We start from the raw sequence: 243,793 nt of genomic DNA on the forward strand, positions 1-243,793 counted from the left end.
TAACATTGGACTGGAAAGTGAGCAAGAAATAAAATTTTATTGTGTCATGACACTAAAATTTTAAAATTAATTTGTTCAGCAGCTAATGTTAATCTAACTAATATAGTGAGTACAGTAGATACATGAAGAAATCATTGGTCTATACCAGTGACTGGCTTGGTTTTTCAGCTGATGGTCTGAGGCCATTGGTTAGGTATCTGGCCAAAAAGGGCATAAGACAGCAGTGTTTTTTTTTAATAAGATTAATAAGGTTTTTTTGTTTACAGTTTTTATTTACCCCAATAAATATTAATACAACTTAACATCAAATTGTTAAATTCTTGAATCCATATATTTACCATGAATACTCAATGACTTGATTTCTTCTATTTTATGAAACTTCAATATATGAATTTTGAGTTTAAAGCAACATTTCTAAGCATAGAAAGAAGGAAATGTTTGATCATAACAATTGTTTGTTCGTTCTAGAAACAAATTGCATTTTGCCATTAGTAGCATCGTGTTTCTATTCAATTACAACGATACAGATTGATTTTTATCAATCCCATTAGCTGCCTTCATGGCAACTCTCATGTCCTATCTTCTCCTGTTTCACATTTATCTCACTAGCCTCAGCACCTAGCAAGATGCCCTATACATGGTAAGAGCCTAGTTAATATTTGGGAAACTGAACTTAATTTGAAAAATATGAAATTACAAGTGATGCAGGACAGGTCTAAAGATCCTTTATGTATTTATTTGTCCTAGTAATAGCAGTTTCATTGCACTCCTGGAAAAGTCATTTTATAATTGAAAGGATTTTTTTTCTGATAATCCATTTGAAATTTCTCTATCTTTCATTTCATCCCATGAATCCCTTGGAAGTTTTTAGTTTCATAAGTTAATATTCAAAAATTCCTTGATACTGAATCACGATGAAAGTTTAACTGGACGTTCATTGTATTAAGATCTTGTAGGTGAATAAAAGTGATTTGATCTTGTTCTTAAAATAAAAATAAACATCCTTAAAATCACTGAATTTATTAAAACCATTTTATGTCTTCTTCAGCCTTTCTTGGATCATTTCTAGTCCTTGTTATTCATTAACAAGGACTTCAGCGGGCATTAACAATCCCACTGAACAGAACAGGGAGCCAAGGTCAAAGTGATGTGCTGCATACCATCTTGTAGCCTTGGCGAGGCTAGGCTGAGAGATTGCAGGCTCACCAAGACATATCTCCTCTGCCTCCCACTCTTCCTGGTGCCTAATGCCTAACAGCTGCATTCCCTCACCGGCGTCATTAGCGCACTAAGAGATGGTTTGCTTTTCTCAGCTTGCCTGGTGCATCAACAGATGCCCTCTTGGCCTTAAAATTTCAAAGTACCTTCCCAAGTATCTGACCTTTCATGGGTGGCAGGTGCGAGAACAGAACAGTAGACACAGCAGCATCACAAGGCCCAGCCTCTGACCTACACTGCTGTTTTTTTTTTTTTTTTCACCAGTGCCATCTCACATATTACAGCAAATTGAGTTTGCATTGCAGAGTGTTTTCACTATACCATCTGCTAGAACCATCACATAACAATTCCCCTTTCCGTGATGATTTCAGACAGGCATATGAAAATCTTTGGGAACAAAGGCTTAGTGAATTCATGGCAGGTTTTTATGTAATAACAAATAAATTAAAGGAAAATTGCCAGATGCTTGCTTTGGGAGGTGAGGCTGAACTAGAGTTGATAGATGGCTTGGATCCTTTCTCTGAAGGAATCATGTTCAGTGTTTGACCACCTAAGAAAAGTTGGAAAAAGATCTCCAACCTGTCAGGAGCAGAGAAAATGCTTAGTTCATTGGCTTTAGTATTTGCTCTTCATCACTGCAAACTCACTCCCCTGTACGTCATGGATGAGACTGATGCAGCCCTTGATTTCAAAAATGTGTCCATTGTTAATAAAAAAGAATATGAAAATGAATATATGTATGTATATGCATGACTGGGAAGGACATTGTGCTGTACACCAGAGATTGACACATTATAACTGACTATACTTCAATTTTAAAAAATGTGTCCATTGTTGCATTTTATAGATAGGAACAAACAAAATCTCCAAATGACCAGTTCATAATAATTTCTCTTCAAAATAATATGTTTGAGATTTCAGATGGACTTACTAGAATTTACAAGAAATACAATATAACGGAAAGTGTTGCAGTAAACCCAAAAGAAATTACATCTAAAGGATTTTGTTAAACTTGTTTATACTAAAGTTTCCTCAAATTGAATCAGCATAGATTCAGCACATTGTATTTACTGACTTTCTATTTGTAAAGAGTTATAAATTGTATAAAATACATATTCCTAAACTGAATCATGTAACTGGTTACTATTTTATGCTCTTAGAGAAATGTTACAAGTCTAATAAAAATACTCTCCATACCTGCTTCTAAAAAACAAACAACAACAAAAAATTTCTTTCTCTCCTTCGCACCAGCTAAAATATAATCCTCTGCTAAGAAACTTCGTCTTACCTCAGAAGGCAAAGGCATGAGGTACTTGCTCATTGCAGGGCCATTGTAATGGACTGAATGTTTGTGTCCCTCCCAAGTTCACATGCTGAAGTCCTGATCCTTAATGTGATGGTTTTTGGAGGTGGGGCCTTTGAGAGTTAATTGGGTTTGGATGAGGTCGTGGGAGTGGAGCCCCTCTGATGGGGTTAGGTGCCCTTATAACGGGATGAAGTGGGCAGAGCTCCCTCTCCCTGCCTTGTGAGGACATAATGAGATTCTGTTAGATGACCTCTATAAACACTGTTCTTGGCTTTCAGGCTACCACATTTTCCCCCAAACATGACTTTGCTGCCAAAATTAAGTAATTGAGAGAGCCTGCATGGCAGGAGACACTTTGTAAGAACTTAAATAGAAGTCAGCTACACCTTTTCTGAAGGACAGTTTGGCGGTGGAGGGGGACCCAAAAGCTTTTGAAATGTTGAGATCCATGGTGTTGATCCAAGAAATCTAAACTGTGGTCAGGAAATACAAAATTTTAAAAGCAGTCCCATATGATTCCAATCCAACCATCCTAAAACAGGAGACTAGGAGGTCATGTGTGTTTGTGTGTGTTGGGTGAGCAGAGGGGGAGGTGGGGGGCAGTATTTCTTCCCATAGTCCTTCCCATACCTCTCCTCCTGGTCCTTCCCAAGGTAAACAGTGTTACCAGTTTGGTAAAAATGCTTCCCTACTTTACACCATGCTCATGCAAATATGCGTATATGTGTGTGTTTGGAGTTGTTTCCTAATATATTTTTAAAAATAGAATATTAAGATTATTCTAAATATTTAACTTCTCTCAGGGATTCACCTTCATTGCATACACATACCCTTGCACATCTCTCAACGTCAGCATTATTGATATTTTGGGCCAGATAATTCTTTGTTTGGGGTGGCTGTCCTGTGCGTTGTAAGATGTTAAGTAATATCACTGGCCTCTACCCCCTAGATGCCAGTAGCCCCCAGCTGTGACAAAAATATCTCCATATATTGCACAGTATCCCTGAGGAGCAAAATCATTCCCAGTTGAGAACCACTGAAATAGAATAATTTACTCCACCATTTCTCTATTGATGGAGATTCAGGTTATTTTTTTTCTCTTCAACTCTCCAATAAAAATGTCCACCTATGTATTTTTATACAATATTGCTTATGTTTTCTGTGGGATGGATTACCGCAAACAAGATTGCTGGGGAAGTTAATAAATGTTGTCGAGTTACTTTCCTAAGAGCTTGCACAAATCCAAATTCCTACCACAGTGTCCGAAAGTGTCCCTCCACTCTCACCAGCACCGGTTATTAAATATTCTTTTTTTTCTTTCCTATTTGCTAGTCAGGTGCATAAAAAAATTGGTGTCCCAATACTGCATTGCTTTTTAATTTTTCTGACCATTTGTGAGCATGTTGTCACTTCTTTATTGGTCATTTACTTTTCATATTCCATGAAACCTATCATGTCCTTTGACTATTTTTATGGGTTATCTGTGTTTTTTAATTTTCACCTTTTTGTAGGAGCTGTTTGTTATTGACATTAACTCTTTTCCCTAAGTATTACTAATAGTTTGGTTGGTTGGGTTTTTGTTTTTGTTTTGCAGTCAATTGTTTATCTTTCGGATTTTTTTGGTAGAGGGGGATGTAATTAGGCTTATTTATTATTCTTTTTAACGGAGGTACTGGGGATAGAACCCAGGACCTTGTGCATGCTAAGCATGCTCTCTACCACTGAGCTATAACCTCCCCCTTGGATTTATTTTTTGATGCTACAATTTTTGCCATTTTATAAGTTCAAGCTTGTGGGAAAGCCTTTCTTTTTTAATACAAGGAAAATAAAAGATAGAAGTAACTTGCTCAAAGCCTTCAATTAAAGGTAGAGCAGAGATAGGATATAGCTCCTCACTCAGGGCTTTCCCTTTACCCATCACCACCCTCAGGCAGCTGTTCTTCCTTCATCCCTCCACATCCATCTGTGCATGTTTACAACTAGTAGTATCAGTTAAAAAATGCAGGAAAGCAGAATATAATAAAATATCACAACACAGAAACAGCCCACGTGCCTTGAGCACATAATTTTTCTACATTGCTTTTTTATAGAAGTCCAAACACCTAAGCAGTACTTGGGGAGAGATTTCTATCCCCCTGGCACATAGGCAGGGTGCCGCAGATAGAGCAGATGGCTGTGGGGCATTCCTGGCTGGGAATTAAGCCAACAAACATTCAGCAAGACAGTGCATAGATAGTCTGAGCAAGATAGCCAGGGGACTAATATGTTCAGATGGCATAATGCCTTTTCACAAACTGCTGGGCTGTTTATCCATCGCAGAAGGAAGCAGGGCTTTTAGAAGCTCTGCCTAACACCTTAAGCATCATATCACATAGGAAATCCTTCCCCTGTAAGACAATGGTTGTATTAGGAAAACATCCCTGAAATATCACATCTGGTAAAACTCTGTGTTTTTGGAAAAAAATTCCAAGTCTTTATTCCCTGTATTGAGACATTAGGCCCATTGATTTCTACATGCATGATTTGCAACACTGTTTAATACATACTTGCAGCTGGATACCCAGAGAAGTGCCTTATGGTGACCAAGAGCTTGTGTGTGTAATAGCACATTGAGAAAAATGAGTCAGATGGCCCAAATGTGCTGTATTACTCCATTAGGCTTCTGGATGGCTTTGGAGAAGCCAGTCGGAACATTAAAGCTCCTTCATGCCTGACCGTTCCAAACATGTGTTGATGCAAAAATGAATAATGAACATTGGGAAATTTTAGCTTAGATGAGAAGAACTTTTCAGAAGTTTGCCTGGATGGCTAAAGCAGTGACTTTCAACTGGAATGGTGGGAGTTGGGTGGAGAAGGAGTTTTAAAACTCCACGTCTCGCCCAGCATTCTGATATGTTCTTTTGTAAGCCGTCTCACCCATTGCAACCCAAAGTGACAAGTAGGTAAGCCAGTTACAACTGGAAATGATAGTCTACTTCAGGTGTATTGGGTGTGAAAAAAATTGAGAACAGTTAATCTAAAAATGCAAAAATATTTCAAGTAGGAATTAAACACATGTACACACACAAAGCCCTGAAGTGCTATTAAAAGGCTGTAGGTGGTACTGCGTTAGATGCAATGAAGTGTACAAAATAAGATTTTTTTCCCGTTTACGTTTATTCACCCTCCAGCCAATGAACATTGGTGAGCCCAACACAGTGCTATCCACCATAAAATAATTCTTGAGGATCTAGTAGGTAGGAGATTGAGTGCTAAAAGGTCTAAGACATGACCCCAACCCTCCAGGGTCCTTACAGTCTAGTTGAGGCACTTAGACAAGTACACACAGAGTAACAGGACAAAACAGACTCTGCCACTGTATCCTCCCACTGGAAATACATGGAAATATTGGCTCAAATACAACAAAGAAAATATTTTAAAGACAGCTGCATCCAAAGTAGATAGAAATCTCTAGTGGAAAGTGAAGAAAGGCGAACACCTCAAAGCTGTACCAGTAAACAGTTGCCTCAGGGGCCTGGACTTGGATGTGGACAGTTGCCCTGACAGCGGGGGCTGTGGTTGAGGATTGGGCTTTAGCAAGAACATGGGTACCAAAAAGTGGCCTGGAGCCTGCCCAGGGTATGAAACTGGACCCAAGGCCATTTGCAGAAGGCTGGGACTCTAGACTGTGTTCCCTCAACGATAAGAAGTAGTTCACTTTCCCATCAACACAGATAAAAGATAAAGAAGTATGCCTTTTGCTAGGGCTTTTAGAGGGAAAAAATGTCCTGTGAGAAATCAAAACATCCAATTCTGTACCTCTAGAAAACAAACAAAACTCATTTTAGATAAGTGAAACCCTTTATGTGTAGCTCTCAGCAGAATCAAAGCAAAGCAAAAACTACTAAGTGGAAATACTTTCATGATTGGGAGTAAATTAGACTCGTAAAGGGAAAAACGAAAAAACAAAAGCAAACCCAGAAAGTGATCTCATAAAGCAGAATCACAAACCACACACACAAAGTGCAACCCCTGATCTCCTTTTTACCACTATAGATTAGCTTGCATTTTTCAGAATTTTACATAAATGTAATCATACAGCATGAATACTTTTTAAAATTTGGCTTATTACACTCAGAATAATAACTTTGAGATTTATCTATATTGTAATGTTTGCCAGTAGTCCATTTCTTTTATTACTGGGTGGTTTTCCATTGCATGGATATACGAAAGTTTGGTTAACTATTCACCTGTGGGTGGACATTTGTATTGTTTCCAGCATTTGGCTATTACAGATAAAGCTGCTCTAAATATTCATGTATGGATCTTTGCATGGACATATAATTTATTTCTTTGGGAGAAATACCAAAGAAGGGGATGACTAAGTCTAATGACAGGTGTATAACTTCAAAAACGCTACCGTTTTCCAAGCTGGTTGTATAATCGTCTCTCCCAGGCACAGTGTATGAGATTTCCAGTTCCTTCCGTATTCTTGCCAACATTTGGTACAATCAATAATTTTCATGTTAGCCATTTTAATAGATATGTAGTGGCATTTTGTTGTGGTTTTAGTTTGCATTTCGCTAATGATTAATGATATTGAGCATTTTTTCATGTATTTATTTTCTATCTGTATATCGTATTTGGTATAGAGTCTTTTTGAATCTTTTGCTCTTAAAAAAATTGGGTTCTTTGCTTTCTTACTGAGTTTTGAAAATTCTTTGTGTATTCTAGATATAAGGTCCTTTATCAAATACATGATTATAAAATATTTTTCTGTCAATTTGTCATTTGCTTTTTCATTTTCTTAACAGTGCTTGCTAGAAGCCGAAGTTTTAAATTTTAATGAAATCCAATTTATCAGTATGTTCTTTAATTGATCATACTTTTGGTTACATCTAAGGAATGTTGTCTGACCAAAGGTCACAAAGGATTTCTCCTGGTTTCTTCAAGAATATTTGCAATTTTAAGTTTTACATTTAGGTCTGTGATCCAATTGTTGCATATGGTGTAAGGTATGGATTCTTTATTTTTTGCTACAGATATCCAGTTGTTTTAGTACCAAACTGTTAGATTTTTCCAGACTGTCTTTTCTCCACTGATTTGCCTTTATACCTTTGTCAAAAATGTTTTCCATACTTGGGTAAGTCTGTTTCTGGACTCTCTATTCCATTTATGTATTTGTCTGTCTTGACACCAACAGCACACTGTCTTGAATATAGTAGCTTTATAATAAGTCTTGTAATTGGATAATGTTCAGCTCTCAGACTTTGGAGAGTCCACACAGATGAATGCATCAGTACTCTATATTATTATGTCCTCAGTGATAAAGTCAATTGTACTTCTTCTCTAATCTGGGTACAGTTTATTACTTTTTCCTTATTTATTCCGCTGGCTAGAACCTTCAGTACAACGTTGAATGTAAGTGATGAGAACAACTTGTTTCTAACCTTGGGGAGAAAACACTCACTATTAGATACGACGTAAGCTGTAGGTTTTTTGTAGATGTCTTTTACGTTGAGTTGAGGAAGTTCCCTTCTAATCCTAGTTTGCTAAAAGTTATTATTCTGAGTGGATGTTGGATTTTGTTAAATGCCTTTGTTTGCATGAATTGACATAATCAAATGATGCTTTGTTTTTAATTTGTTGATATAGTGAATTACATTGACTGGTTTTTAAATGATAAACCTACCATGCATTCCTAAGGTAAATTTCAGTTGGTCATAATTATCCTTTTTAATATACTATTGTATAATTTTATTTATATCATCCATAGCTCTACTTAACTTTCTGAACATATGGAATACAGTTATAATAACTCTTTGAGTTTTCTTATTTACTAATTACCACATCTGTGTCAGTACGTATTCCTGAGCTTTGTTCAGGAATGCAGTGAAGTCCCTTAGAAAGAGTTTGATGTCAGGTGGGACTGGTCCAGTGCTCATCTAGGGTTAATTGTTTTTTGATGCTGAGGCAGGATCCTCTGTGTGCTCTACACAGTGTCCCATGAATCATGAGGCTCTCCATCCTGGCTGGTGGGAACAAGCATTTTTCCATGTCCTGTGTGAGCTTTGGGCACTGTTACCTCTAATCCTCTCAGATGGGTGTTTCCCCAGCCTCCAGTGGTTTCTCACATGCAGGTGGTGACCTGTACTCAGCTGAATCCTTAAGGGGATTCCTTGGCAGATGTCTGTAGTTCTCTCTCTGCACAGCATTCTCCTCTCTGGTCCTCTATCTGGCAAAATGGAGCCACCTTGGTCTCCCTGAGCTCTGAGCAATGTCTCCGGAGTTCAGGAAGTGTGCTGGGTGCCCCCTGCATTTTCCCTCCCTGCATCACAGCTTAGAAACTCGCCAGGCAGCACGCTGGAAGTACTCATCAGGCTCACCGTGTTTGTTTTTGTCTCCCAGGATCTCTGTCCTTCATTACTTTGTGTTCAGTGTCTTGAAAACGGTTTTTTTGTATATTTTATCTAGGTTTTGCTGTTGTTGTTGTTGTCATTATTTTTTCAGATGGGAAGGTAAATGTCATCTCTGTTGTAAATGGTATCTTGGCTGGAAGTGGAAGTTCATGGTATTTTTTTTAAACGATGGTAAATTGTTTATTAAGCAACACTTGGACTGTTGGTTAGCTGGGACTGTAGAGAGAATCCACAACCAGTTTGGCAACATGTCTTTATTTATAAAATCATGTCGGTAGAGTAACGAGATCATGTCACTGGAGACTTCTTATGGTGCAGATGAAAGTTCCTTCTGTTTTTCACACTGTGAAGCGAGACTTGTTTAACTCTAAATCTAGCGATCATGGCCCACAGATTCACGCTCCAGCTCCACTTTTAAATACAGATGCACGTTTGTCAGACAATAATTTGGAGGATGTGGGTATGTGCAAAGCTTCTAGCTGATTCCAGTGATTGTCCTGGTTGAATGAAGCAGTACAGTGAAAATCAGGGTTTCTCAACCTCAGCACTACTGACATTTTGGAGCAGATCATTTTTATTTTGGCCACGGAGAGAACTGTCCTGTGCACTGTAGAATTTACAGCAGCTTCCTGGCCCCTATTCACTCGATGCCACCCCCACCCCCAGTCATGACAGCCAGAAATGTTTCCAGAAATTGCCAGATGACCCCTGGAGGGCAATATTGCTTCGGTTGAGAAATATTAGTGCAAATTAAACCTAGACCTTAAGCTGCTGGAGAACATAAACTGTGTTCTGTTTATCCTAAACTCCCAGCACTCAGGAGAACGCACTCAATAAATGTCTGTGGAGTGAACAAACGGCAGAATGAGTAACATGAATGAATGAATGTCATCAGTCCCTGTCCTATAGAACAGATACTCTCAGACTCACTGTTCTTAATCATCACTGCGTTCTTGTTAAAATGCAGACTCTCCAGCTCCATTCCCAGAGAATCATTCACTATGTATGAGGTGGGGCACAGGAATTTGCATTTTAACAAGCATCACAGTGATTTTTCAACCAGAATCTGAGAAAGCTCTAACTCTGACTATAATGCTCAAACAGCATTTGTTAGAGTAAAAAACAAACAAACAAACAAACAATCCCCAAACCCACTATTTCCCTTACATCAACTACAAAGTCTCTAGCCATTTTAATCTACCCTATTCAGAAAACACATGTAATTTCAAGGGCAGGTAAACAAATATTTGGCCCCTCCACAGGGCCAAGAAGAATTTGCTTTTAAAATATTCAGCTTAACCTGCAACCCATCCATTACAATGCCTTTTCCCATGTGATGTTTGCTTTGGGATTAAAAATTACAATGTTAGCTTAGAATTCAATTTGGCATCTTTTAACAAGAACTCTGGGTAGAACCATCAACCAGCAACTGCAATCAGAGCAGGTTCTCGAAGTGGGTTTAGTCTCTGCATCAGTCCCTTCTTTTTAGAACTTGATTGAATAGACCCGTTCCATTCCAAAGCCAGATTTCCATCCAGGCTACCTCAAACCCAAATTCTATGGTGATTCATAGGGTTGAAGGGTCAAGAAAATCATTTTAAAGGTAAGGATTTTGAAGATGACCTATTTCTTACTTTAAATCCTAGGAAATTTTGTGTAACTAGAAAATACTTTATTTCTTAATATAGGCTACTGTTTAGGGACCCTATATAGGAAAGAATGTCTATATATTTTGGTTTGGTTTAATAATTTTCCAGCAAGACAGATTGCTTTGCTCAGAGGCTTGGTTTCCTTTATTCCTGTAAAATTCCTTTTAAAATGATTCCCCCCTTATTTGTCTAAAGACTAGGAATCACACCCAAGAGCTTTTGGAGAAGAAAGGAGCCTTGGAACACTTTGCAGACTCACTGACCACAGAGCATTCTAGAAGTGATGGATCAAAGATTCAAAGAGGTAGTTGTCACCTGCGGATTATGACCTTAGCAATGAAAGGGACCCATAGGAGTAAGTACCGCTGATTTGCTCTAATAATGATGTACTCTGCATTAGGAAAGGATGCATATGTGGCTCAGAGTCATCACTTTGCACAATTCTAGGAGGCATCCTGTGTATGGTTGGCAGCCCTCTTCTTTTTAAAAATTTTTTATTAAAATTTTTTTTTGGTATCCTTCATTTATTTTTTTTTTGATTAAAGTTTAGTTGATTTACAATGTTTCAGGTGTACAGGAGAGTGATTCAGTTATATATATATATATATGTATTCTTTTTCAGATTCTCTTGCATTATAGGCTGTTACAGGATATTGAATATAGTTCCCTCTGCTATACAGTAGGACCTTGTTTATCTATTTTATATATAGTAGTGAGTGTCTGTTAATCCCATGCTCCCAATTTATCCCTCCCTCATCGCTTCTCAGCCTTTGGCTAAGGTCAAGTGTAGGATCCCTCCCCCACCTTCCCCTTTGGTGACCAGAAGTTTGTTTTCTATGTCTGTGAGACTATTTCTGTTTTGTAAATAAGTCCATGTGTATCATTTTTTTAGACTCCATATATATGTGATATAATATAATACTTTGTCTGACTCACTTCACCAAGTGTGATCATCTCTGTTGGCATCCTTCTGATTGGCTTTCTCAGGGCAGTCTCATTTACAAATGTGCCTCCTTCTGGAGTGAGGACAGCCAGTGGAGCTTTTGCTGGCTCCAGGATAGGGCCTTTCCATGAGTGATATTCAAAATAATTAACAACATTTATTAGCATGGTGATATAAATTAATATATAAATCAAACATTAAAAATTTTTTCTTGTATTCTCTAAATCAACTAAATGATATAGCATACAACTGCTCACCAAGCCAAATATATGGTGCAGATTATTCAGCAAATCATTCTAATGTTTTGAAATGATTGGTTGAATTTTAAAAATTTCAGGTGTGGGCTTTTTTCTGACCTGGCTGTCCCTGGCTAAATGGTGCGTCTGTCTGAGCCACCATTTGGTAAAGGGACTGCATCAAACTCTTCTAATAACTTCCCCATTAAATTGACTCTTTTTGGGTCCCTCCTTCCTGGGATTCTGTTGCAGTCACTGGGCACTTTCCCTGCTCATCACGGCTAGGGATACACTTGATGCTGGTCCTTTTCACACAATCTGGACTCAGAGAAACTCCATCTCCAACTCTGCCAATAATGGCACCCACTTCCCATGTCACCAGTCCCTCTGTCTGGGCTGCCACAATACTGTTGACTGGCTCTAGAACAGCAGGCAAGCCCTGCCTTCTCCCCAACTGCCACTGTCACTTTGAGCTCCTCCGTGCCTGCCAAGGGCTACTCCCAGGCTCAGTTACCTGACTGCAGTTGGACAATATCATCAGGTGAATTGTAGTTTCGGGAAATATGAAATTGCACTTGGCTTTCAAGGTGCTTTCTCCAAGCGTCTACTGATAAAATGGCAATTATATTCCAAAATTGCCTAACCCATAAAAGACTGCCTGAGGTGTTAGTATAGTCAATCTCTCTCTTGTTACCTAGGTCACACTGCAACAGGAGGCCCATTTGTTAATGGTCAAAGTGACATTCTATAGTAATCAGCTTGAGTTAATGAGTTGACATTAGAAATTACATTAATTACATCTACTGCTCAGTTCAGCCCCTGTAATATTCTTTACAGTAGGGATAGAAGTACTTCAGTAGTTTAGCAACTTACCCAGAACCTTTCCCAACCATTTGGTTTTCAGCCTCCCAAAAGCTGACTTGCTGCCCTGAATTTCCTGAGGTGTTATCAGAAGTGTATCATCATAGCCCAGCCCAAGTAAGGTAAAAAGTAGTTTATTCATCACTTCATAAGACCCAAAGCAAATCTAGTGAAATGGGAAGTCTCTAAATATATTTGCTTTTGTATTTGAAAGGAGCCTCCTAAAACCTTCCCTTTGGGATGAGGTGGAATATAGATACATATTGTTAAATGATATACTTAATTGTAAATATTCAAAGAAAACTGCTATTTTACTATTGTTGACTAACTGTTGCATGGAAGAAAATAATGTGATTTCTCTAGAGGCAGGGACTGTATTTTATTATTTATTCCTCTTCTTGTGTGGTGTACAAGACCTAGTGCACTAATTGTGCAAGTCAGATGTTTGAATGAATGAATGAATGAATGAGTGAATGCAAGGTTCTTTGTTAGGCTGGAAGTAGCAGGATTGATGGTTGGGGAAAGTGCTCCATAGTGGAAATACCGTGGGTTTTGAGCCAGGCAGATCGTGGCCAGACTCCAAGATCAAGCTCTTATCTAGCATGTGGCTTTGAGCTTGCTACTTAACTTTTATAGGCCTCAGTTTCAAAATCTGCAAAATGAGGGTGGTGTGATGGTAATAACATTTATATTGCAGAATTGTCATATAAATTATAGATAGGGCACATAAAGCTCCAGGCACACAGTGAAGTGATAACAATGTGGGAACTGTGTCACATCACTGGTCACTCACATCATTCACTGAAAATACGAATCCTAAAGAGCAAGTGAACCTCTCTTAGTTTATACAAAGGAAAAACATAATCAATATACCCTGAACTGATGGTACACAAGTAAGATGGGAATTAAAGCCTTTTATATTTTGCATAATTCTTGAATAGCTTGTGAAATATCTCTGAGAAGATTAGAGCTCTTTGCAAGGCAGCTCAGACTACATCTATCACCTCCCCTTTGCATTAATGAAGAACTGTGTAACAGCTCAGGAGAATCACATGATTGAGTAAATATGCAGCCTTGCTTTGTAAATGCTCAGATAAGCACACAAGAAACTTCAATTAGGTTTCCTCTCTTCCAAGCAGCACGAGATACTATACAAAGCTTCATTTTCAAGGGTTCTCAGTTTAGTGTTTCTATAATGATACTAGCTTTTTTTTTTTTTTTTTTTTTTTTTTTTTTTTTAGCAATTGCTTTACAGAGGGCTAAGCATTCGGGTCAGCAGAAGGTATGGCCACACCCTGGAGGAAGAATGAGACTGATGAGGCCCCAATTCTCTACACAGGCTTGGTCAGCATGGGCTCCTGCCCTGTCCTCTGCTTCCTGATTAGCCCTCAACAATGGTGACTGGTTCTTGCCTGTGACATGACTCATATCTTGAACTCTTGCTGTCGCAATCCTGGAGACACAGCACATGTCTCCTCCCCGGGAAGGAAGGCTAACCCTCCTGGAGCATGTCAGATGACCAAGCAGGAAAACCAGGGGTTATCTCATTTGTGTGCAGTTTTATTACCTCTAGTTGGTTAAGGTTCAGGGCATGGGATAGAAAATACTGAAACTAGAAGGGATCTTAACTGGTCCAACACCCTCCTTGCATTGACAAGAAACTGAAAGGTAGCTGCTTAAGGGGTATCATGTCCGTGGTTCAAGCTACAGCAATACCTCTGCTAGGCCATGTGGATATATGCTGGTTCTTCTGTAGACTTTTATAACTTAAAGGAAACAAAGAGAAAACGGATGTCACTCTTCAACTCACTGCTACCAAAATTCAAGCTACATATTCTCATAAGAGTAAGTAATAGTATTTTGTACACAAAGACAGCATAGTAAAGTAAGTATGCACATACTTATATTTTATAATAAGCTATATACATCTATTTATTTATAATAAGCTATATACATCTACCTGCTTCTAAACAAAAGAATTACTCTTTTACTTCAACATTCAACAGTAAAATGCACTTAAAACACATAGAATAGTTAAAAAATAAAGGTGAAATAAGTGAGACTAGACTAAGGAACACAGAAGATAATTGAATCAGGAAGTTAGAATCAGATGATTACTGTGAGTATTCAGATTAACTTGGAGATTCTTCTTAGTCAGTGCAAAAAAAAAAAAAGAAAGAAGAAGAAAAAGAATGGTTTAAAAGGTCAGTTGTTATCACTTTAAATGAATCATTCCCATTCTTCCAGTAAAACGAACTGCTTCCTGGCACTGAATTGTAAGAGGAATTTGCATAGGTTTTTCTTCAAAGAATACTGAATAATGCAACAGAAAATGCCTTTGATATCATCAAGTAGAAGATGCAAAAATGGTACCAAATTAAAATATTCATTTGAATAGAAGTACAATATTAAATTCTATGAAGACTTTTTTGAATGACATTTGTAGGCTGGTGTAAGAGAGTTGTCACAAAGAGAGCAACCGTGGGGAGGAAGAAAGATGCAGTCTGGGGGTAACATTTTAAATCCTGGATGTGCCTTTTAAAGCAAGTGGGCTAAATGTGAACATTTGCACACAGTTAGTGTGGAAGCCAAGTTTCCCTCCACCTCTGGAAAGTTGATGGTGTAGGAGTGGGCTGGTGAGAAGAGCTAAGCCCTCATTCACAGCTCCATAACCTTGCAGTGCCGGCTACCTTGCAAGGCTGTGGGGATTCTGGATGCTACTCTTTTGGTCCTGTTTTCAAAGTGAAAAATTAGAGATACAGCACAGTTAAAAATTATCTGCTTCAGAAAGTAGGGAAGTTGTGACAGCATAGCTTTCCAAAATAGGCAACTTTCTACTTGTCTTAATGCACATGATCAGGAACTGCTGTCATCAAGCTTCCAGAGCTGGAGTGTGTGCTGCTGGGCAGAGGCACCAGTGAGTGGAGCAGGTGTGGGGGAGCAGAGAGGGAGAGCAGTTCTAATAAACAGCTTCTTCAAGCTTGTGCCAGGATTCACAGGCCCGTTCCTCTGGGGCTTGGGCAAGAAGACAAGTCAAAGCTTATGCTCTGTACATCCAAAATTTTAAAGTTACAGCTAAGCTAACCAAAGATAGATAAAATATACTCCATTCTCCTATCTTCACATATATACCTTCAGAATAAACTGGAAGGCCAAGTTCAAATTTAGAACCTCAAGTTCTCTGAGTTTTGCCCCAGTCAGACCTCCTTCTCTTCCTATCTCTGGCTTTCTCCTTCCTTGCAAAGTGCTCATGCAAATGTGTGTGGACATCCTAGGCTGTGTGTCCAAGCTCTTTTTATGCCTTCATAATCAGCTAAACCGTAGCCTCTTGGGTGCCCCCCTTAGTCTGAAGGGTACACAGAGCACTGGCAGAATTCACCCTAGGGAAGAAAAGAAGGCCTCAGTTAAGAGGACAGTAGGAACCCTGAAAGCAAGCTCAAGACACCTGGGCAGGGAATTCTACAATGCTAGGTATTTGGAGGTGGGCAATGGATTCCACTTGGGCACATCTCTTTAGTCTGGCAGACTTCCCCTGCAGAGGGGTGCAACCAGAGAAGGACCATGGCAGAGCTCTCTAGCCTTTGGTCTAAAGGGAAGAGGAGGGCTTAAACACTGTTGTAAGGGCAGTCTAGATAAATATTTATCACCAACACCCGCCTCCTGACCTCCACTGGGTGCCAGAGTAGATTTGGCTGATCTGGCTCTCTGGTGGGGATCTCATCCTCCCACATTGCTCTATACAAGTTCTTTCTAAAGCTGTACCATTAGTCAAAGAAGACAATACTCATAGTTGGTGGAGGATCTAGGGTCCTCCCCTATGGGAACGCCTCTTAAGTCTAGGAGACTTCCCCTGCTCTGCCTTTGCACCCAGGACAGCTCCTCTGGCTTCCTCTACCAGCTCCCTCAGCCCATGTTTACACAGGCTCTTTTGTCCCACCTTGTGATCCTGGAGAGTCGAGCTATACCCTGTGTTACATGCAGCCCACATATTCACAGTAGCACCTGGTTCTGTCCGTGGTGCTGCTCACATGGTCGGTTACTCTGGATGTAATGGACGTAATGGCCATCTTGACTACAAGTCAGTCCCTTGGGTCTACCTCATTCAAGTGCCTCTTCTTCATAACACCTGAAAGATTTCTTTTTGGGGGACTTTACAGTAACAGTGAGTCAACTGAGAGGATGAAGTTTCAAACAGACCTAAGTTTGAAGCCCAGATCTGTACTTAATAGCTTTGTAAACTTTGGCAAGTTACTCAAACTCCCTAAGCTTCAGTTTCCTCATCTAAAAAAATGAAGAAAATATACTCACCCTATAGCCTTAGTATAAGAATTAGATGAACTAAAGTATCTAAAATATTTAGCCAAGTGAGTGGTATGTGGTAAATATCTCATCAATGTCAAGTTTCTTGCTTTAAAAGTATTTCTAAAAGTGTCATTTCCTCCAAAATCTATAGCGTTTCCTTCTAAGTCTGGGTTCTCAGTTTATCATTCAGGACTTTTGGCAGTTATCTTTGTCTCTACCTCTGGTCTGCCCCTGATGTGACTTTCTTGTTCCTGCCAAGTACATTCCCATACATCCTCACGAGTGACTCACACTTTCTGGCCTCCATGGCTCTGCTTTTCTCATTATAGCTACAGTACATTCAGCCCCTGAACAGCTCTTGGCATTGGACTTCCTTTCTCCAATTCCAGGTCTCAATTTGTGTCAAACCTAGCTTAGCATTAACCTCTTCCAAAGAACCAATGCCACTCTCCTGTCTTCACCACATGTGGAGGATTGTGTTTCCAACAATAGCTGTGATTGACCTCTCTGATCCAACAGCCTCTGTCACAAAAGACTGGAATCTATTTTTCCTATCCTTGAAACCAGGCAGACTCTGTGACTGCTCTGAACGATAGGATGTAGTCAGATGTAGCTTCCAGTATTTCTGAGCCCAGGCCTTAGGGAGACTAGAAGCTTCCATGTTTTGCCATGGAATGCTCACTCTGGATGAGGCAAACTGCCTTATTAGACACCTGATTACCTTGAGATGGCCATGTAGTAAGGAAGCCCAAGCTAGCTATGTGGAAGCTAGCTGTGTGGTAGCTCTATCTCTCCTACTTGGAGAGAGAGATGCTTGCCAGCCCCCAGCCATTTGTGCCATATGTGGTGGCCAACCTCCAAGAACATCCCCACTGGTCCCCAGCTTCTGGTATTTACACTCTTGTGTAGTCTTCCTGAACTAGGATTGGTCTGTGTAATCAGTGACTTCATGGGCTGTGCCTTCTGAGATTCAGATGTAAAAGACTGCAGTTTCATCTCTTATCACTTGCTGTAGAGAAATCTGGCTGTCATGGAGCATAATAGGTTGACGTAAATAACTCACAGGTGGCACGTAGTGAAACCCACATTCAAGTTCAGGCTACAGGATTTCAAAGTCCAGATAATTAACCAGTACACCTTCTAGTTCTTATAGAATTTAGGAAAGCCCCAAATATACTTCTTTTTGCTTAGTAACAATCCCCAGACTGCACCCCACTCCTGTATATGAGCCAATGTGTATTTCATTTTCTCTCTCTTTTTTTTCCCCCCAAATTGGGAACCTGGAGCTCAGAAAGGCTAAGTGATTTTCCCAAGATGACACAGCTAAACATACTGCATTTTCTAAGTGAAACAGCATTAGATTAATTACACTGCAAATCTTTATTCAGTGTAAGCCAAATACCACAGAGTACAATCACTTTAGTATATTTTTATTGTTTCTAGTTCTTTGTCCAAACACTTTGTTTCATTTCTTTACATGTACATGCAGGCCATTCCTTCTGTATTGTAAATAAACAAACAAAAAAGGAAAAAGTTCATTTAATAACGCCAAGCAGTTCTCTCTTTTGGCTCTGATTTCTTCCCTCTCCTCTCACATGTCTACATTGATAGTATTGAGTGGCTTAGTTGTAATCTTAAACCAAACAACACATAAATTCATCTACTGTGACTCAAGACGCTAAGTGTGGGCTAAGGTATCAATGCCTTTTTATGCTGCTAATGCAAAGGTTTTGCTGCTCTAAACTTCATTGTTTAAATCTATTTTATGCTCCTTTTATGTATGAATGTTAATAGCTAGGTAACTTGCTATCGACTTTTCAGTAATGTCCAGTTCGCAAGGCACTATGCCATGCTCTATGGGGGCTAAAAAAAGCTGCATTGAGGAGCATTCCTGCCCTCAAAAAGCTTAAAGCTAGTGATGTTAGTAAGTCTACCAGGCTTTCTGGGTGGGACTGCGGGAGGGGTGAGAAGGAATTCATTCGTTCATTTCCCAAATATTTGTGGAGCACCTACCACATTGCTGGCACTGTTCTTGGCATTTGGAACTCACCTGTGACTGAAACAGACAAGGAGTGTGTAGAGCTTACACTGTAGTGGAGAGAGACAGATGCTAAATGATAAACTTAATACATGAGAGTTATCACATACTAGAAGGTGATGCCTGTTAGCTGAAAAAAATAGAGCTAGGTGAGGTAGAATCAAATGTCTGCTTTTGATCTCTTTGCCAGCTGTGTTACTGGTGCTCTTGATCCTCAAAATAACCAGAGTCCATAACTGGAAAAAAAAAGAGACTTTGGGCTCAGAAAAATTAAGTAACTTTGATCTTTGTAATTCAAGGCTACCATACCGCTGTATCATGTTATCTCACTTTAGAAAAGCTAAGACAAAGACACAAAGTTCAATAGAAGAAAATGAGACCTCAGTGAATTCTGAAGGGATTTTGTGGAAGGCTTTAATGAGGAGGTGGCATTTGAGTTGGGTCTTAAAAAATAAGCAGAAAAGAGGAGGGGAGAGTGTGCTATTGAGGGAACTCTGAGTACATGAGTGTATGTCTGTTTCAAAACATTGACTATTCAGCTCAAATCCATACGATTGTATAAAGAATCGCTATCCCAAACAAAACCATAAAAGCTTTTCCTGCTGAATGGTAACTTATTTTCTAAACGCCAGTGTGCCCTCTACATACTACAGCACTCAAATAAAATGCAAAGAACATACAGCAGCGCTCTCATAATAAGAAATGGAGCTGCCAAGTCATCATTTTTAAAGTAAAAAAGCCTGAGGCTATGATCCAGAAAGACCTCCTGTGAAGAGGGGGTGTCCTGGACCCAAGCCACCCTGGTGATGCTGTCTCAGATGGACTCTGGGCAGCAGAACTCCTCAGAGCTTGGGGAAGGTCTGAATGTGACTACCCTTGTTCATTCATATTACGTGGCAGAGCTCTGCCGGTGACTTTTCCCATTACAGAAATTGGGGCTATATTTCTCCAAGACTATATTTATTAATGGTAATGCTTTGGGTCTCTTCCAATTCATCTTCTGTAATGAGGGCTTATATGCATTCTGATGAAGAACGTGAATTGGATTCTTTCCATTTTCTGACCTATGCTCTTCTTAAGCCTGATGGGCTTTAATATTTCTAATAATGGTTTTCTTTTCATGTACTTTTAAGTGCAATGTACATACAGAAAAGTACAAAAATCTTGAGTGTACAGCTTGATAAATTTTCACAAAGTGACCACACTTGAGTAACCAGCACCTAAATTAAGAAACAGAACATTCCCAGCACCCTCGAAGCCCTCTCCTGTCCCTCCCAGTCACTAGCCCCCAAAGGATGTTGTTTATCCCAAGGGTAACCACAATCTGATTTCTAATCATTGTGATTAGTTTTACCTGATTTGAACATTGAATAATTGTAAATGGAATCATGTAGTGTGCACTCTTTCTTGTGAAGCTGCTTCTTCTCAACATTATGTCTGTGCAGTGAATCTATGTGGTTACCTGTGGTTGTAGCTTGTTCATTCTTAGGTTGTGCAATATTCCATAGTGTAGCTGCAGAGTGATTAGACTACCTTGTATCTACCCATTCTGTTGTTGAAGGCATTTAGGTTATTTCAACATGGGGTGAAAGCACTTAGCTGATTGCTTTAAAATAATAAAATAGGCAGAAGACCTAAACAGACATTTTTCCAAAGAACACATACAAATGGCCAACAGACACATGAAAAGATGCTCCATATCACTAATTATTAAAGAAATGCAAATCAAAACCACAATGAGGTGTCACCTCTCAGAGGTCAGAATGGCTATCAAAAAGGCTACAAATAATTAACACTGGAGAAGGTGTAGAAAAAAGGAACCCTCCTACACTGTTGGTAGAAATGTACATTGGTGCAGCCACTATGGAAAACAGTATGGAATTTTCTTTAAAAAACTAAAAATGGAGCTACTCTATGATCTAGCAATCCCACTCCTGGGCATATATCCAGAGAAAACTCTTAATTCAAAAAGATATATGCACCCCAATGTTCATAACAGCACTATTTACCATAGCCAAGACATGGAAGCAACCTAAACGTCCATGGACAGATGACTGGATAAAGAAGCTGTGGTATATATATATATACAATGGAATACTACTTGGCCATAAAAATGGAGTATTGCCATTTGCAGCAACATGGATGGACCTAGAGAATATTATGCTTACTGAAATAAGTCAGATGGAAAAAGAAAAGTACTATATGATATCACTTATATGTGGAATCTAAAAAATAGTACAAATGTTCCTATATACAAAACAGAAACAGAGTGACAGACATAGAAAATAAACATGGTTACCAAAGAGGGAAGTGGAAGGAGGGACAGATTATGAGTATGAGATTAACAGATAACAAGCTACTATGCATAAAATAGATAACTGACAAGGATTTACTGTATAGCACAGGGAACTATATTCAATATCTTATAATAACCTATAATGGAAAAGAATCTGCAAAAAAAAACCCTCGCTAATCACTATGCTGTACTCCTGAAACTAACACAATATTGTACATCAATAGGAAAAAAATTATGAAACTTGTATGTGGTTGGTAAGAAAAATTATTATGCTATTAATGGAAATGCAGTGGTTACAAGCAAAACTCTAACTTAAAAAAATATTGTGCTTGAGAGTAAGCTCCTTGAAAACAAGGTGTCTATTTTAGTTCCTAATGGATTCCCAGAGCATGTTTCATGGTGGAGGCTGATATGCAGAGGAGTTCAGTAAACATTTGATGAATGTATAACTGAACTTCACAAACAGGCACATTTCATCTTCACGTAAGAAAACTATGCACCAAAGAGGCCGTCTTACAATTGGTGAGCTTATGTCAGTGTGGGTGTTCTGTAGTGGGTTGGTGGTGGGTTGGTCTAGATGATCTCAATTCCAAAGTACCAATATTCTATTTAACATATTGTAATTACACAAATAATATCACTTCGGGTTGTAAGTCAGACCAGAGGAAACAAATTGTTCTATTTTTTGTTGAGGTTATTGGGTTTTGTGGAGGTTTTTGTTTTGTTTTGTTTTCCTTTTGGGGGCATTTTCTGTAAATACTTTCCCTGGAGCAGCAGAGGTGGCAGGTGTTTCAGTAAGCTGCTTTCACTATACATTTATTTCCCTTAATTTTCATGTTTATTTTCTAACAAAGGCTTCAATAGTCATATCTCATGGCTTTAGTGGTATTTTTGTTTCTACTCAAGGCAGAGCAGAATTCTCAGGCAAATGGTATATCCTAACCCTACAGGGCAGAAATTCAGGAGCCAGACAGCCCAGGTTGAATCCTGCCTAGTTCCTTCATTCATTAACTGTGATTTGGGGCCATTTATCCAGCCTCTCTGGGCTTTGGTTTCCTTGTCTGTAAAATGTGGCCAATAAGGGTACTCACCTCATCGAGTCATCGTAGGGATTCATATATATATGTAAGGCACTTGAAATAAATGCTTGACATAAGCACTCAGTATTTGCTCTTGTTATAAGTACCATCGCTCATATTATAGATACTGGTTAAATGCTGCCCAACTTATCCAATTAATATTCATTAAAATGTTGAAGGTTGAAGGGTGTTATTTATTTGATCCCAACACAGGACAAGGACTGTGATGTTGTTTCCTTTCATGATAAAACATGTGGACCTTTGGAGGTAGGGAGGTTAGAGAGGAGTACACAAACCTAGCAGAAAGATGTCACTGGCAAGTGGGAAAGAATGTGCAAAAAGAAATCCTGACTATACTTCAATTAAAAAATATACATACATTATAAAATTTAAAAAAATACATATACATATATATATATAAAAAATCCTGGGGTTGTCTCTAGGGTATCTCCGTAGTCAGAGCCTGAGGGATCCCGAACCGAAGAAGATGAATCCCAGGTGAAAATGGAGGTCACCCTCGAGGGCTGGAGAATGCTAAAACCTGCAGAGATAAGGCAGTGTTTCTCCACTCTTCTGTTCATTAGCCGTTTGTCCATTCCTTTATTCCTCTTTTTCAATTTTTCCTGTAAGGGATTTATCACTTAGTATTCCTCCCCCAATTCCTCATCAAAATCCACCAGAGCGTTTAAAACTCTGGCATTTAAATCTGGTTATAAGCCCCTGTTCTCATTGATGGCTTTTCATCTCTATGCACTGGAATTAAAACCTCAAAAGAAAGTGACCTGGAACAATTCAGATTTGTACCAAGTGACAGAGTAAAACCAAGATGAATCTTAAATTTGGAAATATGTGCTCTTCTTTCTCATCAAATTTAGGTAAATTACTTCTTTAAGGGAAAGCCACAGGGAGGAAAGTATCTAAACTTCCCTGCTACTTGTCTAAATTAAAAATAATAATAAGCAAGCTGGATCACAAAGTGTAAATACATATGACCACATGCAAATTTAAAACATTTGTAGTTTTTAAAATTAAAAGCACGCCAACACAAAGATAAACTCAACAATGGAAATCTGCAGCAAATGTAACAAATAAAAAGTTATCTTTCTAAAATATTCTCACAAGCCATTAAGAAGACATACACACTTCAATATTCAAGTAAGAAATTCACAGAAAATGCCATATAACTGCTTAGCTAATAGACACACAAAAAAAGAGTTCAACAGCACTACTAATTGAAAATTCCAATAAAAACAACAAAATAACACTTTTCTTTATCAAAGCAGCAAATGTTTACGTGATAATACCCAGAGCTATCAAAGATGGAGGAGGTAAATGTGTCAGAGACTAAACTGGTACAATCCTTTAGGATTTAATTTAGCAACATGTGTCATATAGATGATTATGCCTTGGATCCAGTAGTTCCACTTCTGGAAATTCATTTCAAGTGTTCAAAAATTTAGTAGAGCTTAGTCAACAAAGATGACCATCACAACATTACTTAGATAGTAAAACATTTAAAATCACTCAAAATTAGCAAACTGATTATGCATTGTTTTCAACACAGCAATGAAAATGGATGTTTACATAATTTGTAATATAATGGGAAAGAATTCTGTCTAAATGTTAAGGGAAGCAGGTCACAAAATATAGCATAATTGCAATTATCTAAATACCTTGTTTAAAACAAAGTTTAAAAAAATGTATAAAAATCTAGGCATCAGACAAAAAGACAAATAAACCAAAATAGCAACTAAATAGTTATTTCTGGGTATTTACCTTTTATATTGAAAAAAATTTTTGGTCTTTGAAAAAGTAAACACGTGAGAAAAAAAGTGGGAACTTTCTTCTTTTTTTTTGTCAGCAGAGTAATGGGTCAATTTATTTTTTCTGAATTGTGGCCACCTGGTCCATTTGTGGAGCATAGATGCCAAATTCAGGTTTTCCCCCCAGCCAAGGTTTCCCCCTGCAATAGCATCTTGGCCTGCAAGATCAAGTCTTCAAGCCATTGGAGGTCATCTTAAAAACTAAAAAGAAACCCAAAAACTTTTAGTGCTTGGTTTTCTTGGAAATTTTATTTTCTTCCCATCAAGTCTGAGAAATTTTTTAAATTCATTTTTCTAAAACATTGAATCTGACTTTAGCTATGTTACTGATTAAGTACCATTTGATTTTTTGAGATCACTGTGCTTGAGAAAGCTTTAAATATATTCATATTCAGGGATTATGGGCAAGCATTAAGATTCTCCTGTCTCATTTGTTATGTGAGTTGCCCTTACCAAGGGCAGGCTATCACTGGAAGGTAAATAAGGTACTGTAGTGTTAAAACTTAGAAAAGGCTGATAACTGAATAATAAAAGACACTAGGCTGACTTCAGTGGAATGATGGGCTGTGTGTATCAATATCTCCTAAGATTCTGAAGCCCCAGTACTATGGGTACCAGGAACCTGGGACCAGAAAGAATACATGTCTATTGTGTTTCTTCCTTGTCAACCCATCTGATGGCCAGGGCACTGGTCCAGCACATTCTGCTGCTGACTTCTTGGACTCTCTAAGTAGGATTCCAACCAAGGTCTGTCATCACCACTAAAGGTCCTTATTAAAACTCAGTCCCTACAGTTTCTCCCTTGGAAATCTTTCTTCCAACAGAGTCTAATTCTAAAGTAGCTACTACTTCAAAATAAAATACAAGAAATACATTCTGGCTAGCATAATAATGCTTATTAACCTCTCTTGGAGTGTTTAGATTATAAATTGTATCATATATTATACATAATATAATACTACATTATTATAATAGTATGTATTGATACTGTACTGAATCATTATAATCATATGTATTAACAATACACTAATTTTAAAGTATTAGTCCCAGAAAAATAAAACACTTCAGTGGAATTTCAGGCATTGTTATTAACTAATGGGGGAGAGATTTTAGGACTTCCCATGTGTTCCATATCACACTCTTACAAGCCTGTTTTAGACTGTAGGCTGTACAAGATATTTTAATTCCTAACTTTTAATATGGGCCCCCCAAAAGTAGAACACTCAAGAATTTCAGATAACTATTGTGGATTCTGAAATCTGTAACAAGCATCTGTGCCTGAAGAAAGCTGACCTTTTTTTTGTTTCAGGTGTTATTTGTCTTCTCAGTTCAACACTTGAGGTCATGAATATATATGTCACACTGCTCAACAAAACTCCCTGATTGACATAAGCTCTGTGGTACAGTGCTAGTCTTTGGAATTGAAATGAGAGAAATATGCATTTTAGTCTGGAATGTACCAGCCATCAGATCAAATAGCAGATATTTTGATGCTATGGTTCAGAGGTCACATATCATTCAGTCTTTAGTCATGGACTGGGAGAAAGTTAATTGATTGATGTGTGATGTTGTGAGGTTGATCTGTTCTTATCTGTGCTAAACTAGTCAAAGACCAAGTGCGACATTTTCAATGTCCGAAATCATTCTGCAGGAAATAATTTTACAATAACTTTGTCTTTTATAACCTAAAAAAACAGGTTTCTATCACTAGTTCTGGTCTGGAACTACTGTTTTGTCAGATATCCAGTGTTTTTTACTTAGGTTTTTTGTTGTTGTTTTAAGTAATTCAGTTGTGACTCTTTGATATCCATTGTCTGTTAGTTTTGAGATGTGCTTCAAGGAGGCAGTGTGTATTATAAAAAGACCAATGTATTCTGAGTCCATACCAGCTTTGTGACTCTAGCAAGTCAAAACTTCTGAGCTTCAATTTCCCTGTTCATAAAAAGAAGATGGGAAATAGGCACATGAAAAAATGTTCAGTATCACTAATTATCAGAGAAATGAAAATCAAAACTACAATGAGGTATCACCTAACGCCAGTCAAAATGGCAATCATTCAGAAATCCACAAATGATAAATGCTGGAGAGGGTATGGAGAAAAGGGTATTCTCCTACACTGCTGATGGGAATGCAATTTGGTGCAGCCATTATGGAAAACAGTATGGAGATTCCTCAAAACACTAAAAATAGACTTCCCACCTGATCCAGCAATCCCACTCCTGGGCATATATCTGGAGGGAACTCTAATTTGAAAAGATACATGCACCCCAATGTTCATAGCAGCACTATATACAATACCCAAGACATGGAAACAACCTAAATGTCCATTGACAGATGACTGGATAAAGTAGCTGTGGTATATTTATACAATGGAATACTACTCATCCATAAAAAATAAAATAATGCCATTTGCAGCAACATGGGTGAACCTGGAGATCATCATTCTAAGTGAAGTAAGCCAGAAGGAGAAAGAAAAATAGCATATGACATCAACCGTAAGCCTTACGGTTACCAGAGGGTAAAAGGGATAGGAAGAAATCAATTGGAGTTCGAGATTTGCAGATACTAACTACTGTATATAAAATAGATATACAGGTTTCTTCTGTATAGCAGGGAACTATCTTCAATATCTTGTTGTAACCTATAATGAAAAAGAATATGAAAATAAATAGATGTATGTGCATGTATGACTGAAACATTATGCTGTACACAACATTGGAAATTGACTATACTTCAATTAAAAATTAATTAATTAATTAAAAAAAGGAAGATCCCACTATCTGCCCTATAAATGTCATAGGATGTGGTAAGACTCACAGTATTACATATTAAGATACTATAGAGACGGAAACTATTAATAATTAATGAGAAGGAAAAAGGCTGAAGGCATTTTTACATAAACCTAGCTTCATGGTATAACCAGAGCTGCAGTCCTTCTCTCACAGGTTAAATGTAATAGGTTTTAATTCTGGTTCTGCTGCTAACTAGACATGTGACCTTGGACAAGTTACATAGTCTCTGAGACTCAGTTTCCTCACCTGTAATGAATATGAGTTCCTATCACTTTGGGTTTGGATGATTATCAGGGACTATGATGAATGTAAAATTACAGAGCAATGTGACTGGCTATAATTATTATTGTCATTATTCTGGGTTAAGTTAAAGCCTCACTAATTGGTCTAATAATCTTGATCAAGGTTTATGGTCCATTTTGGAAAATTATGACAAATTTTTTCCCTTGAAACAGGGTTAATGCTTATGAGTAATTTGAATTATTCAGTATTTTTTTGCTGTATCTTTTAAAGAAATACTTTATAGGGACTGTTTAATGATCATATTTTTGTTTTAGATAGAACATTTCTTTAAGGTATTGTTAAAGTTTCTTCTACATTGAAAGCATATTTGATTTCTCCTCTTGTTTGCATTTATTTATTGGATAAATCTGCTATGAGCCAGGCATTATGTCTGGATTAATGGCAGAAATGCAAGTGCAGACAGGAAACTGGCTATGGTGACAAGAAAGGTACCAAGGAACATCCTGAAGGTGTCCCTTCCCCTGAGTGACCTCAAGTGACATGACGACGAATAACCCAGGTGATTCTCGGACTGAGGTGAAAATTAAGCCCTCTTCCAAGGGGAGCCCATTTCAGATCTTTGATCTGTCCTGAGGTGCACCAGATCTCCTCCATCAGTCCTGAGCTCATTGTGACACGTGAGTGGTCTACTGCCAGGAAAACTCCAACCTAATTGTCTCCTGTCCAGTCCTATTACATACCCGAACCCTGCCCAGAACCACATCAGGTTTATTTGTTTCACCTGTCATAGCTAATTAAATTCTCATGTCTATGAAGCAACAGCTTAAAGTGAAAAGAGATAAATATTGGTAAAGACATACTTTTAAGTGCCTAATAGAATATAGACACAGACTAGGAACCTCGTAAGAGCTGAAGGAGAGTATTCCAACAAGTATTGAATATTCTATTTTTTCATTATTACACAATTAAATTTGGAACACAATAAAATGGAAAATGATTTGCCTTATGAGTGGGACTAGAAGTTGAAATTTGGTATTAGTATTACAAAGCAAATCTAATCACAGTTTAAAATATAAAAAAGAATGCTTCAAGATCACTTCAGAATACTAAGATAAAAAATGTAGATTTTATAAAACTTGATTATAATATTGTTTTGTAATCTTGTTCATCTGTTCAAGTTTGGAATGCTTTTGACATGAAGGTATAAATAACTTTCAGAATTCTGTAAATAGTCACAAATATTCTGACTTTTGTTAAATAATGGAACGTTGGGTTATGTAAATGTTTTCTATTATTTTTCTCACCAGAAACAAATAACTGAAATTATTTCCTATTTTCTAATAACTTCTCAAAGCCTAGATTTGTCATCTTTACTCTAGCAGGGAACTTAGCTTGGTTCAGAAAATAGCCGTGTCAGAAAGAAAGAGATGAAACACTGCCCTCCCTTCACCCCAGATTGTATTCTGGGTAAGAGTTATCTAAACATGTGCAGTAATAGACTATACCGCCTGTGCTCTAATCTTTGAGATAAAGAATCAGTCATCATTATCTTCATCAGCTAATATGTATTGAGGCCCTGCCACATGCATGATTATATAGGATACACAGAGGCATGGAAACCTGTGAGTTTACACTGCTGTGTTCCTTCACTTGAAACTCTCTTTCTCAAACAGACATTGTGAAATATATATACATCAAGTAAATTGCAAAAAAGGGTCAGGTAGCCCACAGAATGATATGCATGTCAAATGCAAAACAAAGACAATGCTTTTTTTTTTTTTTAAGGAATTATATATATTTTGGTTCTTTTTTTAACCCTCTTAGTATATGAAACCAGGAAGGAATGTTGAACTGAAATAGTTGAGATGTTCCTGAGTTTTCTTATCCCTGAGGCAATTAACTTAATGGCCCTTAAAATATTTATAAAACCTGCTGTCATCTTTGTCTACAAAAACTGGACAAGTGTTTTATGTGATGCAATTTTTAGAGTAATTTTTGAAAAGAAAGAAGGACAGAGGGGTCTGATAGGTGGTTACCTGGGTTTGGTATCAGGAGTTTTTTGTACCTGAAAAAAAAAAAACCAAACCAACGTAATTTTCCTGTGTTCAACTTCTATTACTGCTTTATAGCACTTTACTCCAGTGACTTGGCAAAAAATCCTGAGATGTGGGAAAGGCTCTTTACTGAGGACCACGTCACATGCTTGTCAATTTGAAGATGAAAGTATCAAAAGCAGTATTACATTTCTTACCATGGCAGTCAGCCAAGTTATCGGAGTTGCTTTAAATTACGCCCAAATAAGCTCTTACAGAGGTACAGAGAACAAAGCCGTATCTCCTTTGAGTTGCGTGGGCTTTTCTGACCATGAGGCAGGCATTCAGATATACACCCTGGGAGAGAGGCGAGTCATCCCACTTCTCCGCCATGTTGCCCTGCCTCCCAGCTACGTAAGTGCTTCCTTCACACTGCGTAGTTTCCGTAACTCCTCTCTCAGCCCATTAGAAAGACCTGCCTTACACAGGATGATAAAATGTCCAGGCATCATCAGACGTGATTGCCTATATCTAATCAGAAAGTGACTGTCCCTCCACAAGACTTCTCCCCTTCCTGGAACTGATGAATTGTTTACACCTATTGACTTGTCTTGTTCTGCTGTCCCTTGTATTTGTGAGATTTCTTATATTTTATGTCCTCCCCCCCCCCCCCAGGGAGTAGCTAGAAATTCTTTTCAGCTTCCCTTGCAGCGAAGGTGCAGGTATGTGTCTCAGGTCTGCCAGCCCCAGGATATCATTATGAAAGGCTTTGATTCAGAAGAAAAGAAAGTAGGAAAGCAGGCACTAGGAGAGCCATTTCCTGCAAAGGTGGTGGTCGCAGGTTCTGACCTTCCACCCAGAGTGGTGTTATGAGATCAGTGACCCATGTTGGTGGCCGTAAAATCTTCACTGGAGCATCCCGAAGTGCGGTTGGGACATTAACTCCCACTGTGTAGACTGTAAGCTTCATCCTTTGGTCCTCTCAGAGATACTGTAAGCTACCTAACCCTCCTTTTCTGATTGAATTGTCTCATACCCTTTTGTTTACAGCTAAGAACTGTGAGAGAGACAGGAATGAACAGGTTTTTTTAATAACAATTTTATGCAACACTACAATTTTACAACCTTGCCTCTGCCAGAGATTTGCATTTAATTCTTAAAGGATTAAAAAAAAAAAAAACCCCAAAACTCTTGAGTGTTTCTAAGAGATAGAAACAATTTTTAAACAGTTATGTGTGATATCCTGAGAGTGATTCAGAAAGGCAGATGTAACCCTGGATGCCTATGAGCGCTGTTAATCAAAACACACATGAACAATAAAAAAAAAAGGATAAAGTGGATAATGACAATCAAGGAGTGAGATGATAAGGCAGGGAAATAACAGGGAAGTGCAGAATGCTGCAGCATAAGTATGACTACATGTACTCTTACTCCACACTAGTATTTTCTATCACCACCGTATTTGCCCTAACCACCACACAATGTGGAGAAGGGATTAAAGCTAATACTGGATTTCAGGATGGGGGAGGAGAGCATGGAATAGACATCTGAGAAAGGACTGGAGGAAAAAGCAGACTATAACTCTCAAGGTAAAGGTCTTCTTCAGAGAACCATGGAGGTCAGGCCCTGGACATGGGAGGAGGTGGGGTCCTGCCTTCAGCAGGGCTCCTCCCAGGGTGCAGGAGCTGTCCTTGAAGTGTGACCTTAGCAAAAATAAGACAAGACACAGAATCAATAATATGTGCATTGCATCTGTTATGTAAGTAGTTGTTTCTGCATGAAATGGGTCCCTTGGCTTGCATCTCTGTTTTAGTTTTGCATATTGCATGTCACTTTCTCCATCATCATCCCCCAAAGCATTTATTAAATGTTCCTCTTTGTGGGATATTTCACCAGGTCCTGCTAGAGCAAATCAGGAAGAAACTGCTCCTGCCTATCAGGAGATTGCAACTCAGATCTCATGGAAGGCCCTCATCCTTACCCTCCTTCCCTGGATCCTTCAGAGAAGAAACCCAGTTTATATCTTGGCAGGAAGTGGATTGAGACAGTTGGAAGGTTGAGATGGACCTTTCCCAAACCTTTCCTCCTTTAAATATCAGTGATTGGAGAACATCACCATGCTCTATTCACTGTTAATATTTTTCTGTTGTTGAAGTGATTTTAAGATCAAACACAACATAATTCTAAGAATAATATAAATAATCAAAGGAACAACATGGAAAGCTTTTTCACCTCTTCTTTTCCTCGAATTACATTGGAAAGAAACTTAAAAAGGAAAGCAAACCCTGTAATTTATTAGTCTTTGATATGTGGAAGGTTGGTTTTGATGCTGTGAATAGGTCTTATTTAATATCATACTTCAAACTTCACCAGGAAGAGACTTCTCTGACTGTTTTGGTCCCTCAGAATTATTGTTTATAATACAAAAACAAGACTTTAAGGAGGAATAAAATACTGATCTGAACCTTCAATGTCTGTAGCTTCAGCAAGTGGAAACGTTTATGGTTTTTGAAATATAATAGTGTCTCTTGCTTGATGAAATTCTTAGAATATATTACCCAACAGTAACCTGTGACTAAAAATATGAACTGGAATATAGTTTTTAAAGCAAAATGTTTAAATATCCTGCATCAAAACCTCCACATCAATGGACTGAACATCTGTCAGAAGACAGCAAACCAGAAATCTTGAAAATCAAAGGCGTGATAGAATCCTTAACCCAGCTCATAGGCATAGAGATCGAACGGTATCAAGGTGGGTACACTAAGCCCAGTCATTACATCTGTTTAAAAGCCATCTGTCTTCTATGAACTTTAAAGTTCATTCTTCCGATTAAAAAGAAGTATCTCTTATTTTATGACAAGTATGGAAAAATATAAAGTAAATGAGTGATTCTGTTAGGTATATAGTATATGTAATTGAGATCATACTGCATATACAATTTTATACCCTCTGTTTTTCTCTTCATATAATTTAATGATTTCCCCATGTTGTTAGAAACTGTTCATTAGTATCATTTGAATGATTATGTGATATTTTGTAAATGTTTGTATGGTGTACACACCATAGCATGCTAAGCCAGTCTTCTGTTAGATATTTAGGTTGTTTTCAGTTTTGTACCATTGTAAGTAATACTGCATTGAACAACTTTGGGATGTTTTCTGTTTTTAAGGTCCACCTTAGGATAGAGTCTGAAAGGGGATTACTGCATCAAAATATTAGGAATGCATTTACAGCTTTTGGCATATACTGAAAATTGTTTCCTTAAATCCTCAAATAGCACCACCATCAGGGGTTTATCAGAGAGGACATTTCATGACGTTCTATAACCAGTGTTCTGTGTTGTCTCATCTTCACATGCTCCTCTCCTTTTTAAAAAATAACACATCAAGTTGTACTGTGAGAGAAAAACCATACACAACTCTCTTTGTACAAGAGCTGTTGAAGACATGGTCTGTCACTTACTAACCTTTTAGGAAAACATAGGAGAGAAATTGCTCTCAGATTTCATTGCCAGGGGAAGCTGTGTCCCTATTAAATAACTTGTGTGTCTAATCAAATGGACCCCAACAATTCCATGTGTTTCCTTCTCTATTTGGCCACCAGAGATTTCAGAAGTCAGGCTGTGGCTCATTTTCCAGTACTACAGAAGGTGTATTGCTTGACTTTATTTTCGCTTAGATTTGATTTTCTTACCTTAAAAATAATTTTTATGTCATTTATATTTTAACTGCTTTAAATCTTTAAAGTAGATATAATCTAAAATAGTTAATAAATAATTTTCACTTATAATTTTTGATGATGAAAAATATATTGTTTCTTTAAACTATATTGTGTTGAGTGTTCGTGATGTTGAGTATTTGTTCATTAACCACATGTAGTTGCTGCTAAGTGGTTTCCAATTTATTTCCTTTTCCCGTTTGTCTACCAAGGATTTATTTATTTTTTTATTGAAGTATAATTGACTTGTGATGTCATATTAGTTTAGATGTACAACATAGTGATTCGACATTTTTGTACAAAATGATCACCATGATAAGTCTAGTTTCTGTCTGTCACCACACAAAGTATTACTCTATTATTGACCAAATTCCCTCTGCCGTGCTTTACTTCTCCCTGACATTTATTTTATGACTGGAAGTTTGTGCCTCTTAATCTCCCTCACCTATTTCACTCATTCCCCACCCCCCCAACTCTCTCCTTATTTTTTCCTTAATAATTTGTACAAGTGTTTTTTACATGAAGTCTATCAAGATAGTCTATCAATCTTTTTCATATTTGGTGCAAGTATTTACCAGTTTTCTTTCTGATTTTATTTGTGTTGTTTTTAACGACACATACCAAAAAAATGTTCCCTTGCTATTTAATCAAATCTCCACAGTAGGCTTTGGTAGCACTCATTGAATTGGTAGTATTATTTTGTGATTTATTTAAAATCCCTACGTGATAGGGTCCGTTTGTTAGACTCCACTGACTTTACAAACTCTCCTATGCCAGCGTCAAACTGAGTTAACTAATGTACCTTACTGTATTTGGGGAATAGGTGCTCAGCATTCTTCTCTTACCAAAAATGCCAAAGTAATTCTTTTTTAAAAATTGAAGTAAACTCAGTTACAATGTGCCAGTTTCTAATGTACAGAATAATATTTCAGTCCTACATATTCATACATATATTCATTTTCATATTCTTTTTTATTATAAGTTACTACAAGATATTGAATATAGTTCCCTGTGTTATACAGAAGAAATTTGTTTTTTTAATCTATTTTTATATATGGTAGTTAATATTTGTAAATCTCAAACTCCCAATTTATCCCTTCCCACCCTCTTTCCCCCTGGTAGCCATAAGATTGTTTACTATGTCTGTGAGTCTGTTTCTGTTTTATAGATGAGTTCATTTGTGTCTTTTTTCCCCCTTTTTTAGATTCCACATATGAGTGGTATCATATGGTATTTTTCTTTCTCTTTCTGGCTTACTTCATTTAGAATGATGATTTTCAGGTCCATCCATGTTGCTGCAAATGGTATTATTTTATTCTTTTTGTGGCTGAGTAGTATTCCATTGTATAAATATACCACAACTTCTTTGTCCAGAATTCTATTGATGGACACTTAGGTTGCTTCCATGTCTTGGCTATTGTATATAGTGCTGCTATGAACATTGGGATGCAGGTATCTTTTTGAATTAGAATATAGAATATATACCCAGAAATGGGATTGCTGGATCATATGGTAAGTCTGTTTTTAGTGTTTTGAGGAATCTCCATACTGTTTTCTATAATGGCTGCACCAAACTACATTTCCACCAACAGTGTAGGAGGGTTCCCTTTTCTTCGCACCCTCTCCAGCATTTATCATCTGTGAACTTTTTAACGATGGCCATTCTGACTGCTGTGAGGTGATACCTCATTGTAGTTTTGATTTTCATTTCTCTGATAATTAGTTATATTGAGCAATTTTTCATGTGCCTATTGGCCATTTGTATATCAGAAATGCCTAAGTAATTCTTACCTATTTTATTTGGATACACTTACAGTTGTTTTTATAACATCCTCCAAAATTCCTTAAGAATTTTTTATTTTATTAAATCTATAAATTGACTTTGGAAGAACAGACATCTTTACAATATTCAGATTTTCCATTCAAGATTATGTGTCTCCATGTATTCAATTTTTCTTTTAAGTATTTTAGTAAAACTTTGGTTTTATTCATGTAGTTGCCACAGTTTTCTTGCTAAGTTTACTCTTGAGTATTTTACACTTTCTCTTGCTTTTTGGGAATAGGCTCTTTTCCCATTATACTTCATAGCAGTTATTGCCAATATACAGAATAGCTATGGACTTCCAGCCATTTTACTAAACTTTTTTCTTGATATTTCTACATATTCAGTCTTAACATCTGCATATAATGATAGTTCCTCCTCCTTTTTTCATGTGGCTATGTCTCAAATCTTTGGTCCATATTTTTATTCCATGGTCAGTACTTATGAAACCAAGATAAATAATGATGATGATGATGATGGATTTCTTTGTTTCACTCCTGATTTTAATGGGAATGTCCCAGTATTTCCCCAATAATAATATGGCTGTCTGTTTGATATATATATATATTTTTTGAGAATATATTTCTCTACACCTAGACTTCTAATGAATCGAGAGTGGGTGTGAAACTGTAAGGATTAACATTTCAACACATATTGAGATACAATCATAGGATTTTCTTACGTGAATATGATTGTTATTAACACATTTCTTAATACTGGACTGTGCTTTCATTTTGGTAAGACCTATGAGGTTATAGTTTAGTCCTTTTTTTTTTTTTCATTATGCCAAACTCAATTTGTTTAGGAATTTTGTATCTGTATTCATGATTGAGGTTGGTTTGTAGTTTTTGTTCTCTTTGTTATTATTGTTGTGAAGTTTTTTTTATCACAGTTTTCTAGTTTCATAGTTAATTATTAGATAGTTTCGAATTTTTTCAGCCTTCAAAATAGTTAACATAACAGCAATTATCTCACCTAAAAAGGTTGAAAAATAATTTCGTATATATTCTTATTTATTTAAATCCTGAAACACTCCAAGAACTGAGGAGTTTTTCCCAAACCTGTATAAGAGGCTAAAGTATAACTAGGATAAAATAAAGCATTTGTCTAGGAGGTTTTAGTATACTTTTATTGATAGTAAAAATTGAAAGAAAATTTCCCTTGGGATTACTTAAAGGCGGTGCTGCCTGACCTAGTGACTGAAGCCCTCACCACCATCCCCACCATACACCAATGAGACTGTGTCTTATAATATCCTGATATGTAGAATGATGGCATATTATCAAAGTACAATGAACAAAATTGGCAAAGTCCAACAAAAAATAAAGTGCAAAAAAACAAAAAGAAAAAGAAAGGAAAAAATCTATCTCAGGTATGTAGCTCTCCCAGGTGGTCTGACGTAATACAAGTATAACATTCAAAGTATCAAATGGATGCAATGCCTGGTCTTCAGGCCCTTCATAAATATTTTTTGTTACCATTGAGCTCTTGATAAAAAATAAATAGTTATAATCACTGTCTGCCAAGAATCTGGGATGCAGATTTTCTGCATCGACACCATATGCTTAGAGACTGAACCAAGGAGGAAGGGGCTGCCGTCTTACAGGCCATCTGTCTGACTTGATGGCCGCTCCGTGTGTCTGGGCAGCTCCCCTCGTCCTCACTCTGGCGGGGGCTGTGAGAGTGCTGTGGAACAACCCCTCCTCGGGGCTCTCCACCTTGCACTCTCTTCCACTCAAGCTCTGACGCCCCAGGCGGTCACTCAGATGCCCCAATGTAGATATCTCTTGTTTTGCCTTGAACAGAACCCCCACCTCTCTGTTCCTCTTGAGAGCCGCATTCAACTTTCCTTTTGCCAAATGGTTGAGTCTCACCTTCCCTGTGATCCTGGTCAGCGTGTCCTTCAGTAGCCCACTCAGACTCTCCCAAGAATCCTGGGCTAGTCACAGAGGACTGAAGGCAGAGGCAGCTGAATCATTGCAAAGACAGAGCCCTTGAAAGAAGCTTCTCAGAAATCAGCCATCTCCTAGCTCCTGTCTTTCCCAGACCTGGCTCTTCATTTCTTCCTGGAACTCTGACTGACTCATTTTTCTTCCAATCTGGCACTTTATTTTTTTGGCCTGGTGTGAGGGTGGGAACCTAAGTTAGTCTCAGCTTCATTTTCTGTGTTTTGTGGACCCCGTGCTGTCATAGGCCTGGTACCTGGATTCTAGCTCTGTGCAGTCCCTTTGGAGCATTGTCTCAGTTGTACTGTCTGCTGTCTTGTCACTTTGGCTGCATTCCTGGGAGCTGCCTCTCAAATCACCCCTCATTTTCTGCAGCCTGGAATCTAGTCTTGCCTAACATCCAGGGCCAGCCCAAGGCCGCAGGGCCCTAGCCCACATCCAGGATTCTAGGCTTCTGTCATCCTGGCAGAGAAGACCAGGCATAGTGCCCTGAGTTCCTGGGAAACTTCACCAACCTAATCTCTTACTGGATCTCTGCTGCCCACCTGCCCATGTTCTAAGCAGGGTCCTGCCAACTTGCTGCCCTTGCTCTAGGGATCATCAACAAGTGCCCTGTTTGTGCATAGGTATTTCCAGGTGAGAGGAAGAGGAGGTTCCCTTACCTCTCACCACAGAGGCATCCTTGCCTTTGATCTCATGCCTAAGCCGTGTTCTGCCAGGCAAGTGTCTATTGTCCCTGAGACCAAGGATACAGATAGCACCTTGTGATGGTGGTACTTCAGTCTCTTCTTTCCTGATGAGAATCCTGATGTCCTTTGCAAATAAGAATACAAATGCCTGCCTTCTCCAGGATTCCATCTCAGCACAGTCTCCTCGAAGACCACTGACCATTCCCACTGATGTCTAAGCTCTTTGTCCCAGGGTGCTGGGTCTGATCTTCTTCTAGAAAAGTGACTCATGGAAGGTGACCTTGGAAATTGCATTTTACCAAGATGAGATCTGACCTGTGTGTTAGGTTGCAGCCATTGTCTGGTACCTTGTAAAAACTGTGTATTATGGTCTCTTTGTCTTAAACTGTCTGGATAATAGGCCAAGGGAATCTCTTCACTGAGCATTCTGAGAACCAGTGATCTGGAATACGCTCTCTCACTGCACCACTCCTGCATTGCCTCTGGGATAACTTAAAGAAAAGTATTTTTGAGATCTCTGCAATGGAAATCCTGGGCCAAATGTCTTCTTCAAAGGAGTACCTGAGCCTACATCCCCAGAAAGCCTTCAGAAATGAGCTACCCTTTGGAAATAGGAATTTCACAACATGAAGGTGACATCCGAGGTAGCGAGTCAGAGGGGCAAGATGGAGCCACCGTACTTCTAAGGCGCCCACTAGTAACCTGACTCTGCCTGTTGTGAGGTAAATGAAAGGGGGTGGAAAGAAGCTTCTTCCCCAGCACTTCCGGGAGCAGGCAAGTGCCCCACAATCCCAAACACTGAACTTTTGATAAACTACCACTTAGTCTTAATGCCAAAATGAGACATCCTGTTCTCTCCCTTGAAATTGACAATAGTCTGGGATGAGCTTAACTTGACTTTGCATCACTCATGAAGGTGGGAAGCTACCTTCCTGGGATTTGCAGAGAACTGCTGGAAGTGTGTGGGAACAGACATTAAGCTTTACCTGACCCCTTGGGCCCTGTTATTAAAGAACCTATAGTTCTGGGCTGCCACTGAATACAGAAATGAGTTCAAGCTGTATCATGGGGAGATCTAATATTCATATATGATGTACTTTTATGCAGGAAATGGCTAACTTGGCACCCAGAAAACTCTTCTTGGGACTGGGAATGGAGCAAAAGAATGAATAGTTTTAAAAATATTTTTGTCAGTGAGCAATGGATTTAGTCTAAGTGTAGAGAAAGAGAAAACATGAAATAGATCAACTCTTAATACCAAAATTTTCCATCATTAACATTCATGGTGTTGCTGCCTCTTAAAATAAAAAGTCCTTCGTGGCCCAGAGTTGGTCATCACCAATACCTATGGGTTATGCTAAAAATAGAAGTGACTCTAACTTCCTGAAAGCACACTGCATGCATTTTTAATAGCTAGATCATATGGGGAAATCAGCATGTCTATTATTAAAATGGAAAAGCTGAGTGTCAGAACACGAATTTGGAGCAGGAAGATTATGCAAGACAAATTCTGAACGTGGAAACGATAATTCTCCCTTGAGCAGGAAAATAATTTAATAGAGTTCAATGTATTAACAAACTTGTGGTCAAATGTTAAAAAGGAAAATCCAGCCAGTGATAATGAGAAAGACCCAATGGGAATATTCATATTTGAGCTATAAATCACTTGGATAGAGATGATCCAGAATCCTTGCTGTAGAGCTCAGAGCAGCAACAGAAGTCATTGAAAGAAAAATATTCAGAGAGATTACTTTTGCCACAAAGTGGGCAGCTGTGGGTTTTTTTTTTTCAATTTTAAATCACATGAAAACTGTAGGGATGCTAGATGTTTCTCAGGGTATGGTGGTGTTCTTACCCCTCCAAAGAAGGCATTGCAGAATTTGAAGCTGTCATTCCCTCATCTGAAAAGACCCTGTATAAGTCTCACTTTGGAAAGAGTAGTTCAAGAAGAAATGTAAAAGGTTAATGAAATGTTTGAACAGCTATTCAACATTTGTATTTGGCACCTCTCATGTAGAAGCATTGTGTTGGGAGTTTGTGGGCTTTCTAAAGTTTGTGGTGCTGTAGGAAATGAGGCAGAATTACTGACAACCAAGCTGGTGTTACCTGAAGGCAAGTTCATGTGCCGGACGCACACGTGAGGCCAAACAAACTGAAATGTCAGAGTTTGCAGCAGAGAAAGCTTTATTTCAGGTCTGAGCAAGGAGAACAGGGAGTAGGGGCTGGGAGGGGGAGTCATGCCCAAGAAAACCCCAAACTTCCCATGTATGTGGTCAGCTCATGCAGTTCTCTGATTGGTTGATGTTGAGGTAACAAGGCAGTCAACACTATCAATCTTTAGGCAAAAGTCTGGGACCACATGCTTACAATCGTAAAGCAGTTAATTTCTTACATTTGGTGGTAGTTTTCAGTACCTGAAAAACTCAGGATATATGCACGAGGTACTTTTATCTGGGTCCTTCAGAGAGGAGCTATAGCAGAGGGTATGGGGGAGTGGTCTGTCCCAGGAAGGCCCCGTAAGTGTCCTGCTCGGTTACACTGGTAAGTGATGATGGCCATCAGTGCAGTTGAACCTAACAGCTGACAGAGTGTGGGGCTGATTATGGCTGGCTTTGCATAGCCCATTGTCTTAGTGTGGGGTTAGGGTGTAAGTACGTGTGGTTTACAGAAGAGGTGATCCCATAAAATACAGTGAGCAGGTGGGGAAGTCAGATAAAGAAGGGAAGAAAGTCAGTAAATTGTTGGGTACCACTCTGGGTACCTGGGCGCTATCCTACCGTACAGAACAGTCCTCAGAATTGTTCCTCATGAGGCAAGACAATTGAAATATACACCCCTTGATTCCCACCCCTCATTGGCTGAGGGTTCACAGGCCCATTGTGCAAGCACTGGCGTGGCTGAGGTCAGAGACTGGCCGAGTCATCCTGGCCGCCTTGTCATTCCATGCCTGCTCCGTGCTGAAGGCTCTCTGGTGGGAATTGACAGGAGACACAGGGACAAGTTGAGACATTTTCACTTCATTCCAAGGCACTATGCAGTCATTGAGAGCAATTTGGGGCAGGCAAGTTGCCTACTTACAGCAGTGCTTCTGCTGGGTGTCTCCAAATCAATGGCTGGGACGCCACAGTGTTGTGTGAGGTGGCCCCCATTTTCTCTACCCCTGTTTGGGTATCAGAGGATCCTCTTCCTGGGACTGAGACATCAGGAACACAACCTCCCCACTATGTCTTATCAGTAGTCACATACAATGAGGCTAGACATTTTCTGAGTGACAAATCTTTATTCTAGATGATACATATGGGATACATATGGGGACAAACTGCTTAGCGGGGTCACTGGCCCACAGAGGATACCCAGGGTACAGCTCTGAACAGCTTACAGCTTCCTTTAATTTTTCTCCCTCCTCCTTAGCAGGAAAGTTTTTCAGACATTAAATTCTGCCTATTTTTACCAAGGGAAGTCTCTTGTGGGCATTTCCACTCCCTTCCCCATCTGCACCCTCCCCGAGATGCCTAAGTGACACGCTGCCTACCCCTCTGAGCCACCAGAGGAGTCTAGAGACCTCTTCAGCTCTTCTCTTTCTGGCCCTGCCTGGGGCAGCTCCTTCCCTGGCAATCTGAACAGAAGATTCTTCCAGATCTGAGCTTTAATTGAACTAATTTTTTTTCATTTTCAGCCTTCCATCTGGACTCCTAAAGTTTCCATTTTGCTTGTTAAGATCCTGAAGCCATTCTGGCTTTAAGCAAATGTTTGCCAAACACAATCTATGACTGAGGGACCAACAGATGGAGACATCCTTCTTGTTTTCTCAATAGAAATGAACTTGACACCCAGCTCAATTTAAATCAGTAGGCATTTGTGGAGAATCTACCATGTGCCAGGTACTCTTTTAAAAGAGTTGGGCAGAGTATAAGCATAAGCATGCTTTCAGCTGCGAGGAAAAGATTGTAACTTGAAGTGCTTTCTTAAAAATAAGGAAATTTATTACCGCACAACAGAGGTAGGGCTGTTCCAGGTGTGGTACAGGGCTCTGGCTCAACTTCTCTGAAATTCACTTGGCTCTTAACATCTTTCATGTGTTTTGTCATTGGATGACCACCCCTGCATGACTACAGGACACTTGTAGAAGTTTTAAAAGTCACAATTTGTCATGATAATATCTAAAAACAGAAATGAGTCTTTTGTTCTTCATTTGTATTTTCAGAAATGAGGAAACCATTCCCAAAAGCTCTTTAGAAGTGTTCCCTTCACACGTTATTGGCCAGAACTGTGTAACATGTCTATGCCCCCATACCAATCACTGGAATGGGATTACATGACTGGTTTGGACCAATTAAGATGTACTGAGGCCAATCCCTAAAGCATGTGGCCATGTGAAAAATGGTAGATGATGGCTTACTGCAGGGGTCAGAGGTCAGAGGGAGCATCTTGCTGGCAGCAGGAGGAAGAAGGTGGTGGAGTCACCTGTGGAAGACACGCTGGCCTCTGCCCCTTCAGGACTTCACCACCAATAATTGCAGAGTGGACTGAGTGCATTCTTCTGAGGTCCAGCAAGCTGCAGATCTATACTTGAATGCATGTAGCCGTGAAAGTATTGACTAGTTTAGTAAAAGAAGTTTACCCAGAAGCTAGAAAGAGAGGCATATACTTCAATTTTGTAATAGTTTTTAGAGATCTTAAAAGACCTGGCCATCAAGTGAAGATTGGTACCATATTTCTAGCAGGAAGGGGACTTAGGATTCATGAATCTGTAGTCACCGAAGTTCCATGTACTTGGTTGTTTGGACATAGCAAAAAGTCCTCCAACTCGGGTACCACCTCCTTCAGGACGCATGAGACCATATAAAATTTTATTTATTGTTTCTTGGATTCATTTTTCAGTCTTATTATTAATCATAATAATGACTACTGCCATTAAGGCTTTAAACTCTACACAAATTATAATCCACCTTTTCATATTCTTCAATTAAAAATAAAATAATTACAATCCACCTATTTAGGAGTTAGAACTGGTTGTGGAAAAGTATGAATTTTACTAGAAGATCCATATTATTTTAAGCCCTTCTGTAAAATATGAAAAAAGTGCTTAGTATTCTGCATAAAACTGTGTTGTTAAATATATGTGCAATTAAAAAATGGCTGATCCCTCAATAAAATCAGGGTTCTCTAAGGAGGGAGTAAGATGTGTATATGTGTGTGAAAGTTGGATTGGATGTTGGTAAGGCAACCAGCAGAGTTAAATAGAAGGTCAATTTGGTGCCTTTTCAAATAGGATTGGTGATTCCTTATAGCTTCGTATTGATTGCCACTATTTTTAAGCTTCTCTTTTATTTTTCTTCAAGTAAAATAAGAATTGTGACCAATAATTACAACATGTGAAATCTTTTCTTAAAGAAGGACTGAAGTTTCTTCTGTTACATCTGCTGGCTCTCCCTCATGGTGTCATCCTTCCTTGTGTGTTCAGTTGTGTGCTTCTAAGCTTCATTAAAAACTTATTTGAGGGAATTTTTTTTGAAGTCTAGGAGGAAGGAGGGCTCCTCCACAAAGTACGTGCACTTCCTTCTGCCAGTGCCCTGGAAAATAACCAGCCCATTATTAAACTGACTTCGTAGTTTAGTGAAAATTTGGAAGTTTTTTACTTTGAAGTAAAGCATTCTAAAGCACAGGGTCCTTGCTTGCTCAGGACTCAGAGTAGTACTGGCTGGAATGAACATCTGTGTGTGTATTAAATTTGGAAGGATTAAGGCTGGATTAGTGTTTAAGGTGTGAGCTGGAGTCAGGAGCTAAAATTGTCAGGAAAGGTGCAGAGTGACCTGGAGTTCTGAGCATGACAGTAACCTTTTAAAGTTGTGGTTGAAATAACGTGATGGGGTGAGATTCAAAGCTGCAGGTTTGAGGGAGAAGAGATGAAGAATGTTCTGGAAGATGCAATGAGGAACAAGAAGGATATCACCTTTCTACCTCCTGACAGTGACAGGAGAACTGGAGAGGGAAAACAGCCGTCGCTTGAGAGGGCTGTGGGGGAGCAGCCTCCTGTGGGGAGAACCAGGCTTCCAAGAGAGCAGGACGTGAAAGGAACACTCAGAGAAGAGGCTGAGGATAAAGGGCATTTTGCTAACGGTGGATTGTGCATCCCAGAAGGCCTAGACCTAGGGTTTCAGGACTTGCATAGGGAGAAAGGGACAAAATGTACTATGTGCTGAGCCTTATGAGCATTAGAATGTAGGGGTGAGAAAGGCACTTGAGATTCCAGGGCTGCTTGTGGTAACTGATACAAATAGGCATTAAGGGCTTAATGAGGTTAATATTGGAGTCAAGACACAAGAGTGTTGGGAAAGCTGTGAGCATTGGGGGTGAGAAAGGTGGGGTGGTGGTGCCTCGCTCTGGATCCTGGATGACAGAAGTAGGGAGAACTGGAGAGGTGTGGCCTTGGTCCAAGTGTATGAGGCTCTCTCTCGACCCCTGTTCTGAAGCTGGTTGTTACTCTGAGCTTGTAGACCTATCTTACAGGACTACTGCTCCATGGCACAGCCTTTAGAAAAACCTCATTCTGGCTCCTAAAAGGGGAAGGGGAACTAATGTTCATTCTGTGCTATGTGCTAGGCTCTGTGCTTCTTGAGTATGTTATCAAATTTAATCACCATGGCATCTGTACTTCGTGTGGATTATTTTTATTGAAACCACTTTGTGGATGTGAGGACAGATCTTGGATATTCCTTTGGTGTCTTTAATGGCGTGCTTTCTGGCATCACAAGCACACACTGCACTGGGGAGTAAATTCCTGATTTATAGGTGGGTAGGGACTTTAGAACACTGGGATTTTATGGGGACAGGGCAGGTGTCCCCTTTACCCTCCATCAGCTCCCACAAGACAAGTGTTTTAGGGGAGAAACATGTCTTATACTGAAGGTATGAAGAAGACTGTTCTGAATGCTGGATCCAATAGGCAGGGGGCCCAAGGAGGGCACCAGGTGGGGCCCTAGAATGAGAGAGGTTCTGGAGGGCAAGCCGAGGAGCCTATGCCTAATAACATCACCGTGAGGAAATGTGTGCTGAGCGCCAGAGTCACAACCTTTAAACACCCTCCTCAACACTGCCTGGTCTTAAATCGGACATTTCCTGCAACACATAAGCAGGAATTTTCCTCTAGGAGCTGTTATCTTCAAGTGCATCAAGACATGGAAACTCAGCAGCAAGAAAAATTTATATACTTCTCTAAACATCTTCCATGGACAGCACAGGGGAATGATTTAAGGGACAGAGAGCATAGTACAGAGCACGTGGATCATTTTTAAGGTTTGTTACTTGGTTTTCTGAACTTAAATCACTGGAGAAACAATCCATTACATTGTGACATTCGGGGGGAAGTTCTCAAGAGGGTATCCACCTGGGAACCCAATGAATTACTAGCACATTTTGCAATTGAGAGCTCAAAATTTTATATGTAATACGTAAGCAATCTGGATAAAATTTATGACTTTTTAAAGTTTCACAATTTCATTTCCAATGCTGGATTTATAGGTATTCCCATGGGGTGTGTTTTCCTTCTCATGGTAACAACAAAATAATTTTAGCCTACATATTTAATTTAAATAATTTGTTAATGTAGAAGGCTCCAGGAAATGCAAATGAGCATATTCCCTGATTTTCATATTTCCTGACCACTTTTTAGCACCACATATGGTTGCAAACTGCAAAGCCTTTTTGAACAAGACCCAGGCCGGTTTTCAAATACCAGTGCAGCCAGTGTAGGTTCAGTGGGACTCGGGGATCATAATTTACATTCTAGAGCGCCTGAAGTGGAGATAAGGGAAAGTTACAGGCCAAGACTTGTCTCTGTTTTCTTCCCTCCACAGTATCAGGCATAGTGGCACCAATCAAGCTGGAAAGCTTGCGTTACAGCACTGCTCCGGGTGAGCCGCCTCATCCCCACGAGTCTCTCTGGGCAGGAGGCTGCCTGGGGTGCTAGCTGTCTCCCCTTCCTGGCACATGTACATTACATTTATATCCATACATCCATCCATTCAATCAATCGTCCAGGGATATTTACATGAACACAATGGCAAATTGTGTGTGTGTGTGTGTGTGTGTGTGTGTGTGAGAAATTTCCACCCCCAGCAGCCTGCATAGGCGCTGTGCTTTGTCTCGCTTCGGGTCACCCATCACCAGAGCAGTGATGGGGGAAGACACCTGCCTCTGCGGGGCTTCCAACCCTGCATTTGGTTCCTTGTGAGCGCGGAGACGAGTGGGTCCGGGACTAAGGGAAGCCCACCTTTCCGCAGCGTCTAGGTGGCAGCACAGGAGGTGTGGGGTGAGGTTGGGGAGGGGGAAGGGGTGGAGGCCGGAGGCCGGCGAGAGACGACGCTCTCCCTCGCCGCTGTAGGGTGGCTGCGCCAGCTTTGGGTGTGGCCTCGCCGGGGCAGGTTTCTTCCGAGCCACCGGACCCCGCTGCTTTGAAACGAGGAAGCTCGAGCTGGGGTCTCCAGTACGCCAAGGGGCTAAGTGTTTCTGAAAATACAAACAAAATTAGCGTATTTTGAGAGAGAGAGAGGTTTCCCCCGCAAAAGGCCATTTCCAACGTCTGCCTGTGAGTCCTGTTGTCTGGCCCTATCTGCCGTTGGGGTGACCCCCGGCGCCCGGCAAAGTTTCCTCCTGTTTACTCCTGCTGCGCCCCAAGCTTCGCCTTGACTTGTAAGTCAGCGTTGGGGTGGCCATGGGGGAATGGGCTTCCTAGCCCGGCCTGGCGGCTCCCTGGAAGCCAAATCAAAGTTAATAGGTCAGTCCCAAGCCCAGAAATAGGAGACAAATTCTTATTCCCCTGGCGCAAGCCGGGTCCACCATTCAGAATTCCTTGCTGTCCCGCGGGACCAGACCCGGGCGCCGCCCCCAGGTGCGCAACGCAGAGTCACACCCTGTGACTAATTAAGGACTGCGGCCCCTTCCTTCCTCCTGCTGCGAACTCGGAGCCCTGACTTCTCCAGAAGTACCTGCGACTTGAGGGTGGCCCCAGCTGCCCCCATCCCGCACCACAGCCGCGCCTCGCACCCCGACTTCCCGGACGTCAGCCCGCCCCGCACGGAGTCGTGCGCGGCTCCCGCCTCCCCCGCGCGCCGTGACTCCCTCCCTGCGCGCGGCTCGTACTCTCGCCACGCCGCCGCCCGGCACTGCAGCGCCGGGGGGAGGCGGCGAGGCGGCGAGGCGGCGGCGGCGGAGGACCGCAGCGTGCAAGCCAGAAGCCACTTTCGCGCCCCTCCTTTCGCCGCTGACACGCTCGGAGGAGTCACCACTCCGTGCGCCGCAGGAGAGAGTGGCAGACGTAGGCGGCCCCGGGGAGCGAGCCCGAGCGACGCCCGCGCGGCCGCGGCAGAAGCTGCGAGGGCAGGGGGTCCCCGGCGGCTGGAGCGGTGAGTGAGGGACCCCGGCAGCGGTGGAGGGATTTCCCTTCCCGACCCGGACGCCGGGCGCAGCAGCCTGGGGAACTTTTTGTAGCCTTTTAGAAGAGCAACTTTGCCCCACTTGCCCCCAGGGAAGTGGTTGCAGGTGCCAGGTGCTGCCCGGTCTGGCCGGGCGCCTTTTCTGTAGCGGGACCTTGGAAGTAAGGGTAGAGCAGATGCAGTGAGCCCGGTTTGCCCGGGGTGGGTCAGGGTATGCGGGCGCGCTTTATCCCAGATTCCTTGGGGAGGCAGGTGGGCAGCCGCCTGGTTGCGGGGACCGTGCCCGCCTTCTGCGGGGACCTCCACGGTCCTTTGCTTGCGTGGTTCGACGGGCAGGGGGAGGTTGATTCAAAAAGGAGCAGCTCCGAAACCCTGGCCCCCAACCCAGCCTTGGGCTCAACTTTTAGGCGGGGATCCCTCTGCAGACGTGCGAGTGGCGGGAGAGCAGAGGCAGCCGCAGTAGGCGCTGCCGGAGCCTGAAAGAAACATCGGAGATTTAAAAACTATTCCACATAAATCCCCGAAGCCCCTGTTTAGTGTCTTCGCAAGAACAAGCGAGGGGTGGAGAGCACGAAAACCTGCAGGGCTGTTTGTAAGTGTTTGTACTTCACTACATTATGCCTCCATCCACCAAAAACCTATTGAGCGCCTACTGTGCGCCAGGCGCCGCAAAATAGACCCACCGGTTAGGCTCAGCTGGGAGAGGGGCTATGACGCGTAAACAGACTAATTAGTGAGGTAATTTCAGGTGGTAATGAAGGCTGGTGGAGGCGATCACCCAAACACTTTACCCGTTTCTGTTGGCGGGCTCTTTCCCCTCCGCCTCTGTTCTAGAACTGGGAAGACTTCTCCAGCGTGCAGAGGGGGCCACCCGGGTCTGGGCCGACTAGGACTGCGGAATTTGGTGATGAACTTGGCAGGGGGGCAGCGGGCACCCCGCCGCAGATGCCCAACCCAGAGCATTTGTACGGGGACCTCAGGCGCCCGGCGCGCGGGGGCGGTGGGGGAGGGGCTGAGTCACAGGGGCTGGAGGTGCTGCCCAGACGGCCCGGGGTTGGGGCTCTCGCGTCACCAGCTACGTGTGCGAGTGATGCAAATGCAGACCCGCGAGGGGTGGGTGGGAGTGGGGGATGGGGGAGGCGGCGGATTCTCCGTCTGGGAGCGCGCGACTGTGCGTCAAAAGGCTCTCGGGTGATGGATGCCGTGCAGCGCAGCCGGCGCGGACAGCCGCGAGCGGGCGAGGCCACCCGGCCGGGGGTGGGGGGTAGGGGGGTGGGCAGACTGAGGCGGGGGCGGGCGGCGGCGCCCGGCGGCCGGAAAGCCCCGCAGGGCCGAGGCTGCGGGCTGGCGGGCGGCTCCGCAGTGCGCCGCAGTGCCGGGAAGGCGCCGCAGCGCCCGAGCGCTCCCCGGGGGACCGAAAAGATGGGGCGTCTTCTAAGGCGCCACGACAGGGATACCCTGATGGTCTCCTCTCTCGCCTCCTCCTTTCATTCTTAACTGACAACGCGAGAAAGTTGTCTCGGTTTAATTCTGATCCTTAATCCTGGAGGAGCATTTGGCATTAATCTCTTTGACAGCCACTCATTTTCAGTGGCAAATTCTGAAGGACCTCGTGCTCGTGTCAAGTTTTCATGTGAAAGCGTCAATGATTCTGTTCCTCAGTCTGTAGTGCTCATCCATTCCTTCACCATTCGTCAGGAGTTCTGTCAGGAGGCCTGGCCTCTGAGTGGGGTTTCAGGAAGGCTTACTAAACAGTGTGCCTCATGCCTCTTTTATAACATAAAAATATGTTTTTTAAAAAGAAAAAACACCCAGTGCTACAAATGCATTCCCTGGTAGAAAATAAAAAGCCTAATCCACGTTTCATTCAATGTATTTAAAAAACAAACAAAAAAAGGACCTCACTTTCTGAAATCCTAATGGGAAAGGTTTTTCTGTTGGCTTTCCAGAATGACACCAAATCTGCATTATATGTGGCAAAAGGGATGGAGAGGGTGGGGTGGGGTGGGGTAGGGGATGTTGAAGGGAGGGAGGAAGGGATAAAAGCAGTTATTAAAGAGCCCAGAGACAAAGATCCTAGTCTCATTTTCCCAAGCATTGTGTGACGTCACGTTGGACAAGTTACTTACCCTCTTGAGTTCATCCTCCATATTCGAGAAATGTGAAAAATAGCTGAGACTAGCTCTTATTCCAGAATTGTTTTGAGGACAAAAGAGAGTCTCAGAGAGTTTTAGACATACAAATTCTTTATGAAAGGAAAATATTATGGAAAAAATCCCTTTAAGGAAAAGGAAAACACTTGTCTTTTTAAAAAGTCTGGAGACTTCCCCAGGCACTGTTCCTTTAATGAAATTTGGCCTTCAATGTCAGCAGATGCAGACAGTAGACTTTTCCTAGCAGTCTAATGTAGGATCAAATGCCATTAGCTGCTGCCTGTCTGGAGAAGGAAAAGAAAAAAAAAAAAGAAAGAAAGAAAAAAAAGCTCCGATTACATCTGAGTGTTTTGATGATGCAGTAGAGAAATCAAATTTATTTTTCATGACCCAATGACAGTTAAAAGTAGCTTCTCTGGTCTGAGCAGCAGACTAGCCTACAAGCTTTTAGGTAAAAATCCTACTCATTATTAATGCTGCCCTATTCCATAAATGTCAAAGGTGCCTCAGAGAAGGATGCAGTTTCCACCCTCAAGATTACCACAAAAGGCATCAAAATACACAGTATATTATGTGACCACAATTACCAGAAAATCCATTTCCTATAATTAGAGATATTAGGTCTTATTCTGAAGTAAACTTGTTGATGACATATTTCATCAAATTGATGTGTCAAATTGTCTTCCTCACCAGATCACTGTGTTGTTATTCATATTACTCATGCATAATGGTAGATCTCTGTGAATACTAAAAGTTAAAATGCCCTTTTTAATTCTGTGTGGCTGCACCAGGGGAAAACCTACAATTCACTAGTGCTTCTTGGTTCCACGTTGCTGGGGGTTCTGTCTGATCCCTGGTTTACAGCATGTATATCATTGCTCGTTTAACACAAACTTCGTCATTTAAATGAAGTCTGTTTGCAAACCTAGGAGAGGTAGTCCCCCTACCCCAGCTTCATGCATTGGTACAATTTTGGTACAACATTGCTAAATTATTTTTGTTTTTGCTTTTTCAATTCCAGCTCTATTGAGCAGCCAGAATAAAATGTTGCAATGGATAGAATTTGAAGCTTCTTTATTTGACACCATGGAAATAACAGTGCGGGACAAAATTACCATTTTAATTCTTGCCAAAAATATGTTGCAGGGGGTATGAGGACACCATTCAGTTTTATCACAAGCACCTCTTGTAACAATGGCTTCCCTTATTGGGAAGAAGTGAACACAGTGAAATGAGTGGAGAGGGGTGGAGTGGATGGTTTGGTCCTTTCTGGTTATAATTGTCTTTCTCTGTGTGAAATACAAAAAAATATGATGAGTTATTTTAAATTTGAACTGTTCTTATAAATAGAATATAAGAAGTGTTTTGGTTAACTTGTGTTGAAATTCTACATGGAGCTATGGGCTGGCTCTGTTTTTGTAAAGTAATTGGTATATTAGATTTTGTATTATGCCATGAGGAGTATGAATTAAAGCATTTTAAAAAGACTAAATTTGAAAAATAATCATTTCAGCTTACTGTAAAGCAGATATGTTGATCAGCTTAACAAGACAACATTTTCAGTGTTTTCTGATGACCACCTAATGCACACAATGCCTGCTGTATCTTTTCCCGTGTACAGTTTGCAATACAAATGATTAAGACCAGACACTAAGATCTATATTGATGGGCGTTAGTCTTCTCATAGCACTTGGATCCTCTTACAGTTCAAGAACACAATGAGATTTGTAACAAGTTAGACTGAGTGCCTTCTCCTGTTTTTTGCCACTATTTGAAAATCCTTTGAACTAGAATCCTAGACTAGCCTAATAGATCAGGGTGCTCAAATAGTCATGTGTTAAACTCTCCTGGGGATCTTGTTTCAGTGAAGATTTCTGAGCCCCATCCTAGACGTTCTGAATGGGTGAATTCATGGGTGGGCCCAGAGTGTACTGCTCATCAGGCTCTGCCAAGTGGGTTGGATGCTGTCGTCTGGGGACCACAGTTGCATGAACACATGAACTAGTAGCAGGCAGTGCGACATGGACTTTCTAGGTTATATTGTTCTCAATATTTATTGACTATCTACTTGAAGTTCTCAGAGAAATCACATCCTAGCCGGCAAGACAGACTTCAGGATGACGAACTTCATTGGTAAGGGTCAGAGGCGGAGTGAGTAAGGTAGGTGGTTGGGAAGGACTCTGTGGAGACAGTTATGTAGATGGTATCAAAGAAGGACGGGCATAGGCAGAAGGGTCATCACATGTGACTGCTCAGTCTAGCGGCATAAAGACTGAAAACTTTAGCCTTTAAGGCCTTCTGGATGGTCTGGCCCCTGCTCACTTCCGTAACCTCATTTTGCATAGCCCCCAAACCTCTCCCATCCAGGCAATCTTTAAACATCAGTCCCCTCTTGCTATGGCAGCCGTACCACCTGCTCCAGCCTGCCTTTGTCACGTTGATGCCTTACGTTATTCAGATTCTAGTCCAGTCTTCTCTTTCTGGGGAAGCCTCCTAAACCTCTTTTGTGAGGTTAAAGTTCCCTCTCCCTCTCACAGTGTACTTTTCCTCGTAAATAAGGTTGTCAGAGACAAAGAGGATGCTCAGTTAAATTTGAATTCATTTTTAACATAAATGTCTCAAATATTACATGAAACATACTTATATTAAAACTTTATTTTTTGTTGCTGTGAAATTTAAATTTGTCTGGGCATCCTGTATTTTTATTTGCTAAATCTGGCGACTCTGTTTATAAAGCTCATCAATCTTACCATTTCCCTTTAAACAAAAATGAGATTCTTTCATTAATACCTATCTCTCCTGACTGAACTGTTAAATTCCAGGAGGTGAAGGACAGGATTAGGGAAGGTTGTTGTCTTGTCTTGCTGTTTTCTCCCTGGTGTCTAAGGAGCTCAGTAAATATTACCAGAGAATTAATGAGCGGTTGGAGAAAAATAGTGTAACCATAGACAAGTTTCTTAACCCCTCAGAGCCTTAATTTCTTCAGCTGTAAAAAGGTAGTTTTTACTATCTACTTTTTAGGATTGTGTGTGAAGTTTAAATAGGAAAAATATACATAAAGCTCCAAGCATGTTACTTTGTAGGTACTGTACACTAACAGTGTCTTTTCTCTTCCTCCAATGTTTGTCTTGTAAAATGAAAGGATTCCTTTTCAATGTATGAAATCCTGCTTCCTTTTTATTATAATGCAATCCTGAATGTTTCCGGCATTTTACCCAATGCGAGGGTATTCAGCTCTGCAGTTACAGCTCTTGGCACTCAACTGTGGAATGGTGACACCTGGGGCTGGCTACATGGACCTGTGGCCTGTGCAGTCACACGGGGTCTCATACTAAGAAGGGCTCTGTGTTAGGTTTATGCTCTGCCATCACCTTTTGAAATTCTGTGGTCAAGAGACCCCCATGCTTTCCTTTCGCGTTGGACCTTGCCAGCTATGTAGCAGACTCTGGTAGCCTGCGCGCATTTGTGTGTAGCATGTGCATGGGGAGCATTATATTTAGTCTTCATAATCACCCTGGGGCCTCTCATTACTCAGGGAACTTGTGATTTTCTCCAGATACATGGCTTATAATTGACTGAACCAAGTTTAGTGTCCTTTGCGCTACACCGTGACTGTCATCACCTGACTGCAACCACCCAGTGTGTCCACACCTCTGACTGAGCATCCGGAGCTTTGGAAGAACTAGCCTTAGTTCTCCTTTCTTTGGTCACCTCCGTGGACCTTCCCTCCCCATCACAGCTCCTGTGGTTGCTGAACCAGGACCTTGAACTTCCCTGTCAGCCTTCGTAGGAAAACCGGGAACAGCAGCAGTTTGTTGCAGACACCGTTTCCTCCAAAATTCAGGTTGTAAAATCTGCAGATTCACACAAGGTAAATAGCGATCTTGGGGGCCGAAATTTTCCTAAGAGAAATATCTAAGATGTTTGTTCTTTGCTCACAGTCCCTCTGATGAGTCACACAGCGCCCGAGCCTCTGCAGCAGGGAACAGCCCTGCGTTCTGGCTGTGGGTAGAGCAGCTGACCCACTTTGTCATTTCAAACTCTGACTAGCCTGCTTTAAAATATGCTCATTTTAATATTTCTTTTTAATAGTCCTAAGCACACCATTTCCCCTACCCCCGAATTCCATTTTTGTGCTCATGTGGGTTTGTATTTAGGAAGTGATGGTCAGATGATTCTGTGGGGCCGTTCTCACCTTTGACCTCGTACTATTATTTTTTTCACTATGTGTCAGCATGCCTCAGTTCATGCACATTAAACACAGTATGAGCTGCAGTAAACACAAAAGTAATTTAAGTAAAAAGATTATTATTTTTTAAAGTACCCAATTCAATCTGCAGCCTGGGTTTCCTATTGGCCACATCAGTGTGGAGGTGGAAGCATAGACCCACAGTAGCTTCTACAGTCATCTCTCTGGTTCTATTCCTACCCTGGTTGGGGATTCCCAGCCTTCTTTAAAGACTCCTTTCTGTTGCTTTGAGTCTTCAGAAGTGACTCCTGCAGTTCTTGCCCCTAGTTCCCTGCAGCAGCATTGCTACAGTGCTGCCAGACCTGCCGCCCACCGCCCAGGACGCCCTGGGTCCAGCATTATAGAATCTGCTGATACCACCATGGGCTCTTCACATCCCTGGGGAGTTTAGAGACTGTGTGAATGCATGGGGGCTGGTGAGAGGACACTTCAAGTGACATGGTCTCCTGTATTCACAATCACTTGTCCCTTCTGACACTGGCCCGTTGTCCTAGGCTTATAAATAGTGGGTCTGAAATTGCCTTTCTCTTGAGATGAGTCCTCGCCTGGGAGACATCTTAGTCTCTCCCTTTCAGACATGCTCAGAGGTACCAGAATATTCACAAATCATCAGAATTTTGTAAGATGTCCATGGTATCATTATTTGCAGTAGTGAAAAATTAGAAACAACCTAAATGTTCACCAGAGGGTAATCAGATCAATTATGGTTCATTTAAATAATGAATTATTACAAAGCCATTGAAATGAATGAGGTGAACCTATATGTGCTAACATGGAACTGTCTTGAAGATATGTTATTAGTTAAAAATTTAGCAATTTATTGACCAGAATATACGGTACATCGCTATTTTAAAAATTAAGGTATATTAGAAGTCTAGAAAGATAAAGACCAAACTATTATCTTTGGAGGAAAAGCTGGAGATAACCTGACACTTTCTACTTGATATATTTCTGAATCATTTGTGTTTTCAACATAAGCACGTACTGGTTTTATCACTAAGGCATTAGTAAAGGTGGTAAAAGTTAATTTCAAGATGACCTCATGATGCTATTTCTCCAATGTGTCTAAACAAATATAAATATGTCTCAATTAATGTTCCAGTGGTAAAAAGCAGTGCCAGTTTTTCCCATCGATACTCTTCTAGTCCGTAATATCAGTAAGGTAGTCATAGTTGTGAAAACATAAATTACTTTGGTACTCAATAAAACTATCTTCTTTTTGAACGAAGAAAGGCACATACCTATAAATGTTCAATACACAATACAGTGCCCCTTGTGAAGGACTGCTCGTTGCTAAGCTAGACTGTGAAAGCTGAGGACCTCCCCCTTTCCCCACCTCTGTTCTCAATGAATCTTATGTGTCCAACAGCTGTCATACGCCTGTATTCATATGCAGCATGTTTTGCTTTGAGAGACATTATTCATTCTACTGTGACTGTGTATTTGAGGAGACTGGAGATGAGCAGTTCTTTAATCTTCTCTTCCCATAGACCTGGAATGTCCTCCCTCCCACCATCTATCCTCCTCCCACCCCCAACATCTGCACATTGGTCCATGAAAAAGGCTTCTCCCTGTCCTCCAAGCCTCAGCTTAGAAGTCACTTTTCATGACTCTCCACAGCAGAATTCGGGTCCCTTTCTCTGACTCTCCAGTCCCATGCTGGCCACACTGTAGGAGTGCTTTTCACGCTGTGTCATCATGGCCTCTCTGTATGAGCTTTCCTGAGTCCTTCGACTCAGGAATCCTTAGACTCTGAGGGCCTTGAACTTCAAGGAAAGAGGCCAAGTCATTGGGATCTTTGTAACTCCTGGCGCTGGACACGTAGGGGCTGAAAATATTTTAAAACTTTTTTTTTACTGAAGTGTAATATTCAGAAAGAAAAGGGTATATTAAATGTGTGTATTAAAAGGGTATAGCTGAATTGATTTTTACAGACTGGGTACTTCTCTTTAACCAGCACCTAGATCATGACAGATTCTTCCCAGTGCCCCAGCGGCCCCCTGCATGCCCCTTCCACACATAACCCTCTTCTGCTATCCTGACTTTAATCTTCGGGGAAGTGCCTAACACAGCTTTCCCTGTCCTGTCCTTTTTTTTTTTGTATTTCCATGCGCACCATCTGGGAAACTGCTTAGCAGAGCCTTACTAGTGCCGATGGACATGGGAATATCATGGCTATGCCAGGGTGCCGTCTCTAAATGTCCAAACTTCCAGTCCACAAGGTGCCAGAGGCAGAGAATTGTCTCTGCTTTGGTCCACGCTCTTGGCTGCAGCACAGCTCTGTCTGTGACCTGAGCCTGAGCCTCTCAGGAGCTGTTTTGTCATTTGACCTGCACTTTCACCAGATTGGATGAGGTTCCTTCTATTTCTAATTTGCTAAAATTTTGCATGAATATATATAGAATTTCATCAATGCTTTTAAGCCTCTGGTTAATTGGAAAATCATTTCTTCTTAATAGATAAAGGCCCTAGAGCTTCCGTTTCTTTTTGTGTCAGTTTTGGTAAACTGCATTAAAAAATTTTTTTTGTCAATTTCATCCAGATTGTCAAATTTATTGCATTGTTACTTATAAGCACTGCTTTGTTTTTGTTTTGTGAACTCTGTGATTCTTGTATATAATTGTATTTTATTCATTGCTTTATCTAGTTAGAAGCTCAGTTAATTTTTTTGTATAGATTCTAGGAACTTTACAGAGTCATGTGGCATTATCTGAATTCAAAAACATATATGAATTATTTAAAAAGCATTTCCTATCTCATTTGAACCCGGAATCATTGCTGTGGTTGTATGCATTTTAGTTAAACTCATTATTTCTTTTATTTATCATTGAATAACAACCATAAAAGTATCAGAACATTAGTAACAAGATGGAATGCCAGGTACACTTAATTAATTAAAAAAATATCAAAGTGATAGAAGCCAGGTTTGTAGAAGATACCAGTTCTTTTAAGGGAAAAATATTGCTAAAAATGAAATACTCATGGGCTTGCTGCAGGCCTATTGGTTATTTAATGCTATCAGTGTTTATAATCTCAAAGGATAAATGAACCGTGATTTGAACTTTGATGACAGAGGTTTTATTTTGCAACAACCATGGGTCTTATTCAATCCTTGTTACATCTCTGTCTGCCTTTATGTGAATCTATGGCTCTGGCCAGCTTTGCCTGTTCTGTCCTTCAAGGTGATTGTTGGGGAGTGAGCTCAGGAGATACGCTTGGTGTGGTTTGTTGGAGGGTTCTCCTAATATCGAGCGACTCATACGGCTAGTGACTCAGCATTGTGTATTTATATACCACTGGCTAACTTCTACCCTTTCCCTGGATCCCACCCATTTTTTCCCAGTGTCCACTCATTCCCTGTCCAACATCATGAATTTCTCATTGACTTTTCCATTTCTCCTTTAACCGTGATTATCTCCCCTGTGTTGAGTGGGAAAGTATTTGCCAGACATTTATTACTACATCATGCTGCCTTACCAGTCACTCTAAAAGTTAGTAACTTAAAATAATAATCATTTCTTTTCACCCATGCTTCTATGGATTGGCTGGGAGCTGGCTTTCCTGGCTTTTCTCTAAGTTGCAGGTTAGGTTCAGATTTTTAATCCTACTTGGAATAATTGGCTATCTAGTTCATTTTATTTTTGCATGGAGATGGCAGAAGTACAAGACAGCTGAATGGAAATGTGATGCCTCTTAAGTCTAGGCTCAGAACTGGTCACTTCAGACCACATTCCATTGACCAAAGACCCCGCACATAGGACAGTTCCACATAACAAGTCATTGCCTCACTTACTGCACAGCTTTCCAGTGTCTTAGTAGAGATCCGTTTATGTGAAAATTTTATTTCTAATAATTTAAGCCTAGATCTTTTTCTGTTTTAGATATAAACACAAGTATTTTTATATAGTCTTTATATATAGTATATATAGTATATTTTCCAGGAGTGAAGCTACTTATAAATCAAGAGAAGATTCTATTTTATTTATGTAAAATCTTACTGTGAGTTGTTCATCATTTCCAAAATCACATCACCGGTGGTAACAAACACTAGTTGTGATATTTAATTTGCTAATAAGCTCACCTCTGTTTGTCTACATTGGGGGTTTTTTGCATTCATGGTAATTCTACGTTTAGAAGCAAGCATCTTGTCTTCATTATGTATTCTAGAGCTACTGGGACACTGACGTATTTTAAAATATAATTTATAATTTCTTATATTTCTCCTATTAGGGTATTATGTGTACAGGTAGGTTATTTCATCTATGAAAATTATTTAATAAGGCATTGCAAAATATACATTATTAGTAGGTGCTGTTGGACTGCCCTAAATTCTATTTTAGCACTGTGTGTAATAAACTGATTTATATTCCGGGGTGGGAAGGGGCAGGGTGTAACACAGGGAGGGCTCTCCCATCTTAGCGTTGTGTCTGACGGGAACATGCTCCTTCTGTGACAACTACCACCTTACTCTTTTTAGTGGCTATTATGAAGGGATCGAGTGTGAGCTGGACCTGCTTACGGAAATGGTGTGTCTGCAGAGAATATACAAGCCTTTATCATAGTTCGCTTTTGAGGTTTACCCTAAATTCAAGCAGTCTGAGGATTTGGGCTGTGAAGGCACTGAGTCTTGCTCTGTTACTCTAATCTTGATTAGTGATGAGAAAGAACAGGGGAGGCTTAGGGGAGAGAAGAAACAGACGTGTTCAAAGATGGCTGCTCCAACAACCGTGCGGGATGCCCATAGCAATCTGCTGGTTTCTTTCTAACTCTGTTTTAAAAATACTGTTATTTTCTGAGGTCACTGCCAGACGATGTATCCTGTGGGATTGCCCTGCCAGAGTCTTCTGTGTATGAGAGTGGGAGGCCTCTGAATTGCTTCTAGAAGAGACTGACAAAAGAGGGAGTGAAAGCTTGGTGACCTATATCAGTCCATAGTTCAAAGACATGAATATTTTCCTATCAAATGAAGTTGACATAAGGGTAATTCAGAAGGAATAAATCACAAGACATTGAAAAAGTGACCCAGGATTGCATAATATCTGCCACTCTGTGTGCATTTTAATCTGAAGTTGGAGTATTGATAATGGCATCCCACTCTTCATCCATGGCGCACAGAGGACGTGTTGTTGGGGCAGAGCTTGCTTCAGTTATTGATAAATACATTATAGCTAATTGTTTCCCCAAACACTCATTACTGCGCCCCTCAATAGGTAATGATCGTGCCTGTCTTTTGGGATACAGATGTGTGTGCACAAGAAGGTTTGATTACATTCAAAGGCAGTGAGCACAAACAAAACAAAATAAAACCCAAACCAGTGAGGGATGACATCCACTTCTCAGCAAGTCTGAGGAAAAAACCAGTGACTCACATGATTGAATATGAGACTTAAGACACAGGCCATCTTATACACGCAGCTTTATTTAACACCAGGATAATGACGTGATTCTTCTTAAGGGCTGATACCAGTGAAACCTACTGGCTGTGGAAAATTTGGAGGCACTGGAGCTCCACCGGAACTGCACAATGACGGGGCCTGAGTAAGACTAAAAGGACATTTGTGATGGATTATAAATTCATTCACTCCCGACTTCTTGGCGTCACGCACTCCCTTCTTATTACCGTATTACACAGTGTTGTGTTCATTACCACAGCAGACGGTTGATGTACCATTGTGTTCTATTTAGTAAAGCTCCTAAATAGGATGGAAAATAATAGTTCATGCTATATTTGATTGTTGGTTTAGGTTTTTTTTCATTTAGTAGATGGGTTTGAAATTGGGTATTGCACAATTTTAAAAATCAGATTTTGCCTACCTTTGCCTAAGATTAAAGTGCGATAAAGTGTGTATCTGAGCTCTTGGGGCTCCCTGTGGTGCTTCTGAAGTTACTTCTGCACCTTCCGCTGGCCATATTAGCTGGTGTGTGCGTGTCCTTTGGCAGAGTGTGTGTGTCTTCATTTCCTCTGATGGTGGTGATGGGTTGTGACATCTTCACTCAGGAAACCATGACAATGCTAAGTGCCTTCCCAGGGTCTTCTGATCGCATTGTGCTTTTCTGCTTGGAGGGGTTTCCTCCTTCCCTCAAAGGATAACTAACTGCTGATTTTCAATCTGGCTGACATATGACAGCACGAAATGCTCTTTCATAGCGGTTTTCACTGTCTCTTTGACTGATAGCGTTGAGAATTGGGATGTCCAGCTTCTCAGTGTGACAGCTTCTCACGCCAGCCTGAGGGCCATTTGGGTTTATGTTCAAGAGAGTTCAGCTTACCTTCTAGTAATAGTAAAAGGAATTTATGATGATCTTTTCTGATCATGTTGGATCATCCTTCTTTTTACCCAAGCTGAATTTTTTGTTCAAAATTCCAAGTGCAATTCTAAGAAGCAGGGTGTGTCTGTGTGTGTTCCTTAGCTTAATAGATTTTTCAAGTCTCAGAAGAGATAAGACTGGAAGGTGGTGATCAGATTTAAAATGTACCAAACATCTCAAAATGTACAACTCTTTTAGCACACTGGCCATAATATTTTATTTGTAAAGTGCTCAGCAAATATTTTTAATGTCAGTTAACTATAAAATCAGCAAATGTTTATTAGCTTTGTTAAATATTAGGATAATTTGAAAAGGAGGTGCTTTAGATAAATCATGGCGTTTACTATTTAGTCCTGATTTTAGGAAAGCTACCTTTTAACTCAGCTGGAGATCAAGCTTAGCTATTTATTTACTTGTTTATTAGCTCTAAAGCCACAGCTATGCTAAATGAAATAAATTCACAGTATGTAATGAAAACTAGTATCAAAACTACATTCAGTAATTTAGCCCCAGTTATTGCCCTTAAAGGGCACTCTTTCCTATGAGATCATAAAGGGTACTAGAGTTTATCTGGAGGTAAGAAAACAGGTAAGTTATTTAACAGCAGTCTTTAACTATTTAAAAGATTAAATGCACAAAAGACAATGCTTACCTTTTCTTAACAGGGAGCAGGAGAAAATAGATGAGTGGAAAATTGAATGAAATAGAAGTTTCAATTCAATTTTGGTCAACAAATTGATCATCTCCCTTGTGCAAGGGATATGCCGTGCTCATTAGGGAAAATGAGTTGTGATCTCAGACACGCAGACTTGGGAGGGTTGGTTCTGACAAGGCACGGAGACGTTCCATAGAACAAAGAATGGGAGTTCAGTGAAAGCGGTCCCAAGCTCCGTGAAGGTTTGCTTGAGGCAGGGTTTCTCAGTCTCCGCACTATTGATGTTTGGGCCAAGTAATTGTAGGGGTGGTGGTGTGCATTATAGGATGGTTACCAGCACCCCTGGCTTCTACTCACTAGATGCCGGTAATATTTTCCCCTCCAGCTGTCACAACCAAAAATGTCTCCAGACGTTGTCAGGTATCTCAGGGTAGGAGCAGAGGGTGTGCGAAAGCACCCTAGTTGAGACCTGTGGACTTAAGGAATAAGGAAAAACTTCAAAAACAATCATTTTTCAGTCAAAACTTGAATGGCAGGCAGGATCTTACTGGGCAGAGAGGGAAATGCACGGTGTTTGAGGGAGAGGTGGCATGTCCTGGGGGCAGCTGGGGAGGCAAGTGGTCCTATTGATCTGGGAGAGAGGCTTGTGGGGACTGGAATTTGGGCAGTGCTGGGAGGTTGAGCTCCAAGGGTGGGTAGGACTCCTTGAAGGTCAGAGGCAGCAGTTTGGGCTCAATTTGAGCAGGGAATGATGTTTATTAGAACTATACGTTTAAAAAGATGAATTTGAAATCAGGCGTAGCTGTGACTTAGAGTAGGGAGAGCCTTGAGGTAGACGTGCCAGTTAGGAGTGGGCAATTTCAGTTACTTCAGACAGATGAACCCCTGTTTTTCATTCGTTCTGTGAAAGAGCTAGCCTGTAGGTCTTTTTTTTTTTTCACCTGTGTTAAGTGCTGGGCCCTGTTCCAGCTCCTGGAGGTAGAACAGAGAACAAAGTCCTTATTCTCTTGGAACTTACATTCTAGAGGGAAGGAGACAAATAGAAAACGAAACTACCAAACTATAAAAATAATTTGAAAATGCTACTTAAAAACTCTATGAAGACATTACACAGATGATGTGATCATCAGTGATTGGAGAGTCTGCTAATATTAGCGATAAAACTTACTATTACACATAACTAAGATGTGCTAACAATTTTGTTGCAAAGAAATTACATTTACATCAGCATTTATTAGAAATCTCATCCTGAGGTGCCTAAAAATAGACATAAAATAGAATGTATTTCTTCCCTAATGACATATGAAACTATCTGTTATGAAGAATATTTATTCGTAATTTATTCTTTGGAAAGGGGTCTTACTTGGATGGCTACTGGAACATTGGACAATTCCTTTTAAAACAATGGACAGATTATAAGAAGAAGAAAGAAGACAACTGACATTTGCTGGGTTCCTAGCACATAACAGTCATGCTTCTAGGCACCCGTTATTTAGTTTCTGTCATACCCTAAGTCCCAGCTGCCATCATCTCTCACTTGGAATAAAGCAATAGCTTCCTAAGCCCCTTGGCCTTAGTTTTGTCCCTTTTCAATCCATTGTTCTACCAGAGTTATCTGTAAAACACGGACCACCATGTGCACTTCATGTTAAAAGTCACCAATGACTCCTCACTGCCTTGAGTTCAGTTAGCAATTCCTTACTAGGGCCACGGTGAGCTCTGTAGGTCCCAGTGGCACCATGCTCTCCATCTGCCTCCTCTGAGCCTTTCACCTGCCTGGATGCTCTCACCCTCACCCTTCACCCCACAGCTCACCTAACTCCTATGCATCCTTCAGGGCTCACCTAAAGGTAGGTTCCTTAGGAAAATCTTAACCTGATCTTCCCAGGTCCAGTTTAGGTGCCCTTCCAACGTGCAGCTGAACCACCTTCTCCTTATCCAGTGACAACACTTGCTACTGTTTTGTGAATGCTCATTTCCTCATCTTGAGTCTTGAAGTTTCATCCTTGTGGACCTAGCAGGTGACACAGAGCCTGGCACAATCAAGAAATATTTGTAGGATAAATCAGTAGAGGGTAATGCATCTAGAAATGAAAAGACTGAAGCCCAGAGAGCATGTGCTACTTGCTCGAGGTCACAACTATAGATAATGGATTTCTACCTGTGAGGCTTCAAAATTCAGGTTCTCTCCCCACAACAAGGGAATCTGTGAATTCTGTGTAGCTCTGTAAGAGCATTATAGAGACTCTTTTGGCTTAGATGGTTTACTTGTAGCCTTGCTGAGCAGTGTTCAATAAATGTTCATTATTAATCAAACAGGAAACAAGACCTTGACTTCAGCAGCGTCTTTCATTGATGTGCTTCTGTGATTATCACCAGCCTGGGACTGCCAGGGCTTGAGTCCTCTCTGTTCATAGCCAGTGGAGCCTTAGCATTTGGAAGAGCTAGATTCTGTTTTTCATTTTTGACTCATTAATATTCTAATAGGCATTTACACAGGTGCTTTTTGTTAGAGCACCTGGTGTGCTTCACTGTCCCCTCCTCCAATTCTGTTACAATGTCAGTCTGCAAAACCATATAAGGAGGTATGAGGAAGCTACGGAGTGTGTAATAATGTGTAATGGAAACCACTAAGATTTCTAAAATTATGGCACCTTTAATTCATTATTTACCATTCTTTGTCTAGTCCTCATGCCTTTTTGTAGTCACTAAAATGCAAAGTAGAGAGGAATTTGGTTATATTATTCACCTGCCTCTAAGCTCATTTATAATTTTATGACTCTAGTAAATAGCAACAAATTTTTCTTGGACGTATAGAAATTTAGAGAATGGTTACAAAATAAAATATGTTTCAAATTGTATAATGCTGAAATTCTTTTTAAAAATTAACGCTCCTTCACAATGTATCTTAAATGGATGTATAATGATTGTAGCAAAGAAACCTTAAGGCCTTTTTCTTCAGATCTTGACTAATCTCTAGGGTTTTTACCATAACTGCTTCTGGCCAACCTAGTTGGGTGCATGTCAGCCTGTGGCTTCCTCACTGGGCAGGCCTGTTGTTCTAACACTATGCTAACTACTTATGTTAAGTTGGATTCATAGACTAGTAATAATAGCAAACATTTATTATTGTCTGGGTGCTTTTTGTTATGGGACCTGGGCTATTTTCATACACATTCTCATTTAATCCTCACAGTTCTATGAAACTGGTACAACTAAATTTTAATGTGTTTTCTGGTGAATTCTACTAAACATTTAAGGAAGAAATAATATCAATTGTACATAAGCTCTTCCAGAATATAGCAAAGGTGGATATACTCATTTTGTGAGGCCAGGATTACCCTCCTCCTAAAACTAGACAAAGCCATTACCAAAAAGAAGGAGAAGGAGAAAGGGAGGAAGAGGAAGCTACAGACCAGCATCTTCACGGACATAGACAAAAGTACCTTCAACAAAACACTAGCAAATTAAATCAAGAATTTTATGAAAAGAATAATGTATCATACGACCGTGGTTATCTTGGGAATGCAGCGCTGTTTCAACATTTGAAAATCAGTCAATGTAAATTATTATATCAACAGAATAGACCTGGGAAAAGTATTTGACAAAATTTAGCATCCATTTATGATTTTTTAAAAAATATTCTCAGCAGACTCAGAATAAAAGGGAACTTCCTTATAGAAGGCATCTACAAAGACTCACAGCTAAGATAATCCTTAATGATAGAAGGCTAAATGCTTTTCCCTTAATTCTGGGAACTGGGCAAAGATGTTTGCTTTAACCACTTCTAGTCAAAATTATATTAGAAGCCATAGCCAGTGCAAAAAGTAAGAGAAAGAAAGAAAAGGCATGCAATATAGGAAAGGAAGAAATAGAACTGCCTGTTAACAGATGGTGCCGTTAATGTTATAGATAGTACTACATGAAACGTACCAGAAAACCTACACAAAAAGCTACCAAAACTAATGTACAAAAGTCAGTCATACTCTTCTTAGGTACCAGCAACAAACAGTTGAAAATTCAAATTTAAGAAAACAGCACCATTTATAATAGCACACAAAAAGAAATACTTAGTTCTAAATCTAGCAAAATATGTACAATATCTTTATGCTGAAAACTACAAAGTACTGAAGAAGGAAATCAAAGATCTGAATGGAAGGCTGTACTGTGTTCATGGATGGGAACACTCAGTAGAGTAAAGATACTAATTTCCCCCAAACTGTCATCCATCCCAATCAAAATCCCAGCTGGGATTTTTAAAAAAATATATAAATCAACAAGCTGATTCTAAAATGTGTATGGAAAGATGAAGGAACTAGAATAGCCAAAACAACTTTGAGAAAAGAACAAAGCTGGAGGAGTCACATTTCCTGACTTTGAGACTTTAAAGCTACAGAAGTCAGCACAGTGTCACACAGACATACATGAGTGACAGAAGAATAAGAGTCTAGAAATAGACCACATACATGGTCAGTTAATTTTTGCAAAAGGTGCAGAGGCAATTCAATGGAGAATTTCAAATATGTGAGTATTTAAGTGCAAACACAACAACAGCCACCACCTCCAAACCCTTGATCCATCCCTTACACTATATGCAAAACTTAATTCCAAACTGATCATGTACGTAATTGTAAAACATAAAATTATAAATCTTCAGCAAGAAAACATAAGAAAAAATACTTGTGAATTAGGGTTGGAAAGCATTTCTTAGATATGAAATCAAAAGCATGGTGTGTTTAAAATAAAACTTGATAAATTTGACTTTATCAAAATTAAGAACTTCTGTTCAGACAGTATTAAGAAAATGAAAAGAGAAGCCATAGACCGGGTGAAAATATTTGCAAAACTTTTATCCAGTAAGGGACATGTATGTATAACATGAAAATAGCTCTCAAAACTCAGAAATTAGAAAACAACCCAGTAAAAAAAATGAACAAGATACTTCAACAGACACTTCACCAAAGAAGATGTATTTCTGGCAAACAAGCACAGGGAAAGATGTTCAACATCATTTCTCATTAGGGGAATGCAAATTAAAACTACACGTATGCCTGTTTTTCATTTCATATACACTAATGGGAACTTACTGTACTGTATTTTCATTCCTGGGAGATTAGAACAGGTACGTGTCAAGGTTCATACCTACTTCAGAATTACTAAGACAAAAAAAGACAAACTGGAAATACCAAGCGCTGGCAAAAATGAAGAACATTGGAACTCTTACAACATTGCTGGTGGAAAGGCAACAGTTACTTTGGAAAAACGTTTGGCAGTTTCTTATAAAATTTAACGTCTATTCTCTGTATGATCCTTTGGTCCCCATCCTTCATGTTTGCCCAACTGAAATAAAAACCTATGTTCACACAAAAAGCTGTATGTGAATGTTTATATGGACGTTATCCATATCTCCAAGAGTTAGAAATGACCCAAATGTCTTTTAGCTGGTGAATGATAAGCAAATTGTGATTCATTTGTATAATAGAATATTACTCACTAATTTAAAAAAGGAACAAACTACTGGTAAATGCAACAAGAATGGATCTCAAATGCATTATGCTAAGTGGAAGCAGCTAGATACAGAAGCTGCATACTATATGATTAGATTTATATGACATTCTGGAAATGGCAGAAAAAAAAGGTTGCCGGGGCAGCATTTAGGGGAAAGGTTAGCTACAGATGGGCTTGGGGAATTTTAGGAGTGGTAGAATTGTTCTATGTCTTGATTGTGATGTGTGGCACGTTTGTTAACACATGCAGAACTATATACCAAAAAGGGTGAATTTTGTTGCATATAAATTATACCTTAACAAAAGACTTTAAAACAATTGAATGTTTCCTCTCCAGGTTGCTCTTCCACATAATCTAGATTTCTACATTTGTTTCTGACTTGGTTTCTCTGCCCTTGGCACCTCCAATCCTTGTCTTCAGTAGCCTCCTCCTGTCTCCTGGCACTCCTCCCCCTGGCCCCATTGCCCTCTGGATAGACTTGAGCTCCTGCTCATTGACCTCGGCTCCTCCAGGCACTGCTCTTCTCTTATCAATAGGGCAGAATTGACTTCCCCAGAGCTCATTCCTAGAAAACCTGTGTTTTGATCTCATGACACTCTGCCCTGCAGCCAGTGAATGGTGGTTTCATGCTCTTTACCTGTCGACCTAGAATCCCATGGAGTCCTTCCATCTTTCTCCTTGGTGTTTGTTTGCTTCCACGTGCTCACCCAAGCCACTGAATGATAGTGTCCAGTTTTCTTGATCTTCATCTAGGTTTCTAGGGTACACAGTGAGCCTATTGACCATTGAGCACATACAGGTAGGAAATTTATTGAATGGTGTTTTCATTCATGGGGACAGAGATGCTCTTAACAGTTCTGATAGTTCTGAGAGTTCCCTTTCTGCAACACCAAAAGCGTATATTAAACTTAAAAAAAATGTAGGTGTGTTCTAAGTCAGATTGTAACCAGATTCTACTAAAGATAAGCCATATCAAATCCTAGTGGTATAAGAAAAAATTAATAAGTTAAAATGAGAAGATTACAACCACTACTTTTTTGTTTGTGAAACAGAAAATGGTTGCCATGCTATTTCAGCAGTGGAGTGTCTCTCTTCAGCTTATTAGTGTTAAATGGGAACAGAATTTGGTGACTAGAGAGGCGGAAATGTTGTATATTCTTATAATTAAATCTTTTGGGGAGGTTGTAATGGATGTGTTTTGTAGCAGATTTTAATTAGGGTGACTATATATTTATATATAATTTATTGTCCAAAAGGGGACTTTTTTAGTTTAAAAGGTGCTGGGGTACTATTAATAATTATTCCAGGATAACAGGTATAAACTGGGACTGTCCCAGGAATCTGGGATATATGATGACCCTAATTACCTGGCACAGATATTCTGTATAGATGTTCAGTAGGTATTTGTATTCACTTAAGATGGTTAAGTTAAAAGTGGCTATATAAACAGTTCTTCATCCATTTTAATTTATGAATTTCATGGCACACTGCTGTGGGCAGACTGAGCTACAATTCCTGGTTGATACCTATAATTCATTTTTTCCTACTCAAGGAACTCTTATCAGGATGGAAACAAATATGAGTGTTGATACTTTGGGGTAGTGCTTCTCAAATTTTACTGTGCATACAAATCATTTGTTATAGTTCTGATTCGTATTCACTGAGTAGGTCTGGGTAGGACCTAATATTCTGCTTTTCTAACAAGTTCCCAGGTAGTGTCAGTACTGCTGGTCCAAAGACCAGTCTTCGAGAAACCTTTAAAGGTCCCAGGTCAGTTTAGGAAATTGGAGTGTTGGTGACACAAAGCACCTGATTGCTGGACACTCAAGTAATGAGACACTAAAGTGGAGATCTGTAGGTTGATAGCAATTAATTGTTCTGGTCCAAAAAAAAAAATAGTGGGAAAAAATTCACTCTGCATTTCTTGACGAGATCTATGCAGCCATAGGCAGATAAGACTATTCATTGCCTTTCTTTAGTGTAAGAAATAGGTGTATTCTGCACGAAAAATAAAATGAATGGATTATTGCAAACAGTCTCAAAGTAATTTTAAATTTTCTGCTTCATATATTAAATGAGATTATTATCCCTATTGTAACCTTACATTGAAGGTTGATAACCCATCACCAAATGGAAATGGTTACTAAACACACACACACACACACACCCCAAAGAGAATCTGGCAGAAGTACCCCCCCCCCCACTTTTTTAGATTATTTTCAGGTTTCAGCAAATTTACTGATTTTCTTTTGTGATATTAATCAGCAAGCAACATACCATTCCAAATTAAGATATTTAAGTAATACCCATGGTTACTGTTTCTCTATCAGTTTTGTTTGACCAGTTATATGTTCTAGTGGAATTCTTGTTAGATGAATTTCCCCACACCTCTCATTTAGCAAAATCTCTTCTGGATGATTTTGGACACTGAGAGATGTATTACAAATGTAAAAAAAATGATATTTCTGTTTCTAGTCATAGAAATAATACAAAGAAGTGAGGACTCTATTTTAGACAACTGGTTAATTTCTAAGAAAGAAAATAAAATTATCGATGTTAAATAAACAACAAGTAACAGTGATAGACAACTAAGGCATTTTCTTTCAAAAGTGACTTTCAGTCTTTTGGTTTTTTATTAACTTATACATTGGTTGAATACTGTCATTTTTCTGTGAAAAGTACAAAAAAGTAACAATTTACATATTGAAGTAAAATCCTCAACTAATTTCCACTATCAAAATTCATTGTAACCACATTATAACACTGATAACCATACATGCTAGTTTTAGTAGTTAGGTAATACAAGGCAAAAGCTGAGAGCTTTTCTGAGATCCTTTATACCAGTTTTCTCAATAATAGCTGAAGAAAACAGCCAAAAGCTGCTAAAACCCTTGCCCGCTATACAACTAGTTACAAAGATGGTCTTGATTGCTCAAAACAAAAAAACAAATGACCCAAAATGATACAAGCTTCTTCATTCATAGTTGAATGCTATTTTTATATTATCTTCTCTTTGTTTTTATTTTGTATTATGTATTTTTAAGTAATCAGGAAAGTAGCATGTTTTATGAATTTTACTTTAAGGAAGAGCAGAAAATATTTCCCACAAAATCAACGAGATATTGAGGATGCATCTAGGGCTCAGAAATGTACATTGAGTTTGCTCTAGATTTACCAAAACAATTTCTAATACTTTTACTTGCTTCTGTCACCCTCCAAAGAGGTAGACTAAGAAAACATAAGCATTTGCTTTCAATCATCCATGGACTTCTTACTGAAATTACAGAAGTGGAGGAAAGAGGAAGGGAACTGAATTTTCATGTTATTCTAGGCCTGTTATTTGATTTTCATTGGTAGCCTCTAGTCTATGTAGTCTATGGATGGCCCTAGGAATATGTTCATTTCCAAGGTGATTTTTAACTCATTTGCAAACATCAAAGTAAAATTCAGCAGAGGCAGTGACAGCATATGTGGTGGCTATGGGTAGCACTGTGAGTATTTGGTAGATGAGCTCATGTGTATGATGGCTGTTAACTGTTCTAATGTCAGAATTGGCTGAGCCCTTTTGGAAGGGAGCTGGCCAACGTGCTGAAATGCCTGGCCAGTCCAACAAAAAGTCCTAGAACAGCATTTTCTGAACTTATTTGATCATGGGACAACTGAAGCTAAATCTAGTGGACAATTATTAATTCTCATTTTTCTTTACCTATCAGCAACTTTTGACCCAGTTGACCATTCCCTCTGTGTGCTAAGATATTGTTGAGGTGTTGTCTCTGGGCCCCACGCCTACCTTTCTGTAATTGTGTTTGAACTGCTGGAGATGAGACTGCAAACTAGATTTCTGAGATGGCTCCTTGTTAGGCTCTGCAGTAGAAGATACTAGAGGGAGCCTGAGAGACTAGTGGAGGAAGAAGGGGCTTGCTCCTTCTCATTTACTTCCCATGGCCTTCCTGTCTGCCTGTGGTTCTTCTGAGTGTCATGGCTTAGAAACCATCTTCAGCCCAGAAGTGACAGTTCCTTCCTGTTGCTGCATATGATTGCAGATTGCAGTTTTTTCCAGTGCTTGAAAAACCTGGCTGTACTGGATTGAACAGTATCCCTTCAAAATTCATGTCTCCCAAGAACCTCAGAATGTGACTTGATTTAGAAACAGAGTTTTTGCAGATGTAATTAGTTAAGATGAGGTTATACTGGATTAGAGCAGGCCCTAAACCTGATGACTGATGTCCTTATAAGAAGGCCACGTGAAGACAGAGGGAGAGATTGGAATGATGTGTTCTCAAGCCAAGGAGCAGCAAGGGTTGCTGGCAACCACCAGAGTTGCCAGAGGCATGCAACAGATTCCCTCTTGGAGACTTAAGAGGAAGCATGGCCCTGCAGACACCTTGATTTAAGATTTCAAGCCTCCAGACAGCGAGAGGATAAATTTCTGTTGTCTTAAGCCACCAGGTTTGTGGTAATTCGTGTGGCAGCCCTGAAAAACTAATGCCCCACCCCTTCACAGTCTTCTCACAGTTGTAAGCACCAGAAGGCTGACAGCTTCTTTTTAGAAAAGGGTTCCCAGACCCACGGGGTCCCTCTTTTGAGCTCAGAAACACCAGCACCAGCTGAACAGTGCCTGCTTCTCAGGGGACTGAGCTCCGCTCTGCAGGGCCCTTCCCTTCAGCTTATTTAATAATTCAAACCTCATTCTTTGTTCCTCCAGCCCTAGAGGTGGTAGGTTTTTCTTGCAATTTCTACCTTCATGATACCTTAGAGTTCTCTTTCACCCTCTCTGTTACCTGGTTAGCAATTTCATACTTAATAATTTTTTACGTATAACTCTCTCAGTGCAGTCTCCTGACTGGATCCTGGATGATACACACCTCCCTGATACTCTCATCATTAATTTCCAATGAAATTACACTCCTCCTGCCACATGGTTTACTACTCAATCTACTCTGCTTGTTGATCCTCTTCTTTCAAACCTCATAACCTTCTAATGATCCAGGGTACAGTCTTTCCCTCTCTTCTCCCCTCTTCTCTACCTACACTAACTCTCTTGGTAGTGATTTCATCCATTCCTAGGCCCTTAAAACCCACCTAAGTGCTATTGACTCCCCAGTGTATCCAATTTTGGTCCAGACCTCTGTCCCTGAGCTTCAACCACACTCTCAGCATCTTCATTGGATGTCTAATCAATGCATTAAATTTAGTTTGTCCAAAAGCTGAATTCTTGATCCCTTCTCCCTACCCCCCACCAAAACCTGCTGCTTCTGCAGCCTACTCCATCATAGTATATGGAAAATCCGTCCTTCCTCTTCCTTTCTTTCCTCTCACTCACCACATCAGAAAGACTCTGTGTCTCTACTTTCAAATTATATCCAGAATCTGACCGTTTCTTAATACCTCTGCTGCTGCCCGCCCTCCAATCCCTGTCTCAACCATCTGAGTCACTGAGGGTGCTTCCTACCTGGTCTCTGCTTTTACTCTTGTCCTGTAAAACCCATTCTCTTAGCATGGCACCCAGAGAATTCTCTTAAAAGGAAGTCAGATCATTTCTCTTCTCGGCTCAAATCACTACAGTGGTCCTTATCATACTCAAGAGTAAAAGCCAAAGTGTTTACAAACATCCACAAGGCTTTACATCATCTGACCCTTGTTATTTTTCTGAGTTCATCCCCCGTTCTTCTCTCTCACTCTGTTTTAGTCACACTGGCCTCCTTGCTGTTCCTCTGATACACAAAACATGATCCTAACTTGGGAATTTCATTCTGTCTTCTCTGCCATGAACATTCTTTCTCCAGATACTCTCTTGGATGAGTCTTACCTCACTTAATTCATTGCCCAAGTCTCATCTCAATAAGGCCAACTCCAAATTCCCTAATTAACACTGCAACCTACTCCCTCCCCATTCTCAATCCCCCTTACCTTACTCTTTATTTTTCATAACATAGATTATGTTCCAATAAACTATGTGACTTGTTTTAGTATGTTTAAGTGCTTCTCCGCATACTAGCATGAAAATTCCTCAAGGCAGGGATCTTGCTTGTCACTGTTGCATCCCGAGTGCCTAGAATAGTGCCTGACACACAGCAGAAAGGCAGGGAATATCTGCAGAATGTTAAAAGAATGAATGTATTCACAGATCACCAGTAGAACTTCAAGAAGTATGCTACACCCTGGGTTAAAGTAGACCACAAAAATGAGAACACAAAAAGATTAAATACTGCCAAAAATGACCAAGTAAGCCAATGGAAAAATAGATACTTTGAATGTTAGGCTTCTTAAGAAAATCAGTAAGTGATCTCAAAATGACATCAGTAACAAATTTTGAAATATTCTAACTCAAGAGCAACCGGGTGTTGCAAAATGTGAAGACTAAACTTTTTGCTGAATTCCAACAATGAGACATTGTTGCTTTTGTGAATTGTATATGTCTAATATACAATAACACCTATTAATATTTCTCTGACCCACTGAACACTCTTAGGAATACTGCCATAAAATAATGAGCTGGCACAAATGTCAGATTTTGCACATATGTAGTGTAGATGTAACATACAAATAATGCCTTATAGTTTTCAGATTATTTTTAATGGCATTTTCATTTGATATTGTATTTGGTGGTTAAGAATTGGTTACATAAGATATATGAGGAGTATTTAAAGACCGATAAAGGAGCAATTTTCCCAAAAAAACTACTTTTTTACAGTGTTTTGTTAAGATCAACCATTTAAAAATAATATTGAATTATTGAATCAGTAAAATATCTACAGATCCTTTTAAACTTTACATTATACCTAAATATTCAAAAACCACATTTCAAGAAAAGATCACTTATATTTAGTCTATGCAACACAGTAGGCAAATGCTGAAGATATTTGTTTTACAGGATTCTTTTTTGAAAGTGTTTGTCTATACTGGGCATAGGGAACTTTTTTTAAGGCCACTGACCCATAATTGGCAGAGGGTAGGGAATCAACAGCAAATCATGTGATGTGAAAGCAACTTGAGGATCTTTTTAAAAGAATTTAGAAAGCATTAAAAAAAAAACTTGCTTTTTACAGAAAGAAAAAGAAAAATACCATATGATATCACTTATATGTGGAAATCTAAAAAAATGATACAAATTTATAAAACAGAAACAGACTCACAGACATAAAAAACAAACTTTAGTTACCAGCAGGGAAAAGGGAAGGGTTGGAGGGATAAATCAGGAGTTCGAGATTTGTAGGTACACACTACTATGTATAAAATAGATAAACAACAAGGTCCTACACAGCACAGGGAACTATATTCAATATCTTGTAATAGCCTATAATGAAAAAGAATATGAAAAGGAATATATATATTTTATAATTATATATATATATATATATATATATATATAACTGAATATATATATAAAACTGAATCACTATGCTGTACACCAGAAATTAATACATTGTAAACTGACTGTACTTCAATAAAAAAATGTGCTTTTTAAAAAGTAATAACAAAGACATACAACTAAGCAATAATGTGAAAATGCTAAAATAACTTCTGTTCTAAAAGGTGGTCAGTTAAAAGGGAGTGATGTCCCCTATGTGGGGATAGAGGAGGACATGAAGAGAGGGACTGAGAAAAAGAAACTGGGAAGAGTCACAGTGAGAGGCACTGATAGCAGTATGGGAGCAGAGAGTCTCCAGTTCAGCAAGTGAGACACTTTGGCAACATTTACAGAACTTGCTCTAAAGAAATATTTAAATATATTTCTAAGCACAGGGGTTCTTGAAATTCTGTGCATCACTGTATTAAAGGGGGAAGAATCTTTCTGTTCTATAAAAATTATATATCTATATTCTATAGAGGAAAAATCTTTTTTGTCTGAATATGACATGATATGAATTTATTTTTTTAACTTAAGTGTAGTTAATTTACAATGTGTTAGTTTTTGGTGTACAGCAAAGTGATCCAGTTATACACATATATATATATATATTCTTTTTCATTTTCTTTTCATTATGGTTTATTACAAGATACTTAATATAGTTCCCTGTGATATATAGTAGGAACTTGTTTATCTATTTTACATATGGTAGTGTGTATCTGCTAATCCCAAAATCCTAATTTATCCCTCCCCCACCCCCTTTCCCCTTTGGTGACTGTAAGTTTGTTTTTTATGTCTGTGAGTCTATTTCTCTTTTGTAAATAAATTCACTTGTCATTTTTTTTAGATTCCACATATAAGTGATATCATATGGTATTTGTTTTTCTCTGTCTAACTTACTTCACTTAGTATGATAATCTCCAGGTCCGTCCATGTTGCTGCAGATGGCATTATCTCATTCTTTTTTATAGTTGAGCAGTATTTCACTGTGTGTCTATACACATATAGGCACACACACACTACATCTTCTTTATCCATTCATCTGTCAATGGACACTTAGATTGCTTTCATGTCTTGGCTAAAATAATTTTGTTTTTTTTAAAACAACTTTATTATAGTATAATTTCTGTACAGTAAGCAACACATTTCAGATATAAAATTTGATGAATTTTGATAGATATATACAGCTATGAAACCACCACCACAATCAAAATAGCTAACATTTCTGTCCCTCCTCAGGAGGTGCAAATTTCTAACTCCCAGTTTATCCCTTCACATCCCATTTACCCCTAATAATCATAAGGCTGTTCTCTATGTCTGTGAGACTGTTTCTGTTTGTAAATAAGTTCAATTGTGTCTTTTTTTTTTTTAGATTCCACATATAAGCAATATCATATGGTATTTTTCTTTCTCTTTCTGTCTTACTTCACTTAGAATGACAACCTCCACATCCATCCATGTTGCTGCAAATGGCATTATTTTATTCCTTTTGGTAGCTGAGTAGTATTCCATTGTATATATGTTCCACATCTTCTTTATCTGTCAGTGGACATTTAGGTTGTTTCCATGTCTTGGCTATTGTAAATAGTGCTGCTGTGAACATTGGGGTACATGTGTCTGTTCAAATTATATTTTCCTCTGGATATATGTCCACGAGTGGGATTGCTGGATCAGATGGTAAGTCTATTTTTGGTTTTTTTTAGAAATCTCCATAGTGTTTTCCATAACGGCTGCGTGAAACTACATTCTTACCAACAGTGTAGGAGAGTTACCTTTTCTCCACACTCTCTCCAGCATTTGTCATTTGTGGACTTTTTAATGATGGCCATTCTGACTGGTGTGAGGTGATACTTCATTGTAATTTTGATTTGGATTTCTCTAACAATTAGTGATGTTGAGCATCTTTTCATGTGCTTGTTGACCATCTGGATGTCTTCTTTAGAGAGATGTCTATTTAGATCTTCTGCCCATTTTCTGATTGGGTTGCTTGTTTGTTTTTTTTTTATATTAAGCTGTATGAGCTGTTGGTATATTTTGGAAATTAGTCCCAAGTCAGTTGCATTATTTGCAAATATTTTCTCCCATTCTGTAGGTTATCTTTTTGTTTTGCTGATGGTATCCTTAGCTGTGCAAAAGCTCTTAAGTTCAATTAGGTCTCATTTGTTTATTTTTGTTTTTATTTCCATTGCTCCAGGAGCTGGTTTGAAAAAAAATATTGCTTTGATTTATGTCAAAGAGTGTTCTGCCTGTGTTTTCCTCTAAGAGTTTTATAGTATCTGGTCTTACATTTAAGTCTTTAATCTATTTTGACTTTATTTTTGTATATGGTGTTAGAGAATGCTCTAATTTCATTCTTTTACAGGTAGCTGTCCAGTTTTCCCAGCACCACTTATTGAAGAGACTGTCTTTTCTCCATTGTATATTCTTGCCTCCTTTCTTGTAGATTAAGTGACCATAAGTGCATGGGTTTATTTCTGAACTTTCTATCCTGTTCCATTGACCCATGTGTCTGTTTTTGTGCCAGTACCATACTGTTTTGATTACTGTACCTTTGTAGAATAGTCTGAGATCAAGGAGCATGATTTCCCCCAGCTCCACTCTCCTTTTTCAAGACTGTTTCGGCTATTCCGGGTCTTTTGTGTTTACACACAAATTTTAACATTTTTTTGTTCTAGCTCTCTGAAAAAATGTCATTGGTAATTTGATAGGGATTGCATTGAATCTGTATATTGACTTGGGTTGTATGGCCATTTAAGAATATTGATTCTTCAAATCCAAGAACATGGTATATTTTTCCATCTGTTTGTGTTGTCTTCAATTTCTTTCATCACTGTCTTATAGTTTTTGGAGTACAGGTCCTTTGCCTCCTTAGGTAGGTTTATTCCTAGGTACTTTACTCTTTTTGGAGTGATGGTGAATGGAATTGTTTCCTTAATTTCCCTTCTGCTATTTCATTGTTAGTATATAGAAATGCAACTGATTTCTGTATATTGATTTTGTATCCTGCAGCTTGAAAAATTTATTTTCATTGGGTAACCTTAAAATCATTCAACCTTTTAGGACATAAAAGACCATCTTTTGTTTTCAAGCTTAAGTATATTCAAATACGGGTTCATTTCATATACAGTCAGTTTTCTAATAGAATGTGAGTTCTATTGTGCATCCCCCCAAAAGATATGTTGAAGCCCAAAGCTGTACTAGCTGTGTGTGAATGTAACCTTGTTTGGAAATGGGGTCTTTACAGATGTAATCAAGTGAAGGTCATCAGGGTAGACCCTAATAGGGCTGAGGGAAATTTGGACACAGACGCACAAGGAGAACACCATGTGACAGGGGCAGAGATTGGAGTGATGCAGCTACGAGCCAAGGATTGCTGGCCACCATGAAAAGCTAGGAAGAGGCAGGGAGCAATTCTCTCCTACAGATTTGAGAGGAAGCATGGCCTTGCTGACACCTTGATTTCACACGTTTAGCCTCCAGAATTGTGAGATAATCAATTTCTGTTGTCTTAGGCCACTTAGTTTGCAGGACTTTGTTCTGACAGCCCCAGGAAACTAATATACTTCTGAACTTGTTTATTAGCCTCAGTCTTTTCAGTGGAGTCCCTAGGATTGTCTCTATTTCAGATGTATTGTATTAGGAAACCAACACAATGGTTTGTGCCCAGAAAAGATATTTCAAGACACAATGACTTAAGTCAGCTCTGATTTTCCATAGAAATAGAATAATAATTAGGAATTTTTTGCATTTACCAACTGTTATTTGGAGGAACAACCACCCACAGTATTTTTAATCACCTAACAAGTCTAAGTGGTGTCTCTCTACCAAATAGTGAAACATTTTCTAGCATGAGTGTCACAAAAGTCCCCTCTGCTTGAAGTCAAGGGCACGGAATATCACTCGTAGGCATCCTCTGTGACTGCGGGATGTGGGCATGAATATCCTTGGCAGTACAGAACCAACAGGAATGCACTTGGGTGGAATTGCTGTGCTTACAGGTAAGGTTAGTAGGCAGGGTATTCTCTCAAACAAAGGCATGTTCCTGGTGGCGCCATTAATCTAATTCAGCAGAGCATCAGGGTTTGTGGAGGTAACATTTGGGACTGGACAGTCAAGACTAGTCTCATGGCCTCTGACTTGTAGTACCTTGTGCTGATGGGTCACCGGGCTCAGGCTGGTGTGCAGAAGTGAGCTATGGGGTGCAAGCCAGCCTAGGAACCTGCCAGCCCCAACATCAACTTGGAACTCTGTTGATCTCAGTTTGCCTCCTTATATGCATTTTATAGAGAAATTGAACACTGAATTTGGGAAGCCAGGATGGGATGAAACACATGAGAAAGCAGGCACAGTTTGCCTGCTTGCCGTAACAGTGCTAAGGTCATGAGTGTTGGAAGTTCAGTGTGGCTTTACAGCTAAAAGAACAGGATTCAGAGCCAGAAGCTTAGAGTTGGCTTTACATTGGAACTGGCTCTTTGTGACTCCAGGCCAGCCCCTATATCTCCCTCATCTTCAATTTCTTTATCTGTAGAATCCACTCTTAAGTATAAACAAGGATCAAATGAGATAATGTATGTGAAATTACTTTATAAACGTTGCTCTACTAGACAGATTTCAGGTCAAAATGCATCTTCCTGAAGGTAAGGGCTGGGAGTTGAATGTGCCTGTATTGAAGTTTCCATATTAAGCACCAAGTGAGGAAACTTTGGGGAGGGGTGAAGGGAGCAGATGAGCCTGATTGATTCTGCTTATATTTAGAAACCTTGTAGGATCTTTTAAATCATTAGGACAAAAAGCTCTCAGTTATATAAAAAATTCGATTTAGAACAGATGAAACCATTTCCACTTAGAAGAAAAATGATTCACTTAATGCATTTATTTGTATGTTTCCTTCCAGATGTATTGGGCTGGTCCTCAGAGCCCAGATATCCCAAATACTCTGTTAAAGTCAAGTCACTTGTCACTTTCATTATGAGTCTTTCAAAGTCTGGTTCACACACTTACTGACATTGCTTTAAAATACATTCCATATATATGCACAATGGAATATATATATACACAATGGAATATTACTCAGCCATAAAAATGCCATCTGCAGCAACATGGATGGATCTAGAGATGATCATACTAAATGAAGTAAGTCAGAGAAAGACAAATATCATATATCACTTATATGTGAAATCTAAAAAATGATACAAATGAACTTATTTACAAAACAGAAATAGACTCAGAGACATAGAAAACAAACTGTGGTTACCAAAAAGGAAAGGGGGGGGGTATAAATTAGGAATTTGGAATTAGTAGATACAAACTACTATATATAAAATAGATAAGCAACAAGGACCTACTGTATAGCACAGGGAACAATATTTAGTATCTTGTAATAACATATAATGGAAAAGAACCTGAAAAAGAATATATATATGTGTGTGTGTGTGTGTGTGTGTGTGTGTGTGTATAAACTAAATCAGTTTGCTGTACACCTGAAACTAACACAACATTGTCAAGCAACTATACTTCAATTAAAAAAAAAAATCTATCAGAAAAAAACAAAATGTAATCCACTATAAGAGTCCACACTCTGCCTTCTAACAGACTAGTGGAATGGTCCTTCCCTCCTCCTTCTGTCCTGGTCCTTTGTGTGGACAACATGCCCCACAGCATGCCGTGGATTCCAGCTTTTTGGAACAGGTTGGAGTCCCAGCAGAGGACTGCTTCAGAAGGAAGAGGCTACACCTCCTCCTCACGGGTCTCACATGTCTCCCCTCTCCTACCACATTCTGCCACCCCTCAGCTTCTGTGTGCCGCAGGCACTCATAAATATGTACTAACTGAAACATTATGCTGTACACTAGAAATTGGCACATTGTAACTGAGTACACTTAAAAAAAATGTACTAGATTAATGTTACCATGGCCCAGGAGTTATTTCTTTAATGGCCTTTTGAATGATAAGTTCCTTCACTGACTCTTTTTTATCTAGATCTGAGTGAGTGTCCAGTATTGCCTTAGGCACCAAGAATATGAGAGGAACCAAAACACAGACTCTTTCTTTAAAGAACTAGTAGTCTGATGGGTGGATAGATGAATTCTGACTTCACTTGTGACTATTTCTTTGGGCCCAGATCTGTTCTTCTACGTTTGTAGAATATTCAGTAGCCACTTGGGAGGATTAAGTCAAGAAATACTCCTGTCTCCCAGTGTCTGATTTATCCCACCCCCACCCCCCCGGTTACTGAGCTTGAAATTCCACAGTTTATGCAGTTCCTTGGACTAAGGCATTCGAAGAGAAGTACCTCAAAGAAGGGAGGAGTACTTCAGGAACTCCTTAGCCATTTATTGATATGTCGCAAGATTAGTTGAGCAGGTCTTTTCCCCAATGACAGTAAAGGAGCAGGTTTTGTTGGAAAAGAGGCGAGAGCACCCATTCTCCGAGGCTGTCTTGACCATGCAGAAGTATCTCGTACCAAGAGAACCCTGGGCAGAATGTGGAACACGGAGTCGATGAACCCTCCAGTCCTCTTGCTTCAGGGATCACGCTGCGGGAACTCGAGCACCACTGAGACACCTGCTCTCAAAGCCGCACCTGCATTTACCCACAGAGCGCTGGTGGAGGCGGGGAGGGAGTGTCGTTCCCCACTTCTGGAGGCATCAAGCAATAGAACAAGGAGTAGAGCGTCCTGTGGGGGTAATGCTCTGGGGGTTTTATCACAAGCTCGGAGGGAAGTGCTGAAGTAAACAAAGGCTGCTGCTTTTGTAGCCATATCCTAGGAACCTGGCAAATGAAATGTTTACTAAGTAAAATGGGGAAAGCAGAAAGAGCACACACGTCATTTCCAGGCATTAAGGGGAGAACAGTGCAAGCCTGTGGAGTGGTGGTGGGGGGATGTCTGTTCCCTCCTCCTAGTGACATCCAAGGGGGTTAACTGAAGTCCAGGAGACAGTGTTTTGCTGTTATTAATGTAATATGAATGAGACCAACTTGCTGTTAAATTGCATTACATTCCTGCAAGTATGCTAATCACATTGCCTGGCTTGCCCAGAGAAGACAAGCTGACCAGTGATCATTCTTCTTGGAGCTTTCCTTGCAGCTAAACCTCCGTGTGTATCTCAGCAACAACTGTAAACTCCCAGGGTGAGTCTTTTCTGAAACGGCTTCTGCCATGTCCTGAGGCCCCAGCCTGTGCTGCTGGCTGGAGAAGAGCACAGCCAACCTACTTTTAATGGTCGTTTTTCTTTTCAAAACAGGAAATTGCAAGCATTGTTGCTGCTGGATGATGAATTATATTTATAAATGACATTCTTTTATTTAATTTCAGGTAAACTACCATGTGCCAAGTGTTGCCTTTTGTTGTGATTTTGTTTAATCCTCCCAAAAGCACTTTTATTTCCCATTTTACAGATAATGCAGTTGGGGATTAGAGACCATAGATAACATGCTTAGTGTCGCAAAAGCAGTATTGGAAGCCAGATATGTGTTTGACGCCAACAAGATCACTGTTTATGTCTAATCATTTAGGTCATTCTAATATGCCAAGGACACCTGTTTGCTCAAGGGATGTGGTGGAGTTTCTATATAAAGTCAGGAATGAGCAAGTATTTGTTCCACTGAGATGGAATATGGATTAAGTGACTCTTAGTTTTCCATCTTTGGGTCTAAATAATTAGCCAACGTAAGTATTTGATTGGCTCTGTAGCCAAATTTAAAATATGCAAGATATGACTAATTTATAAATTGCCCAAGCCTATTTCTTTTTCTTCTAATTCCAGTGATGGACAAGCAGAGGAAACTGAAACTCGTTTCATTTTGTAATAGCTCTGATGAGAGATTGAGTGAACGTGGAGAGGGATATATGATCACAGGTCCTTATTCTGCACCTACTGGGAACATCTAAGACCTGGGTTTTTCTCTTTGATTGCTCTGTCTGCCCTGAGGGACTTTTCTTCCAGCTGTCCTCCTTCCTCAAACCCATCTTTAAAGACATTTAATAAATGCTGCCTTTATTTTGAAGTTGTCATATTCATTATCAGCTGATTGTAGTCAGAATAAAGATGACAACAGATGTGAAAGAACAGGGCTAATGAGATACAGTAAAAGAAAAGAGACATTTCCAGTGTTCAGGTAAACAGGGCTTTATTAAGCTACATTCTTCTAGATCCTCTGCTCTAGACCCATCCCACTTAGAGTAAAGCCTGAGGCTCCTTCCCTGGCCTCAAAGCCTTGATCTGTCCCCAGCTTCTCGTGTCACTCCTCCCAGCTCTGCTCAGCACCTGGTCTCCTTGCCATCTTCCACCTGAGGCCTTTGCTGTTACAGGTCTGTGTGTCTGTAAGGCTCTGAGCCCCTGGCAAGCAGCATGGCTTATACCTTGGCCTTAGGCTTCTATTCAGATTTCCTCTGCTCAGAGGCTCCCACCCGGGCCACTCCTAGACTAGCAGCCCCTGCCGCACTCTCTAAGCCCATATTGTCCTGTGCGACAGCTGCTAGCCAGCCCTAGTGACTCAGATGTGAATTTTCACCCTAGTTGTGTTGGGCAGCGCAGATACAGAACATCTTCATCATCAGAGGGAGTTCCGTGGGACAGGGCTGCCCTCACCCCTTACCTTGCTTTGTTTTTATTTGTAGCACTCACCACTGCATGCAAGTATGTATTTGTTTGTTTTGTTATCTGGCTCCTCACTGGAAAGAAAACTCCATACAGTCAGGGACTTTGTGTGTTTTGTTCAGTCTCTTATTTTTAGCTCCTCAAAGAGTGACAGGCATAAAATAGAGGCATAAAAAATACTTGTTGAATGAATGATTGGCTCTTTTTGGGTCTCCTTTTAATCCCAGAGGAGATAAGCAGACTTGTTGAGGGAAGTCTATTTTGTCCTGCACTTCCCTGCCCTGGAGAGCCTTTGTGTTAACCCATGTGCTTCCAGGAAGAAATTCAGTTCCTGGCTATGTTTGTGTTTGAGTTTCCCTCGCATGATGTATTTGTCCTGGTGAAAGAAGTAGAACTGACCACATTCACTCTGAGTGCTTATTACCACAATCACAGATGGTCCCTTTCAGATCTGATGGCCCTGGGTTATGCCAGGGAAGTCACCTGCCAGAATGTCTTTCATCATTTAATGGAAGCGAATGTTTCCCAGTTATATAAGAGTAGGGATTGTGTATGACAGTTTTGTAACTGATTATGCTTAGTGCAGATTGTTTTGATGCTCCTCAGATATCTGGTTTCGGGGTGATAGGATCCTGGTAGCTACTTGGGGACAGGAATCCAGGAGCACTGCACCCTTCCTGGGCTCCCCTGCAGACACCCTAGTCCGCTTGCCAATTCCCCTGCAGAGTTGCTCCTTGTAACACTTGCGGGAAAAGCACCCAGGTCTACAGAAGGGTGGCGCTGGGAAAGCTGAGTTAGGACTATCAGCAGGGTTCAGAGCCTTCCCTTTCTGAATCCTTCTCAAGCAAATCTGACCCACCACCTGCAGCTCATCTGCTCTGCTCCACGATTGAAATGCAGTGGATTTGTTTCCCACTGAGGCTGATGTTTTAGTGGAGGAGACAGCACACTTGCTGGCCCACCAAATGATCTGACAGAAACTGAAGTGTGTGGCCAGACTGAGAAACCAATGAACAGATAAATAAATGAATTTTAAAAATTCAACTGTATATGTTTATGTGTGTGTATATGCATCTTGTGCATTAAATAACTGGCACAATAAGAAGAAAATGCCCAAGTTTCAGTTACATAAAAGACTTGAATAAACAGAAAGAAACATATTTTAAGACTTTTAATTACCTTGAAATTAATTTACAAACTTAGTACAATTCCAGTGAAAATTCTAATGAAAATTTTCTTCAAAAATGACTAATTCTAAAGTTCATTTGGAGGAGAAAGTAGATGAAATACAAATAAATATTTGCCAAGAATGAGTCATGAAGGGTCCATTTACTGATAGATATTAAACTTTTAACAAAGCGATAAAAATTAAAGCCAAATGGTCCAAATGGTATGAGGGCAACAGTAGATAAACTACCAATGGAGCAGAATTAAAAACTGGAGAGATACTAATACATATAGGAATTTTGTCTTTATAAAGTAAAAGGGGCATTTTAATAAATGTTTCTGAGATATTTGGTCATTCATTTTTTAAAATTGAAGTATAGTCGATTTACAAAATTGTGTTAATTTCAGGTGTAGAGCAAAGTGATTCAGTTATATATATATATATATTCTGTCTCATATTCTTTTTCATTATAGGTTATAAAAGCTATTGAATATAGTTCTCTGTGCTATACAGTAGGACTTTGTTGTTTATCTATTCTGTAAATAGTATTTTGCATCTGCCAATTCCAAACTCCTAATTTATCCCTCCCCCTGATTATTCATTTTTAAAAGTCCCTTCCTCACACCATATAACAAAAAGAAATTCCAGAACTAAACATTAAACAATGAAACTAAAATGGATTAGAAGAAATACAGTAGTTCTGAGTTGTTGATCTGGCCTCAGGACTCTCTTTTCACTCTTAAACATTATTATGGACAAAAAGAGCTTTCATTTTTATAAGTTGTATCTATTGATATTTACCAACTAAAACTTTTAAAACACAAGAAACGACAAGCGCACAATCCATTAACCATCAGAGCATCAGAGATGTCACCACATATCATGTTGCCTTTGGGAGATGCTGCTATATACTCTCAGGAAAAAATGAAAGTGAAAAAGTTAGATAACATCTCTCAATTGTTACGAAAATTATTTTGACCTCACAGTTTCCTTAAATGGTTTTGGGGGTTCCCTGGGGATCCACAGACTGCACTTTGAGAACCACTGCTATAGAAAATATGCTCACTAAACATGGAATGAAGTCCTGCACTATCTGAGTTAGACTGCTAATCCAGTGAATGGGCATATTCACACCTGAAGAGTTAGAGATGACAGAGTAACCTGAGAAGGGCTTTACATCCAAATATACAGTAAGATCTAAATTAATCATAAGCTCAAGCATCTGTGTAGCCTAAAGATTGGAAGTGAGGATCTCTGGGTGGTAGAAATACATATGATTTTATTTTATTTTTTGTGATTTTCTGAATTTTCCAGTTATTTCTTAATCATGTTTTGGTTTTGTAAGCAGAATGAATATTGCTGTACTAAATTGAATTCAGATACTTCCTCAAAAGACTGTTGCTTACTTTGACTCATTTGAGAATATTCTTTCTACCAGGAGGTCTAGGACCTTCAGAAAAGTTCATATATATATATATAAGCAGGTTTGTTGTTTGGGTAAGGCCTTTAGATTTCAATAATGTGGAATTTGTAGAGATTTAGACAACTGTTGAGGACAGTTTATCCTGGCTTAGGAGAGCTGTTCCTCATAGAGCAAATTTATTGTTTCAAAATTGCATTAAAGGAATGCTAACATACTTAACATTTCCTGGCTCTTTGAATGACTTATTCCTTTAAAATATGCAGATGTGCTAAATACCCTTAATTTTTGTAGCCAGTTTGTTTAAAAATCATAGAAGATTCCTTTTTAAAAACTTAATTTCAATTTTTGATAGGCTTGAAAGAAATACTGTGTTTCATTTTAGAAATATTATCTTAATGTAGACTTTGTTTTTCATCCTGCTTTTCTCAATTAATTCTAATTAGTGAGTTTATGGTATTTTATAACAGAGACCTTAGAAAGGATCTTGGCATTTATCATAACACAGTGTTTCCCATAGTGTATAATGAAGACTGCTTATCGGTGTCATGTTGAGGGTTGGGGCATGCTATTATTAGGAAAGTTTGGGGAATAGTTGGGTAACATATTTAAACAAGGTTCTTTATAACAAGCTGCACTGTGGCTCTCCTAGAGAAGGATCTATAAAATATGAGATAGAAACTTCCCAACTGATTTGACCATAGATCTTTTTCCTTTCAGTGCATGGAGTAGAGCCACATGTTGCAGAATGCACACTGGGGACGTGCTGATCAGACAGCTCCCTCCTGGAGAAAGGGGGAAACCAGAGAGTCAGCCCCATACAGTGCTTATGTCCTCATTTAATAACATTGCTTTATACTCTTTCATTTTACTGGGTTCCTATTTTCAAGGAGGTTCCACTCCAAGAGGGAAGACAATGGCACTTAACCAAAAGGGAAGACATGATTGAATGTCAGGACAGGACCAACTATGCATAACAGGGAGGAGGTGAGAGACTGAGCAATAGTGAAAGGAGATCACTTCATGAAAGAGGTGGCTTTGAACTGCCCCTTGAAGAATGGTAATTTACACATACTTACACTTCAGTTCAGAGGTTGGAGGGCCAGAGGCATCCTTAAATGACCAAAGTCTGCTGTCAAAGATTTGAGCAGGCTGGGATGATGCATCAGTATCTATTCCTTCATCTCAAAATGCATTCTCCTCTTTCCCCAAAGCTTCTTTTCAGAATGCTGTCTCACTGCAGTTACGGGATTCTGCATTTTAATGCTGATCACCTTCAACTCTCATTACTATTTCACAAGGTTAGGCTATATAAAGTAGCGATGTGGATGTTTTTACATAGTATTTAGAGCTCCTACAAGGCCATGCCCATCTTCTAATCTTCCTGCTGTCTCCAGAGCCTGGCTCCAGACCATTAAAGTCCAGAGCTCAGCATGCTGATCTTTTTTTGGACAGTTTATATAAACCCCAGAGGTTCCAAACCTGTGCTGAATAAGCCTTTCAACAAACATTTCTTCTAGAATAAGCATATTCATAATCTAGATGGTATACTGCACCAAATCTCTTGAACTATGCTCTTTTAATCATGAAAAAAACAGAGTATTTTATTGAATTTAATTTATTCCTCGATAAAATTGATTTTGAGCCTTTAAAAAAAAATCACCATTTTCAGACATACATGAGATGGCCTTAATGAAGAAGTATCTGGTTGTTTATAATCAGCCCTACTTGCAGTGTGGGTGGTTATGAATAGTAAATATTGCCTTTCTTTCTGACATTCATCATAAATTAAAATGTTTATTAGTTTGGAGTGATGCATTATAGTATCCCTCAAATATATCAGAACTTATGGCAACTTTCAGATGTTCATGTCCATGTCTTTTTAATATTTTAATATTTTGTGGCATTGCACTAATCCAACATGTGGTTGGTCTTATGTCCGTAAGAGATGGAAAGTGACACGGCCCTTATCAGGGTGGCTGGTGCGCTCTGTTATCATACAGCACAGAGCTAACGTGAAACGCTACTCCCCACTTCTCGGGTTTCCACTCAGGTACAGGAATGTCCAGTGCTCCCCAGGAGAGACAGATGTGGGACAAACAGCTTACAACACCCCTCCCCCCCGCCCATAGGTACCCTCCCTCCTCCCCAGGAAAGAAGGAGCGATTTCTCTGGGGAACTGAGGGGATGACCTTGGCCTGTGGGCATCAGCCCTGTGGGAGGTGCTGTCTCTGCAGGCCTGCAGCGCTGGGAAGCTCCCCAAACACCCCACCCCCGAAGGAGCCCTGCTCAGTCCAGCGTCCTGGACCACCTGGGGAGAAGGCGTGACTTTAGGGATGAAGTGTCAGCTCAGTTCTCCATCAGCAGCAGGTGATCACTATTTGTCTGCTGTGTTGAATGTCTCCATTTGATCCAAATTTAAGAGGGGAAGAGGATTGTTATCTAATATGCCCCACCCCCAGATGCCAACACACCAGAGATCAGCATGTATATATCTAGACGTGGGAGGTGGGGGCTGTCTTCTGTTGCAGCTCTGCTGCTTCAGACCTCTGTTTCCATCACAGGCTCCCATTTCCACTAAGACGTGATATATATATTGGATAAGTGGTTGGGCTCTGGAGTAGCATTAGTCTGGGTTTGAATTCTTGGGCGGGTTTCAGTTTCCCCATCTGTAAAATGGGGGTGTAAGAGTTCCTACCATATATGACTGTTGTGAGGATTGCTGTTGTGTGATAATACTTCTGAAGTCCTTAACACGTGGTGCACCTGACAGGTGAGCTGTTACTATTGCTGTCACTGCTCTGAGTGCACTGTGGCTTTAAAGGTGCCTGAATAGAGTTACTAAAATGAGGGACTTGTCCAGCATCCAGAGGATTCTAGAAAGTATGGGGGAGGAGGAGCTCCCCAAGATCTTTTGCTGTGGTGCTGCGATCTTTTGTCATGGTGGTGATGAGGGAAGAAAAGCAAAGAAAGGACTGCAGGTTTGGGCCCAGTGTGGGGAGACTGGAGAACATGTTTGAGTGCGTGGAGTCTGTGCATCCTGGGAACATGTGTAGGATGGTTTTGAAATAGTTGGTGGTCGGGGCTATGTGCTATTTGGCATGAACTGTCAAAGAAAGAAAACTAAAACTCTTTTTTTTTTTTTTTACCAGAATAACGCTCATTTATGTGTGTGAGCTATTATTTGTGCAAAATGATTGTCACACACAGTGACTGTGCCTGTCATTAATGTATCAGATAAGCTTTCCTGTAAATATTATTCATTTGTAACAGCTGCTTCTGTAAATGTAGTTTTTGGGCTCAGTGGTAGCATGTGTGCCTAGCATGCACAAGGTCCTGGGTTCAATCCCCAGTATCTCTGTTTGAAAAAATAAATAATAAATAAAACCTAAATTACCTCTCCCCCTGTTAAAAAAAAGTTTAAAAAATTTATTTTTTTAAATGTAGTTTTTAATTACCTGTGGGTCCTGCCACTTAGCATCATTAGCAGGGCATCTAAGCAAGCATTTATTAAATGCTAATTGTAGGAGATACTGTTAATATTCTGACCAAATACTCTCGGATTCCTTTCATTGTCTTGGAGCTCTCCTCCTGGCTTCAGTGTGTCTTTGCGTCCATCAGCCAGCACCTGTATCTCTTCAGAGGCCCACCTTTGAGCTACTGGAAGCACTTTGCCTTTGATGCAGCGAGCTGGAAGCGCCTGTGTCCATCCTTGCCCCGGGGCCGGGGGGCGCTTAGCCAACAGTGGGCAGGTGTGGGAGCAGGAAAGCCCAGCATTTTTGCCTTGAGTGGGAAGAACTCTGAGACACAACATTCCTGAATTACTCTGCAGATTCAAGCTGAAGCTTGCCCCCCCAGGATACTGCCCAAAATTGCAGCCCTGCATCGATTGTCCCCTTCCCACTCCACCCTGCTTCTCCCACTCCCTTACCAGCTTGTCTGCAATAAATGATTCACACCCAACTCCTCATCACAGCCTCTGTCTGGGGAACCCAAGTTAAAAACACTTAATGTGTGTCAAATTCTGTCCTGGACACAGTGTGAACACCGTCTCATCTAATCTTCAGCACAGTGTAAGGTACATCATCGTCCTTATTTCCTGGCGAGGTACTGGCCTGAATAAAGAAGGGGCAGCTTCTCTGAGGGTAAGAGCTTCATTGCTGTTTTCTTTCCTGCCCTCCTGGCCTGCTGGCATCTTATTTAGCACGATTATATTATCTTTTGAAGTTGAACCAACATCTTGGGCTAGCTTATCTGAACAAACAAGACCATATATTAAGGTTATTATCCATAGAAAGCCCATCACTGGTGAAACTTATCACAGTAATTCTTGTTTCAGAACCTATAGGATGATTAGCAAAGAGGCTATGAAACCATTTTTATATGGGATAGACAAGTTACTGGAACGACTAGGAAGAACGCTGCTGCATTTACTAAGACCTCAGGGGCGCACGGTGTGAGGCGGTTGGGGAGAAGGGGTAGGCCTCTGGGGTCAAACCTCTGAGCTTGAGTCTCAGCACTGCCTTTGACAAGCTTTGTTACCTTGGGCTACTTATTTAATCTTGCTAAGCCTCAATTTTCTCACCTGTAAAATGGGCCCTATAATATCTGTTTCGTAGGATTGAGTAAGGATTAAATAAAAGAATACAAGAGTGTGTACAAAGTTCTTAGCACAATGCTTGGCACAGAGTAAGCACTCATTCAGCCCAATTTTCATTAAATCAGTGTTTGGCACGTGTACGTGGTGTTAACAGGTGATTCATCCCAAATGGAGGAACGGTGTTTGCAGACACTGATTTTAATGTGAGAAGCAGCCTGCATGGATGTCCTCGTGGGCCACGCCTGGTGCACGGGCCACACCTGCGAGCTGCTGCTTCACATGCAAGTGTGGCCTTCTGACACAGATCCCGGTCTGCCATCTTCCTGGTGACCTTTGGGATGAGCCTAGCTTTTTGCATTTTTCCACTTACCAGAAAGGGAAATATCCGTAGAATACAACTCTGCCCCCTGAATAACCTTCCAGTGCACTAGCCAAACATCTTGCGCATTTTCCAAGATTGCATAGTGTAGATGGTACAAGCTTATTTTTTGTTTATCATTTTGTTTTGGGGCCCTAGATTCACATGCAGTTGTAAGAAGTAATAGAGAGAGATGCCCTACACCTGCCCTTCACCGAGTTTCCCCCGTGGCATCATCTACAAACATCTGGATTTAAACAGAATTTTTTAATAAGTATTCATATTTGTCCTTGTTTATGCAAAAGCACTGAAAAATCTTCTTTGTTTTAGTGAGACTGCAAACTATAAGACCCAGTCTCTTCCATTAAGATCTGAAAATCAAGTGGAGCCTCACTTTTGGCCTGAGGAACCTGAAGAACTTACGTACACATGGTCTTTGTTTTGCCTCAGAGTCAAAGAGACTTGTACAAGAAGCATTTTTTTTTTTTCCAAAAACAAACCGTTTAATTGTAAATTTTTTAAAAAATTGTTTTCATTGCGCATGTGATTAGATCACTTAGGGAGTTAGAGTCATCCATTTTCTAGGACACCAGTCCTGCTTTCTGTCATAGAGATGGCTCCCACTCAAGGACCATTTGAGGGGGTGTGAGCCCTTGAAGCACGTGATGAGACTGCAGCCAGGAACAAAAGCAGGAAAGCCAAACGCAGTCAGTTTAGTTACTGTTTCTTAGGAAGAGCAACCGCAGAAGCTTCCCGTTGCCAACAGGCACGGTTCGCGGCGGCGTGTTACAGTGGTTCAGGGCCTGTCCTCGCTCTCCAGTCTTTGGATCCCCTTTAAGGGCGTTTGTGTGCTGTTGTGCCCAAGCAGCAGCTGGTGTGCAGTGTCTGATGTGATCATCAACTTCTGGGTAGTAGAGGAGTTGGCTTTATTTATTGTGTGAAATGTTTTAATTTCACTTTTCATTTTTAAACTAGGGAACATCTCTCCATCTGCAGCATCACTTATCCATTATTGTCCCTTCTTCCCTTCTCTCTTTTCCTGCCTCCTTCTTAACTTTCTGAGCGCTCCATCCTCAATCACTTCTTGCTGCCTTCCCATCTAACTCTCCTCTGGATCCCTCAGCTCTCCAAAAAAGAAAGGAGAAGAAGAACAAACAGAAACACCCTTCATCAAGACATTCCACCGAAAGCCTTGTAATCGTGTTTGTTTTCATTTCATTTTGTCATTTTCTAAAACACAGGCCTGAGCAGGGCCGTGCTTCTGTTCTGCCCACTGGGCATTTGTTGGTTTTCCATGGTAATGATGTACAGTTCGTTTATAAACAAACATCCTATTGTCTTTATTGCTGGGTTTGTTTGTGATGTCTGAACGAGCAGTTTTAGTATATGTTTATAATAGCTGCTTACAAGTGTTTTACTCTGAGTGCAAAAGAACGAAGTAGAATTGACCTTTACATAAACCAGTGTTTGGGATGCTGCTGCAGTGCAGGGCTTGGGGAATTAATGATGGGGGGAGAATGATTTTTTCACCTTCATGTCATCTATGTACAAGGTGGCCTGACTCCTTACTTGGGCCACCGGAGGAGACAGCCCAGTGGACAAGTGAAAGAAGTCAGCCAGAGTGTAGTAAGTCAAGACATAAGGGGCTACCCGTGAGAAAGAAAACCTAGTGATGGGTCATGGGAGGCTGCTGACTCGGTCTCCAGGACAGCAGCTAACTGGAGTGGCAGTCAGAGGAGTCAAGGGAGGGAGTGTGTGTTGGGGAGTGTCTAGAGATGGAGAAGGCAGGGACAAAGCCTGGGGTTCTTACAGGGTCAGTTGTGAAGGGACACTGCATGTGGCTGACCTGTCTCTGCTGGCCTGTGGGTGGTTTCTGAAGGGGCACCCCCATCACTGGACAAGCCCCATGTTATAATTCAGTGATTATCCAAAGTGTCTGTGAAATCATTTGATGAACACTGCCAATTTCTATGGATATGACTGCCGTACTAGGGGAAAATACTCACTGTCAGCTTTGGGTGCCGCGTGAGTCTCTTATTATTTATTGGAAGGAGATACAAGGAAGGTAGACGGAAGTGTATTTTATAAATATTTACAACATACTTCAGAGATATTGCAGGTTGGGTTCCAGACCACTGCAATAAAGTGAATATTGCAATAAACCAAGTCACCCAAATTTTTGGTTTCCCAGTGCTTATTAAAGTTATATTTACACTATACTGTAGTTAGTTAAGTGTGCAGTAGCTTTATATCTAAAAAAAAAAGTATAGTACCTTAATTAAAAAATACTTTATTGCTAAAAAATTGCTAACAATTATCTATCTGAGCCTTCAGCAAGTCATAGTAGTTACATCAAAGATCACTGATCACAGATCATGTAACAAATATGATAATAATGGAAACATTTTAAATATTACAAGAATTTCCAAAATATGACAGGGAAACAAAATGAGCAAATGTTTTTGCAAAAATGACATCAATAAACTTGCTGGACCCAGGGTTGCCACAAATCTTCAACTTGTTAAAATTGCAGTATCTGCAAGGTGCAGTAAAGTGGAATGCAGTAAAATGAGGTGTGCTTGTGTATGATTTGATAGCCTTGCATATAGCGGTGCTTGCTTGCTTTGTTTTCTTCATTGTGGGGAAATGAGGTCAGCAGGATTCTTCTGTTATTCTGGGTTTGCCTTTGCAGAGTGTGTACGTATCTGTGAGCAATACTGTTTTTCTCAGTCAAGGTCTATGTTTCTAGCACTTTTGAAATATGTTGGCTGTACTTATAAAGATGCAACGTGTCTCATTGTATCTTCAGGGGAGTGCTTGTGTATTCTATGCAAAGTTACCCAGGAGACAGAGTTCCTTAAAAACAAAACAATAATAATAGCAAAAACCCTAGGTACTCCAAGTGCTGATCACACTTGAGCAGAGAACCAGCAGTGTGCTCAAAAGAAAGGAAAAGCTAATTCTGTGTCTTAGTCTGTGGGGCGAGTGAAATGAGACCAAGAAATAGATGATGGAAAAGACATAGAAGGAAGTAATAGATCTCTCCTGTGCTTTGTCTTCTCTTGCAGTTCCGTTTTGAACCCAAAGTGGATGATGCTGTCACGACTGAACCACTGACCTGAGGCTGTGAAAAATTCCCGTCTTCTCATTGGCCAATCTGTTGAGATAAGATGGAAGACTCCTACAAGGATAGGACTTCCCTGATGAAGGGTGCCAAGGACATTGCCAGAGAGGTGAAGAAACAGACGGTAAAGAAAGTGAATCAAGCAGTGGACCGGGCCCAGGACGAATACACCCAGAGGTCCTATAGTCGGTTCCAGGACGAGGAAGAGGAAGATGACTATTACCCACCGGGAGAAACCTATAATGGGGAGGCCAACGATGACGAAGGCTCCAGTGAAGCTACTGAGGGTCACGACGAAGATGATGAAATCTACGAAGGGGAGTATCAGGGCATCCCCAGCATGAACCAAGGGAAAGACAGCATCGTGTCAGTGGGGCAGCCCAAGGGTGATGAGTACAAGGACCGCCGGGAGCTGGAGTCCGAGAGGAGAGCTGACGAGGAAGAACTAGCCCAGCAGTATGAGCTGATAATCCAAGAGTGTGGCCACGGCCGCTTTCAGTGGACCCTTTTCTTTGTCCTGGGCATGGCCCTGATGGCGGACGGCGTGGAGGTGTTTGTCGTGGGCTTCGTGTTGCCCAGCGCTGAGACAGACCTGTGCATACCAGACTCCGGATCCGGGTGGCTGGGTGAGTGTGACACGTCAGAGATGCATTCGGAAACTGCTTTATTTGTCGAACACTGTTAACATGTAGAATAAGTACTTTCCATGTGAAGCCCTGCATTTTTCCCAACACTTGAACAATTTTAAACATGCAAAGGAATCAAAAAATGGTACAGTGATGCCATATACACCCAGCACCCAGGTTCTTTAGTTAACGTTTACTCGATTTCTTTATCACCTAACCATCTATCTATTCATCTATCCCACTTTTATTTTTATGCATTTTAAAGTAACTTAGAGCAGTACATTTTAACTTACACTATTAGAACGTTGCATTTATTTCTCCTTTGTTTACTTCCAAAGATAGGCCCTTGGAAGTTAATAAAGCCATGACATGAAACTTGTCTGATACTTGTCTAATTACAGAGGTTAATTCTACAAAGCTCTGACAAATGTGATTTCAAATTCCAGATTTCAAATTTTAAGTATAATACTATGGTTTAAATACTTTTGGGATCCTGCCGATTTTTATTTTTTCTGTAATCTGTGTGTATGTTTGCTTCCTTGTTTTTTTCAACTACCCTTATTTGTAGAAGTTTCTCTAAATGACTTTTTCTTTTTCAAAGTTTGTGCCTTTATGCCTACACTGGCAAAACTTCCTCTCCTCAGAGGACTTAAAAATCTACTTCAAATCATATTAGTATTTAAATTATATGTGTTAAAATAACATGACCTCTCTATTAAATATCTGGAGAGCAGGTTTGATTTTTGTGTTACAGTTACCATGCACTGAAGGTTCATGTTGTTGCAAAGCTGTAGTTAACACCCCCACTTACCTCCCTGTGGGAGGGAAGATCGGAAGGCCAAGAACCATGAACACGGCAGGCTATCCCAGAAACTTAAGGCCCATGGCAAACACTTGGTAGGCTTTCCAAACCCCTTCGGCTGAGCTTACCTCAGAGAATATGTTTGTGTGCATATTAAATCTTTCTGTGTTTCACAGTCTGTGAAAGAGAGAAAAAATATTGGCATCTCTATTTCCAAGGGACTTTTTAAAGCTAAAGCTTGACAAACAGAAGTGTACAGCTCTTTTGTCGTTTAGTGAATAACTCTTACTCAGTAATGCTATCATCATTGATGCATAAAAAACAATTAAATACCATCTACTAATCTGCTCTGTGACAACACAAGAGAGAAACATGCATGAGAGAAGAATTGACAGCTTATTCCTTTAACCCTTGTTTCTTTTATATGACCCACTCCTAGCATTTGCTTCTTTCATTGCCTAACTAGAAGACATGGGTCCAAGGGAGGGGCGAAGGGGAGGGGCCAGGGGGCAGAGAGTGTGTGCTTTTTGCTAGTAGACTCATTTGCGTGTTCAACCATCAAAATGCAGAACACGGTTCCGAGGAGAGTCCTCAGTTATTGGTCAGATCAGTCGTTTAGGCAAATCGCTTTCATATGTAGCACTGTATTTTGTTTTTGTTTTTTTCCTTTGGTGAGCAAGAATTCCCACTGTAAGCCTGGGCATCAAAATACTTATCAAGATTTTGCTAACGAAATATATCAGTAGCATGTTTTAAGAAGATAGAGCCTTAGAAATGCATCTCCACAGACATTTAATAATTGCAGGCTTAAATTTAGAATAACAGTCTTTTCATGTCATGCGCCTAGCTTTTGTATTGGAATCATTTCAGAAAGACCTGAGCTAAGCTTACCCTCGTGCCTTCATCTTCTCGGTGCTGAATGGAAGCGCAGTGTTACACGTGATGCTCTTATCAGTCTGTCCCATAAACCCGTAAACCCTGATGATGTTACACACCCCTAGGTGGCATACACCAGTGTAGATAATGCTGTGGGACAGCTGAGCATGGATATTTTCATCCCTCCATAAACGATGCCTGCTTTAGTGAATTAAAAATGTGTCCCCAGGAGTGTGCCGTTTCACTTCATGTTGTGAGTCCCCCACAGAAGCATTTTAATTGTCCTTACTGAGTACAGACTCATTCTGCTCGCCACACGGTAGGCCAATAAATCAGGAGATGAGGTGTTAGAGCAAAGAATAGTGACTTTACTCAGAAAGCTGGCAGACCCAGAAGCTGGCAGACTAATGTTCTGGAGAACCATCTTCCCCAAGTCAGAATTCAGGCTCCTTTTATACTAGAAAAGGAAGTGGGTATGCTTGGTTGTTGCAAACTTCTTGGTGTCTGTGGAGATGTATTTCTAAGTGTAGGAATCTTTTGTTCTTGCCGCTGTCCACGTGGGTCAGATCATAGTGTCCCTGTAAACCTCCAACAAAACGAACATTATTTTCTATTCTGCAACTTTATATGAATGGAAAAATTTTAATATCCTTAAAGGTCAGAGCCTTGAGAATAGGCTGTCCTATATTTCAGGCTACAGGCAACATCCTTTTACAGAAGGTGCAGAGCCAGCAAGACTAAGCCTGGGAAACAGAGCACATGGTTAAAGTCAAAGGAACAGATCTAATATGGAGTCAGATTTGCTCTTTTCTATTACAGTCCCACAACTGTGCCTTCCAGTCCCACATTTCAATTATTTTGCCATTGCAATTTCACTTTAATTGCATTCTAACAGCATCTTTTTAAGACAAGCATGTAAATTGTTTTGCCATTTTCATTTCATTGAGTAATGGCTTTGTAATATAATTACCACACTAAGTCATTGCAGTGGGATCAAAAGGTGAGGCAGAAAGTTGTATGACCCTTGTTTGGTGGCCTTTGGAGGGGATAGATTTGCAAAGTAATTTCTCATTTGCTACTCAGCATTGTGTCATTTCCCTCAAGGAAGACCAGAAACGAGAAGCATTAACCAATTTATGTTTGAATTATTTGGAAGATAGAGCCTCTCTTTGTGTTTGCTTGAAGATTGACTTCCAGGCTGCTAAGGGCACACCGTGTGTGTGTCTGTGCATTTGGTCTGTGTGCATATAGAACAGCTTCATTTGGGCTGGGAAGAGGTTAGGGTAAATATTTAATTCATTATCTGATGAGCTGTTCTTTAAAGGAATAAGTACCATCACTTTAAGATAATCCATTTTCAATTGACAAAGTCCATTAATTGAACATTTATTATGTGCAAAGCACAATGTTACCAAGGGGATAATAGGACCAAAAAAAAAAAAGGACAAGGTCTGTGTATCCAAGGAAGTTGTAGTCTAGTATGGAGAAATGACAGATGTCTGCATGCTTCCGGGACAAGGAAGCAAGTATCAATAGCCAGAAGAGAAGTGTAGATAAAGAGACTTCAGGCTGGTTGACCACATAAGGAATAAGGACTGACTAAGGCAGTAGAAGGAAGGTGCTTGTTCCTGGAGTAGAGTCAGCAGAGATTTTGTCGTTGATTAGTTTGGAAGCAGGAGGAAGAGGGCAGTTGATGAAAGGAAGGCAGTTCATCTAGTCAGGTAACACAGAGTACAGGTTTTAGGACAGGGGAGAAAGAGGAAGGGTGTAGTTTTAGACTTACCACTTTGAGATTTGGGGGGATGTCCTAAAAGGAGAACCCTGTGGGCTGCTGCCGATTTGGGCTGAAGTGCTGAGCGTTTTGAGAGCCATCTCATATAAGATGAAACTGCCAAGGACCTTAACCAGGGAGAGGGTGGATTCCTGCCCAGTACTATTTGTGGGAGTGACGGTGAGGAAGATGTCATTAAGGAGATTGAGAAGGAGAAGCATCCCGGAGAGGGGGGATCTGGAAGTTGCTGCAAGAGGGAAGGGGTGTGTGACTCTTAGGTGCTGCAGGGTCTTGTAGTAAAGGTTGAAATGGGCCTCTCCGGTCTAGCATTATAAGAAGTTTTTGCCTGCTGCTACTGGTTCTCAAAACAAATGTGCAAGGCCAGGAAGTTTCTTTTACAGGAGGAGTCTGTGTGTTGAGTGAAGTGACAACATGTCCTCCAGATTCCCAGCCCCCGTCACAGGGGAGCACAGATGTAAAGCACCCCCTCCCGCCCCGACACCGCAGTGCTGTGCCTTACAGAGGATGCTGTGTGAGTGAGCCTTTCCCAGCACATCTTAGGTCCTGTCCAAGGGTTGTAGAAGGGGGCAGGTGGGGTTCTAAGAAAACCCTAGACAGGAAAGATGCGGGTCCATTTCAGCCTAAAGCTCAGCCCCAGCCCCAGCCCAGCTCTCGGCCATCAGAGCAAAGCAAGCACCTCACTGACCCCTCCTCCCTTCAGAGAGGCTGGTTTCTCTCTCAGGGCCCTGTTTGCTCGTAAAACCCACCAAATAGATCCAGAGCCCAATCGTTATTGGTCCAACTGCTTTCTTGCTGGGGGTTACAAAGCTTAGTAATTTTTACGAACTAAAACATTATCATGGCCAAGTGTTGACATGGACAGAATAGATGGAGAATAATATAGTCTAAACCAAAATATACCTGATAACCAAACCAGAACTAAATGATAACTAAACATCCACTATGTGTTTCTTCTATCTTTTATCAGTTTCCACATGCCTGGGTGATTTTCAGGACAGGAGTTTTAGTGGTGTAGTTGGGACAAAGCCAGATTACTATAGGATAAAAAGTGAATCAAGTTAAGAAAAATGGAGCTAGCAAGACTATTTCATTAAGTAAGCATTAGTTGAGCGCCAGCTGTGAGCTAAATACCTAGCAAGGTACACCAGGTGATAATGTCCCCCTCTTAAAGAGGCGGAATGGCAGAAGTTAAAATAAAGAGAAGGAATGTAAGCCCTTTGGGATCAGGAGTTTTTGTCAACGTTGTTCACTGCTGTATCCGTCTGCCCGGATCAGTGCCTGATACATAGTAGGATCTCAGCAAATATTTGTTGAATGAATGAATGATATCTCTGAAATCATTTACACTTTGAGACCCCAGTGAAGACATATGTAAAGTAGGAATGTGTTATTTGAATGGGAATTCATTGGTATTGGAGGAACACAGAAGGGGAAGTAATGGATGTGGATGTTGCCAGCGCTCTTCTAAATGCTGCTCAGGGTTGGGGTGCCCTGACCTGAGGATTAACCTATCTGGTTTGAGGGCCACATCTATTTCTACTGCAGTAAAGGCTGTATTAGGCAGTCTTGCCCTGGAGTTTGTGAAGACATGAATCCTACAGCTAAGATCTCTTGTTCTAACTGCATGCTCTAAAGCAACATGAAGATTTCAAATTCAGCTCTGTAGAATTTGCCCATCAGGAATGTGCTTCCCAAAGGATTCCAGTCTTCTTGGCAGTTCTGTTTTCTATTTTAATTAACGAGGCTTTTTCCACCAACCTATGGTGAGGTTGACTACTGGGAGGCTACTTCTGAGAGATGGCTCTGTCCTTGGTGTGCTGACATGTCCAGTTTGTGAACATGTAGGACCAAGGACCAAGGTCCATACCAGGACTGGGAGGAGGTAGCTATCGCCTTGGAAGGGCTGCTAGGGTCAACTTCTGGGTTTCGCAGAGAAATTGCCCATCTTCAGTACATACTAGTTCTCCATCTACAATATTGGCTAGATTTGATTGGCATGTTGGACAAAAACATGGATAGACCAAGAACATTAAAGCATTAAGAAAAATATATTTGTATGTAGGAATGGAATATTACTTGACTTTTTTTCATTTCTAGATCCTCTTTAAAGCTTTTAAAATATTTCTGAATAATTCTAGAATAAATACAGATTTTTGTGAGTTTAGGGTATAGTTTTGGCTAGAAATGGAGCAGTGATTTTCATTTTACTCAATACTTTGCTGTTAATCATATCAAGTCAGAGTATTTGCCATTCCTGTATCTTCCACTGACAACTATCATGCTCATTCAACAAAAATACATGGTGCACCTACCATGTGACAAGCACTGTTTTAAACTCTAGAGACACAATAGTAAATAGAACAGAAGAAAATCTCTAGTAACCTTAAGCATGTCTTTTAACCTGTCTTCTACAGTGTTTACCTGGATGGAGTGGAATTCCTTGGAATGCACAGAATTCTCTTTCTCTTTCATTCTCTCTCTTTCTCTTAATTTTCTTTGCTACTTATAGAAGGGCTAGTTTCTCCTTGAAGGCCACTTGGATGTATATGACTTGAATTCATACCTTATTTCTCTTTCTCCATCCCTCTATATGCTCTCCTCTTCCTTTAGGTATTAGCAGAAGAAGAAATATTCTACTGGAATTTCTAGCTGCTTTCTATCTAGATGTCTGTGTTTTTTGGGGGGGGGGGGGAAGACAGCTTCAATTTTCCAAGATCCCCTTTTTTTAGTCCCATTGATGCTGTTTGCCACTAGACTGCAAGCAGAGTTCAGTGACTGGCTCCCTGTGTGTGGAGCCAGTCTTTTCAGGGTGTGCAGCCCCCCTGCCCAGTGCCACCAGGTAGAGCAGCATATCCAAGCTGATAACAAAGAGTGATGCAGAGTTTTTCCTCTTTTAGCTTTATTCCAAAATTTTGATCATTTGGCATCTGGGTGTGCTCTAAATTTTAAGATCCAAAGCTTTGTACCCTAACAGTGTATGTTGCAGGTTTCAGGATCAGCAGTTCGTAGGCTGCCCAATCCCTTTGTCCTCTCCGTCTGCCTCTGCATCTTGGAGGGAGGTTCGATCTCTGTTGTGGGCGCTCCCTCTGGCTCTGTTTAGCCTCTCGCTGTCATAGTGATCCTAATTGGAATTAAAAATTTACTGGCTCCTAGAGAACATCCTGTCTACCAACACTAGCAAAATCTTATTTGGATTCATTATTGCCAAATTGGAAAAGAAGACTCAATAACTCATTGCCGTTATATTCCTGGGTCTTATTTGCTCAGGTCTTTCACATCCTCCTGAGAGAAGAGAGGTTTCTGACACTGGAATGGAGTTGGACCAAGTAGCCTGAAAAGATCCCTGCATCCAAAGAGTCTGTGATCCATTTTTATAGAACAGAAGTGAACAGAAGCTCCAAGTTCCTTTTCTGAAACTTGCCAATAAATAGCATTCTGGGACTGTGAAAGTGTGACAGGAAATGCCCTTCTGTCACTCAGATGGTCCCTGATGGATTTCCCACAATATAGCTTTGAACCTGAAGGCTGATTCTTGCATCCTGAATTCCTATATTCCTACGTACTAAATTGCTCCTGGATGAGGATTCTGATCCACTGGAAGTATTGGATTTACACATCCCTGTTTAGCCTGGGACTCACCCTGAAGTCCCTGGAGAACTTGGCTTAGGGAATTTGTTAATTGTGGGCTTTAGTTTAAATAAGGCAATCTGAATTGTTAATCACCCAGTACCTGGATCAAGCCAAATACAAACAATACAGACATAGATTTTAATTCCAAACATCAAGACACAGTTGCCCCTTTTCATGGTAAATCTAACGTCTCAATATTCTCACATAAAAAGAGCTTTTATAGGACCTAAGTTTCCTACAGAACACTTCAGAGTGTAGGAAACCGTTTGATTACATTCCTGTTGAAGGATTAGTCTGATAAATTGCTGATGTAAGTATTCCCAACTCACGTATTTGCAAACTGACATTCTTACCATAAACTTTGAAATTTCTTATCAGCCTTTAAGACTGTGAGAGGAATAGTAAAAGAGGTCCTTGGGTATAGTTCTTACCTTCAGTTTCAGAACTGAGGTCTTTAATCAAATACAAAATGATGAGGGAAACAATGACTTCTTCCAATTAAAAATTTTAAATGTAAGGAATTTGCTTAAAAATAAAACATAATGATCTTTAAGTTATTTTCACATCTCTCTGTTAAAAATGGTTAGGTTGATAAATTTTGTTATGTGTATTTTACCACAGTGAAAAAAACTCAGTCTTCCTGTGCATATTAAGAATGAGCAAATAGTTTTAAATATTGGAATATGCTTATTTTCTGCCATTAAATTTATTTTTTCACTCTCAAGACAGAGCCTGAAAACAAGAGAAGCTGACAGCTGAGAAACTGCTAAAAACCCTAATGAAAGTACTTTCCATAGCCAACTTACATTGTGGGGCTGCCATGTACAGTTGTGCAGGTTGGGACCTGCACAAAGGCACCTGGCTGGTGGTGAAGGGCCTGGGATCCAGCCCTCCTACTCACCAAGCCATTCACCTTGGCTGGGGGCTGCTTCCACCAGCGTAGAGGAGGGGGAGACTTGCTAATTCTTCTATTCCAAAGTGGTTCCTTTTTGTCCTTCATCCACCCAGATGAGCCTTCTCCCAGTCACATAGAGGTGCCTTTTGTACCTAGAATTGGGAATCTACATCAGATAGTGAGGAACCCGAGGGGATTCAAAAGGAGACGGGAGATAAGAAACCATGATCTTACTCTTCCAAGAATTTAGGGCAGATTCAGAATATTCAAAAGAGGAAAAAAGATAAAAGGGAAAAGTGTAACTATAAAGTGCCACTATAGCTCTAAACATTCAGAACAGTTACAGTTGATGGATTTGAAGTACAGTGAGATTAGTATGAGGTTTATTTTAGCACATCATGTGTCAGACTAGCTTAAAATATTCAGGAAATGTTGAGAAATGAGGGACTGCCTTTTAATGACTCAGAGCAATAAAACTGGGGAGACTAGACCTAAAAGGGACTCTGAGCCTTTGAAAAATGCTTCAGTCAGGGTTCTTCAATCCCATTCCTAACCAGGGAGCACATGAGGTTTGATGAGGTTTTTTTCGGTGGTGGTGGGGAGAACAGGAAATGATATTTACAACTTCCATCAATCATTGGTTTCATTGTCTTAAGGCTCTTATTTTACTCATTCCAAAATCTGACACCAGGAAGTTTCTTTCCCAGGAATGGGATGGAAACCCAGTCATCAGAGTGATCAAGTCCCTTCCACCTGGGGCTGGTGTCTGGCTCAGCAGGACTGGCGGTCGCTTGGCTTTTGCAGAGGCACCACTCTGCCCTCTGTCTAGGGCTGAGTGTGAGAGCATAGCCTCCTCTTTGTGTCCTTTGGAGGCAGGCTGCTGCTCCAGAGACTCCGGGTGGAGAATTTGGATGATGCGAGGCCCAGAGCCCCAGGACATGTGGGGGGCGGGGGGTGGATTTCCGGATCTGATCATGATTAGACGTGGGTTTTCCTTCCAACACTAACCTGTGTGTCTGGCATCTCAAAGGCAAGAATTGGAGCCAAATCTAAAATCAGAGGAGTGGGCATATCAAAGCAGTGCTGTCCTTCAGCCCCTGAAGGAGAGTCTCTGGGTGGAGGGCAGGATGGGTGCCCTTGGGTGGTGGGCTTCAGGCTTTTCCCACCTCATCTGCCTATCTTAGTCTTGCGTTCTGAGTAAGCTGCCTTCTCTAGAAACTTTGCACTGTTGTCCTCAGCAATTGACATCAATATAATTACCATTTAAAAAGGGAGAGAGAAGGCTCTGCTTTAGGACAACAGACTGATAGTTACTGATGAGGGAGTTCTCACCCACACAGAAGATCCCCACCCTGAATCTAAAAAAGGACACAAGTGATCTTATTTACAAAACGAAGACAGACTAACAGACGTAGAAAACAAACTTATGGTTACGAGGGGTGGGGCAAATAAATTAAGAGTTTGGGATTTGCAGATACTATTGTATATAAAATAGATAAACAATAAGATCCAACTGTATAGCACAGGGAACTAGATTTACACCTTGTTATAGTCTATAATGAAAAAGAATATGAAACTAATGTTACGGAAATGACAGGCCAGCCAAGAAACAAGCACCACTCGGACGGTTGGAGTACTCAGATTTATTACGCTGGTGGGCTCAGAGGGGCTTCTGCTCCGAAGCTCTGAGCACCTCCAGGACGTGCGCATGAGGTTTTATAGGGTTAATTACAAGTATGGGGCTATTAGCCAATAAGGTTCAAACAACAAAAAGCAAGGACTCAGTACACTGAAGCTTATCAATTCGGAACAGATCACATTACTGACACTTGTTGAGCTTGGATTTACGAGTTAGCTTGTTAGCCCAGTAAACTGACACTAAACTTCAGATTTACGAGTTAGCCCGGCAGAACTTATATCAGTAAACCGACACTTATCACACTTAGATTTGTGACTTAGCTCATTAGCCCATCTGGGCTTTTCCTTCACACTAACACAACATTGTACCTCAGTTTTTAAAAAATTGGAATAATAATCACAATTTTTAAAAAAGACCCCACCACCCGCACTGTGGCCAGGCTGGGTCTTGGTGGAATGGTCAGCGCCCATCTGTACATCACACCCTCCTAGCCACATTGATGCAGGAAAACAGATGTGGGGCGTGAGAAGGGCTGTGTCCCAGGCTTCAGTTGAGCCCCTGGGACGTGCCCCGCCAAATGTGGGTCCTTGGCTTTGCTCAGGAAAGAATTCAAGAGCGAGCCACAGTTGAGTAAAGGTAGATTTATTCAGAGAGATACATTGAAAGGCAGGAGAAAGGCCACGAGATGTGGGGGTTGGGTGCTCAGATTAAAAGTAGGTACACACTCCATAGACGGAGTGCGGGGCCGTCTCCGAATGGAGAGAGAGAGGTGGCCACGAGGCACCGTGTTGCTAGTTTTTATGGGCTACATATGCTAATAAGTGGAAGGACCAGTCTAAGTAGCCTGGGGAAGGGGCTGGGATTCCCAGGAAGCTGGCCGTTTCCCACTCTGACCTTTTGTGGCTAGCCTTGGGACTGCCATGGTGCCTGTGGGCGTGTTACTTACCATGTTAATATATTACAATGAGCGTATAATAAAACTCAAGATCTACTAGAAGTTAAATCTCTCATCATCTTGAGCCTCAAGGCCGACTGGGGGTTGAATCTTTCACCATTTTGATGTTAATTGCTGTAACATTTCTTGAATGGCTGTGCCCTGCCCCCTTCCATCCTGTCTCGACAGCACAGAAAGGGAGGGAAGGGAAGGAGACTGGCTTCTCTCCAGACACCCAGGGAAGCGCTCACGGAGAGCAGGACTGAACCTCACCATGGGCACTTTTGCAGGGAAGACTGCTTGGATCCACATTGCTTCCCACACCACCCTCAGTTAGTGCCTGGGAGAGGAGTTCTATTCAGGTACCTGGTATAAGATCCAGCTCGCAGAGAAGTTAAAGGTGCTGCTTAACATTCAGTGCGCGCTTGGTGAAGTCGAGAGGACAAGATGTGAAAGCTGGACGTTGCTCTACTTAGTGCAGATGTTAGCAAGGCACCTTCAGGTAAGTGCTGGAGATAGCTTTCTTCTAAGAGACGAATATTTATTGTTGTTTTTCAGAGAAACGAACATTTGGGGACTATTTTGGTAGTGTTTGAAAACCAAAGATCAATACACAAATAAATGATATTCCTGATGGCTTTTGGTATTTAAATTTGGGTATTTAATGTCCAAAGAGACGAGAAAAAATTTTAAGTAAAATCATTATCAAGAATATCTTGGCCCTTGGGAGGGATTTACATGAACCAAAGTGAGAAGGAAACCCCTCCTTTTCTGCAGAGGCGGGAGTCATGTGACGTGATAGCACAGTTAATATGAACATAACGCCCATCAGAGAGAGAGAACTGATGGTGAGAGGTCAAGTTTCAGTTCCCAGTCAAGATTTTAGCACAGGGTCCTTTCACTGTGTTCAATGACTACATCAAACCAAATCTACCCAAGAGACCTCTCCTCTTCTCCTGAGAGATGTGGTACCGCTGTCAGGCGGGAGAGAGCAAGAGGTGGGGCATATTTGGGAGAGATTTGGGGAGGATATTTTTGCCTCCAGATTTGAGAATCCAGTTTACCTTTGTGGCCTTCAATTTCAACTTCCCTCCCAACACTCAGGGACCTATTATGTTGTCATCATTGGCTTATGTAGGTTCATTCAGGTTGGTGTAGCAAAGATACTTCTGTTGCTGGAGAATAGGTTCTTGTCTGGCACAGGAAGGAATTCAAAAGTGAGGCATAGTGGAGTGAAAGTAAGTCTATTCAGGGAGATACACGCTCATAGACAGGTGCAAGCCATCTCCGAAGGAGAGGGAGAGGGAGAGAGAGAAAGAAAGACACCATAAGGTGCAGGGTTGTTCGTTTTTCTGGGCTTGGTAATTTCATATGCTAACTAGGAGGATTATTCCAACTATTTTGGGGAATGGGCAGGGATTTCCAGGAACTGGGCACTGCCTGCCTTTGGCCTTTTAAGGTCAGCCTGGGACCTATCATGATGCCTGTGGGTGAGCATGAGGCTCAAGGTCTACTGGAAGTCAGATCTTCCCCCATCTTGGTTGTAACCAGTCTGTCCCGTCCTCAACTGCTGTGTCAGTCCTTCACTGGTCGTGCCCCGCCCCCTTCCCTCTGGTCTCACTTCTACCGCACAGAGAAGTCTTCCTCTAGGGATTCAGGTGGAACAAGGGAACACAGTATAGTCCATTCTGTGATAAGCGAGGCTGCACTCTCCAGCCCGATGCTTCCTGACAGTCACTGAGCTAGTGTGTAAGGAAGACTCCACCTCGAGGTGGGGTCAGCCTCTCTCCCTTGTTGAGTTAAAGAGGGAAATGGCAAGCCTGTGGTGCTTGGTGACGTCAAAAATTGGAAGGAAGGATGACAAAGAAATTGGACAATAGGAAACAAAACAAGAAAAACCAAGTGAAAAATAAATCAAAAAAGAAATTTTTAAAAGAAGAAAATTAAGTTCTGATACACGTGTTGACTGAAGAAAAAAATTTGCACCGCCTTATAGTTGAGAGTTATGTTTTATTTGCCGGACTTGCTGAGGACTTCAAGCCTGGGAGGCAACCTCTCCCATAGCTCTGAGGGATGGCTCCAAAGAGGTAAGGGAGGAGCCAGGAGACATAGGAGTTTTGCAACAAAGACTGGGTAGTCAGAACATCAGAAGATTACTGTTAGTTAAAGAAAAACAGACATCTCAAGTTAATGAAAGTTAAGTTAAATGCTTTTCTATGTATGGGAAGGTGCAAAAGTCTGGGCTTATTGAAATCTTTCCTTTAAGATGCACCTTAGCTGTCTAGGGCCAGTGTCCTGTTCTTTCCAATTCCGAGTCCCCTCAGGGACACTGTTGGGGGAAATGCTGAGGGCTTGATAGCCGGCACTGTGTTTGTTTCCATCTTGAATTCCCTCAGGCTCACCATCCCGGCAGCAGAAGTGGCTGTAACGTTTTTCATTCACCAGGGACGTTGGAAATTTGGCTTTTGGTGTGTTACTAGGTATCTTTTTTCTCCAAGTGCAGGAAGCTCTCTTGTGCACCAGCTATTCCTTTAGAAAGTCAAATAGATGGTTTAAATGATTTTTATGGTTTAGGGCATAAATAAATAATGTAAGAGTGAAGTATTAATACAAAATACAAGATTTGAAATTTTAATTTTTTTATTCCTTGTGACATAGTCACTGGCCATGACTACGATCCTCTGGTCTCCCTTCCTCAAGGGTCTTTGGGATGGAGACTCCTGTCCCTGCAGCCTCTGTATTGCCATTGCTCTTCTGATCGTTCCTGGGAGTAAGAGGAGGAGGGCTCTGGTCACATCATGTCCTTGCTCAAAAATGTTAAGAACAGACCGATTTAAACTCCTTAGAATGGCATTCAAGCCCTCCACAATTTGGACCTAATCTATTTTTCCAGTCTTATCTACTACTTACTTCCTTCCCCCAGATATTCCAAAGTCAGAGATGGTGAGGGTTGCCAGATAAAATACAGGATGCCCAATTAAATTTGAATTTGAGATAAATGACAGAGGAATAATATTTCAACATTAGTATGTCTCATTCAATATTTGAGATATATTTATAAATTATTTGTTTATCTGAAATTCAAATTTAACTGGGAGTCATTTTTTTTCATGTTTTCTTATACTTTATTCTTTTTTATTGAAGTCTAGTTAATTTACAATATTGTGTTGGTTTCTGGTGTACAACATAATTCAGTTGTACATATTCCTAATTTATCCCCCTTCCCCTTTTGTAACCATAAATTTGTTTTTTATGTCTATGAATCTGTTTCTGTTTTGTAAATAAGTTCATTTATATCATTCTTTTACATTCCACATATAAATGATATCATGATATTTGTCTTTCTCTGTCTGACTTACTTCACTTAGAATGATAATCTCTAGGTCCTTCCATGTTGCTGCAAAAGGCATTATTTCATTCTTTTGTATGGCTGAGTAACATTCCATCATTTACACACACACACACACACACACACACACACACACACACACACACGCCACATCTTCTTTCTCCAGTCATCTGTTGATGGACATTTAAGTTGCTTCCATGTCTTGGCTGTTGTACAAGTGCTACTATGAATATTGGGGTGCATATATGTTTTCATATTAGAGTTTTCTCCCATCTGGGATTGCTGAATCATAGGGTAGCTCTATTTTTAGTGTTTTTAGGAACCTCCATAGTGTTCTCCACGGTGGCTGCACCAATTTACATTCTCACCAATGGTGTAGGAGGGTTCCCTTTTCTCCACACCTTCTCCAGCATTTATTATGTGTAGGCTTTTTAACAATAGCCATCATTATGTGTTTTTATTTGCTAGATCCAGTAACCCTACTAGTAGTGGTGATGGCAGCAGTGGGTGGAGGGCTTAAAGTTTGTTCTCTGCCTTCTGTGTGTCAGGCATTGTATACATCATAACAATCTCAGTATCTCATTTAAGCAAAATTACATCTGATCCCAGACTTTCTGAATCAGTTCTAGAGGCTGACTCTCTGAAACTGTATAGGTTTCAGAAGCATTCCAAGCCATGCCTACTCAAAGGGAAGTTTCAGAAACACCGTGACCTTGGCCAGCGCTTCTCAGACATGAAAGTGCAGGCAAGTCCCCTGAGGAGGCAGGTTTTGGTGCAGCACCCATGGAGCGGGGTCTGCGATTCTTTGTGCTAGCAGTCTCCAGCTGATGCTGACTGCTGGCTGTGAACTCCACGCTGAGCAGCCCTGTCTTCGGCCCCCCAGCGGAGAAGCAGCAGCAGTCCCCAGCAGTGGTGATAGCAGAGGTTATAAATGATGCTACGATTTCAAACAGTGGGAAGGGGGAGTCGTGTTGTAAATGGAACTGATTTCTTTATTCATTAACATACAGTAATATCCATGGACAAGGGAGTTTTATGTGCCACTTTTGAGGGAAAGCTTTTTCCAGAAAGTAAATACCTTATCCACAGCTGAAGGATGCACAGTTGTTTTTTCCTCCACTGAGATGGATGTTGGCTTCTTTAAGCTGGTCTTTCTCCTACACAGTGGGGGGTGCGTCACAGCCCCTAACCACATTTACAGCTCTGCAGCCCAGAATGGACCCCAGATGTGCAGGGCACAGTGTGACTCTGCTTTGTGGAAATAGTTCCTCAGTGCCAGAGTCATGGTGATAAAATTATAATGTGACTGCAGGTTTTTTCCCTCTCCTATCAACATGAAATTTAATGGCTTTTCTGAGAGTAGCTTAGTTTCCTCAGCAAAATCTAGTTAAGTCAGAAATATTAAAAATACTACTGTGTCAGAAGAACTGATTGGAAGCTGAAAGAGTGAGCCAAACTGCTAACGGGGACAAAAGGAAGTCCTGCTGTGGGAATCAGTTCATCCGCGAACATACACACGAGAGTGGAGGCAGATATATATGTGAGGTGGTTGGCTCCTCAGTGCCCTCTGACTGTTTATTTAACTATCTGTTTATGTTTCCAGTGAATAGATTAGAGATGACTTTGTCTAATGCCGCTTGTCAAAATTTAGCAGTTCTCACACAGAAAGAACACTAGCAGGGGCTTGTCCATTCATTTATCGAATTCTCACTGAGTCTCGGGACACTGGGCTGCACTCTGTATCATGCAAACACAAAGGTCAACCAGACAAAACCCGAGGCACAAGACACTTGTCGTCAGAATGATATGGGAACCAGAGGACAGAGAGATGAATTCTGTTTCGGGGGGCATGGATTTTAAAAAGGCTTCAGGAGCCTGTGGTATTAGAGCAATGCTTTGAACGGTGGGTAGAAATTGTGCTTACAGAGATATGGGTGGAAAAAGGATGTTTCTGAGAGAGAGACTAGGCTGAGCAAACAAAAGCATGGAGATCTTGGATTGTGTATTGTGAATCGAATTGGTTCAGTTTTGTTGAAGTGGAACATATACAGAGGGGAGCAATTGGAAAGATGGGTGGGGACCTACCTGTTCAGGAAGAGTTTTACAGGAGTTTATTCTGGTGCAAGTGGGGAGCGGTTGATGTGTTAGCAGAGCAAGGACATGGTGTGCACCCTCCTTTAGGAGACTGGGAGTTTGAACTGGATTGGAGAGGAGCGAAGTGAGGGGCAGTTGAGATGCATTTCAGCTGTCTGGACAGTAGGTCAAGGGTCTGACGGTGGGTGATGGCAGAAGGACTAGAGGGGAGAGAGGGTGTTTCCGAGAGAATTCCTGAGCCTTCACAACTGACCAGCCATGGGAGCCGGGGAGAGGAACATGGCATATGGTACTGAGGCTTCATGCCCATGTGTTCTGTTGGGTGCCAGTGCCTTAAACAGAAATTGGAGTTCTGGGATTGGTTGGGGGCGGGGGTGGGGGCAGGGAGAACCCATGCATAGGAGGGGAAATGAGTTTACTTACTTGTATTGTAAGCACAAGAACTGAGTGTGTAATTCACAGACTAGCCTTAGCACATAGCACAGTGCCTGGGAGGTAAGTGGTACCCAGTGAACTCTGGTGAGTTTGAAATGCCAACCAGGCTGCTCAGGAGAAACTGTCCAAGAAGGCATTTAGAAGAGGGTTCTGAAGCTTGATGGGGAAACTAGCCCTAGAGGTGGGCACTGGAGACATCTTTGGATAGCAATGCAGAGCCCACAGGAGAAGAGGGCGTGTTGGAGGGGAGAGCAGGAGAGGGTGGGGGAGAGGCTAACACAGACTTTTAGTGAACGCTTGGGAGGTGAGAGGAGAAAAGTCATAAAATAAATGGTTTGAAAGGCAGGAAGTCTCTTGCCTGGAGGCCAAGAGCAGAAGGGGTTTTAGGACGGAGGAGGTGGTCATAACTGAGAAAAGGACATTGGCCGTGGCAATGAGAAAACTGTTCTGAGAATGGAAAGGACAGACATCAGATTCACTGCTAAATGGAGTCTTAATGTATATTTTTAAAGGGAAAGAAACAAATCAGGGTTTAGAAATTGGTCATAAGGTACTGTGGTATATTTGTTTTGGATAATACTTCTAATAACATAATTATATACCATAGACTGGAGCAGCTGAAAAAATATTAATCATCTTCTGCAAGGAAATAATTGCAGGTTTGTAGCCATTAGCTAGTCCTTCTGCGTCATCACGTGCCAATAATCACATCCGGAATATCTATAGGAGATAAATTGGCAAACCGGGAATGGACTGGGTCAGCTGCTGCTGTCTCATTTTATTTATTTTTCCAAATTGAAAACTGTGTCAGTTACTGGTACCTCTGGATTCAACAGTAAAATGAACTTGCTGTAATGTTCATATTTAAGCAGTCAAGTAGCAATGGTAACAGTGGTACCGAATTGCTCAGGGCAGGTGTGTGGAGGGGGAAAGGTAGCTACCAGTCGACCACTCCCTTGTGGTAAAATGAATAAGTTAGAGGATCCACTAAGACCACACACCACACAGCTTTACTCACTGGGTTCCTGCTACATCGGTAAAGAAGTTTCGTGTCCCCTGCCTCCCTCCCCCACTGGGCACACGACTTTCACAGTGTAGGGACCTAGGCAGAGATGCAGTTGATAGTCATGTGATAGTGGCCCCTGCAGATTTCAACTGCACATCATACGGTGTGTGAGATCACAGGTCATATTTTCTCAGAGTCACAAGGCAATGCATTGTTCCCCCAGAGATGCCATTTCCCCGCTTAGAGAGAAATAAATTCTATAGTTGTGACATGGGAATGCATCCTGGATGGACCACTTGGAAGCCCATGGGAAAGGCCAGAGGGTTTCCAGGTTCTCCCCATTTGGGGGAGGTACTTCCTCTGATCCCCTGGGGCGTTCTGAGCTGCTCCTGTTAGGTACAGACCCCCAGCACTTCAGCTCGGAGCCTGAAAGGAGTTCCTGGGAGTGGCCTCGTTCCCTAAGCTTCTTCTCATCCTGTGGATTGCTTTGTTTGGTGGGAAGTCATTGGGAAACTGAGCCCGGTAACCCTGGGCTGTCCTGGATGTCTCAACTTCCCTAAAACTCCTCCTGCGTTCTTTGCCCCCTAAAGAGATTTTCCCCAAGACTTAGTTAGCTCTTGGGGCTTTGTTGTCTGTGTGTGTTTGTGATGCAAATTACCTTTCTTACTCATCTGGCAAATGCTTACTTAATGCCTTCTCTGTGCCAGATTCCAGACTAGGTGCTGGAATTGCAAAGACAGGATCCTTGCTTTTGGTCACTTACAGGCCAGAGGTGGAGACAGATGTATGTCGGATAAGGGCACCTAATTAGTTACAGATGCTGTAGCAGGGAGATTGAACAGAAGTAACACCTGGTGCTCTGAAGGGCAGGGCTGGAAAGATTTAATAGAGGCAACCCTAGACTTTCTGATGATTTCTATACACCTAATCTAAAATGTCTGGTTATACATTTCCATTAGGATGTGATGGAAAGAAGCACAGAATGAACAAAGACTCGGAGGCAGAGCTGGATGTGAATCTTAGACATGATGTTTAGGAGTTGTGTGACTTTGGGTGTGTTTCTTAAACTCTCTGTGCTTCAGTTTACTAATCTGGAAAGGGAAAGTAAACAGTATCTTTATCTTGTAGATTCTTTTATTTTTCCTTTTTGACTGAGATCATCACTTTTCCAGAGCCTCTTATCCTCTGTTCTTGATCTGTGGGTGTTAGCAGGCAGATAAGAATTAAGTGAGGCGAAGCCTTTCAGACTGTTTTAGTGACCTGCTAGTAGTCGTGGACTACTTAAAGCTGACCTCAGGTGCCCTGAAACGTTTCTTCTGTCCTTGTACCAGCCAACTGCAAACAGCTTACAGCCGGTTATTAGTACGAAATGTCATCCTAGAGAGTTGCTGTGAGGGTTAGAGACAATGTATGAGAAGCACCTAGCACTTAAACAGTACTGGTAAATTTCTCTCCCCATCACTGACAACCTCTGCCGTAGCAAGTTTTAAAGTATGCAGTACAATATTATTAACTGTATGCACCATGCTGGACAGGAGATCTCTAGGATTTATTTATCTTGTGTAAGTGAAACTATGTGACTTTTTATCAGTACCTCCCCAGTTCCTTACCCCCCAGCTGTTCGTAACTACTAGTCTACTCTCGACTTCTATGAGTTTGGCTGCTTTATTCCCGGTATACGTGGGATCATGTAATGTTTATTCTTCTGGGTCTGGCTTATTTCACTTAGCATAATGTCTTTCAAGTTCATCCCTGTTGTAGCAAATGACAGGCTTTTCTTCCTTTTTAAGGCTGAATAATAGTCCACTGTATGTAAATACCACATTTTAAAAACTCCATTCCCCATCACTGGACCTGGGAGTGCAGATATCCCTTAGAGACACTGCTTTCGATTCTTTGGGGTTTATACCCAGAAGTGGGGTTGCTGGAACATATAGTAGTCCTATTTTTAATTTTTTGAGGAACTTCCATTATATTTTCCATAATGACTATAGGGTTCTCTTTTCTTTACATTCTCACCAGCCTTTGTTATCTTTTATGTGTATGTATGTGTTTTTTTTAAATAGCCATCCTAACAGGTGTGAGATGATATCTGAGTATGGTTTTGATTTACCTTGCCCTGATGATTAGTGATGTTAAGCACCTTTTCGTGTGCCTGTTGGCCATTTGTATGTCTTTTTGGAGAAATGTCTATTCAAATCTTCAACCCATTTTTAATCTGCTTTTGTGCTTTTGGGATTTTTTTAAAATTAGGTTTCTTTATTTAATGGAGGTGCTGGGGATTGAACCCAGAACCTCATGCATGCTAAGCATGCACTCTAAAACTAAGCTATCTCCCTCCTCTCTGAATTTTATACTTTAAATGAGAGATTGGATAATATATGAATTATATCTCAATAAAGCTACTTTTAAAAAGAAAAAACATGTAAGGTTGCTTGGAAAATTGACTGGCTTGCTTTATAAAGTTAGACCAAGTGTATTTGTATATATTCCTTGTGTGCAGTGTCACTTTAATGACTGTGTAAAATCCAGGACAAAGTGGTGGGATCTTATCACCTAGTTCTCTGATTTTAATGAAACCTATTACTTAGTTCTGCTGGCCGTAGCCTACATTTTCATGTCACATTGTTTTACTTGGACTATTTATAGTCTTTAGACTGATGCTCTTGGATAAGTTTGGCTTAGAAGGGGAAAAAAAGCTATTTTCAGGGTAATAAGCTCTGTGCCAGTAGGTTAATAAGATTAACAGCAAAGATATAAAAAAGTCTCACTGACAAGGTGATGCAAAGAGGTACTGTCAGATAGTAATATTCTTGAGGCCATGCAAAGTCTTTTCCCCTAGTACACCCTTATTTTTTGGCCTGAAATGTTCAATGAATGCTTCCAAGCAAATGGCTGTACATTTTATTATTGTTCTTATTTTTACATAGTAATGTTAGAAATACTTTATTTTCCTTTAATAACTTAGTAATTATCATTTAGCGTCCACAGTACAATAAATGCTCTATAGAGCACATAAAAGGCAGGTAATCTTTCAGGGGGGCCTTTCAGCTGGAAACCAGAGCCCAGAGTCTCTTCAGGATAGGGTCACTGATTAGCCTTGTCCAGACTCATCTGCAGAACGAGAGGATGGTATCAGAGTGTTCCCAACAGTCCTTTCAGGATCAGCCCTCCATGATGCAGAGATTCTATGAAACATGAGCCATCTCTGCATGTCTTAAGCAGAAGAAAGTTGTTGGTAAAAATACATGTCATATGGCATTGTTATCAAATAATTGGACAACAGTGACATTTCTGGAGATGTACTGGCTTACGTGGATTGAGCCATTGGAAGTGTCTCATGAGACAAGAAATATGACTTGCTTGATCCTGTCTTTTCACTTTGGATGTCTGTAACCCCCCCCACTTCTTTATCAGTCTGTAGTCTCTAGAGGAATGTTTCCCAAACTGGATCCTGTGAGGTATTAAAGTCTTTACTACAGGACTTCTCAGAGCCATTAACATACAAATTTGAGACAATCAGGACAACATTTCTAAAGTGATTTGACCGTAAAACCCTTTGTTTCATAGAAGGTAATGTAAATACTTCATTGCACCTATATTAACACTTCACTGAACTAGAGTTCAGAAGAACCCAGTGTGGAGGCCTCTGGCTTAGACACTTCAGAACCAGTGTCAAAGTTCACTGTCTCCAGGAAATGTTCTTTGGTTGCTCTGTGTTTATTCATCCTTGGGTCATCAGTGCCTGGCACATAGTTACTACTCAAGACATGTTTGTGGAATTGGTGATTGAATGAACAAGTGCATGTGTCCATGGTGGACTATACCCAACTATTCTCTCTTCTAATCAATATTTATGCATATGTTGAATATTATAAATGAGCTCTGCTTGTTAATAATTTTCCCCATGAGTTTCAGGTTGAGGTCTGAAGAGTGCTGTCGCCCAGCTGGTGTACAACCCTCTTTAATGGTACCATGTACTTTACTAGTGTTGTTGGCCTGACCCTGCCCCAGCTCTGTCTTGGCTCTTCAATAGCCCTGTGGTTCCACCCTCACAAGCAGATCTCCTCTTCTTTTTCTCACACAGATCAAAAGCTAAGCATTTTTCCCAGTGAAGACTAACTTAGACCTATGGTGACCATCATGATCAATGTCCTGCTGCAAGTCCAACACCTTCTTTGACCTTTAGAACCTCATGCTTTCTTCCCTGTATGAGGAAGGAGGAATGAACTGTCATGTATTCATTTTGATTTTCTATAAACTCACCCTCAATACATAGGAAATAAACCTTTGCAAATGCAAAGGGCAAAATATCTTTGAAGCCCTTGAGTCAGGTCGAGCAGGAGAGCTGTGGATGCCAGAGAACTGAGTAGCACATGCACTTCCTTTTTCTTCTAGTCGGTAAGTATGCCATAACGACTTTTACTCTCCTGTCTTCTGAGAATTGGGAAGATGTGTCCACTCATATTTGCCTTTCCCTCAGCAGACCAGGATGGGATTGTCTGTGCCTTAACTTAGTTGCCAAGTTAAATGATCCAGCTACCTCCTTTCTTAAAGTCCTTGAAGCATTCAAGTCATGTGAGAACAACTAGTTTTTTAGAGTGCTGTTGTTGCAGGAAAACGGGGCGTGAAGGGATGGTCATGTCCCAGGTCTCGGGGCAGTCCCTGTGATGCGCCCTGCCAGGTGAGGGTCCTTGGCTTCACACAGGAAAGAATTCAAGAGTGAGCCATAGTAAAGTGAAAGTAGATTTATTCAGGGAGATACACCCTCTACAGGCAGAGTGCAGGCTGTCTTAGTACCCTTCACCCAGCTTTCTTCAAGGACAACATCTTACAGAACCTTGATGTATTGTCAATCTTTTGGGTTTTGTTGTTGTTGTTGTTATTTGTGTGCATTATTCCTTTATAGCCGCACCATCTCCCCAGCCTTAACCCCTGGCAACCACTGTTCTATTCTCCATCTCTGCAGTTTTGCCATTTCAAGAATGTTATAGAAATGGAATTATACCACAGGTAACCTTTTGAGATTGGCTTTTTTTCCCCCTCAGCATAATGCCCTGGACACCCATCAGTGGTATCATGTTTTAATCATTTATTCCTACTTATTACTGAATAGTATGAGTAGTGTCGCTTGAGCCGGGGGGGGGGGGGTTGTTTGTTTGTTTTTTGTTGGGTTAAGACCAAATTCAAAAAGACCAAACCAGTGGCTGAGTAGATTCAGGAACTGGGAATGAATAAGTTGAGGCCCAGGGGAGGGAGAAAGGGAGTAGGGCAGACTGGCCAGAAAGCAGAGTCCAGATCTGGAGTGAGAGGTAGAGGGCCAGGCTGCGGAGCCCAGACCAGGATCATGATAGCTGCAGCACAGGTGAGAGTCTAGAATGGGTGTGGCCAGAAAGAAGATGGGAGGGGGTGGTGGGGAGTAGGTGCCTACGTCTCCTCCACCTGTCCCTGGCTAACCCCAGGGCTTCAAGCCCGCTATTCTTCCTGCGTCTCCTGATACAGTTTCTGCCCTGCAGTATCTTGTGTTCATTTCATGCCCAGAATAGACATGAAGATAAGGGGTAGGGGTGGGAACACCCTCATGGGTAAGATTTTTGAGCATTTTTTTAAAGTAAATAAGATTTTTGTCATTTGACCTGGCACACAGCACAGCAGCATTCCACATCCCAGCAGTGTGGCATCTGAGGTGATTTGGCTCAAATTCCAAAGGCTTTTGAAGGCTGGGAGGAGGGAAGGAGTAGAAATTGGACATCTTCTCTCCAGGTTTGTAATTAGAATCAACAAACCCCTATTTGAGCAGTTCAGTATCATTGCTTAGCCCAGACCCGACTGTAAAGTGATAGGAGTGGGACTTGCAACAAATTCAAATAAAGACGCCTTTGTAGGAGTCATCATTTGATATTGGGGTAAATAAATCCTGCAGGTCTCCATGAGCTGGGATCAGACCAGTGGACAGCTGCACTTATTAAATGCTGCCTCCAAAAATGCTTCACTGGTTATTCCGCCTTCACTTTCAAGTTCGGAAACATAGCAGTGTATGCGCCCCATTTATACTCCTTCCACAAAGTGGCAGAAATGATTTAATTTGTGTTGACCAAGAGCAGAGCCCTTACTTAGGTATCCACAAACCTCACTGTTTTCAACACCACTGGCCAAGCTTTCTACAGCAGAGCTCTTTGCCCATTTAAATAGACTTCAGCATTCAAGGTCAAGTTGACCAGTTAAAGGGGTCTTATAAGAGGGAGTGCTTGGGCATGGCTATCTGTGACACAGACAGTCTCTCTACTTGATATACATGATACAGAATTAGAACACTGAAAGGAAGTCAAGTCATGTGAATTTTATTTGAATGAGTTGTGCATCAAAGTTGTGCCTCACCCTTAGCCAACCCCTCCGCAATTGTATGTGAGCTATTCTGCAGAGCTTAAGACATTTTCACATTTGATCATTGTACTGAAAAGTAAAACAGACGGGACTGACAATAAACAACAGTAACGCTGATCTGATAGGCGCCTAATATTAGTATGTGAACCTACACCTTCGGACCGTGGCAAATGCACTTCATGGAATTCTGTTCCTAATTCTGTTGTGAAACTTAACTCTAGGACCATAGCCAGTTTTAGCTTTAAGTTTTTCATCTGTAAAATGAGTAGGTTGACTTAATATCTCATGCCCCTTTTACCTCTATCCTCCTAGGCCTTGAGTCTTTGTGGCCTTGAATGTGACTGATTCGTGTGAAGGGAAAAGCCCCAAGTTGCCATGACTCTTTGCATTGAATGCGTGCATTCATCTTATTTCTCTGAGCTAAAGGAAGATAGCTTTAGCTTGTCTTTACGAGCGGGGAAGCCCAGGATAGTAATAGTGGCAAACACTTACGTAGGTTTTACTATGTGCCAGAAATGGTTCTGAGCACTTTACAAGATTTCACTCATTTTATCTTATTAATGACCCAATGAGGAAGGTACTATTATTAGTCCTATTTTACATACAATGAAACTGGTACCCAGAGAGGTTCATTAGTCTGTCCAGGGTCACATGGCTAACAAGTGTCAGAGTCCAGCTGGAAGGCATGCAGTCTTCCTCCACTGAGTGGCTGATGGTGAAGTCTTTAGACCCAGGAGTTGGAGTCAGAATCTTTGCCAAGTAAGTTTTTCCTAACTTAAAAAAAAAAAATCCCAACCTAGAGCATGCACTTCACACCACTTTTGGGTCCTAAAATGATACAGGAAGAATGGGAAATCAGTATGTGGGCAGAGAAAACTGCTTTTACGTTTGAGGTGGAATTCGTGGAATCCACATTCGTGGTATCCAGGCACAGGATATGTGTATGCCTGTTCTAATTGCTTTCTCCTCGCAGTGAAAGGCAGTCGTTTGTGAGTCCTGGTTAGGACGATGATGAAAGGATCCCTGCGTTTCCTGCATACATGCTTCAAATGCCTCTGGGCCTCTTGACCCTGCGCTTGAATCATGGACTTCTTTTGGGCAGAACCGAAATCCGTGAGCTCAGTTACCTGCTCCAGGTTCTGACTGTTCTTTGCTGGAGGGTTCCCACCAGGGCCGCCCTTGCTGGCCCCCTGACCTCCAGGACTCTGCACCCCATGGCCCTATCCCTGCTTTAGGTGACTCACCCCCTTGCTCACCCAGCTTCAGTAACTGCCAGACCCCCTCATCCTGGGTTCCATTCTCCCCTGGGATCCAGGTCAGCAACAGTGGGTAAAACTCCTGTAATCACATGGGCCCCAAACCAAAGCAGGCAAGCAGAAAAGCAGAGAGTGTAAGAAGATTCCATAACATTTTAGAAATGTTTATGTGACAGATCCATAGGGATTAATTAAGGGGATAAGTATTCACTAAATTCCTAATCTCCTTTTGGAGATGGTGTCATGGAGGCTAATGGAGCCGTGTGACCAAATGCCTGGCGCCTATCCAGCTGGTCGGCCCTAGGAGGCGACTGGTTCTATCTGCACCACCTTCTTAAGCCATCTCGCTCTCTGAACCCCTCTGCTTGCTTTTCTGGTGTCCTAGGTGAATACATCTTCCCTTCCTTGTCAGCTGCCACCTCTCTCCCCTAAATTACGTTCTAATAAATAAAGCACTATATAGTTCAGAGAACCAAGGCTCTCGCGATATTTTCTCATAAACATAAAACAGTCTACCTGTTCTGAAAATAGGAAGGCTCTGGGAGTTTGGGTAGCTCTGAAAGGGCGCTGCAGGGCTGCTCCAGGGACGCATCTAACTCTGCGGAGGAGCATCCCGCTCGCTCCCTGCCTCGGCCTGCTTGTCGCTGGGGCCGCGCTGCTGGGGCTGCGCTACAGACTTCATTGCTTTGTTCATTCTTCTGCTGTAACAAAATCTTGAGGAACTCGTTTGGTGCTGCTGTAGCTGTGGTAAGTACCCTAGCAAGCTTCCCCCTATTTTCACTATTAATTTAAATAAACTGTTATTTCAAGTATTGCTGACTTAACAGGGTTCCCCTGTCAGACAGTTCTACTAACAGTGTGAAAGAAAAACATCACAAAATAAAGGCATAAAATACATTTTTTTGGATGAGGTAGAGGAAGAATGAGCAGTTGTCCCATCAGGCCCTTTGAGGGAGAATTCTGAATGGGTGTTAAAAATGAATTAATGTGGGAACATTGGCTGGTTAGTAGATGGTGACATTTGGTTAGTGGCTCCATTTAGAAGCATTCCTACCCCCAGAATTACTGTGGTCATATGATGGTTGTCACTCCAATTTACTGGTGTGACAAGATTGGCCCAGATCTCTGTGACTAGTGCACTGTACTTAGCCTCTAAACGGGATATAATTTTCTGAGGAAGCTCCTTAGTTGTTGGCTGAAAACCGTGGCAGGGTGGTGAAAAAGTAGGAATTAAGGGTGTTGCAAAAACTTAAGTCGATGTATTTTATCTCAGGCTTGTCAGTTAGGATTTTGTTTCTAAAGCTGAGAGAACTACTGGATCAAGGAAGACAGAACAAAACTGTTAAGTCCCAGTAGCACCAAGGGAATCCACTGTCTGTATCAAACCATTACCCGATTAGCCAAGGTTTGGGTAAATCCTGTGTGGACTGAAGGTTGGAAATAATAATGTTTTTCTTTCTTTTTTTTTTTTTAACAGAAGTATAGTCAGTTTACAATTTGTCAATTTCTGGTGTACAGCATAATGCTGCAGTTATACATAGACACGCATGTATTCCTTTTTGTATTCTTTTTTGTGATAGGTTACTACAAGATATTGAATATAGATCCCTGTGCTATACAGTAGAAACTTGTTGTTCATCTATTTTACGTATAATAGTTAGTGTCTTAACTGGTTCCTTTATGTGAACCCACTTAACCCCAGACACTGCTGATGCTGCTTGGAAACCTGTCCTATCAACAATAGTACATGGAATTTGAGGGGCTTGAGAAAGGCAGTACTAGGTAAATCAGCTTGCCAGGTAGTGAGATAATTTGGCTGGCTATGAAGACTAGGCTCATAGAATGGTGGTGTCAGTTTGTGGAAAAGTACTGCAGGAAAGCAGTTAAACCTCCTATGTTAAATTCAAATGAAATTAGCTAGGTTTTACTGATTATTTGAAATGTGCCTTAAACAGCATAGTCTCATGGAGTGTCAGAATAAGATGCTATAAGATTTGGTACCTACCAGGGATCACACTGCAAATTAGTTCTAGAGGTAAGACTGATGCACATAATATACTAACAAAGAATACAAATCCAAATGTGGGTAAGACTATGTCAGAGTTACTCATGAAAACTCAAGTATTTTGGGGCATCCTCATAAAGAATGTGGAGGTGAAGTTCAAGGTACAGGATTTGAATGAAAGGCAAGAGAAAGATAGTTCAGGTAAGGTTAATTGCATAAGGTCCAAGAGTTCAAAGATAAAAATGACTATGGTGAGTTTAAGGGACATTGGGGGATGTGGGGAGGGTCGATTTTTAACATGCCTTGTCTTAGAGAAGAAAATAAAATCAATTAAACATTCTTTTGGTTTGTTTTTGAGCCATAATGTATAATTGACTAAAATTCCTACTTTTTTCTTACTCTCAAAGTGACCTCATTTTTTCCCTTCCTAGTCTGAGAAGCAGATGGCTAAACTGCTCATTATAAAATCATTTATAATCCTAATAAGAATAACCATCCAGCAAATAGCAGCTCAGTACTGTAGATCAACACCTGAATATTTGGGTGACCTTCCCTGAGATACCCACGTGTACTTCTGACAGTTTGGGATTGAGGAACCCTCGTGTGATGTTTCATCCCTAATGACAAAACAAACCTCAGGTGTCAAGAAATGCTGCCCTGAATTCACCTCCGCTTCTCCAGCAGTAATGGATTAGGACCAATATCCATTAGTCCAAGGCCAGTCCCAGTATTTATTCACTCACTGCTCTGGGCTGACAGCTTAGGAACCTGCCTCTCTGAGGAAGAAAACGTCATGTCAGAGCATGAGAAATGGACTACTGAATTTTTTCTTTAGATCTTTACTGGAATCGATTGTGATCTAGTCTGGTTTTTATTATAGTATCTGCCACCTAAACGTAAACAAGCAGCAAAGAAACGTACATGTAATTTTCTAAGAGAGACTCTTGGAGGACTCGTGTCATCAGTTGCATCAGTACTGATCAAGCACGGTGTGATCTTTGAGCCCATTTTCAGACCTGTTTTCCTGCCATGCAGTCACACCCTCAGGGTCTAGAAATGGCCTGAAATTAGCTACAGAAGTCCTTCCCCTCCAGGCCTTCCTATTGCTTTAAAATATCAAAAGATGTAACATGGACATCATTCAGAAATTATTTTCTTATTCTGTTCCTCTACAATTCCTTTTGGATCTTTCTGCTTTGTTTGTTCACAGTGCTAATATAAAAGAGACATCTCTGAAAAAAGTCCTTTTATTGCTGGCAGCTAGGTTTAAACTTGAGGTTAATAAACTTCTCACGAGCCTGTTTTTCATGGATTTTCTGGAAATAAGACACATGACAGCACTGTTCTTCCAAAACAGCCCACTCCTGGTAGCACAGGCCCTTTGCTAGTCTCTGTTACGCTTGTGGCTGTGGTCTCAGAGCAGTCGTGTCCGTGTTAACGCGCTGAGGCTCTTCCTCTGTCTCTTTCACTGCCCTCCTGTGCTGGAGCGCTTCTTCCAGTTTTCCTCCCAGTCCAGCAGCGTCGTGCCCCTTTGCTCCCGTGAGCTGCACTTGTGCTTGGCTTCTCCCCTGCCTCCATGTCCTCACCACCCTGAGGTAGTCTCCTGTCCGCTGCTTCCATCATTACTGCTGCGCTGACACTGCCACTTCCGTGACCGCTGGTGCCCTCTTCCAAGACGAGCCCGAGTCCTTTCTGAGTTCCTGGGCTCTGGGCCCCGTGGAGCAGCCGTCCCCCTTCTCCTCCATCGGCCCCCTCTTCTTACGTCCCTGCCCACACATTCTTCTCTCTAACTTCTTTTCCTGCACTCAGTGTGGCTGGTTCTCAAGGGTTGATCCTTGGGTCTCTGTCCTTGCAGAGAAACCCCTTATTCCACAAGCTCTGAGCTGCCACCTCCCAAGCACGTTTCTTCTCTGTCACCCCAGCTGTGGCGCTAAGCTTTGTGCTGCCTCTCAGATCCTTCCACGCTCCTGTTCGTTCATTACACACCAGCCCTCAGCACAGCTTCAGGCTAACTTTTCCTTAAAGCAGGGGTCTGCCCACTACAGCCCACAGGCTGAATCTGGCCCTCTCTCTGCCTGTTTTTGTCAAGAGTTTTTTTCTGGAACATGGTCCTGTTAGTAGATAGAGGGACCCCAAATTAGAAAGCCCTCCAAACCTGTGGGTCCTTGCTCCCCTGAATGACAAAGAATTCTCAGGAGAGGCAGAGGGACAAAGTGAAAGAAAGAGCTGCTTTATTGCTCAGAGAGAGAAGTAGGGGGAAAGCAAAAAAGAAGACAGTGGAGCGGGGAGCTATCAGCCAGGTAACTGATCGAGAGCGCTCCAGCCCCCAGCTAGGCCATGGTGTCTTTACTGGAAAGCTCTGCCACTGATATCTTCATTCCAGCGGTGCGAATCATTTCTGTTACTGGCTCTTTCCTCCTGTGGAGCTCAGCCCTAAAACAGAAACTACAGTGGGAAAAAGAAGAAAAAAGATATTGGGGTCCTTGGATTGATGCAGCAGTTGTGGAGCATAAAATGTCTTGTTGTATGGCCATGACCTTGGAACCAAGGTGCCAGCTGTGGGATAAGAGAAACAATCCGTTTCTTAACAGCCTGGCACTTTCCTTCCCTTGTGGGTAATCAGCCAGCGTCAGTAAGCCTGCCTAACTACCTCTCTCAGCCCTGCCTGTTTGCTTTATATTGTCTATGGCTGCTTTCACGCTGTAACAGCCAAGTTGAGTAGTTGTCCTAACGAAGCACGTACAAAGTCTAAAATATTTACAGTCTGGCCCTTTAGAGAAAGAGTTGGCCCATCGTGCTCTAAAGTGTCCTGGTCATTTCACACTAGTACTTTGATGGTGTTAATTCCTTACTCAGGAACTAACCCATCAGTGGCTCTCCTTGTCTATGTAATGAATTAAACTTTTTTTGGCTTGTTACTTACGGATTTTCTCTAACTTCTCCAGCTTAATTGTTCACGCTCAAGCCAGCCACTCTGCGTCACCGCTTACTCTGCTAACCTGCCAACCTTCTGGCGCGCTCCCACTGCAGACCTCTCCCAGCTCTGCTGTGCACGTCTGAGTGTCAGCACGTCATCCTGCCTGCCTCCTCAGTCATATCCTTCTTGTTTCCTTGAGGCTCAGCTCAAGCCCTGCTTCCTTCATGAAGTGTTTCCTGACGATCGGCTCTACTGATGTGGACTTGCATGTATCTCCTGTGCTGCCCTGTTACACACAGTATAGTGATGGTTACCGATGTGAACGTCCTCACTTGTTTGAGACGTTGGCCGTGTCAGGACTGCCTCCTCTTGTACTCCCTCTCTTTGTTGATTTTGTTGTGATCTGTCCCAAGCCAGACTCCGCAGTGTCAAGTCCCACTCTTCCTTGCCTCACCCCTCAGTTTACAAGAACCGTGGACTCTGACGATGAAAAGTACGTCCAGCCTTGTCCATCTTCTGCAAGCCTACCGCCCCAGCCTTAGATCAGGCTGCCTTCATTCTCCCCCTGCTGCTTCTCAGTAATACTCCTTCCACTGGTCTTCTTTTCAGGGCTGGGATCAGGGTGAGGAGAGTGAGGTGCCTGGTGCACAAACTTAAGGAAGCAGTCACCCTCAGGGTCATGCAAGTGCAGAGCTGGCGCTTCAGAGTGAGCGCTTCCTTAAATTTTGTGCTCAGGGCACCTCAGAACTTGGTTGCCTCACCACGGTTGGGACCCTTCTCCCTTCCTCTCCCTGCTCCATCTCCCCACCCTGCAAGTTTATCCTTCACAGGACTGCAGAAATGATCTTTTCAGGCATGGATGATGTCCAGTCAGGTTTTTAGTTTCCCAAAGGATAAAGGCAAGCTGCCATCTCATCCACCAGACTCATCCCTCGCCACTCTCTCCCCTGCACATGAACTGTGCATCCCACCCGTTCTGAACTATCTAGAGTCCCCTTAGTGTGCTGTGCTCTGACAGCCCCGCAAATCTTTGAACTTAAGCCTCTTTCCTTCCCTGGAACTTTCCCTTCTTACTTGGAGAATTTTTATTCACCATTCAAAACTTGGCATGATCCATGAGTACATTCTATGGGAAGGTTTTCTGATTCCCTGGAACTAACGAAGTCGCTTCTCTCTTTTCCTCTTAAGCATAACACACTCACTTTAATTATATAATATGTTTCATTTAGTGGTAATTCGTTTTTTCCATGTTTTAAATCTCCCAGGAAACTAAAGGTTCCAAGCCCAGGCTTTGTATTAGAATAGTTTGGGAAGCCCTTTAAAAGTACCATTGCCTAAGTCCTGCTGCAGAACCAGAATCTCTGGCTGTGGCCTGGGCACCAGTGTTCTTTTCCTTAATGCTCCTGGAGAGTCTGATGTGCAGCCATTGTCTGAAACCACTGCCCTAGGCTGGGCGCTGTCAAGAGTGAGGGCCTGGCTTGTTTCCTGTTGTGGACCTCTCCTGACTGCTCCACGGTCTCCCCTCTCCCCTTTCCTTGTACCATGCAAGATGCCTGGCTCACCGCAGAGCTCAGCTAAGAGGTGTGGAGTTAACGATTACCGGCCTTGTTGGTTGGCTCAGGGATGGGGTATTGAAGAAAGGGCTCGGTCAGTTACCACCTCTCTGCCCCGGCACAGGCCTAGGAGTGGGGGAAGCTTGTGGAGACAGGGATCCCACTGGTGTGGAATTGATGTGTGGTATCTGTGATGCACCACAAAGTGACTCACTGTTGTTAGAACAGGCAGATAGCTAGAGATGAGCAAGAGAAAGGAGGACGCAGGCCAAATGGCAGGAATTGGGTGAAAAAAAAAAAAAAAAAAGGAAGGGCATGTGCCAAATGCAGGAAACCGTACCTCATGTAACCAACAGGGGTCTTTGGGCAGACAGAAAAACAGGAACCTCTGGATTGGGGTGACAGGTGTCCTAGAGGCAAAGAAAGGTGGGGAAAGGCAGGAATCTCCAGTGTTCAGATCTAATCTTTTGCTCATTATGCCCTCATTACAATAAAATCAGCCTTGCAGATTAGAAGTACCCATCATGCACTGATGCCATGACACTTTGGACCCAAACTAAATAAGGACAAAAATCCCTCCTTCGCTTGGGAAGGTGGAGGGGGGATAGAGATCAGGGAATATGACCCCAGACCCTTCCCTCCCCAAATTATATTCTGCCCATTCATTTTTACACCCTGTGTAATCAGCTTGCCAAAGAAACTCAGCACAGCTGCTCACCCGAGCTTGCCCGCTCTCCCCTTGAGAGTGTATTATCTGTCCCTTAATAAATCCTCAGTTTACTTTCTTAACCTCCATGTCTCCTCTCTGAATTCTTTCTGCGACAAGAACCTAATTGCCAGCAACACTCTAATGCTCTTGATTCTTAGGACTTGTTTCTTTATTGTTTTAAACACCAAATGGGCTGTAATTGCCCTTTTGGGGGGCCTGCAGAGCCATAGACGCAAAGATACTTTTTTCATGCAAAAATGTTTAAATATGTCTCTCCCTATCCAGTGGGCATGCTGTATACTGGCCATTTGAGGAAAGATGTTAGAGAATAGATTGGGCTTTCTTATCAAGACTCTCCTTCTGCATTTGGCTCCCTGAAGGCAGTGGAAGAAGTGCCTTTGGGCCACCACCCAGGTGGACTGAAGTAACAAGTGGTAATGATGCCTGATGTGGCTTTGCCTCCCTCTCCCTAAACAAGCAGCTACATCCGTCTCTGCCTGGACCAATGGACTTAAACATCAAACTTTCCAGATGTAAAGTCAGAGATGTGCTGTAGACCGCCTGACATTTACAGTGCTTTCTGGCAAAGGTGAACAGACTTTTGTTGAAAATGTTCTCCATTGCAAAGTAGAAAGGGTTTTTTATTTTTTTCATTTGTGAAATATGCCTTTGATATTATTACTTTCTTTACTTTTATTTGATTTTCCTGAAGTCTACAGACGCATTTTTACACACGAGGACCCTTACCTGTGGCCACTAAAAATATCAGTAATTGGAAAAAGTGAAGCATTGGTTTTAGGAGAAACCTGTTGATTATTTAAATAGTTTCAAGTTGCAAAAGAATAAGTCTTTGAGATGTAAATAATTAGATTTCTCTTCCAGAGCTGTTTCAGGTGGCTTCTTTTCAGAGCTTGAGCTGAGGGAGGCCAAAAGCTGTAATTTCACTTTGCACACCACTCCAGGGCCCCTCCTTTTTTCCTGTTGTCTCTTTTCTGTCACCATTCTGTTCTCCCCTTTTCCCTCACACTAATAGTTATATTAGTTGTTGCTGTTTATTGAACAGCCTGTTTCACACAGTGCTTAGTCTTTAACCCGTTTAATCCCTCAAAAACCCTGTGAGGTGGGTGCCATTATTAACCCCACTAGACAGAGGAGAAAATTGAGGCACAAAAAAATAATGTAACTTACCCAGAATCAAACAGTTAGTCAATGGGAGAGCAAAAATTCAGATTTAGTCCATGTGTTTCAAGAGCCTGGGCTCTTAACGACTTGCTGCCTGACACAAAGCTCAGTGTGGTAAAGAGTAGTGAATGAAAGTGAAAGATACTGCATTTGGTTAAAAACCAGCAAAAGACCAGTTCTGCTTTCCCCGTCTCAACTCCCATTGCTTTAATAATGAGTCCACTTCTTAGCACTTTCAACGGAAGAATCCAACAGAATAAGTACTGAACTTGAGATTTTATGTTATTATTTCTGATTCAAGCACAGAATTTAAAAACCAGTAATAATGAGAGATAACAAATTGTAGATAAAGAGGATGCTGCAGCCTTCTTTGAACTGAGTGGGTGCAAGGGCAGCAGGGGAGGCACAGGGGTCCCTGGAATCAGCCTGTTACAGACTGCAGTGGGGTGTGGCTGAGGGATGGCTACACTCGCTGCCCATCATTTTGAGGGTCCAGGAGCAGTAAGCACTCCTGGGCAGCGGCTGTGAAAGCTTCCACATCAGTGAGTAGGTGGGGAGGACCCATAAGGGGCCAGGAAGGAAGACAGGTTCCTCTGTCCCCCAGACAGACAGAAGAGAAAGGCTGGTCTAGCTTTGCGGAGCTGACCATCACCCACCATTTGACAGGAGGAAGCTGAAAGGCCAGCCTGACGGCGTACAGCTAGTCAGAGGGAGACCGGAACTAGTCCTGGATGTCTTGGCCCTCTTTCCAGGGATTTTTCCAGTACACAGTGAAAAGAAAGGAATCTTTGAGGAAGTAGGGGAAAGGAAGGTTGTGAGCCCTGGAACTGACCTTAAGGGGATGCTGTTTTTGTGTTGCCTTCAGTGATGAGATAAACCACTCAGTGGGTAATTGTGACTCTTCAAATGGCTCGGCAAACCTGATTTCTTTAAAAGCAAAGCATGTTTTCAGGGGTCCTCTGAGGCAAGGTAGAAACCCCATTATCTAATTAAATCCAGACTGGTAATTGATCAGTTCATGGAAAAGTTGGTTAAAGCAGGAAATTATGCAGCAACATAAATGTAAGGACTTCAGCGCTGTGTTTTAACACAGGGTCTTGCATCCCTTCGACCGTCTTCCCGTGCAGAAGCAAAGACACCCTTTGAGTGGGGAGCTTTGAAATGAAGCACCCCGTCATATTTCTTGCATCTCCATCATGTGGCTTTGATTTTTCAGTTTTAACTTCTTTAATGTGCCGCAACTGAAGCACAGAATCTTTCATTTTTATGATTTTTCTCGGTCTTTTAGAGTTGGATTGCTCACATTTATTTAATACAATTTTATTTTATATAATTTAATAAATTTTAATAGTTATTTAATAAATATTTATTTAATACAAGGATATTTATTTCATATATTAATCTAATAAATGTATTAGATATTTACTTTTGCAACTCAACCTTCCCCAAGTCTTTTTTAAGTTGATCTTCCTAGGAGTAGCTCCTGTTCCTCTCACGTCTCGTGATTTCTGTGACTCCTGTTTAATTAGGTATGTAACTAAAAACAGCAGAACTCACAAAGCAGGCTGGGTATAAACACAGCCTAAAGCACGGCTGGTGGAAGCATAAGGAAGATAGGGTATAATTCTTAGTGTGTTTGTAGGTAGGTTGGTTAATCCATCAAGTGGGTTAAGTAAGAATGGGCTAAGTGGGCTTCTACTACAGGTATAACACAAGTTTGTGGGAGAAAACCCTACCTTTGGGGAAATAAATGCATCCGCCTCTTGCGTGATATCTAAAAAATAATGAGCATAATTGAAGGAATAAAGCATTTTTTTCTTATCCTGTGAATACAATAGATCATAGTATATTATTTTTGTCAGCAACCACTTCCAGAACTGTCATTCTTACTCTTACTGATTTATTTTTGTTTTACTTTGACTTAAAATTTTGTTTTAACCTAAGAAAAATCCTCGTCTAAAAGGTGAGTGAGTATGAGCATTGCCTCGTAGAGATTATTTATCACTGGATTCAGAACACCACCAGAGAATGCTTTAAATTGAAAATCAATCTGTAGATAAATGGTGTAATGAATTATAGGGTAATACATCAGCCATGGATAACGGAAGTGGTTAAAACAATTTTTAGAAAACTATTGGCTAAAATTATTATGAGAAAAACACTGTTCCATTTCTTAAAATGGTTCTGTTTAGTTTAAATGTGGTTTAAAGTGGTGCTGGGGGGAAAATTTGTGCCCCCTTAGGGACTGTCAGAAAGAATCAAAAACAGCACAGCAGAGAGACAGAAATGGAAATGTGATATTTGTCAGGGGAGATGAGGGTATGATTAAATAAAGTAGAATCAGTCCCCATGTTAGAAAAGACCTTTAATGGGGAGGTCATGCTTGGGGCCTCTTTCTGTCTTCTGACAGACCTGAACCCAGAGCTGGCTGGCCACGAATGGCCAGAGCCTGAGCTCTGGTGGGAGGGGCGAGTGAGCCTCAGGTCACATTTATTTCTCAGGCTAGGTTCAACCTCCTGGAAGCCCAACTGAATTAAGGTCATCATTCGACTCATGAAAGGATCTGAGAATCACAGCCTGGCCTCTCTCCACTTTGGCAGTCTGCCTCTACTAGTCCTAAGGAAGGCAGATCCTCGGAGGCACAGAGTTTCTCCTTGCCCTTTGGAGATCTCTAGCTCATGCAGGGAGACCTTGCTTATTCTGATCTTTGGAGTTTAAATATTCTGTAGCCTGCATCTCCTCCCCTCAAATATATTAGACAAATACAAACTAAAGTTTAAAAAAAAGTAGATCAGTCGTAGAACATGTGCTTAGCATGCACGAGGTCCTGGGGTCAATCCCCAGTACCTCCATTAAAAAAATAGATAGATTAGATAGATAGATAGACAGACAGACAGACAGACAGACAGACAGACAGACCTAATTACCTCCCCCCAAATAAATTAACACATTGTAAATCAGCTATACTTTAATGAAAAAGAAACATTCATTTTTTAAAAATGTATTAGAGAAGTTATTGTTGCTTTGTGTTTTTTAAATTAAAAAAAATTTTTTGAGGAGGGTAATTAGGTTTACTTATTAGTTTAAAAAAATATTTTTTAGTGGAGAGATTGGGAATTGAACCCAGGGCCTCGTACATGCTAAGTACACACTCAAACAGTGAGCTATACCCTCCCCTGAGGTTATGTGTATTAATGGAAAGCACACTGGCCTAAGAAGTGTTTTCAAATTCTAAAGTGCACACAGATCCTGTGGGAACCTTGTTCAAACACAGACTCTTGCTCTGTAGGTCTGGAGTGGAGCCTTAGAGTCTGCATTTCTAGCCAGTTCCCCCCAAGGTGCCAGTGCTGTTGGTCCAATGGTCATACTCTGAGGAACAAGGGTCTGGAACACCTGGTTTCAAGTACTGGCTTCTCTCAGCCTCAGTTTTCCCACTTGTAGACTAAGGGACTTTGAACTGAAAAAGTTTTAACTTCTGACCGTCAGCAGCATCTTGAGGAATGGAGAGCAGAGATGGCTGGTCCATGTCAAGAGTTCATCCCTGCCCTGAGTTTTCAAGGACTGACTGTCAGGACGTCATGAGGACAAAATGGAAACATGCAAACAAACAAGGGAGGGGTCCAGGGTGTTTCCACTTTTATTTGCATCATGCCTTTGCTGACAGTCAGAAGTTTAATTAGATCACATGATCAAAAATATGTCTTCTAATTGTGCTGTTCGTCTCAAATAAGCTATTGGGTAGGCTTAATTCTGTGCATAGCACGCCCAATGGAACAGTCTGATTATCAATAGTAATCCAATGTAGGCACAGATTATTACCTTTGGATCTGAAACATATTTTTAGCCAGAATAGAAGTGAGATACAGCTTGAATCTATATATATATTTTTCTAAACCTGTCAGTTATGGAGGAATTTCATGCTATCTTGAAATTTTTTTATCCTTCAGAATCCTCTCAGGTGTTCCCGTCTCAGCAAAACCTCTTTGGAGGCTACAGTCAGAATTAGTAGCCACCTCCCGCCCCTCTGCTCCCAGCTACGCCTCCATCAGTGTGCACTCCTCATGACTGGGCTCATTCAGTTATGTACCTGTGTCTCCCTCACTGAATTATGAGCTTCTTAAGCTATCTTGATGGAATAGAAAGGGAGTTCAGGGACCCTGAGCCCAGGTACCTAAGTGCACACTTTAGCACTGTTCTGTCCTGGTCATATGCCCCTAGGAGGCTGTGCCAGGTTATGGCCTGGATGCCCCTCTCTGTGGTGGCCCTGATCAGTGGGGTTGTTGGGAGGGTTGTGTGAAATAATGGGTGTGACAGATACAGAGAACAAGCTAGTGGTTACCAGTGGGGAGACGGGGGAGGGGCAACATGGCAGGGTATGGGAGGTACAAACTACTGGGTGTAAGACAGGCTCAAGGATGTATCGTACAGCATGGGGAATATAGCCAGTATTTTGTAATAACTGTAAATGGAAATAACCTTTAAATATTACATAAAAATTTTTTAAAAATTAAAAACTAGTGTCTGTGAAAGTGTCTCCCTTCTCTCCTGGCTTAGAATAAGGGTTGGGAGAAAGTTTGCTAAGTTTTCCCTCCTCTGAGGTCAGGGATCATGACTTATAAATCCTTATATTTCTAGCACTTCAGAAAAAGTCAGGCATGGTGGGTGCTCAAAAAATTCTTTAAAATTGAATTTAATAGCCTCTCTTTTAAGAAGATGAGGGTGTATTTACGTTAGGCATAGAAATAATGGAGATGGAAAAATAACCATTTGATTTTTCCTATATTAGCTGATAATGAATGCTTTTCTGAAATATATGAAATATATTTTGAAGAAGTTATTAAAATCCTGACAGATTTATTTCTGGTTTGCTTAGTTTAGAAACCCTAAATACAAGCTGAGAAAAGATAAAACACTGCACAGGGGGAAAACAAGTATTTCATAGGCAATTCCCATAGGGTATTCATTTTTTATATATTTATATGTATAAACGTTCTGTAAGAATTAGAAAAGGAAGTGATAATAGTTACCTTTGGGAAGAGGATCAAAGGTGGGCGAGAAGACGACTTTTCATTTTATACATTTCTATGTGGTTTGACTTATTGGTCATGTAAGCCTATCTGGATTTATATATACATATGTGGATATCTGGGGGACTTGAAGGATGGACCATTTTTATTCTAATTTTACTCTTTTATATATTAAGGCCCCTAATAAGGATTATTTTTAAGTTTTATTTTCAAGTAGTGTAAGTACAAGATACTAATAATAGTAAATGAAGGTGTTCTGACCCTTGTCAAGTCACTAAGCTGTCTCGATCACAAGAGTCAAGGGCAAGCTCGGGTCTCTCAGACTTGATTCCTTCTGAGGTTTGAGAAGTTCCCAGGGTAAGGTTGTGTCCTCATGCTACTGTTGGGTGGGAGAAATCTAGCATCCAGTTATGAACACTTAGAGTACTGGAAGCATCACTTCATAAAGCTCTGATCTGGCTTAGCGAAGAGGTGGCTGCAGGTGACTGCCCAGAAGAAGGGGACAATGGAATATGGAGACCCACCCTATAGGGGCATCATCCCTCCTGCCCCAGGAAAGCAAGGGAGTTACAACTTCTTCTTTGGAATATTGTGCAAGAGCCTTCTTTCTCTCTCTCTCTCTCTTTTTTTTTTTTTTTTTTTAGTTTTTTAAGAGTTTAATTGATAATAAATTTTAAATTTTATCAACTATTCTATATTCATTGGGATAATCAAATGAATTTTCAATTTTAATAGTTTTACTATTTAATTTTTATTAATAAAAATATAAATTATATATTTTATTTTAAACATAAAACAAATATTATCTTTGAACAAATTCTTTTTTAATTTTCTTGTGATAAAAACATTTAACATAAGATCTATAATCTTAGCAAAATTTTAAGTATCCACATATAGTATTGTTAAGTACAGGCAGTATACCATACACTGGATCTCTAGGACGTATTCATCCTGCGTAGAAACTTTGTGCCTGTTGACTAAAACCTCCTGTTTCTCCCTCCCTTCATCATCTGTTAACCACCATTCTACTCTCTGCTTCTGTAAGTTTGTCTCTTTAAGATATCTTATATAAGAGCTTCTCTTTTTAACAAGTGATTAAGTCTTCATCTTTGCTCTGGCACCACCCAGCTGTTTTCAGCATCGACTCCCTTACTCTCCAGCCAGGGACTGGGGACGTGCGCAACGAGAACAGGTTGTACATCCCTTGTCACATGCTTTGGTAAGACAAAGCACCATTTCCCCCTAGCTTCCCATCTAATTTTCCACTAAGCAGGCTTAATTCTAATTCTATGAGGGTGGTCCTCAGGGAGAAGGCACCTCAGAGACATTTGAGGTACCGCTTTCAATTTTAGGTGGTACCCGTCACACGGGAAACTGGACAAACAGGGATGTTTTCACAGGAGGGCAGTCAGGGTTGTTAAAGGAATCATGATATTGTGCAAAGAACTGCTGACAGATGGGGATGTAGTCCCCGCCACTCCTTTTCTGTGGTCAAATCATTAACTTCCCTGTACCTCAGGTTCCCCACCAATGAACCACACTTCCACAGTATCAACCTCAAAGGGTGGTTTTGGGGATTAAATAAGTTAATTCATGCAAACATTTAGAACTGGTGAGGGTTCTGCAATTGCTAGTGACCATTTTGTTGTTGTTCTTCCTGGGGCTGGAACTGCAAGAAAGATTTCCAGGTCTTTAGATTGCAGCAGCCACGGGCCACTCCTAATGTATGGAAGCTCACTTTCTGATTTGTAGGCATTTTTAAAGACAGACATTATTAAAAAGAAGCATAATTACTACCATTCTTCTGAGAGGTGTGAGTGGCAAGCTTGAGCCTCTTAGGCCATAAATAAGAGAGATGCTGCATATGCGTTTCCCTGGGTGAATCTGTCTGCTTTTGGGGTGCTTTTGCCTTGTGCGGATATATTCTTTCTTCTTGATGTGCATTGGGCCTCATGATATGAATAATCTCTTTATTGAGAAGGATGATGTCAGCCCAGTAGTACAGAGAAAAATATGCCACCCCAACCCAGGAAAAGGGTGACCACCCACCTCTTTGCAGTACCTGGTCTAAATAAAAACAGCTTCTGTTTTGTTTTATTGTGTAATTGCTCCAACATTCATGATTCACTGTAGCTGTCTGTACTCAGCTATCTGCAAAGCAGCAGCTGCATATCATTGATGTGGGGTCACCAAACTTGGCCAAATGGTCTCCTTCTGGGTCTCATATTGATTCATTAACTGTGTGTTAAGCAAATGAATTTGGGGTGAATGTTTAAATAGGATATTTCTCAAAAATCTAAAGCAGTGTTTTTTTAGCTTGTAATTTAGATGCTGCTGAGTATCTTGAACATGCCTTTGAGAAGGAACTGGTCAAATGGTGCTCTGGTGACGCAAAGGAAAAAGCAGAAATGGATTAAAGACGTAGTAGGCAACTTTTTTAAAGCCAAATATTCATTTATTAATCATGCCATTTCCCCTAAACATTGCACAGCCTTTTAGATAACCCCCTGTGGGTAACATTTGCCATACCTAATATTACTGCATCCTGTAAAAGATTCTGGACAGACCCTGTGGGGGCTTGGTTTTTCAGAAGAAGCAAGAGAATTAGGAAATTCAAGTGTGAACTTAGTGATGCCGAGAGGGACATTTATCTAACTCTTGATTTTCCATGTGTTCCCCTTATGAAAGCAAAGCCAACTATGATGCATCTAACAGTTCCCAAATTGTTCCAAGCCCCCATCAGGGCTGTGACAACCACAGAGCAAAGAGGAGGCCCTGCTTAATATCCAGTGCAGTCTCTGGTCACTGCAAAACCACTATTAAGGGGGTAGTGGTGAGCACACACTGAGGAAAGATGTAGTAGATATCCATACTAAAAACAGCCTTTGCAACATAAATATTAGACTCATGTCGGCTACACAGGGATGCTCCCACATAAAAACAGTCCTTCAAGACCACAATAGATAACTGTTTCTTCCAGAGTCAGAGATATGTAAGTAAAATGAAGACACCGAGGAACCATTCCCAATTAAAAGATCAAGAGAATTCCTCTGAAAGAACAAATAATAAAAGAGACCTCTCCAATCCAATAAACTTGAGTTCAAAAGAGAGGTAATAGAAATGCTGATGGAATTAAGAAAGGCTATCAATAGAGATGAAGATTACTATAAAAAAGAACTACAAACTATAGAGTAACCAAATAAAATTAGAAAACCCATTTGCTGACATGAAAGCTGAACTAAAGGCAATAAACAGCAAATGGAATAATGCGGAAGAAATAACAAATGATCTGGAAGATAGAATTATGGGAATCACCCAATCAGAACAGCAGACAGAAAGACAAATTTAAAAAAAAAAAAGCAGTATACGCAACCTATAGGATAACATAAAGCATGCCTAGCTATACATAATGGGGATCCCAGAAGAAGAATAAAAAAGGGAATAAAAAATATATCAAGAAATGGACAGAAGACATAAATAGACATTTCTCCAAAGAAGACATACCAATGGCCAATAGGCACATGAAAAGATGCTCCATGTTGCTAATTATTAGAGAAATGCAAATCAAAACCACAATGAGATATCACCTCACACCAGTCAGAATGGCCACCATCAAAAAGTCTATGAATAATAAATGCTGGAGAGGGTGTGGAGAAAAGAGAGCCCTCCTGTACTATTAGTGGGAATGTAAATTGGTGCAGTCGTATTGGAAAATAGTATGGAAGTTCCTTAAAAAACTAAAAACAGAGTTACCATATGATCCAGCAATCCCACTCCTGAGCATATATCTGTAGAAAACTCTAAACTCAAAAAGATATATACACCCCATTGTTCATAGCACTGTTTACAATAACCAAGACATGGAAGCAACCTAAATGTCCATCAACAGATGAATAAAAAAAAAAAAGTGCATGCCCGTGCGCACGCGCGCGCACACACACACACACACACACACACACACTGGAATACTACTCAGCCATGAAAAATAATAAAATAATGCTATTTGCAGCAGCATGGGTGGCCCTAGAGATTATCATACTAAGTGAAGTAAGTCAGAAAAAAGGGCAAATATCACATAATATCACTTATACGTGGAATCTAAAATATGATATAAATAAACTTATTCATAAAATGGAAACAGACTCAGACATAGAAAACAAACTTATAGTTACTAGAGAAGGGAGTGGGGGAGGGATAAATTAGGGTTTGGGATTAGCAGGTACACACTACTATAGATAAAATAAACAACAATGTCCTGTTTAGCACAGGGAACTATATTCAATAGTTTATAATCAGCCATAATGGAAAAAAATATGAAAAAAGAATATATATATATAAAACTGAATCACTTTGCTGCACACCAGAAACTAACACAACATTGTAAAGCAGCTATACTTCAATAAAAACAAAAGACCAAAAACCTAACACAAAAGACAATTCCCAGACTACTAACAGTGACTTCCGTTCTCCTTAGGCTCATTAAATTCCTGACTCCAAGAAAAAGCTTTCTCTTTTGAGAGGATTTGAGACTATTTTAAGATGAACTCTTGTCATCTTACCTTCCCTAACTTCCTTTCCTTCCCAAGGAAGGGCCAGGGCTTTCAGGAAGGATTGGAGAGAAAGAACCCATGGAATCTTTTAGAGGTTCCCTAAGGGTCTGGCCTTGGCCCAGGTCACCTGCTACAGTGGAGATTTGAAGCAGTCTGGAGGATCCATTTTGACTCAGTCTCTAATCCTGGCCTTGTCATGGTACTAAGCTGGGCATTTGGACCAAAGGTGACACAGCCGTAAGTCAAACTGCAGAACTGTTCTGTATGGAGAGTCCTTATGCCTGCCCACTGGGCACCCATCCCCACAAGGCTGGTGAGCATGTGACTGTTTTGTCTTTTGCCCTTGCCATCGGCCATGGCACCCAAAGGTAGCCCACAGGGCTTGCTTTCCAAGCTGAAATCTGATTCGTGTGTCTGAAAGGGTCTATTTTTAAAGGCAGGTTTTCCTACGCAGAATTCTGGAATGCACTTTGTCCCTTGTTCATTTGCTGTTACATGTGTTGTTTACTCCCAATCTCTGACGTGTTTCTTTGTTTTCTGTGTGTTGCAGGCAGCATAGTGTACCTCGGGATGATGGTGGGGGCGTTCTTCTGGGGAGGACTGGCGGACAAAGCGGGAAGGAAGCAGTCTCTTCTGATTTGCATGTCTATCAACGGATTCTTTGCCTTCCTTTCGTCATTTGTCCAAGGTTATGGCTTCTTTCTCTTCTGTCGCTTACTTTCTGGATTCGGGTAAGGTTTTCTCCTTCATATTTTATACTAATGTATTTATTCTACATAAAAGCATAATGTACATGTTTTCTACTCTAGAGATCCTCATTACCAAGAAAGTATCCCTTAATGCATTTCCTTAGGAGCCATAATGCTGGTTAAAAATATAATTATCAACCTTTAAATCCCGAAGAGAAGGGAACACACATCTGTATTCTCATGGCCGATTCTTTTAGTGTTTTACGTCTAGGAAGTGAGTATTGTTTTTTTCTAATTTAAAAATGTTTTATTACTAAAAAGTGCTAACCATCATCTGAGCCTTCAGAGAGTTGTCATGATGACATCAAAGACCACTGATCACAGATCACCATAACAACATAATAATAATGAAAAAGTTTGAAACACCACCAATTTGGAGAATTACCAAAATGTGACATAATGACTTGAAGTGAGCAAATGCTGTTGGAAAAACGGTGCTGACAGACTTGCCCAATGCAGGGTTGCCACAGACCTTTGATTTGTGAACAGCGCAATACCTGCAAAGCACAGTAAAGCAAAACACAATAAAATGAGGTATCGGAAATGGGGATTGTTCTTAACGGAATGCTGTTTCTTTGGCAGTGTGCAATCATAAAGGTTTTTTTCTTCTGAGAATTTAAGCAAGAAACAGCTCTGGTCCTACCTATTATGAACTAATTAAAGATTTGAACCACTCAAGCATGCTCTTAAATACACGATGAGAATATCTCAAGTAAATGTTGTTTTATTTATCTATCTTAACAGCATATTTAACTAGTTGGGAAGCCTGCTTCTTGAGATTCAGTACGTTCTTTTCGGAAGTTTCTGTTGAATTAACAGGAGTTACCCTATTAACCAAGTGCAGTGGCGTAGTATAGCCAATAGTGTAATCGTCTTTTTTAAAGATCTTGAAGCACTTACTCCTAGACAAAGTGAATCACACAGCTTAGGAAAATCCAACAGCTCAATTATGAGAGTCCAAGAAAACAAATAGTGAAAATAGAAAATTTCAGATTCATGCTTGAGAACTTTGTTTTCATTAGAGACATTCATTAGAGACATTCTTTTCATTAGAGACATTCTTTCTTAGCATAAGATGAATCTACAGGAATAATACAAAATAAAATAAAAATGAATGAAGAAAGGGCAAGAGACAGTGCTGGGTTATGAATTTGAGAAGCAGATCAGCTGTAGTGGTTGATGATCATGGTACCCACACAGCAAAGCACAGTTTTGCCAAAAGAGAAGTTCAGCAAGCTGCATCCCATGTCTCTTAATTACATTCAGCAGTACTTTAAAACCAGAGCTAACATTAATAGGAATATAAGGCTTCAGAGAGAAAGACTGTATAAGTGGGCTACTTAAGAGTATGAAGATTTCTCCATGCAGACTAATGGGTCACCTTTATAATTCATTCAAAACACTGAAAAAATTTTATATCACTTGCTACCACAAGATTTGTGCACATATTGAGATTGTTGGATTATCCGCAGATTTTTCTGATTTCTTTTTTTATCTTTTTATGGCCTCTCCATCTGATGCCCACTGCATACAGTGGGCACTGCAGACATGTTACTAAGTTGCACAGATCTCACAAGCTTTCCTTTATTAAAGTGAAGACACTCCAGTAAACTGTTCCAGTAAACCAGGAGAGTTAGAAAGTTTGGGAAAGTGTGAAAATATTTTTTCCTTGGAAAAGAATGATCAGAACCAATAATTTGCTTTGTAATGATGGGGAAAGGGGACTTTTCTTCAGCGGAGGGGACCCTTGGTGCTCAGAGCTCTGTGTGAGACTAGCTACATCCGCCGTCCTTGGGGAGGTAATTTGGCTCATAGAATCAAGGGACTACAGCAGACCTAGTGCTGAGTGAATTGACATCCCTCAGGATGAACAGGTGTTATTTGGGTCTGTTTGTTAAAGAACCTTCTCAGGGTCCATGGGATAAGACATTCTTGCCACCAGGAAAGCTTCCTTCTGCTTTCTTTTATCAATGTAATACCACTAGCCTGTCAGGAGAAGGCTAATCACCTAAGTTCTGAAATTTCCTGTCCTTTCCATTTGCAGCCTTATCCAGGAAATGCCAGACTCAAAAGTACCTGACTGTGGTCAAATTATTACGGCAATTTTACGTGCCAGTTTGGATGATGACATGGTCAGCCCAACTGACTGCAGAGAAAAGGGCCATTCTGGTGGCTGCAAAATACTCCAAAATAAGGGACTGCCTGGAAGCTAATTCAAGGGCAATACAGAGACAGACTGCTTGGGTATATTCATGACATCGTCCTCTTCCCGATGGCAGAGAAATCATTCTTCAGCTAGCAGCTCAGGGCTGCAGACTTCTAAATAATACAGTTTACTGTGCATTGCTAACTCAGCCAGGTTCTATAAATTGTGGTACCGGAGGCTTATCCGCTGCGTGCCTTTGCAAAGTTGGCATAGGACTGGGAGCCCAGAAACCCAAGTCCGTGCCACCCCTGCCCTTCCCTACAAGACCTCGAGAACGTTCCTCAGGCTCTCCAACCTGCTTCATCTGTTGTAAAAGGGAAATAACAGTACTTGATATTCCTACCTTGGAGTCTGAGGATCAAGTGAGGTAATGTGTTAAGAGTGCACAGTAGGGAAGGAAATGCAGTGTAATATCTAGAAACACCCCCCCCCACACACACACACACACCTCCTGTTTGGCATTCCCTGTTCTCTCTTTGCTCTTCCTCCTGCTCATTCAGCTAAGCTATCCTGTGCTCGTGGTCTCAGAGTGACCGCAGAGGGAGGGGAAAGGAAGCTCCTTTCTGACTTTGAAATTTCAAGTCTTGCCCAGGAATGAAACAGAAATCACGGGCAAAGACTTGGGAGAAAACAGGCGCATAAAAGGACGCATCCCTGCTCTCCGGGATAGATGGAGATTCTCAAGGCCGGGGGCGGGGCTGGGGGAGGAGTGAGGGCTGACTCGCCTGGGCCCAGGTGGCGAAACACCCGGAACTTTGTGGGGTCCAGCAGCTGAGGGGACCTGAGAAATGCGGTTGTTAAGGGAAATGAAGAAGGTGATCTCTCACCCTCGGCTGAGTTTCTGGTCCATGTTACCTACATGTCACATGTGGAGTGTGGCCTCTGTGACAGAGAGCTTCTCAGCAGCTCTAGGGTTCATCCAGGCACCCTGTTTCTGGATCTTGGAGTGGTCTCAGCCGAGTCTCTAGTTTTCTCCAATTCCATTCCAGTTCAGGTCAAAAAGCAACAGAAACAAACACTTTTGCATCTGCTCTATCCCTGAAACCATGAGAGACCTTGGATATAGATGAGCCCTGGCCCCCAGGTGCTTCCCAACTGGTCGTAGAGGAAAGACACTCAGGCAGCTCCACCTACTAAGAACTAGTCAGTCCCCGAAGAGAGGTAACAGAGGCTCAAGGGGCGTGGGAGGCTCACAGAAGGAGGCAAAAACAGTGAGAACTGTGAACGAGAGACCGGTTTCCACTGGAAGCTTCTTCTCGCTTTAAAGGCATATAATATTGAAACCCTTCTCTCATGCCCATTACTTCTGACCTCAGCACATTAGCAGCTGACAGTTTGACATGGTCTCTTTTTATTTAAACTTCATTTTCTGTCTCTCTTTTTTTTAATTGAAGTATAATCAGTTTACAATGTTGTGTTTATTTAAACTTTCTTAATTAAAATTTAAGCCATCTTACTGTATAGCACAGGCAACTATATTCAGTATCTTGTAATAACCTATAATGAAAAAGAATATGAAAAGGAATACATATATATACGTGTATGTATAACTGAATCACAAAACATTGTAAATCAACTATACTTCAATTAAAAAGAAAAAGAAAACTTAAGCCAAAGGGTTAAGACTTTGACCATAGAGACCTTAAGTAAGAGATCTTGTTGTTCCTCCTTACTAGACAGCTCCCCTCACCTACATCTGACATGGTTTTTCTTTTTCTTTTTCTTTATTTTTTAGAGGGAGGCAATTAGGTGTGTGTATATATATATATATATATATTTTTTTTTTTAAGGGTACTGGGGATGAACCCAGGACCTCGTGCATGCTAAGCATGTGCTCTACCGCTGAGCTATGCCCTCCCCGCCGTCTGGTTTTTAAATTGAGGAAATCTAGCTGACCAAGGAAGTAAGGTTCAGAATGTTGGGAATGCTTCTGTCATGGGCCTGTGGTGCTCAGACACTCCAGTGCTCCACATGTTTCCCGGGAGCCGCGCTCTTGCCATCCTTTCTCCTTTGCAGGAGCTTCTCCCAGAGCCCTCAGCTCTGGCAAACTCAGATGGACCATCCTGAGACCACCCCTCCCGGGGACTCTCACCACAGACCCCTGTCTTGTCTTCTTGGTTGCACTGACCGATGTCTGAAAACACTTGCTTCTTGTGTGTTTACTTCTTTTTTCCACCTGCACGTGAATTCCAAGAGGGCAGAGATTGACATGGTATGTCCGCCTGCTCTTTGCTGCTTAATCGCTCAAGGCAAGGTGGGCGGGGTTACTGTAAAGGACACTAGTCACAGCAGCAGTGCGACAGTCTGAGAAGCGTGGACCTTCCCCGATGGTGTTCCCGGAAGAGAAATAGATGGGAAGTTTAGTAAAGTCTTACTTGATCTGCATAAGGGGAAGCATTCTAAGTCAAGTGACCAGAAGTTTAACTTGCATCATAAAAGCAGAGTCATGGCCCCTCAATCAAATCCCATATTTGAGCCAGTTTACAGACCCAGAACCCCCTGAAGGAAGGGGAGACCAGGTCTTCTGGTGGAAGGACTCTGGTACATTGCTGAATGTTTATACTGTCCATCCTTCCCCTGAAAGGACCTATAGCCTTTTACCAGGGTAACTGAATGAGGGAAAAGGAAATAATCAGACTTTTCAGGGCTTACTAGACACTGGCTCTGAACTGACACTAATTCCAGGAGACCCAAAATGTCACTGTGTTCCACCAGTCAGACTAGAGACTTAATGAGGTCAGGTGATCAGTGGAGCTGTAGCTCAGATCCATCTCACAGTGGGTCCAATGGGTCCCTGAATCTACCTTGTGGATTCCAGTTCCAGAATGCATAATTGAAACTGACATAGCAAATGACAGAATCTCCACATCGGTATGGTGCCTGTCCACCAGTTCCACACACTGAGGATTTCAGAGGAGGAAGAGAAATTGTGGGTCACAGTCCAGACCCTTCGTTTTACAGATGAAGGTTCAGTGATGGAACCAGGGATGACACAGCGTGGACTTCAGTTGCAATGAAGTCCTTTCGAACTAGCCACTCTGTAAAGAAGTAAACTGTGCATTCTGAATGCAAGGTTAAGACGCCTTTGTGTTGATTTTATTGCAAATGCCACAGGCTTTTGCTTTAACCTTGCTGAAGCATCATTAGCAGCGCTGTGTTGTATTCCTGTTCCTGCATGTAAAGGAGGCTGAAAGGAGCTCTTGTTTTAGCCTGAGGTGTACCTGGCTTTGTGATAGATGGGCATCCCTCTGAATGTGCTTTCCTCTTAATTCAACACACTAAGTCATGAGTATATTTTCTTAGAAACATAAATATGTCCAGCTACCATATTCTGTGTGACTTTATTTATTCAGCACAAAGAATGATTTTCCTGCCGGGACAGCAGTGTTTTGTGGGAATGAGGAGTGGGGCATCACCAATTATTCAGCTGTCTCTCACTTTCCTAAGTGAATCTCATGCCAGAGAACAGACATTCCCCTCTCCTCTTTTGTTACAGAAAATTAGGAAGATGGGAAATGGAGTTGACACCATTGATTCATTTTCATTTGCCCAGAATTAAATTATTTGTTTCCAGTCACTGTTAATTATGGGAGTGATAATGCTTCAGATGCCAGGCAATGTCAGAGTTGGGAGCTTCTCACTGGGGGCCTGGCACTGCTAAGCATAAAGGTCAGGAGAAAAATAGACCAGCAACAGAAATTAAAACGAAATGTCAGCATGTGTAAATGGTAGGAGAATGAAGAGTCATTTCTCCTGCAGATGGAGCCTCACAGATGCATTCTTCATAGCTATTTGCAGTACCCATCCATTAACTATAAAATTATGAGAACCAGAATACCTTGGCTTCGTAGAGATGATCACCACTAACTGGAACTCTTCGAAGTGTTTTGCCTGTAGAATCTCATTTATATCCACAGTATTTTTTTAATAATTAGGTGTGCAAAAATATTCTGCCTTTTTTAAATTAGAAACTTGAGGTACAGATAGATTAAGTGACTTTCAAACGTTCACTAGACCCTCCAGGTCTTCTGATTTAGTCTAATTCTAAACTATAAGGTTTTACTTCCTTATCTAGTTGGAAAAATGCAGACTCATTTAAAACTTTGCAACTTTTAAAATGTGTTTTATCAAACACCTGTATAGTATTTGCTCCGTGAGAGATGCTGTGTTAAGCACTTTAAAAATATTGACTCATTTAAACCTCACGGTGACCCTATGAGGAAGATACTATTTTTCCTACCCACTTTATAGATGAGATGAGGAAATTGAGGCACGGAGAGGTTAAGTAACTGTCCACAGTTACATTGTAAGTGCTGTAGCCGTACCCGGGCAGTCTGGCTCCATGCTCATAACCACCAGGCTGTGCTGTCTCAGGTTCAATGAGAAATGTCTGTGATTTTATACGACACAATGCCTGATACATGACAGACACTAAATGAACAATTTGAACAGATCAGTTCAAGAAGGTCCGACCCCAAGAACCAGAATGCAAAGACCTTTTTCCAATATGGAAGATAAGGCAACTGACTAAATTATCTTTAATCCAAAAATAATCACAAACCCAAGTTGTAAACAGTGGGTCTGTTTCCTTAGGCCTGTGTCGTCCAGCAGGTCATCACAGAGCCACCACGCAGTTGAAATGTGGCTAAACTGAGATGTGCTGTAAGTGCCAACATACATAGCACTGGTCTCAAAGACTTAACACATACAAAAGAATGCAGAATATCTCATTAATAATGTTAATGTTGATTACATGTTAAAATGATAATACTTGAATATATTGGGTTAAATGAATATATATTAAAAGTAACTGCATCTGATTTTTCACTTTGTTTTAATATCTTTTCTAGAAAATTGGAAATTATATATGTGGTTCACATGGTATTTCTAGTGGAAAGCACTGTCTTAAGACAATGCCCTTTATGAGAATTTCCAACAGTGGTTGACCTTTTGGACAAACTTTATTTCCTAGTCCACCCTTTGGCAAAGGTACTGTTGATCCTAAGAAAGGAGTAACAGCAAAAGATCTCCCAGACTCACAATGTGTAATTGTGAGAAATTAGGCACATGCATTTTTTAAAATTGACTCTGTGAGCACCTTAAGGGCAGGAACTTGTGGTCTCTGTGCCTGTACCTCCAGCAATGGCTCATGTGCCTGGCTCAGAGTTTGGTTAGGTGGGGGGCTGGATGGGAGGATGAGGGGTGAACAAGTAAATGGCAGGGGGGTGGGAGGGTGAGTGGAGGAATGGATGAGTAGATGCATACAGCAAGTGGCTGGAAAAGTCTGCATACATTTTGCCATCGTTTCTTACAAATCATAATGATCATCACCATCTTTATTCATGACACCATTTAGGTGCTGTGGGAATGCATGCTTCCAGCTCTCTCAATAGCAAGATTAATTTTTATTTTCAAGACAGCATTAGAATCCTGCTCTATGAATACACCTTCTCCGTCAGTGGCACCAGGTCTGCTGCTCTGGATATGCAGACTTGTATAGGTTTGGTGGACTTAGGGCGCCGACCTGATTGCAAACAAGGGCTAAGGGAGTTGGACTGAAACACAGCTTTTACCAAAATTTTATGATTATGTCTTAATTTTCTGAAGACAGTCAAGTTTAAACTGAGACTCTTAAAGCTACCTTAATCACCCATCCTTTAGTATCACCGCTGGGCATAGCGGATTCCCATTTCTGATTTGATGATTGGTTTGTTACGAGGAAGCGTTCTTCTCCTGTTTCTTTCTTGATTACTCATAATAATCATGTGCCTTCTAATCCATACAGCAATCTTATTTTCTGTGCCAACCCAGCCCCAGCCCATTCAGTGACAGTTAGATCTGTTTCTTTCATCTAAGCCTCTGAGCAATCTCCCCTGTGATAGTCTGTTTATTTCCATGAAAAGGAAGTCACCAAAAAGTTCCATCTTTGGGGCTGCTGCTTTGATTGTTCATTCCTGGGTCCAATTTGTATCATAATGAGTTGGTTCTGAATTGGTGTCCAACTTGTCTGGCAGTTCATGTCTTCCTTCCTCCTTGATTCTGAGTAAGGATTAAAAGGATATTTTTCATGCAAGTTATTTGTAATTGTGATTCCCAACATAGATTACACCATTCACTAGTCTCTTTATAAATGCTTAATACTTGTTGTAATAAACCCACCAGAGTCAGCTCTTGTGGACTCTGCCCCCTGCTTACTATCTGTATGAAACATGTATTTACAGTGGTTATTCAACTTCCTCCTTAATTATAGTCTCACCTAATACCCCATTTCCCAGTGGAAATGGAAGGCTGAGGTAATGGACTAGCTGACAATCACATGGTGAAATAAGTTACAAGGAGATTACTCTTCTTTACCTGCTCACTGGAAAATTAAAGCAGAACAGAATTATTCAGTAGAATCCCTCCTTAGGACAAGAAGTTGTCATTCTATAATTTCTCCCCTAAATGTCATACATCAGTCGATCCATTTTAAGTAGGATTAGCCCTTTTATCTACAACCTCCCTCCTTCACTGAAGAAACCTAAACCTCTCCCCACCTTTGCCTCAGTCAGCACGCATCAGTGTGATGAGGTGCAAACACCGTCCACCACTGAGCTGCATCGGGACTCGGGGAACATGAGGTGTGGCTGTGAAATTTGCAGACCTAAGACAGTCGGGCCTCCCAGTTTTCCAGCGAGGTTTGTGCAGTCATGTTTGGCATTGTGCTTCATCCGCTGTGCTAAACTGATTCAACGTATGTGTCCCATGTTCCCAACTGTGGAGAAATTTTGTCTGTAAAAGCCGATATGCTTTTTGCCGTATGCAACATCTCATTCATGAATTTGTCTATTATTGAGGAAACTAAATATGTTTCATGCTATTTACTCGATGCCTAGAATTGAGTATTGCAAAAAGTACTGCAGACCTTTTGAGGTATGTATTGTGTGTGTCCCCATACATGTGCACACACACATGCACTGGGTGGTGGAGGGGTCCCAACTTATTCTAGTAGTGTGTTTTAATACAGATTTTTTTTTTTTACTTTTTTAATATATCTATAATTAAAGTTGTAAAAACTTAATATTACTTAGGGAATAGCTCCAACTCTGAAATTCCAGATATCAACATTCTATTTCATTTGTGTCAATTTAGTTACTTTCTACCTATAATAGGGCATGGATTTCAATTATTATTGCCTTTGAGTCTGCTATTACCCTGGATAATTAAGATCTGATCCTTTATGGCAGCTAAGAAGATAGACTTAATATCTGATTGTGAGAAAAAATTTTTATAAACCACCCTGATCTAATTGCTTCATCTATGTAAATATTCCATCAAAGATGAACTTGAGCAAATTTCAGCAGTAGCTAACATCATTATGTAATGAACCATAAAAAGGTCTCCATGTCAACTGCATTTAGGCATGTGTTACCTATCAGGTAATATAAAAGATAACCATTTTATGACTTGTATTCTAACTTTTAAATATAAAGTGTTATATTTTCCATAGTAAGTCTCCATTGCAAGAGTTGCTCAGCCTGAGCACTATTAATATTTGGGGCTGGATGATTCTTTGTTGGGAGGTGCTGCCTTGAATACTGTAGGATTTTCAGCAGTGTGCCTGGCTGGCCTCTACCCACTATTTGCCAATGGCATCCTCTGAGTTGTGACAACTAAAAATGTCTCCAGACATTGTCACATGTCTGCTGAGAGGGGAAGCAAAATCAGCCCTATCTAATAACCACTGATACATGGGAATTTGAGAACAGCCATTTAAATATTTTTATCTCTTCAAGTATTCTCAGAAACTGTATCTCAGTACAGTAAAACAAATAAGGAAATGAATTAGCCCCTCACACAAAATATGGAGGTAGAGTAGTAACAGGAAACTTTAAAAATAAGATTTGGTGATGGAGAGGGACAGCTGAGACACAGAGCAATTCAAGAACTCTCTGGGGGCTCTGTTGCTCTCAGAACTGCCATTCCAGCGCCTCCAACACTTCAGGTCACGTTTGCCGAGGATGTAAGATGTATGTTTCCATTCACTGGAGATGTTTAGGTCATCAGAGCAGATTACTTCAGGAGGCTTGGAATCCCGCCTCCATCACTGGAGAGTCTTCGTAAAACTCAGTTCCTCTGAGTAAACACTTAGTGCATGCCCAGGGCCAGGTAAAGGAGGTTCAAAGATGAATACAATGTAGTCTTCAGCTTCAAAGAGCCTTTGTTCTAGTGTAAACAGTGTCAAAGCACTCTGATGGGGCATGAAATACTCGTAATATTATATAGCACGCCATAATGTTTTTTCTCTGCTTGAAGGACATCACAGTAAGTTGAGGAGTAATATTTTCCCCAAAATAGACGATGAGCCTACAATGAGAAATGTGAATGCTTGGATTGTTTTTTAAGTCTCTGAGTCTGAAGGACTTTGCAAGGGATTTAAATAGACTCCCTCCCTCTTTCTTCATTTATCCCTTGATTTTAGAGTTCCTTGTAGTCCGCTTTATAGATATTGAGAGGCATCCATGCAAAAATAACCACTTTAAAAAAGAAGCTTTGAATCAAAACCAGCTGGATTGCTTAAAAGCCCCTGAAAGTTGGAGTTCTTTTATGCAACAGTGATTTGTTTAAAACGAACAAGCAAGTCTACAATCTCCCACTTGCCATTTTAGCCACCCTGGAGTACATTCATCTTGGTTCAGAGCGGCCTGGCATATCTTGACACACAATTGTGCCTTCACGATGTATGAGTTATAGCTCTTACATGCAAGATGTCCAATATCCTGATGAAACATTAATTAGGATGTGAAAAATCAGGAGAAACTGAGACTCTTTCTATGCATTGAGAAATGAAGGCACAGATTAGGGATCTGGGACTTTACGGTGCAGAGAAACAGATTCTTCACATGAAATGACAAAAGGAGAAGCGTTAAATGATTTATGACAGAGAGGCTTTCCTTCCCATTAAAACTGTATTGTAATGAGACCATTTCAAGTCTGTTCAAAACTTTGTTGAATTTTTAAATTCAGCTAGCTGCCCATGCATGGTATGGGGTCCTCAAGAAGCCAGGCAGAGAACTGTGAGCTGATGTGCTGTGCTGTAGCACCAGCTCTGACTGCCCACCACACGCGTCTGTTTCCTGTTTGAGGGTCTGGTTGATGGACTTGGACCTGGCTGGCTACCCCTGGTGTGATGGTGCTGAATTCCCATGCGCTGCATCTGAAGTCATGTGGAGTCATACTTACAGGGATTTTAGGAAGAACCGTTGCGTTCATAGCCCAGAGGAACAGATAGAGGTGCTTTAAATTAGTTATTTTTTAAAACTCTTTGAATAGCAGCTCTTACTAAGAAACACAATACATTTTTATATACATATGTATTTACATAATAATTATATATCTATGCTCACATATATACATATGCAAATATACATTATAAATATGTTTATAACAGAAAAGTTTCATGACATGATACTTATCTTTATTACTTGAGTGTCACTCAGATATTTTCATCTCTATTTCAGTTTTTTTAATTGAAGTATAGTTGATTTACAATACGTTAGTTTTGGTGTAGAACACAATGATTCAGTTATACATATATATATATATGCACATAGTCTTTTTCATATTTTTTCATTATAGGTTATTATAAGGTTAACTTTTCATTATAGGTTTCAATATAGGCTATTAACCTGTAATAACCTATTATAAGTTTTACAACTCTATTGAATACAGTTCCCTGTGCTATACAATAGAGCGTTGTTATCTATTTTACATATAGTAGTTTGTATCCTCTAATCCCGAACTTCTAATTTATCCCTCCCCTACTTTGCCTCTAGTAACCATAAGTTTGTTTTCTATGTCATTGAGTCTCTTTCTGTTTTGTAAATAAGTTCATTTGTCTCATTGTTTAAATATTCCACATGTAAGTGATATCATGGGATATATGCCTTTCTTTGTCTGGCTTACTTCACTTAGTAGATAATCTCTAGGTCCATCCCATTTCAATTGGGAAATGCTGTTTAAAATGCTGTTTACAGTAACTAAATTAATTCATAGCCTACAGATTAAAATACACTGGTCTAAGTGGTCTGCCCAGATCCAGCAGAAGGTAACTACCGCATCTCTATAAACTGGGGCAAACTCGTGAAACGGTGCCGTGCTGCGACCTACGAGTAGATGCAGTGACGTTGTTCATTTGGTGCATCTAGTTTGCTACAAATACGGCCTTTCTCTTAACTGCATTTGCTAAAGTCACTGCCAGTACTTCTTTATCATATCAAAGGCTCTAAGGAAATCAGTTATTGCTAAATGGAGAAGTATATGCGTTGCTCCTTGACATCAAATTTACATGAAATGTCAATTGCAATTTTCCTTACAGAAATTGGGACATAAAGGAATCAGTACATATTTTAAAAACTGTTTCACTAGATGTTGTCTTTGCAACTCACTTCTATTGTTGCACATTTTTTAAAATGTATATTTTAAGAAATCACATATTGTTTGGGATGATAGTAATTTTCCCTCATACTACCTTACTTTCTTAGGCAGTGGCTCTTAAAACTGGGTGGTCAAGACAAATTTGAAATTCTGATGCGATCCATAGCCCATCTCCCTAGAATGAACAAAATTTGGATTCCACAGGCCATCATTTGAGAACCCTTAACCTGAATAGAGGTTACTGTTCATATCCTCTATCCAGAGATCAGTCAGTATTTCTTACAATCATCCTGCCTGGAAGGAAGCATTATAGTATTGGTATCCTAACCAACAGCTCTTTATCTGATTCTCCCAGTGCCTTTTCCACATGTACTCATTCAGCAGTATCTGCTGGATGGGGTGGGACCTGCGCAAGTCTGGGAAGCAACCCTGTTGGTCTTGTGTTTGTGAACACATCAGCCACATTGGGCTCCAGGACCAATGCTGTGGGGTAGGAAGTATAAGTTGCAGACAGCCCTCCAAAGTTCCCATGTCATGGACAGGGCATAATCATAGTATCTCTTTTTCAAAAATGTGTTAATTAAAATATTCCTAGATTATACCCAATATTACAATTTTTTATAAATATGTAGAGCATTTAACAAGGAACATAAAGTCCATGGAGATCTTAAGCAAAGCTCTATAAAGCACATGAGTAGGGCACTACTGCCACCGTTTGGTAACATAGCTTAATTGCAGGTTCAAGTGCAGTACATACATGTAAATTTTAAAATGATTTTATCTCTCAGTTAGTTGCTCTTCCTAGGATAAACTTTGTTTACAAAAAAAAAAAAAAAAACCAAACAAACCAACCTGGAGGCTCTAAGATTAAAGTTACTAAATGATAGAAAATACGTATTCCTTGATACACTGGGATAGAAGGCGAGCATGGGTGCCTAGAACTTGCTTTTGCTCTGTGCTTTGTGGTTCAGGCTGTACAGGCCCTGATTTCATGTATCCTCTGTACCTCTTGGCAGGATTGGAGGAGCCATTCCCACCGTGTTCTCCTACTTTGCGGAAGTGCTGGCCCGAGAGAAGCGGGGCGAGCATCTGAGCTGGCTATGCATGTTCTGGATGATCGGCGGCATCTACGCCTCCGCCATGGCCTGGGCCATCATCCCGCACTATGGTAAGAGGCTGGCCTCGCACCAGCCGCGCGGTCACCTTGTTTTATTTCAGCCTCCGTTCGCATCCCTTCCCTCTCTCATAAATGCTGATTTGAGAACAACACTGTCATCGTCTGTTTCTCCTTTTTGTAATGTCTAGGACCTTCTCCCGTACCGTCCCCCATACGGAGATTTGTGGAAGATAAGAGTGTGCCAGATCCTTGCCAGATACTGTTGCATTTTGCTGTTTTTAAAGCCATTGCTTTCATTTGTTTCCTTTGTGCTGTCAGCTCTGGGGTCTCCATGTAAGTGGAGGTCAGAGGATACGCAGATCATAAGCAGCATATAAGACAACATGACTTACAGTTGTTCTTGAAACCTTGAGTGAATTTAACTCATACGCATCAGGCACACACACGGGTGCCTTTAGTTGTCTGCTCTGGCTTAGTCCAAGGCTCAGCCCATGTCAGCCCCACTTGTTCTGGCAGCTCAGAACTGGGATGGGAGCAGGAAGAATCCTGACTTGTCATGGACCATCAGTTTGCAGAACTTAAGAGGTGACTCTACCGTCCTTGCTCTGCAGATCCCCTCAGTTTCTCCCAAGCACTTACTGTTCAGATACTTGAAGGTTTCATGTTCTGGGCAGTACTCGTCCTCTCAGAAGCTACAAGCTCCTACTTGCTTTACCCACAAACAATGAGATGCTGGGATTAGTTAACAGAATCTAGGAATTGAAGTCAATATAGAAGGAAGGTGGGGGTGTGTTCTGGTTATATTTGTGTATGTGTGTGTGTGTGTGTGTGTACACAAACAGGCTGAAGTTGGCAAAGTATGAATACTATATAAATTAAAACCACCATGACTTCAAAAACTCACTCTTTGTTCTAGCTAAAATCTGATCAATTTAAAAAATTAGATTTCAAAACTTCACTTTGCTCATTTTCTATCTTCCTGCTTTTTTCTTTTTAAAGAACAGAGCAACTTTTCATTATAAAGCATAGTTCTGTTAGAAAACAACTTTCGGTGAATTTAACTCATTGCTAAAATCAAAGACAAGGCAGACTGCAGCGTGCTGATGCATTGTGGTTTCTTTTACATGCTGAGCTACAAAATTCATGTTGTCACACTCTTTCTTTTAATAAACTTAAAAATTCCTATGCAAACCAAAATTGTATTTAACCACAACAACCAAAAAAAAAAAAAAAAAAAAAACCACAAGACATAAGAAATGGGCTACTGGACCTGAAGAGAACTTGTCTTTGCCAAACATTTGAGTGTGATGGGTTCCCCATGTTAGAATCTTTGGTCACTTCTGGGCTAGAGATGCCCTCCCTACAGGCAGTTACCTATATCCACCATGAGTCCTGTCTTCTGCCCAAATCCAAGGAATTGAAGGAGATTCTCCTCCTCTGTCTGGGACCTGAGGATCTCAGCCACCGTCAGAACCTTCCCCTGTATGGCGGCGTCTAACTGCTGCTCCATTCCACTCACTGTTCCGGGGGGAAAAGTCACTTAGCTGCCATGTAAGGAATTGCTTCTTGGAACTGTGTATCGGGAGACAAAAAGGAGATACAGGGTCTTGGCAGAGCCCAGCTGTACCCAGGACTGGCCCCCAGAGCCTCTGCGAGTCCGTAGGCAGCTTTTGTGCAACTTAAAATAAGGTACCTCTTCCAGGTGGTCACAGTTGCAGGTTCGCCCCCGGCCATCCCTTCCAGGTCCTCACACAGGGCAGACCCTGGCAGCTGTCCTGGGCAGCTGGGTTCCTTCTGAGGCTGCTGTGTTCTGTGTCTCAGCCTCTGGTGAAAGCACAGCTTCGTGGCTCCTGGCTTTATTACCATCCCCTCCCTGGTCCTCCCTTCCCATCATATCTCAGAATCTCCCGCAGGCCCCCCTTAACTCATAACTCAGGTTGGCCTCTGCGCATTTCCACCAGATCTGGACATGATTCCTTTTGTTTTTGTTTCCTCGGTCGGTATTCGGCTTCTCAGTCCCCTGCCTTTCTCATATCCCTGCCCTCGAACCACGAGGAACCCTGTGCAGGACACCAGGTTTTGTCTGTGGCCCTGCCCACCAACAGTCAGCGGCCAACCCACAAAATATTAGCATGATCTCTACCTTTGTTTTTCCCAAGCACATACAAGATATTCTTATTTATAGCAGAAAGAGCCACTGAAATCATATATAGCCGGAAAGAGAGAGTTTATGAATCATAAGCAATGGATGAAAAGTTATAAAGACAATCCAAGTGCAACAAAATTAAGTGTGTCTGGGGCTGACATTAATTTCTATCTCGAAGGAAGCAGTAATGACCAGGTTAAGAAATCAGTAACAGAAAATTAAAACCTTATGCCCATGCTTTCCTGAAGGCTTTCCATGGCCAGAAGCGTGACAAAAACAGCAAATTACTGCTGTCAGTCTGCCTGCATGTTAGAATCACAGGGGAGAGTTTTAAAATACCCATGCTGAGTTCATTGTTATACTCTTGCAACTTGAAGATTTTTAAAATTAAAGAGTTTAATTGAAAAAGTCTTGTGCTGACACTCCTGGGGGATGATGACATTCTGTTTGGTAGTCAGAAGGGGATGGGTTTCAGGAGTGTTTATGCATAAAAATTCCTTTAGCTGGGCGCTCAAGATTTGTGCATGTCACTGTGTGGAAGTTACACTTTTTCATAAGCACTTGCTAATAGGAGTTTACCACTTCCCCCACCCCCTGAACATAGCCATGCCTGGGTCCTACCCTAGGTCAGTTGAATCAGTTTCTCTGTGCTGTGGACTCAGCGCCAATCATTTTTAAAGCTCTCCAGTGGTTCTCATGTGCAGCCTGGATTGAGATGTGTCAGCTCTGTACTTCTCCCAGTGGGTGACCCCCGAAGCCCTGGGACTTCATCGTACAGATACAGGGCAGCTGTGAACGGGAGCAAAGCACAAACCTGACCTGCACGGCTGACTTACTCGGTCAGTGTGTGAGTTTCAGTATTACTGGTTTCAACTAGGCTAAAGGGCTTTTCTGTTCATCCAGTTCAGAATCACACTTAAAAAGTAACGTGGCCATCTAAATATCTCTTCTTTCCAATGACACATCTTTTTTACTTGACTTAAACTAGATGAAGAGTTAAAAGTCCGTCCACTTGCCCTACAGCCCCTAAAAAAATGAGAAGCTCTCTCTTTTCCCTCTGAAATTTTGCAGGGTATAAAGGATGCCACAGCCCACAGAAACAGTAGGAGCATGCAGGTCCTTGCCTCCCCATCCTCTTTCGTTCAGGAAACCTCTGAGCTCTGCCTCCTATACAGTGTATTGAATTTTCACCCAGCAGGGAAGGAATTCAGGGCTTAATAAAGTGGCTCAGAGCCAGTTACTGGCCCTTCTCACACTGATAGTAGGATTTTCTCTGGAGGGAAGGAATCAATAATTGGCACCCACATGGCAAGAAGGTAAAGGGATAAATGATCCATATAGTTGTGGGGAAAGCAAGTGCTCTTGTGTGTTTCTGGGCATCACCTTTCTGCATTTGTAGCTGCGCAGCCAGTGCCCAAAGCCTGAGCCTGACACCATGAGACCTGAATTCTGGCTCCAGACAGTCTTCTGATGCAAAATAGACCTTGCACCGGTCACTGAGGATATTGAAAAGAAACCTGGAAGGATTAGGAAGTTAGATACAATTTCCAGAAAAGGTGTTTGGATTGCTGCAGGGGCTGGCGAATGAAGACGTGGACTGTGCCAGGAGTTCCTGATGGACCTTGGATGCACCTGGCCTGCCTGCCTGCCTGCCCACACCAGCATCCAGGAGCAATGTGCTTTAATTTCACATTACTGCTCTTGGGGCTGAACCCTTCCCTGGAGACAGATGGTCAGCAACATCTGAAGGTTCCCACTCCAACAAGACCTTAGGAAGCAGATGTCACCAGACCAGGCACCGTCCCTCGCCATCACCTCCTTTGTGACCAGATCCTTCTAGCCAGGAGCTTCTGGACTGTTTCTCAACCCTGTGGCAAACAGCAGTCCCCCCAAAGCGAGGGAGGGCAGGAGAGAAGCCCACCCAGAACACGCCCTTGCCTCAAAGCTCAGGTGCCTGCAGCACCTGAGAGCAGGTGTTTGAAAGTGTGCTTCCTCTTGACCCCACACCTCTTCTCAAGCCTGTGACTTCTGACCCAGCGTGGAGACTCGCTTCCAGTTCACAAAAGAACAAGCACAGTGTCTGGGAACAGATGGCACAGCTGCAAAGGTTGACCTTCAGCCTTTCTCCCCTCCCCCACACCCTCTTTTAATCAGGACACTTCCGAGTTTAATGGAAGCCACAGTGCCTTAAGGGGAAACTGCGACCGGGAGCTGAATCACAGGCACTTTCCTCCTTGGCTGAGAGCTTTCATTTAGCCCCAGGCTTTGGCACTGCTGCCAGATTACAGTGCTCTCTGCTCCATTAAACCCTCTGTCGTCATTTTCTTTTAAATTCTTCCGTGCTTCAGATGAGGTGTTGCCCTGTGCACGACAGTGTGCAGCGGGGAGGTTCAGTTAGCCACGTGGGAAGGCTCTTGGTGCAGCACAAATGCCTCAGCTCTTAAAGCCCGCAGCACACGGGGCCAGGCTCAGCGTTAGAGCAGCCCTACCACCTCCATCTCCCACCCTTCGCTGCAGACCTCTCCGGGCCAAGCTGGAGGTGCCCATGAAACCCGAGCCCATCCCATCCCCATCTCTCTCCAGCAACAGTGTGATGTCTGGGCTTAAAAACAGACATTTGCCCCAGGCTGTCCGAATTATCAGATGTCTTCTACTTCCTTTAGTTACAAGATGTGCGAAGCTAATGCATTTCTTCTCCCTGATGGTGAAACTGGGATGAAGGGAGGAGGGGATGGTAAGATAGCTGTCTGGTGGAAGAAGGAAACAGGGAAGACTATGTACATTTTGCTCACAAGAAGGAAGACACTGTGGCCAAGGCAGGAGGCGCCAGTGATGGCTGACTGTGAGTCTCAGCCCTACTGCTTCTGGGTGCGTGAGCTTTCTCGAGCTTTTCAGGACCGTTCCTCTCCCCCAGCTGCATTTCCTACGTCAGCATTTGGGATTTAATGTAATGATCATGTTAGAGCTCCTAGTTCATAATTAGTGCTCAAAACTGGGAGCTGTTTTTGCTTTCAGGTTCGTATCCCTCGTGGGATGCCAGGACTCTGTCAGGGCAGCCCAGTGTGAGCTCAGCTACAGAAAAAGAGGTAGAATGAGCTAAAATGCGTAAAATGCGTAACCCTCACCTAGAGGGTGAGGTCAGAGGAATCAGAGAAATGAAAAACAGGGAAAAAAAAAAAAGATAGTAAGAGAGAATCAAGGAAAAAATAATATCATAAAACCTTGATTACTTGCAACCCAGTGAATCAGAGTCTTCCATTCACTTATTTGTTGGATGAATTAATAATCAAATGGCACATCCTATATAAAGTCCCATTTTAAAAGCCATGGTGCCTCTCCCTAGATAGAAAGAACAGGAGTCTGATGGCCCTAACCTGCTGGCATACATCACCAGCTGACCTGCAGGTTACATGGACATCCCCAGAGCCAAGCTCGGTGTCAGCAGCAAGCTGTCCCACAGTCTGGACACGGGCAGTCAGTGGAGTGGTTAATGGCATGGGCTTAGATATGACAGGCCCTGTTCCAAGCCAGCTCTGCCATTCTCTAGCTTTGTCACCTTTGAAACAGTTACTTAGGCTCTCTGGCCCTCAGTTTCCTCATCTATAAAATGGGCATAATACCCATAACAGGTTGCTGTACTAAAGGACTATACACATAAAGCAGTTATTCAGCTCAGTGCCTGACACGAGTATTCATTATGTATAGTCTTCTTTCCACAGGTGGGACTAAGTTGAGGTTGGGGGAAGGAAGAAGGAACTATAATATTAAAAAGATTTTACTCACCTTTTCCTAACTATGTTTTCTTAACTGTTCACTTATCATTTGAAGGTGTTGGAGATGGCTAAAAGGGGGAAAGGCACAGGCATGGAACTTGTAAGGCATGCCACAGGGTTCTGTGCCCTCTCCAGGACGGCGGGGGAGGGGTGCTGAAATGAGAGCTGGGGCCCACGCACCAGCCCAGCCAGGACAGGCAGGCAGGCACCAGGCGGCCCCAACTGTGCTGGCCAGCTTTGCCATACTTCACTGAATGTCACAGGCCCTGATGATTTTGTGCTCAGGTGTCTGAGTAAGACATTGCAAAGGGAATCACTTTGGTACCTCAGTGTACACCAATATGATTTCTTAATTTGTCCATTTGAGGCTCAATCCATCTTTCATTTTAACAAAATGACCCTTGGGCTCAGATTTCCTCCACTCCATGGCTCGGTTTTCCCATGTAGTCATAAAATACATCAGCCAAAAAATAATAATAGTAATGATAAAGTCTTTAAGGGCTTCAGAAATGGATGTGTGATCAAAAAGGCATTATCATAGTGTAAGTGGCCATTTCTTGTAGTGAGTGTGTTTTGTTGTTCATGGTACCCAGAAGCAAGTATTTCAGAAGTCTTGAATTCTTAAATTTAGCCACAAGCCAGCTGTCCCACCCCCAGCCCTCCCGTCTCTCTCCTCATCCTAGGTGCATCACCTGGGGAAAACATGTTTATCAGCTTGGGTGCAAATAGCCCCTCCACCCCCAACACACCTGCCCACTGCCACTGACCCAAAAGACGTGTCTACTTCCTTGAGTGTCTACTTCCTTGACGGATCGAGAGTTCTGCACGGTTCTGGGAAGTGCTTTTTGACATTCTCACGCTGACCTTTGTGGTCCGTATAGTGAACTCAGAGGTCCTGCTTCTCCTATTGTGCATCAAGCCTGTCACCATGGGGCTAAAGTCTTAACACTTCCAGGAAAGGAAGGCGTATCAGTTATCTGTTGAGACCCTTCTATGTCCAAGTCATTGTACCAGGCACATTATTTTTGTCAGCTTTCATAATAAAAATAACTATCTTACTAGGAAAATTCGGTTATTGCCAGAGGAATTGCAATTGGGGAAATGCAAACTCTGGCAGACCACTGGCAAATCCAGAGGACAAAGGAGGGGAGTATTTTTATGGACAGAAGAGGGGAGTTGGGAGGGGCTGTTCCAAAGGAAAGTTTATTGGAAGAAAGTGAGAGTTCAGGGTGATGATGGCTTCTTATTGGTTGAGCTGTGGCCCTTCTCATTGGCTGGGCTGTTGCTAGGCGAGGAAAATCTTCCCTCTGGATAGTAAAGTAGGCTTCTTCCTGTTTGGTGATACAAGGTACCCTTCTTCCTTGTATTACCAAAAAGGAAGGGGCGTGCAAATGGAGGCAAGCGCAAGCAAATGATGGGAAGTGATAATGTGTGAGAGCTCCCTTTACATGCCTTCCTGACTCTAATTTTAGTTGAGGTTTTCCTTACTAACTTTCACATCTTACACACATGATCTTGGAAGTGGAGAAATGGGCTTTAAATATATGGCAGTTTTCCTGCTTGTGAAGATGTGAAGAACTGAGGCTTCTGTGCTGCTAAGGCTGCTGGATGACACAGCAGAGCTGGGGTTTGCCATCTATCCATCAGGTAGTCAGGTGAAGCCTACAGACCTCCTTTCAGAATAATGCTTTTAAATGCAAAAAATGAAATAAATAGGATAAATGAAACCAGTTGTTTCAAAATACAGTTATCACTCCGTATTAGCATAGTAAGTCACACCACCTATTGACAGGTCTAGTAGCTACCATAATTTTGAAGTAGGGGTGAGCCTAGAAGCTGGAAATCAATGAATGCTTTCTTCTGAATCCTAGGAAACCAGTAGACCCTAGGTTCTTCCCAGAATCTCACCTTCCATTTCTTTACCATCTGTATGAGTTAAGATTAGGATTGACTGGATAGAAAAGAAAAAAAAAAAAAACAGGCATAAATAAGATAGAAATTTGTTTTCTGTCACATAAAAGAAGCCTGGATGGAGGCAGTCTGGGGTGGAGATGGTAGCTCCATGGTCATCATCAGAGGTCCCAATTCCTTTTATCTCACAGTCCACCATTCTTAGCACATTCGAACCAGGAGGGCCACAATCTTGGCAGCACAAACCAGGAAGGGTGAAAAAGGTTGTGTCTGTACTCCCATGAGGAATCTCCCTGGAAGTCCCACACAAATCTGCTCAAATCTCATTGGCCAGAACATCAGCACATGACCTCACCTGGCTGCAAGAACATCTTGGAAATGGATAGCATCTCCTATTCCAAACAGCAGGAATACAATTCAGGATAGAGTGGATACTGCAGGACAACTAGCCATCTCCACTGCATCATTTCACTCTTCCTCTGGAAAATCTTGGAAGGATATTCATGGATTTTATAACCTGAAGTTTAAATCTGGCCCTTTTATATTAGTTTTTGGATGCAGGTAATAGAAAGCAACTCCAGCTAACTTAACCAGAGCAGAAGTTTATTGAAAGGCCAGTGAGTAGCTCATAGAATGGTTGGGAAAGCTGGAGAATGGAGCTTAGAAAAGAGCAGGAACCAAGGGAATCCCTTCCTCTAGTGGTTGGCAGGGCCGTCAGCAAACTCAAAATTCGAGCACTTGGACCTAAAGAGAACACTTACAATCTAAGAAAAATTAGCTCAAAGTACACAGCTTCAGCTTCCGGTGCACCAGGGAGCTTTGGTATTGGTTTGATTATTCTTCAAAAGTCACGGGAGGGAGGTGTTTTCTTTGCAAGATGCAATCTTTAGTGGTACCACCTGCTGTTAGTAAATCGTAATTACCAACATGTGACAGACAAGGTATCCCAGGCCCTCACTCAGGTAAGGTGCTTGGCACACATGTAATGTTTGTCAGGAGGAGAATCTGGGGCCATATGAAGGTGGGTATAGTTTGGTCTAGTGTGTAGCCTTTATTTAAAATTTTAATCCTGTTTTTTTATTGAAGTATAGTTGATTTACAATGTTGTGTTAGTTTCTGGTGTGCAGCATAGTGATTATATATATATATATATATATATATATATATATATATAAATATAATCTTTATCATTATAGGTTTTTACAAGATACTGAATATAGTTTCCTGTGTTAAACAGTAGGACCTTGTTGTTTATCTGTTTTATATATAGTAGCATATATCTGCAAATCCCAAACTTTTAATTTATCCTTCCCCCTCGCCCCAGCCTTCCTCCCCTGGTAACCTTAAATATGTTTTCTATGTATGTGAATCTGTTTCTGTTTTGTAAATAAGTTGATTTGGGCCATTTTTTTTTAAGAGTCCACATATAAGTGATATCATATGTATTTTTCTTCCTCTATCTGACTTCACTTAGCATGATAATCTCTAGGTCTAGTGTGTGGCCTTTAAATGTTGGTTACCAGAAAATGTAGGTACAAGGCTCTAGAGAGCTGTGGACAGGTGAGTCTTGTGCAGCTGTCAGCCGAGGGAGGCTGATGTGGGGTTCTAGGAGGTGAGCGGCCCAAACGAAAAAATGCACGAGGAGTTGCCATACTGCTGGACAGACTTCAACCGGAGACACCATGGGGTTAACAACACTTTATTGCCACAGGGAGGTGCACCCTATGATGCACCTGTCCTGCTTTTATCTGTTTTCTGTCAGCACATGCGCAGTCTGAGTTTCTTTGTTCATCAGGCTTACAGAACATCTCTAGCACATGCGTACTTCTATTTTCTTTGTTCTAAATCTTATATAATTGACGCATGCGTGGATCAATTATTTACCGCATACTACAAACATGCTCTGATCGTGGCCTTGGGTCCCACGGCTATAACTCATCTCAATGCTCCGATCGTGGCCTTGGGTCCCACGGCCTTAACTCATCTCAACACCAGCTCACAGCAGCATTTCAGCGATCCAGACTCCCCCAGTCCTTAGATCACAGGTGACCAGACCCCTGCGTCCTCCCCAAAGCAAACGTGAATCCCAGCCTGACTAGCAGACTGTGTCTTCCACAAATCCTGGAAAACCTGATATCCAGTAGAGATAGTGGTGCCTATATGTACAACAAATAAAAACAGAAAAATTGGTTTCATTTACTATAGATAGTTCCTCCTCCAAGAGCTGTTGATGTTAAGGTTTGTCTTGAAAAGGAATAGTGAATACATTCTATAGTATAAAAATTAGCTTAAAAAATTAATAGCAATACCAAATGCTGGTGAGGATTAAGAGGCACTGTATGTCTCATGTATTGCTGGTGGGAACACAAAATAGTGTCACCACTCTGGAAAATGATTTGGTGGTTTCTTATTTAAAAAAAAAAAAAAAAAAGACATACCTAACATACAACCTACAGTTGCACTCCTGAGCATTCATCCCAGAGAAATGAAGATTTATGTCCACACAGAAACTTGTATGTGGTTCTTAATAACACTTTTATCTGTAATAGCCCCAAACCGGAAATAACTAAAATGTCTGCCATAGAATTCTACTCAGCAATAAAAGGAAATGAACGTTCGATACAACAGCTTGTATAGACCTCAAGGGCACTTTACTGAGTGAAAAAGCCCATCTCAAGAGGTATACAGATAGAACATTCTGGAAACGACAGAGATAGCAATAGAGAGCAGATTGATGGCTGGCGGGGGTTCGGGGTGGAGGAGAAGAGAAGCAAGGGTGACTATGGTGGAGTTGCCCCCAGAGACCACTGTGTTGGTGGAACAGTGCCTGGATTGCAGGTGGTTACAGTAAATCCACACGTGATAAAATGACAAAGGACTAAACACACACATTGCACCCCTGTCATTTTCCTGCTCTGGGTGGTGTACTGCAGTTATGTAAGACCTCATCATTTCTAAGCACTGAGGATCTCGGCACCTGGGATCTCTCTGTACTATCTTTGCAACTTCTTGTGACTCTATTTCAAAATAAAAAGCAGAAAACAAAATTAGTACTACTTTTTTGAAGGGCATTTTCACATATATCTTCCTGATTCTAATAATCTTGGGCACAAAAGCAACAGTAAGTGTTATTCCCATTTTTGGAATGGAGAGCCTGTTGCATAGAAACATGGTCATTTCCCAAAGTCATGCAGAAAATGGAAGATTGGAGATTAGAACCAGTCTTCTGATTCTCATTTCTTCAAAATGTTCTCCAGACGTGACAAAGCTCTGAAGCATTCTCAAGGAGCAACCCAGAGGGTTATTTGGAATTGTGTTTAAGGTCTCTGCAGCGTGCATATGTGGCCCATATGGCAACCATCCATCCCCACATCTATCCAAGTGATGGTGTCACCACCTCCCCTTGCCAATCATTCTAAAGCCCTAAGCCTCCATTATTTGCCATAAGAAAAACCAATCACACTCAGAGTTCTGTTATTTTAAAAATTATCTTACTGAAAATGTCATAGAGACAGAAGAGGTTTTTACACCACATACCTTTTATCCTACAACTTCATAAATCCTCATTTGACCTTCATGTTTCCTGCAAAGGCTACATTATGTCTTCTCTCCCTCCCTCCGCACACAGCATTCGACTTCACTGGCTTCTGTCTCCCTCCTCCAGGAATCTAACTGCGTTGCCCACCCCACTCTCTCTTCTTAAGCAGAGGAATCCAGCTCTGCCCAGCTTCCAGCTCCAGGCTTGGATGCTTTACCAGTGTTGCTCTGCTCAGGCTGCCATGAGAAAATACCATTGATAAGTACAGAAATTTTCTCAGAGTCTGAAAGCTGGGAAGTCCAAGATCAAGGTGCCAGTTGATTCAGTTTCTAGTTGAGGACTCTCTTCCTGGCTGTCTTCTTGCTGTGTTCTCACATGGAAGAGAGAGAGGAGGATCTCTCTGTCTTCCTCTTCTTATATCCAACTGGAGCCCTACCCTTACGACCTCCTGTAACCTCAGTTATGCCCTAAAGGCCCTGTCTCCAGATCCAGTCACACTAGGGGCGAGGGCTGTAACATGCATTTGGGGGAGACAGTTCAGTTCATAGTGGTACCCATTGTGGTCTTAGCAAAAAAAGGGCCTTCCAGCTACCAAAAGCACCCTCCCCTTGAAGGCATTGGATTTTTTTTTCTTATTTTTTTTTTATTAATTACCTACCACAAAACTTAACTGTGGAACACTGATCTTTTTTCTCTAAAATAAGATCTTAATGATAGCCTTATGGCTCCGTAAGAATTCCACCCCCCCCCACTTCTCTGCAGGTTTCTATATTCTGAACCAGACAAAATGTATGCATGTGTGTGTGTCTTTGAAAAGAGCTGTCCTGAAAATACCCTTACTGGGCTCAATTTGCTATTATCCTAATTAGGTCTTTTATCCAAGGCTTTCAATTAGCACCATTACCAAGTCTTGGTAACTAACTGCTGTGCTTCTAAATTAACCTTCACCTGGAGGGACATAAACATTGTCCTCATCATTAAAATGTTCCTTCTTTGAGCCTATGATCATTCCCCAGATTTCCATCAATAATATTGAAATGGCTTCGAGGGCAAGAGATGTTTACAGTTCTGTGAAAAGATAGAGAAGGCTACCCTGATCTCTTAGGGTACAAGCAGCAGAACCTGGACATCATTTTCCTGCCATCTGCATTTTGGGGTCCCCAGAAGGCATACTCCCTTCACTTGCTCAGATTGTTAAGGTGAAAGGCTGTAGAGCTGCCCATCTGTTTCCTACAAGTGCAATATTCTTTCATTTGTAGGGAATAAGCCTAACTTTGATTTTTACGTAACCTCCCAGAAGAGGCAATGGGGCTGAATGACCTGGAAGTTTCTATTCTCTTATGGGCTGATTTGGTATTTATATTGTATGCAGCTGTCTCTCTGTGAAAATCGAGCTTAGATTTGCTCTGAGTTGCTTTCAGAGGGTCTCAAGGCAATCCCAGTTAAAGACACAGTTGTAGCATCTTAGCAAATGTGGCCATTCAGCACAACTGGACCACAGTGAGCTTATGCCTATGTAACTAATTCTGTAAGATACACAATTATTGCCTAGAATAGCTTGTTAGAAGAATAGCTTGTTAAGAGGACAGTTTGATGTTGAAGGCACAATCGGGGACTCTAAATAATTCCTAAAGGGATTCTTCTCAAGTTTGGAATATGCTTCTTCTTTAGGAAGTGCCTGATCTTTTATGTAACACTGGAGCAGGTTTCTACAGATGATGCCAGACTGAGTTGTGTTGTCCACTTATTCCTCATTCTTACGCTTATTCCTCAGCAGACTCTTGAGCTGTGCTGCCCATAATAGTGTGGAGTGTATAGGACGAAAAGCAACCCTGGGGCTTTGGGAAGACACTTGCAAAGAGGCTGGAAAGCAGCCTGAGAACTGTGTGATGGGGACATGGAGTGGTCAGATTCTAAATCTGGCAAAATTAAAGGGGCAAGATCTGGTGAAAGAAAATAGTGTGGGCTAAAGCTGGGTGGGATTGTTACTATAGATCTTAACCAAATAAGCTTCCTAACTAGGAAACACTCTTGCTGGTTGTTCATTCCAGTAGTAGTAAGAGAATGAGCTGTTTCAGCCATCTGTATATTCCCTTGTCCTGTCTTATCACCAATTCAAACCATATCTTCATGAGATGATTGACAAGGGTTAGGAAATCAGTTGAGGAGCATGGAACCAATGCATTTGTGTGTGTGTGTAAGTCTAAGTTATTCTACAAAGAAATGGATCCCAGGACTTTGCCCCCATCACACCACTAAACAGACTGAAATTTAGCTTCCAGTTAAATTACTTGATGAACTGGATCACTGCCCTTTGAGGGTGGCAAATATTTTTTTGTGCATCTACGCTGTGCCTGGCCCCATGCTGGAAGCCAGGGATGCTTCTAGGCCAAGGTGGGAGTGTAGGGAACCATCTGTTCTTGGGTAACAATGGAGAATCCTGAATCCAAGCTTTGCTTCTCATCTTTGCTGTTTCAGCCTGTGGGGTCACAACATCCCTTTCTCAAATACTGTGACAGATTTGGGAGTTCAGCCTTGCTGGGGCCACTCTGAATTCCACTGTGTTCTTCAACATACAAATGATGTTACACGTTAATAGATCAGCCTGATGGGTTTGGTGGAGGGTTGGGGCAAGAAGAGAAGATAAGGTGTGAAGATTCAGAAGAGTCTTGGTTTCATTTGACTTACCGTCGAAGACTGAGATGGTCAACGTCATTATCTTTGTAACCAAGCAGGTGATGTAAATGGGTGAAGCTGGCAAGAAAGGACCAAAGCAAGTGAGAGAGTCTGTGCCCCCTCTAGAGGGTTGGCAGCTACTCAGCTGCAACAGATTTAGCCATGCAGCTATAGGAGCCTGGTGTGGCCAGATCTGATTTACCAGAAAGCAGAATTCTGGTTATTTATATGAAGCCTCTCCAATTCTCATTCTACCAATTAAAAAATGTATCCTTACAGAGATAGAATATACTTACGTGGCAGAATGATAGTCCCCAGTGATGTCCACATCCTAACCCCCAGAACCTGTGCATGTGTGAGATTACAGGGCAAAATGAAATTAAAGTTTCAGATGGAATTAAGGTTGCTAATCAGCTGATGTTAAAATAGGGAGATTACCATGGATTTCTGGTGGATTCACAGAGCAGGAAGAGAGAACCAGAGAAGTGGTAGCACAGCCAAGATTCAGCTTGGTGATGTTGGGCTTTACAGATAGAGGAACAGTGCCCTGAGCCAAGGACTATGGGCAGCCTCAAGAGGCTGGAAAAGGTAAGGAAATGTATTCTCCTCTGGAGTCTTCATAAGGAGTGCAGCCCTGCCGATACCTTGCTTTTAGTGCTGTAAGGTCCATTTTGGACTTCTCCAGAACTGAAGGTAATAAATTTGTGTGGTTTTTAAGCCCCTAAGTGTGCAATAATTGGTTACGGAGCAATAGGAAACAATTACGACATAGAATAAAATCCATCACTTTAAGTGATGAGATTTGGCAAAGGGATACAATTTTGTAACTACAACCTCAATCAAGATAGAGAGCACATTCCATCACCAAAATGTTACCTCCTGCCCCTTTGCAGTCAAGTCCTTCACACCGTTCCTGATGCCTGGTAAGCAAAGATATATATAAAATATATATACACATACATAAACACACACACACACCATGGAATATTACTCAGCTATAAAAAAAAGAGGGAAATACTGTCATTTGCAGCAACATGGATGGAACTAGAGAATGTTATGCTAGGTGAAACAAGTAGAACAGAGAAAGACAAATACTATATGACAGGACTTATATGTAGAATCTAAAAAAATAGCACAAATAAGTGTATACGCGAAACAGAAACTGACTCACTGATACAGGAAGCTTGTGATTACAAAAGAGGAGAGGAAATGCAGGGGACAAATTAGGGGTATAAGATTAACAGATACAAACTACAAAGTAAGACAGTATTGTGAATCAACTATATTTCAATAAAAAAGGATTTAGTCATCTTTATAACCTCCGTGGTACCAATCAGAATGCCTGATCCAAATTAGCCCATAATTAATGTTTTGATGAACTGAGTCACAGAGCCATAGATGGGAAGAGCTGTGGGAAGGGGAGAGCTCTGAGCAGTCAAACTGCCTTGTCCTAACAGGATGGGGGTCCTCAGCCTGGCAGACATGGGGTGAGGAGGGCAGGTATCATTGGGGTCCCTGTTTTCAACCAGTTTATACACATGCTGGTTCTAGACATTTCCCTGCTTTCCTGGTGAGGCCATTTGGAAGAGTCATCCTGGAAGGAGGAGGAGGAAGGACATTGCCTCTGAATTTGGAGAGTCTATTTCAGTGGTTCATTCCTCTTTGTTGCTGAGTAGCATCCATTGTGCATGGAACACAGTATGTTGATCCAATCACCAACTGATGGACCTTTTTGATTATTTTCAGTTGGGTTGTTAAGAATAACACTGCTGTGAACATTTGAGTACAAGTCCTTGTGTGAATGATATTTCATTTCTCTTGGATTAATATCTAGGAGGAGAATTGCTGGGTTGCTTGGTAAGTATGTATAGCTTAATGAGAAACTGTTGAACTTTGATGGAAAGCTGGATGTAAACCAGAGTGGGTCCAAGCAGCTTCCAGAGTGGGTGTCGGCCCAGCAGAATGGGAGACCATACAGTGAAGCCCTAAGAGTGTGGGCCTGGAGGCATGCCGCATGGTTCTGAATTCCTGCTCTTCCACTTTACTAGCTGGGTGATCTTGGGCAAGTCACTTAACTTCCCCAGGTCTCAGTTTCTTCATCTGTAAAATGTCCGTAATAATAGTGCCTCTACATGGGATAGTTGTAAAAAGTAAAGGATTAACATATGTTCTTTTCTCAGAACAGTGTATGGCACGTAATAAATGTTCATTATATCTTAGTAAAGAGACTGACCCCAAACCTTTTTTCCAGGAGGTGAGTAGGGGTGTTTCCCCCAACTTCCGCCTCTCAGTTCCTCCCATCCCTGCTGACAGGGCGACCTCAGCCTCAAACTCAAAATCACTGAGTCTGGCGGGCAATCGCAGTCCTCTTGCATTAACGTTCTGGATTTTCCCACCCTCCCCACTCTGCCACGTCGTCTTGAGTGCATCATGAGGCAGAACTCCCCAGCATGACAGTCACCTTTGATTTCTGCATCCTCTCCACTGTGGGGTTCCCTTGCTGTGAGTCACAAACTCCCAGGTCACTGCAGCCCACCTTCTGCTCTGTCTCTCTTCCATTGGGCATCTTAGCCCTCTTCAAACCATTACCACGTTGACAGGCTTTTCTTTCAGAGACGCCCAAGTAGATCTGATTTGGCTGGAATTGAGTCTCAATAGTGAGAAAGTCTCCCTGAGCATTCAGTGCCTAATGAATGGCTGACACTTCAAATAATTGTAGCAATCTGGATCCCTAGGAGAGCCTACAAAGGCCACTGAAGATGCTTTGGAACAGGCCAGAAAAACAGGAGAGAGGGACAGAGAGGGAGAGAGGTTTGAGAACCACTTTAAATTACAACAACGAAGCATTAGTTTAGCAATCACAAAACCTGGGACAACAGGTTGGCTCTTTGCAATTCTGCAATTTTGAACAATAGCTCCTGCAGAAGTTTGAGCTAAGTGAAACGTGTTGGAACAAATGAGTTAGTCCCCTTCAAACCCCATCAGCTACAACTGTCACCAAGATGAGAACCCGTTCCTAAAAAATGCTGATTCACAACAGAAGAAAATAACCTCACATCACAAGCTTATTTAATGAGACTAATTAGAACTGGGAACAGTTGTCTTGGATCAGACATGTGGAGGAGTCAAACATCACTGACCAGGCTGTTTATTACGTGGCTTTGTGACTCAACTCATTAAAACACTCATTATGGACCAATCTGGGTCATGCATCGTCACTGGTACCTTGGAGGTTATAAAGATGACTGAGTCTGTCTTGGTTGAAGTGTAGTTGATTTACATTATTGTGAGGCAGTCAGCCTGACTCTTCTTACTTCCACTTGGCCTTGGGATGCAAATCTTCCAGGGGGTTAGTTACCAGGAGCCATGTCAAGTGACCTTCTCACCTATAAGACTCTCTCCACTTTCCTACGCATCTGCATGCAAATCCCTTTTTTTCCAGTTCTGAGCCTTAAAGTTCCAAGTCTACTGTGCAGTTACCTCCTACCTTGTCCTGTTTAGAGAGGGCAAGACAGTGCCCAGCAGAGGAGAGGATATGTGTTGAGTGGTGAGCGTGTACACAGTGCCTGTATCCCTTGAGGGTCAAATGGCAGGAGACAAAGCCCTCCCTCTCTTTGAAGCCATGCTGAGGCTGGGGCCTTGATGACTAAAAACTGAAAGTGAGGAAGAGGAGGAGGTTTAGAGTTGGGGGGCCTTCGACTGAGATTTTTTTGAAGTGTGTGGGAAAGTATACGCTGGTGCAGTCATTCTAAAAAACAGTCAGATGATGCTTTTCCAAATGTGTAAATATATACACTGTGGCCCAGCAGACTCCATCCCTGCTGTATGCCCAGAGAAATTCATGTCAGTAAGGGGTCATATGGAAGACTGTTCACAGCCATGTTGTTTGTGAAAGAAGGTAGCTGGAGTGGTCTGTCCATCGCTAGGGGACTGGATATGCCAAAGGTGGTAGAATACTTTGTGTCAAGGAGAAACAATGACGGCAACACTGTAGATCATAAAACAATGCTGAGGGGAAAGAATAAGAAAGCTGAGGACCCTAGGATGTTGCCATTATCTAGGTGACAAGACACGTTATTTATTTTACAAGGGTTTTATTGAAATTATAATCCACAGTTGAAGCACACTGGCTTATGGGGGTGTTGGTGGAATACCAATTGATGGGGAATGTTGGATGGTGTTTTATTTTAACATACTGTTCTGCTTCCTCAATAAAGCAGTGGTGTGAGCAGCAAATTACTGCCTGATTTCAGGCTTCTGTTTTTATTGGTTGCCCACAGTATCACTGCCACTGTCCTAAAAACAAAACAAAACAAAAACAAAAACAAGCGTCTTGGCATTCTTTAGGAGCATTATAAATCATAGTTTCGTTATAGGGGAAAGGTTATTGATTTGCTCATTTTCCCTTCTCCCTCTGGTGCAGACTTTAGTAGGAAATTGAAGCTTCCTTCCTGCAGTGTATTATAGCCAATCAAAAGGGCAGCCTCTGCTGACCTGATGTATAATGAAAGGTGACCCAGGTGAGTGATTTCACACTGCTCCTCCTGCAGTGACTGTAATCACGAGATAAAAGCCTGAGCAGCTACACGTGCTGGCCCGACTTCAGAATTATTTACTGTATTTCCTAAGGCGGGGGTGTTTGATCAGTTTAGATGGAAGAACTTACACAGGTAAATGGCAATGCATTCACGTTTTACTTTACTTTTAAAGCCAGCTCATGTTGTAATTTTTCTGTGGTTAGTAAGTTGGCTTTTCAGGATCAAATCACTTAAGTGCCCTTTGATTTAAAGTGCTGTTTTTCCACAAAGAAATCAGAAAAAAGACAAAACAAAGGGGAGAGTTATCCATGGAGAAAAGGGCAAAAAAAAAAAAAAAAGTAAATTTAGAAAATGGAGCTGTAATGGAAAATAATCTGAAATATATATGTATGTATGTATGTATATAACTGAATCGCTTTGCTATACACCTGAAACTAATATTGTAAATCAACTATACTTCAGTAAAAAATGAAAACAAAAAGAATAGTGATGAGGCATGTTACGATATCTTAAAGGCACAACGTCAAAGAAGTGGATATCCTTAGCAAAATGCCAGGATGCCATGAAATATTTTGACAAAATAAGCCAGGCTTCGTTAGACTTTTTTCCTGTTACGGGTTTCCCTAAGACACGATATGCAGCAGTTGGTAATGTGTAAAAGGACACACAGCAGAGCTTTCTGCATCACAGTGCTGAGAGAGAACATGTCTAAGTCGGGACCATTGTAACATGATGTTAAACATATCTATGGAGGGAAAGATTAAAGTTACAAAGAAAAATAAAAATCCAATCAATATTGAAAAAATACAAACAGTTTCACAGTGTGACAATTTGTAATATGACAAACTCAGGACACAAAATCTTGTCATTGAGGTGTATTATGAATGCTTATACTGAAAATCTCAGGCTATCAATTTCACATGGCATTTGCTTACTGCAAAAGATGAATTAAGATTAAAAATATGTATAAACATAATAAAACATCTGTTAACCCATTTTCAGATTGAGAGAGAAACATAATTTTACAAATCCGCATTTATTTTCTAGGTAGCTCACAGATGCATTTGGTATATTTCATTAATTGTGTATCCTACAGACAAGCATGATGCCTCTCGCATCTAAATTGATTAAAGTGGAAAAGAAACGGTGACATGAGCTGTCTCCCTCAGGCCATCCTACACGAAATGAAAAGATGTGTGTGTTTTAGAAGACAGAATGATCTCAGCCTACAAACTATGTGCTGCAGAGTTCTGTAGCAAGGCCTGTGTTTTCTTACAGAGGAACAAATCCCTCGTCTGAACTGATCCATTTTTCCTCTGGGTTGAAATGACATCACTTTTTAGGTGGCAGATGTCCCACTCACCATGTCAGCGGCACGCCCAAAGACTTTTTAATATAACTCTAGAAAGTTCCAAAAACCAAAACTTGAATTTGCCACGTACCAGCAACTATTTACATAGCACTTACATTGTATTAGATATTATAAGTAATCTAGAGATGATTTAAAGATATGGGAGGCTGCGCCTAGGTTGTATGCAAATCCTCCACCGTTTTATATAAAGGACTTGAGCATCCCTGGAATTGGATACCCTCAGGGCATCCTGGAACCAGTCCCCTAAAGATACCAAGGGACGACTGTATCAAATTAAACAGGCTTTCTGGCACAACAGATAGCATGAAAAAGTTACTTCTGAGCTTCAGAATACACTTTTTTTTTAATCAAAATAGCATTTGTCCATCATCCTAAAAAGCAGACACCACTAAGATTATAACAGCAACAACAAAAAGCATTTCTCTGACCTGCCCTTCCCTTCCCTCCATTCCTTCTCCTTAGGGGCAACTTCTTTCAGTTGTTAGTTGTTTCCTCTGTGTTTGCCTAGCTTTTTCTAAATTATGTAGATGTATTGTTGTTCCCTTGATACGTCTGTGTTACATATTAACTGTTGACTTGCATGGAAATTGAGAGTTAGTGTTCTTCTACTCCAACCCCACCCTGAAATTCTCCTTCTATGCTCTCAATACAGTTAACTCATAATATTTGGTTAAATACATAAGCAGAATTTACATCGATCTGATTCCTGCTGAGCCAAGTGGTGTTTGGAGTATGATTTCTTATATAATTTTTGCCTTTCTTGGAGTTAATGACTATATTATATTTTCATTGGCCTGGCTTTGTATATGTTTAATGAATTCTTGCCACATCTACAGCCTTTCGATATATTGTTCAGCCTGATAAAATGTATTAGATGACTCAATTGTGTCCACCACTTTTTTACTGAAGACATTTCTCCTGGAGTCCCTGGTCATTCTGTTTCTTGGGTCTTCTGCATACTTGTCATCCTGGAACTTCACTACTCTCCTGAGTTAATTCCAGGTTCTCAGGCCCCATTAACCTTTTGACCTTTACTTTTTTGGTCCTAATTATACCATATACTAGATTGACGGTATGGATGGGTATAGAATTCTAGGTTGAAAGTCACTTTGCCTCAGAGTGTTTGAGGACACTGCTCTACTACCACCCAGCATGCAGTATCGCTGATAAATCTGATCCCTTTCTCAGTCCCTTTACTCTATATATGATCTGTATTTTCTGTCTGTCAGTTCTTACCTTTTTATCCATGGTGTCATGATGGTAGTATGCCTTCATGTGTCTCTTTTTTTTCTCACTTTCCCAGGACTTACCAAGCCATTTTAATTTGAAGGCTTGTGTACTTCACTCCTGAGGAATTCCCTTATATAATTTTTCTTTTCAGCGATTACCTCTCACCACTTTTTTGTTCTCATTTTCCGGAATGTCTGTCTATTGGGTGTTAAATTACCTGGATTGATTTCCTAATATTTTGATCACCTCTTTCCTACTGCTCATGTGTTTATTTTTTGCTCTGTCTAGGAGCTTTCTTTATCTTCCAACCATTCTATTGAGTCTTCTCTTACTAATTTTTTTTTTGAATTACTAAGATCTGTGTGTGTGTGTGTTCTTTGCCTTTTTGTCGCTGTTTCTTGTTTCATGGCTGTGTTATGTCCTCTCACAGCTCTGAGGCTATTGACTATGGGAGAGAGGGGGCAGTGGTGAGCAATGTTTTCTTCCTGCATTGCCTTTTCTTCTGAGTTTCTTTTTTTCTCTTGCGGTTTTCTTCATGTTGGACACTTCCCATAGGCATCTGGACGTTTTCAGCTATCTACTGGTATTTAAGAGTGAGGCACCAGAAATGTGACAGAAAATTCTGTGACTAAAAGGAGCTTGTTGACCAGGGGTGGAGAGTAGGGGTGGCTCAGAGCAATATGTTCTCGCAATAGATAGTCTCTTTCATCAAAAGACCCCTCCTGCTAAATGTCAGTGTCTATTCCTTTTTCTTGAAGACTCCTCATTTTCTGCAGAGATGCTGTGTTAGCTCCACCACAGCATGAAAGTGTGGCATGTGTGGGAACGAATACACAGTTGGTTCTCTGCCAGCCAAAGACTGCATTCCCGGATCCCTTACCCCAAACTAAGCAATTAAATTAAGCAGCAGTTGTGTGAGTTCTGCCGGAAGCAGATGTGTTTTATCTCCTGGTCCATATCCCTGATCCCCTGACATAAGTGCAGCGTGGACAGTACAGTGCACATCACTGGTTTTCCAACTCAAGCTCCCACTGAGGGTCTCTCTAATTTTTACCTCGAAGCTCTCTCCAAAGACCTCTCAGCCCCACACAGATTCAGCCATAAAATGCAAGGATGTTACTTCCTAAGAGCCAACTCTCAACTAATAGACAACAGGAGGTGGTGAATAATTGCCTTGGCCTCGCTTCCTATGGAGGGACTATTCTGTGACACGTTCTGTGTGGTTCCTTAGGTCCCTGGTGGGACTGAGCTGCTGTTGCCTGTAGCAGTAACCAGTTCAGTCGTGAACTCTTTATATATTTCCCCTCCTTCTCTCATGTTGCCTGCTCCCTCACACCTGGTTCAGAGCTCACCTCCCAAATAAACTACCTGCATTCAACTCCTGGTCTCAGGCTCTTTTCAGGGGAAACCAAACTATGACACTGCCTCTAAATGAAGGATTTTGTTGAGCTCCAAGTACCTCAGAGAAGTAACATATAAATGTAAAATGACCAAACTTTTAAACAATTATACTAATCCTAGTTTTGACCCTACAAATGGATGCCAAATAAATATTTATTAAATGTCTTCACTGCTTATTAAAAATGCAGACCCTCAGACCCCAGGCCGGGAACTCTGGTGATTCTTAGGTAGCTGGTCCATGGATCACACTTTGAGAAACACTGGCTTTGTGGCTTCAGGATGGACACAAAGCTTTTTGTTTTACTGATGAAACAAAAAGCTCCAAGGTCATGCAGATAATGGAACTGAAACCCAGATGTGTCTGACTTGAAGCCACACTCCACAACAACCATCTACACGACCTTGGAGCATTTTGTTCATCAAGAAAATGAAGACGGTGGGACCTGCTCATTGGGCCATTACTAGAATTATGTAAGATGACCCACATGAAGTGCTTAATGCAGACTGAGGCACCGTACAAGTGCTCAGTAAATGGTAGCAGTGTGTGTGTATAGCTGTGGTACATTTACGCGATAGGAATGAACTGTATCTAGAAAATGTGTGTTTTCTAAAACCGTAATTAGTCTGTTAGCCACCTGCAAACCTCCAGTGGAGGACTCCACCAGGGCTCTTGAGTCAGTTTCTACAGTCAACAGATACTTACTGAAGGGATACGATTGCCTGATGTAGCCGAAAGACTTCCCTCTAAGGCTTCTCTGGCCACGACAAGGACTGGGAACAGGGACAGTCTGTGTGGATACCTTGTGGGCTCACTGTAATGCTTGTCACTGTGAAGAGTGACTTTTTTTAAAGATGTAGTAAGATGCACAGCAGGGTTACAGATTTCGCTCGTCCTTGTTCTCTGCTGCACGTACCCTGGGATGTTCAATAAATGGCTGTTGAGTAGCGCCGAAGCCCCCTAAGTGAGCCCTCTGATCCCCCTTTGTGGCCTCCACTTTATTCTCAGCCAGGCAACCAGAGTGATCCTGAAAATGTAGGTTCATCCAGGCACTTCCTGCTCTCCGGCTGCTGTATCTTCCCATCACACCTGGAAGTACAGTCCGAGTCCTTGCCTTGGCCTCCACGGCTCTACCTCATTGGGTCCCTGGCTTACCTCACAGCCTGCTGCTCTCTCTCACTCGTGGGACTCCAGCCGCACTGGCCTTTCTGGGCTGCGTGCGTGCTGAGCATGGTTCATCCTCACTGTATTTGCACATTCAGGTCTCTGCCGTTTGGAGCAGCCATCCCTGACCACCTGACCTAAAGCAGCAAACTCCTTCCCAGCCCACGCCTCTGTCCCCTACACTGATGTATAATGTACATTCATTGTGGCATCTCTAGTGAGAATGGAACTCCGTGGGGGTGAGCACCCTGTCACGTATGGGGTACATGTCCCCCTGGGTCTAGAACAGGACTGGCATGGTAGGCTCTCCAAAAATACTTGTGGAATGAATGTCACAAGAAGTGTTTGTAGATGCAGACTTACCCACATGTAAAATGTCTTACTCATTTGACAGATATTTATACACAAAACATAGTGCCAACGTGAAAGCTCAGTGGGACCCAGTCCCTACTTTCAAATGGTCAAAGTCTACCCAGCTCTATCCAACAGAAATATAATGTGGGCCACATAGGGAACCTTTTTGTTTGTCTGTTTTTTCCTCATCTTTTTACTTTGTTTGTTTTTTTGTTGTTGAAGTATAGTTTACAATGTTGCGTTGGTTTCTGGTATACAGCACAGTGATTCAGTTATATATATTCCTTTTCATATTCTTTTTCATTGTAGGCTATTACAAGGTATTGAATACAGTAGGGCCTTGCTGTTTATCTATTGGAATCTTAAATTTTCTAGTAACCACATTAAAAAGTAAACATACAATTAATTTTAATTTAATAAAATTTATTTGTCCTAATATCCAAAAAATCTGATTTCACCATGTAACATCTTTGCATACAAAGATGAACTATTTTACATTCTTTTTTTGCTACCCAGTCTTTAAATCTGGGATGTAGTTTACATATACAGCAAATCTCAATTTGGATGCAAGTTTTCGTTGAATATGCTTGCTTTGTATTTCATATCTTATCAAGTTTACAGCTGAAATCGTAGATTTGCACCCAAGTTGTTCCAAACATACTTACCAGTTTTCTAATAACTGAATCAAGCATCAGTTTTATTGAATTTTAATGAATTTAAGTTTTAATACAGTTCCTTAGTCACACTAGCCATGTTCAAGGGCTCAGTAGCTACCTGTGGTTGGTGGCTACCACCTTGGACAGCCTAGGTCTAGCGGGATAGGTGAGGCATATAGTCACAGAAGTGCACACACTCACGAAGAGTTCATGTAAATAAAAGACCCAGGGTCTGAACAGTGCCATTCCATGCATCCTTTTCCTGATAAGAAAACACATATTTCTTTAGAACCCACCTTATATGTCAGCTTTTCCAGGAGGCCTTTCCTGGTCCCCCCAGATTGGGTTAGGTCCCCTCAACTGGAAGCTCTCAGAGCACCCTATGTGTCTTCCATCTTCAACCTGTTGTGCTATGTTCTGATTCCTATCTAACTATTTATATTTGTGTTTCCATGTGGAAATTTGTAAATTAATTTGTAAATTCCATGTGGTCAGAAAGCTCTCATTGTTGATTCTCCAGTGTCTGGCCCTCAGTACATACTCCTGGGATAAATAAATAAATTATGAATGAATTAATAGCCAAACCTTGGTGGGAAAGGACTAACTCTGTTATAACAGAGAAGCCAGGGTGTGAATGGGGAACCGGGACAGTGCGGTAACCAGGCAAGAAGAGAAGTTCAGTTCCTGCAGGGTGCTGGGTCCCCTTGTCAGGTGCTTCTGGAGGATCAAAGTGGATGAGAGCTAAGAAGAGCAGTCAGGATTAGTAACCAGGAGACCATTTTTATGGGAGTGTAGAGACATTCAGACACAGTAAGCTCAGCACTCTTCTCCATAAATTCACTGACATCCCTGATTTAAGAGGAATAGATATTTTAAGTGTTGTGAGTAGACGGGGTTCCAGGACCATAGCTCAGTCTTACGTGTTTGGTCAGCTGTGGTCCTTCCAGTTCCTGTAGTCTCTGCTAACGACAGCTGGTAAGTCTGTATGCTGATTGAAATTGTGAGCGATTCATAGCTGGCTTGGGGCGCTGTGTGATTTATGGGCATCTGATCTAAAGATACTTAAAGGATGGAAGTATTGGAGCCAGGAAGAGACATGTGATTAATCAGAGAAGACAATTTACTAAAGGGCTCACTAAAACACTGCAGCAAAAACTGAAAAAAGGACCTTAGTTCCATTTACAAGACAAGGTGGGGGCAGGCAGGGAAGGGGGAAAGTGGAAAGTTAGGTGTGTGTATGTTTAAAATAAACTACACACAAAACATAAAATGATGTTTTCCAGCATTTAGAGATGGTGGTTAGGAGCGGTTTCAAAGGCATTTATTTACCTTTAGAGTTTGCTTTAAATGTACACTCTGTCCACCGCCATCAGCAAATGTCAAGTTCCTAAGTCCATGATTGCATCCTGAGAGCTCCTGGGTGTTTGGGGAATAACCACAAGAGAAAAACAAAAACAAAGCAATTCCTGTTATTTATATTCCAGACCCCAATGTGAGTCTAAGCCTTTCTGTTTCCCTGAGGATTCCTTCGCTTGTCACTGTGTAAGACCTGTGGTTTTTTGGCCAAAATTATTGGCACAGGAAACCAGGAGGCAAGTCAAAATATCCTAGTATTGACCTAAATAGAAAAATGACCATCAATAACATAAATATTTGTTTTACATGGTTGGTTTGTGCCATCAGACTGAAGCGAGACTTGTGTTTCTCCTACCCAGGGGACTCTCTTATTTATTGTTGAATACCTCACTCTGACAGGCACCTAGATATATTTTTTCAGTTGCAACAGAGTGTCAGAACAACCGGCCAAGTTCAGTCCCTTCAGGAGAAAAATCTGACTCGTTTGAGACTGTAAATAGGCATCTTCTGGGTGCATTCTCTGACAATCCTAAGTAGCAACACACACACACACACACACAACACACACACACTGTAAATAGGCATCTTCTGGGTGCATGCTCTGACAATCCTAAGTAGCAACACACACACACACACACACACACACACACCCTTCTGCACCTGACCTCACACGCACATACGCACACACACACACACACACACACACACACACACCCCTTCTGCACCTGACCTGCAGCTGTGGCAGAATGGAAAGAATTCCAGACTGCAGAAGGGATGGTCTTCTTGGAAAATCAGGGCAGAGGGGTAGAGTGGGTGAGGGAGTGCTCTGAAGTACTCGATAGAGACTCGTTTATGCCGAAGTAAGCAAGACAGAGTGGTGCTGCCCCCCCCCACCCCATAGGCACAAAAACTCAGCATCCCACCGTCGTTGCCTCTCTCCATCCCGGTGCACACACACAGCATGCTGGTATTTTTTTACTCTATCACCACCGACTCGTGTCAGCAAAATGATTTTAAAAATTAGAGCCTGAGTTGGTGAAACACCACAGAATTAGGACTGGTGGATGGATGGTAAGGATGGAGGCTACAAAGAGAATCAAGTGACGTCCTTCCCTTTCCTTTGAAATGATCCAGCAAGGAAATGATTAGCAGTGATTCATCTGCTGAGCAGTATATTGACCCCAGTCACATTTCCAGAATGGAAACTGAAGAACCAGACCTTAAAAATCAGAAACGCAGAATCTTTTAAGCGCCATTGGCCTCGTTTCCTTACTGGCAAAACAGAGGCCAGTGATGCTGGCACACCTTGAAGAAGGATTCTCTAATAATCAGAGTGCCGAGTGACCTAAGAACATGCTAAAGACAAGAGGAAGCAACCAAGTCAGAACAATGATTGTGTCTCATGACCTGCCACGTGCAACAGATGTGAGCCTAAAATTTTGCAGGTAAGTATTGTGATGCAGTCATGTTTCCCATGGCATGTGGTGAGATTGTTTGTGTGAACATTATTCACTCACCACGTTTGCTCCTTAGCAATCAGTCATTGTCACTCACTTAATACCACCTTTCCTTTCCACAACTAGGGATGGAATTGGATGCCATGAATTGTGGAAGAGAAGTAGGGAAAAAAATGCTGCGATGAGTACAGCTCATTTTCTCCTGGGAGGGATTATTTCTGATTATGAGTTATCACTGCTGGTGGCGCCTGTTTCTTCTCCAGTTACTACCCAATGGCACACAGAAGGTGACAGAATAGACTGCTACAAACCAAGAGGAGGACAGTGACAACGTCTGGAAACTAGAATGAGTCTCACAAACTGTTGAGAAGGAAAGTAGTCAGTCGGTACCCTTGATTTGGAATTAAGTCAGAATTTTGAAAACCTGTGGGCCAAAAGTAGTTTTTCTTTTTACACTAAAACTGAAAACAGTTAAACCACCTAGCAGCCCCACCATGCTACTATCATCAGCTTCTCGTATTAAACTTGAAAATCAAAGACGATGTGCATGTTGGCGCTTTATAAATCCATAGACAGTAGAGCATGAAATTCAAGGTGGATCTCAGCCGGTCCCTCCACATCTGAGGAGACATCTGCTGACGGTGACAACGATGTGCCTGGAAAAAGAGAGGCAAGGCCACACTGAAGGTGGGAAATGAGCTGTCCAAAGCCTGGAGAGCTCTGGGTTCAGAGCTACTGACGGCAAAGTTCTGCCTTTAAGATGCTGCAGGGCTGGTGCCTCTCTTCAGGGAGAGCCCTGGCCTCCCCGCTCCTCCGTTATCAGCCACCACCTGCAGTCATTCAGACGCATAGGTCCTAGGTGTGCATCAGGCAGCTGAGCTCCTTTCCTAGGGCAGCCACGACGAAGTACCACAGGTTGGGGGCCTTGGATTAGAGAAATGTATTTTCTCACAATTCTGGAATCTAAAAGTCCTTCAAGTGCAAGGTGTTGGCAGGTTTGGTTTCTGAGGCCTCCCTCCTTCACTTGTAGACGGCTGCCTTCCTGCTACGTTCTCTCTCCGTCTGTGCCATCTGTGTCTGAATCTCCTCTTTGTATAAGGACACGAGTGATACTGGATTAGGGCCCACCCTAACAACCCCATTTTAACTTAATTTCCTCTTTAAAGGCCCTCTCTCCAAATACAGTCACATTCTGGGGTACTGGGGGTCAGGGCTTCAACCTATGGATTTTGAGGAGACACAGTTAAGCCCATAACAGCAGCCACCTTTCCAGCCCAGGGCCCTGCACATAGTAGGCGTTCAGTAAATAATTGTTGAATGACCGAATGAAGAGGTGTTACCCCGGAGCTCCATGCTGGGAAGAAAGAGCAGGTATTAGGAACAAAAGTGCGGCGATACTGTGACTGCAACTGGGCCACTCGGGGAAAATAGCAACCTTTTTAAAAAAGAGCTCCATCACTATTTAGCCTGAAGGAAAATAAAGTTCTAGATCAGCTATAAAGACACAAGGAGAAAGGACTTGGATGGTCTCTTTTTAATGGACACAAATAAAACCACACATGCAGGTGGTTTGCAAGATCGCTTCTACCATATACTTTGAGGGGCAGGGTATAGCTCAGTGGTAGAGCATGTGCTTAGCATGCACAAGGTCCTGGGTTCAATCCCCAGCACCTCCATTAGAAATAAGTAAATAAATAAATAAACCTAATTACCGTGTATTATGATTCAAAGCGGATGGAGCAATTAACAGGTGTTCCGAGTTTATAAAATCATTAGGTTGGAAGTGCCTGTAGGTTTTGTTTACTCTAGAGTCCATTCTTTTTTTATGCACTCGTATAAACAGTAAATATCCTATGCCAGATGCAAAACATTTATTAATTTTACATTTCCCTCTTATTTACCAAGTGTTTTAAAAAAAAAAAACCCAGAACACCATGAGAAGTAAGCTAGAAAGATGCATGATGCAGTCCCATTATCCATTCAATGTTCAACGTGGACTCTGAAAAATAGTGTAACGTTATCATTTAAAGCCAATTTGAGTGGCATTTTAATATCCCAGGCTTTGAATAATCGTATTAATACCAGCAGCTGCTTTTATTTGATTAGCAAGATGACTAATTTTCTCACTTTACCACAAATACACTGGAAATAGATTTATCTGGTTCTTAAAACATGCGTTTGTACTGCTCTCTGTCTGATAAGGCAGGGCTTGGACATCACTGCCTCCCTCCGCTGTTGTGAAGCGATGATGGGTGGCTTTGTCACTGACGCACACGGCTGTGCTTCTGTGTGGTGTCAGCGGTGGCACCGAGCCAGACCCGATCGAAGCTTCTGCAGAGCCCAGGGTGTATAAATCTCCCGAGTCTCGCTCAGTCAGCCATACGGCAGCTCAATTCTGTGCCACAATCTTCGTAATGAGATTTTTTCCCCAATGGTATCGACTTAATGTTAACCCTCAGCGGGCCACTGTGGCCTTTGCTGCACCACTGGAACATTCTATTTGGAGCGCTTGGCTTGCAGAGAGACCTTTCAGTTCTCTTCCAAAGTCACTTCCTCCAAGAAGCAGAAATTGGTGTGAAAATAAAATGGTTGGTGACTGTAATTCTTCTTTGTGTTCCCACGCTGCAAAGGTTACCTCCTTGATAAAGAAATGTCAACAGATGCCCAATCTTGGCCCCACTCTCCACTCTGTTATTTTGGCTTTTTGTTTGATCAAATTTGATCAAGAAAAGTCCAAACCTAGGTTAAAAATAAGGTGCCTAACGTGCTATTACTTAACCTGATTTTTGTTTCTTATGTATGTTGCTAACTGAAAACTCTTAATATTTTTAAAAGCTATACTGAAGTCAGCCCATCAGAGAGGCTCTGTCTGAAAGCTTGCTTCTCTTCCCAAGAGTGCTGGTGTAGGATTGTGCCTGTCATTTTACTGTATTTCCTTGGTACTAAATAAGCATCCTGTGGAAACAGCATCCAGACCTCATTAACATTCAGTATTTCTGAACCACTCCTTTCCACTTGTTTCCTTGATGTATTAAATAGATTGTATGGGGGAAAAGGAGCTATTTGTCCACCTGGAAAACCGGCTTCCTTCTTTTTATATGAGCTGTAATGGATTAGGGTCCATCCCTGCCCCACTGAAGGCAGACTCTTCTGCATATGATTGGGGTTGTCTGAGCAGACAGCCTTCCCGGATCCGTATTAGGAGCCTGGGAACTGATGGAGGAGGACCAGGCTACCCTGGCACAGCACTAAAACAGAAAACCGTACCGTCAGGAGCAAAACCCAGTTCTTTGTAGCCAGGTGGGCGCAGCTAAATCTCCCGTGAAATCTCAGTGGATGTTTTTCTTCCTCTGATCCTGTTTCTTCCTTTATAAAAGCAGAGGCCAAAAGGACTTCTCATTCTCACCCATAAGAAGAGCAGCCATTAGCTTGTGTATCGTAAGAGCTCCTAGGTTATACTCTGAAAACTCCTGAGTCGACCTCACACCCCCTTCCCTGAGGTCCTGTTGTTTACCCTGACCAATTGCATATGATTGCAGCATATGACTCAGCTATAAAATGAGAGAACTTGCCATCTCTGGGGGATTCGGTGGCGTGTTGATGCAGAACTAATTCACTTTAAGTACTTCCGTCTGTATTCTTATGCCACCCACTATGCTGAGAAATGCAGTAGGGTCCCCACACTCGAAGCATCCTGCACAGCAGACTTTGGCATGTAACCGAGTCACCGGGAGGACTTGTTAAAATGCAGGGTGCTGGGTCCCACCGCCAGGGTTTCTGACTCCCACTCCCAGGGCTTCTGACTCCATCGATCTGGGTGGAGCCAGAGAACGTGCACCTCTGTCACGTTCCCAAGTGGTACTCAGGCTGTTGGCTCAGAGACCACACTTTGAGAACCAGTGCTATCCAGTGCTAGAACTAGCCACACACCTGCTCATTATGTTATTGTTAGAGGTTCAGGAGACTAGTGTTTTGAATTTCTTAAGAAGGTTTTCTTATTTCAGGAATTGGTATCACTTGTGTACATGAGTCCTGGTCTTAGCTGTTACACTTGGCTCACTGGTATCAAAAACAGTAATGAAAACAACAGTATCTAACATTGATACAGAATTTTACAGTATAAAAAGCATTTTCACTTCCGTTACCTCATTCAAGTCTCCAGACTCACCCAAGGTTGTTGTTTTATGATCATCATCATCATCATCATTATTGTTATTGAAAACTGAGCTTCAGAAAGAGTGAGTACGTTGTTTAAGGTCAGTGAGGCAGTAGAATTAAGACTGTTACCAGACTAACTCCATAGCCTTTTGCTCTTCATGCTAAGATATGCAAACTCCCTGTACAAGGAGGACATATGTTGATAATTGTAAGAAGCTTCACTTCTGGGGGTTGAGGGGTAAGGTGGGCATAGCTCAGTGGTAGAATGCATATTTAGCATGCATAAGATCCTGGGTTCAATCCCCAGTACCTCCATTAAAAAAATAATAATAAAATTAAATTAAAAAAAAATTTTTAAACTCCACTTCCATGAGCAGTCTTTCCTTAATTTGTTCTACCTGAGAACACACCCTTCTGCTCTGCAAGAGACGAGCAATGCTCACTAGCGTCCCCAGCTGGTAACCTCTAGATTCGGAATAAGGGGCCCTTCAGAATGTTGGTGTAAGAGGTGAGAAAGTGATTCTAATGAGCAAATAATAAAAATATTTTTGCAGGCAGGTGGTTTCTAATCCTTTGCTTTTAACAAAATTGAAAGATCTAATCAAGTAAGCTGGTAGATGAACAATAGATAACTAAGAAAACTCAAGAGTTTACAGAACTGAATGATACAGCTGTAAGTAGAACTCTCCATTCACATTAATTTATTTACATAAGAATTAGTGATAAACTGTCTCATTTTAGCAATGAGCAATACCCAGGGATACATGAACTAGTTTGGGGAGAAAAAAGCTTCATTTCATGTTACCAAAAGATACATTCCCAACAAAACTTTCTTTTTTTTTAGTTTAAAAATTGGCAAAAACTTAAAAACTAATACATTTTGTTATGTTGATCATATGTGTAATAATTGTAATAAAAGCCAAGTCAATGTTGTGTTTTTTATCCACTTAAGAGAACTTGCAGCCACAAGATACTATTTGACATTTTAAACTTGGAACGTGTGTTGCAGAAAAGTATAATAGGCTGATCAATAAAATCATAACTGCATGATTCACGCATAACAATATACTTCATTAGGTTAGAATCCTGTGGGAAAAGTGGAGTGGAATTTCAAGTTCAAGGAGAAAGGGGAATCGTGTAAACTTTCCTTTTAATCAAGAACTTGTCCTTGTGGTTATTAAGTGGCTGGAGACCGTTCCAAATTGCTGTGGTATTTAGATTTCCATTGGCTTTGTTTTTAAGAATGACATCATGGCCTTATTTCACATTGCCATTATTTACAATATGGCAGAAAATTTACCCTCAGCACCAGATATATCCAGAGCTGTGATGAAAATGTAAATGTCAGTTTAGAAATATGAGAGGGGAATAGTTTCTCAGCCTTTTGGGGATTAGATGATCATAGAGTTTGTTTGATTCCACATCCATCTCTGTTTCCCTGGAAGAGAATGAGTGCAGACAGTGCAGAGTTGAGTGTCTCTGCAACTGCTTTCTTCCTTTCCCCACCACGTCTCCTCTTAGGCCCCCAAAATATTACTGTTCTTAGCATGAGGATTTTAATCCATGTGAAATAAATGTTACTCATTATCACTATGATATTGTGACTCCATAATGAGAAATATTAAAAAAAAAAAAGAAATATATATATGTATTTGGTGTTTGACGCCTTTCAGGCACAGAGTTCTTAAAACCCTTGGAATTTCTTAAGTCATGAGAGTGATCAAGGTGTCTTTTGTTAAGTTAATGAGGAGACTGGACAGCACCTAAGGATGGGTGGGGGCCGGTTGCCAGTACAGCCAACCTTCTGATTAGAACTTTCAATCCTGACGCCCCCTCTCGGGTGGGCAGAGGAGGGAGAGGAGCTGAGGACTGAGTTTAGTCACTAGTAGCCAGTGACTTAATCATGCCTATGTAATGAAGCCCCCTTAAAAACCTAAAAAGGATGTGGTTCGGAGAGTTTCTGGGTTGGTGAACACATGGAGATTTGGGGAGAGTGGCATGTTGGGAGACAGCATGAAAACTGAGCCCTTTGCCCATCCCTGCCCTCTGCATCCCTTCCATCTAGCAGTCCTTGAGTCATGCCTCATTATAAACCGGTCATCTGATAGGTAGAATGTTTCTCTGGGTTCTGTGATATTTGAACCTGAGGAGAGGGTCCTTCAGTCTATAGCCAGTTGCTCAGAAGCACCGGTGACAATCTGGGCTTGGGCTTGGCACCTGAAGTTGGGAGGGGATAGGTGGAGGGCAGTCTTGTGGAACTGAGCCCTTAACTTGTGGAATCTGATGCTGTCTTTTTGTTTTGTTTTTTTTTTTGAAGGGAGGGAGGATTACATTTATTTTTATTTACTTATTTTTATTTTTTTAACAGAGGTACTGGGGATTGAACCTAGGACCTTGTGCGTGGTAAGCATGCGCTCTACTACTGAGCTATACCCTCCCCCCAGCCTGTGGAATCTGATGCTATCTTGAGCCGATAGAACTGAGTTGAATTGTAGAACACACAGATGGTGCTTAAGGCATAACTTAATTTAGAAACAATTATTCCCATTTATTGTAAAAAGGAAAAACTACTTTCTTCCAATGTAAAATGAAAAACTACTGCAGAATATTCTCATTGATTTTTTTTTTAAAATCTGGACTGTCTTCCCCATCAGACTCGGCAGGAGGTAGAAATGTAATGCGTCTACAAATCTAGCCAGCCAGCGCAGCAGAATAACAAACAGTATTAGTTCCTCACTCCTTTTTCTTAAATGCCTGAGGGAGTTGGTGGAAGTGGGCTCTGAGAACCCAGGTGGAGTGAGACCTAACACAAGCGTGCCTGCAAACTCCATACTTAGCTTTACGGTGATCTCACTCTTTCAGTCCTTATGAACTGCCTGTGTTCTACGGAAGTTTTCAGGTACACAGGGTGTTAAATGACAAGTATTCAGCTGAGTGACTTTGAAGATGGAATTGGCTTTACTCAATGATTCATGAGTCGGGCACTGGCCTCTGAGAGAGCTCCGCCGAGCTGCAGAAAAGGGAAGGTTTTTATAGACAGAGAATGGGCAGGAAAGGGACATTTCTGCAAGGAGTGGATAGTTCCAGCTTAGGTCACCCTCCTTTGAGGGACGGAAGGGGTTACCTTGCTAGTGCGACCAGGAAATTCCAGACTGAATGGTTTAGATTACTTTCTTGGGGGAGGTTGAGACTGCAGTTGGGCTTGGTATCAGTGCCACTTAGCACAAGTGACTCCATTTTAGTGCCGTTGTCTCCTCTTTAACAAAGGCATTGTCCGGTGCAGATGTGAATAGTCAGTGTGACATACACAGATTGCCCCCAGTGTGTTGTGACCCAAGATTCATATTTCAAAACTCTTAGCGAATGAAGCTTCTACTTTTACCAAGACTCTGACTAAATCTCATGGCTTAATTAAATGCTAATAATTGTGCTAAATCCAAAATGTTAATCATGTTTATCTTTGGCTGATGAAACTTGGGGTGATTTGTTTTCCTTTATATTCTGTATTGCTTGAATTTGCCACATAAGCATGTATTATTTTTATAACTAGGAAACAACAAAAGCTATTTCGGGATAAAGGAAAATGATCAAAAGAACCCTTTTGAATCAAGTCCACCCTCTTCCACGTCTTACCAGACAAACGAGGCTCTCAGGGTTGATTTTTATTTGCTTTTATAAGCCCCCCTTCCCACCCAGTGGATTTTAGTTTCTCTACAATTTTTTAGTACTCACTGACAGGAAATGCTCTGCTAACCAGAGATTTTGAGCTTTTCCCTATTCCGTGGGAAGAGGAAAAACAGCGATTCAAGGTAATACTAATAGTCACTCTTAATATGATTCAAGACCATTATTAAATTCTGTGGCTCCCCTTGCTAATTTCTAATAAGGCAAGGTGACAAAAGATTTTTTTTTTTTCAGATAAAAGAAAGCTTTTTTCCTGCCAGGAATTGTCAGAACCATAATGCTTTAACTCTGAAGATATGTTTCTAGCTCAATCGTTTCTGTTTAGTCTGTTTTTCCAGATATGGATTCATGAATGTATTCTGCAGTTCTCTGTTGTAATTATATCAAGCAGTTTGGATACCAGACCCGTGGGTCCTAAGAGCATCTTCTCATGTTGTCCATTTCTCCCATGCACTGTCCCTGTCCTCTGCCCCAACATGGTGTTTCTTTCCCTCAGTCTGGGCTTTAGAGTCTTTTTCTCATACTGGTCCCCACAGACTTACACTTCTTTCTTCACTGTGACCCCAGAGTTGCCCTCAGGCCCCACTGTCCCTGCTTGCATCTGCATCCAGGTAGGTAGGCATTCCTCTGCTCTATGAGACCCTGCCTACCTACATCCCAGGTTGTGGGTTGGTTTCAAATAACCCTTCCATCTGCAGCACCACTCCTGTGCCCACGAAAACCAAACACCCGCACCTGGTGAGGTCCATCAGCACCGTCACCCCAGGCTACCCCCAGCCCATTCCCTGGGTTCTCCTGAGCCCTGGGCCACCAGAGGAGAGACTATGTCACTTCAGCCCCCTCAGAGAAACAAAGGAGCCTGTCGGGTTGTTTTTCCTGATCCCTTTTCAAAAACTCAAAACCTGCAAAGAGGTGGGGAAACAGAATATGTGTGGGATCTTATGAAATAGTGAGCAAGGATTTCCATGTTTAACAGTTCTGACCTCCAGCCCTTCAGGGCTCCACCTTGTATCCCAACCCTCATGGAGGCTGCTTTGTGCTTTGGCCCCCCTCGCTGGGTGTCTGGCCCACAGAGCTGGAGGACACCTGCCTTTCCAGTTGATGTATGTATCCCCCCAGGTGGCTACCTTGCCAGGTTGCACTTATGAATGCGGCAGTTGACTTCAAATGCACGTGCCCAAGACCCCTGCAGGAAAGAAAAAGCACAACAGGTTTCGTGGCCCCAGCTGACTGAACTGATGCCAGCTGCCCCTCTGATTTGCAGGTAAAAGCCACCACGGAAGAGGTTTTAGAAGCGCCTTGTCTGTGTATCTTGTGAACCCAGAGCGCCCCCCAGTGTCGGTTAGGGTTTATCACAGTTCACTGTTAGTTAAAATAATGCGTTTTAGCTCTGCAATTCACACCAGTCCTGATTTAATGCCAGATGCTTTTCCTTCCTTTGTTGCCTCTGCAAACTCTATCAGAGGGCTCATGAGGTATTTTTTTAAAACCCACTTTGGTTTGCCTTTGTGCACATCGGACTCTGACTGAAGGAGAGCAGTTACCACAGAAATTCGTTTCCCAGCCAGAATCCCGCCCATTCCTAAATATTTTTTTAATCTGCGTCTCTTTTAAAAATGTCATTGTGTCGATCTTTTGAAGACCTTCCTAAAACTAACAAGAACTGGCCAGCTCACATCTTCACTTTGCTCTCAGAAGGCAAAAGCATTTATAAAGCAGACTTGACCAAGTCCCTCCTTGTTACCGGTCTTGTAAGTCTCCAAAATTTCACTTGGACTTCAACCTGCCCCCTGCCAAATGAAAATAACTGCTAGACTTCTGAAAACCTTTAAAAGAAAAAAAAAAAAAACTTCCTTAATCTACCTCTGTATCAAAGCACTCGTCCCCTTTGTTTATCCAAGTCAGATGGCAGACTTCATAGCACCCCCACCTCCAGGCATCCGTGCTGTTTAGAAACCTCCACAAGTGTTCTATGGGCACCAAACTTCGAGAGCCACTGAGTTAAGCAAAGAAATCCCTTGCTTTGCCTTCTTATTTATTAATCTTCTTAATGAACATGTAATCTCATTCAATAATCTCATAATTATTGCTGCCTCTGGGGCTAAATATTCTCTATAGCTTGTGTGTGGAGGGGTGGAGTTTGGCACCGAGGGATATGATGGGAGGGGAAGTACTTGCTGAGGTCACAAAAGTCAGACTGCCTGCTCTGTGGCTTGAACCCTTAGGAACTAACTCTGGACTGTGCGTGGTTTGTTAAGCAGGCTGGGGTTTGTATGTGATTCGTCTGGATGGCTGCTGGGGACCATTCTGGGCAGCCTGGTCACGGTCAGAAGGGCAATAGCCTTAGGAAATCTCCCTTTGGCAAGGAGGAGTGGCCCCAGCTTCCTTAGTCCCCAGGGTTCAGAACTCCCCCTCCAGGAGTTACCTGCATCCAGGAGAGCTTGGCCAACAGAGTGGAAGGAGCTTCAGTATGGAACCTGAGCCCTGCCTGGCCTTTGGTCACCTGTGCTGTGAAGAGCGACAAGAATGTTGTCTGTTCAGATGCAAGCAGTTGACATGGTGCCAAGCCCAAAGCTGTGCAATTTGAATGCTTCCAAGTCAGAGCAGTCACTAGTCTTCTTCCTGGAGCATGTAACCTTGCTGCCACTGCCGTCACCTGGCCACTCTTTGTGAACTGAGGTTATAATTCACATACAAAAAGGTGCAGAATCCTAATTGTACCGTTCAGTGGATTTTGTCGGTTGTATGCATCCATGTTACCACCACCCAAATCAAGATAATAGAACACTTCCATCTCCCCCAAAAGTTTCCTCACGTCCATTTTCAGTCAGTCTCTACACTCCCACCCCAGAAACAACCACTGTTCGGATCTCTGTAGTCCAAGATTCGTTCTGCCCGTTCTTGAACTTTGTAGAAATGAAGTATGGAACCTTCTGGTGTCTTTCAGTCAGCACAATATTTAAAAATTCATACTGTGTCGTGTGTCTGTAGTTCGTTCCTTTTTATTGTAAAATAGTCTCCTATTATATAGATTCACATCATGTGTTCCTCCAGTCCCCTGAGTTGACTCCTGGTTTATGTAGGATTTTTATGAGGGGAGGGGAGGGATTAATTTTAATTTTCCTGAAGGCTGCTTCCTGGCCATTCTTTTACAAGTATTTTGAGCAGCTTCAGCTCTGAGTACATTTTTATTTCTCTTGGGTAAGTACCCAGGAGCAGGATTTCTGGATCACATGGTAGATGTATGTTTAACTTTATAAGAAACTGCCGGTTCGCTAAAGTTGCACCATTTTACACTCCCACCAGTTACGTCTGAAAGTTCTGGTTGTCCCACATCCTGGCCAACATGAGGTGGGCATGGAGTGGGTGTGGAATGGTATCTTGTGGTTTTAATTTGCATCACCCTGAAAATGGATGAGTTTGAACAATGGTAATTCGGTGTTAAGGCAGATTTTTTAAATCTTCACTTTTTAAGTCTACAAAGGGGGATGTAGCCATGTCCCAGTGGAGCCTAAGCTGAGTGTATTATCTGAGCACATCTGAAAGGTGGTCATTGTCATGAGGACTCTGATTGCTTACAGGAGGGAAGTCACCTGGGATGGAAGGAGATTGAGGAAAAGAGCACCAGAGAGATGAGCCTGGCCCAGGGGCCAGTCACAGGAGAGAGGGACCATGGGAGGTAATGCTGTTCCCTCCAGTTTTAGCTCATCCTTCTTTAGTACAAACATCAGTGAGAAAGAACTGCAAGTAAACTAAAACAGAGGTTCTTTGAAGGGATTGTTTGACCCTAATGGAGCTCAAGTTAGGGAAGAGGGAACCTTGACACTATTTATTCAGCAGGTAGACACTAATAGGCAAATTCTAGAAACGATGGGGAGGGAGGAAAGGTTGAGGCTGCAGGAAAGCATTTGATTGTTGCTGTGGTTTTACTGAGCCATCCTCTGGAGACTGGATAATTAGCCAGCAGGGTCAGGGAAGAGATCTTGCAGGAGGGAAGGAGAGGTGAGTGGTTGTGGCTGGTGGGTGGGAGTGCTGAGGGAAGGCAGTGACTTTGGTGACCATGACATCATGGAACACCATGATGGACAGGAACGGAGAGGTGGACCCCAAGAGGCAGGAGCTGCGTGGGACCCAAAGAGAATACAAGCTTCCCAGCGGTCTGAGTGCAGGTCTTTGGAACCCAGTGTGTGCCCCTCCCACTGAGCAGCCCCGACTCTGTGGCAGTTCCCTTGTCAGGGCGTGTGGTTGAAGCCAGGTGCTTTTACTAAGGATGCTGTTTCCCCATTCCTGAGGATTAGCAGGGAATTTTAAGAGCAAACTTTCCCACCCTAAGAAACAAGAATACAAATGCTATAGGAAATAGATGGTTATTACCTTTTCTTTTTGTGGTAATAACCATTTATAAGCTGTGGGTGTTATCAGAAAGCCTTTGATGAGAAATACTACTCTCTAGCAAACCCCAGGGAAAGAGCATTTCTTTGTTCTTCTTATCATATGCCACCTTTACTTGTTCTTTAGGGTGCGTTTGAAAGTCTATAAGGAGAAAAATGACAACTCCTGTTGATCAATTTTATAGCAAAAAAATCAAAAGAGCTTATAAATTAATAACAAAAAACTAACACAAAAACAAAATGCATTCATACAGGCCTGAAATCTAAAGTCTTCTAAAGTCTGTTTCCGAACCTCTGTTTGAAAACAAGCTTTAAAATACCCTTCTTGGCTCTACTAACTTTGAGTACTTGTGGCATAAACAGGTGCAGTGACTCGTTTACGGCAGGATCCCATCCTGGGCACTGTTGCCCTTTGCGGGTGGAGGAGCTGTCCTGTGCACTGTAAACATCCCTGGCCTCTGTCCACTAGGTGCCAGCAGTAACCCTCCTCTCCCAGGCAGACGGTGATCAAAAAGATATCCACTCACAGGCAGAGAAAAAAAAACTCATGGTTACCAGGGGGGAAAGGGAAGAAGGAGGAATAAATTGGGAGTTTGGGATTGGCAGATACAAACTACTATACTATGTACAGAATTGATAAACAACAAGGTCCTATTGTATAGCACAGGAAACCCTGTTCAATGGCTTGTAGCAGCCTGTAATGAAAAATATATATATATAACTGAATCACTATGCTGTACACCCGAAACTAACACAACATTGTAAATCAACTATACTTCAATTTAAAAAAAAGTTTTTAAAAAGTTTCCAGACATTGCCAAACATCTCCTGAAGTATGATTACCAGATTTAGCAAGTAGGAATGCAAATAGGGTGCCTAGATAAATATGAATTTCAGACAACAACAAATAATTTTTAGTATAAGTATGTCCCAAATATTGTTGTGGGACATACTTATAGAAAAAAAAATTTAGATCAAATTTGACTGGTGACCTGTGTCTTATCTGGCCACCCTGGGTGGGCTGGGGTGGGCGGGCCATAGCAGGGAAAGCAGGATTGTTGGTGTATTAATAAACAAAATGATGTACGTTGGTACTCAAAGCTTCCATCCTTCATCACAGCTATAACCGGAGTGGGTGTGCTGTCATTAGAAGAGAGAGTCCACGTGTGAGTCTGTATGTGCTGGAGCTTGCATTCCGGTCACAGCTGGCTTGATAGCCGCTCTGCTGGGGCGGCAGTCTGCTTGTGCTCCCAGTGCTTTGTCACTGCGGCGCCCTGTCTTATTACATCATTTCTCCCAAGCAGCAGCCAGAGAAGGTGATGTTGAATGAAAAACTGCTGCATTCACCCCAGACTCAGTCACTCTGCGTTTGATTTCTCTGGCGCCATAGCCCTAGACAGCCTTTCCCTGCGATGCACCAGGACCAATCATTTCCACAGTCGGTAGCAGCGAGGAACTTCTTTTTTGGGCCAAGATTAATGACCCAAGCAGTCAGCCTTTCCAGGGAGCAAAGGTGAAATTTAACTCTGGGTGGATGCCTGACATTTTGAAACAAAGGCGAAGGGTATGGGGGGCGGTGAGGAGAAGCAGTATTTGTCTGTCTCGTGCAGGGTCATCAATCACGGATGGGCAAGACTAAATTGGGTTTCTGCCAGCAGTTGACTGATGTGGGTTCCTATGGTTTATCTTCAAATAAGCTGTATGAAACCTGCTTTAAAGATGTGCTGTAAGAAGGGACCCTTTGCGTTACATATTAGCTTATTAACTCTTGAGAGTTTTATTTTTCCGAAAGGAAGTCTGGTATGTGTCAAGGAGGTATTAAGTTTGTCCTCAAGAAAATACACTCATTGCTCTAAGGGAAAGGCCCCTTTCCAACTGGCTGTTGACAGGTTATAACATTAGAAACTGGGGGAAATGGAGAGATATTGGTCAAAGTGTACAAGTTTTCAGTTATAAGATGTTCTGGGGCTCTATGTGTGTCATAGTGACAATAGATAATAATTCTGTATTGTATACTTGAAATTTGCTGAGAGTAGATCTTAAGTGTTTACACTGCACCCCAAAAAAAGTGACATGAGGTATATGTGTATTAACTTAATTATGTTAATCATTTCACAAGCTATACGTGTATCAAATCATCACATTGTACACCTTAAACATATACGTATTTTATCTGTCCATCATACCTCAATAAAGCTGGAAAAAACAAAAATGGACCATACCCTGTATTGTAAAGCAGTTCCAACATATTTCAAAAAACTACCAAGCATGAGCTCTTACTGCAAGGAAAGTAAGCTAGAAATCAGTTACCAAAACAAAACAAAATTCCATATATTTGGAAATTAGGAAATATAATAAATAAGTTTCAAAAAACTCACTTTGGAAGGTAGTTAGGCAAACTCTGATTTTAAAGGAATCCAAGGACAAGTTCTTTACTGATTAATTGAGTAAGCATTTGTTGAGTGACTAGTCTTTACCACGTTTTATACTAAAGATGAATAAGACATGGTCTCTGCCCTCCAGGAACAGACTTGCTGATGAATGATCACTCTCTACTGTGGCTTTTCTCAGTGTCAGGCATTGTGCAAAGGGCTGTGGGAATTCAGTGGATCCCAGGATAGATCAGTGGGGGAAGTGAATACCTTTTCATCTGTCTGGAAGAATTTATAGAAGATGTTCCTCTGTACTTGGTTAATAGAAGACTGAAGTTTAGGAGTTGTCCAAATTGACAAGGGGAGGGAGGGGTAAAGATGCAAGGATATTACCCATCAGGTAGCAGAGGGCGCAAGGAGGGATTTCTGAGGAATGAGTCTGGAGAGATAGGCAGAAGCCAGGTCTTGGGGGGCCCTGTGGCCATACGAAAAAATCTGGACTTTATTCTGAAGGGCCAGTGGAGAACCACCGAAAGATTTTAAGCAAGTGAGTGATGTGATCCGATTTTTCTCATGGAAAGATCTCTTGAAGGTCCGTGGAAGATAGACTAGACTGGGCAGGTTGGAAACTATTAAAAAGAGGTGGTATTCAGATAACAAATGTTGGTGAGGATGTGGAGATTAGGGAAACCCTTGTATGCTGTTGGTGGGAATGTAAGTTGGTGCAGCCACTACGGAAAACAGTATGGAGGTTTCTCAGAAAACTAAAAATAGAACTACCTTATGACCAAGCAATTCCACTCCTGGGTATATATCCAAAAAATAAAACAAGGAAAACAACACAACTAATTTGAAAAGATACATGCACCCCAATGTTCGTAGCAGTACTGTATATAATAGCTAAGACATGGAAGCAACCTATGTGTCCATCAATAGGTGATGGATATTGAAGATGTGTGTGTGTGTGTGTATACACACACACATATACATATACATATATATACCATATACAATGGACTACTACTCAGTCATAAAAAAAGAATGAAATTTTGCCATTTGCAACAACATGGATGACTCAGAGGACATTATCCTTAGTGAAGTACATCAGAGAAAGACAGATACTGTATTATATCACTTATATGTTGAGTCTAAAAAAATAGAACAAATTGGTGAATATAACAAAACAGAATCAGACTCACAGGTACAGAGAACAAACTAGTGGTTACCAGTGGGGAGATGGAAGGGGGGAGGGGCAAGATGGGATAATGGATTGTTAGATACAAACCACTATTTATAAAATAAATAAGCTACAGGGATACATTGTACAGTACAGGGAATGTAGCCAGTATTTTATAATAATTATAAATGGAGTAGAACCTTTAAAAATTGTGATTCACTATGCTGTACACCTGAAACCTATGTAATATTGTACATCAACTACACCTAATAAAAAATTAATACACAGTGTTCGCAAAGGAAAAAAGAGAGAGGTGGTATTAAAATTATTTAACCACAGGGTTTGGCCAGTCGGAGGGGAGGAAAGCAGAGCGCCTGGAGCTAGGTCCTGAGCCCATGCTGGGCCAGGGCACACCCTTCTGTGGCCGGACCATGGAGAGATCCAAGGCTCAGGATGCAGGGCAGTAACCATGACACGCACACTCCAGTACTGTATTAGTGTGTGCCAGCTGCAAACCAGCCCTATTAGGGTGACCCAGCTGAGGAATAAGGGCCTGGACTAAAGCAATGATGGAGAGAAAGGAACAAGTTTGGGAGAAATTCAGCAAACAGAATCGTATTTCTCAGTGACTGACTGGACACAGGGAGGGAGGAGAGTAGAGGCTGGCTCCCTGCTTCTGGTCTGGAAGGTCAACGAAGGAAGGTTGAGCGTCTCCACTTGGGCTGGGGCCTCTCAGGAAGCATCCGATGACAGTCAATGTCAGGGACTGGAGATGATCAGAAGGCTGTTCTCTGAGCAGAGTTAAATTGGATTTCCATGAGCAGTATCTGGCTATGGGGCTAATAGCTTTGACCTCTCCAGAGTCAGATTTCCATCCACTGTACCTGGGAGCAGAGTGTGATGTTCCCTTCCTTGAGCTCCCAGGTCACTGTGGTCACATCTATTTCCCAGCCCATTAGAACAGAATTTCTTTGACATAAACAACAGAACTCTAAGGGCCATCTTGAGCCTGCATCATGAGTTAAGCAGCTGTTTCACTTGTCAAATGTTATTTGTCCTGGATCAGAAGCTACAAGGCAAGAAATGGGGCTGGAAAAACAGGAACAGGTAGAGAGGTCAACAGTTAGAGGAGACATACGAGCGTGACCTTTGGCATCAGCAACAAAGAACTCTCAGGCTGACCTCTGTTGTCCTAACACGAAATATTATGGCCCCTTCTTTATCCCCCCCCTGAGGAGAAAGACTTTGACCCAAGAATGGATTCCATTAGCCTTTTTGTCCTCTCATTAAAACTCTGGGAATGGAGAGAGTTTTTGTTGACCACAAGCAAGCTGTTGCTGCCACTGTGTGCAAAGAACAAATAGAAATCTTGATTTCAAAGAGAATAGGGACCATGAGGTTGTATGGAGCACTGTTTAGGAAACAAACAAAGTATTTTAAGGACAGCTGACTGATTTGCTAATACGGAGAAGAATCATTTTACTGCAAGTCCTCTACCAACATTTGAGTACTTATGTCAGTGCACACTGTGGTTTACAAGTTTGTTTTGTTTGGTTCAATTTTGAAAGTGTTCCATTTCTTACCATGGGTCTATATACTCAAGGGAGATTTTCCTGTGCCTTCATCTGGTCCAAGCACAAGATCTTAGATTCAGAGAGACCCTTAGCCCTGGAACGGGCTTTAGAGTCTGTCCAACTTTCTACCTAACATGAGCATTCCCAATATTTATTTTTGTTTGCTTTTCAGTTTCTTAAGACTATGCCTGTTCACAAGGTGAACATAGTGAGTTATCATTATTTATTCATAGACACCAGTTTATGCAAGAGTTTATATGTTAATATAAGTCTGCAAACATATACAGCTCATTTTAAATAAATATGTGAGTAAAATAGAGAAGGAAAGTTAGTGTGTGCCTATAAATGCTATATGATAATAAATATATTCAATGTGTATTTATAGAGTAATGAGCTGTCTTTATATGCATTTATGATATAAGCTTCATTTGTGTATGGTCAAAATTTGACTATGCTAAAGGCTATTGTGGTATATATTTACATAAAAATCTTAGTTAAAATTTTAATTGACCTACATTATCATAATACTAATACTATATTATTGTCTGTCTACAAAAGAGAATTCCAAAAGACCTTTGTTTAAAACACACACATGTACACACATTTTATGTCATCAGCTTCTTTCAAACCCTTGGACTCAATACTTTTCTCACTAAAGCTTGGAAAGGACCATGCTTGAATGAGTCGTAGATGCTTTTACCAGTAACTCTTTCTGGGAAGTTCTTCTTCTTTCTTTTCATATTTGAAGAACTCACAGCAGATATACCCTGAAAAATAAGCCCATGAATTTCTGCATTTCAAAAGCCACCAGGAAGTTTGCTTCTTCAAAAGCGTGATGAGGATGGCAAGTCAGACTTGGGAACCAGAGGCATAATGTGACTTCCTTCTGCGCTTGACTGCTGGCTCTGTGCATCCCAAATGGTAGGACCAGGGCTCGAAAACAGAAACAGAGAAAGTAGCAAGAAAGGTCAGCTTCTTGCCTGGGCCTGCTCTTAGAGACAGATGGCCGCCGCCGTTAGTTGGACCCTCTCCCCGGGCCGTATAACTCCAGCTGAATTGGTTCTCACTTCTTGAGGGAGGGATTATGTGCTACAGAACTGTGTGTGTGTGTGTGTGATTGCTTTGTGTATCACTGTTGGCAATAGCGCTCATGCCGTCACAGCTCAAGCTGCAATGGCCTTGGCCTGAGAAGCCAAAATCAGAATCTGACCAGAGTTACAGATTTAAAGATAAGAGGTCTGTGAGTGTCATTTTCCTTCCCACCCAGAGATGCCAGGGCCCTTTTGCACTGCTCTCCGTAAATGAACCCTGTAGTGTCAATGCTTAGATTTGCCTCAATTGGAATGAATAACACTAGTTTAGTTCTGAAAGTCATATATGTGCTGAATAGTGTCAACATCACCATGCCAGTTCCTTATCGTCTCTCTTTTCCCACCAGACCTTACAGTTCAGAAAAAGCAAAGGCGTTCAGCTGTTTGAAAAAGTTTTTCCCCCTCTTTGAGTAAAAAGTGATACAAAGCTCAAAAATTAAAGAAGTAATGCCGAAGTGAAAGTCTGCTGACAGCTCCTCCTCCCACCTTGAGTAGCCATGTAAACCAGTTGCGTGTCTGTTTCTCCCTCTTGCTTTCTAGATGTGATGATACAGTTTATATGTGTATAAAAATGAAACCACTGCTGTGTACACTGTTTGGGGAAGTGTTTTTTCCCCCCCCCCCTCACTGAGCAGTATAACTTGGAAAGTTTCCAAATCAGTTCAGAAAAATCTCTGGTTATTATATGGTCTTGCACTACATGGCTGTACCATAGTTTATTTAACTATTCCCCTCATTCTCACCTCCCCCCCCCACTTTTTTTTAACAAATGAGAAGAAGGTGAAAAATCTCTGCTGATATCAGCCACAGGGACTGTCTAGCTGCATCTGGTTAAATCTTACGGAGTCACAGCTGATATAGGTGCACGACACCCTGAGTTTCTAGCTGAGGATTAACATTTCATGCTGATTAGACAGTGTTTGTATTTTAAACCAAGTTGAGGGGGTAAAGTTTTATTTCTGTAGGAAGAAAGTCAGAAAGTCGTCTGGTCATTGTTCCCATCCTAAGCCCGTTGGCCACTTGAGAAAATGGATTTTGAGTTGCTTTTCCAAAGAGAATTTAATTGGCTCTGTGCCTGGCGAGTGAAGGCCACCGACAGATAGATACAGGTGACTTACTTCTTACCTATTGAAAACTGATCTCACCTATAATTTATTTTTTATTAATATTAATTAATTAATACTAATGTGTTAGAACATTGGATCTGTGTCTTGCACCTAAAATCTGTCTTCTTACCAAAGATTGTGTGATTGTTAATAATCACATAACTAACAACCAAATACAGATCAGTAGAGTAGGTGCTAATTCAGCAGCACTTCAGGGACAGAGCCCAGAAAAGAACATGAAAGCAGCATTCTTCTACACACATCCCACACTTCTGCCTTGGCACCTTGAGAGACTGCAGCTAGTCAGGCAGCTGGGGAGGCAGCTGGTTTCCGCAGTCACAGAGCACATGAGCTTGAGCCTAGTGAATGGCCTTGATTATCATGCAGGACACACAACGCTCTTATTAGCGCTGGGCTGATTAGCGTGATGCAGTAACTGCTTTCGGTGATGCCTTAATTGAGGTCCTTCCTTGCATGGAATTTACATTATATATAGATAAATCGCTTAGTATGACATTTTTATGGGTACTTTAAACAAAGTCAAAAGGACAATAGAACCACATCTATGCAGGAATCTTTTTTTTTTTCTAAGACAAAAAAGGCATGGTGCCAAAATAAAGAGCTCAGTTAAGAGAATCCATTTTACTAAGTGCAGATGAGTATCTTACAGCAACAGCCGCTTTCCCAGTTGCTTGTGGCTTGTATCACCTTCTAGTCCTTCACTTCCTGCTGTCTCCATACTTGCAGACTTGTGGTTTGGGTTTGGTGTCACTCTCGTATTCAAATTTAAGCCATCTTGAAATGGAGCCAGGGAGGGGTCCCAAGAATTCATGGCTGAGTAGTTATGACAGTCAGTGTTTCACTCCTTCATTCTTTCATTCACTTTTAATCCAGATAATGGGGTATTTTCATTTTACAAAGCATCTGCAGGGCCATTTCTCAAGATCCTCACTGTGCCTATCCCTCATTCAGGCCACAGGATATCATCCATCAGCCTCCCCGACCCCGACCCCCAGGGCATATCCTTGCAAGGGAACTCCTTTTCTCAGACTCCCTCCTACCTCTAGGGCTCTCCTCTTTCCCTCTCCTCCGGTCAGATGGTTGTACTACAGCAGGAAAAAGTTGGGGATCAGGCATGGCACAGTCAGTCCTGGCTGATCTCCTCTACTTCTTAAGTACTGATTTCAATTGTAACTTGAGTGTTAGAAATGTAAGAATTCACTCTCTTTGTTCATGGGCCCAAATCAGACAAGAAATCTGGCTACAGCTCTTGAAAGAAGACTCCCTGGGGTAGACATCTCTGCCACTGCTCTGCTCCATTTCTTTAGAACCTGTTCTAGCATGAGTCATACTGTTCATTGTGTATGGTAACAAATCTGCCTCTTCTCTGGACTCTGACTCCTTGAGGGCAGAGAATAAATCTTATCAGCCTGCATATCACAGCATTGTGACTGGCAATGAAAAGTATGAATGAATGAACAGAAAGTAAATCAAGATATCACTAGGTGTGAGGGAAGTGCGAATTAAAACCATGATGGGCAAAATTTAACCAAAAAAAAAATTGACCAAAAAATGATGGGAAGGGGTGAAGTAGCTAGAACGCTCATACACTACTGATAGGAAGGCAAAATGGTACAGCCACTGTGGAAAATAGTTTGGCAATTTCTTATAAAGCTAAACATATACTTAGTATATGACTCAATTCACCCACTCCTAGGTATTTGCCCAAGAGAGAAAGGGACAACTTTGGGACACAAAAATACCTGTCTGAAATATTGATAAAAGCTTTACTTATAATCCCCTAAAAGTGGAAAAATTCCAACTGTCCTTCAGCTGATGAGTGGTAACAAACATATCTATCCACATGATGGAATACTACTCAGCAATGAAAAGAAACCCACTGTTGATATGTGTAACAGTCTGCATGAGTGTTTTATACTAAGTGTGGAAAGCCAGAATTTAAAACTGTGTACAGTACGAATCCATTTATATGATGTTGGGGAAAAGGCAAAACTGTGGGACAGAGAACATACCAGTGGTTGCCAGGGGTTAGGAATGGAGGAAGAGTTAACTCCAAAGGGGCAGAAGAAAGGGATGTTTTGGGGAGATGGAACAATCTGTATCCTGATTATGATGGTGGTTACGTGACTGTATGCATTTATCAACCTCATAGAACAATGCAAGTTAAAAAGTAATAAATTTTATTGTATACAAGTTTTATTTGAAAAAGTAGATCAAAGTTGTTTTGCTGTTTAGTGTGAATTCAGGGGGAAAAAAGTCAAAAGAAAACCTGAGTAACTAATGTCTTAGTAGCCTGCAGTGATTCTGCACATGTTCATGAACATGTAAACACATAAAGGAGTGTGCGTGTGTGTGTGTGTGTGTGTGTGTACACATTCATTTAACAAACATTTAAAGAGCACTTGCCATGGACCAGGACTTGCTATAGGCACTGGGGGGTGTACTGGTAAGTAACAAAAACAGTGTTCCTGCTCTCATGGTGGGGAGAGGGACAGATCGTAAATTTGAAAAAAATCAATGAACACACAGCTTTAGTTAGCGATGAGTGCTATGGTGACAATAAAACGGGCCTTGGTGATACGAGTGGGATTGGGTATTCAGCCCTCTATGAGGTGATTACCTTAAACTGAGACATGGAAGGTGTGAAGGAAGCATTCATGTGTGCAGATGCTCACACAGAGCAGGCCGGGCAGGGAAAACATCAAAAGCAAGACTCCGAGGGGACTTCATGGAGAAAAAGAGATACTAAAAAAGCCCTCTCACTTCAGAACCCATAGAAATGTTGGCTCAAGTCTACCACCATCCTCTCAGTGCATGACTAGACTTCCTAGGAAATAAGGCAGAGCCCTTAAGATGAAATTAAGCTTCGTATATTCAGAGAATTGGCAGCAGGTCGGTGTGATGGACCAAGTGAGCGAGGGGACCTGCAGAAGACGAGCTCAGAAACCTAGGTGGGCATCAGTTTCTGTTGGCTCTAGAGGTGTGAAAACACACACACGCACACGCACACGCACAGCAAGGGACCAGAAGGCAGACTTCATGGCTAATAAAGTAGAGAAGGACTTGAACAGCAATGAGCAGGCTGAACTTCAGCTGCTGTGGACAGAAGAATCTACACCTGAAGAAACTACATTCTAGGCTGAGAGCTGGACTCTGGACCAGCTTCTTCTCTTCTGAGTGTAGCTGGTCATGATCATTTCCTCTATAGGCTGAAAACTGCTAAATGGAATGACATTGCTGTTGGTGTCTCTCCCACTGATGTGATACTCAGGAGCAGTGAGAATGAAGGGTAATCTTTCTAAGACCTGCTGTCAGGAAGCCTGAAGTCCTTGGAGAGGCACCTGGAGAAGTCCAAGCAAAAGCAGGGAGCCTGAGCTTTCATAGAGAAGAGAGCTAAGATTCTCCAATGTAATGTATGTTGATCCAGTTAATGGCAGCACTCTAACTACAAAGAGAAGTGCGTTGCTTTCCTATCGCTGCTATGACAAATCACCACAAACTTACTGGTTTTAAGCAACACAAGTTTATTATCTTATGATTCTGGAGGTCAGAAGTCTGAATGGGTTGGCAGGGCTTCTGGAGGCTCCTTTTGGAAGCTCGAGGGCAGTTACATGTCCTTGCCTTTCCCAGCTTCTACAAACCATCGACATTCCTTGGCTTGTGGCCCCTTCCTCTATCCTCAAAACCGTGCTGTAACATCGTCAAAACTCTCTCCAGTCTGACGTCTGCTCCCCTCATCACATCTTCTCCTCTCACTCTGACTCCCCTGCCTCTCTCTTGCCCTTATAAAGACCTGTGTACTTAGGTTGGGCCCAGCCATATAATATGGGATAATAACTTTGTCTCAGGATCCTTATGTAAATCATACCTGCAAAATATGTTAGCCGTGTAAGGTAACATAATCACAGGTTCTGGGTGTTAGGAGAGGACATCTTTGGGGAGGGCGGTGGGGGCATTATCCTGTCTACCACAAGAAGGTTCCTGCTCCACCCACTAGTGTGACTTTCTCCTTGAGTAAATAACTTACCCTATTTTTTAAATAAAACTGCATCTTCTGGCTGCAATTATTTTAATTGCAGAGGCACCAGAAAGCTTTTCTCTTTCGTCTTCACTCTTTCCTCATGGACCGTGCTATAGCCTGGAATTTAAAACATTACCTTTGCTGAACTCAGCCATCCAAAGCTTTTTCGTTTTCATGCAGTTTATAAAAGAATAGGATATAGAGCGTTTAAAAAAAAAAGTCCTTTCTATGAAGCTCTAAGATCAAGTACGAAGTGAACAAGGTGTGTTTTTTTCCTGTTCCATCAGAATTTCTTCTGTGTTTTAGATATTTGAGACGTTTGAACTTCTGCTACATAAAACATTGAGAGTAGACATCCCCTTGTAGATTTATGATGTAGTTAATTTAGTAATCCACATAATCCTTATGTATTAAATTCCCAGAAAATGTTTATTAATCTAAGACTGATGTAGCATGTCATTGGTGTTTACCCCATTCATCAACAAATTCTGTTTGAATGTAAGCATAGACATGAGGACATGTGTGGTGGAAGCTTCTGCCTCAAATCCTGGTGGGAAAGAGCCTGGTATATAACTTCAGCTGGGCAGCCTTGAGGAACTCATGTGACCTCCAGAATCTCACTTGACTCCTGAGTGAACAGAGAAGAATTACACCACTCTCCCGGGCATGAAACACAGACTATCTGATTTCTGCTCACAGCAGCCTTCTAAATACCAAGCATTGCAAAAAAAAATAGAATTTTGCCTCACATAATTCATCTTTGCCTCTATAAATCTCTCTGTTTTCAATTAGATTTGATATGCTTCATTATTTCTCATTTAGAATCATGGTTGGCTCTTGCTTTCCACAATTTTAAATCCATTCAAATATTGGTTTCCTTTTAGTTCTTGAAGAGATGAGATTTCTGTTGGTATCCTATTAGGCTTGTTTTTATTATTTTATAGTCAAATACTATTTAGAAATTTAAAATTCTCTTGATCTAGTGTATGACACATGCACATGGAAAGGTTGGCACATGCCAGTTCTTAATAATCGTGCTGGTCAGTGTGCCAGCAGGAAACCAATGACACCCTCAGAGAGGGGTCATGGAAAAGAGTTCGGAATAATAAAGCACCTTGGGGCTAGTAGCAGAAGGGCGTCCTGTACCCCCTTTTTTTTTTTAATTGAAGTATAATTGATTTATAATGTCGTGTTAGTTTGTGGTGTACAGCATAGTGGTTCAGTTATACATGTATATATTCCTTTCCATATTCTTTTTCATTATACGTTATTACCAGCTATTGAATCAGAGTGAACCAAAGTTAACACAGAATTTAAGGGTAATTTACAGATAGCATTTCTAAAATATTTTGAATATTAGATCAGTAGGTGGTTTGCAGTAGCTCAGACGCTTTTCATGTCTGGAAACTATGAATATGGGAAAAAGGCTTAAGACCAGTGTCTGCACGTGACAAGCATTGTAAGCTTTGATCTCACGGGTAATTGTTTTTACCTATAGCTGAAAAGTTTGAATTAGTTCAGTAGCTGGAGTTCTGCTTTTCAGAGATCTTACAGTGGAACCAGGACCCACTGTTCTGAGGGAACGCTTGCTATTACATTGTATCTGTTTGGTCCTTAATGCAGTTTAAATTTGGACAGATTTATTCTTGTTAAGGCATAAGTGTCAACATGTAAACTTGTTTTGATGAAAGAATTTTTCTATCCAAAAAAAAAGTTCCTTGCACTATTTATGCCTCAGAGGGTGACAGCAAAGAGGGATTTCCAGAAACTGACAAGAACTGTGGTTTCGGGAGAAGGTGCCAGGGGATGAGCACACCCACTGTCACACCTCCGTGCAGCTGGGCACAGCAGGGAGGGAAGCAAGGGGAATAAATATCCCGAACCCGGCTCCCGCCCTCTGTTCTCCTGCCAGGACAGGACTCCTTTATTCAAACCCAACTGGAAGCCAGAGGGCAAGAGAGCCAGTTGGTATAGCCGAGCAGGGGCCATCTCCTGGCACATGGGGATGGACGAGAGTGGAGCATGGGCTGGAGGAGCAAACAGAAGACATCCAGCACAGGGGCCTGTTGGAAAAAGTACTGTCCCCAGTTCAATCACCTTGGCCTTTGGAGTTTGGTGGTACCAAAATACACATGCACCCCCATCCCTGGGCCCAGACCTCTTTAATTCCAAGCACCATTCTCCTCAGCACTGCTGTTGGCGGTCCACGTTGAGCTGGTCGCTGTGGCTAAAGCCCAGATCAGCTCATTCTCCTGTGGGTGGTAAGATGGGACTAATAAATGGAGGTGTGGACACCCACAGTGTGGGCGGAGGCCTGGCTCTGCCCGCGGGTGGTCTGGGGGGGCGCCCTCCCTCACTCCTCCCCTCTTCCTTTTCCAGGATGGAGCTTCAGCATGGGGTCGGCCTACCAGTTCCACAGCTGGCGTGTGTTCGTCATCGTCTGTGCCCTCCCCTGCGTCTTCTCAGTGGTGGCCCTGACGTTCATGCCTGAAAGCCCACGGTTCTTGCTGGAGGTAACAGTCATTATTACAAATACTCAAGGAAGCCTTGTACCTTGGAACAAGTTCCCTTTAATTGTAGTACATTTTCCCTTCCTATTATGAAACTATGGAGGGTTTGGTGTCATGGAGACACTATTTCAACAACCAACATGTGAAAAAGCTGCCTCGTGGCCAGAAAGCACCAAAGTTCCTCCTCAATCAAGTCATTTCCCTCAAGGAAGAGAACACGGCTTATTGTTTTATAAATGAAAGTCACTATCCACGGGTGCTATTTCTAGTTAGAGGCACATCCCTTGACCTGCTGATGCCCTCAGGGATGTCCAGGTAGTCTGTATGTTCCAATGGGATGAACCTAAATGCATTTGCGCTCTGACACCCGCCTTGATCTGACAATACCACGTGGTTATGGGAAATCAGTGAGTATGTGCATTTCATGTCCTGGTACTTCGTGTCTACTCATATTTCTTAGGTTGGAAAACATGATGAAGCCTGGATGATTCTGAAGTTAATTCATGACACAAACATGAGAGCACGGGGTCAGCCTGAGAAGGTCTTCACGGTGAGTCTGACTTCTCAGTGATTGTCTAGGCCAGGGGCCCAGCAACTTCTTCTGAAAAGGCCTGACTGTAATTTCTTCTCTGGCTGCACCAGCCACACGCATCCTCGGTGCCTCCTGCTGCCGTTTTACCTAAGCCTCCTGCTCTGCTGTTGTGTGTGCTGCTCCCTCCGTATGGAATGTTCTCCCATCTTCTAGACGCAAAATTTATTCTCAATGTATAGCTAGTCTAAATGAATGAAAATTGGATGCATGGAATGTTTTGGAAAGAACATTGGATTTTTAAATCCTTTGACATGGTACAGTTAAACAAAAAAGTTCTTGTCTAAAATAAGTTTAATGGGGATATATGTAAGATCTTCAGTGTCTTCTAAATAATATCAATCATAGTTCATAAAATATGTGAAATGGTTCCTGTTGAAACAGTCCGCTGACATCTTATTTATTTATTTCATTTTTTAATAAGAAATGAATTTTTCATCATGTAAAGATAGACTTCATTCCGGCCTCTATCCAAATTATCACGGATTCTTAATTAGCAAAATTTTTTATGCTGTGTAATGGAGAAATGAGGATGAGTAACACATGTCCTCCATTGAGGTTCTGGAAGCCTTTGAGCAGGCTCTTGTTTTCGGTAGATGCCCAGTGGAGGAGGAGTATTTTAAAATTAAAGGATCATAAGGCAAGGGAAGTCTTGAGACATCATTTAGATACTCAGTGTCTCTTACTCCTTCTCAGGCAGATGAGTATAAACCCTTTACCCAAGACTTCTGAGAAGGCATCTCTGTAGGGCCTCATTGCCCTGCTAACCTGCTTTTTCCTTCCAGAAGTTCTGAGTTACCAAGTTCACTCATGGCCAACCATGTTAATATGACTATACAAAGGTTAGGCGGGAATAAGGTGGGAACACTCTAAAAGGAAGGGTAATCTCAAGTCATTTATATGTGACTTTCGAAGTCATTACGTGATTCTGCCATGACATATGTCTTTTTCCTTGCTATATCTACAATACAGTGAATTTACATGCATTCCTGCAAGGTCTCCTTTTTAAGCTCTTCTTTTTGTGTGCCTACTTTAAATATTGTTTTTCAGGGCTTTATTTGCATCTAACCTCTCTTTTAAGCCTACACGTTCGCCCAGCTGATCTCAGCTACCTCCTGGATCTCTAGCTCCTACTGGGCAAATCTGCTGTGCATCGGACGTGCATGTTGGAGGGCTTTGTGGGCATACTCCTATGTACTGAATAAGCCCTTCAAATTCTGAATTTCAAAATCTGAATTTCTCATCTTGAGAGTTTCCAAACTTCTTTTTCCAAATTCAACAGCAAGTACTACCAGTACCATCCAAATCAGAATGCTGAAAACTATTCTCTTTCTTTCTTTCCTTTATCTCCATCATATCTAAGAAATTACTGTGTCCTATTATCCTCCATCCTAAATATCTCTCATCATTGTCCCTTAATTTCTACCCTGTTGCCGCTGATTTGGTCCAGCCCTCATTACTCACTGCTCTCTGCCTTTGGACTGTTCTTCAGGAATCCCAAACTCTTTGTAGATTCCAACACCCTCTTTTCTCTCACACCTCGGGACATTTGTACATGGTACTCTTCCCACTTGGAATGCCCTTCAAATAGTTTACACACATGGCAGCTGACGTACTTCTCCATAAGCTCCAGCTCAAATTCCACAGTCCACAAGGCCTTATTTCTCACTCTCAGTTCAGCTTGGGTGTTCCTGTATAATACGTCTCTCCCATCTGACAGGGATTCTATTGGAATACTTTCTATTTGCTTGGAGGTCATTGCTTGGAGGGTGTGATGTTCTATGTTTGTGTCTCTGGGGTCTAGTGCCAGGCCTGGCTCCCCATGGGTGCCAATGAAAGACTGCACAAACCCTGATGAGTGGAGAAGAGAAAAGCTCCCAAAAGCAGTATGTTGAGTCAGAATGACTATTATCAAAAAGAACACAAAGAACAAATGCTGGCAAGTGTGTGGAGGAAAGGAAGCCCACGTACAGTGCTGGTGGAAATGTAAATTAGTGCATCCACCATGGAAAACAGTATGGAGGTGTCTCAAAAAACTAAAAATAGAACTGCCATATGATCCAGCAATTCCACTCCTGGGTATATAGCTGAAAAAACAAAAACACTAATTCAAAAAGATAGGTGCACTCCAATGTTCATAACAGCATTTGTTATAATTTTCAAGGTGTAGAAGCAGTCTTAAGTGTCCATCAACAGATGAATGGGTAAAGAATGTATGTGATATATAGAGATATATATACACATATACATACATACACAAGGGAATACTACTCAGACATTAAAAAACAATGAAATTTTGCCATTTACAGCAACATGGATGGACTGAGGGTATTATGCTAAGTGAAATAAGTCGGAGAAAGACAAAAATACTTACATGTGGAATCTAAAAAAAATACAACAAACTAATGAATAAAATAAAGAAGCGAACTCGTAGAGAACAAACTGGTGGTTACCAGTGGGGAGGGGCAATATACGGGTAGGAGAAAAAAACTGAGTTATTATGGGATTATATGAAATCATCTGTGTGAAACTTTTGAAAATTGTTAGGCACTATAGAATTTAAAGAATCTTTTATTCAATTAAAAAAATACCTTGTGGTTAAAAAAAACCCAAAACTTTTGTAGTGTCACAAAATAATGCCTACATGGTTGATTTGGAACTGACTCTATTTGGAATCCCATATTTAACTCAGACATAATTTTCATTAAATGCAGACATCTCTGTTTACATAGTCAGGAAGAGGCTATTGCCCACCTGGTATAATTTGAAAATACCAAGGGTCCCCAAATTGCATCTGTCAGAAGCCACTCTTGGATTCTTACAATAGAAGTCCTGCTTCAGATGTTGGCAGACTCTCCAAAAGATCTGTTTGGAAGTTATCTCTGGTAGGGGTAACATGTGTACACATTTCTGTGTCCGCTCTCAGGTGTATCAAAAGCAGGTGGGTGTTGACTAACAGGTTCAGATGAGAAAGGTCCACAAAGGAACCATTCTTCATTTTTTTCCTGTCTATTTTCAGGCTTCATTCTCTGTGTTGAAAGCATTGCTTCTCCTGACTCTTGGTTCTTGTCCTTAGCAAAGGGAGACTAGTTCATGTATACAGCTTCTCAGGCTGAACCTCCATCATTTCTTCATCTATCACTGAAGAGTCAGTGTTGATGCTTGTAGTCAAAGCTCATTCACTGGACTTCGCCTCATGGTCACCTGTGGGTATTTGATGACCAGTCACTGTGGATTCGGTGCGGGAGGAAGAAGAAAAGGTCACAGGGATGCTCTAGGAATAAAAGTTTGATTGGAAAGCTTTAAGGCAAATTTGTAGATTCCAAATTTAGCAGCCAAATTCATCAAATAGACAGATTCCAAAGAAAAGTGTGTACAGTCACTTTACTTCAAGCAAAGTAATTCTTCTTTTGTTTGTTTTTGTATTTTTTGTGGGGGTGGGAATTAGGTTTATTTTATGTATTTATTTTACTGGAGGTACCGGGATTGAACCCAGGAACTTATGCATGCTAAGTCAAGCAAAGTAATTCTTAATCCAAAATCGAATCTATCTAGATGTTTTATCTGCTAATGAATGCCTTCTTAGTAATAATTCAGAGAAGGGTATTTTGGCTTCATATTATTCCATTACTACTTGTTCCTCCCCCATTTCTCTATGGTATTCCCTCCCATTCATCCTTTATTCAGTTCTTTTAGGTGCCATTTGAGTCTGTATACTAACAGCAGTGGTCTCATATATGTTCAAATACCTGCTTCTGTATCAAATACCTGCTTCCTTTCTGCTGGAGTCAGCTTTTGCTCCTTTAAAAACAAATTATAAGCTTAAACTCTGCAACTTCAGAGAAGACGGCTCATCACTTTGCCCTCTGTTGCTCTTTACAGGTAAACAGAATCAAAACCCCAAGACAAATAGATGAGCTGATTGAAATTGAGAGTGACACAGGAACATGGTACAGGAGGTGTTTTGTTCGGATCCGCACAGAACTGTATGGAGTAAGTAACAAGCCCGAATTGACTTGGGGGCCAACTTGTTGCTTGAGGTTAGTCAGAATCAGGGATGACTGAACCAGTCCCATGAATGGGGTTCTTCCCACTTCTGCTCAGGACACCTAACTCCTGGAATGGGACCGGGTAATAGGATCCCCTTGCGATCAGTGGGGTAGCCAAGATTCTCCATCTTAGAAGGGAAGGTGTTAGACGAGGATTCTTGGCAGTGACAGGATGTGCTGAAATCTTGAGTTACTTTGTCCATTGGCCTCCGGGAAGCTAACAAATGAAAATTCCAGTATTTGGTTTCCTACAGCCTTTAGCTTTTACATTTTAAATTTAAAATAATCCAGCCCAAAGAAAACTCAACATTTGTACTAATTTGTTGGAGGGGATTGAAGAGTGGGATTGACTGGGTTACTGCAGAAGAAAACTGACTCTCTACTATTTCACAGATTTGGTTGACTTTCATGAGATGTTTCACCTACCCAGTCCGGGACAACACCATAAAGCTCACCATTGTTTGGTTCACCCTGTCCTTTGGGTAAGTGGTGTTTAAGTCCTTGGTGAGTGACATCTTTCCATTTCCACACTGTAACTCCCAATCACACTGCTTTCTTTTCTTAGCCTGATGCTGTTAACCTCTAGGAAAGAATTTTTTTTTTCAGCTTAGATTTGCTGACAATTACAGTTTTCATAAGCCAGTCATTTTCTTTATTTTGTTGTAAAGCTAACCAGCAGTGTTTAGGAAGTCCGCTGAGACCGTGAATGATTTGTCCCCGTGACTCCTCCACCCTCCTCTCCTTTTACTTGACCCCAACCGCACTAGGCTCTTTGCTCTTCCTGGAACGTGCCAGAACTTCCTTGAACACGTCCCACCTCGGGCCTTTGCTCGGCCTCCAGCTGTGGCCTGGCTCATTTCGGTGCCTCCTTCCAGTCTTTCCTCAGATGTCACCTTCTCAGTTATACCTCCTTGAAGCACCTTTTTAAAAACTGCAGCCCCTCGGGGCTCCCTGTCCCCTTCTCAGCTTTATTATTTCCCCTCGCAACTTCCATCTTCTAATTGACAAAGAGCTTTTTTTATTCTATAAAGAATAAAGAAAGCTCGGTCTTCCCCCTTTGGAAGGTCTGTGAGAAGAGGGATTTTAAACTGGTTGGCTCACTGTTACATGACCCTGGCACATAATAAGCACCCAATAAATAGTTGTTGTCGAATGGGTAAAATCACCATATCTATGCTCTAGGAAAAGAGGTGGTTGGGAGAACATTTCAGAATTTTATTTGCTAATGGTTGACATATACACTTTAGAATTTCCATGCAACTCAATTTTTGCCTAAGTTACTGTTTTAAAAAGGCAGGTAGGTAGGCACCCTGTACTTTCAGGTCAGTAGGCTCTCAGTGCCTGGTAGAGCCCAGTATTGATGCTGTAAGTTCCATTTCTTAACATCCCTAAATTAAAACAGCAAGTCATCATGGATGACCAGCCTTTCCCAGTGCTGTGCGTTGTAAGAAAGGAAGAGACAAAGAAAGTGGGGGGTGTTCTCTTGTGACTTGGGGACATGACCAAGTTTTAGTTCCTTATTTCTAAATTGAGAGGGTTGATTTAGAAGATGTAAAGTAACTCCCACTCAGGTTCTAAAAAACCCATTCATCTCTGAAGGAAGAGAAGGCTGAAAAATAACAAGTATTAAATGCCTACTGTGTGCTACACATTGGCTGCATGCAAAGATAAGCAAGACAAAAGTGAAGAGTTACAGGGCAAAAGTTACGGTTTGTTTACTTTGTTTACTTATTACGGACCACATTTTAAGCTTTGTGATTTCCTTATCATGCCCCTGAAACCTCAAACAGTGCTTAGCCTTCGGTGGCTATTCAGTAAACATTTGCTGAATAAATGAAAAATTAGCTGAAACCCCTTCATGTTATCGATGACGGGTGTTCTAGGTTATCATGCTTCCCTCCTTGTTGCTGGTTTTAAAGATTTTTCTCCTCTAAATGTGACTAGAGAGCCCTGCTAATCCCAAGTCATTTCTTACTCAGTGGACACCACTCACACCCCTGCAGTAATTATTTCATGATCTGTGAAGAAAAAGGGTTGGAGTCTATGGAATCCTGGGGCAGAGATATTTCAGAATCCTGATGACAGCAGTGATGATACAAACTTAGTCTTATACTTAGTCTTTTGAGCACTCACTGTGTGCTACGTACTTTGCATTCCATTTAATGTGAGAACTACCCAGGAAGGTGGGTACCACCATCATTCTGATATTAGAGACAGGAAGGTAACTGAGGCTTAGATAATTTACCCAAGATCACACCACTGGTAAGTGGTAAGGCCAGGATTCAAACCTAGCGTGTCTGTCTGCAAAAGCTATGCTCATAAGCACTTGTTCCCCTTTGGAACTCAGTGTAACTGGGGATAAACTAGAGCAATGGTTCTCAAACTTGAATGTGCATCAGGAGAATCTCTTGGAAAACTCCACCCTCCAATTTCTGATTCAGCAGGTCTGGATGGAGCCTGGGAATCTGCATTTCTAATACATTCTCAGATGCTGCTGCTGGTGGTCCAGGGACGCTGCTTTGGGAACCACCAGTTTAGAGCAGCATTGTCCAGTGAAAAGATTATGTCAGCCACATGCGTGTGTCATTTTAAATTTTCTGGCAGTCACATTTTAAAAAAAAGAAAAAGGCAACAAGTGAAATTAATTTTAATAATGTATTTTATTTCACTCATTTGTGTCCAGAATATTATCATTTTAACATTTAATCAATCTGAAATGATGAATGACTTAATTTTATATTTTTTTTGTAAATATTCAAATTTGATATTTTATACTTACATTTAACTGCTCGGTAACCACGTGTGGTTAGTAGTTGCCGTTCTGAAGAGACTGAGCTGTAACCTGTTAGAATAACACATTAGAGTTGAGAGGCAGAAAGAAGGAAATAACCTGGCTTTTCTGATGAATAACTTAAAGGGCCCTTTTCCCAGCCTTGAAACTCTTCGAGCATGGGGCTCTGCCCCTAGGCTAGGAGTACCACAGTAATGTAGGAACTGAGAAAGATTTCCAGTAATAAAGAGGTTGTTCTTTAAGGGCCCTCACAGTTTTTGGACCCCAAGAGTTTGTAGCACCAGACTAGGGGATGGGGTTCTTCAGTGCAGCCTGAGGTGATGAGAAAAACATCAGGGCAAGATGCCACGTGCTGGTACAGGATGGGCTTCTTATGAGTGTCTCTTCCCAAAAGAGGGCTTCAGGAATTACAGACCTGGGGTTCTCCAGGTAAACCCAGGCCACTCCTCTTGCTTGATTTTTGCAGACTTAATTGTGGTGGGGAGGCACAGTGCAGATAACTATTTGATGATTCATAATGCTAGAGGGGGCCAGTCCTAATCAGAAGCGCTTCTCCGGGAGCCACCACCTCTCTGAAAATGTCAGGGAGATGGTCATAGCTACTGGTGTTCCGGCACCTTTACAAACTCACATTTCTTTGTCTTTCAGGTACTACGGATTATCCGTTTGGTTCCCTGATGTCATTAAACATCTGCAGTTGAACGTGTTGAGAAATAGCCAGAAACTTGTTTCGAATGTCACTATTAACTTTACAATGGCAAATCAGATTAATTCTGGAATGGAATACTACAATGTCAGGTCCAGAAACTTTTAAATAATTTAATTTTCTACCTAGTCTCAAACATGTATTTCTTATTAGCTTTCATGGCACTAAATCATGCATAGTTTTTTGGTGTTGGTTGTTTGTTTGTTTGTTTTAGTTTGTACATGTAATCATTTTCAGACTGAATGTGAGTACTTCAAATGGCCTTTAAAGAAAAGGTGAATGTTTATCAGTTACTTCACTTACAACTGATTCTGAAACTGAACTGCTTCACGTTTATAAAGGAGTGGATCATTGACTGGTAATGAAAAGAACATTCAGAGAGGCCTTGGAAAGCAAGCAAAATAAGTCAATGGAAGAGAAACATGAAGATTATGAGAAAATAAGATAGGTTATATGTTATTTAATTCAGAGAAGAAATCTGACGTGTAGTTTGATGACGTGTTTTCTGTCTCTGGATATGCCTGCCTTTTCTGCTCTACTGAGTCATGAATCGGGGTTAATTTGTATTAGGAAGAGTTTTCGATTAGAGAACAGGAATGATTCCCCAAAGTTAGGGCCTTGGAAAATACAGAATAAATTAGCAAAGGACGTTTTTTTAGTATGGAATCTGGAGGAGAGAGAACGAACTCAAAAAGGTGGTTCTGGTTCATTCTTTCAGAGAAGGAATGGGATGGACTAGGTTCTTGTTTCTACCCACGATTTGCTGTCTGAGCAGATAATTGCTGGCAGGAGTTCCTGTTGGTTTATATCATTCTTAGGAATTTGTCCCAATTTCAAAAGTGATAAAAGTGAAAATCTAAAATAATTGACCCAAGTTTCCCAAGGCAAAAACCAGTTTGGAAGGATGAAAAATAATTCTGTGGGATGCTTGTGGCTTGTATAATGAAGAGCAGAGTCACCAGCTTGGAGCTCATTGTTTGGATGGGCAATTCAGTGACTGGCCGAATCCTTATCCAAGCCGTATGGTTTCCCCTTCACTCTCCCACATAAAATACTGACTTGAATCTGTACTTGTTTTTCAGCAGAAACATTGGGGTCAAGCGCTTTGTAATTCTAGGGTGAAAATTTATTTCATTTATTTAAAAAGTATTGTTACTCCATTAGAAATTTCTAGTGTGTGTGTGTCTCTGATGGTCCTAATTTTAATAAGCAGTTCTAAGCTGGATATTCAGTCATTACGGAGAAATTTTTTGCTTTAGCAATATAATTATTAATAATTTTAGTAATGTAATGATTAATAATTTTAATAGCATTAAAATCCTTGTGAAATATATGTTTATTTTAGAAGGTGATAGATTTTTTTGTGTGTCTTTCAAGGAAATTTGAAATACCACTAGTAAAACTCATTTTTTAAAAAGCAATTTTCCTATTCAACATCGTAAAATGTCAGTTCTTTATGTGCTGATAGGGAATGACCTCCCAGGTAGACTATCAGGAGAACAAAGTGTAGAATAGCATCTCATTTGCCAGGAGCCTGTGTACAGGATGCTCCCGGAAGCGCATACAAGAAACTGACAACAGTGGTTATCTCTGGGAGAAAAGAACTGGGTGGCCTGAGGATGGCGGGAAAAGACTTACTTTTTCCTTTTTCCACCTTTTGAATTTTGTACCCTGTGTTCTTTGTGTGTATAGTATCCATTCCAAAAATAAAAAGTTTCCCTTTTCTAAATTCAGTTCCATTTCAAGAAATTAGTGATCCTCTTAAAATGTGTCATTATTTCCCCTCCTTTAGTGGATAGAGTTATGACTTAGATGGTTAGATGGTTTTCCTCTGGACCCCTGGAGTAGGGGTTGAAGTAAGATTGTTTTTTAAGGTAGTCTGTCACTTAGGCACTTAGCACACTTTGAGCTGACAAATGCCGTCTGGCATTAGGGTGGGAACAATTCTGAAAGTACTCAATAGTGGATTGCTTTTAAGTCAGTGAGGTCACTTGCCTAGGACCATCAGTCCCTTTCTGCTCTAGTAAGAGTGGTATTTTATATAACTTCTTTCCATTTGAACTAGCATTTTCCTTTCAGTGACTGGCTAAGTATACATCCATAGTCTCTTAACAAATTACCCAGGCACCCTGATGAATATTTATCCATGTCTCCTGGGCATCCTTGTCAACGTGGATAGGTCTGAACCATAGACTCTTCTTAGATATTAGGATCATTAGGACTACTGGCATCTCTACCTTTCTCCTTGCATCACCCAAAAATGTATCTGAGCTTTCATAATTCTATACATTTCCAAAAATAAGCAAAGCCACGGCCATTCTACTTGGTTCGAGGAATACTTCTTGGCTGTGAGAAGAAAACTATTCTTGGAAATGTGTATGTGAGCCATGAGTTTCTTGACCCCTGAGTTAATCATTCCTCACATAAATAAAGCAGAATTCTCCCATCCTCTCTTCAAGATAATTGGAAATCCCTACACTGAAATGAAGAAGCCTTAAGTTTTCAGCCTGGGAAACAGACTTTCACTAAAACTTAGCATGGGAGCACATCCTCAGTTAGAGCTATTAATCCCAAGTAGAGAATTTTTAAATAAAGGCATATATGAAGGAACAAGAGGATAGGGTTGAAAAATAAAGAATCAATAGCCACAGGTAATCTTCAAACTCAATCCTTTCAACTGCATACTCCACAAAACCTTTTACCAACATTGCCAAAAGCTAAATGAAGTTATTTTGAATGCCATCTCTTCTTCTGGTAGAAAATCTTATTGGTGAGCAATGAGATAGCCAAAGGACAGGATGCATGAGGAAAAGAGAGGAAATGCTAAGAGCTTAGAAAATCCAAAAACCAATGTCCTTTCTAATTAAGAAAGTCCATAGTGGGATGTCACATCACTGAATTTGTTTGACTTAGACTTGAACCCTGATGGATACAGTTATTGATGTGAATCTTTTTGTGTGTTGGACAGATTCCAAGGGATCAAGCTCAAATCTGTAACTTTCAAAGATTCGGATTTTAAGTCCTGTGTCTTTGAGGATGTGACTTCAGCTGACATCTACTTCAAGAACTGCACATTTATTAATTCTTCTTTTAACAACACAGGTAGGTGTGCTACTTTGCCATCCCTGGGGCCTCTTCAGAGGGCCTAGTTTTTGGCAGAAATGTAACACCTGTGTGGTGATAGGTGTGGGCAGAGGCTCATGGGAGAAATGGAGGTTGAAGTGCGAATGAATGGACTCCCTCCATCAGGATGGATCGAAATTGAGCTTGTATTGTTTGTCTTTGTCAAATTTAATGCAGCTGGAACTTCCTGAGTTTCAAGTTGGGGGGTCGGTGGGGAAATCCTGTGATGAATCATTTTTAAAGCAGAGAATTCACCTGTACTTTGTTAGTTTTGATAACCCTGGTTTCAAAATCTGATGTTTACTTAAGTGAGCATGCCCGAACCACTGTCTGCGGAGATGGACGACACATGGCTCTGCTCAGTCGGATAGTCTTTTTTATCCAGTCCATTTAATGGAGTCTGGAAAACTACCCACGGGGGAAAAAGAGGGGAAACAAACATTGATTGAGCACCTACTGTATGCTGGTTCCTACCCCAGGTTATTAGACACTCATTGTCTCCTTTCATTTTCACAATATCTGAGGCTTAGAAAAATAAAGTAATTTGGCCACAGTCATAGAACGTAGCTGACATTTGAGCCCAGGCTTATCTGATTGTCAAGCCCAGGCATCTCCACCCCCATACATTGATTGGTCTGTCTGTCCCATGAGACCAAAATTACAGCCTGACCCTGGCAGGAGTATCAGGGCCACCCTGTTGCCAGCCTTGCCTTCTTGGTGCTCAGACAGGAGTCAGCTCTGTCTCACTCTAAGTGAGAAAGGAGCCAGGCACCTTGGGATGTGTTTAAACAGTGCTCTCCCTGTCTTCCAACCCATTCAACCTCAGAAGACCAGCTTTTTAGGCAGATCTTGATCAGCAAAGACAACAGCAATTTTGACTCTCACTGCCTTTTAGCAGAACTCAGCATCATCCGCAACCCCTTTTGGGCAGACCCAAGTTCGAGAAAAAAAAGTCGGCGGTGAATGCTAGTGATCTTCCAGTGAGGCTGACTCTTGTTTTTTGGTGGATCCCTCCACTTAGACCCTCAGTTATCAATTCAGCCTCAAGGAACCCCAGGAAAATCCTGTTCCTTCTCACTGCCTCAGAGCCCCATAAAATGGCAATGCTAAGGCTGATTGATACACATTTTGAAAACAAATTATTTCTGTAATTATAGTATGGAAGCTATTAGTACTATAATGATCAGTAGTCCTTGTGTAACATGACAAAGTCACATCATAATGGAGTAAGCAAGTCATGTAACTAGCAACGACCAACCATAAGAAATCAGAAGATAACTGGACTCCTTATCCCTTTATTCAACAAAGGTATTCCTTCCTTCAGCTGCTCTGTAATGTGAGGTCCTAGACTAGACCCTGTGCTTTGGCCAGGCCCTGAAGCCCTCAAGGAATTTACAGTACCATGATGCGTTTCTGAATTCTCGACAGACTTTCTTATACTGGTGCACAACTGTGGAGAGCTTGATGAATTGTCTTTCTTTTGTATCCGCAGATTTTGAGCCATATAAATTCATCGACAGCGAATTTCAGAACTGCTCATTTGCTCACAACAAGACAGGATGCCAGATTACCTTTGATGATGACTATAGTGCCTACTGGATTTATTTTGTCAACTTCCTGGGGACACTGGCCGTGTTGCCAGGGAACATAGTGTCTGCTCTCCTGATGGACAGAATCGGGCGCTTGACGATGCTAGGTATGTGCCTGGTTTCATGTAAAATACAAGAGCTGCCCCTACAATCTAGAGGGAGTCTGCCTCTCATTGTAGTCTCCCACCCCGCTGAGGATTTGCATCCCACAGAGGTGAGGAGAAATCCCTTAAGACCTTCCATTAGGACTAAATTTTAGTAAAAATTATGTGTAATTACATCTCATTGGAGTGGCTTCTGGGAGTTAACAGACTGCAAAGCTAATTATGCATGACTAATGTGTATTTTTCTGCTTACAAAGCTGAGTAATTGATGATACACATTTCATGCTTGCTGATTTCAGAAGGTAGGTAGAGGCAAACCTTACATACAGGTGAACACACTGGTACCTGAACCCAGCCCGCAGCTTCCTCTTGGGATTCAGTTTTGCTGCAAGATCTCAAAGACCCAAGGCATCCTGGCTCTACTATGGTGACGGGAAACTTCCTGGCCTTTTGTCTGCAGGTGGCTCCATGGTGCTCTCGGGGATCAGCTGTTTCTTCCTTTGGTTTGGCACCAGCCAATCCATGATGATAGGCATGCTGTGTCTGTACAATGGATTGACCATCTCAGCCTGGAACTCTCTTGATGTGGTCACCGTGGAACTGTACCCCACAGACCGAAGGTATGTTGAATTGGACGTCTAGGAAGGGGCACTCTGAGCCCCACAGGATCCCAGAAAAGTCAGAGAAAATAAGCCAAACTGTCATTTTTCCAAGAAAGCAAAAATCCAAAAGACATCTGGCTTGCAAAGTTGTAGGTTCTACCTGTATCTTATTTTTTTTTTTTTTTATGAGGCAAAACATTGTTACTTCTTCACTGAGTATTACCTTTGGTGCCATAAAAATGTTATGACTTTGAAAACAGTTTGGAGATTAGTTTCTCAACTTGCAAATATTCCTGGAGATACATAATGATTGCTGACCATGGATAATCATAAATGAAATGCTAAATAATTGCATTGGAACAATTATAGGAAAAGTATTTGAATTGTCCCCAATTTTTACAGCTAGATTATATTTAGCAATGTATGCGTGTATTATGTGGTTAAATATATATATATTCAATATTAATATTAAATATATATACTAAATATATATATATTTGACTGTAATGCGGTATGAGAAAATCAAAAGTAAGTTTGCCTAGGAAGGCTTTTGAGTATATATATATATGGGTATTTGTAGGTAAGTTATTAGACAAGGTGAGGCTTTGAAGTTTTTTTTACTTGTTTTTTTTTAGGTATAATTGATGTACAATATTATATAAGTTTCAGGTGTACAACATAGTGATTCACAATTTTCAAAGGATATAGTCCATTTATAGTTACAAAACAATATGTACAGTATGTCCTTGTAGCTTATTTATTTTCTACATCTACTTGTATCTTTTAAAAAGAAAATGTAGGGGAATATAGTTGCTAGCAGGAGTTAATAGGGCGGTGAAAGCAATGAAAGAATTTAATTGTGTGCATGCTTTAGTTTTCTGGCTACTAATATGAGAAGGCTATAATGAAGCAGTGAGGGAGAGCATCTAAGAGGCCCTCGGGGCCGCTTATCAGTCCTAAGAGAGTCCTTATCTTCCATTTGCAAGTTGTCTGCATGAGCTCTGCATTAAGGCACCACAAAGAGGTCTCTAGAACATACCTCTTGCCCTTCCTGATCTGCTGCAGGAAAGCCTGACACATTTCCAGTTAATGAAAAAAGATTGCTAAGAGAAGAAAATTATACATCTGTTCCCAAAACAGAGACTCTGTGCCTCATATCAGAAAAAGGGCTAGAAGGGAGGGCTTCGGGGTAGAGCTTCAGCAGCTGAGCCATTAAAAGCATAGAAGCCCTGTTTTGGCATTTGACACGAGCGAGGCCAAATGGCCTTTGCCTTCTTTTCTTCCGTGCATGCTTTGTCACCTTGGAGGCCCTCTCTGCTACAGGGTGGACTCAGGATTCTCTGGACTCTGAAATGGAGGAGGGTTTTTTCCTAGGATGATACAGAGACACTTGGGACACCACTTTTCTACCAATCCTGAGTCCCTCCTTTTACTTATCGTCCCCAGTGGGGTACATTCTCTTCCTGCCCATCCTCTCTAACTTGTATTTCTTTTTCTGGAACATCTGTCACTGAGCTGATAGGTACTCCTGTATCCATGTCTCTGCAGAGCATCTGAAACAATTAGGAATGTCTGCTTATCAAATACTCTAATCAGTAACCTTCTATTGACCACTTAGTCTCAGAAGGGAACTGTACACACCGTGTGTGTCCAGCATTTGTTCAACAAACGCTAACCCTCTTTCGTGGGCAAGCTCCTGGGATGGATGCCGCAGGTCTCGGGATGAGGGTGCTGCCAAAACCAGGTTAAGACTCTGCAGTCTGCTTTCTTTCTCATCCTTCAAACTGGGCCCAGATGTGGATTAAACTAGATGTTTAAAAAAAGCCCCTCAATGGATAAAGCAAGGCTGTGTCACAGCCTGCGAACTTTTTGTTTTATGTTGTGAAAGTGTGATACTGCTTTAAATGGATTAGCTGCTGATCCCTCTGCCGTAGGAATGGAAGGTAGGAAGGGTGAGTATTCTGTGGCAAAAACCTGGCTATAAAACAAACACCACGAACCGGGCAGGTTTGTCTATGAGAAATGTGGACCTGCTGTATTTCTGTTGTCGGAAAGGTTAAACGTCAACCAGGATAAAAACAGAGATGGCTCTGTGTCTTAGCTCAGGTCCTCTGAGAAGCAGAGCACAAGACGGGATTAAACACGCACAGGTTTTGTCAGGGAAAACGCCTGTGTGAGAGACAACGGGGAGGGAGGTGAAAGCTGGGAGAGCCACAAGGCAAGCCCCATGGCAGAGCAAGGATGGAAGACCAGGTGGGCCGAACCATCCCAGACCACTGGCAAGCTGTCTAAGGAAGTTCAGCAAGGCTGTGACTGTCACCTTCAGGGGAGTCCTGCCTGTCCTGGGCACCAGTCAGCCATCGTATTCCTGTTGCATTCAGTTACCGGAGCGGCAAAATACAGGGATGTGTTTGGAGCACAGCAGCTGGGCTAGGACTCAGAAATCAGCAAGGTGCAGTCTCACTGTAGCCACACCTGCTAGCAGACCTTCTCCAGCATTTAAGCTGATGTTATCAGATCATGTGCAGGAAGTTGCTTCCTTAAGTGATGGAGAGATCGCTTGTCCTCCAGAGCTGCATCCCAGGGCCATGGTGAACTAGCCAGCACCTCTGCTCTGTTTCAGGCTAAAACCTTCTCTTCCACCTCTGCTGTGTTCCTCCCAGTCACATAATGTGGCCTCCGCTGATCTGTGGCTCAGCTGCTAGAGGAAAACCCCAGCTGCTCTGTGTGCAGGTCCTCTGTAGCCTCTCCTCCCTGTGGAAGCAGAATAGGATGCCTCCTGGCGAGAATTCTGGTTAGAGGCTGCGATTTTTCAAGCTAGAACTTGAAAACATTGCCAACTCCTTGCCCAGTTTCTAGAATCTGTCCTTAATAATCAGAATGGGACCCTCTGATTCCAGGCCCTAAACTAAAAAATAACCTCTTAAGCCATTTAGCAGACAACTCCTATCCACATCCCGGTGGGAAAACATGATTTAGGATATAGTCTAAGTGCCATAAAAGTTGTAGCACTTGAAAGCCACACTTGTCAACCACTGTACGGATGTGACCTTTAATGTTAAACCTCTGACTCTCAGTCGGGGTTACTTTTGCATTTACTGTGAAGGCACCAGTGAGAACATGACATTTCCCACCGCAGTGCACCATTCCTGTATGCAGAGCCCACCGCTCAGTCTGCAGGGAGTTGCAGGACCCGCTCTGGGGAGCAGCTCTGTCTCCTCGCTTCCTATGATAAAAGCCAGTCATTCTTCACATTTCCTGCTCTGTTGTGCAGTCAGGAGGTGGAGAGACTGCGTCAAGGTCACATCTGCATGGTCCAGATGTTTGCTCTTCTCCTCATCCTGATTTGCCTCCTGTATTCCTCTTGTATTAATTTTGTGTCTTTTATGAGCTACCTGTCCATGAAAAATTAATCAGTTGATCTAAGAAACAAATAGGAAATTTTATTCAAGCCAGATTTGAGGATTATAACCTGAGAAGAGCATCTCAGAAAGCTCTGAAAACTGTCCCACTGGTTAGAAGTCAAGGCACAGTTACGTAAGTTTTCGGAAACAGAGGGCTGTCCGTCAAATGACGCGTTATTGACAGTTTGCATAATCCAGATCTAAGTGGCATCCTGGTGGGTCATGTGACCCCTGACAAGATCAAAGAGGAATGTCATCTTTTAAGGAGCTGTCTTGTTGATCCTAGGACCTTGCTCTTCGTGGTTAAGCAGGTTTTCCGCCCATGGGGGAGGTTTAGTCCGCGTGTAATGCAGATACACAATGCCCAGGGCGGGGAGAGAGGAGGCCAGAAGGCGGAGAAGGATGTTTTATGTTTAAATTTTTCTTGTCTGGCCATAAAATATGAATTTTATTTCACAGACCATAAATCACTTCATTAAAAGGCAGGAAATTTTGAAATTAAAATTATCTTTACTTATTGACCAGCACTTTTCTGTGCCTGCAGATTAGAACAAAACAGCAACTGCAAACACTTGTTGTAGGAAAAGCTCTATTTTTTCCCATCTATTCTCAATTCTTCACTTCTGACCAACAAATATGTGAGGTTTTCCCCACACTAGGCAGTTCTCTAACTCACAGTGGACACTAACTGGATGTCCTAAAATTTAACTCAGTTCTGACACTGCCTACCTGGAGTTAGCATCAGATCCCACAGAGTAAGGACTCAATTCCTGCAAGAGTGCCCCCTCGTCACACACCAAACACAAGCCAGGTTATCGCCTGTACCTCTGACCAACCAGCTATAAATTGGAGTTCTCACAACCCCCTTCTTGGGTTCGATAATTTGCCAGAATGGCTTGTAGAACTCAGGGAAACATTTACTTATGTTTACCTATTTATTATAAGAGGTTAGAACTCAGTGACAGCCAGACACAAGAGATGCACAGGGCAACGTAATGAGGGAAGTAGCATGGAGCTCCTGTGCCCTGTCCGGGCGCACCACCCTCTCAGTACTTCTAGGTAGAGTTCACCAACTTGAAAGTTCATCAAATCTTGTTGTTCAAGAGTTTTCATAGAACCTAATCTCCAGCCCTTCTCGCCCTTCCCCCAATTCCAACCTCTAATCACTCTTTCTAGTAACCCACCCCTCCCTAAATCACTCATTAGCATAAACTCTGAGGTGATGAAAGGGGCTTCTTATGAGTAACTGAAGACACTCCTATCACTCAGGTTTCAGGAGCTCTGTGCTAGAAACCAGGGACAAATATCAAATATATTTCTTACTACACTTTTCCGTTGTGTAAATATCAATACCATTCTTCGCTCCTCAAAACCTTGGTATCAGAGACAAGCATAACATAATGATTACAGAGTTTTAAACAGATGCCCAATGACATTTTAGCCATTTCCCCAGGTTAGAAAGGTCATGGACACTGATTGGCACACGACAATTTAAGGGGCAGAGAAAGGGGTAGAAGTGTCCCCCAAAACTGAGTTCGCCTCTTGGTGGGCATCAAGAGCCAAAAGACACAACCAAGCCAAAAATGGGGAGAAGGAAGGATTTGTTACTTGCAGCAAGCGAGAACACTGGGCATCTCTCCCAAAGAAGCTTTTCCCCAAAGCTGCAAAGCTGGAAAAGCTTTAAGCTATAGGTATATGCATATTCATGAAGGGGCATGGGCAGAGTCTGAGCTTTAGTTGATTGAAGTCACTGAGGGTTAGAAAAGGTCAACATCAACATCCCTTAGGCTCCAGGTGATCTGGTGAGTCCGCGCCTAAGGGGGGTTTAAATTCTGCAAAATAGCTCAAAGGTTTCAGGCTGGGTTTTACCTTTGAAACAGAACTGGAAGTCTTTACAACTGATTTGTTATCTTTGCTATTGTTACTTCTCTTACCTGATAACAGTTTGTTTTTTGTTCTGTTAAGATTACTGAGACCTGTTCTAGGCCAGACTTAGATCACACAATGGCTTAGGCCAAATGGCTTCTCTGAACAAAAGAGAGAGAAACATTTTTAAAAAGTCCTACAAAAGATTGCTTTGGCAATTCGGGGTCTTTTATGGTTCCATATAAATTTTTGAATTGTTTGTTCTAGTCCTCTAAAAAATGTCTTGAGTTTTTGACAGAGTTCTTCCAATCCAAGAGAACAAGCTACCTTTCCATTTCTTTGTATCATCTTCAATTTTCTTCATCAGTGTTTTACAGTTTTCAGAGTATAGGTAACCTCCTTGGCTAAGTTAATTTCTGGGTATTTTGTTGTTTTTGATGCAATGGAAATATTTATGCCAGTTAGAAAATTCTGGTTTTTGAAGTGCAAAAATAAAAAAAGTGAATGAAGGGTCTCAAATGGCAAAATAGCCTTCTTTTTTATAGGTGAATCGTATTCATTGCGTATATATGATACATCTTCTTTATCCATTCATCTGCTGGTGTGCACTTAGGATGCTTCCGTGTCTTGGCAATTATAAAAAGTGCTGCTGTTAATAGCAGGGTGTATGTATCTTTTTTAATTAATGTTTTTGTTTTTCTCAGGTATATGCCCAGGAGTGGAATTGCTGGGCCATATGGTGATTCTGTTTTGGGGTTTTTGAGAAACCACCATATTGTTTTCCATAGTGGCTGCACCAATTTACATTCCCACTGGCAGTGTACAGGGGTTCCCTTTTCTCCACATCCTTGCCGACATTTGTTATTTGTGTTCTTTTTGATGATGGCCATTCTGACAGGTGTGAGATTGTGTCTCACTGTGGTTTTGATTAGCATTTCCCTAATATTGGTGATGTTGAGTAGATTTTCATGTTCCTGTTGGCCATCTGCATCTCCTCTTTCGGAAAAATGTCTATTCAGTTCTTCTGCTCATATTTTAAATGGGTTGTTTGTTTGTTTGTTTGTTTAACGGAAGTACAGTTGATTTTTTAAAAATGGCTTCTCTGATGTCAAGAAAGCCATGCCTGTTTTCTTTCTTCAGGAACCCCTTACCCTATCTGCTTACAGAAGGACCCTAACCATCAGCTTATCTACTTTACAGATTTGTGAGAACTTGGGGTTGATAGCAATCCCCACTGTATTATTTTAGTGGGATCCTTGAAGATGCAATTTGTTTATGGCCATGTGGGGGAATCAGTTTCTTGGAACAAAAGCTTAGGGAAGCTTTTTCATGTCGGAGACTCTCTGACACCATATATGAAGTGTCTTTTCCAACACCAATCAGTTCTCTACTCTGACACTATCTTACCTGGAGTTAGCATCAGATCCCACAGTTAAAAATCTCAGTCCCACAAGACTGAATGGATGGCCATGGCAGTTCTGAGCCTGGGACACAGGAGAAAGAACAGGTTTGGGCTGGGGTGGGGTAGATAATCAGCTCCACTTTGGACGTGTTGGGTTTTCTTGTCAACATGGGGCTGACAGGCATTTGAATATTTATTTACATTTAGATGCCAGAAAGACTCCTGAGTTGTGGGTTGAACATTCACTCACTAATTCATTAAACAGTGCTTTTCAAGACAGGTATCATGTGGCAGGAGTTGTTCTGGTTCTTGAGATACACCAGTGAACAAAACAGAGCTTACATTCTAGTTTGAGGGAGACAGTCAATAAAAATTAGATAAGTAAAATAGATCTATCAGATGGTGCTAAATTCTATAAAGAAACATTAAGCTACAGAGGGGCATAGAGGGTGGTGGGGTCAAGGGAGATTTTTATTGTTAATAGAATTTCAATTGCAGTTGTTAATAGAATGGTCTAAGAATATGTGGCTGTAAAGGTGACATTTGAGCAAAGATCCAGGAAGATACTTGAGAAGAGAATATTCTCAGCAGAGGCAATAGTAGGTGCAAAGGTCCTGAGGTGTAAATGTAGGAGACCAGTTGGAAGAGGGGCAAATAAGCTTGTCAGAATGGAATAGCATAGGAAGGTGGAGGGATTAGAGGTGATAAGGTCATGGTGGACACTAAAAAGGCTTTGATCTTCATGCTGAGTGAAATGAAAATCCATTGGAGGGGTTCAGGCTAAGGAGTGATGTGATCTGATTTATATTTAAAAGGAGAACTGGCTTTGTGTTCGAAATATAGTCTAATAGAGGGACCTAGAGATTGTCATACTAAGTAAAGTAAGACAGATACAGAAAGACAAATATTATATGATATCAGTTACATATGGGATCTGAAAAATTATACAAATAAACTTGTTTACAAAACAGAAACTGACTTATAAACATAGAAAATAAACTTACGGCTACCAAAGGGAAAAGCAGGGAGTGGGAATAAATTAGGAGTTTTGGATTAACAGACACTACTGTATATAAAATAGATAAACAACAGGATTTACTGTATAGTACAGGGAAGTATATTCAGTATCTTGGAATAATGTAGAATGGAAAGGAACCTGAAAAAGAAATAAATATATATGTATGTATATATATGTATATGTGTAACTGAATCACTTTGCTGTACACTTGAAACTAACACAATATTATAAATCAAAATCAAGCATACCTCAAATATATATATATATATATATATATATATATATATATATATATATATATATATTTTTTTTTTTTTTTTTTTGAGGCTCTGAGGTGGAATCAGAAAGACCAGTTAGGAGCCCACTACAATAACTGTAGCAAGATATAATGGTGCCAGTGGAAGTGGTTAGAATTGGTTAGATTCTGAAAATAAGTTGAAGACCAATGGGGATTGCCAAAAGTTTGAATGTGAAGGTTGAAGGGGAAAAGATACTCAGAATGACTTCAAGGATTTTGACCAGAGCCACTGAAAGGCTGGAATTGCCTTTACTAACATGGGGGAAGATTGTGGGAGGCAGAAGTGAAGGAGGAAGACTCAGGAGTTCAGTTTTGTTAAGTTTGAGATGCTATTAAACATGGAAGTGGAGATGCCAAGTAGTACATGAGACCAGAGTTCAGAGGGAAGTCTAAGTGGGAGATAAAAGTTTGAGCCCTTTCATTATATAGATGCAACTTAAAGTCACGGTGGATGAGACCACCAAATGACAAAAAGGGAATTCTGAGGACTCAGTCCTGAGACACTACAAAAATCAGAAGTCAAGCTGATGAGGAGAAGCCAGGAAGGGAGATTGAGAAGGAGCATCAGGTGTTCAGAGCTGAAGGTAAGCGCTAAGTCCAGGCTTTCGTGAGGTCCTGGAAGGCAAGTGGAGAAAGCTGTTCAAGGAGGAGGGAGTGATCAGCTGTGGCAGGTGCTGCTGCTGTTTCAAACAATGAGGGAAATTTATTTCTAGTGCTCGAGGTTACGGCCACAATTAAATCACTGGCACAAAGGTAATGAGAGGGCCCTGCTCACTGGCATCAAGGCAAAAGCCCAGTGGCCAGACTCATATCCAAGACAGCAGCTGATCCTGAGACAGGCCCAGGTTTGATGCTGTCTTGGGGTTCAGTTGACTTCTGAGCCCCAAGCAGGGCTGAATCTTCAGGTGGGAGATGAATGGCCCCACCTATAAAGAGAGGGGAACCATCGGGACAGTCAAGACGGGTGTGCGTATGTATGTTGGAGACAACCAGCCATCCCTGTGTTCTTTAGCGCTTATGGTGGTGACTCTCCTGGTAACCAGGCTGGGGACACTGTGCGGAGCTCAAGCAGTAGGTTAGAGAGGCCTGGGGGTAGTTCAAGTCAGAGAAAACAGAATGCAGGGGCCCACAGAGGAATAATGGTCTAAGAAGGCAGGAGGTCGAGTCTGGGTGGGTGAGTCCATTCAGGTAAGAAGATCTAGAGTTTCCACAGACCTGGCCTAGGAAAGCACAAAAAGTTCCCAACATACAATTTTTTGACTGTATGATAGGGCAAAATCAGTACGAATTCAGTAGAAACGGTACTCGGCGTTTTGAATTGTGATCTTTTCCCAAGCTGGCAATGTGCAGTGTGATACTCCCTTGTGATGCTGGTCGGGGAGTCGCAGCTCCGTCAGCCACAGGCTCACGGGGTAAACCACCCATACACCTACAGCCGTTCTGCACCCATACGACCGTTCTGTTTTTCACTTTCAGTACAGTATTCAATAAGTTACATGAGATATTCAACAATGTATGATGAAATAGACTTTGTGTTAGATGATTTTGCCCAACTGCAGGCTAATGCACGTGTTCTGAGCACGTCATTAAGCTATGATGTTCGCTAGGTGTATTAAGTGCATTTCCAACTTATGATGCTTGCAGCTTGTGATGGGTTTTGGGGGCATATAACCCCTTCGTACGTGGAGGAAGATCTGCAGAGCACATGCTCTGCTCATTTTGATTCTCATTTCTGGCCCAAGTATCCTGCATCCATGCAGTGACTTCTTGCTGCCACCCTGTGGTGGAGCTCCCTTGCCCACACTTCCTATGCCCTCGTGGCCCAGAGCCATTCTCACCCAACTCCTCCGCGGAGCTCAGGGCAAGGAACTTCCACCTTGTAAGTGATGAAACCCAGGCTCTCCCTGCTGGCCTCCAGCTCCACACAGAATCCCTCAGGCCAGCAGCCTGTCTCCCGGGGATTGTCTCAGCAGCCTTCTCCCGCCACTCTCTGGGCTCTGGTCTCCTTTTTCCTTCCCCTTTACACATGCCCAGTTTCAGACATGACCGCAGAAAGGATGTGAAAGTAAACCCCTGGTTGTTCCCACCTGCAATTCGCTGCTCCCTCTGGGCAGCTGCTGCTGTCACCAGCACTGTGGGACGGGCCTCTTCCGTGATGAGCCAAAATCAACACATCTGCCCAGAATTCACCAACCTAAGTCCGTCCCTTTAGGACTATGTTGGTTTAGACAGAGAAGTTCCCTACTCCCTCCTGGAGCTCAGACCTGAAGTTCACTAGTCCTGGATCTCTTACTGGCCAGCTGTGTGACCTTAGGGAGACCACTCAGCATAACTGTGCCTCCATTGTTTGAGACATCAAATGAGGTGACTCTGCATCTGTGGTCACAAAGATAAAGACCTCACTTCATTTTCAAAGACTTTGAGATGAAGCGATCATTCATTCAACCATTGTATGTAATCATTCACTCCATCCATGTCTCTTTGCCTTCCTTTTTTTTTTTTTAAATAACCTTTATCATTGTGTATGTTTAATTTCTATGTGACCTGAGTCACTTTGGCTGTTCAGCAAATGTCAGACCCTTTTTGTCTCTGGCAGTTAGAAGTAGAGGGTAAGGAGGTAGACAGTATATGTCCCCTTCACCCATCACCTGGCCTCCCAGTGGTGTATCACAATGGTAGCAAATCCTGCCACATGTGCAGATGGACACAGAAACAGTCCTACAGCCTGTCCTTGACCCCAGGGAAGTCCATTTCTCTGCCCTTGCATGAAAGGGCCACGGATATTAGGACATGCTGACAGCAAGACCATCAGACTTGGGGCTAGGCAGGAAGCAGAGTGCCTTGTAAGTGTCAAGGCCAGGGGCTGGTGGGCCCTAGAGTTTGGAGTCTGGATCAAGGCTATCATTTCACCAGTTGGAGGCTGCTGAGCTTGGAGGATGCTTGTCCACCCCTTGTGCTACGGGCAGAATCTTCTTCCCACTTAACTGCATATCAAGCACTCATATCACCCTGAAAATTCAGCCCCGTGTTCATTTACAAACCTTCTCATCCAGATTTCTAAAATGACAGTTAAAGCCCTAAGTCATGACCTCTGGCCTGTTGATTCCTGATGAACATGTTTTAAATTCTGTGGGTTAAGAGACAACCTCTCTATACTGAAGTGCTTTTTTTTTTTTAATTAACGTTAGTTGATTTACGATTTTGTATTAGTTTCTGATGTACAGTGTAGTGATTCAGTTATACATACATATATTCTTTTTCATTGTAGGTTATTATAAGCTATTGAATATAGTTCCTTGTGCTATACAATAGGACTTTGCTGTTTACCTATTTTATATATAGTGATTTATATCTGCCAAACCCAAACTCCCTATTTATCCCTCCCCCCAGCTTTCCCCTTTGGTAACCATAAGTTTGTTTTCTATGTCTGTGAGTCTCTTTCTGTTTTGTAAATAAGTTCATTTGTCTCATTTTTTAAGATTTCACATATAAGTGGTACCATATCAGTTGTCTTTCTCTGACTTACTTAGTATGAAGTTCTCTCGTCCTGGATCTCTTACTGGCCAGCTGTGTGACCTTAGGGAGACCACTCAGCATAACTGTGCCTCCATTGTTTGAGACATAAAATGAGGTGACTCTACACCTGTGGTCACAAAGATAAAGACCTCACTTCATTTTTAAAGACTCTGAGATGAAGCGAGCATTCATTCAATCATCGTACCTAACCAAACTACACTCCATTCATGTCTCTTTGCCCTCCTTTTTTTGGTTGTTGCAAATGGCATTATTTCCTTCTTTTTATGGCTGAGTAGTATTCCATTGTATATATGTACCGCATCTCCTTATCCAATCATCTGTCAGTGGACGTTTAGGTTGCTTCCATGTCTTGGCTATTGTAAATTATACTGAAGTACTTTTAAGGCAAATTACCTCCCAGATCACACGATGATAGGATGTTAGGGTGGACATCTTTTTACTATCTGTCACCCACTAGAATGTGAGCTTCCTGAAAGCAGGACTTTGTTTTCATTATTTACTACCATGACTCCACGTGAACGAATGAATGAATGAATGAATGATAGAAAGAAGCCAAGAAAGATGCTTTTTCAAATCCAGCTGGTTAAGGGCAATATGGGTTCTTGCTCCCCACTCTCCACGGTAAGCTCATTGGAACAGCCGTGAATGAGGTCGCATTCCTCTTTGGTTCTCTCTGGCTGCCTTTCTGTGTTGCTCTTCCCTTTTGTCCATCCCCAGCCTGTGCCCTCCCAATCCTGTAGCCGTCAGCTCCCTGTGCCCCAGACAGCACTGCCTATCGGAAGTTTCTTCCTCCTTTACTCCCCCTTCTCCATCAACAATGTGGAGGAAACCTGAATTCAGGTGCAGATGCTGCCAGAACACAGCTGAGGGACTTTAGATGAGTCCTTGAACCTTTAGGGGCTTTTTAGGGTTTTCTCATCTGAGAAATGAAGGGTGGGTCCAGTACAGTGCTGAGTATTCAGGTCATCTCATTTAACCTTATTCAGTTCGCACTCCACCCCTACCAGAGTGGGTAGTCTCACTCCATTTTCAGGGGAGGAAGAGGAGGCACAGAGAGGGACAGTAACTTCTCCTGGGTCCCTTAGCCTCAAACCCAGGTGTGTGACTCTGCAGTGCCGCTCCCAGCATGGGCATACCTAGTCAGTGACACACAGACCCCTCCCAGCAGGTCTGGGGTGGGGCTCTGGGAATCAGTTTCTAAGAAGCTCTCCTGGTATTTGGGGTATACGGCCATGCTCATCAACCATGGCCTTAGATGAACTCCGGGTAGCCTCTCAGGGCTCACCTTCTTGTTTCTTTTCTTTTTTTTTTTTTTTAACCGTGGCACTGAGAATTGAACCCAGGACCTCATGCATGCTAAGCATGCACTCTACCACTGAGCTATACCCTCTCCAGTCAGGGCTCATTTTCATCCTGTCATTATTTACCCTGGCCCAGGAACTCACTTCCTAGCTAGGTTTATCACATAGATGATAAGATACAAAGGCTTCTATTATTACCTGCCCATGAATGTATTTGCATTTCAATAGAAATTTGCAATAGGATGAGGCTTGATGGTTGTGGGGCTGGGAGGAGATTTGGGGGGGGGGGCGCTACTTTGGGGCCAGGGACTCCTGTGGGCTCACAGCTCTCAGGGAAGTCCTTGTCCACTTGTGTGTGAGTAGGGAAAGCTGTGCCAGCAGTGGCATCGGATGCCGTCTGCCCAGGTTAAGGAGGACACGCACAGAACACACATGTGCTCACTACTTACTTAAATGAGGCAAATTTCCTCTTCCTTTTGAGATCAGAGAGCAACTGCATTCAGTCTTTCATGATTTAAGAATGTGAAATTAGGGGGTTTTCCTCCACAAAAGCAAGATGATAGTCTGGCATCAGTAAACAAATATGGGCCAACAAACGTCCATTAAGATGCTCATTACAGAAATGTACTTCTAACATATTTTGAAGATCTCAGGAAATGCCTTAGTTCATGTCTAGGCCTAGGCCTCCGTGTGCTAGTCCTGGAGGAAGTTGTGATGAGTAATGAATGTAAAAGGCCACACAGCCCCACCCCAGAGATGTGGCAGGGACCTAATAAGGCTAAACCCCAGCAGGAGAGCCCTGAGGTTGGTACAAGCCAGCCCTTAGGAGGGGAGCAGGGAGAGCTTTCTTGGCTCTCCAGGGTCAAACCGAGAGTTGGAAGAAAAGGAAATGATGCAGGTTGGGTGAGAAGCTGGTGGCCCCTGGAGCAGGTAGCTGTGCAAAGCTGAGTAAATAAGACAGCAGGAGCAGGGAAAAGAGGCTGGGTGAAGCCTTTGGATGGATTCCTCTCATCTGAGGCACAGTGTGCCTTGTGGTCTTCAGTCCCTCCATGGCACATCGTGATCATTGTCCCTTGGCTGTGCTGGACCGCTGGGAACTCCCTAGTGAACACATCCAAAGGCAGGTGGTCCTCTCTATGAAGGTGTTCACTGCAGTCTCACCAACTCTGGAAATCTCCTCCTTATCCAGCGATGTGGTTACGGAAATGATGGTTCTGTGCTCAGTCATTTCATTTTAAACAAAGCGTAAACAATGTGGGACAGTTTTATGAATGACTGGGAAAAAAGCAGAAAACAAAGTTATATAAATCCTGTGATTTGCAAAAATTAGATATGGTTGGAAGCACGCTGAAGGGAATTCAGAAATGAAAACCGTTTGCTGGAGGGGTCGAGTAGATGTCTCCTTTTGTCATTTCTTTCAGTATATGACAGTAAATCTAAACAAATTCAGAAGCGTGGCTCTCTCTGAGAGAACTGCAGGATTCTCAGCCCTGGGTACATCTTAAACTCACACAAAGCTTGTCCTGCTGCTAAGAAGCCAGCAAGTCAGGTTGGGGCTCTGCCAGCTCTGAGCTCCCCACCCTCCAAGGATGTTACGAGCACAAAGTGACTCGTGTTGAGGGTGTCTGCAGAAGTGAGTGGCCTTCCTTTAAATAAGAACAAGAGACTGAATGAACTAAAAGCTGATTTACTTACAAACAGATAACCCCCAAGGGAGAACCACTTTGAGAATGATTTTTCAAATACAACTATGCCTCCGTGCTCAGAAAATCATACCCTCCTGCTGAAATTATTTGAGGAAATCGTTTACTTACCCAAGGAAAGGACAGTCACATTTTCTCTAATGCCAACACTAACTTCTGGAGGCTGTGTGCCTCTGTGTGGACCGGATTTTCGTCTGAAGAACTACCTCTGCTTGGTAAATGAAAATGGAGACTCAGGAAATAAGGATTTGGTTGTCTTTTTAGAAGCTTCAGATGCAGGTTGCTCCTAATGCGTCTCTCTTGGTGCCGTCTGGAGATCTCAGGAAGTCACCTGTTCTTCTGTTAGAGTTTCAGCAATGTAAGGAGGTCGCTGCCTGTGTTTTATACCCTGTTCTGAGTTATACCAGAGATTCAGAGCTAGGGAAAATGTGGTCATTTTTTGTTTGTTTGTCTTTTATTGAAGTATAGACGATTTACAATGATGTGTTAATTTCTGGTGTAAAAAATGTGCTTATTTTAACACAGATGTAAATTCTGCGTGGCTCATTCTGCAATTTTAGCATCGAGACTTCTTCATACAAGGTTTTCTTTTCTCTTATCAGCAACATACACCCTGGCCATTTTCCCCTGGAACAACACAGCTCATCTCACTGCCATGAGATGTGTTTGAAAATTTATGACTCTAAAATCTAGAAACTAAAATGTAGTTTTAAAAAAGTAAGAGAAGCCAGTCTGCAAAGGTTACATTCTATATAATTTGAATTAGATGGCATTCTGGAAAAGGGAAAACTAGGGGATAGTAAAAAGTTCAGTGATTGCGGGGACTTTTAGGGCAGCGAAACGGTTATTCTATACAATGCTGTAACAGTGGATACACGTCATTATACATTTGTCAAAGACCATAGAATACACAACACAGTGAACTGTAATGTAGGCTATGGACTTTGGTTAATAATAATAGATTAAGATTGGCTCATCAGTTGTAACAAATGTGCCACACTAAGATGTTAATAATAGGGGTAGGAGGTGAGAGAGTGTACGGAAACTCTCTTTACTTTTCACTCAGTATTTTTTTAAAAAAAAACCTAAAACCACTCAAAAAAGTTTATTAACTAAAAAAAAAAAAGCCAGTTTGGCCTCATGGCGTCTCCATGGAGATGAGGAGGCCGTAGATAACGATGTGTTCTGATGTATTCTACTTACGTTTTCTGTGGTCCCCAATGTGTAGCCTCAAGCAATTTCATTTGAAAATAGTTATCAGTATATTCAATCTTCTTCTCTTTCTGGTGGTGGTTGCTATTACTAGTCTCTTTCTTTAAAAACAAACCAAAAAGAAGAAGAATACAAAATTAGCTTACCCTCCTCTCAAGAAGTTCCTGTTTTTCTCCATCAGAGATTTCGTTACACCCCTTCCAGGAGTCCAGCAGTTGGCAGCTTTGCCACACTGCAGGGGCCTGCTTACTTGACTTTCGAGGTGTCTTGGCCAAAAAGGAAAGTCAGTGCTTGCTACGCTTTTAAAGTTCGGTTCTGGCCAGTGAAGTCAGTGGCTCGGTTCCTTTGCACAAGAGGGGTGCTTATTCTTCTCCTGCGGTGTGGGAGGGGCCGTGGTTGGGTGGTACCCACAGGAAATATGTACACACTGTAGAGAGCATCGCTGGGGGTGGCACAAATCAGGGTGAGGAGCTGCTGTTCTGGCCAAAGGAAAACCCACACTTATAAATTTGCAAGTCAACCAAAGAAAGCCATGTAGTAAGTGCTGCATTTACAGCATATAAAGTGCATTTCCCTCCGGAGGGAGAAGTGTGCCCGACACCTGCCCTCCGTTCAGTGTGCCTTCATCACACACACAGTGACAGACAAAAGAAGGAGGCTGGCATAAAGGCCGAGGAGATCCATGTTATCTCATGACGTCAGTTGTATCAGTACGCCCATGAACAAAATTAAATTTCTCGCTAAGAAGATGACAGTAAAAGTACATTCAACACACATAGATAGTAAAGTTTTTCTTTTCCAAAGAAGGTCTTAAGAGGTGGGATGTGTCTTATTTATATACCAGCTGCTCATCTTACATATCAGCGGAGTAAGCAAGATCTTCTCTAGGCCAACAATCTGATTCTCCCCTGTAATATTTTCTTGGGCTTGATTTCCCACATAAAACTCTGCCGAGGTTGCAGGAATGTGTCACTAGCTCATTGGTGGCCCCCCAGCTCTGTGTTCAGTTTCTGCCTACTCCAAAAACCTCTGGGACAAGAGCATGAGAGTTCACCTCCATGGAACTAGAAAGATGCAGAGGGCAACCCAGGCACCCTTGATTTTCTCTGAAAATTCCATGTGCTTCAATTATTTAAAACCTCACATGTGAATTAGGCTAAGAGGAAATGGAGAGTAAAAAAAAAAAAAAAAAAATCTAGAGAAATACATTGCCATACATTTTAATTTAATTCTGGAAGAGAGAAGAAATGTTTCTTACTCCCTGAAATGTCCTTTCTCTTTCACAATCAGCTCATGGGCAGAATAAGGATCAGCTGGAGGTGGTAAGAAAGTCAACAGAGGGCTGAAGGAACAATACCAACAGCTGGGGTTCTCTGCTTCCAAATGTGCCGACAAGCATTTGATTCCTTGCTCTAAGGATGTACAAAACAGTCTACTTGAAGCTCATTGAAAATAACCCTGGAAGACATTTGTGTCTCAAGTTGGACTCTTGGAAGCCACTTTCTCAACCTTGTCCATGTCTCTTTCCTCTGCAGGGCGACAGGCTTTGGCTTCTTGAATGCACTATGCAAAGCAGCGGCCGTCCTTGGAAACTTAATATTCGGCTCCCTGGTCAGCATCACCAAAGCAATCCCCATTCTGCTGGCCTCCACTGTGCTCGTGTGTGGAGGACTGGTGGGTTTGCGCCTTCCTGACACACGAACCCAGGTCCTGATGTAATGGGAAAAAAGCCATCCGTCCTGTGTTTCTGTCTCCTGCCCCGTGTCAACGCTCCTGAATGACTCAAGGCTCCAGACTTTTCAGATCGAGGAAGGTGGTCAAGTACCAGAACATGAACTCTTGCTGTGACTAAAATTCAGCTGTATACCATCTTGCTCCTTAAATGTGATTTTGCACAGTTTTTTTTTCCATGCATTGTTGTCTTTCCTAACTAGGATGCTACTGCCTCCCCAAAATCAGGGGAAGCATTTTTCAGATGCCCCAGTCTACCAGGTCGTCCTGAGATTCTGCTCGCTGAAAATTTAGAAGCTAAGAAGAGGACTGGGCTGCTGTAAGAAGCAGATCCTGCCCCTAACTCAGCATTCACAGGGAAGATAAGCTGGCATTTTATTATTATTGCGTTTGTGCTGAGGAGAGGGATTCTTTTTTTTTTTTTTCAAACAGAGTGATATTTCCTGTTTACTTAGAAAAGGACACCCAGCAATTCTTGCTGTTACAGCAGAGCCTTTCAAAAAAAAGCCATGTGGTACCAAACAGAGCTGGGTGGGGCTCTTTTCAGGCATGACAATGAAGGTGACTCTGCTGACAAGAAAAACAGAGGCACTGCCATTAGCAGCAAAGCTCTGAGTGAGCTGCAGAAGCAAGATTTCTGCCAGAGAGCCCAGTGAAGCTTCTGAAAAACAGGAGAAAAAGTGATCGTAATCGTGTCTGTGATTGTGGCATGTGGTTCAGAATGTCAGAAAAGTCAGAGCTCAGAGGGATCTTCCGCCTCCGTTCACCCCCGCCCCCGCCCCACTCCCAGCTGCCACTGATCTTGCCAGATAGCGGAGTCACAGAGGAAAAAAGCCACTTTCTCAAAACGGGGTCTGCCCACCTGAGTCTGCCCTTCATCCAGACTCTCTAGTCTAAAGATCGTCAGTCATCTAAGTTGTTGTAAATTGCAGATGAGGAAGAAATTCACACCTAAAGCCATGTGTCAATGTCAAAGGATACCTCAGGGTTGGGTACCAACCTGGTGGTGCCCCCGGGGAATTGACATTGGCCTAATCAGCATCACCCAAGTGGGTCCCATTCCGCTAGATCTTCTCTGGGCTGGGGCGCTGATCAGCGTGCTCCTGGCTGCTGCCTCTGTGTGAAATCACAGCCTGCTGTGTTCCGAGGGGCCCCTCCGGCAGATAAGGGCAGCGTCTCCTGGTGGGTTTTGGCTGCTCATTTTACCTCCGGAATCTGCCTGGGCCTGAAAGAGAGAGGTCAGCAAGACATTCCCACGGGCTGTCAGCTATGTGACCTTCTCACCCCTCGGGGCTGCCCCTCCTCCACGCTGGTCCTTTTTACTCATCTTCTTTGAAATCTGAAGCCTCCGTGTAGACTTGCAGTGACGACCAGCCACCAGGAATAAATCCCATATTAAAACAATATTCCTTTTTAAAACTCTTCTGTCTTGTTAAAAGGTTATCCTTGTTGCTTATTATAGGCATTTCCAACAGGGCAGCCTGGAGGCCTCCAAGAAGGGAGAGCCTTTGTTTCCAGGAGTCATTACATTCAAAGATGTCTTAACCCCAGAGGCCACTGTGCCTCTCTCTCCCCTTCCTAACATCCCCCTAAAGCTCCAGACTGCAGAGTTCAGACTCTGTGAACAGCTTCTTTCATTAACATAAGCCATTAATCGACTCTCCCTTGATGTAATTCAGGCCTGTGGAGGGGGGCAGTGGTGTGGGGGGCCGGTAGGAAGAGAGAGGAGAGTTCCCTGGGGATGTGGGCTCAGGGCCAGAACATCAGGAAAACTCAAACCAAAAACTGCACAGGCGGCAGGAGGAAGGAAAATCGATCAAGATGAGGCGAGATCTATTAGAACCGTCTCAGCAGAGCAGCTAGAGAAACAGAACTCGCTCTCACGTCTGCCTCCTGGAATATTATTGGAGGAGAAAGGTAACAGTCAAATAGCCCACGCCAGTACCCTGTACGTTTGTCTTCCATATGTATGTGTTTCCCCACCTACCTACCCCTTGATTTATCTTTTTAAAAAAGACCTACGTGGGGACCTGAGCAAGATTTTTACTTGAATGCGGCAGGTGCAGAAATAACAGCAAAAGTAACATGTGTGTCTCCGCCGACCTACTCGAAAGAAAACTGGAAACGTGCGTGAATGTCACTGTTCTAGTCTCCCCTAACAGTTAACTTTACTTACTGGACTGTTTTTACTTTTACAAATGTCTCACATGTCTGTTGTAGTTCTAAACACATAAAATACCCAGAGCAGGGTTTACGTAGAGTTTTATTTGAGCCCCGGCTGGGGTCAGAATAGGAGAAGCCAGCAGAACCCCACTCGATGAGACCTGCCACATGCATCCCCTTCAGAATGACCTTCCTTGACCTTGTCACCTAATCCAAGCCTCCCTGGTGGCCCAAGAGGGATCTCTTCTAACCTTCTGGACAGTCTGTGGTCACAAACCTTCTTGGCCACCACCTTTTCTCCCTTTCATGTGGTTTTCCCTGCCCCCCTCCCACATTCCTGTCACCTTGATTTTGTACGAGAGAGCTCAAGTTCTTCCCCAAGTATGCGGTGTGGCCTGTCGGGCTTGTTCTGGGGTTAGCGCGATTGAGATACAGCTGTGAGATTAGACAGAAACTCAGTTCCATCAGTGCAGCAGGCCGTTGGCTCACAGACATGCAACCAGCATCTCATTTCACCTGCTGGTGAAAGAAAATGAGAATAGGTGCGCGAAGGAAAGCCTAGGAAACATTTCACTTGCTCCTCTATTTCTAACTCCTTTTCTTTCTAAAATGTCTTTATAGCCTTTTGAATCAACCCAGAATGCTCCTGAATCCTATTATCATTGCTAGGCCCTCTCAGTAGGGAAAAAACTCATCTGCTCCAAACTGTAAGTCCTGTACCACATAACACCCCAAGCAGGGGGTCTTACCCTGCGCACGTTTAATCTTGCCGCCTTGGAAGCCAGACCTGGCAGCAGGGCTCATCTTCTACCCGGAAGACTGACCCTGGGGGATAAGTAGATGGGTCCAAGCCCAAGCTCCACCACTAACCAACAGTGAGACCCAGATCTTGCTGAGGAGAATGTAGGTCATTGAACATCTCTGGTCCTCAGTTTCCGCATCTAGAGAGTAAAGGGTTGGGACCAGTTTGCTATTGGGACTTGTTCGAGATTCTAAAGGATCTTCGGGGAAGTAGCTTTATCTTACTCTCTACCGTCTTCTGATGCTGAGCTCATCTTTACAAGCTCCAAATGGGTTTAGTTTAGAAACTGAAAAATTAGGAAATAGGCAAGCATACAAGAACTCAGGAAGCTGTTTGGGAAGCCCCTGTGGAATAGGCGGGAACATGGTTCCCATGTTGTTTGTGCCGTCAGCTTCTCAGGGTCCTGAGCCTTATCTCCATTCACTGCTGGTTTGACAGTTATCAGTGCCTGCCCAGGAAAGGGACCCACCCTGCCGGATGTAGACGGTTAGAAGACACTCTGATCACAGTACTATCACAGGGGCTGCATCCTAGAGCTCTCCTGACTACTCCATCTTCTTCTTGAAATACGGTCTTACGTAGACCTGGGCCTTCAGAAACAGAGTTTTTAAGTGACTTCACCTGAATTGGCAAATGCTCCTTCATTTACCAACCTCACCAAATCTAAGTTCAGGTTTGTCACCAAAACTGCTTAGATGCTTTTCTGTATGTCTTGAGAGATCAAGGGAGAGGCGAGAAAAGAAACGTAGTGACCAGAAGGGACAGTCTAAGTTACTGAGAATGTTCCAGTGAAGGGATTAGGGCACAGTTGAGACCTTCCTAACCCTGGGATCATTTCAAAAGCACTCCGTGGAAATAGTTTCTGATTCCCTCTGCCAACCAAAATAGAATGTGATACTCTCCAATTTTTTTCTGTTGAATATCAAAATGGCCTTTAACTATTTCTTCAGTAAAGCACCTCACTTGTTTATGCATTAAAGGCTCTGAAGTCAGAAGTGTAAGAATTTGGCCTTCACCTGACATCGTAAAAAGACAGTTGGTTGATTGTTAAGGTGCATGTTGGCTGTATGTTTGGTTTTCCATTAAACCCCATATCATGCTGAACTTATTCCAGATATCTAACCTACAGAAACATCAGTCAGGTTGCAACAATAAAGAGAAAACTACACCACAGGGCACTCTGAAATGGACTATATATACATTTTTTATACTTTTGTTTCTGCCAAGCAAAGTGTGTTTTGAGGAACGCTTCTCTTGGAATCTGTGTAACATGGACAAAATCATACCTTCTAGGTGTATCGTGTGTCCACTGTTTCAGATATGGATATGACAATTCTCCATATGATGTTCTTTTGCTCTGAATCTTGACCATTCCTCAATCAATACAATGTAAATAGTGTCTCACCAACCAGACACAACCATTGGCAGGGCTGACTTCGGTCTTTCTCAAACAAGAGCTCAATCCAGTTTAGTAGTCCCAGGATTGTGAGTTACAAGGAGATAGTTCGTGGGCCTTAGTTTCAGGCTAGCAGCTCTGGGTGGGGGAAGGAGCTGGGCAGAACATTCCCTGACCTCTTGTCATCTCGTGTGATTACTCTAAATATTTATTGAGCAACTGGCACGTGCTAGGTGGAGGTGCTGTGCTGTGCGCAGGTGGTTAGCCCTTGGTGGGACTTGAATAAGGGCAGGGAAACGGGGATGAAGGAGAAGAACCTGTAATCGGGGGTCTCATATCGACACCCTCCCCATAACACAGAGCGTTGTTTTTCCATATTTGAAAGAAGTAATAACCTACCGTGGACACGGCAGGAACTACTCAAGCTGGGAGTGTCTCTGACAGGAGGAGAAAGGCCCTCGGTTGCTTGGCCTTTGTTGGAAGAACTCCTGTCTAGTTTGTACTTGGAAAAGGAGAAAAATGGAGCTGTCCAAGTGCCACGTCTTTAAATGTCCTGGCAGGAAACCACGCTAAGGTATTATTCAAGGAAAAGAACCATCAGCAAAGCTAGTCCCAACTTTGTAGAGGTGTTCATTGTTAAAGTGCTTCTGGGGCATCTTTTCATGGCCTGAAACTAGAGGTGTGGGCTGGGAAGTGTGTTCCAGAGCCAGCAGTGCTGGGACTTTCTCTCCAGAGCAGAGTCAGCAAATCCTGCCATGTCCCTGGCCTCAGCTTCCGAGGGGGTTTCCTTTCTGACTTTGAAGGCTTGTGACAAAGTCAGTGGTCTGCAGATAACCTAGAGCGGCTTTTCCCCTCCCTCCTTTCAGCAGATAACCCACCCGGAGAACAAGTTCTGACCATCAGTAGCGATTTTCAGATTTCTGTTTAAAACCAGTGCTTGGTGTTGAAAAGTGTCCTGAAGCTGCAAAGGACCTTCGGGGTCTGGGGCCCGAGAGGGCAGAGCAGAGAGAGGGTGGTTGTCTGTGGCCCCTACTGTCCCCTCCCAGAGTCCCAATTTCCTTTGTCACCCACTAGCTTTCTCGTCCTTACCTCCTGCAGGCAGGGCACACTAACTTCCTTCCTCTCCCTTCTGTTCCTCCCCCTTTCCTCTGTCACCTCTTGACTCCAGCTGTGTTGGAGAGCGAGGCCAGGCTTTACCGGGGCCCTTGGGACTAAGGGCTGTGCCACCCCGTACGTGCTGCAGAGGCCCAGGGGATGGAGAACGGGGAGAGCAGGACTCGGTGCAGGGCTGTGAGCTCTAGACTTGGCTTTGACGCAGCTCCCTGGGCTGGGCGAGCTTTCCAACTGCTTCCCAACTCCTGTGCCTGATGGGATGGGCACTACTGGCCTGAAATCTGAAAGAGGCCCATGTCTGGGGCAGAAGTCTTAGAGCTCGACACTTGACTCCTGAAATGGAGGAGGCTTGCAGCGAGGTCTCCAGAATTCATTGACCTGGGGGAGGTAGACACAGCTCTCCATGCCTACGACGGTCCTACTTGGTGCTGAGGGCTGAGTACTCCACTCAGATTTCAATGCTGAAATTGCAGAGGTCGTCCCCTCTCTGCCCACCCCACCACCCTGGTGCTCCCTTCAAGCCAAGGGGGCCCAGAACCAGGAGGAGGAGAAAGCAGCCCTCAGCCCTCTGTTCAGACTCAGACAGGGTTTAACACCGAGCTAGTGCCCCGGCTAGAAGCTGGGGTGCTGAGTCCTAAGCAGTTTGCAGGTGCCTGGAGTGTCTTCTCACGGGGGCCAAGTCATCGAAAGCCCATGGTGTGCAGGAGCAGACACAGACCAGTTCCTCAGAGCCCTTTGTTTCAGGAATTTTGTGAGCCAGTTGAGAAACAGTCATTATTAAAAATTAAACTATGTAAACTTACAATTAAATGATATTTAAAAACAAAGGTAATAAGCATTCAAAACTTTCTAATTATTTTACTGCATTTACTACATAGCTATGTCCTTGAGGTAGTCTACACCTATTGTGTCTGTCTGGTAGAAATACTGTGTGATGCTGGGCTACTGAACATGTCTTTCCAACTGCAGGTTCAGTGACGTCACCATGGTAGCTTGAAATCGGCCATGGTGGGAGAATGTACTCCATGGATAGTGACAAAGGCTAGAAATCAGACTCCACCCCCTAGACAGTGGTTTGCCTGCACACCACCACCTAAAGTCCTGACCAGTACGTGGCCCCCCACCGCACAGCCCCAGGTCACGCCAGATCGAGTCCTATGGGTTTGGTTTGCAGGCCAGCACTGTCCACAAATGCAAAGAAAAGACTTAGCAAGTTCAGACTCGTGTCGGTTCACAAAGGGTTTCTTCCTGTATTTGTTCCGATTCAGAGTAAGACCCGCAGTGCAGAGAGTCCACCACTCTCTATGTGTATTGTTCTTTCGGGAAGGATGTACAGCAAATTGGCTATTTTACGCTGTGCGAACAAAAATAAATTTGTTTGAAGTTACAGTATTTTCCCCCCGCCCCCATACCCAAGCAGGCATTGAAGAAGGAATCTCCTTGCTTTTGACATTCACCAGGCCTGCCTGGATAGAACTGGACAGATTGCCTTCATCTCATTTCCTGTGTTATTGTTATACATTAATTGTACTGAATCTGTGTCCTAAATCAAACAGGAAAAAAAAAATTGTTCTTTTTGACCAGTGCTTTCACAGCAACCAAAATGCAGTTATGTATCCTTGTCCTGAAGCAGGAACATATTGAACAGACCGTATGTCCTTCACTAATGTCTAGATACTGTAAATAAAATCCTAGGAGTGTTTTTCTTTCAGGTGAACCTCCATTTTGGACACACGCTAAACGAACCATCCACTCTCCTTTGCAATGAGACCTGGGCAGTGGTCCTCTCCTTGATTTTGGTGTTTGGGTGTTTCATTTTGTCTCTTTTCTTTGCTGTTTTTACTGCTCTGTAAGCCCTTCTGCGATGAACGTTCCCATTACCCTAAGTGTACTGTATATACGTGCTGCATGTGTGAACCCCAATAGATTCTGTTTCAGGTTTCTGGAGTTTTCATCTTCAGTACAGCTGGTCCTGTTGTGAACTCATCTTTCTGGTATGCTCCTCTGTGTCATTTTCCTGCCATATTGCCAAAATGTTTGACCAAGTGTGTTTTAACAAATGCCCGAGACGGCCATGCATATCCTTGTGTGAGGGCATGCTTCGTGTGGGATGACTCGTGCACCCCGTAAATCTCTCAACTGTGGAAGTGTGTATACATTTGTGTGCCAGGCACCTAACATTCATGTAACAGCTGCAAAGATATTTAACGGACATCAGAGTAATAAAAGAGCATTTTTTGCTCCATTATATTCAAATAAAGATTGCCGTGTGACTGACTTCCCTTCCAAGCATGAATTGACCCTTAAAAAAATAAGTACTGTTTTTGATGTTCTTGGGCATAAAGAAAACCTGTTTCCCTTGATTCAGGCTTGTTTGAATTGTTTCTGTGGGCTGATGTCGTGGGTCTTGGTGCCTTGTTCGATTTTACAGGAATACTTTCTAATTGTTAGCCAGGACCCGTGGGAAGGAAACGTCTGCGGGGGAGTTTGCGGCAGAACATATGCTGTGTCCTTCTGCCCCAGAGCCGGAATGGCAAACCGATTTTTATCTAGTGTGTTAACTCCAGCTGATCGGTAGTGTCTGTTTGGAACATTAGTTTGAGAAGAATGATGAGGAAAAGTGCTATATTTTGTAGCATTGGCATTGGAGGCAAAAACATGAACTGCTTGCCATGGATTTGCTAATCCCCAAAGAATACTTTTGACTGCATCTAGCAGAAGACCCGGCTTCAAATATCTTTACTAATAAAAGGAGTTGTTATTCCACATAACAAAGGAGGGAGGACCATCCCAAGGTTTGTTGTGATGTGGCTTGGCAACACCATCACTGAAGACCCAGGTTCTTTCCATCTTTGAGGTCAGCCGTTCTCAGCATACTGGTTTTTGTCCCCTTGTGGGCGTGAAGTGGTTCCAGCAATTCTAAACGTCAGATCTTCACACAAAAATCCAAGGGCCAGAAGAGGGACCCTCCCCTCTTTGCAATCCTGTCTAAGATCAAGGAGAACATTCTCAGAATTCTCCAGCAGACTTTCCCCTCTGTCTCCTTGGTTGGATTTGCATCATTCACCTGCTCCTAAACTAATCGCTAGCAAAGGGAATATAATGACCATACCTGGCTTAGACGAGTCAGATTTACTTCCCCCCCAG

At 41.7% G+C, this 243,793-nt stretch overlaps 1 protein-coding gene and 1 long non-coding RNA gene across 4 annotated transcripts; one reads left to right on the top strand and one right to left on the bottom strand.

The window, feature by feature from the left end:
• Nucleotides 1–46,587: 46,587 nt before the first annotated feature.
• SV2C (synaptic vesicle glycoprotein 2C) lies at nucleotides 46,588–242,868 on the top strand. Of its 2 annotated transcripts, XM_031446878.2 has the most exons (13): nucleotides 46,588–46,798; nucleotides 92,268–92,949; nucleotides 136,535–136,715; nucleotides 150,372–150,523; nucleotides 204,017–204,150; nucleotides 204,608–204,697; nucleotides 208,619–208,729; nucleotides 209,179–209,267; nucleotides 212,225–212,374; nucleotides 215,251–215,384; nucleotides 216,898–217,101; nucleotides 217,559–217,718; nucleotides 234,977–242,868. In XM_031446878.2, the coding sequence occupies exons 2-13, from the start codon at nucleotides 92,370–92,372 to the stop codon at nucleotides 235,158–235,160; spliced, it is 2,169 nt and encodes a 722-aa protein (XP_031302738.2). In that variant the 5' UTR covers nucleotides 46,588–46,798; nucleotides 92,268–92,369; the 3' UTR covers nucleotides 235,161–242,868. The 2 variants fall into 2 exon arrangements, with proteins under 2 accessions (XP_031302738.2, XP_064337743.1); XM_064481673.1 differs by lacking the exons at nucleotides 46,588–46,798; nucleotides 92,268–92,949; nucleotides 136,535–136,715; nucleotides 150,372–150,523; nucleotides 204,017–204,150 and adding an exon at nucleotides 204,389–204,462.
• Nucleotides 230,746–233,803, bottom strand: LOC135319809 (uncharacterized). 2 transcript variants are annotated; one of them, XR_010378720.1, is made up of 2 exons: nucleotides 233,588–233,803; nucleotides 230,746–232,617 (listed from the first exon to the last, which is right to left on the bottom strand). It is a non-coding gene; the product is annotated as an uncharacterized LOC135319809 (long non-coding RNA). The 2 variants fall into 2 exon arrangements; XR_010378719.1 differs by having other exon boundaries at nucleotides 230,746–232,622.
• Nucleotides 242,869–243,793: the final 925 nt, after the last annotated feature.

This window comes from Camelus dromedarius, chromosome 3 (assembly GCF_036321535.1).
Source record: "Camelus dromedarius isolate mCamDro1 chromosome 3, mCamDro1.pat, whole genome shotgun sequence".
NCBI lineage: Eukaryota > Metazoa > Chordata > Mammalia > Artiodactyla > Camelidae > Camelus > Camelus dromedarius.

Coding starts and splice junctions, on each gene's coding strand:
- SV2C (XM_031446878.2), top strand. CDS start 92,370: ATGGAAGACTCCTACAAGGATAGGACTTCCCTGATGAAGGGTGCCAAG. Junction 136,716..150,371: donor CGCTTACTTTCTGGATTCGG/GTAAGGTTTTCT, acceptor ACCTCTTGGCAG/GATTGGAGGAGCCATTCCCA. Junction 212,375..215,250: donor ATGGAATACTACAATGTCAG/GTCCAGAAACTT, acceptor TGTGTTGGACAG/ATTCCAAGGGATCAAGCTCA.